Genomic DNA, 288,358 nt, shown 5'->3' on the forward strand with positions numbered 1-288,358 from the left:
AATGTGTGTATGGGGGGGCTGTGAATGTGTGTGTGGGGGGCTGTGAATGTGTGTGGGGGGCAATGTGTGCATGTGTATGGTGTGTGTGTGGGGGTAGTGTGTCTATGGGGCTAGAGTTCACTTTCAACACTGCGACCACCAGGGGAGAGCCTCGTGGGGGGGGGAGAGGAGTCTCCCCTCTCCTTCCCAGTCTCTCTCTTCCCCCTCTGCCTTTCTCCCCCTCCCCGTGTGTGTGTCTCTCCTTTCTCCCTCTGTTTCTCTCTTCCCCCTCCCCTTGTGTGTCTCTCTCCTTTCTCCCTGTCTCTCTCTTCCCCTCTGTCTCCCCCCTTTCCCTGTGTCTCTCTCTCTCCTCCACATCTCTCTTCCCCTCTGTCTCTTTCTCCTCCCTTTCCCTGTGTCTCTCTCCCCCACATCTCTCTTCCCCTCTGTCTCTTTCCCTCTCTCTCCCTCTCTCTCCCCCACATATCTCTTCCCCTCTGTCTCTCTCCCCCCTTTCCATGTCTCTCTCTCTCCCCCACACATCTCTTCCCATCTGTCTCTCTCCCCCACATATCTCTTCCCCTCTGTCTCTCTCCCCCCTTTCCATGTCTCTCTCTCTCTCCCCCACATATCTCTTCCCCTGTCTCTCTATTCTCCCCCCTCTGCCTCTTTCTCCCTCCTTTCCCTCCCCCTCTGTCTCTCTATTCTCCCCCCCTGTCTCTCTATTCTCCCTCCTTTTCCTGTGGCACTGTCCCTCCCCCTCTGTCTCTTTCTTGCACCCCCGTCTCTTTCTTGCAATCCCCCCTGTCTCTTTCTTGCACCCCCTGTCTCTTTCTTGCACCCCCCTGTCTCTTTCTTGCACCCCCTCTCTTTCTTGCACCCCCTGTCTCTTTCTTGCACCCCCCCACCCGTCTCTTTCTTGCACCCCCCCACCCATTCTCTCTCCCCCTCTGTCTTTTTTCTTGCACCCTCCCCCTCTGTCTCTTTCTTGCACCCCCCCACCACCCATTCTCCCTCCCCCTCTGTCTCTTTCTTGCACCCCCCACCTCCCATTCTCCCTCCCCCTCTGTCTCTTTCTTGCACCCCCCACCCATTCTTCCTCCCCCTCTGTCTCTTTCTTGCACCCCCCCACCCATTCTCCCTCCCCCTCTGTCTCTTTCTTGCACCCCCCCACCCATTCTCCCTCCCCTTCTGTCACTTTCTTGCACCCCCCATTCTCCCTCCCCCTCTGTCTTTCTTGCACCCCCCCATTCTCCCTCCCCCTCTGTCTTTCTTGCACCCCCCCATTCTCCCTCCCCCTCTGTCTCTTTCTTGCACCCCCCACCCATTCTCCCTCCCCCCTGTCTCTTTCTTGCACCCCCCACCCATTCTCCCTCCCCCTCTGTCTCTTTCTTGCACCCCCCACCCATTCTCCCTCCCCTTCTGTCACTTTCTTGCACCCCCCCATTCTCCCTCCCCCTCTGTCTTTCTTGCAACCCCCCATTCTCCCTCCCCTTCTGTCTCTTTCTTGCACCCCCCCATTCTCCCTCCCCCTCTGTCTCTTTCTTGCACCCCCCACCCATTCTCCCTCCCCTTCTGTCTTTCTTGCACCCCCCATTCTCCCCCCCTCTGTCTCTTTCTTGCCCCCCCATTTTCCCTCCCCTTCTGTCCTTCTTGCCCCCCCATTCTCCCTCCCCTTCTGTCTCTTTCTTGCTCCCCCCCATTCTCCCTCCCCTTCTGTCTCTTTCTTGCCCCCCCCATTCTCCATCCCCCTCTGTCTCTTTCTTGCCCCCCACACCCCTACCTGAGAGGAGTCAGGGGGGGCAGCGCGTTCCATGCTACAGCCTCGCCGGTCCGGCGGCATTTCTAATGCTGGGGGCTGAGCCTGAAGGAGGAGGGAGGAGCATGTCTCTGTACCATGCTCCCTCGCGGTTCCCACAATTCACAGCACAGGAACCGCTCCTCCCTCCTCCTTCAGGCTCAGCCCCCAGCATTAGAAATGCCGCCGGACCGGCGAGGCTGCCACCCGGTCCGGCGGCTCCAGCGTGGAATGCGGCCGGCCCCCTTAGAGTATGTGCCACCGGACCGGCCACCCGGTGGCACATACATTGCCAGAGCAGCCCCCAGGTGCCGCGGCCCACCGGGAAATTTCCCGGTATCCCGGTGGGCCAGTCCGGCCCTGAAAATGTGGCAATCAGTATGCTGCAAAATGTATAATATTATATATTTTGCAGTACACTGATAGGAGCATTTTCCTGCCATTTGGTAAAAATAAATCTACATTTAAATATGTATATTCAGTCAAGGGAAAAAAAGAAAACCCTTTTTTGAATTTTATGGTTTTATATATCAGGACATAATAAAAATCAACTGTTCCATTGCAGGTCTTAAAATTAGGCAAATACAACCTCAGACGAACAACATATGAAATCTTACATCATGTTATGATTTATTTAACAAAAATAAAGCCAAAGTGGAGAAGCCATGTATGAAACAGTAAGTATACCCTTATGATTCAAAAGCTTGTAGAACTACCTTTAGCAGCAATAACTTGAAGTAATCATTTCCTGTATGACTTTATCAGCCTTTGCAACACCTTGATTCATTTATTTTTTTGCCATTCTGTTGTAGATTTGCTGGTGTGCTTGGGAGCATTGTCCTGTTGCATGATCCAATTTTGGCCAATCTTGAGTCGGACAGATGGCTTCACAAACAGAGGAGTTTGTGGTCGACTCAATAATTGCAATGTTTCCAGGTCCTGTGGCTGTAAAACAAGCCCAAATCATCATTCCTCTGCCACCATTCAGTTTGTATAAGGTGTTTGTGCTTATATGCTGTGTTTGGTGTTCGCCAAATGTGACCTGTGCATTATGGCCACACATCTCCATAACTTTGAAAACCTAAGATGTGCTGCCATGTTCTTTTTAGAGAGAAGAGACTTTCACCTGACTTTAAATAAGTCTTCCCAGTCTGATGGCCAGCAACAATTGCTTTTCTTCTTGCCATTGTGTTAACACATACCTGAATGCTCCAAACTAGTAAACTGCTAAAACTCTAGCTTTTATAGAGGTGGTCACACTTACTGATGATCAATGAATCAAGGGCATTTGATAAACATCACTTGCATGCTACTTAGCCTCTTAATTCCTATGGAAACAGTAAGGGTATACTTAGTTTTTCCACACATGGCTTCTCCATTTTGGCTTTATTTTTGTTAAATAAATCATAATATGTCATGTGGTGTTTTTCATCTGAGGTTATATTTACCTTATATTAAGACCAGCAAAGGAAAGATGCTTGTTATTATGTCATGATATGTAAAACCATAGGATTCAAAGAGGGTGTACTGTCTTTTTTCCATCACTGTATTATAAACTTGTTATTATATCACTTATTATATTTATCCACTCAACTTTTCTGAATACAACGAAGGCATCCTGATTTGGAACTCAAGATCCACTATTCTGAGGATTCACAACTATCCCACTTCTGCAGAGCATAAGATAAAATATTTTTTGTGACGGACCCTCTGGTCACCTAAGCCTGGTAAATGTCTCCCCAGGCCTCCACCTCCCCATGCTTTTGTTCTGTTTATAAATCTGTGTGCTCGACTCAATAAAAACAGTTCTTTTTCACCCTTCACTAAGTCTCGACTAGTGCTTGTGTGAGACAACGATACTTCGTGCAGGAAGGTAGAATCACTCTGGAGCTATACACACTGGGAATTATCAACCTAGGAGGTAGTAATTCATCTTCTCAAGGGTACACTGCCACAATTTTCATGTGCACACACATAACATGAAAGATTCAAATGTGTAAGCATTTTCAAGAACAAACCCGACAGGCAGAAAATGTGACAGCACAGTTGTGTATAGACAGCTTTCAAACATCCATTTGGAAAATACACCTCCCAGGGACCAGATGTTAGGTAGTATGTCCCGTATTGGTTAGCTTGGTTGCGACATCTAAGTGCTGCTTCAAAGTGTGTGGTTGGAGATATTCTGGAGAGTTTTACAGAAGCTTCAACTGTCTAAGATTTTGCTAAGAGTTTTCTTTTCTACTGTTACAGGTAAGATTCATCTGTAGGAAAAGGTTACTGATTGCACAAGGTTTGATCTCCTGTTGGTAATTTGGTAAGGCATTTGATTTGATTAGCTAGGTTTTTGCTATTGATTGTTGCTTATCTATTGTTTGCAAATAAGTAAAGGCCCACCCAGTTGTTAAACATTCCTAGTGGGTGGTGATTTTAGGAGTCATATAAGGGTTGTGGTCATTAGCTTGGCTAATATAGCTTGGTTGCTACATGTAATTACTGCTTCAAAGTGTGTGATTGGAGATATTCTGGAAATAAACTGGAGGTAATCTGAGGTATACAGGAGGGAAAAAAAAGGTTTTAGAATTGTTTTATTTAAATTCACCTCATTAAAATGGCAGACTTAGTTCAGGGTAATAGTTGTTATGCATTTGTTTCACGTTCCACTTTGGATGCTGTCTAATCTGTAGACAGTTCTCTATATTGCAGCAAGAGATTGTATTTTTGAAGTCTGAGATTTGTAAGTTATCTGATAAACAAACTCATGCTGGAACTGCTGCAAGGCAACTGCCACAGAGACGTACTAGGAATGGCAGATGGATTGCTGTAGGATCTGGTAGACTTAGAGTTGTGGATAAAAGGCATATTGCACAGTCTGTTGCTTTACATAATTCATGTTCTGCACGTTCAGAGTGTAATGGTGTTATGGAGACAGACTCAGGCACCAAGTGTAGTGGTGTTATGGAGACAGGCTCAGGCACTGAGGGTAGTGGTGTTGTGGAGACATGCTCAGGCACTGAGGGTAGTGGTGTTCCAGGAGGGATAAGCCAAATGGCTAATGATTTAGGTAAACTAGAAAAATGGTCAGAGTTGTGGCAACTGACATTTAATGTGGATAAGTGCAAGATAATGCATCTTGGACGTAAAAACCCAAGGGCAGAGTACAGAATATTTGATAGAGTCCTAACCTCAACATCTGAGGAAAGGGATTTAGGGGTGATTATTTCTGATGACTTAAAGGTAGGCAGACAATTTAATAGAGCAGCAGGAAATGCTAGCAGAATGCTTGGTTGTATATGGAGAGGTATTAGCAGTAAAAAGAGGGAAGTGCTCATGCCATTGTACAGAACACTGGTGAGACCTCACTTGGAGTATTGTACGCAGTACTGGAGACCGTATCTTCAGAAGGATATTGATACCTTAGAGAGAGTTCAGAGAAGGGCTACTAAACTGGTTCATGGATTGCAGGATAAAACTTACCAGGAAAGGTTAAAGGATCTTAACATGTATACCTTGGAGGAAAGACAAGACAGGGGGGATATGATAGAAACATTTAAATACATAAAGGGAATCAACACAGTAAAGGAGGAGACTATATTTAAAAGAAGAAAAACTACCACAACAAGAGGACATAGTCTTAAATTAGAGGGACAAAGGTTTAAAAATAATATCAGGAAGTATTACTTTACTGAGAGGGTAGTGGATGCATGGAATAGCCTTCCAGCTGAAGTGGTAGATGTTAACACAGTAAAGGAGTTTAAGCATGCGTAGGATAGGCATAAGGCTATCCTAACTATAAGATAAGGCCAGAGACTAATGAAAGTATTTAGAAAATTGGGCAGACTAGATGGGCTATCTGTTTTTTATCTGCTGTCACATTCTATGTTTCTATGTTTCTATGTGTGTGTCTGTCTGAATGTATATATGCGTGCCTGTCTGTTTGTATGTATGTGTCTGTGTGTATGTGTCTATATGTGTGTGTGTGTGTGTGTGTGTCTGTCGGGGGGGGGGGGGGGGACGAATGGTTCTTATCTGCCGTCACGTTCTATGTTTCTATGTTTCTATGAGTAATGGTCCACAGAGCTAACAGGAGAGGTAGGTGTGCTAAGCTAGAATGTGCCTACCCCCTTCTCAATGAGCTGTATTACAGTTAATTAAAGAAACATTTGTAAGCTGCCATCACGTGCACACACTCATGGCTCCATCACAGAAGCGTCTCAATGAAAGTTAGCGCGGGGAAAGATGGGAGGATTTGCGAAGGCTGAAGATAGCATGTCTGCAGCTTTTGCAAGCTGTTTTTTTACATACATGCATTTTTTTTGAGGGTATATCTATTAAATGGTTGAAAAATAATTAGATTTCCCTTTAATTATACAACTTGATATGGGGTATTGCTCTCAGGGCAGGGTTTTTTAATGCAATCAGTTTAATACTGTTTGTGGTTTGTAAATATAGGTTTCTAGAATACACTGACATTTTTTGAAGATTTAGTGTCATGAGCTGATTCATAGACCAAGTTGATGTTGGGGATAGCGCATGACATAAGGCAGGAATTTTAGAGGGATTTAAATTAACCTATATAGGAGGGGCCATAAGATTTACATTGGACTGATGCCCCTGGTCTTTTTGCCACCTAGCAACATGCCTGTTTCCTTCCCTCTCCACATCACTCTCGAACCATTCTTTCCCTGTCTGAGATTATAATTGTATTACCTCACCCAATTCAATGCTTCCCCATAAGGAATCAATGAGTAGTTAGTATGAATGGTTTAAACAGCATCTAATCAACACATCTCTATGGGAGTTCGTCATCTTTATGTTCTGCATGAAAATGATGATGATGAAATTGTACAGGGAGTGCAGAATTATTAGGCAAGTTGTATTTTTGAGGATTAATTTTATTATTGAACAACAACCATGTTCTCAATGAACCCAAAAAACTCATTAATATCAAAGCTGAATATTTTTGGAAGTAGTTTTTAGTTTGTTTTTAGTTTTAGCTATTTTAGGGGGATATCTGTGTGTACAGGTGACTATTACTGTGCATAATTATTAGGCAACTTAACAAAAAACAAATATATACCCATTTCAATTATTTATTTTTACCAGTGAAACCAATATAACATCTCAACATTCACAAATATACATTTCTGACATTCAAAAACAAAACAAAAACAAATCAGTGACCAATATAGCCACCTTTCTTTGCAAGGACACTCAAAAGCCTGCCATCCATGGATTCTGTCAGTGTTTCGATCTGTTCACCATCAACATTGCGTGCAGAAGCAACCACAGCCTCCCAGACACTGTTCAGAGAGGTGTACTGTTTTCCCTCCTTGTAAATCTCACATTTGATGATGGACCACAGGTTCTCAATGGGGTTCAGATCAGGTGAACAAGGAGGCCATGTCATTAGATTTTCTTCTTTTATACCCTTTCTTGCCAGCCACGCTGTGGAGTACTTGGACGCGTGTGATGGAGTATTGTCCTGCATGAAAATCATGTTTTTCTTGAAGGATGCAGACTTCTTCCTGTACCACTGCTTGAAGAAGGTGTCTTCCAGAAACTGGCAGTAGGACTGGGAGTTGAGCTTGACTCCATCCTCAACCCAAAAAGGCCCCACAAGCTCATCTTTGATGATACCAGCCCAAACCAGTACTCCACCTCCACCTTGCTGGCGTCTGAGTCAGACTGGAGCTTTCTGCCCTTTACCAATCCAGCCACGGGCCCATCCATCTGGCCCATCAAGACTCACTCTCATTTCATCAGTCCATAAAACCTTAGAAAAATCAGTCTTGAGATATTTCTTGGCCCAGTCTTGACGTTTCAGCTTGTGTGTCTTGTTCAGTGGTGGTCGTCTTTCAGCCTTTCTTACCTTGGCCATGTCTCTGAGTATTGCACACCTTGTGCTTTTGGGCACTCCAGTGATGTTGCAGCTCTGAAATATGGCCAAACTGGTGGCAAGTGGCATCTTGGCAGCTGCACGCTTGACTTTTCTCAGTTCATGGGCAGTTATTTTGCGCCTTGGTTTCTCCACACGCTTCTTGCGACCCTGTTGACTATTTTGAATGAAACGCTTGATTTTTCGATGATCACGCTTCAGAAGCTTTGCAATTTTTTTAGTGCTGCATCCCTCTGCAAGATATCTCACTATTTTTGACTTTTCTGAGCCTGTCAAGTCCTTCTTTTGACCCATTTTGCCAAAGGAAAGGAAGTTGCCTAATAATTATGCACACCTGATATAGGGTGTTGATGTCATTAGACCACAGCCCTTCTCATTACAGAGATGCACATCACCTAATATGCTTAATTGGTAGTAGGCTTTCGAGCCTATACAGCTTGGAGTAAGACAACATGCATAAAGAGGATGATGTGGTCAAAATACTCATTTGCCTAATAATTCTGCACTCCCTGTAGAACCGCACCTGGGTGGGCCTCTAGGGGCAGTCATCAGAGGTACCATTGGGGATAAAAATAAATACTGCAGTACAGCCTCTTTGCACCAGAACCAGTACATAAAGCTATAGTAGTTCTGGTGCTTAGATTGTCCCTCTAAGGAGATGGCATTAACATGAAGAATTTTATATATTAACTATGACTATACCATCATGTACATAAACTACAAAATTAAAATAGTATCCCAACATCATAAAAAAAAATTTTGCAACACAATTTATTGTATTATATATATAGACTAATGTAACTCAGCATTGTCCGCTGATCTTTTGTTTTTAAGATGTTATTTTATGCTATTTTATTGCGTGGTTATCCTGTTATATAGTATTATATAAATGATCTCTTGGCTGTAATTTCTTTGTATATACAATGCATCCTACTGAGCGGCTTAGTGTAGCTTGAAAATTTTTTTGGAAGATTACACCAACCTTAAAAAGAAAATCTGAGGCTTAATTTAATGGTCTTTCAAACCTTTCATTTGGTTTATAGATTCCCAGTTTTATTGTTAAAGCATACATATTACAGCTGTTCTAGAGCATCTAAAAGTGAGATACTACAAATGCTTAATTGTGTTTCCAATAAAAAAAATAAAAAAAAACAAGAAACGTACAGGACAGAAATATAATCAAGTTTAACTGGACAGTAATCCAAGAATATCCAGACATTGGAATTGCTGAATAATACTTAAATTCCAAATGTAAGAATTTAGCAATTTCAGCATTAACTGAACATACTTCATGGGTATAGTGTAATTCTATATGACTATTTCTGTCATTAAAATATTATGTGGTATTCTGAAAATAGATTTGGGGAAACCACTTACTTTGCTAGCTCAGTTTCAGCTGGATTAAGTTTGAAGTCTGATGTTTCATTAACGTATTAGCAACGTGTTGAATCTGGATACTTAACACAGATACTGTAAATGGCAGCATGTTTCAAAAGCAACAGAGTCAATATCAAAAGTCCACAACACTATAATCTTTTTTTCCGCCATATGGCTTGATCCTTAAAAGAAATTCCTTAGCATTTTGTAAAAGTCAATATTTACTGCATTGTGAACGGTGTGGTAGAAATAGTACCAGGCCAACATACTTATAGTATAAATAGTTTCAAAATACATCTTATTTTCACTAAACCTACTGATCTCAAAGCTAGGTTTAAACAGCCAATCCTTACTTTTCCTCTGGACACGTTACAGTGACCCTAACGGATCCTACTGCCAAAATTCCCAATATATATTTTGGTATTTAGCACACAGTTCTTATCTCAAAAAAAAAAAAAAAGAAACAAACAAAAAACAGTTTAGATTTTTTTATAAATACTATTTGCATGTAAGTGTTTGCTTCTCCCCGACATGCCAGTGCAACACTTCAACGTTTTGTCTGTGATGTTAATAATCACAGTTAACACAGCTGAATGAGATGGTAAATATCTAAAGGTCAAAAACCAGCGACCAATTTGCACAAGCAACGCATAAGTCAGCTTTTCAGGTCCTACACAATCCAAAAGATTACTATGGAGAAACAAAGCAAAGACCAAAGGAATAATAGCTAGTTGAATTGTGGTATTACCTCAATACATTTGCAAATATCCCTCACAAAATGGATTCCTCCCCAAGTCCTAGAGTTTATAGTAAATAAGCACTAACACCTTGCTTTGCTCCATGCTAGCAGTGCTGATTTGAATTTCCAATTAGGTGCTTCTCAAAATAAATTCCTGATGTTTTGTGCAGAGTGTTTATGCCAGAATAGGAAAATATGCCAATTTAAACTAGTTTGTTCTTGGTTCAGAAATATCCCCTAAAATGACACACTCCCAAAATATTATCATCCATTTTTTTTTTAGAATTTAGAGGTTCTAATTTTGGACATGTCTATTACAACTAGATTTGGGCACAGCAAGAAATTGTGTTTTGGCAGAACAATTTTTTTACAAAATGTTTTAGTGTTTCTTCGGGATGGCAGAATTTCGCCCATATGTTGGTTCACCTCAGCAGAATCTAGATAACAAAAACCTGATTCAGGAAGTAAATCAAAAGGACCAACAGGGTGTGAAAACCAGTGTACTGCAAATATATTCATAATAGTTTTCCTTTTATTTGTTTTACAGATCAAGTTACAGAGAGAGAGTTTGGAATTATATGAATCTCCAAGTCTATTAAAAACTTAAATGAGCCCATGTTTCCATATCCTATATAAGGTAATTATCATTTAAGCGATCATTTCAAATTATAGTCACAATCAGTGGTGTATCCTGGTTTTGTGCTGCCCTAGGCAGGACAAAACTCAGGCGCCCCCCCCTCCCCCCGCGCCATCCCCACCCAACCTGTCCCCCCGCCCCGCGTTCTAAATACACACACATTCACTGACAGATACGCATACACTAGCTAACAGACTCACTCACACTCAGTAACAGACAAACACTCACTAACAGACACACACTAACAGACACACACTAACAGACACACACTAACAGACACACACTCACTAGCAGACACACACACTCACTAGCATACACACACACTCACAGGCAAACACACACTAACAGACACACACACACTAACAGACACACACACTAACAGACACACACACACACTAACAGACACAAACACTAACAGACACACACACTGACACACACACACTAACAGACACACACACACTAACAGACACAGACACACTAACAGACACACACACTAACAGACACAGACACACACTCACCCACATTAACACATTTTTTACATTTATTTTTAACACTTTTTTTTATTTATAACACATTTTTTTGAAATTTATTTTAACACATTTTTTTTATTTTTTTTAACACATTTTTTTAAAATTTATTTTTAACACATTTTTTTTTACATTTATTTTTAACAAATTTATTTTTTATTTAACACCCCCCCGCCCCAGCCTCCTTACCTTTGGGAATGCTGGGGGGGGGGTGTCTCTTCCTCCCTGGTGGTCCAGTGGCTGCTGGGCGATCGGGCGGCACTGCCTGGCGGGCGGGCGGCCGGCTGGCGAGGGAGCACTTCCCCTGAGCTGTCTGCTCAGCTCCCTCGCGCGCCTCAGAGTGAGGCTGGGAGCCGGAATATGACGTCATATTCCGGCTCCGCCTCCCAGCCTCACTCTGCGGCTGGCGAGGGAGCTGAGCAGACAGCTCAGGGGAAGTGCTCCCTCGCCAGCCGCCCGCCCGCCCGCCAGGCAGTGCCGCCCGATCGCCCAGCAGCCCATCCGGCATGTCTGTTAGCCGCAAGGCTAACAAGACATTTGCCTTGGGCATTTGGGGGGCGGCTTTTTTTGCCGCCCCCTGGAAAATGCCGCCCAAGGCAAATGCCTTGTTTGCCTCGCGGCTAATACGCCCCTGGTCACAATGCTGTGCAATTTCTTTTCAATTTTTTTCATACATTGTAATACATTGTACCACTAACAGCAAAAATATCCTATCCACAACAAATGCTTAATTGCTATCTGCATACTTATTATTACTAGCATTTATGGAGCACCAACATTCTCACAATGCTTTACAATTATCGACTGGGAATATTTGGTAGAACATTTTTGACATACAAAGGAATATTGACAGAGACAAGAGGCGAAGAAGAACTTCTTAATTAGTTTAGAATATAGGAGGAAGGGGTAGAAAAACACATGACAGAGCTAGGGTTGATAGATATGATCCCTTTGTTGAGTTAAACTAGTAAAATTGGTTAAAGGAAGTATTGAAGAACAGAAGGAGAGATAGTGAACTGGATTATGGAAACGAGGGAAGTGAGGAGGGCAATTATAATGATAGAAGATCGTAGGCTTTCCTAAGCAGGTGTGTGTTTTACTTAGCTTAATAACCAAAATTGTCTAAACTACGACTGATATTATACTATCATACAGGTGTAGGTTAACCGCTAAACTGCATAGATGTTAATCTCCGGAGCTACTGAGCATTTAATAAGCAAACTAATTTATAGTTTCTTTATTAGGCATGTGCATGGGGAAAATTTTCGGTTCAGCCTTCCGAAATTCGGGATTTCCGCAATTCTGGACTTCAGCAGTTCGGCACTTCGACACTTCGGAACTTCAGCACTTCAGCACTTCAGCACTTGGGCACTTCGACACTTCAGAACTTCGGAATTTCGGAACTTCGGCATTTCGGAATTTCGGGACTTCGGCACTTCGGGACTTCTCTTGCAGCCACTTAGTAGATAACTCCCTAATTCCCACGGTATTAGGGAGTTATCTACCAAAAGGCTGAAAGACCTAAATTGGTCTTTCAGAGAAATTTACTAATACTAAGTAAAAATTACTTACTATTAGTAAATTTTGCCCCTACTCGCTATACCGCGAGTAGGGACAAGCAGCCTGTGTGGCTCACTGTTAAAAAAAAAAAAGAAAAATTCCCACGCTGTGTAATTTGACTCATAACTCTCTGATTGGTTACTTAATCCACCAATCAGAGTGTTATGAGTCAAATGACACAGTGTGTGAAAATTCCAAAGAACTTTCCCACGCTGTGTAAAAATGGCACAGAGCACTCTGATTGGTGGATTTCAAGCCAACCAATCAGAGTGATGTGACAGGTAAATGTAGAGACTTACCTGTCAGTCTCTTCATTTACCTGTCAGAGCACTCTGATTGGATGGCTTAAACCCACCAATCAGAGTGCTCTGAGCCTAATTGCAGGGCGGGGCAAGGCTTTATAAGCCTTCCCCCACCCTGCAGAACTCAGTCTGCGCAGACCCCTCCATGGGTGAAGATGGATTATTTTTATTTTTTATTTTTTTTTAAGTGCGTCGGTTATTATGGCTTTTTTTATTTGCCCTTTTTTGGGGCTGAAAAATAAGATTTTAGAAGAAAGAAAACATCAAATGGTAAGTTTTATTTTTTTTACAGGTACTTAGTTAATGGCGCTCCCTCATTATTTTTAGGGTGAGGGGGGTAGGTAGGGGTTAGGTTTTTTTTGGGAGGGGGTTGACTAGGGGTTTGGGGACCCCTAGTCATCTGGGGGGGTAACATTTTTATTTAGGGCCCCCACCTGCCACTCAGGGGTGGGGGCCAGTGGGGAGGACAATAGGTCCCCCCCTTATTGGGGGAGGAAAATAGATCCCCCCTTATTGGTATTTAGGGCCCCCACCCACTGCTCAGGGGTGGGGGCCAGGCGGGAAGACATTAGTTATAGTATTTAGTATTAGTATTTAGGGCCCCCACCCACCGCTCAGGGGTGGGGGCCAGGGGGATGACATTAGGTCCCCCCCTATTCTAAGTTAGGTCCCGCACCCACCGCTTAGGGCACTTCAGCACTTCGACACTTCGGAACTTCGGCAACTTCGGAACTTCGGCACTTCGGAACTTCGACACTTCGGAACTTCGGAAATTCGGTAATTTCTGAACTTCGCGACTTCGACCATTCAGCAATTCGGCAATTCGGCAATGCATCTATTCGGACATTCTGAAGTACCCGAATGTCTGAATTGCCCGAAATTCGAATTGCACATGTCTATTCTTTCTCAATTGTCGAACCTTGGAAGATTAGTGATACCATGAGGTACAACCCAGCACACTTGGATATAGTTTTTGGTTAACTACACATAATAACCAAATAATTAATTCCTATTGGGGAAGGGTGCATGACAAGATCCAAGAAAGCTACTAACGGAAAGTCTGTGGAAGAGCCCCAATGTTGGGATTGAGAGTTTATTATATCAAACCTCTTAGCAAGTAGCAATGTTGAGTTCATTCTTAAACTAGCTGTCTTTGCAACTAACTAGACAAAGGCATGTTGCTATGGGTATGATCCCCTTTAGAGACAAAGGTGCCTGAGCTATGGCTCAAGGCTGACAACTCTTATTGTAAGTAATAGGCTGAAATAGGAGACTGCCATATATGTTACCCTAGACACCAGGCACTCTACTTGTGCATCATTTATTGATGTGGATACCAATGATGTTTTGTGCCTCTTGGCACCCTCTTATGCAGTTCTTAATTTCAGTGCATATGCCTTTTTCATGGGTGTTTTACAAACAATCATTGGGCATACCTAATAAAGCCAGCAAACTCTCTGATTAGTACAATTGTGTTGTCTACTGTTAGGTGGATATAATATAGTATAGTTTTTCTATAATCACTGTTGGGATTTGGCTTGTTATTTGACTGCTCTGATTTCTATACTCCTGACTGTTTCTTAAATCTAGTTATTTTCTGTCTATTGTCCACACTGACCTTTAGGTTAGTATATATATTTTATTTGATGTATGCACACTCAGTCCTGTTTGTCATTTGTATTAGACTTGGAAATTTGCTAAATTTTCTTATATTTGGAGACTTGCAGAATCACCAACAAAACGTGCAGTGGCTGACTTACTTGCAGTATTGAAAATTCACTTTCGAGTGCTTGCTGCTTGCGAGTAGATAAAGTACAGTGTCGATCAACAGCTGAGAGGGGACCTTCACTCCTCAGCTCATCAAGCCCCCAACATGACTGTGTGTACTGGGTGGGAGAGGAGGGGATTCTGCACTGTGCGGCCCCAAGTGCCCTGGCCCATCGGGAAACTTCCCGGTATCCCGGTGGGCCAGTCCGTCCCTGCTCGTGCTGCCAAAACAGCTCTAACGCTTCAAGTGATGGACTCCACAAGACCTCTTAATGTGTCCTGTGGTATCTGTCAACAAGACATTCAATCCTTTAAAGGAACACTATAGTCACCTAAATTACTTTGGCTAAATAAAGCAGTTTTAGTGTATAGATCATTCCCTTGCAAGATGTTATTTACCTTAAATAATTTTATCTCAATCTCTAAATTGAACTTTAATCACATACAAGGGGATCTTGCAGGGTCTAGCAAGCTATTAACATAGTAGGGGATAAGAAAATCTTAATTAAACAGAACTTGCAATAAAGAAAGACTAAATAGGGCTCTCTTTACAGGAAGTGTTTATGGAAGGCTGTGCAAGTCACATGCAGGGAGGTGTGACTAGGATTCATAAACAAAGGGATTTAACTCCTAAATGGCAGAGGATTGAGCAGTGAGGCTGCAGGGGCATGTTCTATACACCAAAACTGCTTCATTAAGCTAAAGTTGTTCAGGTGACTATAGTGTCCCTTTAAGTCCTGCGAGTTGCAAGTTGAGGCCTCCATGGATCAGATTTATTGTTCCAGCACATCCCACAGATGCTTCATCAGATTGAGATTTGGGGAATTTGGAGGCCATGGCCAACACCTTGAACTCATTGTCATGTTCACTCGTTGAACCCTTCATAAAATAATTTTGCAGAGTGGCAGGGTGCAGTATCCTGCTATAGGAGGTCACTGCCATTAGGGAATACCACTTCAGTGAAGGGGTGTACATGGCCTGTAGATGACAAACATGCACCCGCAGTCTACAGCTTGGCCACTCTACATTCTGCGACCAGCAGGAGGGCAGCATTGTGCTGCGTACTCCCCACATGCCAGTGAAATGGATCCGGCGCTCCCCCCGGGCCAGTTTACCCTATGTTGGCAGCTTGTGCCGCATTATGGTAGCGCTGGCCCTGGAAACAAGATGTCTCTACTGTTTATATTTAGGGTATTTTCCAGAAGTCAAAAAATAAGAGATTGTCTAACCTCATTCAGGCTAGGATGAACTGAATTTTTCATGACACATCTGTCATTAAAGTGTTCCCCTGTAGGCTGTTATATTCCATCCACTTTATTTCTGATGCTCTTGAAAAGAAAAATAGAAATGAAGCAATTACTAGGCATCACAGGAAAACATATTCTAGAATATAGTCATGTTAAAAAAATAAAATGTCTTTTGAAAATAAAAAAGTGGCTCACATGTGCACAAAATAATTATCCTTTAAATTTTTCATGAGTAGTTTACCCACTTAATCATAAGAATGGCTTTATGACTTAATCATCCTTGTGATTTAAGGTCTCAATTTAATATTGTTTGATTTCAAAGTGATTTAAACTTTTTGGATAAACATTTCAAATGATTTAAAATTACAAAAAATATCACCATTGTTATATTTTGATATATTTTTTTTATATATATATTGACTTATATATATATATATATATATATATATATATATATATATATATATATATATCCAAAAAAATACCGGCACTCCAGGATTCTTTCAGTCTAAGTAGTTTTCTTTATTCAAAGCAGGACATCAACGTTTCAGCTCCTCACGGAGCTTTCAGGATAACATAACAACTAAAATAAACAGGCTTAAATAGGAAATGTCTTAATTATGGTACTTACAAATTCAGGTGAGACTCCTCTATTCCCGCCGCCGGGCGCGTCCCGATCATTTCCGTGTAAGTGAATACTTCCGAGTACATAACCCACATGACTGGACCAAAGGGATTGGATTGGCCGAGAGTGCCGCGTTGCCAGGCAACTAGAGACTCAAACGTGTCCTTAGTCCTTCGCATACTTACGGGCACCTCTGTAGGACAAATCTCGTGAGCCCATTGAAACGTCCTGTCTGGTGAGGCATCACCATAGCGACCGGGACGCGGCCAGCCGGACACAAAAGGAGGAGGACCTGGAGAAAGAAACGGAATGAAAGAGACAAAATGATAAGACATGTGTCAATGTGTAAAAGGTGTATCATCATAAATATTAAAGCAGTCTATTGCAACCTGTGTTGCTTAATAAATAGAATTTTATCACAGTGTTATATGGAATGGACAATTATAATGTATCCCTGGTTATAAACCTAGTGATGATAATATGTACCTTAAACAGGTAGTATATGTGTAACCAGATTCAGGATATGAGAACCCTTAGTGTAATTAACAAAAAACTTGGTGAAAGTCAGTAAACATGTGAGCCTATTAAGAAATATCAAAGTAAGTGATGTGTCAATAATTATATATGAGTCGGCCTAATATTTTAATTGGCAATCAACTGGAGATACTAGTGTGTTTAAGTGAAACTCCTATTGGGATATAAGTGAAAGAATAATTGTTTGCCCTGTGTACAGTAAATCTTGTTTAAGTCTATTGTTGGGAAAATGTTATCCCTTTAATCACACCTCTCCTTGGGTCCCTGAAATTCATAAGTACCAAATAAGTAAGTAAATAAGACATAGAAAAAAGTTTTCTTAAAAAAATTAATTTTCTTAAAAAACAGCAGTACTAGGTTATGAGTCTACGGACAGGATCCAACTATTGTGGTGAACCAATGCCAAATTATCATGTCTTCATGGATCACTTTTTCTCTATAAAGAGCTAAAAAGCTAAGGATCATAGAAACATTGTAAAGGAGCATTTCTCATTTAAGCCCTTGGGTGAGAGGGTATTCAACTGTGTGATCCAATAGGTATCTCTCTGTAGCAGAAGTTTGCCCCGATCTCCCCCTCGAGCTGGAATCAGGACGTGGTCAATTGCCACACACCTTAAGGAGGCTAGGGGATGTGCTGACTCAAGGAAATGTCGGGCCACAGGCTTGTCCGACTTGCCATCTCGATAGGCTAGGCGGATACTCGATCTGTGGCCTCTAATTGTTTCACAGAGTGCCGTCTCTGTCTTACCAACATAATTGAGACCACACGGGCAGGTCAATTTGTAGATGACGAACTCACTCCGACAGTGTATACGGTGCTGGATTCTTCGTGTCTTTTAATATCGGCTTATAACACTGTGTTGGATCTGTTTTGACTAACATATCCCTTAAGTTCCTGTTCCTTCGGAAACAAAACAACGGTTTCTGACGAAGACTTTTAGGGAGAGAAGGATCCAATGAGATTATATTCCAATTTTTTTGAACAGATGACGTTAAATCTGCACTAGCTGTGTTGAAAAGCATTGGGAAAATAGGTCTCAGATCGGCCGTTTTTTTCACCCCGTGTTACAGGATTCGAATGAGTATTTCTGGCTTTCTTGAGAGCTTCTTCAAGTATGGTCCGGGGGTATCCTCTAGTTTGAAATTTTTTATACATGGTTTCCAGCTGAAGTTCACATTGATTGCTCTGAGAATTATTGCGAAAAACCCTCAAGAATTGAGAGAAAGGTAATGATGTTTTTAGGTGCCTAGGATGAAAACTCTCAAAATGTAAAATGGTGTTACGGTCCGTTGGTTTGGTGAAAAGTTTATATTCCAATTTTTGATTGATGACCATGACTTCCACATCCAAAAATTGGACACTGTGTTCATCAATGTTGCTGGTCATCTTGACCAGAGTGGGTAAGTTGTTGAGATCTCGTATGAATTGTTCTGCATCATCCTTCGAACCGTTCCATAAAATTAAAATATCGTCAATAAATCTGAAGTATCTGATGATTTGTGCATCATAATGTTGTAAAATGTATTTCAACTCATATTGATACATGTATGCGTTCGCATACATTGGGGCCATGGCTGCCCCCATAGAGGTCCCCGCTACTTGTAAGTACCAAGAGGTTTCAAAGCAGAAATAGTTGTTCTGTAGGGCTATGTCTAGCAATTCCAGGACATATTCAATAGTCGGCCCATGGTAACTTGATGAATGGGTAAGGAGATCCCGCATGGCCTGTACCCCATCTTCATGTGGGATTATGGTGTACAGACTGCCTACGTCCATGGTGATCAGGATACCGTTGAAAGTTCCCACCTGGTTCAACCGGTTCAGAAGATCTGGAGTGTCTTTAATACATGTATCCAGAGAAGTAACAGGGCCTTTGAATAAGTAATCGAGATATTTGGCTATTGGTTCTAATAGCCCTTGTACTGCTGAGACAATAGGGCGTCCCGGAGGTTTTGTCAAATTTTTGTGTATTTTGAGGAGTGTATAGATTATGGGAGAGCGTGGATGTTTCTTATGTAAATATTGAAACAATTCCAAATCTATATGTCCTGCTTGAAGTCCAAAGGTTAATATTTCTTCAATCTTCCTAGCTATCGAGCTAGTGGGATCCTTATCCAGTTTCCTATAGGTCCTAGAATCGTTTAATTGAAGTCTGATTTCTTCCACATACTCCTCATAGTTTAAAATGACAATTCCTCCCCCTTTGTCCGCCGGACGGATCACTATAGTCGGGTCTGTGGCAAGGTTCTTAATCAAGGCAAGATCTTCTTTGGAAAGATTGAAATGTTTAGGTTGGTGACTTTGTAGAATAGAATTCGTATCACACTTCACCGTTGTTAAGAAAGACTTGATAGCTACCTGTGTTGCTGGAGGGTCAAACACACTAGGTGTTCTAAATTTGTAAGTTGTTTCGCTGGTAGAGGGAATTTGTGGTCGGGTGCTTCTGTTATTGAAAAAAATCTCTCAATCTTAGATTACGGCCAAATTTGAATAGTTCAACCTCCCATTGGAAGTGATTGGGAGGAGTTGTGGGTATGAAGGAAAGTCCTTTACTCAAAATATTGATTTCAGTCGGTGTTAGTTCCCTTTTTGATAAGTTGAAAATAGGGATTAATTGCGCCTCGGAGGTCTCCCTTTTGGACCAGTGGACTCGTCCTTTCTGTCCACGCCGAGTGTTGGTTCTTTTCCTAGCCTGAACATGCTCCGTGTCACCGTTGTGGGTAATTTGGCTCTGTCTTGTAGCGTTTCCTCGTCTAAAAAATGGACTGATGATCCCGCTTGGTTTCCTTCTCCTTCTGAAGCAGATTCCCCAGACGTTATATCCACAGTTGAGACATTTGGTTTAACTATTCTTTTACGATACCTCCTAGGCTTCCCTTTGCGTTCTCCGGAGAGCCATCTGTAGACTGAGGACTCTTGATAATCCAATTGTACCCTTTCCATCTTCTGTCTCTTGAACTTAATCAGTTGATTTTTATACTTGAGTAATTCTTCATTCAATTTCAGCGTTATATTATTTCCTTCTTGTGAGCTAAGTAGTAATGCATATTCGGATTCCACAGTTTGGATTTTCTTTCTAATTTCCACCAGGTCATCCTTAACATCTTGGATAGTTATCAGCATAAGGTCCAGAGAGCACTTGTTAAAAACTGCTGTCCAATCTTTGCAGACCCTGGCCTTTGTCCTACCTATGGTTGGTATGTTTCTTATTCGAAAGCCCCTGGGGATTTGTTTTGCTCTGTGATAGTCAGAAAGAAAGATTCCATGAAGATCCAGATCGATTTCCTTCTTTTTCAATTTCAGAAGTTTAAAGTATACATCTCTAAGTGTTGTGGTAGCAGGTAGTTCCAGACTAGTTGTACTCCATAGGATCTCTGCAGCTTGTGCATCACTGAATTGCAGTGTGGTAGCCTGAGGATCACACCCCCCTGCTTGAGATAGAAAGTCCTCCATATCCCCGTCAATACTGGACTGTATGGTACGGTACTCCAACTGATAGTTAGGATGCTGTTCCAAATAGAAACTTATAACTAAAACTTAACTTTTATTGGAAATGGTTAAAATTATGCGTACTGTTGCTTTAAAAAATAAAAGCAATATATTCCCAGCAAAAAAAGCTGAAATATACAAAGAGTTCCATAAACAGCCTTGGTCCCTTCAAATTTAGGGAAATTTATGCACAAATTTGCACAACAAAATGTGGGTGCATAGAAAGAGTGTGTGCCAAACACCCAATTTATACAAAAATGAGAGAATCTTGCACTCCAACCCAAAAAAACTAAATGGTACCTGGTGCTCTGGCAGCAATAATCATAAATCCAAAAAAATACCGGCACTCCAGGATTCTTTCAGTCTAAGTAGTTTTCTTACAAATGCAAAAAGAGAAGTCCTGCGCTTAAGCAGCAAGGACTACAACACACATCAGCCCCAATATATAGTAAAAACCAAAGAAAAGAAAATGTTACTTGCGCTTTCTCCTTAATCCCTATGTATATTTAGACAAATGGAGGTCATTTAGTTGCTCCAATGGCCATTGGAGGGATGCCCGCCTGCCAACGTCAAGGCAGACTCCCCCAAGCGGGTCCCAACACTGACCCTTCAGCCCGCCTCCCTGAGCTTCTGGCAAAGATATCTCCAATGAGACAGAAAGGGGTATTTTTTATATACACCCCTTTACTTATTAACCCTTAATAGGGAACACATGGGATGGGTAGCAGCATTGTAACCAGGCTGTGTGATACAAAGTAAATACAAATACAAAACGAGAAGTCCTGCGCTTAAGCAGCAAGGACTACAACACACATCAGCCCCAATATATAGTAAAAACCAAAGAAAAGAAAATGTTACTTGCGCTTTCTCCTTAATCCCTATGTATATTTAGACAAATGGAGGTCATTTAGTTGCTCCAATGGCCATTGGAGGGATTCCCGCCTGCCAACGTCAAGGCAGACCCCCCCAAGCGGGTCCCAACACTGACCCTTCAGCCCGCCTCCCTGAGCTTCTGGCAAAGATATCTCCAATGAGACAGAAAGGGGTATTTTTTATATACACCCCTTTACTTATTAACCCTTAATAGGGAACACATGGGATGGGTAGCAGCATTGTAACCAGGCTGTGTGATACAAAGTAAATACAAATACAAAAAGAGAAGTCCTGCGCTTAAGCAGCAAGGACTACAACACACATCAGCCCCAATATATAGTAAAAACCAAAGAAAAGAAAATGTTACTTGCGCTTTCTCCTTAATCCCTATGTATATTTAGACAAATGGAGGTCATTTAGTTGCTCCAATGGCCATTGGAGGGATGCCCGCCTGCCAACGTCAAGGCAGACCCCCCCAAGCGGGTCCCAACACTGACCCTTCAGCCCGCCTCCCTGAGCTTCTGGCAAAGATATCTCCAATGAGACAGAAAGGGGTATTTTTTATATACACCCCTTTACTTATTAACCCTTAATAGGGAACACATGGGATGGGTAGCAGCATTGTAACCAGGCTGTGTGATACAAAGTAAATACAAATACAAAAAGAGAAGTCCTGCGCTTAAGCAGCAAGGACTACAACACACATCAGCCCCAATATATAGTAAAAACCAAAGAAAAGAAAATGTTACTTGCGCTTTCTCCTTAATCCCTATGTATATTTAGACAAATGGAGGTCATTTAGTTGCTCCAATGGCCATTGGAGGGATGCCCGCCTGCCAACGTCAAGGCAGACCCCCCCAAGCGGGTCCCAACACTGACCCTTCAGCCCGCCTCCCTGAGCTTCTGGCAAAGATATCTCCAATGAGACAGAAAGGGGTATTTTTTATATACACCCCTTTACTTATTAACCCTTAATAGGGAACACATGGGATGGGTAGCAGCATTGTAACCAGGCTGTGTGATACAAAGTAAATACAAATACAAAAAGAGAAGTCCTGCGCTTAAGCAGCAAGGACTACAACACACATCAGCCCCAATATATAGTAAAAACCAAAGAAAAGAAAATGTTACTTGCGCTTTCTCCTTAATCCCTATGTATATTTAGACAAATGGAGGTCATTTAGTTGCTCCAATGGCCATTGGAGGGATGCCCGCCTGCCAACGTCAAGGCAGACCCCCCCAAGCGGGTCCCAACACTGACCCTTCAGCCCGCCTCCCTGAGCTTCTGGCAAAGATATCTCCAGCTCCTCATGGAGCTTTCATCAGGATAACATAACAACTAAAATAAACAGGCTTAAATAGGAAATGTCTTAATTATGTCTTAATTAAGACATTTCCTATATAAGCCTGTTAATTTTCGTTGTTATGTTATCCTGATGAAGGCTCCATGAGGAGCTGAAACGTTGATGTCCTGCTTTGAATAAAGAAAACTACTTAGACTGAAAGAATCCTGGAGTGCCGGTATTTTTTTGGATTTATGATTATTGCTGCCAGAGCACCAGGTACCATTTAGTTTTTTTGGGTTTGAGTGCAAGATTCTTTCTCATTTTTGTGTATATATATATATATATATATATATATATATTTGTGTTAAGGGCTCCTGATAGTACAGAAGATACAAACACTGTTAGGTGTGGGATGGTATTACAAGAGCAAGTCGGTTGTGGTGTGCCGGAACCGACGATGAGGTAGACCTGTAAATAAAGAGGGCCCACCAAGAAGAAATGTAAGAAAAAGGAGTTGATAAAGAGGAGTGGGTGGGAGGGTGATGCAGCGCTGACCTCGGACGGTATGGAGCCAGGTAAGGGGTGTCCCTTAAGTAGGTAGAAGGTGAGTCATACGCCCCTCCCACAATTACAGGCCAAAAGGCCTTAATACTTGTGTTAAGGGCTCCTGATAGTACAGAAGATACAAACACTGTTAGGTGTGGGATGGTATTACAAGAGCAAGTCGGTTGTGGTGTGCCGGAACCGACGATGAGGTAGACCTGTAAATAAAGAGGGCAAAAGTAGAAAATCAAAATTTATTACGAAACGAGCAATATACATACTTTAACCAGACATATCTTGAAAGGCATTTCTAACTTCTTGTACTGGGTTAGGTGTGTATCTAGAGTATGCAGAGGACTTCCAGTGCTGTAGTGGCTGCTCCTAAGCGGAAGGAGTGGCCCGAATAGTTATTTGCTTTTAGGCCTAGTTGTGTAAGTAATGACCTGACGTGGGTCATGAAGGTGGTGGTAGTGAGTACCGAACCTTGTAGACAAAAGTGGTTGAGATGGTGATGCTTGTAAAACCTGGGTATATGTGTCCAGTAATGTGACGGGGCACCACTCGTTGTGGGTAGGATAGTATCTAACCTCTACCGGAGGTGCGTGTTGATTGGTTTTGGAGTGATGCAGAGGCAAGATATAGTAATCCATGTGTTTTGTTAAGTGTGAGTGAAGCAGAATGTGAGTGGACTGGGTTGTGTAGATGGCGGTAAATTCTCTTGGTCTTAAAACCCATAAAAAGCCATATAGATGGCGGTTTTAATAACAAGGTTTGTGTTGTTGGCAAAGGGTTTTAAATCTAGTAGTTTGGATAGATCTTTGAAAATATTGACGTCTATGGGTAGCCTTTGCGCAGTACGTGGGGGTTCGGATCTCTGAATACCCCTAAGGATATTTTTGATCTGGTAGGAGGACATGAAACTTGTGTTGATTGGTTGTAATGTTAACATGTGATGTTGTATGCCTGTTAGATATAGCTTGATTGTGTTGTATGATAATTTGAGTTTGAGGTGGCAAAAAGGAAGCAAAACCCAACAAGGATGTCATAATGAAAGGTTGTGCGATATTGTGTGATGACAGAAATCTTTTGAATAGAAGGAAAGCCCTGTCATAGGTCTTCCGGGTATTGGCGGATAGCGCTAATTGTGACAATGTCCTGCTATGTTGCATTATAGCGTCTAGTCCATGACTAGTTGGTGGAAAGGTGGAGTGGTCGTGGCTGTGCGTGCAGCTGACGGAAGTATTTGTCGAAAAGCCTGTAAATTGAAACGAGACAAATGGTCAGCAGCCGTGTTGTATACACCTGGGACATGCACACAAAACAAGAAAAAATTGTGACACGCGGCCAGCCAGGTGAGTTTCCTCAAGAACCTCATAATGGTCAGTGATTTGGATCGACCTTTGTTTATGATGTGGTGCGTTGCTTGGTTGTCTGAGTAGCAACGTACTGACGAACCTGCCCATAGATGCCCCCATGTCACGGCAGCTGCCACAATGGGATATATCTCAAATAGAGCTGAAGTAGTTGGAAAAATTCTCCAGGTCCTGAACCTCTGGAGGCCAACTACCCCAAAGCCATTCATTCCCGTAAATTACTGCGAAACCTGTGGTAGACCCGCGTCTGACCAGATGGTAGGTGAAGAGTCAGACAATTCAGGGGGGAACATGCTTTTCCCATTCCAGGTGGTTAAAAGTTTCTCCACATAAGTAGGTCTGCCGTGGCCTGGGTATCCAGGGGTAACCTGTGTGCATCATGCTAAACAGTGGGAACATGTTTAGGAGTCGTGAGATGAAAGCCCGGCCTTGGGGTATAATGCGCATGGCAAAATTTAGTGACCCAAGTAGAGATGTAATTCTTGCGGTTGCAAGTACCGAGGTGTAAGTAAAGGTTGATGTTGGTAAGAATGTTCTCTATCTTGGTGTGTGGCAGGCTGGCTTGCTGGCTGTGGCTGAGTCTAGTATGATTCCTAGGAAAGTGATAACTGTATCTGGTCCTTCGGTTTTGGTGGGGGAAACTGGGACGCCCACCTGTTTAAAAAGACTGATGGTTTCTATGAGGCTACTGGGTGGAGAAATATTCTCTTCGATCAGTAAGAAATCATCCAGTAGTGTATAACTGTAGGGCATCTGGCTACATTTAACAATAATCAGCATAGTGTTTCGGCGAATACGTCGAAAATGGCCGGACTACTTTTGAACCAAACGTTAAACGTGAGAAAAAATAGTAGTGCCCGGCCCACTTAATGCCATGCAGGTGCCATAGTGTACGGTGGATAGGCAATAATTTGAAAGCATGTGTTATGTCAGTCTTGCTGAGCCGTGCTCCGACACCTGCCTGCATGATAGCCGTAATGGCGTGATTATTGGCAGAGGTGTGAGGTGCAGACAGATCGATGATAAATCTTTGTTTGTGGGAAGATTTCCCTTTATATCCGTTAAGTATTGCTTAGGGTACATTTTAATTGGACACATAGTTTTCGCCTGTGCTCTAAAGCATGTTTGAACATATATGCAATAACCTACATCCACTGTAATTACATGCACAGACATTGAAATTATTACATATTTGGGATTTTCCCAAAAACTTGATAGGACGACCCAGTTTATCTTTGGGCGTTTCCTCTGCTGAACCAGCGGAACCAGTGCCCTGTGAGGTAGTAGGTTCGTTTGCAGTGGTAGCCATGGAGGAGCAGTATGCACGGGCCGGTGTTCAAAGACCTGCAAAGTGTCTGCAGAAAATGACTGTATCAATCTCGCTCCAGTTGGACCTTGTCCCGTACTGTGAGAATGCGCCAGACACTTTGGAAAAATCCTAGGGGATGTACTGGCAGGCTAATTATGCTGGGTAAGGCGAAACCATTAATCTTGTTCTTTGGTGACAGGTGAGGCCCTGCTAGTTGCCAAGTGGCTATGAGAGGCTCTGTCTATGAGTTGGCGCGAGGGGTTATTGAGGCCACCCGTCGTAGTGGCAGGAATCGTAGGCCTTTCGGTGATAGTAAAAGAAAACAGGGGGAGGGAGTGACAGGTGAGGCCCTCTCTATAAATATTGCGAGGCGGCTAACTCACGTGTGGCCCGATGGCGTTTGCCTCCGAGACTTGGAGGCGGGGTGTTGGCCTCGCGGACCACTAAACGATAGGCAGAAATGCCAAGAAGGGAGATACCTATTTGGGCCTATACCCCTAACTTGCCAGTACTCTATGGCCTAGAAGAATGAAACGTATGTGAACTACAACGTGAGCAGGCTTACGTACCTGGTAGTATGTATAAAGTTTTGAGAATCGACAGGTATGAAAACCTGGATAAACCTAAAAAGGGATAGAGTGAGAATGGATCCCGTGAGACCTGTGTAATCTGTATAGGCTGGGATTATGGCTTCTAGCAGTATGTGTGGGAGGTGTAAAAGTCTATGAGTAGGATAGTGACATGACTGCCCATGCTTGGTGACAAGCGTTATGCTGAGTCCGATACCTGGCAGCAGGGGATTGGCCGTGTAATGTGTATATATGGAAGGTGATCAGATGATATGCATGTCACTAAACTGATCTGGGAATGTAAGGGACTTTTTAATGTGAAAATGACAATATGCAGAATCATAAATGTTGCTGTAAAGTGACGTATGAATGTATGAACCAGAACGTGTGATTCAAAACCGAAAGTCTTGTGAGACGTATATGCCGTGTTCTTGAATACTCGTGTTACGTCGTCTGAGTGTGTCAAGAAAAGGCCTGAGTTTGTAAATGCCATGTGAAATTATGTGAAATGACAATCTATGCAGAAAATGTTGTGACGTATGAGAGGTTGAACCAAGCGTGTGATTCAACCCGAAACCCTCTGTGGAAGGTAGGACCGTGTTCTTATATACTCGTGGTATTTCGTATGAGTATGATAAGAAATGGCCTGAATAGTTAGTGCCATGTAATCGTAGTGTACATGGTTGTAATAACATCTCCATTATACTCTTAGAAAATAGGACTGTGTCCTTGAGCTTGTGGTATGTTGTACGAGCATGACAGAAAAAGGAGCCGTAATGTAGGCTAACCATAACTGTTGTATAACAGGATGTTATACTAATATATCCTAATTTAATAATATATCTTGAGCCCTCACTTAAGTATAATTTATAACACATGAATAGGGAGGATATGCTTAAACATCATATGTATATAAAATACAGTCTGTGTGTGTGTGTATGTATAAAATAGATGAAGTATCAAGATGAAAATATATATACAGAGGTACTTAATAAAAGACTAAAATTAAACTTATTTACCAGGATAATTGCCAAGTACAGAAAATTTTATAAGGATAAATAGAAACATGGTAACATACTGTGAATACTGAATAAGGATGCATACGATTGCTACATACACGGTACATAGGTTTCCGGAAACCAGAGGGTTAATTCGCCTGTGACTTGGCCGTAAAGCGTGCGGCCGTAAAGTAAGGCCGTGAAAAATCGTGACGCCGTGGGAAGTGATCCGGGCGACGGACTTACGTTTTTGAAGACCTGAGGACTCAATCAACAATGAAGACCGGGTTTTTGTGCGTGGCTGGCCGGGAGGAAAGACCTGAAAGGAGTTCCTGGACACAGCTAACACCAACGAAACGCAGAGTTTCCCCGAAAGCAAGATGGCGCCGTCCGTGAACCGGAAGTGGATTCAGGATGCAGCGCTGACCTCGGACGGTATGGAGCCAGGTAAGGGGTGTCCCTTAAGTAGGTAGAAGGTGAGTCATACGCCCCTCCCACAATTACAGGCCAAAAGGCCTTAATACATATATATATATATATATTTTATTTTTTTTAACTTTAAAAATGTTTTTTTGAAATATTAAAGTGTATGCAAACATTTTAAATCACTTAGAAAGCTTAAACAGCAGTATTAAATCCAGGACCTAAGTGAGTAAACTACTCACAAAACATGTTAAGAACTGTAATTTTAAGCTAATTTTAACCATTTTTATTATGTTTTTAAAAATAATGCTTCAATAAACACTTTCTTATTCTTCTAAATTGGACTACCTGTGGTTTCTTTTCCTATGACTCCTGGTACTTGCCAAAAATTTCCTACAAGATTTAACCCATAAAGTACCAAATAATCTTAGCCTTATGAATTTATCCTGGCAACACAATAAACCCTAGGACACTCCACGGAGTGTTGTTCATAATTCTGTGTCTCTAGATTTATACCATCGAGAAAATAATACATTTAGCTCAAATCTGATAATACTTTTTGTATGACAATAATAAAACACCACATGACCACTCTAAAATATGTTGGCAAAATCAAATTGAATTGTTCATTGTGATTTTTTTTTTTGTGGGATGCCTTATACGTAATAGTTTTCTCACTGAGGTTATATATGTGACTGGATAATTTGTTAGTTTTTGAGAGAATGTAAACCTTTCTCATAATACAATTGTATTATTTTTTTTTTATATTAGTAAACCGGTATTGTTTCATTTAAGCATAGTCGTTATGGTGCATGGTTGAGTGAGAAAAGTATCTTTCTGTGCAATATATTGATCACTTTATTGAAAATTTAAGCAACCATTAATCAGTAGTTAAGAAGTACAAAAACAGTGTCATGGTTGAAATAAAAACTGAGTGCAAATGCATAGATGACTTAGGACACACTTCCATGCTTGCTGTTAAAAACATCCATAAAGTCAGGTAATACCATTTGCTAGATCTTTGCCAATAAAAATACCAACATGTTTCCCTTGCATTTAATGTCTACATGTTACGCACATATGCCTTCTACTGAAACAATTTTGTATACTGGACGCATATCATAAAGTCACTTTTTCCAAATCATAAAAAAAATGGTAATTGGGAGAAACATGCATTTCTCAGCAATGGCGTTGTCATAGAGACCACAATTTATACAAGATACAGATTAAGGAACAGTGCATACACACAAATGCAGTTTTACATTTTACAAGGCTACTTAAAATCAGCTATTTTAACAAACAAATATGGCGACTCAGTTCCACCATATGGCCATATTGTGTTAAGCCAACCACTGTATTTTTATGTGTGCCCTGTTCCTTAATCAGTCTTTACAAATAATTTCCCTATATATTTTGATGTCTTTTGTATACCCTTGTGACCTGTAAATTTGATAGAATGATATAGAGTGAGTATTTCCTTTCCATCTCCCTCTGCTACATGCAACTTTTCAAGGTGTATTTCTGAAGAAGCTTGCTCCTTGTCAGGGTACCTGTAGTCTCTACCTCAGAGGAGGTGAGAGACTTAGACATTTATCCTCCCAGAGGGGTTGTTTCTTCCGTTCCTCGCGGTCCTCTCAGCCATTTACAAGCCGACCGCGAGGGATCCACTTCCTTATATGACGCGACGCTCAGTAGTCGACGTCATGACGCCAACCCGGGCGTCAAGTCCCGAGCACTAATCAGGACTCGTCGGGGGCATGATTACCCTCTAGAATCAAGGTATAAAGTAAGGCTTTCGGCATCTGCTCATTGCCCTGTCGTGGTTCTAGCCTGTCTAGTCACTCAGTGCTCTTGTATTCTAGTTGTCTCTTTGGTTCTGACCCGGCTTGTTTGTACTACCTTGTTTACCTCTGTTACCCTTTGACTCGGCTTGTCTCTCGCTTACCTGTCCTCTCGTTCCCTCGACCTCGGCTTGTTCTTAGACCATTCTCTACTTACTCCTTACGTTAAGTCCGGCCATTCTAAGGTCCGGTATACGTACCTACCACCTGTTTGTACTCTGCGTGTTGGATCCCTGTCCCGATCCTGACATTACAACAGGGCCAATGGATCCTGCAGGTACAAACACTCAGGTTGGTCCTTCTGACTCTAGGTTCGACGCCATGGATCACAGAATGGACCAGATGGCTCTAGCACTACAGGCGTTACTATCTCGTTCTAGTAATCAACCAGAGGAGATGCGTAATACTTCTATCTCTCCTGTGAGTTCAGGTCTAGAGGTAGCCACTGTAGGTGCTTCTTCCCGTATCACTCCACCTGTACGTTATGGTGGTTCTCCAGAGAAGTGTCGTGGTTTCTTAAACCAAATAGGTATCCATTTCGAATTACAACCCCGCTCCTATCCTACAGATAGGGCGAAGGTTGGATTTATTATCACATTACTTGTTGAGAAAGCTTTGAGATGGGCCAATCCATTGTGGGAAAATGATAATCCGTTAGTATATAATTATAATGCCTTTGTAGCTGCTTTCAGAAGAACTTTTGACCCTCCAGGTAGAAAGGTCAATGCAGCTAGATTACTGTTGCGCCTTAGACAAGATAACCGAACACTTGTGGATTATGCACTAGAGTTCAGGTCTTTGGCGGCAGAGGTTAAGTGGAATGAACAGGCTTATATAGATGTATTTTTAAACGGGTTATCAGACATAATCCTTGACGAGGTTGCTACTAGAGAGCTTCCTGAAAATTTGGAGGATTTAATTTCTTTTATTTCTCGCATTGACGAACGTTTAAGAGAGAGGCAGAACACTTGAGAGAGAAACCGTAGACCTTCCTTTAACCCCTTAAGGACACATGACATGTGTGACATGTCATGATTCCCTTTTATTCCAGAAGTTTGGTCCTTAAGGGGTTAAACTAGCTCCTTCATTTCAAAGTTCTGAATCCACAACCTCACTTTTTCCAGAACCTATGCAGATAGGCAATACTCGCCTCTCAGAAGAGGAGAGACAGTACAGGAGAAGGGAGGGGTTGTGTATGTACTGTGGAGTCAGAGGTCATTTACGCCTAAATTGTCCTAATCGCTCGGGAAACGCTTGCACCTAAGTTTCTCTAGAGGACAGGCCTTGGGTGTTTCTATTTTGTCCTCTAATCTTAATTATAAAGATCACAGGCTTCTGCTACCCGTTTCTTTAACTTGGGAGAAGGGAGTACTAGAAACTATGGCATTGATTGATTCCGGAGCTGCTGAGAGCTTTATCGACCAAGTTTTTGTTACCAAACACGCTATCCCATCCCAGTTAAGGGAGACACCCTTGGCCGTTGAGGCCATAGATGGTAGACCTTTAGTTGAGCCTGTTATTTTCCGTGAAACCATACCCGTTAAATTAACTGTTGGTATCTTACACGAGGAAGACATATCTTTATTGTTTATTTCTTCTCCTTCTGTTCCCATAGTCCTGGGGTATCCTTGGTTAAAAAAACATAACCCTATTATTGATTGGGAATTAGGGGAGATAATCTCATGGGGTCAGGGTTGTCAGGACAGGTGCTTACGGACAGTGTCACCGCTTTGCGCAGTTAACACACCGATTAATTCTACCTACTCTACAGAGGTACAAATACCGCCCCTGTACATGGATTTAAAGGCAGTATTTGACAAAAAGAATGCTGATACTTTACCTCCACACAGGTCTTTTGATTGTAAGATTAATCTACTACCTGGTACTATGCCCCCCAGGGGTAATGTATATCTTTTGTCCACTAAAGAGAACTTAGTCTTAGAGGAGTATATTCGTGAGAACCTTGAAAAAGGATTCATTAGGAGATCCTCCTCTCCTGCCGGGGCTGGGTTTTTTTTTGTTAAAAAGAAGGATGGTACACTAAGACCTTGCACTGATTATCGAGGTTTGAACAAAATAACCATTAGAAATGCCTACCCAATTCCTTTGATTACCGAGCTCTTTGATCGTCTAAAAGGCTCCAAGATTTTCACCAAGTTAGATCTCAGAGGGGCGTATAACTTGGTGAGAATTCAGCAGGGACACGAGTGGATGACGGCGTTCAATACCCGTTATGGGCACTATGAATACACAGTAATGCCTTTTGGTCTCTGTAATGCTCCGGCAGTGTTTCAGGACCTGATCAATGAAGTTCTTAGAGAATTTCAACATGACTGCGTTATTGTATATCTGGATGATATACTTATACACTCTAGAGAGATTGAGACTCACCACAGACAAGTCAGAAGGGTATTGCGCAAGCTTCTTCAACATGGCCTGTACTGCAAATTGGAGAAATGCAGCTTTGACCAATCCCAGATAAACTTTCTTGGTTATGTGATTTCTGGGGAAGGGTTTAAGATGGACCCGGATAAGCTCCAGTCCATTTTGGATTGGCCTTTACCCAGGGGTCTCAAGGCCATTCAGAGGTTTATTGGATTCTCCAACTATTATAGGCGCTTCATTAAGGGTTACTCTTCAATTATAGCTCCTATTACCAATATGACCAGACAGGGGGCTGACACTAAGAACTGGTCTACTGAAGCCCTTCTTGCCTTCAAAACACTCAAGGAACTGTTTGCTTCTGCACCAATTTTAGTTCACCCTGATACGACTCTGCCTTTCCTACTCAAGGTAGACGCCTCAGAGACAGGTATAGGTGCTATCCTGTCCCAAAGGTTAGGTGTGGATAAGCCCTTACATCCATGTGGTTTTTTTTCCAAGAAACTATCAGGTCCTGAGAGCAGATATGACATTGGTGACAGGGAACTACTAGCAGTTATCATGGCTTTAAAGGAGTGGAGACATTTATTGGAGGGCACCTTACATCCTGTTACTATTTTGACAGACCACAAGAACCTGTCCTATATTGGGGAGGCCAAGCGCTTGTCCTCCAGGCAAGCTCGTTGGTCTTTATTCCTCACGCATTTCAATTACGTGCTCACTTATAGACCTGGTTCTAAGAATTCTAAAGCCGATGCTTTGTCTCGACAATATGAACCTTCTGCGATATCGGAGCCGGTTTTGTCTTCTATAGTACCCAGGTGCAATATTATCGCCAACACGAGTCTTAAGATTCACTCTCCGTTGCTTGGTCAGATCATGAAGTTGCAGCATCTGGCGCCTAGACAGACTCCTGGGGAAGGCATTTCGTTCCTCCTGAACTCCAACTGGAACTCTTACAGTGTTTTCACAACAGTAAGGCGGCTGGGCATCCGGGTATTCGCAAGACATGTTCCTTGATCTCTAAAGATTTCTGGTGGCCTTCTTTACGGAAGGATATTAGGGATTTCATCGGAGCATGTGAGGTCTGTATGAAGACTAAGCAACCTCATACGCTTCCATGTGGGTTGTTACATCCCTTGAACATTCCAGAGAGACCATGGTCCTGTTTGGCTATGGACTTCATTGTAGATTTGCCTGTTTCTAAAAAACAGATTGTGATCCTCACGGTGGTTGATAGGTTTACTAAGATGGCTCATTTCGTGCCCTTAACTAAACTCCCGACTTCTCCTGAATTGGCGGAGATATTTGCGAGAGAGATTTTTCGCTTACATGGGATACCTTCCGAAATTGTTTCCGATAGAGGTTCCCAATTTGTTTCACGTTTTTGGAGATCCTTCTGTTCTCAACTAGGCATCAAATTGAATTTTTCTTCTGCCTATCACCCTCAGTCTAACGGAGCTGCTGAACGTACCAATCAAAAGATTGAACAATATTTGCGTTGTTTTGTTTCTGAACACCAGGACGATTGGGTCGGTTTGATTCCTTGGGCGGAGTTTGCACACAATAATCTCGTTTGTGATTCTACTCGTTCCAGCCCCTTCTTCATGAATTATGGCTTTCATCCTTCCATTCTTCCCTCGGTTTCTCCTTCCCAAGGGGTACCGTCGGTTGATGTTCATGTTGCCAATTTGAGGAAGTTGTGGGATCAGACTCGACAAATTCTCCTACATAATTCCATGTTGTTCAAGAAACACGCTGATAAGCACAGAAGGGCGGCTCCGGTTTTTGTTCCAGGTGATAGGGTATGGTTGAGTACAAGAAACATTCGTTTAAAGGTTCCTTCTATGAAATTCGCTCCTCGTTACATTGGCCCTTACAGGGTTCTGACTCGAATTAACCCAGTTGCGTATCGCCTAGCTCTTCCAGCTGCCTTACGCATTCCTAACTCCTTTCATGTTTCCTTACTGAAACCGTTAGTCTGTAACAGATTTTCCTCCACTATATCCTCTCCTCGCTCTGCTCAGGTTGAGGGTCAGGAGGAGTATGAAATCAACTCCATCATCGATTCTCGAATCTCCCGGGGGAAGTTACAATATCTTATTGACTGGAAGGGATATGGTCCTGAGGAGAGGACTTGGGTACCTCTCAGGAGGATGTACATGCTCCTCGCCTCCGCAGGGCTTTTCACTCCCGTTTTCCATCTCGTCCCGGTTCCTTCCGCCCGGTGGGCGTTTCTGAGAGGGGGGGTACTGTCAGGGTACCTGTAGTTTATCCTCCCAGAGGGGTTGTTTCTTCCGTTCCTCGCGGTCCTCTCAGCCATTTACAAGCCGACCGCGAGGGATCCACTTCCTTATATGACGCGACGCTCAGTAGTCGACGTCATGACGCCAACCCGGGTCGACCTGTCCGTCAAGTCCCGAGCACTAATCAGGACTCGTCGGGGGCGTGATTACCCTCTAGAATCAAGGTATAAAGTAAGGCTTTCGGCATCTGCTCATTGCCCTGTCGTGGTTCTAGCCTGTCTAGTCACTCAGTGCTCTTGTATTCTAGTTGTCTCTTTGGTTCTGACCCGGCTTGTTTGTACTACCTTGTTTACCTCTGTTACCCTTTGACTCGGCTTGTCTCTTGCTTACCTGTCCTCTCGTTCCCTCGACCTCGGCTTGTTCTTAGACCATTCTCTACTTACTCCTTACGTTAAGTCCGGCCATTCTAAGGTCCGGTATACGTACCTACCACCTGTTTGTACTCTGCGTGTTGGATCCCTGTCCCGATCCTGACACTCCTGATAATATTGTATGTTTTCTAGCAGAGAAGAAGAGTAGCAGCTACTATAGGTCCAGAAGATACTATAGGAATGTTCATTTTTTTGTTTTACCTCCAGTGATTCATATTGCCTGGATAAGCCATCATTTTTTATTTTTTATTTTTTTTTGTTATGGTAGCCTGGTGTGTATGTGATTATATAATAAATGACTGGTAAAGAGACAGGCAAGCGTGTCTATATGACAGCATTTTATCTTCTGCATGATACTTTATTAAGGTTAGTTAGAACCAAGACAGGGGTTTTTGTTCTCTCTAATAAATGTCTCCATTCCTTAAAAGTAAAGACAATGGGCAGTAATGCTCTATTTCCAATGTAAATTGGCTTCAGTTAATTTTTTGGAATAGAAGCATCAAGAATGTCGAGGACAAGACAGATAGGATATCACTTGTAACACTATACATTCAGTATGTAAAACAACAAAATACATTGAAATAGATTGGTTTTGTGAGTAATGTGAGCAGTAAAAAAATGGTCTATCACCTGTGGCCTCAACATCTAAGAGTAAAAGACAATAAAAGTTTTTTTATTTAAAATAATAAAAGGAACTATAATAATCCTACATAATGCATAAAGACAGCCATGTCAATCACAATCTCATCATTCTAAACGGGAGTAGAAATAATACTCTTCATTTGAAGATACTGAAAAATATGAGTTGGGTAGGGCATATTTACGTTGAATGTCAGAAAAAGGCAATATAACATCTTCATTAAAAACATTGCTAGTGTGATAAATTCCAAATTTACACTAACTCGTCATTAACAGCCATGGTGAGATGCCCCCCAATGCTGACACCAGAACTCAAGAAAGGAATTTTTGTGCTGTCCCTATAGTTTTCTGAATATGGTTGCAAACATTTTGTTGTAGCCTAGTGTATACCATATATCGAAAACGGATGTGCATTAGGTGTTACCTTTTGAATTAGTGGAACAGAAGATTTAGATACTAAGGTGGTATCAATAAATTTTCTGCTGCTCAGAATCTATTAAGGCTTTGACTAGAATGTAACTCTAAAAACTGATAATAACAACAAGGGACAAAGTCATCACAACGAAGGCCAGCACCCTGATAGGCCTTAGATTTGAGTTTTCCGCACTCCTTCTTGGGATAACCTATATACCCACAGTAAAGACAATGTCCCTTATTCTGAAAGCTTTTTCTGCTTCAGATAGTTTAGTCACACACAATTACATAGGTTCAGGAAGAGGTAAAGCTGGTACCTCACGAATAGGAGATATTAAAGCAAGACCATTATTCTCTGTCTGTCCCTCTGAGTACGTCTATCTCTGATATGATATCTATGTGTATACAATAATTTATCAGGTCATTCAATTATAACTGATCTACATGGTGATGTTAGCCATCCGTTTTCATTCCTTGCATAGCCATATGATGACATAGGTCTGAAGAATCTATAAAGACTGTGTTTTAGTGTCACGGTATGTCTAAAGGAGCCCAAATTAATGCAAGTATAAAAATAACGATATTACCAGACCTTAGAATGTCCAGGGCTTAACGTAAGTAGTAGTTAGAGAGAAAGTCGAGGTCAAGAATGGGATAAAACTAAGTAGACGATAGACAAGCCAAATATCAGGAACACAGGAAATGGTAAATGAGCCAAGGTCAGTAACAAGAGATCAAAGTAATAACAAACACACTGTTTGGCTTAACAAGACAAAAAAAAAAGAATGTAATGGTTTAATGGTAAATGAGAGTCCCCAGCAGACAACTCTCTCTATGCTGATTGGGCAAATGAAGATGAATTAGCCTGAAGAGCAATGGGCAGCGGTTATTGGATAAGAGTGTCAGGTCAGTGCTTTCAGTCTATTATAGCCAGCCATTGCTGGTATAACTCGGTATGACCACAAAAAGTGTGTTATATCTTATTTTGCCATACCTCCTGTGTGGGCCGTGCATTTGGGGGCAAGGGACCCTCATTAAGTGTAAAACTGCTAAAAAATGGTTTAATATTTAATATATCTAGGGATATCCAGGCACTGTACCTATTCAATGAGATGAAATGGTTATAGTGCCCACAGTGTCCCTTTAATATTAACAATACAAGCTACAGCTGTGTAAAATGTGTCATTTGACGTTCTCTGTTTTGGTTAATAAAAATAGAAATTCTAATCTAATATTTGTCTTACCCAACCATCTGTTCTGGGCTGTCCATGCCAGTCATCAATATGGATTTATCTTCCATGTCAACAGAATATTAGCAGATAGTATCAAAACAAAACAAAAATCCAACTGTATCTTTCAATTATTTCTATAATGTAAACATTAACCTCATGATCTAGTTCTGTTCATCTGTGATCGTGTCATAGAAGCAAGACCATTGTCATATGTAACATGTTAAGTTTTTTTTTCTTAAATAAACATTATTTCAGAGATTATTATTAGATCTAAAACACACTCCAATACACAAGAAGCCAATTAATTGAAACTAGAATATTAAATTACAGTATGAACCAGATGTGCTAATTTCTAGGAGAATGAAATATAGAAAGATAATTCAATAAAGATCTCTTACTGGTGTTATCCAGAGAAGCCAATTTGGAGCAATTAGAATTCAATTGAATTATCCACAAAATCCTGTATACATATATATGTTAACCTATTGAGTTTCATTAGCCCATCCACATTTTAGTTGTTAAAAGAATATGTAATAGCATACGTTTAGATGCTCCTGTAGGGTAGTCTGGGAACATATCTCATAAGAAATATTCTGGATAGGGGAATATTTATCTTTACAGTTTTCTGTATTAAATTATTTACTTCCATCCAATAATTTGATATAAAAAAGCAAGATCAAACTAGAAAAGCTACAATTTCTGGGGAAATTGTGTGAAGTGTTCTTGCCTCCACCAGTAGTCTACAACTGGAGTGGGCGGAGTAACTGTTATTATTTATTTATATAGCAACATTGTTGCCCAATGTGCTTCACAGTTACATTAAAACATACAGTTATAAAAACATTAGCAGGTGCAAAAGGCCCTGTCTATGACATCACTTGCTGCTGCAGCCTGGCACAGGTCAGAGTATTTTTGCGGTTGCCATCTTCAAACGGTCGTATTTTAAAAACTATACATCCTACAGTGAAGAGCTTTATATTGTGAGAATCACAAGACCCAGACCTGCAATATTAACAATGAAGGCACAGTCGCAGTTTAGAAATTGCCCTTCAAATGTGAACTTTGCAGAGTGGAGTTTCAATGAATGTCAATGGACAGCGTGAGTTGCAAACAAATGGTCATATTGTGAAAACTATCAGGACTATGGCTTAGCTGTGGACATTTTTAGTGGCAGCAGGGATAGCTAAACGTTTTGATATACGATTTGTGTAGGTGGGCCTGAAAATGAGGGAGTGGTGGCAGTTTATAAATCATGTCCTGATTTTTCAGCTTTTGCCAGCTCCCACTCTAGCTTTGCCATTCATTCGTATGGGACAAATTTCGCCACAAGAACGACGATATTCCGTGAACCATTCAGCGAAACGTTCCACAAAGTAATAGCACACCAATCGGGAACAATCCGCACGTTTCGGTATATTTCTGTCTATGAAGTGTAAAAACTGTGGGAGGAGTTAGGGTGGTAAATTTGGCTATAATAAGAATAATAAGAACTAGAAAAGCTACAATTTCTGGGGAAATTGTGTGAAGTGTTCTTGCATCCACCAGTAGTCTACAACTGGAGTGGGTGGAGTAACTGTTATCATTTATATAGCACATTTAATGGCAACGTTGTTGCCCAAAGTGCTTCACAGTTACATTAAAACATACAGTTATAAAAACATTAGCAGGTGCAAAAGGCCCTGTCTATGACATCACTTGCTGCTGCAGCCTGGCACAGGTCAGAGTATTTTTGCGGTTGCCATCTTCAAACGGTCGTATTTTAAAAACTATAAATCCTACAGTGAAGAGCTTTATATTGTGAGAATCACAAGACCCAGACCTACATTTTGATGTATAGTATGTCTCTGAGATATTAACAATGAAGGCACAGTCACAGTTTAGAAATTGCCCTTCAAATGTGAACTTTGCAGAGTGGAGTTTCAATGAATGTCAATGGACTGCGTGAGTTGCAAACAAATGGTCATATTGTGAAAACTATCAGGACTATGGCTTAGCTGTGGACATTTTTAGTGGCAGCAGGGATAGCTAAACGTTTTGATATACAATTTGTGTAGGTGGGCCTGAAAATGAGGGAGTGGTGGCAGTTTATAAATCATGTCCTGATTTTTCAGCTTTTGCCAGCTCCCACTCTAGCTTTGCCATTCATTCCTATGGGACAAATTTCGCCACAAGAACGACGATATTCCGTGAACCATTCAGCAAAACGTTCCACAAAGTAATAGCAATCCGATCGGGAACAATCTGCACGTTTTGGTAAATTTTTGTCTATGTAGTGTAAAAACTGTGGGAGGAGTTAGAGTGGCAAATTTGGCTATAATAAGAATAAGAACTAGAAAAGCTACAATTTCTGGGGAAATTGTGTGAAGTGTTCTTGCCTCCACCAGTAGTCTACAACTGGAGTGGGCGGAGTAACTGTTATCATTTATATAGCACATTTAATTGCAACTTTGTTGCACAGTTACATTAAAACATACATTTATAAAAACACTAGCAGGTGTACAAAAGGCTTTGTCTATGACATCACTTGCTGCTGCAGCCTGGCACAGGTCAGAGTATTTTTGCGGTTGCCATCTTCAAACGGTCGTATTTTTAAAACTATGAATCCTACAGTGAAGAGCTTTATATTGTGAGAATCACAAGACCCAGACCTACATTTTGATGTATAGTATGTCTCTGAGATATTAACAATGAAGGCACAGTCGCAGTTTAGAAATTGCCCTTCAAATGTGAACTTTGCAGAGTGGAGTTTCAATGAATGCCAATGGACGGCATGAGTTGCAAACAAATGGTCATATCGTGAAAACTATCAGGACTATGGCTTAGCTGTGGACATTTTTAGTGGCAGCAGGGATAGCTGAACGTTTTGATATAAGATTTGTGTAGGTGGGCCTGAAAATGAGGGAGTGGTGGCAGTTTAGAAATCATGTCCTGATTTTTCAGCTTTTGCCAGCTCCCACTCTAGCTTTGCCATTCATTCCTATGGGACAAATTTCACCACAAGAACTACGATATTCCGAGAGCCATTCGCCGAAACGTTCCACAAAGTAATAGCAATCCGATCGGGAACAATCTGCACGTTTTGGTATATTTTTGTCGACGTAGTGTAAACACTGTGGGAGGAGTTAGGGTGGTAAATGTGGCTATAATAATATATATGTGAGATAACATTAAGTGGTCTTGCTATGCAAGAACACTTAATAACTAGAAAAGCTACAATTTCTGGGGAAATTGTGTGAAGTGTTCTTGCCTCCACCAGTAGTCTACAACTGAAGTGGGCAGAGTAACTGTTATTATTTATTTATATAGCACATTTAATTGCAACGTTGTTGCCCAAAGTGCTTCACAGTTACATTAAAACATACATTTATGAGGGGGCGTGGCCAACCGCCGAGCAACCTGGCAGCTTAGGAATTTGCTCCGGCACCCGGGCTCTCAGAATCCGCTAACATCGCCTCCCAGAGCTACTGAAAACACCGAAAAACTCAAAATGGCAAGCACTAAAGGGAAGAAGCATACACAGAAACACGAAAAACTTAACTTTTTCCACCAGAAAAGTGCAAATACTCCAGAAGATGACCGCGAGGTGATCCAAGATGGCGCCGCTATTCAAACGGCGGGAAGCGACTCACCCGCGGGTTTGACACACAATAACCAGGAAAGTCTGACCAAATCATACCTCGATGAGACAATGAACACCATGGTAGACAAACTGGTTAAAATGTGGCAATCTTCCATAGGACAACTCCAGAAAGAGATCCAAGACATCGGCGGCAGAACCGCGCACATGGAAAATAAACTCAGCGAATATGCCACAGCGCACAATGATATGGCTAACCATGTCGCGACGCTGGAGCAAAAAATTGAACTAATGGAAGCACGGATGGCTGATGCCGAAGACCGCTCGAGAAGGAACAACATCAGACTCAGAGGAGTCCCAGAGAATATCCTACCGCAAGACCTACAAGTATACGTACAGAGCCTGCTGCGGGCATACGCTCCAGATATACCCACTGATATGTTCCTGATAGACAGGGTACACAGAGTACCAAAACCACGCAACCTGCCAGACTCCATCCCACGAGATGTCCTGCTGAGAGCACACTACTACCACATAAAAGAAGCAGTAATGAAAGCAAGTAGAAGCCGCACGACACCGCCTGAGGCCTACGCAACCATCAAGATATTAGCAGACCTATCTACTGCAACTCTCAAGCGCAGAAGAGACTTCCACCCTGTAACAGAAGAACTTCGTCGCGCAGATATCAGATACCGCTGGGGATATCCTACGAAATTGCTGATAACAAAAAACAACGAGCTCAAAATCATCCACACACCAAGCGACGGCACCCGTTTGCTGCAAGAATGGGGACTCATCCACAATCTCCCCGCAACTCAAGCAAGTCCAACTAGGCGACTAATACCAGAATGGCGCCAGGCCTCAACGCACGCTAAATCCCCTTGAGCTTACCGCTGGACTAGGCCGTCGAGGCCATAACCAAGGACACGTGAGATTTACCTACATTATACATCTAGTAGCCAATTTTATATCATAGTTGTGATTTCACTTTTACAAAGAGGTTAATTGCTTTGATTAGCACTATGCTCACAAACCTAATCAAACTGTTTTTCACCACACGCTAGACACGGGAGAGGGAGATACCCTCATTTAGAATATTAGTAACTATAGGGCGATCTGGGCCACCATGTTTGTAACTAGGTTGCATATGACCACATAGTGAAATGCGAAGTAATGTGATTGTATTTAGATAATACTGTAGATGTTTGTTCCACACAGGACCGTATTATTTGCACCATTGCATGCTATTGTACATGATATGTATACTATTGGAGGAATGGGCGGGACACACGTACAATTTTTGTAATGCACCCGCAAGACCAGACAATCACGGCCTACACGTGGGCCAACAGTGACACATAAAGGTGGTACCAGCAAGCGCTACACCCCAATCTTTGGCATCACAGGAACCACTTACTACGAAGTATCCCACCTACCCAACAGTTACACGTTACTACACATTTCATGTATATAATACATATTACCACACACACTAAACATGAAACGTGCAACGGGACAGCACGGAAGGTTCTAGTATGCTGAGGGCACTTCGCAAACTTAATGTTGAATGCAATGCCGGTTACAACATGCATGTACCATCACTGCCTTTCAGACGTAATGTGATACACAATGTTAATGAATGCATGTAGGCTAATGTATACAAGAGAATGTGGTGACGCCCCTACATGCCCAACTATTGTTTTCCTCATAAGATAATCGCACGACGAACTGGGCCCACCGGTCGACACCATGACCACACACACAATCCCAGTGTAATCACCAACTCACAGTTCTGGGAAGAAACGTGAAAAGTAAATTAAGAGAGCCCACTGGCCACATCACTGGTGACGCTACTTGGGCGTCCATCCCCCATGGCACAACGCCACAGTGCCAAGACCCACGTTTGGGTCCACCTGTATATACTTTGTTTTGTATTCCCCTGTTTATTCCGTTCCCCTATCCCCCTTAATCTTAAAAATCCCAGGCACCAAAACACATCTGGAATGTCGAAGCACAAAATGCTCAGCAAACACACCGGCTCCACACTACAACGCCATATAATATGTGAAGAACCAATCCCCAACATCTCTTACCATTCTCCCATAACATGAGAATATACTCGCACAACTGTAGGGGACTAAACACCCCCCACAAGAGGCGTATGGTACTAGAGGAAGCCAAACGGAGTCGGGCAGACATCATATGTCTACAGGAGACCCATTTCGTTAATTCCAAAGTGCCCACACTGGGCGCACAACACTACCCACACCAATTTCATGCAACGCACTCTTCCAAGTCCAGGGGGGCCTCCATCCTACTGCACTCCTCATTAACGGTTGAAACATTACATGTCATTAGGGACAAACAGGGCAGATTCGTACTGCTGCAATGTATTATAAATAACTTACCATATACCATCGTAAGCTTTTATGCCCCTAACGTACACCAACGAAATTTCCTACATAAGGTACTCTCCAAACTCCCACCCAGCCAAACAGCCTCAACCCTATTATGTGGAGACTTGAACCACCCCCTCGACCCACACATGGACACTACGCTACAGTCCACATCCCCAAGACACAAAACGCTCAAAACACAGAGCAAAGCCCTTAACAAACTAATAGGAGAACACGGCCTATACGACTCCTGGAGAACACTCCATTCAAACGAGAGATCATTCTCTTTCTACTCAGCAGTACATAAATCTTACTCGAGGATCGATTTCATTTTTATGACCGGACCACTACTTACTAGGGTAACCCACAGTGAGATTGGGGATATCACATGGTCAGACCATGCCCCGACCACAGTAGAAATGACTGCGGACTACCAACATAGAGGCAGGCCGCCATGGCGGCTGGACGATTCCCTTTTACAGGACAAAACATTCTCCGAAGAAACATCAGAAGCCTTAACGTCATACTTCCAAATTAATGATACACAAGAAGTGCTTCCAACTACTGTATGGCAAGCACATAAAGCAGTCATAAGAGGACTTATGATCAGCAGGGCGTCCTATTTAAAAAAGAAAGCACAACAGGAACACCTAACATTGTTGCGCACCTTAAGGGACACAACAGCAGCGAACATAACGAGCCCCTCAGCACATTTAACAAGATTAATACAGGACACCACGACTAGTATAAACAACCTGGCAATCTCTAAAACGGCACGCATATCACACAGGCTAAAACAAAACTTCTACTCACAAGGTAACAAAGCAGGTAAATACCTTGCAACTTCACTGCGTCAGAAACTAGCCAACGCAAAAATCCCATACCTGTTAACACCCAAAGGCTCTAAAATACACAACCCACAAGATATCAATGACACAATGGCAGACTACTACCACACACTATATAATCTCAAAGACGACCCTAACCTACATCAACCTACACCCCAGGAAATACAAAGCTTCCTACAGATGACCGAACTACCAACACTGACGGAACGACAGAAAACCATACTGCAAAATCCTATTACACACGAAGAGATTCAAACAGCCATACACACACTCCCCCACGGCAAATCACCGGGACCCGACGGACTTACAAACTCCTACTATAAAAAGCTAGCCGCAATCCTTACCCCACAATTAGAAAAAACCTTTAATCATATCCTCGCAACAGGACACATGCCCCAAGACATGCTTATGGCGCACGTAGCCACGCTGCCAAAACCGGGCAAACCCCCCACGAAATGCCAAAACCTCAGACCTATTTCTCTTCTCAACACTGACATTAAGCTGCTGGCGAAGATCTTCTCCAACAGATTAACAAACATTATCCCGACCTTGATACACGAAGATCAGGTGGGCTTTGTTAGTGGCAGGCAGGGGGCAGACGGGACCCGAAAGGTACTAGACCTACTACAGGGGGGGCGCCGGGGGGGAGCCCAGTGCATCATGCTGTCACTAGATGCTGAAAAAGCCTTTGATAGACTGCACTGGCCTTTCCTCCGCGCTGTCCTGCTTAAATATGGCTTTCCGGACACCTTCCTGAAGTTAGTGGGAGCGCTATACTCTAAACCGACAGCTAAAGTCACAAATGGTGGATTCAGCTCGAAACAATTCCACATAACCAATGGATCACGACAAGGCTGCCCACTGTCACCTCTCCTCTATATCCTGTCCCTGGAGCCACTCACTCAACTCATTAGAGATAACCCCAATATACATGGTATCACAAGACAAGGGAAAGAGTATAAACTCACACTTTTTGCAGACGACATACTATTAACGCTGGAACAACCACATATATCCTTACCCAACTTTCATGACACCCTCTCCCAATACAGCAGATGCTCCTTTTATAAACTGAACATGACAAAAACCCAAGCAATGGGTATCAATATCCCGACTGACGAACTGGACAGACTACGCTCCTCCTTCAACTACGACTGGCGCAACGACCACCTAAAATTCCTAGGGATCAATATCACCCCAACCTTAACAAACTTATATAAAACCAACTACCAGAAAACACTAAATGAAATAAAAAATATCCTGCTGGGTTGGAGGGGGAAATTTCTATCTTGGTCTGGGAAAATAGCCGCAATTAAAATGATTATTGTGCCAAAACTGCAATACCTGTTTAGAACACTACCTATAAGAGTCCCACCCCAATTCCTACATGACGCACAACAAACGCTCCTAAACTTCATTTGGAACAAACACAAAGCAAGAGTGGCAAAAAGCACGTTATACCTACCACGTAACGAAGGGGGCATGGGAGTTCCAAATTTGTCAAACTACTACAGAGCAGCCAACCTAGGCCCCCTGCTAACAGCATGCAACCGACAGAGCCCAACCCAATGGATGGACCTGGAGGCACAACATGCTAATAATATCCCCATTTCTATACTAGCATGGCTACCCCGACGCAACAGACCCGCAAAGACTGAGCTGCTACCTACCACGGCTCTCACCCTGTCCATCTGGGACCAATATTGCCGCACAGTAGGCTGGCTAGACAAAATATCACCAGCAATACCCATGAAAGCATTACACTACTTAATACCAAATTTCAACTACACGGTGTGGCACAAACATGGAGTGACACACTTACACCAATTACTTCAGGAACACGCACTCCGAAGCTTCAAAGAATTAACAACCTCATACAATCTGACCCAGATAGCTTCATACTCATATATGCAGTTAAAATCATGGCTACTCAAACAAACCTTAACGGGGTCTAACATTGTAAAAGGGCCACAGCTGACGGTGGTAGAGAAAATATGCGCACGTCTCGCAACCCCTAAAAAACTTATTTCGGAACTATACAAAAATATGCAAACCCCTAAAACACACGCCCAACTCTCATTTATTGCAGCGTGGGAAAAAGAGTTTAAATACCCACTTGATAAACAACAATGGAATGAAATCCTCCACGCACATCATTCCCTCTCTAAATGCACCTCACACATGGAGCTATCCAGGAAAATACTATACAGGTGGTACTTGGTACCCACACGTATAAAAGCTACCTACCCACAAGCCTCTGACATTTGTTGGAGATGCCAACAACACAAAGGCACAATGCTCCACATTTGGTGGGATTGCCCCTCCTTAACACAATATTGGGACGACATCACGGCCATCATATTTGATAGCACCAAAATTTCTATACCCCGCAAGCCAGAGACATATCTGCTCCTACTCCTGCCGACACATGTACATGGTGGACAAAAATACCTAATCTACCATATACTTATGGCTGCGCTAACAATTATAAGCAGACATTGGAAATCCACCACCCTGCCCACAGCAACAGAATGTATAAACACTATAGAAATGACTAAGCTCTATGAGCTCGCAGCCAGGCGCTCCAGCAGCTCCAAAAAAGATTGGTCACAAGCCTGGAACATATGGCAATCATATGTGGAGCGTGACACCACACCCCCCACGCGAGACGATTGAAGCAGAAACCTACAAACCGACAGCTGTGCCCTTCCTCAAACCAAATGTACATGAAATGCAAAGCCGACTGATATATGTAACTATAAACTGGCGCAAACACCACACAATGAAAATGGATACTCCATCCTCAGTACAATCGAAAACTTAGAAAAACGACGACCTGCCAGATGCACCCATTATGGACCGGGTACCTGGGAAAACCCTAAAACCCCCCCCCCCCCCACCCCCCCTTACTTTCCTTCTATCTGTCACTTACCCCCCCAATCCCCCCACGCAAGGGGTGCTCACGACATAACGAAACGAGACTAATCAAGATAAGATGGGAACCTTGCAAGGTTCAACTTGAATCCCCCCACAATGTTGGGAAGACCTGACATAACAAACACACCTAACACGACACATTGATTACGTATCAATATGTTGACCATAATATGTATGTAAAATGTTTATCTCTTTCTATACAATGTATGCATGATACGTTACTTACTGATCATCCCCCCATCCCTATTTTTCTTCTGTATCCCTATAACATTCCAATAAAAATTATTGATACATAAAAAAAAAAACATACATTTATAAAAACATTAGCAGGTGTACAAAAGGCCCTGTCTATGACATCACTTGCTGCTCCAGCCTGGCATAAGTCAGAGTATTTTGGCAGTTGCCATCTTCAAATGGTCATATTTTAAACACTATAAATCCTACAGTGAAGAGCTTCACATTGTGAGAATCACAATACCCAGACCTACATTTTGATGTATAGTATGTCTCTGAGATATTAACAATGAAGGCACAGTCACAGTTTAGAAATTGCCCTTCAAATGTGAACTTTGCAGAGTGGAGTTTCAATGAATGTCAATGGACTGCGTGAGTTGCAAACAAATGGTCATATTGTGAAAACTATCAGGACTATGGCTTAGCTGTGGACATTTTTAGTGGCAGCAGGGATAGCTAAACGTTTTGATATACAATTTGTGTAGGTGGGCCTGAAAATGAGGGAGTGGTGGCAGTTTATAAATCATGTCCTGATTTTTCAGCTTTTGCCAGCTCCCACTCTAGCTTTGCCATTCATTCCTATGGGACAAATTTCGCCACAAGAACGACGATATTCCGTGAACCATTCAGCAAAACGTTCCACAAAGTAATAGCAATCCGATCGGGAACAATCTGCACGTTTTGGTAAATTTTTGTCTATGTAGTGTAAAAACTGTGGGAGGAGTTAGAGTGGCAAATTTGGCTATAATAAGAATAAGAACTAGAAAAGCTACAATTTCTGGGGAAATTGTGTGAAGTGTTCTTGCCTCCACCAGTAGTCTACAACTGGAGTGGGCGGAGTAACTGTTATCATTTATATAGCACATTTAATTGCAACTTTGTTGCACAGTTACATTAAAACATACATTTATAAAAACACTAGCAGGTGTACAAAAGGCTTTGTCTATGACATCACTTGCTGCTGCAGCCTGGCACAGGTCAGAGTATTTTTGCGGTTGCCATCTTCAAACGGTCGTATTTTTAAAACTATGAATCCTACAGTGAAGAGCTTTATATTGTGAGAATCACAAGACCCAGACCTACATTTTGATGTATAGTATGTCTCTGAGATATTAACAATGAAGGCACAGTCGCAGTTTAGAAATTGCCCTTCAAATGTGAACTTTGCAGAGTGGAGTTTCAATGAATGCCAATGGACGGCATGAGTTGCAAACAAATGGTCATATCGTGAAAACTATCAGTGCCAGCTCCCACTCTAGCTTTGCAATTCTTTCCTACGGGACAAATTTCGATACAAGAACGACGATATTCCAAGAACCATTCGCCGAAACGTTCCACAAAGTAATAGCAATCCGATCGAGAACAATCTGCACGTTCTGGTATATTTTAGTCTATGTAGTGTTAAAACTGTGGGAGGAGTTAGGGTGGCAAATTTGGCTATAATAATAATAATATATATGTGAGATAACATTAAGTGGTCTTGCTATGCAAGGACACTTAATAATATATATGTGAGATAACATTAAGTGGTCTTGCTATGCAAGAACACTTAAATATATGCAATATGCTTGAGATCATCATCATGATCAAACACCAACAGTTTGATTATGATGATAATGACAACAAAGGTTTGTTAGTCTGCTCTGGACAATATACCATTTAATTAATCATTTTCTTATGAGACCCCCAGTGTGTGAGACACCTTGAGATGCTCTTGAGAAATGGAATCACCACTTTTAGCCAATGGTCAGATGTAATATTTGCCCCTAAGCCACTAAATCGTGTTCCCATATAATCATGTATGGGAACTTTTCAGGTGCCGCTAGGTTAGTTAAAGAACAATAGCAGATCGAAAAGGGCTTCCTTGCTTTTGGTTTGTCCAAACACTGTTTGAAACATGTTGTAAGAGCAGCATTATCATTGGGGACCACTTTTCTGTGTGGATAAAATGTTTCTAATACTTAGGTAGGTAATTCACTTGGATGGAATGAGTTTGTTAAAGAACAGAGTAGGCTTTAATTTCCTCTGTCTGAAATAATAGTGCCACTTTGGACACACCTGCTTAGAGCCAAGGCTGCAGTGAAAAATGTCTGGTAAATAAGCAGAGAGTGTTTAAGATGGCAAAAACTGAAGGGTGTTTTGTACCCAATAACTTAGAAGCCCATTGGTACCAAAAGACCAAAATGATAATATTCAGTGGTAAACTAGACATATGAAGATAACTGAGGTTGAGATGTCCATTGAGACTGTTTAATTAGACACTTTAGACCCCTAAAGCATGTTAGCCTGTTTAAAAGCATAGTGTGAAGTGTGTGTCCTATTTATTTATTTTTTGGGGAAAAAGTGCAGATTTAAATCTAAAATAAATTATACTGGTCACAAACACACACCTCTCCCCCCTCCCCTTTCCCCCCCAGAACTAAACTCAAAGGCAGCAATTGCCCAGAGCACCTGCCTTGAAATACTTCTCATTGAGCTGCACTGAGAAGTCTGCAATTGAACAGTCACAGAAAGTCTGGGTGGGGTAAGGAGAGAATGGCTTGCCAAGGCAGCAGACAAGAGATCTGCAGTTTTTTCAATATGTTTTTAGATATAACTCCAATAGAAAATGCATATTTAAAGGCATGCAAGTTTTAATTTTGAGTATGTCTACTATATAGTGATTTCTATATATTTTGTATTTGGGCAGTGGAGTGTCTCTTTAATGGGCACTGCAGATATATAAGTGACTTCTAAAGATATGTATAAGGGTGGGGATGGGGATGACATAAGAGGTAACATTTGGGACAAAAAAATAAGCTTTATAGTAGATTTGTACATCTGGTAGGCTGTGCCAGCATAAATGCACGGGTGGCTTACATATGGAATGTGAAACACGAAGTGGTTTATGCTTCTAAATGTGTGCATTGAATGTTGATTGAAATTTCCACAGTAAAGAGATAGGCGACTGTATAGGTAGGGTTCTAAACAAGCCGTCATCTTAATAGTATTGACACAGCTCAACCACAAAATCTCCACATTTGTCCATTTAAGTTAGTTGCTGGTCTAGTTTATACCTGTCTGCAGCTTTTGACACTGTGGATCATCAACAGCTTCTTCTCATCCTCCGCAATATCGGTCTACAAGATATTGCTCTCTCCTGGTGCTCCTCCTGCCTCTCCCAGCGCTCTTCCAGTGTTTCTTTCTCTGACTCTGCTTCTCCTCCGAAACTCCTCTCTGTTGGTGTCCCCCAAGGTTCAGTCCTTGGTCCCCTACTGTTCTCTATCTATAATGCTTCCCTTGGTAAACTCATTAGCTCCTTTGGCTTCCAATATCATTTCTATGCGGATGACATGCAAATCTACCTGTCCTCTTCTGATCTCTCCCCGTCCCTCTTGACTAGTGTCTCTGACTGACTGTCTGTTATTTCTAAATGGATGGCTGCCCACTTCCTTAAACTCAACTTGACCAACACTGAAATTCTAGTCTTTCTTCCCTCAAGTGTTGCTACTCCTGTGTCTGTCTCCCTCCAAGTCAACTGTGCTACCATCAGCTCCACCACGCAGGCTCACTGCCTAGGTGTTCTCTTTGACTCCGACCTCTCCTTCACGCCTCATCTTCAGTCTATCGCCAAATACTGTCTTTTCCATCTCAAAAACATTTCGTGCATACGTCCATTCCATTGACCTTTCTCGTCTTGACTACTGTAATCCGCTTGTCAGTGGTCTTACATGCTCCCAACTTGCACCATTACAGTCCATAAAGAATGTGGCAGCGAGGCTCATCTTCCTGTCCGCCAGCACCTCCCACGCCTCACCTTTCTGTCAGTCCCTACATTGGCTTCCTGTAAGATATAGGGCTCAATTTAAAATTCTGGTTCTTGCTTTCAAATTTCTACATAATGCTGCTCCCAGCTATCCATCCTCACTAATACACAAGACACAAGTATGTCCCGTCTAGGCCCTTGCTCTCTGCTGAAGACTTACGTCTATCTTCTGTCCGTGCTCCCACCTCTGATGCTCACCTTCAAGACTTCTCCAAGGCTGCACTGTTCCTGTGGAACTAACTTCCCTCCTCCGTTAGATGCTCACCCAGTCTCCACTCCTTCAAAAAATCATTAAAAACCCACTTCTTCATAAAAGCGTATCAATTAAACTTTTAATAGCTCCCAACTGATTCCTCTCTTGCAACTGTCACTAGTCTAATACTACCCTTACCTTTTGTGTCACTTTATGAGACTCCATCTAGCATGTAAGCTCTATGAGCAGGGCCCTCAACCCCTCTATTCCTGTGTGTCCAACTTGCCTGGTTACAACTACATGTCTGTTCGTCCACCCACTGTAAAGCGATATGGAATTTGTTGGCGCTATATAAATAATAACATAATAATAATAATACAGATGATACTCTTTCACAAGAAGTTCTTAAGATTTTGTTATTGGATGAATAAATAGCAAAGATATTTAATTGTAGATACAGATTTTTCAGGATGGGTATATCGTCTGCGAAGAGAGACAGTTTTTGCTCTCCAAAGACTGTTTACAGACTGCTGATGAGGTACGGTCTCTTTTACCTTATTATACTAGGGTTCCAATGCCAATATGAATATCATTAGCCTATATTTAGTAATATCCTTTACCTAATTCCTCATTCCAGTATTTCAGTTTAAAGACATGTGCCTAAATTAAAAATTTAGATATGTAAGTGCCATATCTACCAAAACATTTGGCTGATGGTCACATTCATTTTCAATGGACTACGTTTTGGCAGATTTTCTGACGTTAACTTTCATTTTTTTTTAAATTGTCCTACAATTCATTGTTTAGAGCAGGAAAGAACCATAAGCATTGTTGGATAACAGGTTTTGTTTTAATCAAGTTAGCATTCAAGTTGAATTTCTAATTTAACGTGAACGTTGCTAAATTGGAACAATCCTCAGTTAGTTATACTTTGAATTCTTACTTTAGTAAATAACCTTGTAAATATGCAATCTTCTAAAGGATATTAATTTGCATAATGAAAATATAAACGCATCTCTTATTAAATTAATGGTAAGACCCCATCTTGAATATTTGATGCCCTTTACACATTTTAAAAGAAGGATATTATGAAACTAGAAAACAAGACAGGGCTGAAAGAACAATATGTAGAGTGGAATTTCTGTTATGAAAAAAATTACAATATTTGCAAATTGTTATTCTCAGAATAAAAGGCATCTCAGAGGGCATAAGGTAACATTATATAGATGTATACAGGAAATGTCTCCTGTAATCTGTTCATTAAAACAGCACAAATGACAGGAGGTCACCAACTGAGATACCAACAATGGACGTTTCTCCTAAATAAGTTGAAAGGACTGTAGAGTATGTTAAACCCTCTGACTAAACAGGTCACTTTATCCCAATTTAGTAAATACCTGAAAAAGTCTGGATTTTCTTTTTTGGCAAGTAAATTCAATACTAATATGGTATTACCGTCTTGTTGTTCCGTGGAAAAACTAAATAATACTTAATGTAATTAAGAAGGAAATGTTTCCCTGCTTGTGGCACAATTGGGAACAGAATTGGGCTTTGGGTCACTTTTTCCACTCTACCATTTCCTCCTTGTAACTAATTCCTACAGGAGGACAAGCTTTGCATATATTCGTCATTAAAATTACACTCCTTATTTCTTAGTGTTTGCATTGCATGCCGAAAATTTGTTGACACGTGCATTTTGAAAATATTTAATTTTGAGCAGGAAAATTTTCCCATCACTAATCGTGAATATGGACAATGGGACAACGTTCTGAGAATTTATAACCCCTAACACTATCTTTCTGTTGATTGCTTTAATACAGAATTTTGTTGCATAATTACTCTTTATCTATATATAAAAACAGAAAACTACAACCTCACGTACAAAAGTAGAAAAAGGTTAAAATAATCTTTCTACTCTAAACGCACGAAAAATGAAGTGCAATAAAGATACATTTGTTATAGCATTACTGTTTTGAATTTCCAAATACACAAACATTTAATCTCGCTTTAAAATAAGGTTAAAACAATGGTAAAACAAATATAAACATCATGTTTCCATTACATTTCCACATATTATTCCAAGAGCAAGAAAATGTGAAGGATTACAGAGCAGTGGAAACTCATGGTTCATTTTCCGTTTCAGAGGGACAAGGTAGAGGTGAACTTTGAAAGATTAATGTATTTTTCAGCCTCTGTATTTCTGTACTGAGAATATGTAGGACATTAGAGATATGAGAGAGATTTGGGATAGAGATTGTTAAAACACGTGCTTTTCTATTTCACAGTCGTCCATGTTAAATCTTCCTATTTGAGGTGGTGTCATTTTTGGCTTAGTATGTCGTGTGGTCGTTTATCAACTGATTTTCATTGAAATGCTTTGGAAAGAATAAAAAACAGTTGCATCCAAAAGCAACTAATGAATAGTGTTGTGCTTTTTGACTTAGGTTATTATTAAAATGTTTTCCTGTTTGGATGCGTTTATAGTAAATGCATCCAGTAACTCCTAGAGACTCAAAAAACAAGAGCTTTTAAAGTGTCGGCATGAAACAAATAGTGGACGTTAATAAAAACTGATAGAGGAGGAGTCCTTTAATAGCTTGTCAGTGTATAATATGTATTGCTTTATTAAATGCATTGTTTTAATATTGGTAACTGTGGTTAATAAATAAAGATTTCCCATTAGTAACAAAGATTACAGAAATGTAAGACAGGCACTTACAATTTTTAATGTGATAAACCCCAAAAAGTTAGCAGCTACACACATGTGGATTGTCTCCCAATACACCATACTGACAAACATGCATTGATCCCTTCCAGACGAAGGGCGTGCTATGCCATCCTACAAAAAAAGTCTTTACAACATAGGGTGGCAAAGTACGCCCTAACGATCGGGCTCTCCCCCAGCCTGAATACTTGCCTATGTTGCCATTCATGATCAGATGAACTGCCTGACACCCAAAGCAGTCCACCTGCAGTAAATCCTGCCCATCCGCATCATGTGATCACCATGACACTGTGATAAATGACTCGAAATCACGTGATTGACTGGTTGACTGCAGGGGGACAGCATGGATTGTATACTTATAACTTATTTTTAACAAACAAAATGTAATTATAATGCAATTATACCTAAAAAAAAATTGGAATCAAAAGAATTCTCCAAGTAAGAGAATTAATCTCATAAGAGCAGGCATTAGGCTGCTAGAGTAGGTCCTGCCAAGAATGGCGTACCTTGATGTTGTGGCCACTGGCGGAACCAGAGCCTTATCTCGGGAGTGGTTCTCATAGATTATTTAAAGAAACAATCAAGGCACAATAACCACTACAGCTCTCTGTAGTGGTTATGATGCAAGGAGTGCATTGGTGCACTCCCAGAGTAAATAGTCAAACCGTTTAAGAACAGTTTGACAATTTACCTGGGGTCTGCCAGGATGGGGGCTGTAGTATGGGGATAGGGCCTCTAGGTACATAGGTGTGTGCATGTGTATGTGATACAGTGTGTGTATGGGGGTGCAGTGGGAGCACGGTGTGTAGGAGGGGCAGTGTGTGTATGCAGGGCCGGACTGGCCCACCGGGATACCGGGAAATTTCCCGGTGGGCCGTCGGCACCTGGGGCTGGGGTGACCTGCGGCCGCATGGAGAGCTTTATTGTCGGCCGCAGGGGAAGCTCTTCTTGCGGCCGCTTAGGGAGCAGGCTCTTCTGGGGGAGCAGGCTGTTCTGTCTCTGCTCCCCCTCCCTCGCGCGCTAGAAAGAGACCGGAGCCGGAATATGACGTCATATTCCGGCCCCGGTCTCATTAAGCTGCGCGCGAGGGAGGGGGAGCAGAGACAGAACAGCCTGCTCCCCCAGAAGAGCCTGCTCCCTCAGCGGCCGCAAGAAGAGCTTCCCCTGCGGCCGCCCTCAGAGCCTCAGGAAGGCTGGCTGGGCTGGAAGGTGAGCACACGGGGGGTACAAAGGGCACAGGAGGGGAGGGAGCTAAGAGGTCACAGGAAGGGGAGACGGGCCAAAAGAAGAGCATAAAAGGGGCTAAAGAGTGTACAAGTCGGAAGGGGGGCTAAAGGGTGCAGAGGAAGGGAGGGTGCTACATAAGGGCACAGGAGGGAAAGGGGCTAAAAAGCACACAAGAGGACAGGGGGCAAAAGAGGGCACAGAAGGGGAGGGGCACCTATCAGTCTGCCCACCAACCCACACAGGTAGCAACAAGTATGTATGTCAGTGGGAGTGTGTCTGTCTGTGTCATGCTGTGTGTGTGTCTGTCTGTGTCATGGTGTGTGTGTGTGTGTGTGTGTCTGTCTGTGTCATGCTGTGTGTGTGTGTGTCTGTCTGTGTCATGCTGTGTGTGTGTCTGTCATGCTGTGTGTGTGTCTGTCATGCTGTGTGTGTGTGTCTGTCTGTGTCATGCTGTGTGTGTGTCTGTGTCATGCTGTGTATGTGTCTGTCTGTGTCATGCTGTGTGTGTGTCTGTCTGTGTCATGCTGTGTGTGTCTGTGTCATGCTGTGTGTGTGTGGCTGTCTGTGTCATGGTGTGTGTCTGTCTGTTTGTGTCATGCTGTGTGTGTGTCTGTGTCATGATGTGTGTGTGTCTGTGCCATGATGTGTGTGTGTGTGTGTGTGTCTGTCTGTGTCATGCTGTGTGTGTGTGTCTGTCTGTGTCATGCTGTGTGTGTCTGTGTCATGCTGTGTGTGTGTCTGTCTGTGTCATGGTGTGTGTCTGTCTGTCTGTGTCATGCTGTGTGTGTGTATGTCTGTGTCATGCTGTGTGTGTCTGTGTCATGCTGTGTGTGTGTCTGTCTGTGTCATGGTGTGTGTCTGTCTGTCTGTGTCATGCTGTGTGTGTGTCTGTGTCATGCTGTGTGTGTGTCTGTGTCATGCTGTGTGTGTGTGTGTGTGTGTGTCTGTCTGTGTCATGCTGTGTGTGTGTGTCTGTCTGTGTCATGCTGTGTGTGTCTGTGTCATGCTGTGTGTGTGTGTCTGTGTCGTGTGTGTGTCTCTGTGTCACGGTGTGTCTATCATGGTGTGTGTGTCATGGTGTGTGTGTCTGTCATGGTGTGTGTATGTTTGTCATGGTGTGTCTGTGTGTGTTTTTAAAAATAGTGTTTTACTCACCTTTTTTTTTCCCAACGTCATGCTGGCCTCTGCCTCTATGACTGAGATCATCAAGCTTGATGATCTCAGCCAATCCGCACTGACACAGGAAGCGCCTCTAGTGACCGTCTGAGTGTCTGTCACTAGAGGTGTCACTAGGAAGCAATGTAAACACTGCCTTTTCTCTGAAAAGTCAGTGTTTACATTCAAAAGCCTGCAGGGACAGGCTATAGACACCAGAACCACTACATTAAGCTGTGTGTGTGTGCGCCTGCTAGTGAGCTTGCTTGATTGCATGTGTGTGTGTGCCTGCTAGTGAGTGAGCTTGTGTTTTTATGTCAATGAGCTTATGTATATTAGTGAAATTGTTTGTCTATGAGGCTGTGTATCAATGAGCTTGTGTGTGTCAGTGAGATTGTCTGTCTGTGTCTGCATGTGAGTATGCTTACTGTATAATTAAATGTTTTACTCTGAAAGGACCAATATATTATATAAGAAAAAGCAATATATATATATATATATATATATATATATATATATATATATATATATATATATATATATAATTACTCAATCATCTGGGGTTGCAAGACATAGCCTTACATATTACATGCGACAATATATGGCACAATGACTTATGGGGCTGGCATAGATTTTTTTTTTCCAGGGCTGCTTTGTATCCCCAGTCCGGCCCTGTGTGTATGAGGGTGTAGTGGGGGCAGTATGTGTATAGGAGTGCAGTGGGGGCAGTGTGTGTATGGGAGTTTAGTGGGGGCAGTGTGTGTATGGGGGGTGCAGTGTTTGTGTGGGGGAGAACAGTGTGTATTGGGGTGCAGTGTGTGTGTGGGGGAGAAGTGTGTGTATGGGGGTTCAGTTGAGGCAGTGTGTGTATGGGGGTGCAGTGTATGTATGGGGAGAAGTGTGTTTATGGGGGTACAGTGAGGGCATTGTGTATATGGGGGTGCCGTTTAGGCAGTATGTATATGGGGGTGCAGTGTATGTATGGGGAGAAGTGTGTGTATGGGGGTACAATGGGGGCATTGTGCGTATGGGGGTGCATTGGGGGCAGTGTGTGTATGGGGGTGCAGTGTATGTATGGAGAGATTGTGTGTATGGGGTGCAGTGGGGGTGGTGTGTGTATGGGGGTGCTGTGTGTGTATGGGGGAGGAGTGTATGTATGGGGGTACAGTGGGGGCATTGTGTGTATGGGGGTGCAGTTTGGGCAGTGTGTGTATGGGGGGGCATTGGCGGTAGTGTATGTGTGTGGTGGGGGAGGGGGCTGATTAAAACAAATAAATGTTGTTGATTTTTGAATTTAAAAAAATTGCTTTATATCCCCCCTTCTTACCTTTGCGCAAGGAGGGGAGGATATAATGCATATTTTTTTAGTTTAAAAAAAACAAATACTTATTTGGAATCTACTTATAAATAGTATCCCCCTCACTTTTTACCTTTGCCCAGGGAGGGGGGATATCCATTGTGAAGCCCTGGTGGTCCTCGTGGTGAATCCCTGGCAGTTCTAGTGGTGGAGTGAACTCTAACCTGCACCTCTTGGGCTAGAGTTCACTCTCACGAGAACGCAGCGTTGCGATGGTATCCACAGCAACGCTCCGTGCTCGCGAGAGGAGACCCTGTGAAGCTGCAGGCTATGGCTCCTGGGTCTCCTCTCCCTCCTGTGCCGGCTGCCGAGCAATGTGCCTTTGGACCGGTGAGGGAGATCTTTGATCCATGATCCATGTAGGCACTTAACAGGGCCGGCACTTGGATAGCACCGGCCCTGCCGGAGAGAGCATCGGCTCTTGGGGGTGGGGAGGGGGGGGTTGGCCTGTTGCCCCCCCCCTGGATTTGCCACTGGTTGTGGCAGGCTTATGCAATGTATGATCATATACTGTAACTAAACAATATTTTGCCTAGGTGAGGTATTTTTAAATAAAACAATTAGGTTTGGCTAGGGAATGTTGCTAAGTGGCTATTAAAAATACTGGATATACGCCATTTTGAATACCCTGGGTTGTCTACTTTTGCAATGGTATGCCATGATGGGGATAATTCTCATTCCTACCATACAGTCTTAAGGGCAACCAGCAAACCAATCTGGCAAACTGGAATGGGCAAGCTCTATATTTGACCCTGTAACTTTACAAAAAGCCATAAAACCTGGGGGTACTGTTTTACATGGTTTGTGATTAAGTGGCTGTTAAAAAGGACTGAACATACCCCATTTTAAATACCCTGGGTTGTCTACTTATGGGAAGTGTATGCCACGATGGGAGTCATTTTCATTGCTGGGCTGCATGTGCAACATAGGCCCAACAAACCAATCTGGCAATTTTCAAATTTACAATTTTCAATGTGTAAAAAATGAAATGGACAAGCTCTTCATTTGACCCTGTAAAGCTCATACAACAGGAGATAGAGCATGTAAAGCAGGGGAATAGAGACTGTATATAGAGAACACTCTACACTAGACCAGTGCAATAATACTGGCAAAGCATCATAACAGCTGAAAGCTACCTTTTGGTCATCTGTGAGTGGCTGCATTCACCTATGCATCCAGGTTACTCACACTACATACTATTCTGCCTATAACATGCACAAATTACTGTCCACAAACTACTGCCCATAATGCTTAAATCATTCATACACTGCCTAGAGACTCCTACTCTGCGTAGAGTATTTACACGCTCCCTGAACAGTATTTACTACCTAAACATGACCTATAGATACTTAATTCACATAGACATATACATACATCCACACACTGCCTATCATTTTCATATACTACCTTAACTATTTATTTTTATAACCTCTTTTATTTAATAGAATAATATAATTGGGGAATATGGCTAAAGACAAATATTTGGAGCTAATTGGTTCGTATGCAATGAAATGGGGCAATATGGGTTTGGAAAATAAATTGAGGAATATAGCTTAAACACAATAAAATGGGGAATAGGAATGAATGTGAAATCAGACTCAATATGTCAGGACACCAGTGAATGATACAATGTGGCTTTGGAAATTAACTGGGTCACTATGACAATGAGGACATGTGTTTTAAGAAAGATACTCGGGCAGTAGAGGGATTCTATTCTATTTATCATATGGTAGATTAGGAGTTTGATTGATTATTGGGGACAAACCAAAGTGCATCAACCGTGAGCATTGATTGAACAATGCATTGGAGTAAACAAAATGTTAATGTTGCAATGAGTGTGGGCATGACGTTTGAAAGCTTAGTTTTGAGTAAAAGCAGGGGGGCAACATTGTTTTTGGAACCAAGTGCCTGGATCTCTTGGGCCAGCCCTATCAAACCCCATGTGTGTATTTCTTTCTCTTTAACTTTTTTTTATTTTTTTAAATCATTGAAGATGACAGTTATTGACAGTTACTAGCTTTTTACCTTTATCTCTTATATATATTCTTGACTACTGTGTCTATTGTAGAAGTCAATTCATTAGTAACAACTTACAGTTAGTTACACTTCTATATACAAGAGACTGCTGTATTTTACTGTATAAATCAATTTATTCGCCACTACTTACAGTTAGCTACATATACATATACAAGAGACTATCTAGACTGCATCGAACCTTTCCTTTTTTTAATTCACCAACACTGTGTGTTTCACTTATTTCAGCAATTTTTGTCCTTAAAGATATTTTTAAATAGAATTTAATAAACATACGTTTTTAATTTTTACTTTATTCATACCCTATGAGTTATTTTCACTACTGTGGGTATACCTAGGGGGAGTGTTAGAGGAAAGGCAGGTCGCCCTTTACTCTTTCACCCTCTTAGGCAACCTTTCTTGAATTTCCCACTTAGCATTTATCTACAATTAATTATGACTTATAAAAAAAGAACAGTTTTTTTTGTGGTGATTTCCATTCATATGATTCCAAGATACATTGTACAGAGCAAATATACAATGAGAGAAACTGCATAATTAACAGAAATGTGGGGAAATATTTTATTAGTATTATTGGTGTAGTCTCTGCAGTTGTGCATTGTGTGAAAACGGATTAACTATTACACTTTGCGTTTTGGCATCACTTTGCAAAGGACTACTGTTTATTGTAACATTAGCAAAAAAAATAGGCTTCTGTGCTTTATCTTAATAAAGAATAAAGACTATTAGCATAAGCAGTTATTATGGTAGTCTGAGCTACCCTGTTGTTGCCACGGCAAAAGCAGTTGGGTGGTGTGAGGTCACCCATTCTCAGACTGCAGTCTCTCTTTTCTCTTATGCCTATGCTGTCAATGTCTTGTCATGGTGCCAAGGAGGTCAACAGAAAAGCACAGTTGCAAAGTTTGAAAAATGCAGCATGAATTCGCTCTCACACTCTCCCCTGCCCCTCCTCCCAATCTCTCTCTTTCTTTTGAGCAAATTATTCAAGATAGAACTTTGCATTTACATTGACCTCAAAAGCTTTCATTTAACAAAGTCAGTCCACTTACATGTGACAGCCTGTGTGTTGACATGTTTTAAGACATGTAAAAAAACATTTCCCTTATTATCAGTTATTATTTTGTTTATGATTGTGTTTACTCATTTATTTATCCAGGCGGATATTATTTGGAGCTATTCTATTGGTTTCCAAGGTAATTTCCACAATTCACCCTCTTTTGCCTTGATAAATATGGCTGTAGTGGCACCTTTGGCATCGAGTAAAGAAAGGAGAGGAGAGCTTCTGACGGGTGCAGTAATTTATTCTTTGCATGAGAAATGTGCAGGAGTGCTCTGAACACCACCAACATCAATATCTTTAAACACCTTGAGTACCCTGTGAATCTATAAGCACCATGAAAACTGTAATAAGACATATAGGACGCTGGTGAGATAGCTCAATGGGCTAATGCATAATCTGTTCAACCCTTGGGGGTTGCCCTGGCAGGGTTGACTCAGCCCTTCATACTTCCGATAGATAAAATGAGTACCATTAAATTGGGTAATAGTAAGATCCCCTGGATAATTATAAATATATATAAAATAATGTACTAGGCCCTTAAATGTGGTTTCCATTTAGTGGAGATGCTTTAGTATTTGTGTTATACTCATTGCTATAAAAGCATGTCTTGAGACCTAATGTGTTATGTTTGCAAAGATACATTAGGAATTTCACTCTTCCGTTCCACTCCTGGCTTGTTAGTGACTGAGAGGTCCTTTGTGAGTTAAAAAATCAGGATCTTCCCTCCTTTATTAGTTTTCAGAGATGGAATGTTTGCTGACTTTGAGATGAACTTAACTTTTTCTTATATCAGCAAAATTCATGCTCATGATTCACTTATATCAAACTTTATAAGATGGGACTTTCTAAAAGCTAGAAGTTAAAGAAAGAAACTGTAATAATTACGTTATTGTCATATGTAAGGAGGAAAACTATATTTTTTAATTGATTATTTAAATTAGGATCTCGATTTAATATTTTTGAATAAGCTGTTCAAATGATCTAATATTGTTGGATAAACCTTTTAACCCCTTAAGGACACATGACATGTGTGACATGTCATGATTCCCTTTTATTCCAGAAGTTTGGTCCTTAAGGGGTTAAATATGCTTATATTTTTTAAAATATGTTAATCATTTTGGATATATTGCTATATTTGTATAAATGAAATATTTTTAGAATTTAATATTTTGAAAAAATAACTTCCAAATGTATCCAAGAATATTAAATCATTTAAAAAGTGTATCCAAAAATATTAAATCAAATATTAAATCAATTTGATGCCCTCCACTAAGTTAACTGCAGTTATTGAAAAAAAATGTAAATAAACCATATGTTTACTCTGCTTTATACTGTTGTGATTGTTTAGGCAATTAGCAAAACACAAAATTATTTGTCTCATTTTAAATTTTTTATATTTTAAAATGTAAATAAATATAAGAAAAACCTGCTTTGAGGTGCATAGTGACTACAATAAGTCTAAAATATTCAGCTTGAACAATAAGAATATTGACAAACAAAACAAAAAACCTTGGTTGAGATGCTGCTATGCTTGTGTGATGTTTTTTATTTCTTGATCTAAGGTATGAGGGATATATATACAGTATCTCACAAAGGTGAGTACACCTCTCACATTTTTGTAAATATTTTATTATATTTTTTCATGTGACAACACTGAGGAAATGCCACTCTGCTACAAAGTAAAGTAGTAAGTGTACAGCTTGTATAACAGTGTAAATTTGTTGGCCCCTCAGTAACTCAACACACAGCCATTAATGTCTAAACCGTTGGCAACAAAAGTGAGTACACCCCTAAGTGGAAATGTCCAAATTGCGCCCAATGTGTCAATATTTTGTGTGGCCACCATTATTTTCCAGCACTGCCTTAACCCTCATGGGCATGAAGTTCACCAGAGCTTCACAGGTTGCCACTGGAGTCCTCTTCCACTCCTCCATGAGGACATCACGGATGAGACCTTGCACTCCCCTACCTTCCAATGAGGATGCCCCACAGATGCTCAATATATATAACAAAGAAGTAATACAAATAGCACAATATTGCTCAATATGTAAAAGTGAGCATCTCCAACGACAAAGCATATTGTTATTCCATGAGTTTCTCCACCTACAGGGAGGCTACTGCTATCTAGGTAAAAGTAGACATTTAAGAGTTAGCCATTCGCCAGTAGCACAAAATTAACCAACTGTCAGAAAGAAAGGGGTTTAGGACTTAGATCACCGGATAAAAGGTGTGGAGCCTACTATAAATTTGTAAACGTCCTTCATTGCACAGTCTAACTCATAATGACGTTTATTCTGTTTTGTTAGTTGCACAGTGCCGGTTAGGCACAACCACATGACCATGCCCACTCCTACATTACTTACCCCACGGCTCCAGTTCTGGGTGTGAAGGGTCTTCTTTGAACTGACAGTAAGATTGGCCTTGTACTCCCTCTCCCAGCCCATATGGAGTTCGGACAAATGCCGTCCGCTACATTAAGCCGCATTTAAATAAATATGACGCTAGTGTTGCAAATGTGCATTCACCAACCATGCGCACTCATGTTTTGGCATCACAGGGTCAATTTGGAACAATCCTTGCCCCGCTAGGGCTATTTAAACGTAAAGTTGTATTTGTATTGTGCCCTGTCGTGGGTTTCCGATTGTTTGGTTAATCCGAGAGCGCGTTTCTTCTTGGTTAACTCAGGCTTATCTTACCTTGACTAGATTATAACTATTCTACATTAACTATTCTATCTAGCATTCAGTCCGGACACTCTAAGGCCCAGTAATACACTTTTCTGTGTTTAGATTTGTTTGTTTTACTTAAGCTCTGCATTTTTGGTCGCAAATATCAGTGACAGAGCCTGCAGGAGCCTCATGTTTTTGATTAGAGTTCAATTAACAAAGTAGTAGATAGACACTTCTAAAGTAGGTAAGATCTGAAAACATTTTTCATGAAAGCTGTATAAGACAAATTCAGGGGAGGTGTGGCTAGAGCTGCACGCTAAATAGAATAGTTAAAGTAGAATAATCAAGGGACAAAAGTGATTTACCTCCTAAATGGCAGGGAAATGAGCAGAGAGACTACAGGGACATAACCTATACATCAAAACTGCTTCATTAAATGGACAATATAATCACTAAAACAACTTCAGCTTAATGAAGCAGTTTTAGTGCATAGATCAGGCTTCCCCAAACTCCGGCCCTCCAGATGTTGCTGAACTACAACTCCTATGATTCTCAGCCTATCTAGTTCATCATGGGAGTTGTAGTTCAGCCTATCTAGTTCATCATGGGAGTTGTAGTTCAGCAACATCTGCAGGGCCGAAGTTTGGGGAAGCCTGGCATAGATCATGCCTCTGAAATCTCACTGCTCAGTTCTCTACCATTTAGGAGTTAAAGAACTTGTGTTTCTCTCCATCCAGTCCTAGCCACACCTCCCCTGACTGTGACTGACACAGCCTGCATGAAAAAAAAGTTGTTTTATTTTCAATCACGTGTTAACTTACGTTAACACTTTTTATCTCCTCCTCTATAAATTGAAGTTGAACCACACACAGGAGGCTCCTACTGGGTCTAGCATGCGAGTGACAGAGCAGGAGATAAGAAATTCTAAATTAAATTGAATTTGCAATAAAGAAAGTGTAAACATTAGATGACTTGTTACAGGAAGTGTTTTGGAAGACTGTGCAAGTTGCATGCAGGGAGTTGTGACTAGGGCTGTATAAACAAGTTGATTAAACTCCTAAATGCAGAGAATTGGGCAGTGAGACTGCAGGGGCATGATCTATATGCCAAAACTACTTCATTAACCTAAAGCTGTTTTGTTGACTCTAGAGTGCCTTTAAGCTGAAGTTGTTGTGGTACCAATAGTATCGCTTTAAGTGAGCAGGTTAGTTTATGGAAAACAAAGGAATCAAATTACAGTCTAGCACCCCACCGTCTAAAACCTTCACCAGCTGCCACTGGGTAATTATCAGTACAAAACTGGATCAGCAAATTGACTACATCAGGCTGCTTCTACTAGAGACAGAATTGGTGAATTTTGACTGGCGGTAACGGCCGGTTGTCTGTAAATAGGTAGCCTGTAGACCATCTCTGGTCACCAGTCATCAATGCTTATTGTAGGTCTTGAATAACCTCAAACAGCTTGAAGGGAGGATGGGGTAGTCAGTAGAATTCAAATAACTTACAGGTTACTTGCAGCATACCTGGTTATAGGAACTGACCTCCTTCCTTACCCGTTACAGAAACTTCCAATGTGTGTACACATTGGCTTGTTCTTGCACTTCAACACTGCTTTCTAACAAACTATTTAATAAGGCAGTCATCCAGGAACCTTTCCTATGTTTAACTCTTCAATATAAATATAGCAGACTTCAGACTTGACCTGCAGTCCACTCAAATTATGGGGGACCATCTACCCCCCTCTACTTCTTGACATATCACACAAGGCTTACAATTAGGCCTATCTAACTAAATTTGCCTTCTGGGGTAAATGATTGATTAATTATTATTATTATTATTAGCCTTACATCTCCCATTATTAATTAGTCAAGTACAAGGATATAAACATGGGGGTAGTAGTTTCACAAATTGCCGAGTACTATTTGTTGACTAATACATAGATACATACATAATACATACAAAATGCATTTTCTTAAGTCTTTCCACTGTGTTAATATCACGGTCCTGGGTAATATAAATAAATATCGGATTCAACATTTTAACTGCTCTTGGGATAGCAAAGACCCTGATGACAGGAAATGAGGTTGATATCTAAGTAAAACTGTCTATGCCTAAATAATGATTCATCAAAAAAAAGGGTCTTGTGAGGCACATCTGGTTTGAATTAAAAAATGTAATGCCTTCTTGGAAACGTGCGTTGATTAAGGGATCACCCTATCTCATTACTTTAGTAAAACCACATAAACACTTACTTCTAGCACTTGGAATGAATAGAATAAGAAGCAAAGCCTCTGTTTCTGTTATGATAGCATATTTTAATATTACTCTTTCAATAACTCCCAATAATTACCTCCATACCGTACATCTGGTCTGCGTTAGCTCCTACAGATTTTCTAAGATTCCATGTTAAGTTAGGGGTTAATGGCCTCACCCATATCCATTTGCACATGCGGAAATCACTTAGTTTCAGTAATTGTTCTCATTACTGGCTGTGTTCTAGAGCTGTACAGCCTATATTACATTTAATATTATACATATTAGAAATATAGTTTAACCTATTCAGGATTAAGGTCAGCCAAATCACTTTTACCAGTTTAATCTACAATGCAATCAGTTCAGAAGGTGCTGGGCACAGGTGGAACACCAAACTAAAAAAAGCTTTATGCACAAAACCTTTTACTACCCTTTACATAATAGACTAATGAGACATTGCTCTATGCTTGGGGATCGTAATCAATCTGTCTATATTATTACAGGTAATGTGGGAACATGGGAAGGACCAAATTCCAGAAATAAGAAATATGTCCAGCATTGTAGTACTTAAGCCATAGCAAGGCCATTCTTACAAACCACAATGTAAAGTTAGGAAATAAAGAGACGTATTATTATTAATTGACAGCAAGGGACCCAATGTTAAATGGGGTAGGGAGGCCATTAATTATAAAGATGAATAAGTTCTAGTCCATCATTACTTCCAATAAATAAAAGTCAATATCTAATTGAGAAATAAGTCACTTGATGTTATACGTTGCATGTACAATACATGTATTATGGGATGAATTTCAGTATGGTATTTTAAACTAAAGGGTGGATGGTATGTTGTATAATATGGATGAGGCATTTTCCTCTTGTTTTTTTTTTTGTTTTGTTTTTTATAATGAACCAATATAACTGCTCAAACATGCAACAGCTGTTTCTTTCTTACTGGAACTCGTTTATGTTGAGCCTTTCCACCGACTGTGTTTACTGTTCTTATCAAGAAGATGCCAAGTTTCTGACTCCAGTTGAGCCAGAGTATGCGAAGGATACAGATGTTTTATATTGTATCTGTACTGTACATTGGAAGCTTTAAAACAGCTGACTTGTGTTAGTTCAGTTAAGTTATTCAAAATAGCTTGGGCCCTTATAGAACAATTATAGGACCACAAGTTGTCTGTAACCCAACAAGAATGTTTTGAAAGACCCTTAGACAGACTAAAAACTTAGTCGACTGCTATATTACCTCATAGAGTAATTATCCAACTGTCATATTGATCTAAAGTCTACACAATAATAATGAGTTAGAGAGCACTTGTTTGGATATTAGAGTAATAACCAAACATCTGCTACAGGCAGATTGCATCTCATAGTAGAATTCTCATCATTAATAAGCAGAATGACATGATAAAATTTAAAAATGTTGGGACTACAAGTAATTGTGTCTACATGTATCTAGCTAGAGCCCAAAATCTTGACAGTTATTTTTATTATTTTATTTATGAAGTAACCTATGTATTCTTCAGAGCTGAAAAAATTGTTACCTACCTTAATCTTCTTGGAGACGATATTACTAATCCAAGTGTAGGCAAATTATCTTAATTTTAAAATATATATAAATCAATATGAAATATCCAACAAATTTGTAGTTTACTAGGGATGGTGATCTTCTTGAAAGCATGATGCAATATATAGGAACAGACTGCATACATGTCAGTTGTTCCACTAATCAGTAGGATTGTACTCTGATCAGCCAAAATAATAAAACCACTGACAGGTGAAGTGAACAACATTGATTATATGGTAACAATTGCACCTGTCAATATGTGGGATATATTAGACAGCAAGTGAACAGTCAGTTCTTGAATTTCATATGAAAAATGGGAAACCAGTGACTTTGACAAAGGCCAACAAGTGAAGGCTAGATGACTGGGTCAGAGCATCTACAAAATGGCAAGCCTTGTAGGGTGTTCCTAGTATAAAAAAAAGAGCTAGGAACCCCTAGGGGAACCGGCTGGGTGTGTGTCAGGGGCAGCTAATATAGGGGATATAAACTGAGAGAAAAAGAATCCCAAATATTAGGGTAGATGGAATGGAATAAAAATAAAAAAAGTCTTTATTAGGAAAATAAGTTACTAAAAACCAATATGGTAACCCAAGAAGGTGCAAACAGACTGTGCAAAAAAAGGGGGGGGGGGTGGTTATTTGTGGAAAAACGTGCTACACACACTAGGTCTCAATTTTAAGTAAAGGTCCCATGGGTGTACCCCTCAGATGTAATATACTATGTGTAAAGTATATTATAGGGGGACCATGCAATAGCCTAGAGGCTAAATGTAGCAAAATGGAAGTTAGCGGGGGCTAGCAATTGTATGAACAGGAAAGGATACCCATATGCGTAAATAGAGCTCCACCTAGTTAGCACAGCCCAGAAGCGTGCCACAGTCACCTCTATAGATCATAGGAGGAGCAGACCCGTGGTATGAGCTGCCCTCCTAGTAGGGATAACAGTAATGGTGGAGATGTCACCTATATAGTTGTCTGGGGAAAAAAACAGCCAGTAGGTGACCCCTACTTTAAGGTATACAAGTACAGGTGAAACTGAAAATAAATAAAATAAAAAGTACAAATATAGAGGTGCCTCTGAATGTCCCCCAAGTTTAAGTACATGTAGAAAGGCAGGCTCCACTTGTGCAAAGGTTAGAGCCCCTCTTTTTATGTTAGAGTGTAGGGGGTAGATTACCTAAACTCCTGACTGTATCATATTCTCAGAGTGCTTAATAGCCATATCTAGAGAGAAAGATATTAAATCCCAGGCTAGTCCAATAGGAGGTTTAGGCAGAGGAGTCCCTGAGAGACAAAATCCTAGGAGGCTAGTAAGTTAGTCAAAGCCTTACTAATGCTGTTCGGCATGCACGCCGGGCAGAGTCCAGCCCTAAATCTAGTATCCGCTGTTAGTCATTTCGATGGCTAAAGGAGAGACCCAAAGTGGTGAGTGAAAAACCCCAAACCCCAGCGTCTAGCTCGACGCGCGTTTCGGCGCTATGTGGCGCCTTTATCAAGAGCGGTGAGAGCTACTCGTCACCCGGCGTGGTTTATATGAGGGAGAGCCCGCCCCTCATAGTACGTCATGCGGCCAATCTGATTCCGCCACGTCACGGAGGGGGGGGGGCAGGTGTAGAACGGGCAGGGAGCATTGCCGGCCGAAAGAGGGAAAAGGCGGCTGCTCACTAACTGCCACGTCACGGGAGGGGAGGGGCTAATGTTGCTTGAAAACAAAGCATGTTGCTAATGTTACTGGGTAAGGCAGCATAGTGAGCCCAAAGATCAACATGTTGCTTACAAAGTTGCTCAGTGTGATCACTGAATTTGCCGATGATCACCTGAACAGCAAATGAGCAACATGTATTGATTGGAGTAGAACAATCACGGAAAAAGTCACAAATTATAAACACACGCAAAGGAGCCCAACATATTGAGATGATATATGGTAAAGCAGGGAATAGAATCCCCTGTATAAAGTTGGGGTCCTACAATGTGCTGATGTGGATACAGTGACAATATGACCTTCCTGGGTGATAATTGTATTGAGAGCGATGGGAGAATATATATATAAGTTAATAAAAAATTACCAGTAAGAATATATGATAATACTAAATATATGATAATAATGATAATCATAGTCTAGAAAAATAGATACATCTATTGAACTGACAGGGAATAGGAATTCAGAGAAAGGGGGAGAAGGAGAAGCCTTCGTTCAGGCCCCTAGGGCTTAGGGTACTGAGCTGGTAGATCCAAAAACATTCCCTTTGTCTAAGGAATCTGTCGCAATCTCCGCGTCTTGGATTCTTTTTAACTAATTCCAGACCACAAAAGCGTAGCTCCTTGGGATCGCTATTGTGGTGTTCGCGGAGGTGTCTTGAAATGGGGTTGTCAGTCAGATTTCTACAGGATCTAATGTGTTCCTGTATCCGTTTCTTAAACGGGCGGAATGTTTTGCCCACATATTTCTTATTGCATCCGCAGGTCAACAGGTACACAATGCCAGCCGTGTTGCAGTTAAAAAATGAGGTTATTGCGAATTCTTTCTTCCCCGAGGTGTCTTTCACTTTTTTGGAGTCCCTTTTTATGAACTTGCACGAGATGCATCTCCCGCATCCAAAAGTACCAACCAGAGGGGTCTGAAGCCATGTTGTAGGGGAAGGTCCTGTTTTTAGATGGCTGGGAGCAAGTAAGTCCCTAAGGTTTTTACCCCTCCGGGCCGTGATAGTGACGTTTGGTGCTAGTACCTCTTGAAGGTGTAAATCATTAGTCAGAAGAGGCCAGAACCGTCTGAGAGAGTTTTTAACACTCTCCCAGCCTGCATCATAGGTTGCAATGAGACGTATAGTCCCTTTGGTATCCTCTGAGTTCTTTCGTGTATTGTCTGTAATCAAATCGTTACGGTCTGAGTTGAGGGCTCTCTTGTATGCCCTCTTCAGGCATCTGTTGGGGTATCCTTTCGCTTTGAAGAAACTCCTTAGTTCTCCTGCCTTGGCTCTGTATTCTGCAATGGAGCTGCAATTGCGTCTCATCCTCAGGTATTGCCCTGTTGGAATACCTAGTTTGAGAGGGATCGGGTGGAAACTGTCCCATCTCAATAGGTTGTTAGACGCGGAAGGCTTACGGTAAAGGGTAGTTTCTATTTTATTATTGCCTGTAATGGAGATTGTTAAATCTAAAAAATTTAGGTTCTGATCACCAAAATCACTTGTAAATCTTAAATTTTCATCATTAATATTTAGGATTCGCACAAACTCCTTAAACTCCTCAAGTGTCCCCAGCCACACCATAAACACATCGTCGATGTAGCGACGCCATAGATAAATGAGGGGAAGGTATTGTGAGACCCCTGTCTGTTGGGATAGGCTTTCCTCCCACCATCCTAGGTGGAGGTTAGCGTACGATGGGGCACAAGCTGTCCCCATCGCAGTCCCCCTGATTTGGTGGTAATATTTATTTTTGAAGGTGAAATAGTTGTGTGTAAGGATGTATTCGAGGAGTTCCAAGCAAAAAGCCGTATGTGCTGTGTCTGCCTCCCCTCTTTGTTCTAAGAAGTGGCGTATGTGTCTAATACCATTCGAATGCGGAATTGATGAGTATAAAGCCTCAATGTCAAGGCTGCAGAGTTTAGCTGAGGGTGGTACTTCAAGATTAGATAGAAGAGCCAGAGTCTGCTTAGTATCTTGCAGGTAGGATGGAAGTTTTTCAACCAAAGGTCTTAAGATTTTGTCTAGATACAAGCTCCCATTTTGAGTTAAATTCTCTATGCCCGAAACGATCGGGCGACCCGGGGGTGATGTCAGACTTTTGTGTACTTTGGGCAGGCAGTAAAAGGTTGCTATCTTAGGGTAGCGATTAAGGATGAAACCATATTCATCCTCTGATAGCAACCCTCCACTGTGGCCTTTGTCCAAAATCTCCTTGTATTTGTTAAGGAAAGCATTGGTGGGGTCAGAGCCTAAGACTTTGTAAGTATTGCCATCCTCTAAAACATTGAGTACCATTTCCACATACTTTGGAAGGTCCAGGAGGACAATATTGCCGCCTTTGTCTGCGGGTTTCAGGATAATTTTGGTGTTATTTTTGAGGGATTTTAATGCTGCTTGTTCATTTCTCGACAGATTCATGTTTGGATAGAAGTCTAGGGATCTAGTGTCTAGTTTGTCAATCTCATCTTTCATGGTTTCTAGGAACAGATCAATATTGCGGTAGTTTCCCAGATATGGAGTAAATTTACTCTTTTGTTTGAGATCAGTGTATTTTAGTTGACTGGTCTCATTGTTTTCTTCCCATAGATCCATGAGAGTCATGAGGCATTCATATTCTCTGATTGACATGCCATGGGATTGAGCCTTTTTTTCTTTGTTGATTACGTGAAATTTATGGAGGGCGAGTTTCCGAGCGAATAGGTGGAGATCTTTGACCCACATTAATTTGTTAAACGGAGGTACTGGTACAAAAGATAAACCTTTCTCTAATAGTGAAAAGTGATCTTTGTTGAGGACCTGTGTAGATAGGTTAATAACTCTTAGGTCCAGATTCGAGTCATTGCTAGGGGTCAAAATCTTCTCCTGCCATTTCCCCTTCCTCTGCTCCCTTCTCTGTTCCGTGTGGAGTACCTGTTTCTGCGAGTTTGTATGCCGTCTGCGTGACCCATCTCTAAAAAATTAACCCCTTTCTTAAGTATCCCCTTAGGGTTAGTGTAAATGGGGGTGTTCTCGATTTGTGGCTGGGAACCAGATGGAACACTGCTAGTTAGATCATTATCCGTGTCTGAGGACTCGTAATCTGATGTCAGATAGTTGTCAGAATTGGTCCTTACTCTACGGTTAAACTGTCCATAAACGTTATTGGTTTGATAATCTTTAGTATCCCTAATGAATTTTTGATGTTTGCAGATTTTTATGTTGTTTTGAAACTTGTCTAGATTGTTTTTAAGTCTAGACTCAAACTGCGTAAATTCAGGATTAGATTGGAAGTCTAGACTCAAACTGCGTAAATTCAGGATTAGATTGGAAGTCTAGACTCAAACTGCGTAAATTCAGGATTAGATTGATAATATAGGGGATAACCCTCACATAAGTGTATATAGCAAAGAAAAGAACAGACCTAACAGGTCAGAAGAAATAGGGCGCCCCCTAGCAGATTGTCGTACATACACATAAAATGTAACTTTTAATTGTTTCTAATAGTAAAATATTGATGAAAGAGAATAAAAACAACAACAAAAAATATATAACCAAAAATGTAGAGAGGTGAGATATTGCCTCCTAAGTGGGATATATAACCTAAAGGTATCTCCTAAATAGGAACAATACAATCTTGAAAGGAGAATGAATCCCAGTATAGTGCTCGTACTATAACTTAGAGTGGTAACAACTTATAATAATTCTCCCATCTATGCTCATAGGTGGTAAATACCTATCCCAGCAGAGCCCTTACTAGAAATAAAATAAGGGAAAATCTTGCAAAATACAACGTGGTAAGATTATGCGACAGCTGAGGGAGAGAAATAATAGTGACACATACAGAACAGAGAAATGAGAGTCTGCTACTAAGTTGCTAATGTAGCTCAGCTGGATTGTATATCCAAAGGAAAATGTTACAAAGTAGGTGGTCCCTCTGTAATGGGTAAAATCTCACTAGATAAAGAGGTATAGGTAATAAGGGCTGAACTAACAGAGCCTCCAAAACAGGCAACAGGAAATAAACCCTCGCGTCCCACAACCCTCAAAGGACTAAGCCCAAATGCTCAAAGAACTAAGCCCAAACCGGGCAATAGAAATACTAACTTGCTGGCTAACAGTAGCTAAAGCTATAACGGCTGGAGTATCAACACCTCTCTAACCTAGCTACCTGACACGTGTTTCGGCGCTGCTTACTGCGCCGTCTACTGAGGCTATAGAGAAGACCTCGCTTACCGGTAGCTTCTCTATAGCTCACTTTCGCCAATGAATTAAGGGGGTGTGTACTGTCTGTTCGTGCCGAAAACGGAACCCGAACAGGCCACGCCCCCAAGTTGACGTGTCACCGTGAGATTGGTTGACACATAATCCATCTCCAGGCATACAATTTTTTTATTTTTTTTTTTATTTAATTCTTTATTTTTGGTATGCAGGTAGTAACAACAGTGCCTGTGTCGCCACAATAGCATTGACAGGCTCGATTTTCATATACATATGATATCAGTATTGTGACAAGTTGGGTATGCATACATTTTTTTTTGGGTGTTCAATGTTAACGATAGCGTCATGCAAAGTTATGGTAAAGTAAGCAGCTCGTTTGGCTTTTAGATAGAACAGGTTTAGTGTACGCTGATAAAACTTTACAACTGAGCTATACATGCTTATTTGAGTAGGGATGCTACAAGTAGTAGGTTACAGGCTTACATAAATTCGTGTTACAAGTTTCTTCACACCGCTTAAGGTTGACCACCAGGGGGCAGCGAATCACTGGGCTAGTCAGGTTTAGTTGTCAGGCAATACAGGTAATATCTATGCGGATTAGCAGTAGTACTAGCTATTGCATTTGCATCAAGGAAAATAATAAAAGGGGTATGCCTGGTTCAATAATAAACAGTGCTCTGCCAAAATGATAATTACATGCATACATTGATATATATATATATTCAGCCGCTTAGCCACACTTGCTGCTGCGCTGGTTCGGCTGGCATCCTGGACATCGTCAAGTCCTGTATAATTCCCCGCTTGGTGCTTGATTGTTTTGGGACTTGCTAGCCATGGTTGTACTTGCGTTTGTGCTTCTTCCAGTTTTTGCTTTGGGTGCAGAGTACTGTATGTGTGCTGTGTCCGCTGCTTTGTGTGGGCAGAGTGCGAGTCCAGCTAGAGACCCCTTGGGGCCACTGGCAGTGCGTGTAGTCATGGCTTCCGATTGAAATTCTCCTGTGTGCCTGCATCAGTGCCTGAAGAGCAAGGTCGTTAGCCCGGACGGCATTAGGTGGGCTTGGTGAGGAGGCCGCAGCAGTTCTTCGCCACGAGGTAATGGATTCGTTAGTGCGTTGCTAATGGTTATGCCGCATGGCTGGGGGTCGGCCATCTTGGTGCGCGCCATCCGTTTCACAGTGCTCGATCTGAGTAGGAATGTAGCTGTGTGCGGTGGTGGTCTCCTGTGGGGACCGGGATGCCCCCCTGGCCCAGAGGGGGGGGGGTGGCAGACCTCCGGCCAGAGAACTGGGTGAGCGGCCGTCCCACCCGAGCTCAAGCCCGTAGGCCTCAGGCCTCGATCGGGTGACTTTGAAGCCGTTGGGGGTCCAGTCGGGTACCCCTCGAATCGCCATCGCCTGGGTGATGTCGTGATTGCTTTTTCGGGCTGGTATAAGCCCATGGCCCGCAGTTTGCGCCGATTTACCAGCTCCGAGGCAGGAGCTCAGACAAAACATGTCTGATCCGGCCGGCGGCCAGGCCCCGCCCCCCCAGGCATACAATTTTAACCAATTAAGAACCCTGGCTGAAAATACATGTAGCCATTACACTAATCCGTAAGCAAAGAGGTGCCAAACCACAGATACATATTATTGGGTATAGATAAATACCCCAATAGTAACAGGGGAGATACCCCTAGATATTAAAGCATGGAATAACTTATTTCTGCTTATATATCCAGTAATAACTGGAATAAAGAACGAATGTAGTATAACCCAGTGTAGTGGTTATCAAACAATCTTATAAGGAGAGCTTGGTCCAGTATATGTGTAACTATTAATATGGTTTATTGTACCATAATGTTGGACAAGCCTCCCGGAAAGACATCATACTATAGTTCAAGGGAATGGTTAAACCTCTTAGATCATTCAAAGGTCCATTATCTTAAACCCAGATAAATGATCCAGAGGTGCATCAATCATGTAAAACCAAGGTTGCTTATACTACATTGATGGTAAAGAGGTGGACTGGTAATGTGTCAACTATTAAGAAGTATAAATAACCGATATGGTGAATTTTTGTTGAAAAATAATAACAAAAAATAAAATATGTATAGTATTTATAAGAAAGTGTATACACCAACGTCACACCTCTTTTGTGCTGGATCTATTGCAATTTGTGTTGACTCACAATTTCTTCCTATTTAATGGTCAATACTACCACCAGGTGCAGGGTACAACTATGGGTACATCTTGTGCCCCATCATACGCTAACCTGCACCTGGGTTGGTGGGAGGAAAATGTGGTCTTTTCTACACTAATGTTGACAACACCAAATATATCTTTTATGGAAAAGATATATAGATGATGTCCTCGTTGTCTGGACAGGCACGGGAGACTGCTTTACGGCATTCGTGGAGAGGTTGAACTCTAATGATCTGAATCTAAAGTTCATGATAGAAATTGGGGGTTCCTCCCTCAATTTTTTAGACTGTACCTTTAGCACTAGCTCTAAACAAAATATAGAGACGACACTCTTCAGAAAACCCACCTCAACTAACACTATATTGAGATGGAAGAGCTACCATCCGGCCACTCTTAAGAGAGGTATTCCGGTTGGACAGTACCTCCGATTCAGAAGGAACTGTTCAACCGTAGAGGAATTCATTATTCAGGCAAAGTCACTTAAAACCAGATTCAAGGAGAGGGGTTACCCCAATCACTGTTTAAAGTATGCATATCAGAGAGCATTTCACAGCGATAGAATGGAACTTCTCAAAGATAAACCGGTACTCAATGAACCGGCGCCTATTCGCTGTATTGCGAACTTTGACTCTGGATGGGATCAGGCCAAGAAGATTTTGGGGAGGTTTTGGCCCCTTATATCTCAAGATCCCCAGCTCAAAGGAGCTGTGACCCCCCATGTATCTCTTACAGCACGCAGAGGCAGAAACCTTAAGGATGTTCTAGTACCTAGCCACTTTTCCCACAAAAAGAATGACCAAAATTGGCTCTCTCTACAAGGTACTTATAAATGTGGCAGATGTGTGGCCTGTGGATATATGAAGAAAGACTCCAAATGTCTCACAGATTCAAATGAACAAAGTGTGTACAACGTTAAACAATTCTTTAATTGTAACACTAAAGGGTTAATCTATCTCCTGATGTGCACATGCGGACTCAGATATGTGGGTAAAACCATCCACCCCCTAAAAAGGAGGGTTATGGAGCATGTACACTCCGTTAGAAACCTTAGGGATACCCCAGTGGCGAGGCATATAAGGAGTTATCATCATGGGGACTCAGGAGGTGTCAGATTTGCAGGGATTGAGAAGGTACTTTTGGGACGTAGAGGAGGTGATTTAGACCTTACCCTCCTCAAAAGAGAGTGCTGCTGGATACATAGGTTCAAAACTTTGGCCCCCAATGGGTTAAATGAGGGATTCACTTTTACTCCCTTTGTTGAGTAATGACAGCACCAATGAGTTGGTTTTTACAATTTCATCCTTATATATAGAATGCCAAATAATAGCTGCTCACCGGTCTTGTTAAAATCCAAAAGTTTTATTAAATCATATTAAAATCTGTGACCAACGTTTCGGTCCCCGCTCGGGACCTTCCTCAGGGTCAGACAAAAATGATAGGACAACACACAATACTTGCAATGTATGTCAATATATAGCCAAAACAATAATTAAAAGTGACTCACCCAGGTGCATGGTGTCCTCGGCGTTTCCGCCGTGTATACTTCCGGGTGTGCGCATTAGGTGTAAGCCCTGCTCCGCCCCTAATCCCACGTGTTAAGGGAAACTACTAACCAGTAGATAGGGGGTGCGGCATATCAACCGCGTCTATGGCGACGGCTATGCTTCCGGGTGTGCGCGAGCACTCATTCCGGAGTCCCACTATCAAGGGTACACGTGACTGGTGCCGCACGAATCACGGCCAACGGGGCGTTGCTAGGCAACATAATGCGAGCAAACCACTATATACATATACAGGAAACTCCATGTGTGAGTAATTATAGTGAATATGTGTAGATGAAATACTGATATATATACACTTATGACATAAGGTGTATAGGATAACCTTATCAAATGTAGGTTTTATCTTATAGGAACATGTGACATATGTAAAGTGCCACTAAGGGCACATATGAACGACGTGAAAGGAGAAAGTGCTGTGGGAGGTACTACACTAGATAGTATTAAAGTGATACCGTGCCTATGAATAAAGTGCAAAAAGTGATTCAAAAGAACATGTAATAAACTGTTATGCAGTACACAAGTGAAACAAATTACAACACTTAGTATCATGGCCATAAGAATAGCATATCAATGATGCCATTTAAAAGAAAATATATGTCTATAAGCCCCTGTATGGGGTCATAGCCTATATGTCAAAGCAAAGATAAAATACAATAGTATAAAATCATACTGGTACTAGTAGGGGGGACTAGATAAATGAATAATACGGGATGTTTTCATTCAAACCCCTAGGTGCTACCGTGTCTAACTGGTATATCCAGAAAGCTTCTTTCTGGAGCAGCATTTTACCTCTATTTCCACCCCTCTTAGAAGGGGGGATGTGGTCTATGCCCACGAACTTAAGAGAGGATAGGGGGTGTCCTTTATCCAAAAAATGTTTGGCCATGGGTTTATCGGATAGTCCATCCCTGTAGGCCAACCTAATACTGGAACGGTGGCCCCTTATGCGTTCACATAGTTGTGTCTCAGTTTTTCCCACGTAGTATAAACCACATGGGCACATCAGTTTGTATACAACATGAGTCGTTTTACAGGTAATGGTGTGCTTAATATCGTAAACTCTATTGGTGTGTGGATGATTAAATTTTTTAGATGGAATCATGTGTCCACATGTCACACAGCCAAGGCAGCGGATACATCCTCGTATATTGCTCTTGGCTGTCTTAGAGTAACTGGCGACTGGATCCGTGTGCACCAATATGTCTCGTAGGTTTCTGTTGCGTCTATAGCAGATCATCGGTGGTTCTTTAAAAATCTTCGGGAGCAAGTCGTCAGTAGCCACCATCTTCCAATTTTCTTTAATAACTGTTGCAATCTGATGTGAAGAGTTGTGAAATGTCATGGGGAACACCATCCTCTGTGTGGGTTGTACTTTCTCTTTGTTCGTCGCTGTCCTAGCCATTCTGAGGGCGTCTTGGAGTGCCCGGTTTTCATAGCCTCTATTTGCAAACTTTTGTGTCATGGTATCCAATTGCAATTCCATCTTATCCGGGTTTGAGTTATTACGGATAACACGTTGAAATTGTGCCTTCGGTATCGATTTTTTCAGTGCGATAGGGTGTGCGCTGTGGGCGTGCAAAAGGGTATTACGGTCAGTGGGTTTTGAATATAGAGAATATTCAATCCCGTTCGACCCGCTGGTTAATTCCAAATCAAGATATTGTACTCTATCTGCACTTATATTGGCTGTGAGCCTGATGGGTGATGGAAGTTGATTCAATTCGGATACCATTTGTTGTGCCTCTACTTGTGTACCCCTCCAGATAATGAGAAGGTCGTCTATGTAGCGGTAATAGCCGACTATGGAGTCTCCATAGGGCTATAAGATATGTTCCATTTCATATGCATACATATATGCATTCGCATAGATTGGGGCTACCGATGACCCCATGGATGTTCCCGCCACCTGAAGGTACCATTGTTCTTCAAACCTGAAGTGGTTATTGTAAAGGATTAAGGATAGCAACTCTAAAACGAACTCAATGGGAGGACCCTGGTAGACTTGAGAGTTGCACAAAACCTGTTGCATGGCCTCTATTCCTTCTGCATGGGGTATGACCGTATACAAGCTGGCCACATCCATTGTAATGAATACCGGTGTAACATGATGTAATTGTAGGCCCTTGATCCTGTCCAAAAGTGTCTGGGTATCTTTGATACAAGTCTGTAATGACTCCACTGGTCTTTTGACAACATGGTCAAGCCATTGTGCAATCGGTTCTAATATTCCGTCAATGGCTGACACTATAGGGCGTCCGGGCGGTTTATTGGCATTCTTATGTATCTTTGGGATACTGTAGATGACTGGGGTGCGTGGATGGGCTTTATTCAAAAATCGGTAGAGTTCCAATTCTATGTAGCCTGCTCTTAAGGCCATGTCTAGGACATCCATGATTTTCCTCTGGATATTTGTAGTTGGATCCCCCGGGAGAGGGCAATATGTGTTAGCATCCTGAAGTTGCTGTCTGAGGTCCGCAGCGTAATCGGCGTAGTCCATAAGGACTATGCCACCCCCCTTATCCGCCGGGCGGATCACGATAGTATGATCCTTAGCCAAATTAGCCAACGAGTTTTTTTCTTGTTTCGTGATATTATATTGTGCTGTAGGATGTCTCATAGCAGTGTTTTGTGTCAACTTGGCTGTGGTAGTTAGAAATGTCTTAATGGAATGTTTGTTGCTTGGTGGATCAAATGTCGATTTGACTCTAAATTTATCAATATCCATATCATTAGACCTGGTGGTATCTCTGGCAGCGTGATGGAAATGATCTTTAAGTCTCATGTGCCTTCCAAATTGGAAAAGTTCGGTACTCCATTGAAATGGGCTGAGTTTACTTGTAGGAACATATGAAAGTCCTTTGCTAAGAATGGAGATTTCCATATTGCTTAAGTGTCTGTGTGAAAGATTGAAAATAGGTGTTATCTCCTGAGGGGCGGTTTGCCGCGGGGTACTATTTTGGCCCTTGCCCCCTCTCCTGGTTCTATGCCTTCTTCGTTTCGAATGCGGCTCCTGGTTACCGTGCCTGTATCGGCTGCATCTAAAAAAGGTGCCGCGTTTGTAGAAGTGTCATTATCTGACGCCGATTCTCCAGATGTAATATCTATTGTAGGGATATTCGGGCGTACGATTCTTTTGCGGAAGCGTCTTGGTCTGGGTGGCCGATCACCGGATAACCACCTGTATACCCGGTGGTCTTGGTAGTCTTGCTGTACCCTCTCATATTTCTGTTTCTTGAACTTTACTAGCTCGTTCTTATATTTCCGGAGTTCACTCTTAAGCTGCTGTTGGAGTTTTAAGCCTTCTGTGGAGGCCATCAAGACAGCCTGTTCCATTTCAACATCTAATATTTTTTGTGTAACATCAGCCAAGTCTGTCTTAACATCTCTAATAGCTATCAACATAAGATCCAAGGAGGCTTTGTTCAAGACATGGGTCCAATCCCTGCATACCGTGGCCTTGAGTCTGCCTATAGTTGGAATGTTAAGCAGCCTAAACCCTCGTGGGATCATCTTTGCTTTGTAGTAGTCCGATAGGAACAGACCATGGAGATCTAAATCAATGCTTTTTTTGTGCAAGCGTAGGAGTTTAAAGTAGACATCTTTAGGGGTAATATTGCTAGGAAGCCCCTGGCTGGTTTGCTCCCAAAGTATGCCTGCTACTTCATCTGTAGTAAATTGGAGCGTTTCAGCATGTTCTGCATATGCCCCTGCTTGTACCAGAAATTCATCCATATTCAAAATATGTACACTAAAATATTGTTTAAAGCAATGTATTAACTAACAATGCTGTAGTTTAACATCCAAAGAAATTCAATGTGCACCAATAGGGAATTGTGTGCACTACCAGCTGGTGCTGTATGGGTAGGAGGTAGAGCCCCACACTCCCAAATTTACAAAAAATAGAAAAAAATCCCAAGCACTCACGCTTTGTAGTTCCTCATGTGCCGGGTGCCAAAGCCTGGACTCCAAAGATACATAGAATGCCAAATAATAGCTGCTCAACGGTCTTGTTAAAATCCAAAAGTTTTATTAAATCATATTAAAATCTGTGACCAACGTTTCGGTCCCCGCTCGGGACCTTCCTCAGGGTCAGACAAAAATGATAGGACAACACACAATACTTGCAATGTATGTCAATATATAGCCAAAACAATAATTAAAAGTGACTCACCCAGGTGCATGGTGTCCTCGGCGTTTCCGCCGTGTATACTTCCGGGTGTGCGCATTAGGTGTAAGCCCTGCTCCGCCCCTAATCCCACGTGTTAAGGGAAACTACTAACCAGTAGATAGGGGGTGCGGCATATCAACCGCGTCTATGGCGACGGCTATGCTTCCGGGTGTGCGCGAGCACTCATTCCGGAGTCCCACTATCAAGGGTACACGTGACTGGTGCCGCACGAATCACGGCCAACGGGGCGTTGCTAGGCAACATAATGCGAGCAAACCACTATATACATATACAGGAAACTCCATGTGTGAGTAATTATAGTGAATATGTGTAGATGAAATACTGATATATATACACTTATGACATAAGGTGTATAGGATAACCTTATCAAATGTAGGTTTTATCTTATAGGAACATGTGACATATGTAAAGTGCCACTAAGGGCACATATGAACGACGTGAAAGGAGAAAGTGCTGTGGGAGGTACTACACTAGATAGTATTAAAGTGATACCGTGCCTATGAATAAAGTGCAAAAAGTGATTCAAAAGAACATGTAATAAACTGTTATGCAGTACACAAGTGAAACAAATTACAACACTTAGTATCATGGCCATAAGAATAGCATATCAATGATGCCATTTAAAAGAAAATATATGTCTATAAGCCCCTGTATGGGGTCATAGCCTATATGTCAAAGCAAAGATAAAATACAATAGTATAAAATCATACTGGTACTAGTAGGGGGGACTAGATAAATGAATAATACGGGATGTTTTCATTCAAACCCCTAGGTGCTACCGTGTCTAACTGGTATATCCAGAAAGCTTCTTTCTGGAGCAGCATTTTACCTCTATTTCCACCCCTCTTAGAAGGGGGGATGTGGTCTATGCCCACGAACTTAAGAGAGGATAGGGGGTGTCCTTTATCCAAAAAATGTTTGGCCACGGGTTTATCGGATAGTCCATCCCTGTAGGCCAACCTAATACTGGAACGGTGGCCCCTTATGCGTTCACATAGTTGTGTCTCAGTTTTTCCCACGTAGTATAAACCACATGGGCACATCAGTTTGTATACAACATGAGTCGTTTTACAGGTAATGGTGTGCTTAATATCGTAAACTCTATTGGTGTGTGGATGATTACATTTTTTAGATGGAATCATGTGTCCACATGTCACACAGCCAAGGCAGCGGATACATCCTCGTATATTGCTCTTAAAACCATCCACCCCCTAAAAAGGAGGGTTATGGAGCATGTACACTCCGTTAGAAACCTTAGGGATACCCCAGTGGCGAGGCATATAAGGAGTTATCATCATGGGGACTCAGGAGGTGTCAGATTTGCAGGGATTGAGAAGGTACTTTTGGGACGTAGAGGAGGTGATTTAGACCTTACCCTCCTCAAAAGAGAGTGCTGCTGGATACATAGGTTCAAAACTTTGGCCCCCAATGGGTTAAATGAGGGATTCACTTTTACTCCCTTTGTTGAGTAATGACAGAACCAATGAGTTGGTTTTTACAATTTCATCCTTATATATATGTATACACTTTCTTATAAATACTGTAAATATTTTCTTTTTTGTTATTATTTTTCAACAAAAATTCACCATATCGGTTATTTATACTTCTTAATAGTTGACACATTACCAGTCCACCTCTTTACCATCAATGTAGTATAAGCAACCTTGGTTTTACATGATTGATGCACCTCTGGATCATTTATCTGGGTTTAAGATAATGGACCTTTGAATGATCTAAGAGGTTTAACCATTCCCTTGAACTATAGTATGATGTATTTCCAGGAGGCTTGTCCAACATTATGGTACAGTAAACCAGATTAATAGTTACACATATACTGGACCAAGCTCTCCTTATAAGATTGTTTGATAACCACTACACTGGGTTATACTATATTCGTTCTTTATTCCAGTTATTACTGGATACATAAGCAGAAATAAGTTATTCCATGCTTTAATATCTAGGGGTATCTCCCCTGTTACTATTGGGGTATTTATCTATACCCAATAATATGTATCTGTGGTTTGGCACCTCTTTGCTTACGGATTAGTGTAATGGCTACATGTATTTTCAGCCAGGGTTCTTAATTGGTTAAAATTGTATGCCTGGAGATGGATTATGTGTCAACCAATCTCACGGTGACACGTCAACTTGGGGGCGTGGCCTGTTCGGGTTCCGTTTTCGGCACGAACAGACAGTACACGCCCCCTTAATTCATTGGCGAAAGTGAGCTATAAAGAAGCTACCGGTAAGCGAGGTCTTCTCTATAGCCTCAGTAGAAGGCGCGTTTAGCAGCGCCGAAACACGTGTCAGGTAGCTAGTTTAGAGAGGTGTTGATACTCCAGCCGTTATAGCTTTAGCTACTGTTAGCCAGCAAGTTAGTATTTCTATTGCCCGGTTTGGGCTTAGTTCTTTGAGCATTTGGGCTTAGTCTTTTGAGGGTTGTGGGACGCGAGGGTTTATTTCCAATTGCCTGTTTTGGAGGCTCTGTTAGTTCAGACCTTATTCCCTATACCTCTTTATCTAGTGAGATTTTACCCATTACAGAGGGACCACCTACTTTGTAACATTTTCCTTTGGATATACAATCCAGCTGAGCTACATTAGCAACTTAGTAGCAGACTCTCCTTTCTCTGTTCTGTATAATCTTACCACGTTGTATTTTGCAAGATTTTCCCTTATTTTATTTCTAGTAAGGGCTCTGCTGGAATAGGAATTTACCACCTATGAGCATAGATGGGAGCATTATTATAAGTTATAAGTTATAGTACGAGCACTATACTGGTATTCATTCTCCTTTCAAGATTGTATTGTTCCTATTTAGGAGATACCTTTAGGTTATATATCCCACTTAGGAGGCAATATCTCACCTCTCTACACTTTTGGTTATTTATTTTGTGTTGTTGTTTTTATTCTCTTTCATCAATATTTTACTATTAGAAACTATTAAAAGTTAAAATGTATCAATGGAACACGAGATGATCAATGATGTGATTTCGAAGAAAAAACAGTGGTATGGTGAATGGTTAGATAAATACAAGTCATTATTTGGACAAACTTCTCCTAATAGTCTCTCTTAACCTAAGTTATTATTCAATATTGATTAGCTATTATACGCAAAGATGTAATAATTGATATAGATAACTCTGAGATGATACAATACACTTAACTTAGTGTTGAAATCGATTGATCCTGTGCTCAAGATTTGGGTTGGGTTTTTTTTTTTTTTTCTTCTCCCTCTTTGGACTATGTTTGTATGTTTTAGTATATACTGATCTATAATTGTTTACAAGACAAATTTGATGAAGTATAATGCAACTGAATCTCTAATAAGAACAAGCTATGTTGTTTTTTCATTTGTCTGCTAAAGAAATTGTATGACTTGTGGGACCAGTATATTGTTGTATATGTTGAGAAAATCTTTCTAATAAAAATCTATTTAAAAAAAAAAAGTTAAAATGTATGTGTATCTACGACAATCTGCTAGGGGGCGCCCTATTTCTTCTGACCTGTTAGGTCTGTTCTTTTCCTTGGGTGTTCCTAGTATGCAGTGGTTAGTACTTACCAAAAGTGGTGCAAGACAATCAGTGAACCAGCGTCAAGGTCATGGATGCACAATGCTCATGGATTAAACAAAAGCTAGCTCCTCTAATCCGATCACACAGATAAGCTACTGGAGCTCAAATTGCTGAAAAACTTAATGCTAGAAATGGTAGAAAGGTGTCAGAACACACAGTGCCGCAAACAGGTCAGAGCATCCATTATGACTCCTAGACATGTGAAATTTGTTTTGTTCCGAATGTATATTTGGACTAATTTTGTGCAACCTAACCAAACCAATTTTTTTGCCCATGCACATCCCTAATGACTCCTGTTCCCCACTAAAAGCTCCATAAATGAGGATGTAGGCATCAGAACTGGACCGTGGAGCAATGGAAGAATGTTGCCTGGTCTAATTAATCACATTTTCTGTTAGATCAGGTGAATGGTCAGATGCATGTGCTTCATTTACATGGGGAAGAGAAGGATGCACTATGGGAAGAAGGCAGGCCAGCAGACGCAGTGTTATGCTCTGGACAATGTTCTGCTGGTAAAGCTTGGTCCTGGCATTAATGTGGATGTTACTTTGGCACATCTCGCCTACATAGAGATTGTTACAGACCACGTATTGGCAGTGGCCTCTTTCAGAAGGATAATGCACCCTGCCATACTGTTCAGGAATGGTTTGAGGAGCATAAGAAAGAGTTCAAGGTTTTACCTTGGTCTCCAAATTTCCCACATTTCAATCCAATCGAGCACCTGTGATAAGTGCTGGAACAACAAATCCGATCCACGGATGCCCTCAATTTGGAGGACTTAAAGGTCTTGCTGCTGATGTCTTGGTGCCAGGTACACAGGACACGTGCAGAGGTCTTGTGGAGTCTATGCGTCAATGCATCAGAGCTGTTTTGGCAGCACAAGGGGAACCTACATGATATTTGTCAGGTGGTTTTAATTCTGTTACTGTTCAGTGTATGTGTAATTCGTTTTTCTATTTTTACCAAATAAATGTTTTACGTAGCTGCACTCAAGATGAACTCACACAGGGTTATTAACTAAAGTGAGTTATTTACTGCTCGGCATTGCAATGCTCCCATTTATGTTAGTGTAATACTTTAAATTTGCTTTTTAGAACCCTGTTTTGAACACATTTGGCTAATTTGTTGCTTTAATTTCCTTTCTCTAAAAACATAACAATTAAATACTGTGCAGTATTATGCTATTATGTACCTCTTTTTTGTCTTTCTGATGTTCTCTCTATTAAGACTTCCATCAACTTCTACCCCTAGATCTGATTTTATAAAAACTCAAACACAGATTTTATACATCACATTACTTTATATGTGCCACTGCTTTTGCTGAATTTTTATATAAACAAATTACCTAGGATATGCAGGTATTTGACATTTTTAATCTAAAAGGGAAAAAAAACTTTCATTATACTTAATATATAATAAATACTCTTTAATTACTCCTCAATAGTATTTTATTGAAGACAGTTTTCATGACTGTGTTTAATCCATCAGAAAATAGAAAAGGACAAGAACCAGCAGGATCTAGAAAGTGTTTTAGCAAAAATCGCTACAGATAAAGGTTAAAGATCTACAATTGTTTCTTAAAGCTTTGAAAAACCAAGTAACCATTGCATTGCATAGTTCTGTTTGAAAACAATGTCCGTCTATCTTCTCTGTTTGTAAATACATGTCTTACAACACTTCACTTGGATTTTGCCCACCTCGAATAATAAACGTAAGAGTAATTCATACCCTTCATCACTTCACAAGTACATTGTCTTCAACTTTACTTTTTCTGCTGAAATTTTGTGGAGAAAGACTCTCTATTATACAGTCTTTATCCAATAAAACTTTTCTGACTTTGTTTGTCTTTCCAGTGCTGCCATCTGCCTGCTCTCGTAATTGATAATAAATGTGGGGGATATCTGTTGATGATTAATACATTCCTGTAGTTTCACTGCTCATGCATGTAGGTTTTGCAGGAGGTGTTATAATTGTCATATCCTAGAAAGGACATAGAATCAGATACCCCTTCTTGGTTCCTGTTTGCCAGAAAGTGTGAATTATATATTTTTGTGTGAAACTAGCTTTTATTCTGACTCTGCGATAGCCTTAAGTCGGCGTTGTGATTGTTAGACCTTGGCTAGTATTTTGTTTACATCAAATTGTGGCGGGGCGGATCCAAAGCCTGATCTCAGGAGGGGCACTTGTAGATTATTTAAAGAAATACTCCAGGCACAATAACCACTACAGCTCTGTGTAATGGTTATGGTGCCAGGAGTGCCATGGTGACAACTTACCTGGGGTCTGCTTGGACATTGGGCTGTAGTAGGGCATAGGAGCAGTGGCGTGTGTGTGAGTGGTGCAATGTGCAAGGGGTGCAGCGTGTGTGATGGGTGCAGTGTGAGTGTTGCAGTGTGTGTAAGGGCTGCAGTGTGAGTGTGTGTAAGAAATGTAGCCCATATAGCGACATAGTAGGAGAAATGGGCCCTGATAGAGCTAGGAGGCAGGCATAGTAATGCTAATAGGGGTTGTATAGACTGGCCATTTTAGGTAGTGGCCATTTTAATCTACTTACCCTTACCTGTAGTTGTAGGATTCCTGTCTCCCTCTTTTCTTTTACAGATGCACCCAGTGAAGGCCTTTTTGACAAATGTCCGGTCGATGGTGGAGCAGAGCGGCATCGGATGGATCCAGGACCAGCTCGGGATGTCGGGGACGTCAGCGGGACCTTGATCAGCACCGGGAGGATGGCCATCTCGGAGGACCAGGCCGCTGGACTGCCTCAGCCCAAGTGCCGTGTAGGCGAGGTAGAGAAGAAGGAGCCCATGAGCAGTGGGAGCCAATCGCGGCAATGAGACTGGAGGCGGAGCATCGGTGGAAGGCAGCGATCCATGACCCGCATCAGTCATGGACTGTGGCACAGGACCAGGACGTTGGGAACCACGTGGGCAGCGTCAGTGTGCACAGTGTGCGTCAGAGGCGGCAGGTAGGAAGGGAGTCAGGACACTGTCGGCAACGGTGGACTCACACCTGGTGAGGCTAGAGTTCACTCTCGCGAGAGGGGAGTGTTGCCATGGTAACCTCTGTCAGCAGAGTGTCTGTGGGCTGGGGAAGTAGATCACTGATCACTTGGATAGCGCCGGCCCTGCATGTCCTGACAGGGGAGAGCCTCGGCCTGCTCTGTTTTCTTGGGGGGCAATTGTCCCATTACCCCCCCTACCCGGATCCGCCACTGAATTGTGGTACCCCTACCCTGGCCAGTTTTACTTTCACTTCAGCTTCTGATATCCTGACCCTTAGCTTGTCCCACAACATTAACTAGATGACAAATAACCTGTATTTTTTTTCTTGTGTAAGTTTCATTGGTACAATAAACATATAGTTATACTGGGGCCCAAGACCCCACCACACCAGCACCAGTGGGCGACCCGGGGTAACAATAGATGCAGCCTAGATAGAATGCTGCCAAGCTCTTCTAAGCTGAATATTAAGTTTACTGTACCAGGGTTGGCATGTTGAAATTGTATACTTGGGAATCGAACCTTACTGCATGAACCCTCTTTATGTAAGGTAGGGTAAGAGCAGACATCAGGGCCGGACTGGCCCACCAGGATACCGGGAAATTTCCTGGTGGCCCGTGGCATCTGGGGGCTGCGCAAATATGTGCCACCGGGTGGCCGGTCCACTGGCACACTCAGAGGGGGCCGGGCGGCCGTGTTACAGGCTGGAGCCGCTGTTCCACGCTGCAGCCTCGCCGGTCCGGCGGAACTCCTAATGCTGAGGGCTGAAGGAGGAGGGAGCATGTCTCTCTACCATGCTCCCTCGCGGTTCCCACACTCCCCAGCTATTGTGCCTGGGTATTGTGGGAACCGCGAGGGAGCATGGTAGAGAGACATGCTCCCTCCTCCTTCAGCCCTCAGCATTAGGAGTTCCGCCGGACCGGCGAGGATGCAGCGTGGAACACGGCCGGCCCCTGACTCCTCTCAGGTGGATGGGGGGAATTGGGGGAGAAAGGTAGAGGGCGAATAGAGAGAGACAGATGGGCAGGTAGAGTGCCACAGGGAAAGGAGGGAGAAAGAGACAGAGGGGGGGGAGAGTGAGACACAAGGGGAAGAAGAGGGGGAATAGAGAGATGGTAGAGGGGGAGAGAGAGAGAGACACAGGGAAAGGGGGGAGAATGAGACACAAGGGGAGAAAGAGGGGAAATAGAGAGATGGTAGAGGGGGAGAGAGAAAGACACAGGGAAAGAGACAGAGGGTGGAGAGTGAGACAAGGAGAGAAAGAGGAGGAATAGAGAGATGGTAGAAGGGGAGAGAGAGACAGGGAAAGGGGGGAGAAAGAGACAGAGGGGGAGAGTGAGACACAGAGGGAGAAAGGAGAGAGACACCCCAGAGGCTCTCCCCTGCTGGACAATGCAGGGCTGGCACTGTCCAAGCACTATGTGCCTTCACGGACCAGAGGGGAGATCAGAGATCTCCCTCCCCGTTCCACAGGCACCGTGCAGGCAGCTGGCAGGGGAGGAAGAGAGGACCCGGGAGCTCAGCCTGCAGCTCCGCCGGGTCCTTCTTGCATGAGTACAGAGCGTTGCTGCAGTTACAGCGGCAACGCTCCGGCTCTCACGAGAGTGAACTCTAGCCCTGGAGCTACGGGCAAGAGTTCACTCTCACCACTGCGACCACCAGGGATTCCTGGTGGTTCCAGTGGTGAGAGTGAACTCAAGCCCCATACACACACTGCCCCCACACACACCATACACATTCGCACACTGCCCCCCCCCCATAAACACACACAGACCCCCATACACACATTGCCCTACACACACACACAGCCACCCATACACACATTGCCCCACACACCCTACACACTGAACCTTTCACACACATTGCACCACTCACACATTGCACCACTGCTCCTATACCCTACTACAGCCCCATATCCCAGCAGACCCCAGGTAAGTTGTCAAACTGTTCTTAAACGGTTTGACTACTTACTCTGGGAGCGGGTATTATATATATAATTATGCCTATTATATTTACACATATATTAATGTACATTTATATATGCATAATACACAGAGAAATGTCATTAATATGTACCATATGTAATGAGCAGATATTGGCCCTGTCTTGTTGCTAGGTACATACTCCAGCACAATAACATATTTAAAGTGAAGAGTGCACCCACAGGACTTCAAAACAAACAAGATAATGTAATTTTTTACAGTTGTGTCCTACATACATTCATCATTTCAGTACGATTACCAAGCTTTCCTTAATATGTCTTGGTAGTTGGACTGAAACATTGGTTATATGCAAAGGCATGTCTCTCTTTTTTTAAAGCCTATATGTGCTTTTTTTCACGTTGGAGTAATAATTTTTAATTTTAAGTTATCTTTTCTAACTTTGTATCTGCACACTATGCTGGCGCGACGCATTATGGGGCTGGTAATTAATTTTTTTCCAGGGCTGCTTTTTATTCCCAGTCCGGCCCTGGCAGACATCACCTTGTAAGAGAAGTTGGTCTGTATTTTACTGAGAAGTTCATGATATGTGGCATGATATGTGGGGGGGGGGGGGGGTTTGGTGACTCGTGTTTCTGTCTGAGGCTTGTAAGGATTTTTGTGGTAATTTATTACTATTATTTTATTGTATCTGCCTTTACTTCTGTTACTTTGTTTACATTCATTTTTTCTTATATGTTTACATTCTGGTACTTTTTTGTACATAATAAAATGTAAATTTTTTTGAGATTGTTATGGTGTGCATTCTATATTCTATATATATTTGAAATCTAGCTCCTGCAATGAAGTGCAAATAAGTTTTTAGCTGTAAGATTATGTTTTATCAAGACGCACACTACAAAAGGTGGGGCTGATAGGAAGGATAGAATTAAGGAGAGAAGGGACCAGGGCACATTATGTGGGCACAAGGTTTCCACTAAGTTGCGGACCGGTGCCCAAAAGGGGAACATTTTCTAGAAATACCACAAAATGTGAAATGGAGTGCCTTGTAAACATCTCCAATAGTCGGGACTAAATGATAGGTACATTTTATGGAGTTTGTCTTGTGTAAGGTACCATCTACATAGAAATTTGGGGTGAGCTTCAATATGATTTTAACACCAAATTACTATCTTCAATCTGTTCAACACACTAACCCGTTGTTACTGCAAGAAATTGACAGCACAATTCTTCTCGCAAGCCTGCTAACATAGTGGGGTAAAGTTAGATAAACCATTCATAAAAGCATTATAAGATATAGTTAACAGTTCAGCTGTAGTAGGAGCGTGCCAGCAGAGCAGTTAAACATGGTCCACATTGGAATTGTGGGTTAGTTTTTGATACCAGAATAGACGTACATTCTTAAACTCTGTGTGTGGTCATGCCAATATGGGGTGATGCTGCACTACGATACACCTCTTATAACTATTTACAAGATGAGACCACACACAGCGATTCACAGAGATTGTTACTGGTTTTTGGGTCTACTTATTTATTTTTTATTTTCTGTTAAGCTGATTTGCATTGGTAGCCTTAGGATATAGTAAGATTAGGGCTGTAAGGGATCTAGGGATCGGTGCCCTCGAAGGCACAGACTAGTAATTGCACCAATACTTGTGGATCCTGAGTCATATATTTTTCCCTCTTCCTCTTTTTTCAAGTACTTTTCATTTTGTTTTTCATTTGATTTTGTACTTATTTGCTGAAAGCTGAATTTTTGCTCTGCACAATTTCCTGAACTTCATTCACTGGGTTCATGCCCTTCTCAGTTTCAGCCTTTTTCTCTCCATTTTTTTTTAAATTTTATTTCCCCCTCCAAAAGTGTTCTTCTAATTCAGAAGACAGGTACATGTTTAGCAATAGCACTCTTCAGTTGTAAGTAAGGGATAACTATTTTTCTTCAGTATTATAACTATTCTTCAGTACATATTAATGAGGATCCTATGGCAAGAGATATGCAAATGATTGCTGCAACAAACTTGCAGATAACTTGTGATTGGATAACTCGAGACAAGGTGCTACAGCTATTAAAGAAAATTAATGTAAATAAAGCTCCGGGGCTTGACGGTATCCACCCACGAGTACGGTTCCTCACAATAGGTTAGTCTTCAAACTAAAAGAAATTGGTCTAGATGAATATTCTTGTTCTTGGGTAGAACATTGGCTTAAGGATAGAGTACAACGAGTTGTCATAAATGGTAAATTTTCAAGCTGGACAAAAGTGGTAAGTAGTGTCCCTCAGGGTTCTGTTTTGGGACCGCTTCTATTTAACATATTTATAAATGATCTTGAAATGGGCATTGAAAGCCATGTATCAGTGTTTGCAGATGACACAAAACTTTGTAAAGTAATAAAATGTGAGCAGGATATTGCCTTGCTGCAGAGGGATTTGGATAGATTGGAGGACTGGGCACTAAATTGGCAGATGAAATTTAACGTAGAGAAATGCAAAGTTATGCACTTTGGGGTTAAGAATGCACAAGCAATTTACACCCTAAATGTTAGTGAACTAGGGATAACCACACACGAGAAGGATTTGGGAATTGTTATAGACAAATTAGGTAGCAATATGCAATGTCAATCTGCCGTTGCTAAGGCCAGTAAGGTTTTGTCATGTATAAATAGGGGCATAAATTCTCGAGATGAAAATATAATTTTGCCTCTTTATAAATCGCTGGTAAGACCACAACTTGAATATGCTGTGCAATTTTAGGCACCTGTTCTAAAGAAAGATATCATGGCACTAGAAAAAGTGCAGAGACGAGCTACAAAATTGATAAAAGGAATGGAGCATTTTAGTTATGAAGAAAGGTTAAAAAATTTAAATCTCTTTAGTTTGGAAAAACGGCGCCTAAGAGGGGATATGATAACATTATACAAATATATTCGGGGCCAGTACAAACCATTATCTGGAAATCTATTCATAAACAGGGCTATACATAGGACACAAGGTCACACATTTAGGCTTGAAGAAAGGAGATTTCATCTAAGGCAAAGAAAATGTTTTTTTTACAGTAAGGATATGGAATTCTTTGCCTGAAGAGGTGGTTTTGTCAGAGTCTATACAGATGTTTAAACTGCAATTGGATAAATACTTGCAAAAACATAACATACAGGGATATAATTTCTAATTAGTGGGGTAATAGCTGCTTGATCCAAGGAGACATCTGACTGCTATTTTGGGGTCAAGAAGGAATTTTTTCCTAGTTTGTTGCAAAATTGGAAGCGCTTTAGACTGGGTTTTTGCCTTCTTTTGGATCAACAGCAAAAGCATATGTGAGGAAGGCTGAACTTGATGGACGCAAGTCTCTTTTCAGCTATGTAACTATGTAATAACAAACCTGGGAGACTATTCAAACTTCTTTTGGAGATCTGGGAGAGGTGCCACTGCGGAACCTCTGACAACCTTGGCAATATAGATGTCCATAGATATGGACATTTAGAGGTCCATAGATTTAAGGACAGCTAGGGGAAATTATTGCTACGGTTGTTATAGGAGCTGCCAGGGCAAATTGATGAAGGGGTGTATGATTGTAAGAATGTGCTCAAACTCTTGATGCAAAGTGCAGTTGTAAGAAAGAGTGACAAGCCTGTGTAACAAGGAAGGTAGTTGAGTGTTGCACAAAGTGTACACCAGAGCTCTGTGATGGAGGTCTGCTAACCCACAAAGTGTATCCAAGGTGTAAGGTCACTGGCTACCTAGAGTAGGGTGAAAATATATCAATATGTTTACTTTGGTCCAAAGGACAAAACAGAGATACAATGTTTCGGCTGTAAGGCCTTAATCGTGTACAACTCTGTTTCCACATGAATTCTATTAGAGCTTGACCTGGAAAGGCATATTGTTTCATGTCTACACATTGAAGTATCCACAAGTCGACATGTGACATGTAGGTTGACTGTCTATGCTAAAATAGCTGCCCTGTAATAGGCAAGTATTTGGAACTACTATACCACCTTGAGCAGCGGGTTGTTGGAGTAGCTGCATAGAAGCCCTCACACTGCATTTGGCCCTTAGGTAGGAGTTTCTTTTGTTTTGCTTATTCAGAAGGAAACAGACTGGATAAGGATCCAAATAAGCACAGGTATTGTGGTAGTAGCATCATTTTAGCTACATTGATATACCCAGCACAGGAAATCATAAGACACTTACATAGGGCTATTGTTTGTTGGGACTGTGCAGAAAAGGAAAATATTGTTTGAACAGTGTTGAAAAATATTTAGTAATGTTTATACCTAGGTAAACTAAGTAATGATACTGCCATTTAAAAGGAAAGGTCTGATACAGGTTTAGCTAGTGTTTTAGATGTGTTTAATTTGTAAACAGATAGGTCACCAGATCAAGTAAGTAGAAACAGGGCCGGCGCATCCATAAGGCGGCACAGGCGGCCGCCTTAGGGCGCACGGGCTCTGGGGGAGCAATATTTCAGTGACCGGCAGGAGGGAAGCTCTCCCTCCTGCCAGGCCACCATCTCGACCCGCGGCAGTGCTGTGATCAGACGCGGCGAGGGAGCTCTAATCTCACCGGTCTGCTCCCTCGCGCGCTGTCTGCTGATGCCGCGGGAGCCGGAATATGAGATTAGAGCTCCCTCGCCGCGTCTGATCACAGCACTGCCACACGCCGCCCAGCAGCCCCAGGGACCAATCCATCATCCACTCCAGCTCTCCAGGTAGGGAGGCTGGATGGAAAATGCTTATTTATAATATAATAATTAGTGAATGTATGTGATGTGTGTCTGTGAGTGACAGTGTGTGTGTCTATGAGTGACAGAGTGTGTGTTTGTTAGTGACAGTATGTGTGTCTGTGAGTGACAGAGTGTGTGTCTGTTAGTGACAGTGTGTGTGTCTGTGAGTGACAGAGTGTGTGTCTGTGAGTGACAGTGTGTGTCTGTGAGTGACAGTGTGTGTGTCTGTGTGTGACAGTGTGTGTGTCTGTGAGTGACAGTGTGTGCGTCTGTGTGTGTGTCTGTGAGTGACAGCATGTGTGTCTGTCAGTGACTGAGTGTGTGTGAGTGAGTGCGTCTGAGTGAGTGATTGTATGAGTGTGTGTGCATGTGAGTGTATAAGTGTGTCTGTCAGTGTATGATGAGTGTGTTTGTCAGTCTATGAGTGTGTGTCTGTCAAATCAGTGAGAGCATGTTTGTCATTGAGTCTGTGTGTGACTATCAGTGTGTCTGTCAATGAGTGTCAATCAGTGTGGGTCTGTCAGTGTCAATGAATAAGTGTGTGTCAGATCAATGAGTCTGTGTCTGTCAGTGACGTCTGTGTGTTTGTCATTCAGTGTGTGACTGTCAGTGTGTACAGAGTGTAGCGGAGCGGAGCGCGGTACAGGAGCTTCTGTTTCCTGTACCTGGCCAGACTGACAGGAGGTGCTCACAGAGAGAGCACTCCCTGTCAGTCCGGCCGGATACAGAAAACTGAAGCTCCTTTAGGGGATCTGCTCCGCTCGGCAATGCAACAATAGAGGTAGGAGGCACACCAGGAAGGGGAGTGTAACCACTAAAGGGGTGTGGGGTGCACCAAGGGACAGGGAGGGAATGGGAGAGAAACACTGAGAGACAGGGAAAAGAGGGGGAGGGGAAAAGAACACTAAGGGACAGGGAAGGGAAGGGACCACTAATGGTCGGGGAGGGGAGAGGGGCTGGTTAAAAGGCACATAGGTGAAGATGTTTTTTTCTTGGGGGGGGGGGGGAGGGCGGAAAAATGCATCTTCGCCTCTGTACCTAAAAATCCAAGCACCGGCCCTGAGTAGGAACAGCAAATTAAGTAACGTGGTGGGGAAATTGGACAAGTTAGTAAAATGTTGTCTGCAAACAAAGTTCTATTGTACCAACCCTTCTGTTACAAATAGCCAAGTGAGATCTAATGCTAACAGCAATTGGCTTGAGTGCAAGGATAAATAGGAGGGAGGAGAGGGGACATAATTGCCTTGTGTTATTTTTAACCTTGCAGCAGGTCACTGATATGATGCCATTATACCATGAGTAAATTCTTCACGGAAGCCCCCCAAAAAAGAGCATCCCCTGCATGTATGCCCATTTGAGTATGTGAAAAGTCTTTTCTGCTTCCAGCTCGAGAAGAAGGTCCCAATGACCAGTAGACTGTAGGTGATGTAGAACATTTTATACTCTTCTTATGTTGTAGTACAGATTGGGTAGCCTGGGCATGAAGGAGCCATATGCAGACATACTTAAAATGCTAAATGACCATACACTGAAACTCCTACTAAGGCGAGATAAAGAAACAAACACACTAGCAAAGGGAACAGCATTCCAGTTTCAAAGCCCTCTACAGCAGGGATACTGGTGGAAGTGGTGAGGTGTGCTTCTCTCTGATATGGATGTATGTAGAGGAGCAAACCAACAGAGGAACGAACTCAGGTCAACCTGAAAATAATGTCTCAGTGTCCCAGTGAACCACAAATAAATGTAATTTTACTGAATAGACATTAATAGACCTGAATACACCATGTTCTTGCGATGATTAACAGAAAAAAATAATATTGTTAATGTCAAACATAAAATAAAACTAAACAGAGTAGCTATGTAGAAAACAGTAAAAATCTCACACCGTCACAATGAGACCCAGTCATACATATGGCAAACCTAGAACAGTGCACAATAAAGATATTGAAATCAGTCTTTGTAGATGAAGTAGAGGTTGCCAGAGCATGGAGGATATTCTGTTGATTCATTATCTTTTGCCATCTGCAATGATTAGTATAGCTTTTTTTCATTACATTTTGCCTCACAAGAAACTTGGTTGAGAACGCATATGTACGGGATACCAGCCTCCCAAAGTGCACTAGTTATAGGTGCAAAGGAGGGACAGTTGGCCATAGTATCAGAAGAGAGGTAATTGAACAATTGTATCTTATGTTATTTGCTGCAAAAGGATCACTGGATCTCGCTTCTATGATCTTTTCCATAATGCCATAAAAGTGTATCCGAGTTATGATATCTCTGGGCAACAATGCAGGAAGGGTCTTAGTTCTAAAAGCAAATCTGATTTAAGGTATCTAGGAAGAACACCTGTAACATATTTTGTAAATATGCAGCCTTCTCTGTGGTTTCAACTCCTCACTGGTACCCCTAATACAAATATTGTTTAGGTTTTCTCTGTCTTCACAATCTGCCATTTTACTTTCAAGTGCTTGTAGTTTAGAATCCGGTGGGGTATAGGCATCTGCTGAGGAACTATGGGCTTCTGTGTGCTCCCCTGTCTTTTCTTCTAGCTAGTTGGTGCAGTAGCCCAAAGTTTCAATTTTATCTTGAATATAGAGTTTAGTATAGAGTGTGGAGATGTCGGAGCTCAGAAATTTAATTTCATTAAGCATTCACTGTATGGATCTCTGTCACAGGGGCAGTTATTATTATTTATTATTATTATTATTGCCATGTATATAGCACCAACAGATTCCGTAGTGCTTTACAATATTATGAGAGAGGGGGTTTAACTATTAATAGGACAATTACAAGAACACTTACAGGAACAATAGGTTAAAGAGGGCCCTGCTCAAACGAGCTTACAGTTACTGCAAAAGAGATCACTGCTGGAGGCTGGAGACACAGTCCACAAGGCACTATCTTGGGCCTGCTGTAGTGAAGTGACTAGTGCCATGACTTACATAGAAGTTTTCAAGCATTTGTGGTGGTTTTTATGGACTGATTGGTCAAATTAGGTAAATATATTGAGACGGATTACAAAAAGTGCTGTTTAACTAACAGCCGGAGCTGCTAATTCATGCGTCCAATTCCATGAATTGCCAAGCCTCACCTCCTTCATATCTTCTATGCCTTCACTCTTATCACAATGATTCAGAACAATTAATATAACTTAATATTGTATATTTTTCAATAGCTCATTGTCAACTAATGTATCATAATTTTTTTTATTTTTTTATGATAACTTTCCTTTTAAATCTTAAGTTTGGCTTGCCCCTTTATTTATGCTTTGTCAACCAAAGAATTGCATAGATTCATCATTTCCTTCCCTACCCATATTAATTACCTATGAAAATATTAATTCTACGACCTACCAGAAACCCTGATGTTTGATCTGGAAACCCAGCACATCCACCCAATTCCCCCACAACAGGAGGTCTATCCAGAAGCCCCTCAGGCCCAAAAACTGCTGTGGCAGACCAGACACTCCAAGACAGAAACAGACATACCTATACACCCAACCAAATTCCAATTGGGATACTATAAAACCCAAACTCAACCAGCCTCCCCAGACTCGAGGTCGGGTCAAAACCTTACCTTGCAGGTTCCAAGAAAACTTAAAGTCACAGACAGCTTGTCATTAAAATGTTACTCCTTATTGGTTAATCTTGTATTATAAAATCATAAAACCTTGAGAGATGGCGAACTAACCGGTCACCAATGTAAGCCATCAAACATGTTTTAACAACATAATTTTTCCTTTCTGTAAAGCATTAATTAATGTAATAAGATGCGGCTTTGCATAAGCCCAATTGATGAACCGCCACCTCTGTCATGACAAAATAAAGAATTTTTAAAATAATTAATTAATTCTTCCTTTATAATATAGCAAAGAGGTGTATCAATTCTCTCTATTTAACGAAAACTCCTGTTTCCTGTCTGACTACCTGACTTCTACCTGATACTCATACCTATTCTCTTTAATCCATACTCTTGAAGAATACTCTAGAATATTTTTCCTTTCCTCTGCATCAAGATTTAACAAATTGGGAAGTTTCCAGGTTTCACTTACCTTCGGTATATGTGAGCACATGGGTAAATTATTTGCATCTAAACACATACAGAATAATTCACTAAACTAAAAATGTTCATTAATTAAATCTTAATAGGAAAACTGAGGCAAATATATCCAAATTGTGACTTTAGCTGAGTTTAATAATTTTTCTTGATAAGCTACATAGCTCAAAATAAATATGTCTCTATCAAGTTTAGCCTTTCTCACATTTGTTTTTGCTTTTGATCCAAAGAAAAGGCAAAACAACTATTCTGAAGCACTTCCAACTTTGCTTCAAACTATAAAAAAATGCTTCTCAACGCCAAAATGGCAGTCTGCTATCTCCTTGGCTCAAGAAACTGTTACCCCACAATTAAAAATAAGATCCCTGAATATTGTTTTGCATCCGGGTTCAACATATCCCCCAGCAACCCTATAGTGCAGGCTCCGTTAAAGGGACTATATGATTGACGTGAGGCTGGTGTACTCATTCTATTTCAACGTTTATCCGATTCTGGTAGAAGTTTTTATTGAGTAATAAAGCATTGTTTTCAAGTTTCAACAGCAATAATATATAAACACATGAACAGGGTTATTCACTAAACTGAGAACTCAAGGTGAATTGGCTTTAAATTTGAAATTCATTTTGAATTCTCACTTTAGTGAAACCCTGTTTGCCTTTGGCATTCAAGGGACTCTCATATTCATTATCATGGAACATTAGATGGTATGTCTCTTTTGTGCAATATGTATGGCAATATCGAATGAGAAGGGATACTTAATTAACGATCCAGGTCAAAGCCAACCAAAACACCACAGAGGGTGATTGACCCATGAGCTGAAAGACACTGAAAGGCCATATGGTTGCACAGGGACATTCTGTGCTCGAATTATGAGTCAAATTGTGTGTCAGTTTTCTACTTTCATTATATATAAAAAAAAAAAAAAGTGGTATATACTAGTACAAATGCAAGATATATGCATTAAGATAGAGATGGTTTGACATTTATTTCACCCTCGTTCATTTACCTTATTATCTTTCGTTACTGTTGTAGGTTATACCAGGAGTGGGCAACTTTAGTGGCATGTTTTCTACTTTAGTAGGCTGGCTAACATGATCGACCACAATATCAGTCCTTCATTAACGACCACCTTCCTAGATGATGTGTCAATTATACTATGTGTAGCAGCCTTTTAGTATAAATGACAGTCACTTCTATAACATACATATTTCTGGGATTTCTCATATAGAGTATTTTTATGTTTGTATCTTACTTACTCACTTACTTTCTCCTTTAGAAAGCATAGTATAGGTGGTTTGCTCCTATTTTGTTGGTGAGCATTGGCCATTTTATAGGTAATTGTGTCTTTATTTTTTTCTTTATGCTACATCACCTACATGCTGATGACTTTACAAATAAAATATATATATATTTAAATATTATTTTGCTTGTTTTTCATATGTGCTATGTAGTGACCATGTCTAATAATTGTATTCAGTAGTACGCTAACTTATATGCTATCAAAATATGCATAGTCTCTAAAAAAAAGAAATTCTGACTTTTCTAGTAATGTGTGTCTGTAAAACTACTGCATTTTTCTATGCTCCAGTTACATATCCAAATATGAAAAAAATAAGCTTTGGCCGCAGATTTATTTTTTTCCAAATTGCATGGTTTTATAACAGACTATGATCCTTTTAAGAACAGCGAACGCATTTCACGTCGGGCTGTCACAATAATTAAAAATAAAAAGGAAGCAAATAGCATACTTATGAAAGGGAATGTTTCCTTTAGGGCAAAGTTATCTGAACTAGAGTGTGGCAAAACATAGTTCTCACATTTCTGTCTGCATATGCGTTCGCATACATTTCACAACAAATTTGAGAATCTCAGTGGGATTATAGTACTTATATGGCCTTTAGTTTTTGTTTGTTTGTTTTTATTTTAGTTCCTTACCTCTCTTGTAGATGTAATTAGAATAGCAAAAGAATCAGAATAATGAACGTGTAAATGATAAATGAAATTTCAAGCACCATAACCACTGTTGCTCATTGCAGTGGCTACTAGTGGTGCAATAAGTATTTGAGTTATTCCCATTGTGTTCTGTCAAACTGTTTTTAAATGGTATGACAAAAACTGGAGCTCTGGCCTCCAGTTACCCATCATTATCTATTGAAAGCTTTGGAAAATGGTAGACTGTGAATCCTCTTTAACTTGATTATCTGGGTGGTTGCAGATGGGCCAAGGTGAGCATGGTTTTGGTGTCAGGAGGACCCTGGTTTTTGGCATACCTCTGTATAATAATTTAATAGAAAACTTTGGCAAACCATGCAAAGACTCATTGCACCAGTACCGTTTGGTGGTTATGGTGGTTTGAGTGTTCCTTTAAAGCAATGTGCATTGATTGGCAGTCCACAATCAAGAGATATATAGATAAGAAACATTCTATGAATCATTTTTTGAAGGTGATAGAAGCATTAACAAAGAGTGTTTTGTTTACAGAGATATGTCATGATGAATAAATCTTACACCAACAAAAAAGAAAAAATTCAACATTAAAAAATTTGGACTTTTTTGCATTTAACACTAACGTTTAGTTAAGACTCAAATGTAAATGTTATAATTGCTTATATATACCATTATTTTAACTGCCTGGGTGATTTCACATTTAAAAATTCATAAACTTGTGTTCCTTTAATCCAAGCAGGGTCATAGCCACTTCTGAGCCATGTCTCATTCCACTGCTGAAAATCACAATACAAAATCACAATACACATAAAATGAAATGTGGTAAATGCCAGAGAGATGCAGGAAGTATACTCAATTTAACCCCTTCAGGACCGGCCTGTTTTTGCGATGTTTGTACGTTAAGGACCAGAGCAGTTTTAACACTTTTGTGGTGTTTGTGTTTAGCTGTAATTTTCCGCTCTCTCATTTACGGTTCCCATACAAGTTATATATTGTTTTTTTCAAGACAAGAAGGGCTTTCTTTACATACCAGTATTTATATTATGTCATATATTGTATTTAAAAAAAATAATGAAATATGGTGAAAAATAAAAAAAAATACATGTTTTTGGACTTTTACTTGAAAAATCTTTTACTTATCTACAAAAGCTAATGAAAAAAACTGCTAAATAGATTCAAAATTTTGTCCCGAGTTTAAAAACACCCAGTGTTTACATGCTTTATTGCTTTTTTTTGCAAGTTATAGGCCTATAAATACAAGTAGGAAATTGCTGTTTCAATATATATATATTTTAAATGTATCAATAGTGACATTGTTACACCGTTATCTGTCATAAATCCCCGAAACACACCTAACATGTACATATTTTTTAAAGTAGACAACCCAGGGTATTTAAAATGGGGTATGTCCAGTCTTTTTTAGTAGCCACCTAGTCACAACCACTGGCCAAAGTTAGCATTTATATTTGTTTGTGTGTTAAAAATGCAAAAACCGCTAACTTTGGCCGGTGTTTGTGACTAAGTGGCTACTAAAAAAGGCTGAACATACCCCATTTGCAATACCTTGGGTTGTCTTCTTTTGTAAATGGTATGCCATCATGGGGCTAATTCTCATTCCTTGGCTACCATACGCTGTCAAAGGCAACCTAACCAATCTGACAAATTTCAATAAAAAAAATCAAGCCTTATATTTGACCCTGTAACTTTCACAAACACTATAAAACCTCTACATGTGGGGTACTGTTATACTCAGGAGACTTCGCTGAACACAAATATTAGTGTATCAGAACAGTAAAATATATCACAGCAATAATATCCTCAGTGAAAGAGCTGTTTGTGTGTGAAAAATGCAAAAAACTTCACTTTCACTGACAATATCATCGCTGTGATATGTTTTACTGTTTTGAAACACTAATATTTGTGTTCAGCGAAGTCTCCCGAGTAAAACAGTACCCCCATGTACAGGATTTAGGGTGTCATAGAAAGTTACAGGGTTAAGCACAGTGCTAGCAAATTAAATTATCTGGACTTTTGGCCTGGGTTGGCAGGCAGGTCCCTCAAATTGCAATCATTAAAATTACTTAATTAGGTAAAAATATTACATAAATATGCACGTAGAATTTTAATATATATACATATTTATATATTTGACGTCTACGTGTATATTTATGAAATTATTAATGTAATTTTGTATGTGGACATATGTATATTTCGTATTATTTTTATTTATTTATTTATACATAGATATATATATCATTACATTCTAAGTGTATTTTGATATAAATATATATATATCAATATCAAAATACTGTTAGAATAAAATTGAATATATATATATAATTATTTTTTAATTATTAAAAATTATTTTTATTTTTTGTTATTTATTTTTATTAACATATTATTTGTATTTTATAATAATATATATACCATATATATAGTTATTATATATATTGTATATATTCGTGTGTAATTTAAATATAAGTGTATTTTTATATTAATATACGTATATATAAATATAAAAATACACTTAGTGTGACATTATATATATTATATATATACATATATTATATATAGGTATATATAGATATAATACATGTATATATATCATATATATATACACATATTATAATTTTTTTTACACTGATTGTTTTTTTTTTTAACTTTATTTCTGATTTTTCACTTGCAGGGAGACTGCCTGTCAGCACAGACAGTCCCCCTGCAGGCAGATACAAAGACCCCTATTGCGGTCATGTGATCGAGTGATCACATGGCCGTGGGGTCCTGATCTGCCGAGGGGGGACTGCCCGGGCAGACAGGCAGTCCCCCTGGACCGGGAGGAGAGCTGATCGCCGCCGTGGGACCGACGGCGATCAGGTAAGTAGCCCAAAACCGTTATGACGGTTCAGGACCGTCAGCGGTCCAAACGCACGTTTTACCGCTGACGGTCCTGAACCGTCAGCGGTCCTGAAGGGGTTAAAGTGATCCTGTCAAGGTATACAACTTGACCTTGAATTAAAGAGCATTACATTTAATCTGTGTATCGTGCTAACAGAAATATTAGCAGATGTATAGATTTGATTTTAAAATCATTTAAAGTTTTGGTCGCCCAAGCCATCAATCAATTCTACGTATTATACTTGTTTTAAATATGTTTATTGGTTTCACAACATAAATTTCAATGCAAACATACTTGTATTTATGCGGGTAAGTGCCTGCGCAGAGGCGTAGTTGGACATTTGTAATTATGCGTGTTGTTGCCTGCGCAGAGGCAGATTAGTTACGTCTTTGGTTTTACTGCAGGTACATATAGTTTTGATTATGTGTAGTTCAATTTGTACTTTATTTTTTTTATTTTTATTGGAGACACAATTTTTGTTAGATTTCAAACATACCTGTGTCTAAGCGGATGGTTTCCTACACAGAGGCTTGTGTTTATTTGTTCCAAGCAATGATGTAGATTAAATGTATATAGATTTTGCCAAATGTAAGTTATCAAAGGCATAAAACTAGCGTGATAATGCTGCGTTTATGCATTTGTAGTCAGGGTTTTACGACTATCGTAACGGCCAGTAATGGCAGGTATCTGACCAGTTGCTCTGTCTAAGTTTCAGATGCATTTTTTTTTTAAAGGCATGGACAAATGTGGTATTTATCAGTCTACATGTGGCAGTAACTAAATTATGAGCCAGATCGCAGCCAATGTGTATGCGCTGTTCCCTGCGTTAAATTGTACCAGGTCCAACCTGAATAAGGCAATGAACGGTTTAGGTCTATTCTATTCTATTTAGTCAGTGCTGCTCAAAGTGTAGTCAAAGTGTAGGCCCGAGGGGCCCGCGCACCCCAGCTCCACAGGGCTCACAGATTTGGGGGCATATTCTCCGGACCACCACCAAATCCGAAGGTCAGGGCCGGCTCCGTGACCACCGGTTCGCCGCCCAGAGGGGTCCAGTCGCGGGGTCCGCCATCCTGGGGGCAAGGGCGTCTCAGCGGGCTGCTGTCGCATTTGCGCGGGGCGCCCCTCATGCACCGTGTGAGCCCCCACATCCAGCCTCCGAAGCTCAGACTCTTGGGCCGGGATCACCCCCCCAGCCGGGAGGGAAGGAAGCAGGGCCGGACCCGGACTCCTACATGTCCCTTGCGTGTTCTGGCCCCCTGCTGCGTGCCTCAGGCCTCCGGGGCTTACTGTGCTCCGTTTTTGCTGCCCGCTTGATGAGTGCCGCTGTACTTTGTGCCTGGGTTCATCACCTCCTGACTGCCTGTCTTCTCGTCGGTGTTTAGTTGGTTTTTATGTCGGTTTGCGGGTGTTTTATGCAGCTTATAGCCAGAGCCGGCGAGAATGGCTGCCGCTCGGCTCGGCGGCCCGGCCCCGCCCCCCATGTAGTATACTTGTATGTCAGTGGCATAAACGTTGGCGTAGAGCAGGGCTGCCCAACAGGTGGATCCTCAGATGTTGTAGAACTACAACTCCCATGATGCATTGTCATTCTAAATGAATTCTAAAGGCATGCAAAGCATCATGTGATTTGTAGTTCTACAACATCTGGGGAGCTACCTGTTGGGCAGTCCTGGTATAGAGAATTGAGTGATGAGTAACTAAGAAAGAAAGGTGGTTCTTTTGCTCACTGCCACTGCCCTACTCCCATAACAAGCGTTTCACTTGCTTGCACATATGTATAGAATACTCTGATACTAATGTGCCAATAACAGCAGAGAAGGGGTTGCAGCAGAAGGTCCACAGGTCCTCTGAGAATGGCAACCCTGGATTGAGGGGCAGCAGGTAAATAATGCATTTACAGCTGCCAAAACAAATACATTTCGCGTTACATCTCACTTTAATTCATTATAAATGTACTGCCTTGGGAGCTGTTATAGGTTAACGTCGACCTGTTATGGCAGGTTCACTATAAAATAAATAGAGTTTTAATAAACCTTGCACCTGTATCTGAAATGCTTTTGTATGTACATATGTATGTGTGCATTTATTTATTTGGAGATATAACCTCAGCAACATTGAATTATTATTATTTCTATGTTGAGTCTGAAATTCAAGTTAATACTAAATATTTCATGACATTTTTTTTTACCTAAACTAAGAATAAAATAAATTTGATTTATAAAAATAATAAAATAGGTCATGCCATTTTATGTTGGAATGGGCAGTGACAATATAACATAACATTTAAAAATCCAGGCAGGTTGTGATCTTCTGAGTGCATAGTCTCTGGTGATGTTTGAGGTAATTAAATTAGCAATAGCTAGCCCGTTTGCCTATTGTTATATGTTTGGATGCTCTGTGGTGGAAACTTCCACAGAGAAAGCATGAAAAAAAATGTCTCCTGTCACTTTTTGTTTGTTCTGAGCACAACAAAAAGTTAAATCTGCTTAATTTGGATTAACTGGTATGGAAATGTATTTAATAATATGATGACTGTATACTAGATATGTCTGGAATGGAAATTACCATATTTCAGATATAATTCTGTTTTTAAAACATATACAATAAATTTACATATTTTTGTACTTTTTTTTTACTTAAACTGTAACAATGAATGTTCTAAGCAAAATGTGTGCACCAATGGCAATATAGATAAGTGTCAGCTGATCATTATATATGTAAGTGTCAGCTGATCATTCACTGTCAATGAGAAAAGCCAGGATTTAGTTGAGGAGAGCTAATGGAAGTACCTACTTAGGAACTTCTGGCACTCGGCTATGGTAGAGGAGGCAGAAAAAAAAATTTGACTCCTTAAAATGGAGGGATGCTGTATCAGTTTTGGTTTTTGGAGGGATCCTTTAAAGGAACACTATAGTCACCTAAATTACTTTAGCTAAATAAAGCAGTTTTAGTGTATAGATCATTCCCCTGCAATTTCACTGCTCAATTCACTGTCATTTAGGAGTTAAATCACTTTGTTTCTGTTTATGCAGTCCTAGCCAAACCTCCCCTGGCTATGATTGACAGAGCCTGCATGAAGAAAAAAAACTGGTTTCACTTTCAAACAGATGTAATTTACCTTAAATAATTGTATCTCAATCTCTAAATTGAACTTTAATCACATGCAGGAGGCTCTTGCAGGGTCTAGCAAGCTATTCACATAGCAGGGGATAAGAAAATCTTAATTAAACAGAACTTGCAATAAAGAAAGCCTAAATAGGGCTCTCTTTACAGGAAGTGTTTATGGAAGGCTGTGCAAGTCACATGCAGGGAAGTGTGACTAGGGTTCATAAACAAAGGGATTTAACTCCTAAATGGCAGAGAATTGAGCAGAGAGGCTGCTGGGGCATGTTCTATACACCAAAACTGCTTCATTAAGCTAAAGTTGTTAAGGTGACTATAGTGTCCCTTTAAAGAAGAACATTGAATAAAATATTGAAAATCACCTTTTACTTGGGTCAATGTTTTTTTAATGCTTTGTTTTTCTGTTATATAGAAGTTTTAGCAAATTACCTCATAATCCAGTTCAGACAAGGTAAACTAGGGTAAACATTGCAAATGAAGAAGAGAAACAGAAGCAGTGTTTAATTTCCCCTCTTCTTGGTGTCCTTCTCTGTCTGACATTAACAAAAGACAGAGCTTAGCACACTGATTGACGGGGAGCTAAGATGGAGGAACCCATGTGCAGTATAAAGAGGTGTGAATTACTACATTTCATTTTTATCTTAGTCCCACAACTATATATTTATAAATTTATATATCATGTTATACTGCAGTTAAATGAGGGATAAATACTCATATTTAACTCTTCAATTCCCTAAAAATTCTCCATACATTCCCAGTTTGTGTTCTGTGTATCTTATACTGAGAAGTGCAAAGGAAAATACATACATTTTTACATACAGTAATTATAGGTATTTTAGTTTTTTTGTGTTCATTAGATCTTTAGTTGTTCTACTTTTTCATAACCCTCATGCAGTTTAGTTTCTTCTTTTTACAAGAGAGGAGGAATGTTTAACTGTGACATCGGGTAAATATAAAGAGATCGACTATACTATAAACACTCTCTAGTGTTTGAATTTTTATTTGATGTCATGACCAGCTTTGCATCAGAAGTCAGGATTTAGCTCTACCCTTCGTATAAGTATCGTATTAGATATATTGTTCTGAAAACTGTTCCATTCAAGAAAACGTAGGTCTATGAGATAATCATTAAGGGGACACTGCAAGCACCCAGACCACTTCAGCTCATTGAAGTGGTTTGGGTTAAAACTCCCAAATACCCTTAACCATGAGAGTGTAATTATTGCAGTTTTTATAAACTGTAATAATTGCCTGTTGGGGTTAACTCCTCCTCTAGTGGCTGCCTACCAGACAGCCACTAGAGGGACTTGTGGGTGCTTTGATGACTTTTGGTCATCTAAACGATACTGGATGTCCTCACGCTATGCATGAGAACTTCCAGCATCGCCAGAAGCCCATAGGAAAGCACACACTGCACTCATACACACACTGCACTCATACACACACTCTGCATTCATACATTCACACTGCACTCACACACACACACTGCACGCACACACACACACTGCAGTCATACACTCACTGCAGTCATACACTCACTGCACTCATACACACTGCACTCATACACACACTGCAATCATACACACACACTGCATTCATACATACACACTGCACTCATACACACACTGCACTCATACACACACTGCACTCATTCATACACACTGCACTCATACACACTGCACTCATACACACACACTGCATTCATACATACACACTGCACTCATACACACACACTGCACTCATACACACACACTGCATTCATACATACACACTGCACTCATACACACACACTGCAGTCATACACACTGCACTCATACACACTGCACTCATACACACTGCACTCACACACACTGCACTCATACACACACACTGCACTCATACACACACTGCACTCATATACACACACACTGCCTTCATATACACACACTGCATTCATTATATACACACACTGTAAATAAATATTCAATTCATATAATTTTTTAGGATCTAATTTTATTTAGAAATTTACCAGTAGCTGCTGCATTTCCCACCCTAGTCTTATATTCGAGTCAATACGTTTTCCCAGTTTTTTGGGGTAAAATAAGGGGCCTCGGCTTATATTCGGGTCGGCTTATACTCGACTATATACGGTACATGTTTAGATCCTTTAATGTCCATTTTCTTATATTCTCTAAAAATAAAGTGTTAATCAGCTGGCGACAAGAAGGATTTGATATATGTATACTCTACTGTACAGTTATTGTGCTTCATATAAGGCTTTTAAGGTTGTATAGAAAACTGCTAAAATACTGCATTCACATAAAATAAGTATTTATATATACGAGAGAGAATTATCTTCATTTTTATATTTAACACTTTGCATATATAAAAATGTTAACATTGTTATTTGTAGTAAAACACGGTAACAAAGAAAGAGGTTTAAACTGTGATGCTAATGTTTTATTACAGATTAGTGTATGCATAGTGTATTCAAATATCCAGATATTTCTATTTTTGTTATTCTGTTACTACATTAAAGTGCAGACAATGTATTGCACATTAATAATGCAATTAAAAATAATATAACTCTGCTGCAACATGTAAACTCTCTACTGATTTAGTGAGAGGCAGACTACAGTGAATTATTTATTAAGAGAGAAAAATATTCACAAGGGATACAGCATCTATATTTAATATTAAGTTACAAACCCTTTCAGAATTGTACTGTTTACATTAGCTACCTAAACAGAAATAGTTAAAACATTAGTAATATATGTATTTCTATATGTAATACATTTATCTGACTATTATTGCACAGGTTATAATTTCAAAACCATCTCAAAAACGAACAATGCCAACCTTGAGAATTTTTTCATGCAATTCATGGGCATGACATCATCACTGTGAATTACAGGGTTTAAAAATCCAGTCATGACAATTCACGCTTTGCTGCCCACTGGAGGAGAATGAAGGCTTTACTCCATCTACTTTCTCTCTTATTTAGCATCGTAGGGGGTGATAGACTGGGTGCTCAGAACACTTAACAGAGACCCAGTTAGGAAGGGGAACAAGATATAGATGCTGTGTTAGTATACCAGTTAATGTGAGATAATTATTTGGGCAAATAACCTTTGTGTGTGTTGTACTTGTAATACATTCTCTACTCGTGATAACTTTTGCACATTAAGAGCATAAGTCTCTATGTTTTTGCAAAAAAGTTACGCATACCAGGCTATTTACTAAAATGAGGAATGTCAGGAATTCAAATTTTGTACCAAAACACCCTAACTAGAAGTATAGCTGATTTGGAGACTCTTTTCCAGTTTAATTATTTTCGCCTTGAAATCAGCTCAACTCACTTTGAATTCATGGCCAATCTCATACCCATCTCATGTTACTCTTCCTCTAAATCCTCCTTCAATACTCTGGAATGCACACTCTGTTTGCAATATTACAAAATCCACTGCTGTCCATGACCTCTTCATCTCTCGTTCCCTAGATTTACTAGTCTTAACAGAAACATGGCTCTCCCCCTCTGACACTGCTACCCCTGCATCTTTATCCTTTGGTGGTCTTCAACTTACCCACAACCAAGACACTCTGAATGTAAAGGTGGTGGTGTTGGGTTTCTCCTCTTACATCACTGCTCCTTCAAACCTCTACCCACCGCCTTCCCTCTCCTTCCCACCATTTGAAATTCATTTGATTCACCTTTTTAAACCCTTCTCTGCTAACATTGCCGTTATTTATCGCCCCTGGTTCCTCTCTCTAATCCCCTGCTGTCCTACAATGTATCACTGCTTGCTTTTCTTCCATCTCTAACTTGATTTCCTCCCGCTTTTTTGAACTCAATCTCTCTAAAACTGAGCTTTTTGTCTTTCCTCCTCCTAACACTGATCCCCTCGCTCTCCCTTCAAGTTACTGGTATCCACATAAGTCCATCCTTACAAGCGCGTTGTCTTGGTGTAATACTTGATTCTGGCCTCACCTTTGAACCTCACATCCAGTATGTTACCAAATCCTGTAGATTCCATCTTAAAAACATAGCCAGCATCCACCCTTTCTTACGCAAGATGCTACCAAGGAGCTTGTCCATGCTCTAGTAATTTCCCACATGGATTATTGTAACCCTCTCCTAATTGGTCTTCCCAAAACCCGTATTGCCCCACTACAGTCTGTAATGAATGCTGCCGACCAGACTGATTTTCCTCTCTAGTCGGTCCTCTCACACCTCACCCCTCAGTCAGTCCTTACATTATCTTCCTGTATCCTATAGCCAATTCAAAGTGCTAACACATACATATAAAGCACTGAACAATTCTAGCCCCTCTTATATCTCTTCACAGATCCAAAGGTATGCCCCTTCTCGGTCTCTCCGCTCTGCCTGTGACCTTCTCCTGTGCGCTGCTCGCACCCGTATGGCCAACTCACGCTTGCAGGACTTCTCGTGGGCAGCTCCCTTCCTATGGAATTAGCCTGCCTACCGCCACCAGACTCTCCCCTAGTCTTTAATCGTTTAAGAAGTGCCTTAAAACCCATCTCTTTAGGAAAGCCTATGGCCTCCCAGAGTAACCTCTACCTCACATACCTGTCTCTTGCTCTCTCCTACAGGGCAGCACTCTACTCTCTCTTCCAGCTCTGCTTCACTCCCACCTTATTTGATTGATATTTTCGTCCTAATGTGTTTTATACCCCACCTCCTATAGAATGTAAGCTCATTTGAGCAGAGTCCTCTTCAACCTATCATTCCTGTAAGTTTTCTTGTAATTGTCCTATTTATAGTTAAATCCCCCCTCTTATAATATTGTAAAGAGCTACAGAATCTGTTGGCGCTATATAAATGGCAATAATTAAAAAAAAAAAAAAAAAAAAACATTTTTTAAATGGCAATAATAATAATAATAATAATAATAATAATAATAATAGCAATTCTTGCTTTAGTAAATAACCCTGAATGTTATGTAAACGTTATCCAAACTAACCTGGTTGAAAACAATTCGAAAACGAACCATACCCACATTACAAGATTTCCTCAGAAGATTAAACTGCTCATACAGAACACATTAGAAAAAAAAACTATTTGAAAAATATATGTGGCATTTTTTGTGCCTTTCTATGGACCTACCTACCGCAGGAAGTGAATAGTGCCAGATTTCTGCAATATCTGGGAGATTTCTGAAATCCCTATTGAATAGGAGTGAATGGGGAAATAATTAGTTTGTTTAAGTGATTGTTTATAAAGCTTGTTCATCTCTATCCACAGCTCTATACCTAGGGAAATAGACGTTATGAGGCATAAACAATACATTACTTTCTAATTCAAGCAGTGAATGCTAGCTTCTTTTCCAAGAAATTGTGTTATATTATGACTTCATAACATGGTTGACATGGTTGACCTACATTTTATGGCACTTTTATTTCTTCTGCTACATGCTAAAGATGCATTACGGAAGCCGACGGAGGGTGTTGTATAGGTATGAGAATAAAAGAGCACTCAGTTCATAGATAATAAAAGTAAACTCATATACCACATAGGGGAAATTTTCAATTTCAAAACTTTGCCGAAGTAAGATATTAAAAACGTTATCAGCATAAAAAAGAAACAAAACAAACACAGATTATTGTTAGCCTTAAATATATATTGCACATAGTACTATATGTAAGGTATTAACTTTTCTCCTACATAATTGTATATGTTTCATACTAATAAACATTAAGAGTGTCAATATCTCAGAAGACAGTAAACAGGAAATATTGCCTATAGAGGGAAACAGGAAAGATTGTCTACCAGTATAGCTCTTCGTCCATGTTCTGGGGGGGAGGGTTATACATTTGATTTTGTTTTGTAGATCAGCATAGTTTGCATAGTTTGCCCAAGCATGGGATTGAATCTCACCAAGGGGACGTAACTGAAGATATTTATATCACCATCTATTCTGAAGACGATATTCTATATACCATAACAAACCACATTTGGCTTTTCATTTTAATCTGTCTCTCTGTCTCATGACAATCTCTTTCAGGTACTCAACTTTAATATTTTAATATTTAGCAACTTCAGTTGGCTAAGCCTTGAAAGTTAAACCTTTAAAAAGTTCGACAAAATACATTCATTATAATGTCTGGATTCCAGTCACATTGCATATAAAGACATGTTTCTTTCATGTGGATGCCTTGTCCAGTAACTTCACATCCACATTGTAAAGAGAACAAAACAATAATTGTTGAAACATATTTCAAAGAAAATAGACTAGAAAATGCTCGCATAAAATCACATCAAAGAACTGTGCTTCTAAAAATCTCTAAATTCTTTAGCTAAATATTAAAAACTGTTTTTCCAAAGCTTTTCAACCTATTGATTCAAACATTGCTTTGCAATATATGATTATGTTTAAATAATCCCATTTACTATGTTTTGTAGTTTAAAACAACCATGAATATTGTTTACAGGGATAACTTCATTTCAAGTATGAAAGACACACAAAATATTGATTGAAGGATCAAGCTTTATTTGAATGTCCAATGCTTCTGTTTCAGGTGGAAAAGAATGGGGAAAGGAAAACGAGCCTTGCTGAAGACAATAAAATACAGTACCTGCATGTCACTGACATCACATTTTATTGGTGATCCTTTGATGTATTATCCAACATACAGTAGTTTCTTGTTCTTTGTTGGGGATGGTTTTTGGTAAATGGTTTTGTAATTTGTAGAAAGCACATTCCTGTGCAGAAATCCCTGTCTGGGAACTGTTGTCTGGAAAAGTCATGTCAGCTGTTTTTTTTTTTTTTGTTTTTTTTTCTGAAAATATAAGATGATGTTATATTAATGCTATGGTGTGGTTAGCAAGGAGACATCTTCATGATTTAATTCTTTGGTTTTAGGGAGAAAAAATTATTAAAATAAAGTATTAGCATGTACCACAAGCAATCTTGCCAGAGTAATGTAGATAAATGAAATAACTCAAAAGATAGACAAGCAGTAGTCACAGAATCACCCTTAAGTCTGAAAGTGTAATTATTGCAGTTTTTATAAACTGCAATAATTACCTTGCAGGGTTAAGTCCTGTTAGACAGCCACTAGAGGGACTTCCGGGTTCTTAAAACACGAAAAGTGTTGTAAACGACGCTGGACGTCCTCACGCTATGCATGAGGACCTCCAGCGTCGCCGGAATCCCCATAGAAAAAGAATTGAATAATGCTTTCCTATGGGGAAGTCTAATGCACGCGGCCATTACGTGGGAGCGTGGGTGGAGCCTGACCCAGTGCCGAGGGACGCTGGATACGGGTAAGTAACTGAAGGGGTTTTAACCCCTTCAGCAACATGGGATGGGGGTGGGAGGGAGAGGGGCACTTCCGGATTCTGCAGTGCCAGGAAAACGTTTTTTTTTCCTGGCACTGGAGAGTCCGTTTAAAGGACCACTCTACAGTAATTTTGCATCATTGGATGGTGCAAATAGGCATTCAGTCCCTGTCTTGCTCCCAAATGTAAGGGAACAGAAATGTAAATTAAAGGAACACTCCAAGCCCTATAACTACTATAGCCCTCTATAGTGGTTATGGTGTCAGGAGTTCCTTGCCCCCCTAATGCAAGTAGTCAAACCGTTTGCGAACGCTTTGATTTCTTATCATTTCTTTCCACTCCCACCTCCATTAAAGCTTTCAGTGAGATATCTCTGAGCTAAAGCTAGCACGGTATGTCTTAGCTCATTACCCAGGATTGATCAATGAGATATGTCTGCACTGCAGGGCTTGGATGAGGAGAGCTAATGGAAGCTATTAAGAAGGAGCTTCTAGATCTCATCACTGTTAGAACTGGTGGGAAGCAGCTCCTGGCAAACTCCAGGTAAGAAGTCAAACCATCCTAACATTTGGTTTGACTACTTGCAATGTGGGGGATTGGCAGAGCACTCCTGGCACCATCACCACTAAAGAGCACTGTAGTAGTTATGGTGTTTGGAGTGTACCTTTAAATAAAACTGTACAGTGCTACTGAATTTGCTGACGCTATATAAATAAAAATAATAATAATAAACACAATCACTTTATGTAAAAATAAAAAGTTACTCCCCCAGTTTGCTGCACTTCAACCAGTGCCTCTCTCCACCATGTCCAGAGCAATAAATCACTTAACCAGGCTAGCGGTATTCCCGAGCGTGACTCGGGGTTAATTTTCGCTGCCAGAAGCGGTAACCCCGAGTCACGTTCGGGGTAGATAACAGAGCTGGCAGCGGAGTCTCCTTACCTTCTCCTTGCGATCCAGCGATGTCCCCGCGCTGTGATTGCCGGTGAGAGCCCCGGCGGATGCCTCCATCTGACTTCCTGGTCCCGTCTCTGTGAGCCGCAGAGGCTCATGGGGGCGGAACTGGGCGGGTAATTCAAATGTTTCAAGCATAAAAGTGACACACACACATAAAGTTAGGTGATACAGTGAAATCCTGTCAGATTACATTGTATCACCTCAGATTTGACACAGTATCACCTCAGATTTGAAATTTGATCATCCAACACTGCCCTGCCTGCCCTTTTTGCTGTAATTTCTGCCCATAAAATAAATTTTTTACCATGGCATCAAAGCGTCACTTTAGCATCTCCAAAGCGGGTTTGGATCAGATGAGTGACAGCGGCAGCGACACAGAGCCCCTCGCAGAATTGAGCGACTGCGATTGCGATTCGTGGCAAGATTCGTCATCCGACTCTGACAGTGACCAGAGAAGTGGCGACAGCGACGATTCTGCACCCGAGCTCAGTGATGTGCGCACTTGGTGCCTTATTGATTGCGGTATGGATGAGGTACCGCCGCCAAGATTTCCGTTTACTGGATCACCTGGGATGAAGGTAGACGTTGAGCACAATGATCCTTTGGCATACCTAAAATTATTTCTCACAGATGACGTCATTGAAAAGATTGTCACGGAGACAAATCGCTACAACGAGCAGCAATCAGCTACTCTGCATAGCAAGTTTTCCAGGAACAGAAAATGGGAACCGGTATATTATTTATTAGATTATAATTCATGATTTTATGTTTCGAACTTTATCACATCTGAGAGTACTTTTGGTCAGGTTTAAGAAAGTAATTACTGGCCTACAATACATAACACCAAATTTCCATGCAAAAAAATGGTACCGCTTTTGGTACAAAATTCCTGACATAATCATACCGCCAGGGAGGTTAAACACGAGGTGCAGGTATGGGAAGTATAAATTATGCCACAGTGTATACCGTATTTATCGGCGTATAACACGCACTTTTTCTCCCTGAAAATAGGGAGAAAATCATGGGTGCGTGTTATACGCCGATATCCCACATTTACTTACCTGTCTTGAAGCGTGGGCTGGCTTCACAGCGCGCACCGCGGTACTGGAACTTAAATTTCAGGTTCCGGTTTCCGGCGGGACTGAAAGGAAGTGTGCACACTATTGTGTGCACACTTCCTTTCAATCCCGCCGGTACTGGAACTTAAATTTCAGGTTCCGGTTTCCGGCGGGACTGAAAGGAAGTGTGCACACAATAGTGTGCACACTTCCTTTCAGTCCTGCCGGAAACCGGAACCTGAAATTTAAGTTCCAGTACCGCGGTGCACGCTGTGAAGCCGGCCCACGCTTCAAGACAGGTAAGTAAATATGGGACAGAGGGAAAGTGCACTAGGGGATACTATCGGAGGGGGGGGGGGGCACTGTGGGAGGAGGGGGACACACTATGGGAGGAGGGGGGGACACTATGGGAGAGGGGGACACACTATGGGGGGTGGAGAATACTATGGGAGGAGGGGAAGAATACTATGGAAAGGGGGGACACTATGGGAGGGGGTGGAGAATACTATGGGAGGGGGGGAAGAATACTATGGAAGGGGGGGACACTATGGGGGGAGGGGGGGAGAATACTATGGGAGGGGGGAGAATACTATGGGAGGGGGGAGAATACTATGGGGGGAGAATACTATGGGAGGGGGGAAGAATACTATGGAGGGGGGGACACTTTATGGGATGAGGGGGGGAACACAATGGGAGGGGGGGAGAATACTATGGGAGGGGGGAGAATACTATGGGGGGGAGAATACTATGGGGGGGAGAATACTATGGAAAGGGGGGGAACACTATGGGATGAGGGGGGGGGAATACTATGGGAGGGGTGGAAATTTCCTGGAATTTCCTTCTGAAAATGAGGTGCGTGTTATACGCCGGGGCGTGTTATACGCCGATAAATACGGTATTTACTCCTGATTGTACTGTTCAGATTTGAATTCGTTCCAATAAATGGAAAAAATAGTGCATAGTGGAATACTGTAGAAATTGGAACAATTTATTATTCAAAATGGTTTTGTTTTTTTAATATTAAAGTATTCCAATTTAAAGTGATTTTATTTTTTTTAATGTAGTCAACTTGGAAAAAAACTCAAGTCATCTTTATTTTCACATTTCGCTTAAATTATGCATTTAACTTTGAATTCAAAATATTACACAGTTCAATGAATAAACCTACAATTCGAAAGAGATCTTGCGTCTTATAAGTGGGAGCAAGATACAGATCAGATTGTGTATCTAAACACACAATTTAATATTGCCCCCTTTCTTCTGCCTTTAAAATCCAGGTACTTGACTTACACCATCAGAAGCTAAATGATCCTGCTTGTTTTAAGGTGAGAACATGTATGTCTGTTTATTGTTAAAAAAAAAAAAATCTTTTTTTTTTAATATTACATTTTTTATCTGAATTAAAAAATTGTATTGACGAGTATAAAATTCATATAAATTCAAGTGGGATTCTCAATAATAGTAAGCACTTAAATGACTATCGTTATGAGAAAGTATTAAATATGTATTAAGATTATATAATAACAGAAGAACATTTTATTTAATAACATACATAAAAATGTATAAACTAATACAAGAGACACTAACATTGGATACACCAGAAGTACTGAGACACCTGTGGAGGGCAGGAAAAACTCAACCAACCAAGTCCAAACAAAGAAAAGAGGATTAATATTGAAGAAATATGCAAATAGAAATTCTAGGGGACCAACTTCTGGGAGGATATAGAAGAGAAGTGACAAAATAACCATTCTCTTGGTACTGTTTGACTTTTAAACTTGGGGATCTGGTTAGTTCTGAACTAAAATTCGGCCAAATGTGGGCCGAACGGGTGATCTGTCAAATTCCCAAACTGCAAGCTGAAAAACTAGCCCCAGAAGCATGTTTGTTTCGATTTGAGATTCTGAATTCTGCTCGTGTCTCCAAAAAATACATGATTCAAAGGAAAAAAAAATATGATTGACAGCTAGTTTTTGCTCATAAAATGTTTTTCTATTCACAGATCAAGTGAGAATTAAGCAATAGAGAGAAAAAGGAAATTCAGTGGAAAACTCTATTTCTATATCATATACTAAATAAATATAGAATTTTAAATATAGATTTGTAAAAAAAAATATTGGTAAAAAAATGTCTGTGAACCAAATACAAGTAAATGTACTTATCACTATACTGTAAAATATATACATAATATATATTTTTAATAAACTGATTGGCCTACTTGGGTGCCTTTTTGGTTCTTTTGATTGGTACTGAAATTTTGCTGCACAAAACAGATGTATGGAGCCATTAAATATATATTTTTTTATTTTAGAAAAAAATTATTAAGCAACACCAAATTTTCTTGCCATGCACATGTTTAATGTTTGATGGACACCATTAATATGCTCTCCCCCTGGTGGGTGTCATCTGATGCAATCTTTATTAACTTTGTTTATACTCATATTATGTTAAAATATAAGCCAGAAAAAAATCCTATTTTATAAAGTGCAAAACCCTGTGTTGTTGAGTATTTTAAACTGAACTAAGCAGGTATTACATAAAAGTTAAAAGTGAGGTTAATGTTAAAAAAAATTGGGCCCTAAATTATGGTTTTAGTCACTTTCCTAGAGAGCTATGGGGTAAATGACAAACCACCCTCTGCGTTTTTCATTTTTAGTACGGAATTTGATATAAAACATTATACATTAATATTAATCAATGGTGTTCATGTTGTTGATCTCTGAACTGAAATATTACACTAATATGTGACAGTGTTCTACCGTTCAATTAGGTAGTAGTGTTTTTAGTGGCATTATTTTATCTTTCTATCAGTTTATTTTCCAACAATTCTTTTATGGTTATTGAGAGCTCAAAATAATTAACAGTGAATTTCAAATTTATTTGGATAGCTGGATTAGAGAAGTTTTCCAGTTTGGTTATTGTGGCCTTAAAGGGACACTGTAGGCACCCAGACCACGTCAGCTCATTAAAGTAGTCTGGGTGCTGTGAACTGCAACTCTAAGTCTCCCCTTTGTGACTGTCTAACAGACAGCCACTAGAGGGCTTCCGGAATCCAAACAGACTTTTGGTCCTCACGGACCTCCAGCGTCAGATTTTCACCATAGGAAAGCATTGAATAATGCTTACCTATGAGGAGGTCTAATGCGCGTGCACGGCCATTGCACGCATGCGCATTATAATGCGTGTGCACGGCCATTGCACGCATGCGCATTAGGTCTCCCCCGCCGGCAGACATCAGCGGGGAGGAGCGTGGGTGGAGCCTGACCCAGCGCCGATGTGTTTTTAACCCCTTCACCCCTGCAGTAATGGGGGCACGAGAGGGGGGTGGGGGAGCACTGCAGGAGCCTATAGTGCCAGGAAAACAGGTTTGTTTTCCTGGCACTATAGGATCCCTTTAAATGTGAATTTCACATTCTCACTTTAGTGAATAACCCTGTCTGGTTTTTTGTTTTTGTTTACCTTGCTGTTCTTGAATTGCACATATTCTAAATAAATCCCTTTTTTTTACATTTTAATGTGTTACTTTTAAAATGATATCAAATGAGAAGTTCACCATGTCTTGCATCTTTCTTTTTGAGATCTTTTCAGTAAGCAACAAAATGGCTACAAAATAGAACAAAATCGTTGAGACAAATCGTTTCTCTGCCAGTCACAAAACACATTTGTAAGTGCATGTATGTTTCATCTAAAATATACTACTAGGCATTTTAGACACCCTTGGGAATCGAGTCATTTGGATTCATAATGCAAAAAATGTAACCCACAATTCACCTCCATTTTCCCTCTTAGGTCATGTGAACTGTTTGCAAACTATGCAATAAATCTTGGGTTGTAAATGTGTAAGGACAAAGTAAGTTAATATAGCTGAGCTGTGCTTTGGGTTACGCATTCTATTGCTTTTACTGGCCTCTTTTCTGCCGGTAGGAAAGGGGAAAAAAACGAAGTAATTTGTTTTGTGTTTTGTGCAACACAAAGCAGTGAATTTAATTAGGTAACTTAATGCACTTTGATTTTATTAGATGTCCTTTTATGTTAGGATAATATAGCAAGCAATCTTGTGTTTTACAAAGAACAATTAGAGTATATTAGAGGATTTTACATTTCAAAGCAAGTAGTTTAATTCATAAATGATGATGCTTTCTATTTCGGCATTGTCAATATCTAAATTTTAATATAAAAAAAACGGAAAACTTTTTTCCCATAGCCTTAAAAAAAAAAAAAGTCACAAAAAAAGTTAGATAATCATATTCGAAAACAATTTTAATAAATAAAAACTAGATAGTCATAGTATAACAAAACTATTGATTCCAAACACAAAGCAGGAAAATATATATAAAAAAAAGAAAAATAGGATTACAGATTGTAAGATGAGGTAACTCTAAAATGATCTAGAACTCAAGCTGTGTCCTGTTGCCTGACAGCCACCCATCGTCGTTATGAGTAAACTGTCATAGACTAAAAGGTCGTAGGAACAATTGTGCACCTGCAGCTAAAGACGGATGGGTTTACCATTTAGGATGAACTCAGCTATGACTGATGCTAATTACTAGTGATACAATATGTCCTTCGACATGGGCGCAGGTGGGAGGTTATACTTATGTCAAAGCCATTACACTAATAACAAGTTTAGAATTTGCATTACAGATTCACAGATGGAGTCCACTTCTTTACATTGGGAACACATATATTTTCAGAATAACATCAAATATTTTATTAGTCAATGCATTTTAAGCTATACATATGTGCATTCTAATTTCTATTTGTACCAATTGAATGATGAGCTCACATGAATATAAGAAAGAAAGCCTTCAAATATTCTGGGGTAGAAAATTATTATATTAAAATATAAATAACATTTACTGAATCTGTTACCAAGCATTATTTTTTTTCTTTAACTGTTGGAACATGCATTACTGTAGAAACCCCCAGTATTCTGCAATACTAAACACGTCACATTTAAAATACAATAATTTAAAAAGCACAATAAGCAGGTGCTTTTAAATAATGTTTGTTTATGTCCATGCTGCCAAAGGCACACATCCACTGGCTGTGACTGACACATCCTGCATGATAAAAAAATGGTTTCATTTTTCAATCAGATGTTAACTTACTTAAGCTTATATCTCCTGCTCTGTAAATTGAACATTAATCACACACAGGAGGCTCCTGCAGGGTCTAGAAGGCAAAAACTGTATTCCTAACACTATAGTGTCTCTCTGCCTCCATGGCCTCTCCGCACATTCAAGAAAGAGTTAAAAACCTTTTTTTCACTTACTTGCTTCCAGCACCAAGATCCCTCGGCTCTGGATCTGACTCCTCCTCCGTCTACGTCATGACGATCTTGGAAACTAGTGCCAAGTGGGCAAGTGCCATATGCCCATTTGGGGTTTCCCCTTAGGAAAGCACTGAATGAATGATTTCTATGGGTTTTTGATGGAACTGGATGTCCTTATGGAAAGTGTGTTTTAAACTTTGTGTAAATGCAGGAAGCGCCTCTAGTGGCTGTCTGGTAGATTGCCAGTAGAGGCAGTCTTTACAATGTGTTAAACTCATTTATTGTAAAATATAAATGATATAATACAATACATCTTTTAGCAATGTAATTTAAAATATCTGCTTATACATACTTGCATTCACAGGCAATTACATAGAAAGATCAGATTTGTTTTTAGCTTTGATTAACTTTCCATATAAATGGCATTTTCTTTCACTTACCTGGAATCCGGGTTTTAAGACTTATCTCCTTTGTGTCTTCAGAACTGCTTTGTGTTTGTCTTTCAACTTTCTTAATTGTAGCCATAACATCAAAATATGTAAACATGTGTTTGACTCAATAGCAAGTAGAAGTAGTGGAGCTTAAATATAAAATATATTGCTTTCACTTCCTACATGGCTTTTACAGCATTTCAGGGCCGTCTTTAACGCGGGGCAAACGGGGCAGCTGCCCCGGCCCTGTCCCTGCTGGGGGGCCCAAGACAGCTGCTCCGTTTGCCCCGGCCCGCAGACTATGGGGGCCCATCGGGTGGCCCATGCACTTAGGGCCACCCGGTGGGCCTGTGTCAGCAGGGGCCCGGTGGGGCGCTGTGGCGCTTTAACAGCGCAACCGGGCCCTTGCTTTTCGGCAGCCGTTTGGGAGGAAGTGACCGCCGCGCGTCACTTCCTCCCACAGAAACCGGAACCGCGCGGGAGGAAGGAGGACCAGCTGCTCAGAAGGGGGCCAGGCCGGGAGAGAGCGAGAGCTTAACTCCCAGCCACCCCACTGGACCCCAGGGAATCCACCTCCAGGAAAAGGTAAGAAACTCTGAGTCTGAGTCTGGAATGTCTGAGTGTGTGTCAGTATATATGTATGTCTATCTTGGTGTATGTGTGTTTCAGTATGTCTGTGTGTATGTGTGCCAGAATGTCTGAAAAAATTGTTGTTTTTTTTTTGTAAATGTGTATATAATTTTAAAGCTGCAGTGATGTAGTTAAAATTAAATAATTAACTGCGCAAGCTATTCGGTTTGAATAAAGAAAAGTGTTTTCATCTTACAATGATTTAACTGAAGGGACTTATTGAAATCCACATACTCCTTATGAGGCATAAAATGATTCATGCCAAAATACACTGCACTGCATTGATCGAGTGTTTATGTAAACATTTAGGAATGTATGTATTATATGATTAATGATTAAATCTGTTATGTGCAGAAATATGTACAGGAGAACCATATCCACGGCTGCACAGTCTAAAAACAGCTACAAGCAATCAGTTACCATTTTACTTCTCGGGCTTTCACTAAACGAAATAAACAGCATTTGTTATGTAAATCTAGAGCAAAATCTCTGTCCCTGGCATTTGACATCATTATCGACATTGAGATGTCATTGACTCTTTTTATACATGTATTTTTTTATTCACCATTTTGGATGATATGTAAACCCACTGCGATGAAACACATTAATACATACATCATGTGCTTTATGTGCAGTCATACCTAAATATCAAACGTTTAAATAACTTGAGCATTTTTTTTGATTAGAAGAGAGGGTTGGGAAAAATAAAATAATCACATTGCAACTGATTATGTGTGTGTGTCAGTATATATGTATGTCTATCTGTGTGTATGTGTGTTTCAGTATGTCTGTCTGCGTGTATGTGTGCCAGAATGTCTGTCAGTGTGTCAGTATGTGTGTGTGCATGAGTCTGTCAGTGTCCCTGTGGTTCTGTATGTCTGTGTGTTTCAGTATGGCTGTCTGTGAGTGTCAAAATGTCTGTATATGTGTATGTCTGTCAGTTTCTGTGTGTATGTGTGTTTCAGTATGTCTGTCTGTCTGTGTGTATGTGTGACAGAATGTCTGTGTGAGTCTGTCAATGTCCGTGTGGTTCTGTATGTCTGTGTTTGTCAATATGTCTGTCAGTGTATGTGTGTTTCAGTATGTCCATCTGTCTGTGTGTATATGTGCCAGTATGTCTGTCAGTGTATCTGTATGTCTGTGTGGTTCAGTATGTCTTTGTGTATGTGTGTTTCAGTATAGCTGTCTGTGTCAGTACGTCTGTCAGAATGTGTCTCTGTATCTGTATGTTGTCCATTTGCGTTTGTGTGTGTGTGTATCTGTATGTGTCAGTGTTTGTATCTGTATATCTGCATGTGTGTCAGTGTGTGTGTACCTTTTGTATCTGCATGTATGTCAGTGTTTGTATCTGTGTGTGTCAGTGTCTGTGTGTATCTGTATGTTCTTGTGTGTATCTATATGCGGTCAGTGTGTATCTGCATGTGTGTCAGGTAGTGTATTTGTGTGTATCTATATGTAGTCAGGGGGGCCCAAGTAAATGCTTGCCCAGGGTCCAATCAAAATTAAAGACGGCCCTGCAGCATTTATCCATCACTTGATTATTATTTTGATTATTTATATATCCAACACATTCCACAGTGCTTTACAATTATAAAAAGTGCTTGTTAGAGGTAAAGCAGATCTGATTCAAACAAGCTATGTATATACAATGTTTGAGCAATTGAGGTAGACATATTTATATAATTAGGTGTCTTGTCCAATATAAACATATTTATTTTATGTATATATTTTTCAGTACATTTAGCGGCTAATTGTTGCAATATTTTGGTTTGAAGGATTCATGTTCCTGAATATTTTTTCATTAACAAAATTGGCCATATGGCTAAAATTCAACTGTCCTAAAAAAACATGTTATGCTCTATGTGGTTCAGCCAAAAAATGTTTCCTTGTGCAGAAGTATATTGCTGTGTCTTGGGACTACTGGCATTGTCTATGAATAAGTGAAGTTCCCTCACCTCTGCCACTGCCTTAGAACTAGGTTCAAACCAGTAAGTTCTCTGAAAAGGTAGTGCAAGGATAGGCTGTAGACACCAGAACCACTACATTAAACTGTAGTTGTCCTGGTGACTATAGTGTCCTTTAAATCCTACACTAATCATTAACCTTATAAGGGTTGCTTTATTTTAGCTTAGCAGCAGACAGACTTGATATAAATTATTGAATGCAGGTCTTAGTATTGGATGATACCAGTGCAGTTCAGTCAAAAGACCTGTTGGAGTATATCTTGTTGACTTGTTGTAATTAGTGCCCTCTTTACCTACCGTTCCCTTATGTCGTACATGTTTTGTTAGAATTAAATGTTTATTTTGTTTACCTATTGGCCCTATATAAATAATTGTAATTGTTACACCAATCCTATCTCAAACGCAGACTTAAACACAGAGGGATTCCCTCTGTCGATGTCTATGCTGTTGTGCTGTGAGCAAAGCATGGGAGGGAGATTCTTCTCTCAAGCTTTAGTTTCATGCTGTCTCTTCTGATTATACAGCGATTGGTGCTGGGCAGAATGCAAGGAACCCAATCCGAGACTTTTCAGACCTCGAGGAACTCCTTCTCTCAGAGAATGACTATAACAGAATGAGATTATTCAGACATGGTGATTTATGGCCATGGTGTTATGGGCAAATGCAAATATTACAAGTTTTAGAATTAAATGTATTTCTTAAACTGTGTACTTTGTCTTTAAGAGATATTGCAAACTGACAAGGTGTTAGAAATGGAACATATTGTTTTTCATAACTGTTTCTTTAAGCAATAACCTCTTACCTACCTACAGTGCATAATATGTTTGCTCCATTTTGTCCCAGACGAATTACAATAACAATAATGCATAAACAAGCAATATTTTTATATAATAACTATCAAAAAGACAAAACTTTATTGCTTCCAAGACAATCCTTATTTTATATTGTATTCTCAATTATTTATATATGTTAAATAGAGGATCTCTTGCTAACTATATAAAATGATGGCTTAGATACCTGTATGGTTAGCCCTGCTAAGATAGTGGTAAATAAGGGAACCCGCCGCGGTTACAATGGGCAGCATTCATTTTGAGCAATGCACACAACTTATTTGTCAGTCTAAGTCCACTAAAATTCAGGGCCTAGTTGATAGCGGGTAGCACTAGATATCAAGACATAAAAGTGAACATTAATGTGTGAATACATTTAAAATACATGCTCAAACAATGACTAGAAACTACAACAGTATCTGTGACATGCATCCCATGAAAAATGACCTTCTTTGTTTTATTTTCAATTTGTATATTTATTATAAACGTGTACATTTATTTGTGCAATTGTCACAGTATAACATGTTATAACATTTATTAACTGGTGTGTGTTTGGAAGTGTATATGTTAAATTTAACATTCAACAGACTGATATTTCATTTCCTATTCCCCGTTCATTAAAACTGCATGAGTAGCAACATGTAAAATCCATTATCTAGGTTTTCATACTAATGGTATATTGATTGCATCCTCGAGTTATCTACCTTGATGTATGTATGTTGTGACAGGACTGAGACAGCTTATTCATGATAAGTCAATAGTTTATGGTTTCTATGCGATGCTTGTTTTAGAAATAGTATGAAACCATTTAATTTAATATGACAGACACACTAGTTTGGGTAACAATGAAATGAAAATGTGATTTTGTTTCTGTTTTGTCATGATTTGGTTGTTTGTCTGTTTTTACACACACTTATTGTTCTATGTTAAATACAGTTATATACATAAATACTTATGCTAATTCAGCAATGCCAGCTGATGCCAACAGTTCTTCTTTATCTTCTTTTAGAAAAAGTAAATAAATCATAAACAACTGCAAGATTGTTAAGATAACAATATGACCTGAGTGCAAAATTAATATCAGTACATTTTTGTCTGTGACACATATTTGTGTGCTCACAAGGCTTATATAATGTGCTTATACAACGCAATATTTACATAACAAGGTAGAAGGGCAGAGAATGCCAATGACATGTGGACCAGATGGGGGACTTAAAGGAAGGCTAGGGAAACCAGTCTCAACTGGCGAGAGAAACTTGCCTTCCTTTCCTTTTTACTTCATCTGAAACTCCGATATGATACATTTACACTGTTTAACCACCATAATCAAAACAAAAATTGTGTAGGTCCCCCCACCCCCCGCACTGCCAAAACAACTCTGATGCGTAGAGGCATGGACTTCACAAGAATGTGTCCTGTGGTATCTGGAGATCTTTTATGTCCTACAAGTTGCCAGGTGGGGCCTCCCTGGATCTATTTTGATGTTCTGGCACATCCTACAGAGGCTCATTTGGATTGAGATCTGGGGAATTTGGGGACCAAGGCAACACCTTGAGCTCTTTGTCATGTTCCTTAAGACATTGCTGAACAATTTTTGTAGTGTGGCAGGATGCATTGCCCTGCTGCAAGGGGCCATTGCCATCAAGCAACATCATTGTCATGAATGGGTGTACATGATCTACAATAATCTCTAGCTAGGTTTTATGTGTCAAAATAATGGCCACATGAATGCCGGAACCCAATGTTTCTAAGCAGAACATTGCCCAGAACACTGCATCCACCGGCCTGTCTTCATCCCGTAATGTATCCTGCTGCAAACTCTTCCCACGTAAACGACTCACACACACCTGGCCATCCACCTGATCTAAAAGAAAACAATCTTCATTAGACTAGACACCTATATTCCATTTCTCCATGGTCCAGTTCTGAAGCTCATGTTCCCACAGACGGTGCTTTTGGTGGTGGACAGAGATCATCATGGTCTGCAGCTAAGCAACCCCATATGAAGCACACCGCCCTGCAATGTGTGCTGTGTTTCAGCAATGTCAGCTAAAGTATCTCTTCTGTGTAATTGGACCATATGGACTAGCCTTCTCTCCCCATATGCATCAATGAGCCTTGGGCATCCATGACTCTGACATAGGTTCACCAGTTGTCCTTTCTTGCACCACTTTTGGTAGGTACTAACCAATGCCTACTGGGAATGCCCCACAAGACTTGCCGATTTAGAGATGCTCTGACCCTGTAGTCTAGCCATCACTATTTGGCCCTTACTTAAAATCTTTTCACTTGACTATTTTTCCTGCTTCCGACACATGAAATTAAAAAAACGACTGTTCACTCAGTGCCTAAGATATCCTACCACTGACCGGTTCCATTGTAAGGATACAATCAATGATATTCACTTTGCCTGTCGATAGTTTTAATGTTGTGAATGATCAGTGTATTTGAAGCCATAGATATATACATACTTCTATCCAAACTGCCTCATAAGTTTTAAGAATCTGCTTGATGGGATTCCCAGTTGTAATACTCTTAAATTATTGAAAATAAATAAATTAATTAAGGACTTATTCAATCTATTACAGCCATGAAGTCAGTAAGGGGTTATCTATACAATTTTCTGTCTTTACTTGTATATGCATGACAGTTGTGTGTACATGCATTCTTTTCTTATGTTTAAAGAAGGTACTTCACCCTTTAACCATTCATTTATTTTTATTTTTCTGAAGTATACTACACTACAAAAATGTTGTCACTTTGTATTCCTCCTTCCAAGTTGACTTTTTTCTTTTTATCCTGATAATTTTACAATTCACAAAATACATCTACAAAACAAAAAGACAAATAAGTAATACTACTTGGGGGGGGGGGGCAGGGGGGGGGGAGAGGGGGAGAGTGCATTTGCAATTAAAATACATTTTTTATTTATATTGAGTAAGTGCAGAGTATAGTTTACATCCACACCGGAACAGCCCTTTGTCTCTGAGCAAGATGCTAGCACCCACATTTGTATGCATCAAAACAGGAAATATTTAGTCTTTTCATGGCAGGTTAGAGACAATTTGGCATGGAAATGGTTGTCACGGAGACTGTGAAATTATAAGACCATGCACTGGAAGAGATAAATAGAGAAAGGGATAATCATTTTCTTACAGTAAATAAACAAGGTCAAGAACATGGATTCACAATACAAGATTTAATAAATTAGACTGGTGAATAAAGCCTATATCTGGATGGACAAATTCTAAATAATTTTCCAGCATTAAAGGCTTGTGCGAGGGGGCGTGGCCTGACCGTCGAGAAGACTGGACGTGTCTCCTTAGAGCTCCGCTCTGATTGCGCCCTAAAAGCTCACAAAAGTGACCTAAAGTCTCGTTTTTACCTTCCCTTCCTGCCCCCTACCATGGAGAAGAGGATGTCTAAGAAACAGACAAAGAAGGTGTCGGATCCTGGAGGTTCTGTCTTGGACCTTCTTACAGCGCCTAGTCAGGGCCGGCCTGAGTATCAAGATGGCGACGGGGGATCCTCACAGGCCTCGCCTCGTGGCAACAGGGAGGCCTCCTCCGCCGACCAAGATACAGTGTTGATGAAGCTAGCAGAAGTCCGGACCTACCTTGCCGGTGAAATCGCCAAATCGACGGCGGTCCTGCAGGCCGACATCGGCGCCCTTGGGGAACGGACCGCTAGGTTGGAAGACCGCATGGACGCCACCGCTCAGGCTTACAACGCGATGGTAGACCGGGTCAACCACCTTACTGCACAAGCGGTAGACACCGACCTGGCAATGGAGGATATGGCAAATCGCTCATGGAGGAACAACCTCCGCATAAGGGGCCTGCCGGATGACAAAGGCGAAAATCTGCCAGAGCTTGTGCTCTCCGTCCTGAGGCCTCTCCTTCCGGACCTCCCGGAGGAAAGCTGGCATATGGAGCGAGTGCACCGGGCGATGCGTGCACTGCGAGTGGAAGGGAACGCCCCGAGAGATATTATAGTCCGGTTCCTACACTACCGTACTAAAGAAGGGCTTATGAGGAGAGGCCGTGAGGGTCCTATCAGGTATGCCGGTGCCCTAATATCCCTCTATCAGGACTTGGCCCCTACCACACTGCAACGACGAAGGGACTGGCGACCCGTGACGGAGGCCCTCAGGAGTGCGGGGGTAAAGTACGCCTGGGGTTTCCCCTTCAAGCTCCTCACCTTTCAGGGTGACCGGGTACACGTCCTGCTGCCTGGAGGTGATCCCCAACGCCTGTTCCGGAACCTAGGTGTCCAGCCCCCCCCAAACCTTCCCAATCTGGCATTGGGCCCTGAGGTGCTTCCCCAATTGGGGTCGGACTGGCAGGAGGCTGACGTAAGAGGCCACCGTTAGACATGGCGGGTATCGTATGTTTTTTTTACCCTTTTACAAGGCCTTCACCAGGGGGTGGGTGACGAAGTTTTCCAGTTGCGGGTGGGGATTGGGTGATGGCCTGACACTGGGTAGATTTTTTTTGTTGGGTAGTGGGCTTTGGGAGGGGTACCCGGGTCTTCCATGTGTTCCGGTTTCTATTTTTTTATCTACTCACCCGGAAGGGGTTCCCCATGTCTGTGGCTGAAGTCTCCAGATTGCCCAGCTATGAGTGTGTTGCCGCAGTTGGGAAGGCATCGCTTCTTTGGGAGGGGGGGTGTGGGCGACAGGGCCTGGGGCCCACCCAAGCGGCATAAAGTCTATGAGCAGTGTGGGGGTATTTTTTCTTTGTGGCTGGTTCGCTCCTGATGGCTTGGATCAGTGGTCTCCCGGGCCTGGATAGGGTATCGGTCGGGAGGGGTGACCGGTGAGTTGTGACGTTTTTTTTCCCCCGGACACCTTGACACTCACGCTTCTGCTCTGACCTGAAGAGCGCCGTACAAATGGCGTGGAGACTGTTCCGGTACAGGTACCCTCGGTGCTCCAGGAAGCAGGGGGACTTTGGGCTCCTGCTATGTTTTTTATTAATTCAGTAGGCCTTTTTGTAGATTTTTTGTGTGTTTTGTGTTTTGCTTTCAGATCCTATAGTTATTTCTACATGTCTCTTTTTCTCCTCCTGTTGAATGTGGGTTGATCGCACACGAGTGCTTTGGGATGTATGTTTTGTGTGGTTCACAGCACACGGAACATGAATCACATTGACGACACAAAAGGGTGAGAAGTAAATATTTAGAAAATAAATGAAAAAACAAAAAACAACCAAAAAAAAAAAAAGAAAAAGAAAAAAAAAACACAAGAAAAACAAGAAAAACAAAAAACAATAAATAACAAAAATAGTAACAAACAACCCCCCCCCAAAAAAAAAAAATTATACAAAATAAAAAACCACAAAATAATGAAAATGAATGACAAAATCAAAACAATACATAACCAAACCAATGACCCGAAAGGTTGGAGGGTATTACCAGATATGTAATTGTACGCTCTGTGATAGAGGTTGTTGCTTACAATGACGACGCATGCTTATTTTTACAATTACAATGAACAACATAACCTAACACCAAAATGATAGAAGGTTTAAAAACAAAGATAAACCAGTATAGAGCATATACGAGGTTGCGGGTTATTGCCCGACGACAATGTACACTGTGGAAAGGGGCTATTGATTATACTGTAGACATACGCTTCTTTCGAGGAAGGGTCACAGGTTTATGCCAAGTGAGGAAATGTACGCTTTACCACAGGGGTTGTGGATCAGCTCGAGAGAAAGCGTCACCCTAAATGGAAACAGCGTGAGAAGAGAGAAAATGTGTAAAAATACAACAAGGGGTTAAGGGATGTAGCCAAATGAGGTAGCGGGGCCTTTTCAGTAAGGGAGTTATTGCCTCCACACGAACGGGTGCATTGATTTAAAAGAGAGTAACATAGGCGACCCTTGCACGTAACTGTTAAGACCTATAGTTATACATAATTTCACGTGGTGGGTGAGGGGATGAGGGAAATGTAAGAACAGTGGTGCATATTTAGTTTGGGCTAGAGTGGTGCAGTGTGGGGTGCCAAGCATTCTCTCGTTCAGGCATAACCGCACGCATTCTATCCCGTGCGAAACACTGTGTTAACCCCATCTTGGGCTTGAGGGCTGGGGACATTGACACATTGAACATTGTAATATTACCTAGGATATACCTAATTCACTAAGTGATACCGCAGATTAATGTGTATAAGCTTTCATGTTCTGAAAATGGTGTTTTTCCTCCTGTAAATTGCAATCGATACTCGAGTGACTGAGGCTGGGACTTTGCAACCGATGGGCCGCGTTTTAAGATAGCACCCCAGGGGGAGGAAGGGTTGTATGTCTTTTTCTTACTTGTTTTACTTTAGTTTTTCCACTCTCCCTCTCCTCGATTATTCAGGGGCATGGCCAGGGTCGGGGGTTGACAAACAGCTAGCAAGGGGCAGGGATCTCCCAACCGGAAGTCTGTGGACCTCACTCACTTTTTATCCTTCCACTGGATTTTAGATAACCGTATGATTGCACAGTACTGTCAGATTGATCAGAGTTTGGGGGATGGAACAGAATACAGGACCCACATATCTCTAAGATAGGGCTTGGCCCGCCTCTCCAGATCTGCCCTGCCAGGGTCAGGGTTGTTCGGACATGGAGGGGAGGGAGGAGTCAGCCGGGGGGTGAGGGGCACTTGGAAGGGGGGAATTGCTCTCCCGACCGGAGACGAGGCTATTTACTATTTATATGTTAAAGGCCCATTGGCCTCCGCCCCCCAGAAACACACAAGACGGGGAAGTTGGGGTGGGCTGCCCTGGCACTTGCGATTCAGGTGACACCCTGCTTCCTACAGGGGCGAAAATACAGGTCACTGGGCAAGTCAGCATGGAGGGTGAGCACTCTTGTATATATGATCTTATTGTATAATAAGTTTTTCTTTTTTTTTTTTTTTCTTCATTATATAAGGGGATGGTGTAGCATCTCTGTGGGGTTTCCTGTATTTTGGATGGAGGTCTAGGACTTTCGTCTGGAGCAATACCCCCACAGAGATACTCCAGGTTCTGAGGTTAATGTGGCAGAAGTTGACCACGTACGGTCCCGCAACCACAAGCCACTGGGATGGAACATGTGGGGTGAATCAAGACCAGGCAGCATGGGAGCAGGCCCACCAGAGTCGGGGCAGAGGGATGTTGACGGTGGGGGGGTCAGGGTGGGAAGTATTAGTATGGTCTTTTGACGGTCATTTAGAGGTCAATTAAGAAAAGGGAGGGCGTGCAGGAGACAGGGCTCTGGACTCCACAGCTCCTCCCAGCGTGATTGCAGAGGAGAAGTAGGAACGCGCTCCCCACATGAATCTGGCGACGGGTAAGACCAGATTTCTTGATGCTCATTTTGTTTTGTACTAGATTCTTGTTTTACTTTCTCTCTTCTTTTCTTTTCTTTTCCTCTTTAAGGGGTGGGGGAGTGCTCTCAGGTGTCGGAGGTTTTTTACACGACCCGGGCCCGACAACACAGAACGAGGTTAATATAGTCTGGGCGACTAGACCAATCGACACGGTGGACGCTGGCTTACAGAGTGACGGTAGAGCAAGGGACGCAGTTTTGTGCAGTAGTGACGGATATTCCACAAAATGGAGCTTAAGTTTACTACGTTGAACGTTAACGGCCTAAACGGCCCGAAGAAGCGCCGCCTCATGTTTAGAGAACTGAAGAGGATGAAATCAGATATCGCTTACCTGCAGGAAACTCATATTCCTAAACAAGCCAAGTTCAGGCTGCGTGACCGCACATACACGGAGACGTATGAGGCAAGATCACATCGCAAGCGTAATGGGGTAGCTATCCTCGTCAGCAACAGCTGTCCCTTCCAAATGACCTCCCAAGACATCGACCCAGACGGCCGTTACGTCATTGTCTCGGGCACTTTACATTCACACGCCATTCATTTGCTAAATATTTATGCGCCGAATCAGCTGGACCCCGCCTTCTGGCATACTTTGAAGGCTAAATTATCAGCATTGCCGCATGGCCTGATTATAATGGGGGGGATTTTAACGCGGCCCCGTGCCCAGCCGTAGACAGGAGCTCGAAGGATGGAACACCAAGGTCCCAAGGGAGAGGGAGACAAGACCAGTTACTCAGAGACTTCATTGTCGAAACAGGGTTGATTGATATATGGAGGGCTCACCACCCGGGTACCAAGGACTAGGGCAGGGGTAGGCAACCTACGGCACTAGTGCCATGCACGGCACTCGAGGTGTCTTTGCACGGCACTCAAGGCTGCTAGAGCCAAACAGGCTCTGGCCTATCAGGAGTCCCAGTAAAACTTCAGATATCTGCTAATCCGAGAAGGTGGTGAAGGACAATCCTCAATTTATGCATTGCAGCACGTAGAGGTAGTGATCTCAGAGCACTTGTGAATAGGAATCCACACTGTAGTAGAGCAGCCTGCAGCTGCTGTTGCAGCTCCTGTCCTTGACCTCTACCTGGCCAGCCTGGCCCCCACTGGAACCCAGGGAAGCCACCCACACTGCTAAATATACACAGAAATGCAGAATAACCCTGCCCTCATACAAATAATACGGACAGCCCACACACAAACAAACACACAATCCGCACAAACGAAACACCACTAACAATCCACATACATGCACACAACCTCACATGCAATACCCCAAAAAGCCCCCACACACTACCAAACACACACTGTGACATATCCATCCACACACACACACAATTGCACAAGCGGCCCCCATACACAGCCCACATTCATATGTATCATACACAATACCATAAACTACTCATGAACATAAACAATATAATAGCTCATATACTCAGGGCCATCTTTAACGCGGGGCAAACTGGGCAGCTGCACCGTGAGCCCTGCTGGCCTCAACTATTTCTAACCCTCTGGCCGGTAATCTGCACACTAAGGAGGCCCACCGGGTGGCACATGAACAAAGGACCTGGTGGGCTTCTGTCAGCAGGGGCCCGCCGCACGCTGAGGCGCTTTAACAGCACGAGCGGGCCCCTTGCTTTTCGGCAGCAGGCTGGGAGGAAGTGACGGCCGCGCATCACTTCCTCCCACAAAGAGAGGAGCGCGTGGGAAAGAAGAGTAGGCAGATTGGAGGGGGGCTGGCCGAGAGCGCTAGACCCCAACTCCCAACACCTTCAACCACCAGCAGGAAAGGTAGGAAACTGGAGGGTGGGTTTTAAAGTGTATGTCTGTGTCAATATGTCTGTTAGTGTGTCTGTATGTATGTGTGTCATATCTGTGTGTCAGTATGTCTTTGTGTGTCAGCATGTCTTTGTGGGTGTGTGTGTCAGTATGTCTGTGTGTGTGTCAGTATGTCTGTGTGTGTGTCAGTATGTTTGTATGTCAGCATGTCTGTGTGTGTGTCAGTATGTCTCTGTGTGTGTCAGTGTGTGCGCGCATTTCAGTGTGTATATATCTCTGTGTGTGTATATGTGCATACATCTCAGCATTCACACACCAACACTACACACAAATACACCTCTGCATTCAAATCTCAACACTACGTACAAACACATGTCTGTGTTACACACCAAAATTATATGTAAATACACCCCTGCATTCAAAAACCAACACTACACAAATACATGCTTGCAATCACGCCAACACCACGTACAAACAAATTCCATACAAAAACCTGTTTACATTCAAAAACAAAAACTGCTTAGTGCTAAATACAGACCTGCAAACATGGGTAAATGGTAGAGCCCCAGCTATCAATGCATTTCTGGAGTTGCACGACAGATGGGGATCTACCTTTTAATCACCCGTGCAACAGGGAGACCCCCAAAAATTCTTGCACCTCTCTACTTTAGGTCCGCCACTGCGTTGAGGTGGAGGACGTGATTGCATGCCTGGGAAGGAGGGACAGGGTCTAGGGGGCCCTAAGCAAATGCTTTGCCCAGGGTCCAGTCACTATTAAAGAAGGCCCTGCATATACGCACAAATACAACAATACAAAGCAATTACAGTAAAAATAACACAAGCAGAATACGGCAACATACACACCTTGATTTAAAAAAAAAAAAAAAAATAGGACCGGCACGCTACGGGACATCACAATCCTATATCGGCACAGTGCTGCTAAAAGGTTGCCTACCCCTGGACTAGGGCGATGTATCATGAGGTCAGGGCACAGGTGCTGATAACTGGAGCCCCACTGAAACCATTTCGACTGTACAATGGGACTAGACAGGGGTGCCCGCTTTCCCCTCTTCTCTTCGTATTGGCACTGGAACCCTTGTTACAAGCTATACGCAAACACCCGAACATCAAAGGTGTCCGAGTGGGAGATAAAGACTTTACCGTATCGGCATATGCGGACGACGTCCTCCTGACCATAACAGACCCGACCGCGTCCATGTCAGCTCTACAAGAAGTAATAACAGCATACGGAGTAGTGTCCGGATATAAAGCGAACATGCAAAAATCCAGCGCAATGTCAGTGGGCCTTTCGGAGACAGAAACAAGGGAAATACAGGAGGTCTATAATATACGGATGGAAAAAGACTCCTTGACGTACTTAGGTATTCATCTCACGGAAGATCCGGAACGTCTATACTCTGCAAACTATACTCCTATGCTCAGGACATTGATAAGGGATCTGGAAAACTGGATGGATAGACCCATCTCCTGTATAGGACGGATAAACTCTGTTAAGATGAACATCCTCCCGCGCCTCTTATTCCTGTTTCAAGCAATACCTGTTCGACTAGCTAAAACGCAATTGTCACCATTACAAAAGTTTATAGGGGATTTCATATGGCAGAATAAGAGGCACAGGATATCCCGGAAGATCCTGTATAGACGCAAGGATAGAGGGGGGCTCGGCCTGCCTAATTTATATTTCTACTATCTTGCAGCTCAGTTGACGCAGGTAGCCATGTGGCACTCCCCACCGGAAGAAAGAAGGTGGGTAGAGGTTGAGTCTATGCTGGTGGGATCGGATATACCCCAATTCACGATGTGGGTCCCTAAGGAACATCGGCCTATGATAAGAGTGACTTGTCCGGCTATACTCAACTCACTACGTATTTGGGATGCGACTAATGCCAAGTACGGGTTAGCATCAACTCCCTCCCCGCTTACCCCTCTACTTCGAAACAGAGAGTTCCAACCTGGCATGGCACCAAGGGACTTCCGTAACATAGAAAGTACTGGTCTACAACGGATTCACCAATTATACCGCAACGGAGAGATAGTCCAATTTGAGGAGATACAACAGGGTCATCATTTAACACCGGCAGATTTTTTTAGATATATCCAGATATGGGATTTTGCTCGGAGGCCACATATTAGATCCACGGCCCAGAAGTTTTTTGAGAAATTGTGTTCGGAGGAGATGGTACCTAAAGGTATGATCACACTTCTGTATGCACACCTCAGCACGGAGAACAAGGAATGGGGGAGCTTGACGTACACTGAACAATGGGAGGCGGACCTCGGAGAGGTCTTGGAAGGTATCGAATGGCAGGAGATTTGGGAATCGAATAAAAGTGCTTCCATGTGTGTTACGCTCTATGTTCAGGTGGTACACCACGCCAGTGAAACTATACAAAATGCAATAACTGGATACGGACTTTTGCTGGAGGGGCTGTGGCTCCCGCGGAACATACATCCACATGTGGTGGGATTGCTCAAAATTACGTAGCTTCTGGAAAGCGGTGGAAGATCTGCTGGAACAGACTTTTGATAGACCCCTGAAGATGGACCCCTGGACGTATTTGCTGAACAGAACGGTTGATGGGTGGACTAAGAGAGAACAGAAACTGGCTCATAAAATAACTCTCAGTGCGCGCAGGGAGATAGCGACTAAGTGGCTCAAACCGGAAGGACCGGAGTTCTCCGGGGTGATCTCTAGAGTACGTGACTGTAGGATTATGGATGACCTGACTGCCAGGGTGAGGGGTACGACTGTGCTTTTCCAAAAACTTTGGGAGCCCTGGGACAATAGCCCGGTATGCTCGAGCGGTGACTGATAGGGTGCAGACCAGATTATGGACCAGATCCGTTTTACTATACCCCCCCCCCTTAGAGCACTTTGGATGAGCTACCGCAGGTGTTGAGGTTCTCCCCCCCCCCCCCTTCTCTTCTCCCTTCTTCTCTATCTCTGGCCTTAGCTGTTTCTTCTTACTCTGCCGCTATGCTGTATTCTTACTGATTATTCCCTTTCCTGCTATATACCTCTTTTTATTTTTTATTTTTTTCCTTCTTCTCATTTTTCTCTTCTTCTCCCTTGATCTTCAAGGGACAAGTATTTTTCTATGCCAGGCATAATCAAGCTGCTGGAGGTGCTGGGAAGCCCATGAGCAGGGGTAACTATAAAACGTAGGGTTGCAGATGGGGCCCCAACTGTAGCCAATATGCCTGACGGAAAGGTGAAGGTTCCCTTGATAGGGCTTCGATTGTGCGGGGACGCAGGGTAGTCTCGCATGGCCTACTTGATGTGTATTGTTTAGCCACTTGCTATATTACTGTTGGCTTCTGCGTAAGCCCGAACGTTACTGTGCAGTTGTCTCACCTGTTGAGTGGAACCATAAAGTTTTTAAAAATTCTCGATGGGAAGCAAGGCACAAAAGGTCAAAAAATGTCTTGTCATGTGAACTCATGTTGCATATTGTATGTCCAAGAATGCTATATTAGATATTGGCTTCTGCGCAAGCCTGTAAGTTGTATTGTACTTGCTATTCCTATCGAATGAAAAATAAAGAATTAAAAAAAAAAAATTAAAGGCTTGTGCAAAATGAAAAGCCTCAACAAGATGACAAATCACAGGTATTGTAGGAGGTCAAGTACACATTCATTGAACAAACCCAAGGACAGCTTATTTGACAACATATTACTCTGAAATGAACCAATATGCAGAGGTAAACCTAGGATATTTGGGTATTGTCTGTTGGAAACCAACCCACAAATCACTACCTGTTGTTTCTCTAACTACCTCAACCCAGTTTGGGTCTATCCTTACCCTTTCTCTATAGTATATCTTTCCATTACCAAATCTACTGTTGCTTTCTGTTTCTCTCTCCTCCTCACCTTATTTTTTGTCTTTCATTTCACTGTTACCCCGATTTGTTTCCCCGCTTAACTAACTTGGGTGTTTCCCCTCACCACCTTATGCAAGTTTGCCCTACCTTTATCCTTCTCACTTAGCCAGATTATATGTAGAGTGCTCGTCCACAACTGCCAGTCTGTCAGGGTTGCTCCAGGCTCCGAGCCATCAGCAAGTGAAGTAACTGGAGAGGGTGTTATATGATGTCCTGTCATAATCCTGCTCCTACCATCACTCACACAAACACTTGTGGCTGGAGAACCCTGAAAAACCGGGCCGAACACATGAAGACACTTTGCCACAGTCCTGCTTTTCACACCATGAAGAACTGAGAAGGGTCCTTGTTCTCACTCCCTTCTGTTACATGTATGGACCACCTCCTGTCCCACATTTGTAAGTAATGCATATGATATGTCAAATGATCTGTGTACATTCTCTTCTGCATTAGGAAGTGACAGAACTAAGGCCTCAATTTAAAATGCTGTCCAAATGAGTCAATGCTGTTTTAAAAATAGTTATCTATAGAAGTCACTATTAAAGTCTATGTGAATTTTTGTAGCTACATCATATGGGCATGTTTCCAACAGTAAACTGAATAATTAGAAAAGCCAATTAAATTAAAGCTTAAAAGTAAGTACATCTGAAGCAAATACCAGTTAACACAGAATTCTGTGTTCAAATGCTCTGTGTGCTATAGTGAAAGGAAATGAAAGCTAGCATGTTGAAAAAATAAATTAGTGGCTGACAAGGGAATTGGAAAACTCACAGTAAAACAAATAGACCTCCCACGTGCTTCCACAACCTGTTCTAGTTCACTAAAACACATTATCCACTATGCAGCAGCATAACAAAAGTTAAACCGTGCAGTGTGATGCATAAAAATATTTCACATAGCTAGTCAGTAATTCATATAGATATTACGACTAATTATTCATGAATGCTAATTTCCTTTTTGCGCCACAATGGCGATTTGAAGATTGCGTTGTGTTCATTAATTCATTTCTCTATATCTGCCTTAAATATTTATTTTCAATCCAATGGCCTTTATGCTATAGAGTAGACAATGCAGTGATATACTGAGCTTTTTAAAAGGGCATTATTTACTTTGTACATAATATATTTGAAAAAAATAAATAAATCACCCTTGAATTAAACACAAGATATTGAGGAATTACGATTCAAATAAAGAACATGTATTTTTTTAAAACCATTAAGATATACTGGCAGAGGAGCTGGAGAAATATATATATTAGGCATTATTTTTACACCCTTTTGGCACTATTAGGAAGCTGCTTTCCTGAAATGCCATTAGGTTCCTTACAAATACCCATAAGCAGAGTAGATGACCAAGTTCATTTATTCATTTTTGTCACTCCTACTACTTGTGACAAAATGCTAGTTCTTATTACTGTAATATGTCAAATTCTATCAGATGTTTTATAATCAAAAAGTTTGCATTGAAGAATCTATGCACAGTTTTTACAATCTAATTCTAGCTATGCATCCTAATATTACAAATAAATGTTGTTCTAATCACCCCAACAAGCATAGTGTGAGCACATCATTAAATGCTCTGGGCACCAGGCCTTAAAAAAAAATTAGCCAACAATGCCGAGACGGGACTGCAGGGGTCACTAAGATCGTGACCGTGACTAAGAATGCGAATGGGCACTCTGCATTTCAACTGTCACAGGGGGCTCAATAGGTGGCTGGCACCGTAGGGCACCCCCGAGGCGGGCCAATATCCACTAAGGCAAAGAAAGCACATGCTTACCCAGACCCCAGGTGCCTACACTGCCGAAAATATATTGAATCCAGGGGGGTGCCTGTACTGGGCGGTGAGGGAGTGTTGATTGGGATATGACGTCACTCCAGCCCCGGCATCAGTAAATGGAGTGCGTGGAAACAGTGAAAAAAGAGCAAGGTTACAGTAGCTCCAAACTAGACCTGAGGGAGCGGATCTACACTTGGCCCCAGAAAGAAGACCCACTCCAGTAGGCTGAATGAGACTCAAAACACATTGAAAAAAGCATTATAAATAAAATGAATTTCCGAGTGTGTGTGAAAGAATGTCTATATGTGTGTGTGTCAAATCATTAAACGTGTTAGTTAGTGTGTTTATCAGTGTGTTCAAATCAGTGAGAGTATGTGTCTGTCAGTGTGTGTCAAATCAATAAGAGTGTGTGCCTGTCAGTGATTGTGTGTATGTCCGTGTATGTCTGTCCGTGAGTGTGTGTGTCTATGTGTATGTCAGTGTCAGGATGAATAACAGCAGGAGCTTAAAATGTGGTTATAGGCAATTATTTGCAAAACCGAAGTAAAGTACCAATAGGGGAAAAGCAGAGACATGGTCAGAATAGCAGAAAGGTCAGTCCAGGCAGCACAGATTCATAAATGGATATCCAGACAGAAAGGTCAGACAACAAACTAGCAATAGAACTTTGGAGAGCACAGTGCAGGTAAACAGAGGAGGACTGGGCGACTGGCAAATATATTGGGGACGCCAACCCACCTCACAGACACTCCCCTGGTGGGGTACACCCAATTTCCCTTTAAATGTGCTGTCATCCGGCGCACACACGCCTTGGTGTAGAGCGCGAGGATGATCACAAGTGACTCCAACCAGACTGAGGGGAGCTGCATCAGTCTGTCTGTGCGTTGTGGCATCTGTATAGATGCCAAGTGATTAACCTCAGCACTCAGAAGAGCACCACACAGAGATCTCATAAGGAGAAACGGCAGAGCAAAACCCCACCTGAGATTGCGGTGCCTCAAGGAGTAAAGGGGAACGCTGTAAGAGAGTGCCAGGTAAGCAGCGGTGGCTTGACAGTCAGTGATTGTGTGTATGTCAATGTATGTATACCTGAGTGTGTCTGTTAGTGAGTGTGTGTTTCAGTGAGCGCATGTCAGCATATATGTATGAGTGAGAGCATGTGCCTGTCAGTGAAAGTGTGTATTGCTAAAGCAGTGTGTGCCAATGACTTTGTGTCTGTCAGTGTGCATGTGTCAGTGAGTGTATGTCAGTGTAAGTTATAACTGAGAGCATAAGGGGGGTCATCTTTGATTCTTGCACCAGGGCCCTGTGATTCCTAGTTAGGCCACTGCATGCTGACTTGCCTTTCCCATTCAAAGCCTCTCACCGGCATCCTGAGAAGAGTTGGTAGGTATTTTTCATATACTGTTCACCTTGTACCATGCTCCAGCCACAGGATTGCAATATAATTCGTACATCTACACCATGTACGATTTTGTTCACACACTATGGTGATCAGAAAATATAATTAAAAAAACAAGTGTTTTGCATAAGTCATTTTACTCCAGGCATTAAAATGTATTGCAATTCAATACATATATTGAGTTATAGATTAAATAGAACATTGTAACGGATCACCTGGCACCCCGACTGGGTACCTCCGTTGAAGGATGCTCCTAGCGCTTCCTGAGGACTCCAAGCACTGCAGCAGACACCATAACCACCGTAGACTCCTCCAGAGAGCAAAACAGGAACGAGCTATTCCAAGAGCTTAGCAGTGATTTAGCAAGGGAATATGACAAGCATAGCAATCCCTTGTAGCAGATTCCCCCAATAAGAGACAGCACTCCAAATTGAGGGTGAAGTAGAACTCATGTTTAATGGCAGGTACTCTGCTTTTATGCAGTGCTCCCCTGCAAGGGAGACGCCCACAGGCAATTAGGCATTAACCAATCAGATAACGGTTACATCCCACAAATGCCCTCCCCTCTGCTTGGGAGATAATTGAGTTTCTTACTGTATCTACTCAATTATCTCCAAGCTAAAACTTATACATTTTCATGCATTTTTATAACTATGATTTTGTATCACACAGGCATAACATTTATTTTTTTAATGAACCACATAACTTGGGGAAAAACATATAAAAAATTCGTACAAATCGGTTCAGTTGTTCCAGAGTTACAGAAAAAGTCTCTTTGGACCGACCGCACGCCTGTTTGCATGCCCAAAACAGTTCCACAGATTCAGGCTGTGTGGTCGGTCTATTTCTTCCTTGAAAATTGACAAAGTACCATTCGAAAGCAGCATTCGAATAGTCGAACGCACTTCGACTTCTGTCGAAGTGTCGAAGTGAAACCGGGGTTGCGTTTCCGTGGTGTTAAATTGTCTACCAGAGGTCTAGTTTACACCCAAAATGACAAAGTCCCGTTCGAACGTGTGTTCGAATCTTCGAACGGGACTTAGTCTCCAGCCGCAGTGTCGAAGGGCAAGGTACAGGTCACCGCATTCGACTGGATTAAAATGGCCGCCGCCACGTGTTCGACTGTCTAATGGCGGCCACTTCGACTACTTCGGCACTTCGGCTGTATCCGAAGTGCCAATTTAAAGTTGCAACACTGCTCCCCAGTCATTAAAGGGCCAGGAACAGCATTATACAGAATCCATCATGCCCAAATACAGTTCTTAAAGGGTCAGTAACAGTATAATCCATAGTCCATAAGCCCCAACTCAGTTTCTTAAAGGGCAATGCATCCCAGGGCCATAGTCGCAGGGGGATGAGGCTAGCAACCAGGCTTCGCCAGTTCACAGTGGCGAGGTTGGTTCCGCCACAAACATCTAGAATCATTCCAATAAAATTGCTAGCTGCAATAAAAACAGGATATCTGGATAAAATATTTATGCTTGTAAGTCACAAAAAGATCTGTGCTATTTAACTATCAAGACCTGCAGACTGACTTATATGCAATACTTTCTGTGTATGTTTTTTTTCCCAAGTGAAAATACATAGATTGCATGGGGGAAACTTGGCATAATTGCCAAAATATAGCTGCATACTGAAAAAATGCACTGCATTCAGCTATAGTAATAGCAGCAGCAGAACTACTACCGGTAGTGCCCCCACCGATCTCACCGGAGCCACCACCCTGAGGAGGCCCATGTATTTAGGGTCACCCAATGGCAATGTGTCTTCAGAGGTCAGGTCAGCACTGAGGCCCTTTAAAAGTTTGACTGAATCCTATAATAATGATAGCACTGAGAGGAAGTGAGAGCTGGTCACTTACTCTCAGCTAGCAGAGCCAGTGGGAGGAGAACGCAGAAAGGAGGGGAGTGCAGTCTAGCAGAGCCTTTGACTCCTAACAGCCTCAGCCAGCAGAATTTGACCACATGAGGGTGGCTAAAAAACATAACATTTTGCATGTGTGTCTGTATATGTGAGTGTATCTGTGTGTGTCTGTATGTGTATCTGTGTGTCTGTTTTTGTCTGTTTGTATGTGTATCTATCTCTGTGTCTGTATGTGTATCTATGTGTCTGTATTTTTATCTGTGTGTCTGTGTATCTGCATGTGTGTCTGTATGTGTATTTGTGTGTCTGTTTGAGTATATGTGTACCTGCATGTATGTCAGGGTGTGCTCCTGTGTATCTGTATGTGTGTTAGTATTTGTATCTGTATAAGTCTCATTGTGTATATTTGTGTGTCTGTGTATCTGCATGTGTTTCATTCTGTTTATCTGTGTGTCTTTCTATCTCTGTACTTGTGTCAGTGTGTGTACCTGTGTGTCTGTGTGTGTAATTCTACTACTACTGGTATTGGGCATCCTATAGTCTATTTATTAGTCAAACCATTTGTAAAAGGGACACTCCCCCCAAAAACATCACTGTTTAGTAGAGATACCACCAAACAAAATATACATGCATTTAATTATGCATTTGTCATTGATGGTATACATACAAACATCTTGCAAACGCTGCATATCTCTTGTCTGCAGTCTCTGCAAGCCATCCCCTTCTTCCCCAGCACAGTGTTACGGGAGTATGCAGAGACTCAGACCAAACAGATGTTTTCTTTTCTCAGTGTCATGTTTATTAATTCTAAGGCAGTCCATTACATTTAGTGAACGAGAATATGCTAGTACAGTAACAATGGGTTATGTGGAATATTCAAGCAGTCCTAGCAATATTTGACCTAACAGAATGTCTTACTTTGCTTTATACCCTTTAAGCTATATCACATAATGCATATTACATAAGTGTCACAAGGCTGCTGTGATCACATCTTGGACAGGCACCTAGGAATGACTTCAGTGTCATAAGTTAAACTTGCTTTTGTCAAATCGCCCTTTAGATGCAAAGGTCAAGGTCAGGAACAATGGTCCTATCAATCTTGTCTATGTATTGGAGATTCTCCCAGAACCTTAACAATGAGTATATCAATCTTGTCAAGATCTTGGAAAGTTGTTTTTCAGTAGTTTTTTTCATTACATTTTAAACATATAGGGTTATGTTATTAAAAAATGGTGGGCTTGCTTATCAGTATGGCTAATACGGATCCCATATGGCCCATTACAGACTTCATAATGTAGCTTAATGCAAGGCATGTGCTCTGAGCAACTGCTTGCCTTTTGGAATTTAGCTCCATTGAGCTAAGCAACCAGGAAGTAACAGGAGAGACTATCTGATTGACAGCCAGGGGGCTGTAACAAAGGTAATTTATAAAAGTGGCAATTTCTAATGAAATCTGCACTTTAAAACAAACAAAGAGGACACTCTCTTCACGCATAAAGCACTGCAGCTTATAGGGGTTTTCATGCAGACACATACAGGTACAGATGGCACACACAGGCATGGGCAGATGCACACAGACAGGCAAGCACAGACATACATATACACCATAAGAAAGATACCCCTGTGACTCTGTACCTTGGTTGATTGTCTAATTGCAGGGTGAGGGGGGAAGGCAAGTGGTCAGCCACTGTTTCGGGGCCTGCGACTTCAAGTCTCTTATAAGGAGAGCTGGCAGTGTGCCACTGGGCGTGTGCCTGAGCTGGACTTGGTCATTGCGTTGCTTCTGCTCCTGGCCAACTTCTAGAAAAAAAAGGGAATTTGGGGGCAAGCCCAGAACATGCATTTTTCAGCAATGGTGCTGCCAGACACCAAAATGTTTACAAAATACAGATTAAAGAACAAAATAAAAATACAGTTTTAAATTATATAAATCTACTTAAAATTACCTATTTCAGCAAATACATATGGAGATTCAGTTCCACCATATGGCCATATTGTGTGTTAAGCCCATTACTACTCCACAATACCCCAGTATCTGTGGGTCCTACACTAATTCCAGCATGGGAGACAAATTTATTTTATTTTATTTGTCTTCCATGTCGGAATTAGTGTAGTACCCACCAACATTGGGGTTCTGTGGAGTAGTGATGGGCTTACCACTATATGGCCATACGGTGAAACTGAATTCCCATATTTGTTTGCTGAGATAGGGAGGTGTGCACTGTTCCTTAATCTGTACTTTGTATACATTTTGGTCTCTATTGCAGCATCATTGCTCAGAAATGCATGTTCCAGGTGTGTTCCCAATTCCCTTTTTTTTTTTCTTTACTATATATGTTTGGAGTCCAGACCAGTTTCCTTTTGGGTTGAGCACCTCACCCCTCACCCCCCCCCCCCCCCCCCCATTTTATACATTTAAGGAGGTTTTGGATAGCAATGTCACTTTAATTATAATTTTATTTAAATTTATTTGGCATAGAGCAGATAATTGATATGCATTCTGAACATACAGTGAGGGGAAAAAGTATTTGATCCCCTGCTGATTTTAAATGTTTGTCCACTATCAAAGAAATGATCAGTCTATAATTTTAATGGTAGGTGTATTTTAACAGTGAGAGACAGAATAACCAAAAGAAATGCAGAAAAACGCATGTCAAAAAAGTTATAAATTGATTTGCATGTCAATGAGTGAAATAAGTATTTGACCCCTTCGACTTAGTACTTGGTGGAAAGACCCTTGTTGGCAATCACAGAGGTCAGATGTTTCTTGTAGTTGGCCACCAGGTTTGCACACATTTTAGGAGGGATTTTGTCCCACTCCTCTTTGCAGATCCTCTCCAAGTCATTAAGGTTTCAAGGCTGACGTGTGGCAACTCGAACCTTCAGCTCCCTCTACAGATTTTCTATAGGATTAAGGCCTGGAGACTCTCTATGCCACTCCATCACATTAATGTGCTTTTTCTTGAGCCACTCTTTTGTTGCCTTGGCTGTGTGTTTTAGGTCATTATCATGCTGGAATCCACGACCCATTTTCAATGCCCTGGCTAAGGGAAGGAGGTTCTCACTCAAGATTTGACAGTACATGCTCCGTTCATTGTCCCTTTGATGCGGTGCAGTTGTTCTGTCCCCTTAAAAGAAAAACGCCCCCAAAGCATAATGTTTTCACCTCCATGTTTGACAGTGGGGATGTTTTTCTTGACATCATAGGCAGCATTCCTTCTTCAAACACGGCGAGTTGAGTTGATGCCAAAGAGCTTGATTTTGGTCTCATCTGATCACAACACTTTCACCCAGTTCTCCTCTGAATCATTCAGATGTGTATTGGCCTGTACATGTGCTTTCTTGAGCAAGGGGACCTTGTGGGTGCTACAGGATTGGGGTATGTTCAGCCTTTTTTAGTAGCCACTTAGTCACAAACCCTGGCCAAAATTAGCGTTCATATTTGTTTTTTTGCATTCACACATAAACTGCCATTTCACCGATGATATTATCAGTGTAATACATTTTACTGCTCTAAAACACATATTTGTGTAGAGTAATGTCTCACGAGTACAACAGTACCCCTCAAGTACAGGTTTTATGGTGATTTTGAAAGTAACAGGGTCAAACATAAGATTTGCCAATTTCTCTTTTTTAAAATTGCTATTTGCCATATTAGCAATGTTGCCTTTAAGACGGTATAGCTGCCCAGAAATGAAAATTAACCCCACCTTGACATACCATTTGAAAAAGTAGACAACCCAGGGTATTTAAAATGGGGTATGACCAGTCTTTTGTAGTAGCCACTTAGCCACAAACGCTTGCCAAAGTTAGCGTTCATATTTGTTTTTTTACACAAAAACTGAACTTTTACTGGTGATTTCATCGTCGTGATACGTTTTACTGTTTTAAACACACATATTTGTGTTCAGCGAAGTCTCCCGCGTATAACAATACCCCCCATGTACAGGTTTAATGGTGTTTTGGAAAGTTACAGGGTCAATATAGGCCTTCCCATTTCACTTTGCTAGATTGGTTTTCCTGGTCTGTGTTGCCTTTTGAGACCATATGGTAGCCCAGGAATTAACTCCATCATGGCATACCCCGGGCGGGCCGGATCGGGTAGTGGGGGTCTGCCTGAGCTCCCAGGCAGACCCCAGGATCGCGACCGCCAACAGGGGATCATCAGAAATCAGTTAAGTGCCTTTTTACTAAATGGCATACCAGGTACAACCGTTTTTTGGCGGACGTACCTGGTACGTCATTGGTCGGGAAGGGGTTAAGAGAGTGTTCCTAATCTCAACTCGTTACCTGTATAAAAGACACCTGGGTGCTAGAAATCTTGCTAATTGATAGGGGATCATATACGTATTTCCCTTATTTACATGCAACTCAATTCATAACTTTTTTGACATGCGTTTTCTGGATTTTCTTTTTGTTATTCTGTCTCTCACTGTTAAAATACATCTACCATTAAAATTATAGACTGATCATTTCTTTTTCAGTGGGCAAACTTTCAAAATCAGCAGGGGATCAAATACTTTTTTTTCCTCACTGTATACATCACTTTAGTTATTTAGTTTCAACACTGCATTGTTTTAAGTGTTTTTTTAATTACCGTATTTATCGGCGTATAACACGCACTTTTTTCCCCTGAAAATAGGGGGAAAATCGTGGGTGCGTGTTATACGCCAATATCCCATAATTACTTACCTGTCCTGAAGCGTGGGCCGGCTTCACAGCGCGCACCGCGGTACAGGAACTTTAATTTCATGTTCCGGTTTCCGGCGGGACTGAAAGGAAGTGTGCACAATAGTGTGCACACTTCCTTTCAGTCCCGCCGGAAACCGGAACATGAAATTAAAGTTCCTGTACCGCGGTGCAAGCTGTGAAGCCGGCCCACGCTTCAGGACAGGTAAGTAATTATGGGAGGGGAAGTACACTATGGGAGGGGAGGGGAAGTACACTATGGGAGGGGAGGGGAAGTACACTATGGGAGGGGAGGGGGGGGAAGTACACTATGGGAGGGGAGGGGGGGGGAAGTACACTATGGGTGGGGAGGGGAGGGGGGGAAGTACACTATGGGAGGGGGGGAGAATACTATGGGAGGGGAGAATGGGAGGGGAGAATGGGAGGGGAGGGGGAGAATACTATGGGAGGGGAGGGGGAGAATACTATGGGAGGGGAGGGGGAGAATACTATGGGAGGGGAGGGGGAAAATACTATGGGAGGGGGGAGAATACTATGGGAGGGGAGGGGGAGAATACTATGGGAGGGGGGGAATACTATGGGAGGGGAGGGGGGGAATACTATGGGAGGGGAGGGGGAGAATACTATGGGAGGGGAGGGGGGGAGAATACTATGGGAGGGGAGGGGGGGAGAATACTATGGGAGGGGAGGGGGGGAGAATACTATGGGAGGAGAGGGGGAGAATACTATGGGAGAGGAGGGGGGAGAATACTATGGGAGAGGAGGGGGGGAGAATACTATGGGAGAGGAGGGGGGAGAATACTATGGGAGGGGAGGGGGGGAGAATACTATGGCAGGGGAGGGGGGAGAATACTATGGGAGGGGAGGGGGGAGAATACTATGGGAGGGGAGGGGGGGAGAATACTATGGGAGGGGGGGGAACACTATGGGATGAGGGGGGAATACTATGGGATAAGGGGGGGGGGATACTATGGGAGGGGGGGGAATTTCCTGGAATTTCTTTCTAAAAATGAGGTGCGTGTTATACGCCGGTGCGTGTTATACGCCGATAAATACGGTACATTAATTTTGCATTATAGATATTCACAATGATGCTCTTACTACAGATAATTTAAATACACTTTAACTTATTTAGCACTTGTTAATTTGTCTCCCACGGTGGAATTAATATATACCCCACCGATATTTGGGTACTATGGAGTAGTCGCGGTGCGATTAACACAATTAATGATGGAACATTTGCTGAGATAAGTGATTTTAAGTAGACTTGTAAAATTTAAAACAAAAAACTTTAACATTTTTGGTTTAAGCAACAAAAAAAAAATATCTGATCTTGAAGTTTACAACACTCATCACATTCAACCATCAAAGATTTTATACAATTAAACTTTTGTTAGGTTTTAAAATCCTTGTAATTTTTAGCAAACAGTAAATACAAATATAAATATTATAAATATAATACAAATATAAAGACACTATCCGTATAAACTCTTGTTTAAGTAAACATTCCAGTTATGTAAAGGTCAATGCAGAACAGTTAACATAGGCCTAAGGCTTATACTGACCTTTATGTAACATTCATCTTTCCCAAATATGTAATAACATCTGTAGCTGTCAAGGAAAAAAAAGATCAACATGTGAAAATCTGACTTTGTAGACAATAATGCTCACTTACACTAAATTGTTCTATTTAGAAAATTAAACCACTTTGGTATAATATAAAGCCCCAGGAAATAAAAGTAGGTGTTGCATAAGATTGCTAATTTGTTAGAAAGTCTTGGCTGCAGAGGATTATTTTGGGTTAAAAAGTTAAATATGAATTATTGTTGTTTAAAAAAGACTTAACATTGAACAGTGGGACGGCAGCAGGGGTCTCAAGGCACCATAACCATTTCAATGAAAGTAAGTGGTTATGGTGTCTACAGTGTCCTTTTAACCCCTTAACGTCGTAATAGCGTTCTATGCCGTCCTGCATTTACTGGGTTTTAAAGCCGTTGCGGCGGTATAGAACGCCGTAATGGCTTTGAGCCCTGGAGCACCCAGGATACTTACCTTCCCAGCGCTCCACTTAGGGAGGACTTCCTGACACCCAGGCAGCCCTCCCACAGCAATTCAGGCCCCTGGGGGCCATGTGATCGTACTTAAAGAGCGATCACATGGCCGCAATAGCTGCCTGTGGATCTGCTACCTAGCAGTATGTGGGCTGTCAGGTAGCCCCCCTGCTGGTGGGATAAGTTAAAAGAAACTAAATTAAACACATTAAAATAATTAAATATACTATATATATTATATATATTATATGTAACATCATACTTAGTGTATTTTTAATGTTAATACAATTGCATATATTAGTATTAAAATACACTTGAATGAAGTTACATACATATATATATATATATATACATATGTGTATATATATATATATATATATATATATATATATATATATACATACATATATATATATATATATATTTTACAATAATAAATACATAAATAAAATGATTAAATAAATAATTAAAATAAAAAATATAAATAAATTATATATACATGTGTAATTTCATTCTAACTGTATTTTGATATTAATATGGCATGCCATCATGGGGGTAATTCTCATTCCTGGGCTACAATACAGTCTCAAAGGCAACATTACTAATCTGGCAAATTTCAATGTGTATAAACTGAAAAATGTAACGTGCTATGTTTGACCCTGTAACTTTCCAAAACAATATAAAACCTGTTCATGGGGGTTACTGTTGTACTCAATATACATTGCTGAATACAAATATGTGTATTTTATTGCCATAAAAGCTAACTGTATTATGACATGCACAGTTAAAATGCAATGTAGAACTAAAAAAATAACACGGGGGCAGGACCTGACCGCCAAGCAAGCAGGACGCAGGCTGAGGGAGCTCACAAAGCACAATATATTGACCTTGAGCACCTGAGGATAAGCTCACAAAGCACAATATATTGACCTGGAGCACCTGAAATTGACCCATGATCTAGGAAGACAGCAATGCCATCCTCCTGGATCAACTTATTTGGCTTTGCCCAGCTTTACCTAGGGGCCCAAAGCTTACTGCGGCCTACAATCTGTATTGGGACGAGAGACATCGCTGATCTCCCGCCTTACTCTTGACAAGCCTGTCACGGTCTGGGCAACACTCCCCCCCCCCCCCCCCCACCGGGCCGGCGGGGGTTATCCCGGTCCCCACTGGGGCCGCAAACACTGCTCCATCAAAGCAAACCAGCAGGATCCAAGGCACTCCTGACCTAAGGCCTGGCTCTACAAGATGGCCGACGCACATGGTCTGGCACTGCAGGGCCAGCTACACCCGGCCTTCTTGCTGCTCCAGTGGCAAGATTGGATGCTATCTTCTGGGTGAAACTGAAGGCTTGAGAGTGGTGGCACAAGCTGACCAGGCTGTAAAGGAGGCTCAGAAGTTCCACGGAAAGGAGCCAAAGGGGCTCCTGCAAGGCAAGGTGGTTTCCCACGCTGCAGCAAACAAAACAGCACACCCTCTGGGGCAGAGAAACACCAGGTGTATGACTCTGGCACAAAAATTCCACGGGCGAAAGACCACTAGACACCACAGCTGGAGACCATATCCACAACCTAGATGGAAGGCCTTAGGCGGCTTCCGGCACCGGAAAACCCCTGACACCCTGAAGCCACAGTCCTGGAGGGAAGACCGCAGAAGCTCACCCTGGCCTAAAACCTCCAGTAGAGGACTGGAAGCTGTCTATACCTACCCACTGGCCGACCCACTACATAACAGCATACTGCTAAAGCTGCTCCAGCTCTATCTATCTGGTAACGGGCCCAGAGACACGCAACACCGCGCTATGTTGCAGGAATGTGAAGTACCCCTGACAGGCATCGGTTGAAGTGTCCAGCAAACAAAGTAAGAAGTCAAACCGTTCTATAGTGGGGAAGGAAGGGTATGAGGACACTCCTGGCACCATAACCACTCAGTGTGCTGTAGTAGTTGGAGTGTTCATTTAAGGTTAGAATGCTGTAAAAATGCTTCATTTTTTGCAAAATCTATATGAAATGTCAGTCTTTGGAGTATACAATTAACAGTTTATCCAATTGAGCTTTACAAACAGTGCAAGTTTCAGAATGATCTAATCTAGTCTAGGTTTCAAATTTAGCCACGCAGTTTTAAATATTTTTGAACATTTGGTGCACTAATTTACATTATTTAGTAAATGTGAAATAGGAAAGATTCAACGAAGTATATGCACATATGTTTTCATACTTTACAGTGAAGCAAAACAGCTTCTTTTACATTGATTATATATTTGTAAAGAGTGAATTCTAATTACACTGGTATTTGTTTAGGTAATTGTTAAGAATAAAAAAAAAACATATTATAATATAGTACTCTTAATATCCATATCAATATTATTGTTCTTTAATGAATAGGTAATGTGTCATATAATTACTGACTGAATGGGAGGGCTGAAAATGTCTCACACAGATAGATTTACAAGAGTATAGTGGTGTAATATTCTATACTCTATTATTTTCTAAGGTCTTTGTGTATATACTGAAACGTTCACTGATATGATATCAAGCATTTTTATTATTAAGAAGGAGTACATAAAGGCTTTCTAGTAATCCTTCATATTTTCAAAGCAAACATTAGTAAAAAAAAATCCATAGAATTCCCACGAGAATGTAGTTTTATCGCAACAGATCCACCAATGACCAGCACAGAGTAAAGACTGAAACAGGCACAATATGACAGTGACTTTAACATAAAGACGCATGATAAAATAAGATAAAATAAATACCATAAGATAAAGGTTTAGTGCAATCCGTTTAGACTTGCTCAAGGTCACACAAAGGTAAAGATGAAAGAACTGCGATGTTTGTTTAACGCAAGTGGAGTTCACGATAAATAAAAGAAACCAGATAGAAATGTTTTCAGATAAAATCTGATGGATTAACATGAAAAAATAATGCCGAAAATTTTTCATGCTCAAACAAGCCAGAACGAGACTGGTTCAGCTTTAGTCAGTGGCGTGTAAGGACTACAGGCTGTTCGTGCCTCTATAGTCTTACTTCAACTGCACAATTTTACAATACTATTGCTAGGGTTCTATGCATAATTTAAGGACACGCTTTCCTTGGAAGAAAATACATTTGCTTTTTATGAATTATAGAAAGTTTTAATCTATAGTATGTAATGTAAAGGTGAATGCACCTATATAGCACAAGAAGGATTTGCGGCTTTTAAAACTAAAAAAAACTATTTTGATACAATGGCTTATAATAGTCTACAATTAAATAACTGAAAATGTGTAACTAGTTAAAAAAAAAAAATATTCTACATCTTTACTTGGAATTAAGCACAACTTGCACTAGTTTTCGATAGCCAAAAGCTGTCTCTATACCCTGTTGGTATAGATGAATTATTTAAAATGTAAACAGTCAATCTAAAATAATTTATATAAGGGAAAATAAAGTGAGAATAGATTTTTGCTGAAAGGGGCCCTCCAGCAACCTGGACATTTTCTGTATATGTTTAAAGTTTAAAGGGCTCTCTAATCACCATACCACCTTACGACTTTGCAATGAATATGATCTAGAGCAGTGTTTCCCAACCCAGTCCTCAAGGCACACCTACCAGTCCAGGATTTAAGGATTACCCAGTTTTGTCTAAGGTGTTTTTAGAAAAAAAAGAAAAAACACCTTAGACAAAACTGGGTAATCCTTAAATCCTGGACTGGTAGGTGTGCCTTGAGGACTGGGTTGGGAAACACTGATCTAGAGAGTACCCTCCATTCTGTCTTTTTTTCATGCGTGACTTAGAACTGCAATGACTGGAAAAAGTTGCAACAGCCATCAGCTTGCCTTCCTGGATGTTAGAAATTAAAAGAGGAAATCTCTGTGCTTTTGTGAGCATGCAATGTGTACATATAACTAGGACAGACACGGCAACTCGGCAGATCCCTATCTATTTTGTCTAGTGCGTTACACTTTTACTGGAAAACAAAATGAATTGCTCATCTTCTATTATATATTTAAATCGATGACTTCTTGTTTTCTAAAACGTAATATTTCCAAAACAGTCATTCTTATGTGATGGTTCTTAGGATGAGTGGGGAGGGTTAAAGATAGGGGGATATGAGACGATGGAGAGATGGAATGACGAAGGTCCAATTTCACTTTATTAGGGAATCCTGTCATTTGTAAACTTTTTGTTTCCAAAATATGTAACTTGACTTCTTTATCAAATGTTTATTTTCTCCTTTTGTTTTGGAATCTGTTAAAGATTTCCGTTTGGAAACTCAGAAAAATTCATTAAAAATAAGTTTACAAAAAAGATGTGAAGAGGGGGAACGTATAACACAGATTAGGAAATATGAGATGAATAGAGATATGAGTTGACACCAAAATCAGCAAGACAAGGTGGAAGTAATAGTAAAAATGTCAGGGTTCGGAAAAAATACACAAGCCGAGTCTACTGTGGTGGAATACAACTGACAAGCTGGTGAGGGCCCCAGGTTAATGATGGACTTGAGGAAGAGTTAATGGTGTAGCCTTGTTAGGAACATTGTGATTTGATCAGACTACTAGAAGACACTGTCTCACCATAATGTAGCTGTCATATTATTTATTATTATAGCTTCTGGGATAGCTATAACTAAATACTGAAATATTATTTGTGTATTAAAAAAAAAAAAATTTAAAAAAAAAAGGCCTAAAATGCATACAAGCCATTTAACAGGGATATTATGCAATCAGAGATCAGGATGTAGATACTATGCTTAATATATTTATGTTTATACTGCATTTGCTTTGACTGCACTTTGACTGAATTGGTTTCTTTTGGTTGTAAATGGAAAGAATACGCTGGAACAGAAGAGAAGGAAATTGAAATGCTGAAATACTGCCATATTGTGTACTGGAAAAGGATAGCTGGAACCTTAGAGTAATTATTAACTTGGCAATTTATCATGGGAGTATAAATAGGCCTGAAGACTAGGAAACACCATACTACCGGCATGTGTGGAATCTAACAAAATATTCACAGGACTCCCAAATGTCCCAATTTTAGCAATACAGTTCCAATTTTTATTTTATTTATTATTTTTTGTTTTTTGTGATACCAATCAAAATAATTATCACAAGATAATATAGCAGCAAAAGGGCTAACATATTCAATTATCACACGGGTGGACGCATATTTCAATTACAAAATAACACGTCTACATCTAGCGAAATACGAGCTGAGAGTATGAAGTAGAGACTGTTAGCATGAAAGTTGCACCCCAAATGATGCCCAAGGAAATGATGAGGCAGTTACTAGATGAAAATATACCCCTTATCTATTGAGCAATAAGGGGAGATGGGAATCTCTCAGACGAGAAGATCTTTTCGGGTACTGTCCCCAACAAACATAGAGCGAGTGCATCATTAGATATGCTTGCACTATGCTCAGAGCACTGGAACCCTGCAGAGAACTGAAACAGTGCTCCCTGCATAGTCCACCCTTGGTGAGTTTACCTACTTGATGTGTCAGTTCTATGGGTGGGTCGGTCCCCTTTGGGCAGAGCCAGTGACACAAATTACATGACATTACTGGACTGCCCACTTTTACCCCTCCTACCTGTGTAACACATCTTAGAAATTTAAAGCCTGGAGGTATGTATTCCTAAAGTTCTGTAACCATTAATGTGTAGAAACAGCTTGCACATATTAGGACATTCCTCAAAGTCGTGAAATCTTTTCATGCTCTGGGAAAATGCATGCAAACTACTACTCAGGGAGCGTAGAAATGATGTCATCTTACCAATAGCTGGGTACCACGTTTACTCTATACAAATCTCTTTAGATACAAAATGCTAATTTTTCTTCACAATGTCTCATGCACATAAACATTTAGTTTTCAGTATTACTAGTCATTTGACAAGCATTGTTTAAGTGTGGTCTATTGTGTAGAGTTCTATTTTTTAATAGCATACTTTCCTATTTTGGATCAGACAGTGAATCATCACAGACGTTCTTGGGTTTATTAAAATGTTTCATCCTGAATCCTCTTAATACAACTCAGAAGAAAAGATATTATGAGTCATCTGAACTCTTGTGATCATTTCTTTATATTGTCACTATCAAAGACAAGTAAAAGTTCTGGGAATCTGGTAAAAAGTAAAAAAAAGTCAACTAACTTGCAAATAAAAGTCATGTTTCTGCTCAAGTTTCTTAGTCTATACTTGAGCAACCAACATGTGATATTTTAGTATAATTTATATATTTTGCAGTACACTAAATAGATCTTAAAACAATTGCATGGATGAAACCCAATTTTCTCAAAGCAATTTTTTCTTTTTTCTTTTTTTATGTGTTGAAGAAGACTTGATATCCAAAATGGAGGTTAGTGTTTTCCGCTTCATTTAACTATTGGTCTGTGGTTCACCGGGCAGTGGAGGGACTAATGTAGAGACGGCCATGTTGCAAAAATGTTTTGGGGGCCATCCTATCACAAGTGTGGTCAAAGAGTCGATCCCCATCTGTTGCAATGCTCTGGTTGAATTAATTATTTATTTGGAGCTTAACTGCAGGCTATTGAAGAAATGCAATACTGTCACTTTAAAGGAACATAATTTATTCAAATAATATAATTTTTACCTTTGCAGACTTTTGTAAGAATAAGGTCTTGAAATAAAAATGCATGAATAACAATCTTGTTTGGCATTGCTTCACAAGATATGACAATTAAATGGAAATTAAATGAGAGGTTGCATAATTGGCAAAAAACAAATATAGTCCGTGAGACTTTTAAGGAGTAATTAAGCAGCACAGGGGGGTTATCCCGGTCTACTGTTGCATGACACATGCTGATTACTACAAATATGATATGGGGGCCCCTGCTGCTGTGGAACCACGCTGTACTTTTCTTTGACTCTCAAACGTCAATAAAACCGCTTGCAAGCTGTCGCGGTTGGCCCTCTGCCTTCGTGCTACTAGACCCACCTTATCACTTCACAGCAGCTCAAGTGTGCTGGGCAACCGCTGCTCTTACCTGACTGCGGCGTACTGACATGAGCGGAGCCTCTGCATCTGGGCCTTCAGGGAGGCCTACAGCAGAAAGTGGGGGTAGCTGACATGGGGTAGCTGAGGGGTTCCTCTACACTTACCTCTCAGTGGCCAGCGATGAGAGAGACATATGGAGCCACTCATGACACGGGGAGGTGCAAAAGAATACCAGTCGACAGACTTTCTGGGGGAGGGGAGGTCCTATGGACTGGCAAGACCTTTGAGTGCCCACTGTGTTTGGTGCTGGACTTTGAGTGGGGGATTGATGCAGGGGTCCGGCACTTGGGGAGCACCTGCCTACATCTATTGGAGGGATGGGGCACTGGGGAAGAGAGGCCGGCCAGGTAAGTGTGTTGCATCTCTTCCTTTTATAATTTCTCTTACCCATGCTTTGTCCTTTTCACATTTTTACTTTGGCATTTTACAATGCCAGGCAGTACATGATCGTTGTAAAGCCCCAAGGGTTGACGGGAATAATCTACCATGGAGCCGGAGGTGGGGTCATCACGCAGGCCGCATTTACTTATTAGAAACCCCCCCTTTAGCAGCAAGTAGCTGTGGGGGAGATTTGCAGTATGTTTTGTTTAGTTATATAATTTTTTATCTTAATTATTAGGTTTTGATTTATATCCCTACTTACGTAATTTGATATGTTTCCTCCGATTCCGACACATGCATAATATTTATGCATGTTTATCTACTTATTTAACGCTCAATCCATATTGTAGCCCTCTTCAGATTGCATATTCACTCGGTAATATCACAAACCTGATTGCCGGTAATTTCATTAGAGGGGCATGCCTACATTGTTTAACAACATGTATTCCGAGGGGCAAACATTATTGCTACCTAACTGCCTCTATAGGTCTGCAGCCACGCATATTCCCCTGCATACCAGGGACGATAAATACTTACCCATTAGTCACCACCCGGCTATACGAATACTATGCTACACTGAGAGCTAAAGATTTATTACACACTCATGATCAGAAGTTTTCATCCATGCCTCTACATATATAACTATGCAACCATCTTCATTTTTACGCCATCATAGGCCTTTCCATGAACACGACTTAATTGCCCTCTGGGACACATAGGCATACCTGAACCTAGACCTCTAGCGCTGCTTCATGCACCAAAACCCTGATCCAACATACACAATGGGAGTTTTTCCAAAGACAAAAAGGCAGGAGTTCTGTGTCCCCAAGTTGTTTAGCTCCTTTGTTGAACTGGGGTTCATCCACCCACTTAGGCCTTAATATACTGCTACACTGCTAGTATTAATTTATTTTGCTGGATAGCACAGCTTCCATTGCCTACGCTTTTTAGGTCTGCCTGTTTCCGCAGACGATTTATAAAGATAATTTACAAGTAGCTAATTTGGTTGTCTTATGCTAACATAATGTGCCTCTGCATAGGCAAACTTTGAATTCTTGCTATTATTTGCACAATGTTTAAAGGTACTCTGCATTATAAAATAAAAAAAAACTATTTAAAACAATTTAAAAGGTTTCACAATAACTACGGTGTTACACTTTTAGGAGAACCAAGAAGGCTTATGACTGTGCTTCAAAGAACATCAAGATGGCCACCAGTCATGTGTCCTGGTGTAACCTAGTTACACTAACAATAGACATCACCTAGTTACACTAACAATAGAGTTAATGGAAGACCATATATATTTGCAAGCATTCAAAACCAACCCTTTTATTTTGTACAGCTATAATTTTAGATTATTAGCTGCATAAGGTTTCAGCAGAGTTATATCCCAACAGGTAAAAAACTAATGACAATCACTTAGAGCAAAAGATAATGTTTAATAAAAAGATGTTAAAGAAAATATAACAAATATTAATAAACATGTTCTAGCTAAACACTTGTAATACTATCTAGATAATTATCCTTTGCATTACTAATCGTATAATTCCCACGATTGCAGTTAAAACCTATCAAAGGATATCCAAGCAATTTAACCTAAACACAAGTATAAAAGCTATAACAAAATTATACAGTTTGTTAACGTCCCAGGATCTTAGATGTAATGGAGATCAAGGTTTCTGCTGCTCTGGATAGATGAAACTTCATGTCCCAGTATAAAAAACATGGGCCTAGAGCGCATACTTGCAGCCTTACAAATAAATAGCAAGGCTGCCTGTGCCCCTGTACTGCTACATCGCTGCTATCCCCAACGAACTCCAAAAAACAACTGTCAAACATCCACAAAACATCTTCATTCAATAACCATAGTAACATATCCCTCCTTCCAGCCTATTCCCTACCCAGCATTCTGTCTCCTGACTCTGAACTGGTTAAACTGGGTTGTTAATTAGGGAACAACAACAACAGTAGTGCAAGGCTGCGCCAAAGTATATCAAAGTGGACTATAAATCGTTATATAAACTGTTTATATAAACAGTGAGGACACCCCATCACCAAAAGCACCTTAAAAGACACTCGTCGCCAGAGTGCAACTTTAAATTACTTTGGACTAATCTATATGCATTAACTTTCCATATATGCTCTGTCTGTATACTTGTTTTATCATTTATAGTCCACTTTGATATACTTTGGCGCAGCCTTGCACTACTGTTGTGGTTGTTTCCTACTCTAATGCTAGAGGGTTAGAGGGTTACCCTCTGCCAGGCCGCTACCTACCTATTTTTTTTTTATTATTATTATTAGCGCTGACCATTGTAAATGGTTTGTTAATTAACCTTTTTCAGTGCTTAAGATGGGCATTTATGCAGGGAATATCTGTTAAATGGTGAACTAATAACTTTGAGAGTTATGGGCGTAAAAGCACAAATATTGTGTTAAAATGGTAGTCATATGTCATGTCCATAACATTATCTAAGCTGAAAAACCATCATCGGGTATATTTACTGGGTAAATATACTGACTGGAATCAGTGGTTATCCCATGGTTTGGTAACTATCTTGCTCCTTGAGAGAGTTAGCAGAGAATGTCATTTTAAATTGCATTTCATTGACAAGATGGCAAATGCAGACCACAATGAATTAATATATTATTCAATGTTGCATTCATTTCATATACATACATTCCATTTGTATTGTCTTTGATTTTTGTTTCCAACATACTGCTTACTTTGGTAATAACCAGCTCCTAAAAGATCCTAAAAGTGTGTAATATATTGAAGATTTTCTCAGACATGTAAGAGATGCAGTGGCGGAACTACCGCGGTCGCAGGGGTCACAGCTGCGACCGGGCCCATCACTCCAGGGGGGCCTGGCCACCCTGCGGACCCCTGCGACCCGGTGCCGCTGCCATGTATTGTGGCCCCGGCCCACGCAGTGGAACTGCCGGGGCCACATTGAAGGGGTCTATCGGGTGGCCCATGCTGTTAGGGGCCTGGGCAGCTCTGCGGCACTTTAACAGCGTGACCGTACCTCCTGTGATGAGATCAGATGCTGTGAGGAAGTGACTGCCCCATTCACTTCCTCCCAGTAGCCACCGGGAGCCGCGTGGGAGGAAGGGAGTCAGATTGGGAACTCCCATCAGCCTGAGCCACTGGACCCCAGGGAAGTCACCCTCCTGCACCTAAAAGGTAGGAATCATGAGGGTGACAAACATTTTGCATGAGTGTATTAGTGTATGTGTGTCTGTATGTATGTGTGTGTATGTGTCTCTGTGTGTATGTGTGTGTGTCTGTGTGTGTATGTGTCTGTAAGTGTTTATCTGTAAGTGTGTGTCTGTATGTGTGTGTGTATGTATGTGTCTGTGTGTCTGTCTGTATGCATGTGTGTGTGTGTGTTTCTATGGCTGTATGTATGTGTCTGTGTGTTTGTATGTATGTGTGTATGTATGTATGTATGTATGTATGGGTCTCTGCGTGTTTGTAGGTGTGTGTGTTTGTATGTGTGTCTGTATGTATGTGTGTGTGTCTACATGTATGTGTGCATGTATATGTGTGTCTATGTGTGTCTAGTGATGGCCGATGTACCCTTTACAAATAGGAACTAAATAACAGTCATTCGAGACCAGCAGGACTAGGCTTTTTTTAAAATGATAATTAAAGGAAAATGGCAGATCCCCAAGGCAAGCAATCATTATGCCGATCATCCTCAGCTGGCTGGAGGGACATTCATTAATAATGTTATATCCCAAATCACTGTTATTGTTGGGTCAACTTACTATTATTGAAATGCCTAACTAAATGCTGTCCAGCAATAGCCTGAATAGGTCCCACATGCCACTGATACAACTAATCACAGCAGTCATTTGTGATGATTGTCAACTGGTTTCTCTAATCCAGGCATCACCTCCCTAGTCTTTCTTAAACGCTGTTACATGAATAAAGAGGTTCATGGATTCAATACTTAGTTATGCATGCTTATCAAGTCCTTCAATTTAAGTAGAAGTAACCAAAAAAAAAACAGAAGAAGAGACTAAGATGAATCTTAGCTTTCCTGCTTTGTTTCTACAGAAGACTTGGCACACAGGTTCAAACACATTAGCCATCACTGAACTATGGAATGCTTATCGCAAACAAACCATATAGGAAACTATACGTAATGAAAAAAAATACAAAAAATGAATGGATATATTTATTTTTGTTTGCAATACTTCAGTTGAGATTAACCGTTAATTCCAAGCTTCTTAATTCTTGGTGTGCCTAAACTGATGGACATTTGGCATTTAGCTTAAACAACTGTACGTATTACATTAAACTAACAATGGCACACTAATTATTGACTTGTTCTCCAGTGCATTATCCACAGTTATTCACAGGTACACATTAATTACAGCAACACACTTGGCAAAGTGGCTTTATATTAAGGATATTAAATTTAATTAATGTCATTTTATAACGCAGTCATTTCTTCTTTGTTTTCTTCTCGCCAGTTTAACGAAGATCTCAGATTCCCATCCTTAACATTTGCCCTGTCTGTATCAAGAGAAACAAGTGGTTTCATTTCCGACACAGTAAATTTACAGAACTGCTGCTCCTCTTTATGGGAAAATGTAATATCCCAGTGGTATTAGGAGAGTTCACATAATGAAAATCTTGATTGCTTTAGGGAGTTATTATTATATCACATCATTCTAAACGCAATCACTCTTACTGTTTAATATCGTTACAATGCCATTTGGCAAAAAAAGCCCTCTTCCTTTTCAAAACTGGAACTGAGATTTAAAACACTTGTTAAAAGTATAAATCATGTTTAATTTGAACACTATTTAGAGGGAACATAAACTGTAAAATCTCTATACACATAGGGATAATGTAGGTTTAAAGAATTATAATACACTTCAATACGTAAGCTGTTTTCAACTATATAGCCCTCTATAGACTTTTGTTTTAACAATGTGTTTTTTTTTTTGTTTTTTTATCGAAGATCAATACTATGGACTCTGTTACTCTCTCTACGTGATTGCATGATGGTTGTTTAAATGGTTTAAATTTCTCACCTTAGTAGATTAATGGTATATCTTAAACTAAGAATAGGAAAATATGAATCAGCAACACATTTGAGTATTAGATTTATGCCGAGCGAAACATTTCAGTTCTTGCTAAAACATTTTTTGCAGAAAAAAAAATCTGAAAAAATGCTGTGTTGATATGCAAAAACGGCTACAATATTGCCTGGTGTAATGACTATGAAATTTCAGCTATTTTTGCATTTTGCATTTTAAGAATAATTTTATTGAAAAAAGGGGATTTATAAAAAAAAATGAAAGGGTGGAACAGGTTAGTGTCTAATCAGTTACCCACTCACTTTTCCCTTTATTTATTTATTTTTTTTTTAATCCCCTGCTTTCAAATTAAAGTGCTACTGCTGCTGCTCCCCCTTGTTACATGCCTTTTATTTTTGTGGTTTCGTCCTGCTTGACTGAGTTTTGTCCTGCCTGCTACCAATGCCTGCTATTTCCGCAGACACAGTGTGACGAGACCAATCTCGCCACTGTGCATTGGAGGAGCCTGGTTGCCCGCCTGCTGCCTTTAGACTATGGCCCCATGTTGAAACGCTTGATTTTCCCCTGTATAGACACGAAAGCCGGGTCATTCGGTGCTTGCCCTGTTTGAGCGGTGATACCCCAGATAGCTATGCCATGGAGCCCATTCGTCTAATGAAAGACTATGGGAAAGACTTTGGCTCCATGGCAATTGAACTGTATGTGTGTGATCTGAGCGCCATTCAGTAATAATGTGCGCTCAGATCTGAGCTATCTGGGGATATGTTGAATGTACCTGTTTTATGCAATGGCTGCACAGTTATATATTTTTATATATGTTATTGTCTTTTGCTGCCATGTGTTCAATGGAGTTTTGCCTCTGTCCTTGGAGATAATTGAATTACTTCCCAATTATCTCCAGGATAGAAGACTCTGTGGAACTGGTTTTGGGCAGAAAAGCCATGCTTAATTTGGTCACAAAGGACTACGATCTATCTTTTGAACCACTGGACCAATTTGTATGATTTTGACATATGTTTGTATTTGGAGTGTGCTGATTCTGAAAATGTGAATGTGATGCATACTTTTAAAGTTATGAATAATGTGGAAAAACTGTATTTCTCTGAATGTGATAATTACATTACCGATTGTGTAAGGTAATTGTATTACAGGCAGAGGGGAGGATTTTGTGTGGGAGTGTCTGAGTGTATTGTTCGTGTTTATTGGTTGTTTTCCAAAACCCTGTGGGTGGTACTAATGTGTATATAAGAACAATAAACCCACAGCTCTGTCTGTTCCTGCTTAACCCTCAAAACAGAGCCTTGTCTCGTTCTTGGGGGGATTTATTGTATGCTGTTCCAGTTTGACTGCTAGGAGTGTAAACCTATTCATATGTTTTTTCCTATTCGGCTGTTTACAGCATTCGTATGTTTGAGAGCATTCAAATGCTTCTCCGGTTCAGTGGATTGGTGTCTACAGTAGCTGTGCCTGTGTCTCGGGAAGGGAAGATCTACTAAACGGCGGTTTATCCCTTTTATGCCTGGGTGTGCCGTTACACACAGTTAGTAGAAACTGATGATGTAAAGTGAAAGACAATCAATCACACAACAGACTGGATGTGTAGGAAAGCTTTGGTTTTCTCAGGGTGTAAAGCAGAGGTTCTCAAACTCCGGCCCCCCAGATGTTGCTGAACTACAACTCCCATGATTCTCTGGCTATCTATGTAATTCAAAGAATCATGGGAGTTGTAATTCAGCAACATCTGGGGTGCCGGAGTTTGAGGACCCATGGTGTAAAGGATACCCATGCCCAACTTTTCCTTAGAAAAAGAAGTGAACACCCTTCAGTGTTGAAAAAATGCAGTCTTCTATCAGTTTCTCCTAACTGAGGAGGCAACAGGCCCTGCAAGGCTCACTCATGAAGGGCAAAGCTGCAATGAATGGCATTTGAAAAAAGGAGTAATTTGATTTTAATTTTTATCTATTTATTTATTTTTTTAGGTTTGGTGAACAAGGGGATGACCATCAGCACCATCACCTCCACCACGTTTTTGAATACGTTTTCCTACAAAAGAGTGGAAAAGAAAGACCTGCCACAGTTCACGCACGGTTCACTTGTGCAGTAAACTGCATATATATGCAAATTCCAAAGCATGAGCAGTGGCATGAACACACTGCAATGCAATTCAAATAATCAATATCATACAAAAAAAAAAATAACAAATCACAAAAAAGTAAAACAACTCTAAATCAGTGAAGGGTGTTATTGGCACTGGCAGTAGCAGCAAGGCAAGAGGAGCTTTTTTTTATTATTTTTTTTTATTCACTGGATGATGAGGGATGCAACTATTCCTATCCAAATGCCTCTATCAACTACTTAATATCCCCCTGCTCTTCCAAATAGTGGGGGTGGTAGGTTGTAACAACTGCACAGAATCAGATGCCAGTGGACCAGCTGACTTTCCCGGTACTCTCTTGTTCTATTGCTTCCCTACATAATACTGAATTGTGGTATCTTTGCAAATGCTGCTTCATACCGGCACTAGTGAGACAACCCTTCACTCGCACCCTACTTACTTTCTTCCCGCAAGTCAACCTTCTTAGAGGGACAATGGTGCAATACAATATCCTTAAATCTTTGCCTTTGTCTGCTGAAGAAGCAGATTGATTTACATTGGCTGCAGTGGGGGTTGTTGCAACAGTTGCCTGTACACTAGCACTTGGTTAAGTAATGATAATGAGAATGCTGATGGTGCCAGTAATGATGATGTTGATATTGGTGGTGGTAGTGGTGATGGTAACATTGATAGTGGGCGAGTTACTTGTGCCAGTGGTAGTAGGTGCAGCTGTCATCTCAACTGCCTCTGTTGGATGAGATTTAACAGCAGACACATATAGACTTAGAGATCGTAGAGAACATACAGGAGGAGAGGGAATAACAGCTGCAGGAGAAACTACTGGGCTGCTGCCTGCCCTCCCCACTTTCTCCTCTAATTCATCTGCATCATCCTATTCATAGTATAGTAGCCCCAGGGGTCAAAGGTAAAAGTGCTATGTCTGCAGCGGTGAGGGAAACCAAATTATCATCACTGGATTTTTCACCTTACACTAAGCCCTCACTAAAGAGTGGCTGTGCACATGTCTAGCTTTTATGGATTTTTAAAGGATTAAAGAGACTGGGAGAGTCAAATGTGCCATGGGAGGGTGGGGCAACTATGGAGAAGTCCTGCAGGTGAGAGTCTGAGCTGAGGGGGCAAAACCGGATAGTTGCAGGATTAAAGGTTGGTGGATTGAAGAGTCTGGGCTAGAGGAGATCTTCTAATGAAGAAAATAATAAGCAGAGTAATGGAGAGCTTTGTAAGCAAGCATGAGAAGTTTGAACCAAATCCTAAATGAAAAAGGTCAGTGTAGACTGACAAAAGTGTGAGTTGTGAGAGTTGCTGGATTTAAGGTAGATGAGTCTGTCAGTGGCATTTATTATGGACTGTAGATAGGATATCTGGAAATATTTCAGGCAGACAAGCAGGGTAAGGTGTGAAGAAAAGTTCAAAGTCAAAGATCATGCCAAGACAACACGCCTGCAGGGTAGAGGTTAAGATAGCCCTGTGACCTCAAAATAAATTGGCGTAGATTTAGTCTAAGAAGAAGGAAGACAAGGAGTTCCTCTTGGAAAGACTGAGTTTTGGAAATTGTAAAGTTATCCAGTCAGAAACAGAGGATTGGCAGTTAGCAGCATTGGACAGCAGCACTCTTGCTTAACTCTTACTGCACATTTTATTTAGAGCACTTGCCTAATAACTCAACAATTTACTTGCAGGAGAAGTGTAAATCTGACTGACCTGCTTATGGAATGATTGGAAGTGCTTAGTGGTAAGATCCTGTCCCATGGACTTCAAAAATAATCATTCCTGAGCTTTGAATCTTGACTGTCCATTGAACTTGGTAGGAAAGTTGTTTATTTCCCTCAAAGACTAAAGTTAAGCATCTCTATTTTAACACTTTATCCAGAATGAGACCATCCAATCATGCTTCAGCTATTTCTCAAGGGATCCTTTGAATACTCATCAATGCATGTTCACTCCGAGGACATTTAGAATGCTGTGTGTTTTGAGCTGAATAACCAGAAAGATTTGACAAAGTGTTCACATTTTTCCTTTATGTGTGGGTATTTTTTAAATAGTAGCTTATGGAAAAATACAGATGTTTACTAAATAAGATATTTGTACCGTAAAATGCAACCTGTTTCATTGATTTAGCATCTGTGGTATTAAGGTTGTTTAGAAGAAACATACTGTTTTTCTGAACTTGCTTTATATATTGTTATACAAATTTTCTTTGATCTGCTATACTTACTAAATTACATATTTTCTTGAGACTTTTTTGGAAATTCTTGGGAAAATGAGCATGTCTGCAATGTGTTGTTTTAAAGTGTTTAAGAAAAAGGTACAGTCTACAACTTTAAAAAATTGGAACAAAATAGTATATAGCATATGACATATGACATGAGGTATGCAATACAAATTTGTAAATTTGGAATTTTGTACATATTTTAGAAGTTCAAGCTAAAAAAACAAAAAAGATTTGTAGGTCATCAACATCTGGGGGTTGGGCAGAGTTTGATATGTCTGCTGTAAGATACCTATTGGTTAACAGCTGTACCCAACCAGAAGCCTATGGAAATGGCAGTCCAAAGTTTATATAGTATGTCATTTCCACGAAAAGCAAGTCTGATGAACCAGCCAACACTGCCTGTGAAGCTAGGAGACAAAACGAAATAGAAGAAGCAGCTGGGTTTCTGTGAATAGTTGAAGACATGTAGTTGTCACCAGACATTTTTACATCGGACTAAAGTAAAGGTGAACGTTTCCTGAGTGTCCGCTTTCAATGCAGACATCAGTTTTATCCACAGCATATGTACTAGGACTGCAATGTGGCCATGATCCTTGGCTACAGGCATACACACCACTGTCTGACCAAAGGTCCATGATCTCTAAGTTCAGAGTTTGTGAAGTGTCCATTTTTCATCTACATTATACTACTAAATAGACTAGTACATTCCTTTTTAGTTAATTGCAATTCATATGAATTTTGGTGGATAGTCTGAATTCCGTAACTCAGACTTTATAGTGTACTGCAAAATGTATACATGATATTTTGCAATACACTAACCGACTCAGATTTTAAGCCGTTTTGATTCATCATCAAATCATTTATTCCAAAACAATCTCATAGAGATTAAGTGTTCTTCTTTTTTTTTTTTGTCTATTTGTTTCAGGATTGATCTTAACTGGAAGCAATCATTTCAGCTTGTCCTATTCCTAGATGGCTACTGCTGGGCTTTCCATTTTTTCTGATTCCAATGCATCCATTCCACTTGCTTTTTATGACCGTCTATCAACCCTGGTGGGGTTTGATTACTTGGCACCTATCACAATACAGAAGATATCTGGTCTATTCAGACAGTAAGAGGACTTGCCTAAGAAGTGCCTTTTTGCCTCTTTTATCATGAACTTTAGAACTGTGTGCAACCTCTTAGACCTTCACAATTAATCTAAAGTTCCAAAAGACATTTGAAAAATGTTGGTCACCATGGACTATGGCTTTTCTATGTAGACATTAAACAAAATAACTTTTTGCATACCATTTCCCAAGTGTATAGTAGTGATATGCTCAGAAGAGTTTAATCACAAATCTTTCTCTCTTTTTCTTGCATCACTGGAAGCATTTGCTTGCTTGTATGTATTGTATATTGTATGAGAGAATGTTTCATGGAGTTATTATTTCTTATCACATGACAGACATCTTGAAGGCACCTTACTGATCTTGTCAGCTCACTGTTTAAGATAAAATTGATGAATTGAAATATTGATAGCATACAAACTGTTCTTCTTACTATGTTGGCAGGGGTTTAATGATTTGACTATGCAATGTACCTATTGACAGTGCTCTTGCATTCATATACATTCACATACATGTATGAATGGACTAAAAATTGGTCCTACAATGCTGGATTCCTTATTAAATCAATGTGTACACTGAACCCTGCTAGACAGACCATGGGGCCATTATACTCCTATGGGTGGCATTATATACAAAAAGGAATGGAATATAACATACAGACAGTTGAGTACCTAAAAAGCAAATGTATTTGGACTAATACATTTTTTTTATATATATATATATACATATATATACACACACACATATATATATATATATATATATATATTTAAATATATATTTAAAGTGATAAAATAGTCTTGTTAGAAATTCATTTTTTTATTTTAATTCTATAAATAAAATTGCTCAACAAAGAATAAAGCAATTTGTGATTCCTTGTCCACAAGATTGCTGTGTCCTAATGGGAACCTACATTAAATTGGATATCATATGACTCTTTTACATGTTTCCCTTTGTTGCTGTTTTCCATGGCTTTGAATCATTACACTTAAACTTACCAGTACAGAAACATGTTTTGTTCAAATTCAAGGGATGAACACCACTGCTGACTCTTCAAATATTTGCTATAGCTGCTTTGAAGGATACGCCCTGGGTGACTGATGGTGCTCCTGCCTAATTAAGAAGCACCTGGGGTCAGTTAGATATCAAGGGAAACCAATGCACTCTATCGTTAGCTAACACCTGTGCCCAAGGTGAAGCACAATGCATGCCTAATGTCAATATTTACCGAATAGATTGTATTCAGCTGAAATGGATAACTGAGGAATGTTCCATGTGTGTTTGATTTAATGCTAATACCAGCATAATATACTAGTAACTAGAGTGCTCTAAGAGTTAAAAAATTAAAAATATATATATAATTTTGTTAGTGAGTATTTCTGTTTACACTGGATTCATCTTTATTTATAATAAATATACACATTGAAATATATGCCTATTCATTTTAAAATGTCTTCTTACGTTTCTAAACACTTTTTACAAAGTAGAACATATAACTACGTTAAACACTTCTGGAAGACTTGAGAGTTTGCCTTTGAGCTAGAAAGTGGCCAGAGGGAGTTAGATTTCACTCACTAAAGAGATTTGCTTTGATGTTGGCAGGTGAAGTTACACTTCGATGACCGTGCAGTGGTACTCAAAACCTCTGCTTTTTAAAAAATGTGCTTTGGAGTTTGGAACGCAGGTAACTTTTTAAATTTGTTTTCTCTTAAGCTTTAAAAAGTTTTGTGGAAAGAGATAGTACCGGCAAATAGCAGATAATGGTGTATATTGCAGAATATCAAGCAGCTAGAACTAAGGTTAATATTCCGAGAGTCTGCAATTATCCATTGTTATGTGAATGACAGGTTCATTGTGTCTGGGGAAATGTTTGCTGCATCTCACAGATGAGACCGTATTGATGCAGACACTAGGATAAAAGAAGGATATAAACATACTGTATGAATATGAGGGGTGCAATGTAATCTATCTATCAATATCTCTCTCTCTATCTATCAATGTCTGTCTGTCTGTCTGTCTGTGCATCCAGAGGGGTGATTCTCCTCTCATATGTTATTTAGGGATTCCCAGCATTATCTCATTTATAGCTGTATCATATATGTCATATCAGTACAACTATTTTTAAAAAGTCAATATATTTTTATATATTATGTTTTTAGATAACATTTATTAAAGTTGCATATTTAAATATATTTTTATATGTATGCTCTATAATACCTCTGATTTGTTAGCAGGAAAAATATTAAAGATGATTTTCATTGAGTAGGAATGAAACATGGAAAAATGTGGGTCGTGAATAACACATTGTTAGCATGATCCACACATAATTTCATTTCATTTAACTATGTAATACAAATATATCTTAATTTAGCCTATGTTTAAAACTACATTTTTGGTGTTTGTGCTTATAGATTAGCATTGGAATATCAGTAAAGTAGTCTAAACATTTCACTAGCATCAACATTATGAGCACCATTACCAGAATATGCAATGGCAGGGACATACGCATCATATTCGTGATATCTCACCCACTGTTAACAATAATACTGACAATTGCCAGAGTCTGGACCAATTACTTTGGGAGATGCTGTCTGACAAAACGCTTGATTGATGCATCTGAACATCATTTCTTTCAAAGATGTAGACTTACTGCAGTGGATATGCTCATAGAATAATTATAGAGTATTTCACAACATCACTTGTCAGGGAAACCTGATTCCCCAAATGCAGTAGAAAATGCATTTTGTTTGTATGTTGTAATTGTATTTCCTAAATTCTGTATGAGAAGAGCACAACATTCGCTTCAGCAAACTGATTAGTCAAAGCAGCAGATTAAATTAATTAAATTAATCAAGAGTTATATTATCTGTGAAAGATGAGCTTGTAGTTACTCTGTCAACAGTTGCTTAAAATAATATATGATACGCCTAGATGCCCAGCCAGAACAGGTTATTATAAGAGTTACACTTACGAATAAACTTGTACACAAAAGAATAATTAGGTTCAATCAAATCATTAATTCTGTATTCTAATTTCATTTATAAAATATTTTGTAAAAATTATTAGTTTTTTCAGAATTTTGTTACATTTTCTAAAGGTGCATTCACACCTCTGACACTCAAAATATGATCAAGGAGGGACCCACAGAACGTGTCCTCTTCACACAGTGGCGTGAGAGGGTTATCACCTGAGCCGGGCTGTGGTAAGAGGCAAAATAATGAAATACTGGTGTTTCTGGAATTGGGTTTAACTAGCGACCCAACCTCACATTGCTATGGGGAAAATAGCAAAGCACAGAGGAATATAAATGGCTGCATCTCATTCACATCCAATTTCTAACCCTGTAACTGTGTCATGGGCTATGGTAAGATTGTTTAAAAATAAGGTGACACTCAATCTCCCTCCCCCCATGCCCCTAATCAATAGTATACAGATAAAGGGTTAAAATTAGGAGCAGGTTGGAGAATGTGCTGGTTCTTTCATTCTCGTTGCTGTAGAATAGGCAAAATTGCAACACCTACAGGGCTGCCAGTGGGACTGAGCATGCTCTTTTTGATTTGTGGTTCCAAATTCTGCCAATGGTGCCAAAAAAGAGATAATTGGAAAAAAGATAATTGATGGCTAGAGGGAAAAAAGGAGTAGCAGTAAAAAAATAATAAAATATATATATATACATGATGTATTTCATACACTGAACAAAATTCTAAACGCAACACTTTTATTTTTGCCCCCATTTTTTATCAGCTGAACTCAAAGATCAAAGACTTTTTCTATGTACACAAAAGGTCTATTTCTCTCAAATATTGTTCACAAATCTGTCTAAATCTGTGTTAGTGAGCACTTCTCCTTTGCCGAAATAATCACTTGCTCATTTGAGTTGAGAAAAATGCAAAAAGATAAACATATCTATGGATTTCTCACAATAAATTTATGGACATTGCACGCAAAATGCTTTTCTCAAGAAAATACACTTTAGTGGCCATGAACTTTACTTGATTATACTTTTTATCTTTTTCTTCTTTTTTATGAGCATTACAAGTTATTATACTTAGGATGTCTCTTGGATGAGAAGTGGTGCCCTTCATTTAAGATGACTGGTGGGTCAGAGTTAAGGATCCTTACTAATTATGAATATGTACACGTGTTATAACAAAACAAATTAGGACTGCAACTATGCAGGATGCGTGAGTTTTATTCTTTTTCTTTGTCACTATTGTTATGGTGTTGCAGCCCCAGGAGTAAAATATTTTTTTTTTGCTTTTAATGGTTTTGGAATAAAAATTATGTTTTATAACCCCGGCGCGGCCCGCGAGAGGAGTTGGTTGAACGACCTGGGAAGAAACCGCTAGCCTAGCGGGCAGAGCACTTGAAACACACCACAGGGAGATATGCTCCCACACCCACTAAATGCCGATAAGTGAAACGTGCTCATGCTTTGATATGTGCCCATAGTTGATACCAATGTGCAACCTTTGTTAACTAACGTGTTTTGTTTGCTTTTACACTGTTTTCTATTTAACCGATGGCTTTGTGCACCTTGAGTAACTAGGCAATACTTGTTCCTTGATATACCTCCTAACGTGATAGCTTGCCTTACTGCACTTGAGCGGGCATGTATGTTTACTTTTATCTTGCTGCACCTCCTGTATACTTATCCTCGTGCGCTTACCCACAGGTCTATGCCATACGTCCTCACACATGGGTGTTCACACCCTCGTACATCTGCTGTCAACCTCACCTACAATTCTTCCAGCGTGTCTTAAAGTGTCCAGCATAATGCTATATATGTTGCTCTACACTACTTTATTAAGCACTCATGTGTAAAGTTCCAGGGCACACACGCAAAACTCTTATGTGTAATGATATTTCCCTGTGTACTTACTTACCTTGCCAAGCTACTCACACACATGAATAAGCCTGTTAGCTAATTGACTTGATGTTTTCTTTATAGCTTGTATTTTCAAACTGAAGTTTAACTACAATACATATAAAAAAAATGAGGCATAGAAAATCTGGAAATGTAATCTAACTTTGCGTATTGATGTACCAACCCTATACTGTAAATCATTTAAACGTTTCCTCCAATTTCTCTTCTGTATCCCATACCATATGCCTTTAATAAAAGAAAGATTGACAATAAAAATAATGGAAGTAAGACCTTAAAAAAAAATGTTGATGTCCTGCAGTTTTTCCTAATCCTTTAAATAACCACCGAACCTAAACAGCTTGTAAATTCCTTGCTACACCATGCTGTATTAAAAAAACAAAACATGGGGAGCGGGGCCTGACCATCACTCGGAGAGAAGTGTCTTGCACAAGCTCCCGCACAATCTTGAATATAACAGCTTATAGCTACATGTTCATATCGAGTTTATCTATTCTTATGTATTTGATGTCAATGACTCCTTTTCTTCTTTCATGTATCACTCTCTCGCCTCAATAACAAAGTGATTGGGAAAAAAAAACATGCAAAACATCAGGCCTTTACTTTTTGTGATGTGTTCAATTTATTAAACTGCTTAATAATAAACCCACCCATGATGTATGAATATTATTAGTATTATTTTATTATTTATATAGTGCCAGCAAATTCCGTAGCGCTGTACAATGGGATACATGTTAATACTTTGGGGCAAGAACACATGAGTAGGTTTTGTTCTAGTACCATAATGTCATTTTGCCATCAAAATTGTATTATCTGTTCTCACAAAATTGTGTGTTTACATGTCACAGGCAAAATGTCTTAAGAGTAGCAATTATTATTATGTCAAGTCAATTATTTGAACAATTTAAATGTTCTTATACATGTTGTACCTCACAAATGTCCATATATAGTAGTAACAGTCCATATTGTGAACGTAATCCCTCTGTCCACCTTTTCTATCCTAATCTCACTCTTTGTAAGAGTTCAGTATTTTGCTGCATCTGAATCTATACCAGAGCTGCACAGCAGTAATATTCACTATAATGTGTCTTTAAACTACACTAAATATGAAATCAGTCTGTGTATATAAGATACATTGTTCCTATCCTCAATTACATTTTATTTTTATTAGTAAGTCACCTAAAACTTCTCAGAACTGTCCCACCTCTGGCACACCTCCACTCATGCCCCTAATATTAAAGTGTCCGTCTTTGTCTGTTTGACGTGTTAGGAGGTATGTTGTCATTGTTGTTATGAGAGTCCATGTAAACTGTATGCAGAATGTTAAATTTGATTTGTGTACTTAGGTGAATTACCTCAATATTTAACAAATATAACATCGGCCACGATTTAAAAAAAAACAAAAAAAACAGCAAACGTTATAAGTATTCTTCCTGGTTAGATGATGTGATGTTGTTACTATTTATTTTAATATTTATATATCTATAGGATTTTTAAATATATTTGCTAAATTTTTACAAATTTACTGTCCTCTATACTCTAGTAAAGTCACCTCAATGACAATTTTATAATGGACAGATAACACTGACTTCAATATTTTAAAATTTATTTTCATTTGGTGTTTCTACCTTTAACACAATTTAATTGGACATTGTCTTTTTCTTTAGGGGCAAGTCTATATGATAAATATTGGCTAAGAGTCTTCTTTAACACTATGTCAGAATAAGACATATATCAAGATAAGCTTGACATTTCAATGTATCTTCTTAGTGCCGTCAAAATCCATGAACCTCTTTTCCTAAATCCCTGAATACTCAATGTGTTCACAATGCCCCTATGCACAGTGGTACAGCATTGAAAAGCCTTTAGGATGTGATATATCATTCAACATAAATCACCAGTGAGTCTTAAAACTGAAATTTTATGCATGTATGTATGTATGTTTTTTATAATATTCATTTCTTGTATATAGAGGTTTAGATACCTCATGTTGAGTTGAATTGAGTTGACAGCCATCTTGAAAAATGTACTAGAAAACTGTCCAATCAGAAAAACCTCCATGTCAAAAACTGTGTATTAACTATGCATGTCTAATGTATACTTTACTTGTAACATCCACTTTTTTTTTTTACCATTTTAAACCAGAGTATATGGTCATGCATCAAATAAAACCAGAAAATTATATATTAGCTTGAAATGTAAAAACTTACTTATGATTACAATATAGAACACTTGTAATTACCGTATATACTCGAGTATAAGTCGAGTTTTTCAGCACATTTTTTGTGCTGAAAAACCCCAACTCGGCTTATACTCGAGTCACTGTCTGTATTATGGCAATTTACATTGCCATAATACAGACTGGGGACTGTGTGCGGTTACTTACCTCTCTTGCAGCTCCTGTCAGCTCCCTTCTCCTGCGCGCCGGTCCGTTCAGCACCTCTGTCAGCTCCCAGTGTAAGTCTCACGAGAGCCGCGGGGTCATAGCGCGGCCGCGAGACTTACAGTGTGAGCTGACAGAGGTGCTGCACGGACCGGCACGGAGGAGAAAGGAAGTTGACAGGAGCTGCAGGAGAGGTAAGTAAGAGCTCTGCCAGCCCCCTTCTACACAGTGCCCATCCACTGGACCACCAGGGAGTGAGAGCCCCCCTCCCTGCCATGTATCAAGCAGGGAGGGGGGACGAAAAAAAATATATATAATAATAAAATAAAATAATATTAAAAATAATAATAATAATAATAATAATAAAAAAAAATTAATAAAACAAAAAAAATATTAAAATAATTTTAAAAAATTATAATAATAAAAATGCCCACCCCCCACCAAGGCTCTGCAACACACACACACACACACACACTGCATTCATACACACACTGCATTCATACACACACACACTGTATTCATACACACACACTGCACTCATACACACACACTGCACTCATACACACACTGCATCACACACACACACTGCATCACACACACACTGCATTCATACACACACACTGCACTCATACACACACACTGCATCACACACACACTGCATTCATACACACACACTGCACTCATACACACACTGCACTCATACACACACACTGCACTCAGACACACACTGCACTCATACACACACTGCACTCATATACACACACTGCACTCATACACACACTGCATTCATACACACACACTGCATTCATACACACACACACACACACACTGTAAATAGATATTCAATGAATGTAATTTTTTTAGGATTTAATTTTAATTAGAAATTTACAAGTAGCTGCTGCATTTCCCACCCTAGTCTTATACTCAATCCGTTTTCCCAGTTTTTTGGGGTAAAATTAGGGGCCTCGGCTTATATTCGGGTCGGCTTATACTCGAGTATATACGGTATATTAAGTAATATGTTTTTTGTTTTTTTAAATTCTTTATTTTGGTATGACATACCGTATATACTCGAATATAAGCCGAGTTTTTCAGCACATTTTTTGTGCTGAAAAACCGGAACTCGGCTTATACTCGAGTCAATAGTCTGTATTATGGCAATTTACATTGCCATAATACAGATTGGGGGGAGAGGGGGCTAGCAGAGCTGTAACTTACCTGTCCTGCAGCTCCTGTCAGCTTCCTCCTCCTCCGCGCGGTCCGTTCAGCACCTCGGTCAGCTCCCAGTGTAAAGCTGCGGCTCTCGCGAGACTTACAGTGTAAGCTGACAGAAGAGCTGACCGGACGGCGCGGAGGAGGAGGGAGCTGACAGGAGCTGCAGGACAGGTAAGTTACAGCTCTGCCAGCCCCCTCTCCCCCCCACTGAACTACCAATGCTGGACCACCAGGGAGTAAGTAATAATAATACAAATATTAATAATAATAATAAAAAAATAATACAAGTATTAATAATAATAATAATAATGAATAATTATAAAAAAAATAATAAAAAAAATAATAATAATTAAAAAAAAGTTAATATAACAAAAAACAATTAGTATTAAAATAATAAAATAAATAATAAAAATGCCCACCCCCACCAAGCATCTGCAAACACTGCACTCATACACACTGCACTCATACACACACACTGCACTCATACACACACACTGCACTCATACACACTGCACTCATACACACTGCACTCATACACACTGCACTCATACACACACACTGCACTCATACACACACACTGCATTCATACACACACACTGCATGCATACACACTGCACTCATACACACTGCACTCATACACACTGCACTCATACACACACACTGCACTCATACACACTGCACTCATACACACACACTGCACTCATACACACTGCACTCATACACACTGCACTCATACACACTGCACTCATACACACACACTGCATTCATACACACTGCACTCATACACACACACTGCACTCATACACACTGCACTCATACACACACACTGCACTCATACACACACACTGCATTCATACACACACACACTGCACTCATACACACTGCACTCATCCACAATGCACTCATACACGCTGCACTCATACACACACACTGCATTCATACACACTGCACTCATACACACACACACACTGCACTCATACACACTGCACTCATACACATTGCACTCATACACACACACTGCACTCATACACACACTGCATTCATACACACTGCACTCATACACACACACTGCACTCATACACACACACACAGTGCACTCGTACACACACTGCACTCATACACACACACTGCACTCATACACACACACTGTAAATAAATATTCGATTAATATATTTTTTTTAGGATCTAATTTTATTTAGAGATTTACCAGTAGCTGCTGCATTTCCCACCCTAGTCTTATACTCGAGTCAATAAGTTTTCCCAGTTTTGGGGGGTAAAATTAGGGGCCTCGGCTTATATTCGGGTCGGCTTATACTCGAGTATATACGGTACATCATAAATGAAGCATGACAGGCTCATAGTCGTACTCTTGGTCATTAAGGATTCCCCTGGGGGTTGGGGCCTGACAGCCAACAAAAATGGGCGCATGTGGCTGGTGCTCCTCAGCAAAATAATTTATTTAAGCCTAACCACATAACCTTTTTGTTTCTAGCAAAAATTCCTCTGGGGCTCTTGTGGAGAACCTTGCCAAGTGACTGGCAAACGAGTGCCTGAATCCAGCAGTGCGAGACCTCTCTGGGGCCTGCAGAAATACTCAAGGCGGGGGAAGAGGCCGATCCCCTGAGCTGGTTGGTAGCTTAGCGAGCCTGCTTCTGGGCCCTGATTCCCCCCCCCCCCCCCCCTCCTTTGGACCTGCAAAGGTTATCCCGGTCCCCACTGGGGTCCTGACATGGCCACCCTGCCGAACTACCCAGCTCACCGGAGTTCAAGAGCAGAGGCCTAGCAGACAATATACACGCTCCACTGAGACCTGCAAACATGGACACCTCCCAGCAATCATCCACACTAGTGGAGCCGCTCCTACAGGCGTTCGACCGGATTTGTGCATCGTTTTGGGCAATGCTTTCTGAACGAGAGCTTACCCACACTCCTGCTCCCTGGAGTTGTTCTGGTGACTGGAGACGAAAGCTAAAGCATCAACCACGTATCCCCAGACCCAGTAGCAGGGCAGAGGAGATGTCGCAAGAAGCCGCTGCGGTGGACGGCTGTACACCATTCTGCACAAAAGCACACAAGCACACAAGCATAGTCCCGACTATGTGGAACCAAGCTCCCTCGCTGTAACCAGCCGGACTCGAAAGCTTCCCCCTTAGGCAGCCTGCTGCATATGACCGTGGGACTGTGGATATCCCAGGCCTGCTTATTCTGGCATCGAGTGAGGAGACCACGGGGAGAGAAGACCGGGCCCGGTAATAAACTGCCCTATCTAGCCTGGAACATCTGGGACTAGTGGCGTCCTCACATGCGGAAAGATAGACTCATGTTCTCAAATGTTAACAGCCTACCATTAAGAGGCATCGGCTAAACAGACCCATGCAGGCCCTCTAACGCAAAGCCTATTTTTAGTGCTCACCATGATTGCTTTGCTGCTCCACCTTAGGCAGTAACTTTAATGGCCTGGAGACTACCTCTGTTTATTTTGTCGTGGGGGTATAGCCCAGTGGTTATCTTAATCTAGTTTACGTTAATCAATTCCATATAATTCTGTCTTATGTTATTAAGCATCTGTATGACCTTAGCTTCTGTTTTAACAGTATAGAATAAGCTTTTTTTTTTTCTTTTTTCATAAATATGCCTACCACAGATGCCGATGTATACAACCTTTTAATACTGATCATGTGTAAACATCCTGATTACTTAAAAAAAAAAATGTGCAGCCCAATCTTGTCATGATATTGTTTGCTTTCACATGCCTGTACCTGCTATCGTGGCACTGCAGGCTTGTTTGTGATCCCCATACATACCCAATAATACACAGACACCAATACGTTACAATTCTGACACAGCTTTTACTATAATATAATATCAATGTTAATATGAAAAGTCATTATAGGGGTATAACCCCTGCACCCCCAGGTTCTGAGCCACAGGCCAGCTCGAAACCTACCATACCAACTTTTAAACCACATACCAACTTTTAAAACACATAATTAATTAAATCCCTAATAACAACCCGTTCCACTGCCTAATTTACCTATTTAGCCCCCCGCCAAAGCTCAGATCTTGTATACAATGTGTAGCGGTACTTACCTTCTCCAGGGGCCGGGCGAGGTCCTCCTTCTCCGCCGCACACCATCCTGCAACTGAAGGGGAGGTGTGCACTGACCGCGAGATGCGGCTACGTGACGCGCCTGATACTGGGCACATAGCGGGCGCGCATTTAACGGGACAGTGGGAGCAAAAAATAAAAAAGGTCTCCCATTGGCCCATATCATTCCACATTCCCCATACTCTCACGTTTTGGGGGCGTGGATATGACAAGGGCCAATCAAATTTCACTAATAGGTATTTATACTCACCTTTCCCTTAGCTCCCTGCCCTATCGTGGTTTCTGATTCAGTTCCCTTTAGTGCTTGTATCGTTCAGTTGTGGTTTTTTCGTGCTTGACCTTGGCTTTGTCCCTGACTCCGTTTTCTATTTATCCCTGCTGTGTCTTGTTCGCCGGTTTCCTCTCCTGTGTACCAGTCCTTGGCTAGTTCTAGTTTACGCTGTCTCTCTGTTCCCTTGGCCTCGGCTCGTTCTTGACTCTGTCTTCTCCTGTCCTCGTCAAGTCCGGCCATTCTAAGGCCCGGTAAGACGTATCTTGTTTTCTTGCCTCTAGTTGGACTATTCTTGCGTGTTGGGGTAGATTACCGTGACACAATGTCCTGGCCAAACCTTCCTGTTTTCCTAAATTGAAACAGTGGAGACCAACATCCAAAAGATGCACCCAATCCATGCAAAAATAACATAACCTGGTAACACTAATTCTAGCTCCAGGTGCCTAGTCACCAGCCTGCCAACATTTTTTAAGAAAACCGAAATCAATTTATTGACCTTAATCTTGCAACATGAAACCGGGGAACCACTACCCCTACCACTAACGTCTGCAATTAGTCAACATTCCTTTTAATTTGTTTAACCAACTCCTGCTTTTGCACCTGTCCTAGGTCATTGCCTCCTGCGTGAAATAAAACAAAACCTGGCGACCCCTACCTCACCCAACCTGCTAAACATCAACCAACACACCTCTCAACATCCGACACCCAAGCCACACCAATGTAATCTAGTCCACCGGGAAGCCCAGATGCTGACTTTGGAACCCAACTGTAGCTCTCTTCTTTGCCCAGTGTAAATACAAATAGCCCACCAACCACGCAACCAACCTTAAGGAGGCAAACACAAAAGCTCAAGTAAACTTCATACTGAGAATGTTTGTTTGTTTTTTAGCTTTTAATTTATTTATTTATTTATTTGTTCCCCTTTCTACCCATGATGATCACTTGATCTGCTATGTTCTGATCTGACACCTTTCCTGTTAGTGTTAAGCCTCCAGCATTCCTGAACAGCACCCCTGATGTCCTGGGACCCTGCTGTGATGCTTTTGCTGCTTAAGCCATTTAGGCAGGCACTTTCTGCCATTGGTGGTGTAAGCTGGGCTAAGTGACCCGCCATCCCGTTCCCAAGTGCAGCCCACCTGCCTGCTGCCTGAGTAGGTGACCTTGTTTCCCTGTAAAGAGTGCAGCCCCTATGTCCTCTGCCACCATTCTCAACCCCTCCCGGACTGCCGGTTCTTGCCTGTCACTTCAGCTGCCAAAGGAATCCTGTTTCACTTTCTTGCTATGATGATCACTGGATCTGCTATGTTCTGACCTGACACCTTTCCTGACAGTATTATCATGTGGTCCTGAACAGCACCCCTGATGTCCTGGGGCCCTACTGTGATTCTTCTGCTGCCTATGCCCATTAGGCCTGCTCAGATGTCCTGCCATGCTCAGATCTGCTGCCATCAGTGATGATTTCAACTGCTCCTGAACCCAGTCAGCTCCCTTTTACTGGGTTGCTCTCTTGACTACCTCCAATATGGCTGTAAACACAGACCCCTTATGAACCTGCAAAAGAAAAATAATTCTCCCAGGCCTGAAGGCACACCAGCAGTGCTGGCAACAACAAGGTCTGTGAGAAAATATTAGACTAGGAAAATTTTAAATGGCTGCCCTATATGTATCAGCCAATCCCAGATAACTAGCCTATGCAGACACATTAACTATAAATGCTCACCTCTTAGCTCTGTCAAGGTCTTATTCCACTACGTTGTGCTGCTCCATGGGCTACAATACATATAGAGGTATGTAGAAAACCTTCACAAATTTGTACATATTCAATAAGCATGTTATTACAATGTATCTCTCCACATCCTCTTTAGAACTGGCTGTCATACATTGTATGAATTTATATATAAAATACATAGTGTTTCGTACACTTTTATGTGCATGAAAAGAACAATGGTTCTTTACCAGTCTCAAGGCACATCATGAGTTCTAGATTTGGAACCTCTGCTCTTCTCAGTGTGTCTTCTCAGCTTTCGCTTTTCCATAAGAATAGCATTTATTTTTATAAGACTGAGTTGGTAGGAAGTCATCTTTTCTGCTGAGTTTTAATACGTTCCTAATACAGAAAAATACATTTTATGAACCTGGGCTCATTCGGTAAGTGAAAAACAGAAGCAAATGAGACGCAAATGATGACTTTGACAAAGCATCATACATGTGATTCTATATTTGCATGTTTTACATAGAGACGCACGAAACCGCAGCAGGTGAAGATAAATAAGCAATTAAATGCAAATACATTAGCTAAAAAGTCTTACATGATGAATTTTCCAACTATAATTCATTCAATTTTTTGTGACCTATGTTTTCTGTTATCTCCAGTGCACAGTACCAAGATAATATGATCAGCTTGTAGATCTTATCTAAGGGTCATGTTTAATAATAAAATCCATTCTTATTAAGAATAGGTTTGTGCTCCATTCACTACTTGGCCCATTTATTCCAGTAGTTGAGTGTACTACTTAAGTGACCATAGTGAAAGTCGATGTTTCCTCCTGAGATATGTTTGTCTGAGAATAAATTCAAATCAATTTGCGCACTGCTACTTCACTGGAGGGACTTTTCCTTAATGAGGCTCATTTTCTATTGCAGAATGTAACCAAAGTTAAAATTCACAATTATCTCTAATTTTTTAGAGAGTAAGGAATCTAGCCCATTTGGGACAATGAGCTTTATCAGAGAATTCAGTCTAATCAAACCACATACATTTATCAGGATTAAAATACAAAATTAAAAAATCCATGCATTTCCTTTATTTATTTTTCATCTATTCACAGGGAAGAATATGTTTAATGCAGCATCCTTAAAAGGCCACTATAGTGCCAGAAAAACAAACTCGTATTCCTGGCCCTATAGTGCCCTGAGGGTGTCCCCACCCTCATGGCCCCCCTCCCGCCGGGCTCTTGGGTGAGGAAGGGTTTAAACACTTACCTTTTCTTACCTTTTTTCTCCGCCTCCTTTCCCTGTCATCGGCTGAATGCGCATGCGCCGCACAAGCCGCGCGCATTCAGCCAGTCCATAGGAAAGCATTCTCAATGCTTTCCTGACACTGGCATCTTCTCACTGTGAAAATCACAGTGAGAAGCGCGGAAGTGCCTCTAGCGGCTGTCAATGAGAAAGCCACTAGAGGCTGGATTAACCCATAGGTAAACATAGCAGTTTCTCTGAAACTGCTATGTTTACAGCAAAAAGGGTTAATCCTAGATGGACCTGGCACCCAGATCACTTAATTGAGCTGAAGTGGTCTGGGTGCCTATAGTGGTCCTTTAAACTGATCATTCATATAAAGTTAGGGCGATTTTATTTCCCACACTGTAAAAACTCATCAATAATATTTTCAAAGGGGTGGGCAGCCATGCTTGTAGGTCACTGTAACTCCCAAAGAATGATAAAAACATTTCTTTGCTTGCATTCTGATGGAAAAGTACCGCATGTGGTCTTGCTGTTTACCAGTGTAGCTATAGCGCCTGATATCAAGTGATTCTGGATCTCCGAGAGTAACTCAAGGTCTTTAAGACTGCGGCCTACCTGATCCGGCTGCTGGATATTAAGGAGACTACCTTTACATCATCGACCACCCCACCGGAAGACCGCCTGCCACAGGCGGCAGAACATCTGGGCCATCTAGTTTGATTATACATGGGTATCCCTTATACTCTGAGAGTCAGTGGTACACAGATGCTTCCCTCTACACAAGCCTGGGGCTGGAGGAGTACCTTGTCCTGCCTGAACCACTCCAACAGCCTCTGTAGCCTCCATGCTCTTAGGTTACTCATTGGCTGACTGTGGCTGGTTTGAGAACTCAAAGTTAATGTGTCGCACTATGAGAGCACCTGCTGGAAATATATCCTTTTATTTTATAGGTATGTTTATATGTAACTCCTATATGTGACTCCTTTGGTGTATGCAGAGTCTTCAATACCATCTCTCCAGATCCCAGCAGTATCATTAGCAGGCTACATAACCATATCTTAAAACCTAGGTTGTACTATGCCATTATTACTTAATTAAACTCAACCTGTATAAATTTGCCGAATTCAAAGTGTATCATTGGCACTACATTCTGATATGTTCGTCCAACTTGTATATGCTTGTTTCTGTTAAAAAAAAATGAGGCAATATCTAACAAATATGAAATGATAAGCTACGCTTGTGCATTGTGTATAACACATTTTCTGTATGTAATGTATTTTTGTTCAAACCACAATAAAAAGAATGACAAAAAACAATATAGTCAAGATTAAAAATCTCAGGAAAAAAACAACTGATATGTAATAAAAATGTTACACTGCATTTTGTTTATTACTCAGTCTTTCTGCATGAAGTAGATTTCACTGTAATCATGTCAGGGTACCTGAAGTCTCTACCTCCGAGAGAGGTAGAGACTTAGACGTCTATCCGTCTGGACGGGCTGTTTCCTCTGTTCCTCGCGGTCCACCCGGTCACGTAAACGCCGGCCGCGAGGGAGTCACTTCCTTTTGTAGCAGGACGTCCGGAAACCGACGTCATGACGCCAACCCGGAACGACCTGTCACTCAATCCTTTAGAGACTAATCAGATCTCGTCGGAGGCGTGTCTATCCTTCCGAGCTAGGGTATTTAAACTTGCTTCTCCCATTTGCTCATTGCCCTGTCGTGGTTCTAGCCTGCCTAGTCACACAGTGCTCTGGTATTTTCAGTTATCCCTTTGGTTCCGACCCGGCTTGTTTGACTTACTCTGTTTACCTTTGTTATCCTTGACCCGGCTTGTTCCTCGCTTACCTGTCCTCTCGTTCCCTCGACCTCGGCTTGTCTCTGACCATTCTCTATACTCTCCGTACGTTAGTCCGGCCATTCTAAGGTCCGGTATACGTATCCTGTACCTGTTTGTACTCTGCGTGTTGGATCCCTGTCCCGATCCTGACATTACGACAGGGCCAATGGATCCTGCAAGTACAAACAGTCAGCTTGGTTCCTCTGATCCTAGGTTCGAAGCCATGGAACACAGAATGGACCAAATGGCACTAGCGCTACAGGCGTTATTATCTCGTGCCAATAATCCACCAGAGGAGACACGTACTACTTCTATCTCCCCTGTAAGTTCTGGCCTAGAGGTAGCCACTGTAGGTGCCTCCTCCCGCATTACCCCACCAGTACGTTATGGTGGTTCACCTGAGAAGTGTCGTGGTTTTTTAAACCAGATTAGTATCCACTTTGAATTGCAACCTCGTTCCTATCCTACTGATAGGGCAAAGGTTGGATTTATTATCACCTTACTCATTGAGAAAGCTCTGAGATGGGCCAACCCACTATGGGAGAACGATAACCCGTTAGTATATAATTATAATGCCTTTGTAGCTGCCTTTAGAAGAACCTTTGACCCTCCTGGTAGAAAGGTCAATGCAGCCAGATTACTGTTGCGCCTGAGACAGGAGAACCGAACACTCGTGGATTATGCACTAGAGTTCAGGTCTCTGGCGTCAGAAGTTAAGTGGAATGAGCAGGCTTATATAGATGTATTTTTGAACGTGCTATCAGACGTAATCCTTGATGAGGTTGCTACTAGAGAACTCCCTGAAAATTTGGAGGATTTAATTTCGTTCATTTCTCGTATTGATGAGCGCTTAAGAGAGAGACAAAACACTCGAGAGAGGAACCTTAGACCTTCCTTTAAATTAGCTCCCGCATTTCAAAGTCCTGATTCCACTACCTCACTGTTTCCTGAACCTATGCAGATAGGCAATACTCGCCTCTCAGAAGAGGAGAGACAGTACAGGAGAAGAGAGGGATTATGCATGTATTGTGGAGTCAAAGGTCACTTACGCCTGAATTGTCCTAATCGTTCGGGAAACGCTCGCACCTAAGTTTCTCTAGAGGACAGGCCTTGGGTGTTTCTATTTTGTCCTCTACTCATAATTATAAAGATCACAGGCTTCTGCTACCAGTTTCTTTAACTTGGGAGAAGGGAGTACTAAAGACTATGGCTTTGATAGATTCCGGAGCTGCTGAGAATTTTATCGACCAAGCCTTTGCTACTAAACACACTGTTCCATCCCAGTTAAGGGATACACCCTTGGCCGTTGAGGCCATAGATGGTAGACCTTTACTTGAGCCTGTTATCTCCCGTGAGACCATACCCGTTAACTTAACTGTTGGTATCTTACACGAGGAAAAATTATCACTTATGCTCATTTCGTCCCCTTCGGTCCCCATAGTCCTGGGGTACCCATGGTTAAAGAGACATAACCCTATTATCGATTGGGAGTTAGGGGAGATACTTTCATGGGGTCAGGGCTGCCAGGAGAAGTGTTTACGCAGGGTTTCTCCATTGGCTGTAATAAACACACCGGGTAGTTCCACTCAGTCTACAGAGAGACAGATACCGTTCATCTACCAGGACTTAAAAGCAGTATTCGACAAGAAGAATGCCGATACCTTACCTCCACACAGGTCATTTGATTGTAAAATTAAGCTTCTACCTGGTACTATGCCTCCGAGGGGCAATGTATATCCTCTATCCACTCAAGAGAACTCAGTTCTAGAGGAATATATTCGTGAGAATCTAGAAAAGGGATTCATTAGGAGATCCTCTTCCCCCGCCGGGGCTGGTTTTTTTTTTCGTTAAAAAGAAGGATGGTACTCTGAGACCTTGCATTGATTACCGAGGTCTGAATAAGATAACCATTAGAAATGCCTATCCCATTCCTTTGATTACCGAGCTGTTTGATCGTTTAAAGGGCTCTAAAATTTTCACCAAGTTAGATCTCAGAGGGGCGTATAACTTGGTGAGAATCCAGCATGGACACGAGTGGATGACAGCGTTCAATACCCGTTATGGTCACTATGAATACACGGTTATGCCATTTGGCCTTTGTAATGCTCCGGCAGTATTTCAGGATTTGATTAATGAAGTTCTTAGGGAGTTTCAACATGATTGTGTCATTGTATACCTGGATGACATACTTATACACTCTAGGGAGATTGAGACCCACCAGACAAGTCAGAAAGGTATTGCACAAACTTTTGCAACATGGCCTATACTGTAAATTGGAGAAATGCAGTTTTGACCAGTCTCAGATAGACTGTCTTGGGTACGTGATTTCTGGGGAAGGCTTTAAGATGGATCCTGACAAACTCCAATCTATTTTAGATTGCCCATTGCCTAAGGGACTCAAGGCTATTCAGAGGTTTATTGGTTTCTCTAATTATTATAGGCGCTTTATTAAGGGATACTCTTCTATTATTGCGCCCATTACCAATATGACCAAACAAGGGGCTGATACTAAGACCTGGTCTACTGAGGCTCTTGTTGCTTTCAAGACGCTCAAGGAACTTTTTGCTTCTGCTCCAATTTTGGCTCACCCTGATACGACTCTGCCATTCCTACTCGAGGTCGATGCCTCTGAGACGGGAGTAGGTGCTGTTCTGTCACAAAGGTTAGGGGTGGACAAACCGTTACACCCTTGTGGGTTTTTCTCTAAGAAACTATCTGGTCCTGAAAGCAGATATGACATCGGTGACAGGGAACTGTTAGCGGTCATTATGGCTCTAAAGGAGTGGAGACATTTATTAGAATGGACCTTACATCCTGTTACTATTTTAACGGACCACAAGAACTTGTCCTATATTGGGGAGGCTAAGCGCCTATCCGCCAGGCAAGCTCGTTGGTCCTTATTCCTGACTCACTTCAATTATGTGCTTACTTATAGACCTGGTTCTAAGAACTCCAAAGCCGATGCTTTATCTCGCCAATATGACCATCCACTATAGCTGAGCCAGTTCTTTCCTCGATAGTTCCTAAATGTAATATCATCGCTAACACGAATCTCAGGATTCATTCTCCGTTGCTCGCCGAGATCATAAAGTTACAACATCTAGCCCCTAAACAGACTCCTGGGGATAGACACTTCGTTCCTCCTGCTCTCCAACTGGAAGTGTTACGGTGTTTCCACAACAGCAAGGTAGCTGGGCATCCTGGCATTCGCAAGACGTATGCTTTAATCTCCAAAGATTTCTGGTGGCCTGCTTTGCGTAAGGATGTTAAGGATTTCATCGAAACGTGTGAGGTCTGTACTAAGACTAAGCAACCTCATACGCTTCCATGTGGATTTCTGCATCCCTTAGAGGTTCCAGAGAAGCCATGGTCCTGTTTAGCTATGGACTTCATTGTCGATTTGCCTATCTCTAAAAAACAGACTCACCGTGGTTGACAGATTCACCAAGATGGCTCACTTCGCTCCTCTGCCTAAACTCCCATCTTCCCCCGAATTGGCAGAGATATTCGCAAGGGAGATTTTTCGTTTACATGGGATACCCTCCCAAATTGTATCTGACAGAGGTTCCCAATTTGTTTCCCGTTTTTGGAGGTCCTTCTGCTCTCAACTCGGTATCAAATTGAATTTCTCTTCTGCCTATCATCCTCAGTCTAACGGAGCTGCTGAACGCACTAACCAAAAGATTGAACAATATTTACGTTGTTTTGTTTCTGAACACCAGGACGATTGGGTTGGTTTGATTCCTTGGGCGGAGTTTGCACACAACAATCTCATTTGTGATTCTACTCATTCAAGCCCCTTCTTCATGAATTATGGCTTTCATCCATCTATTCTTCCCTCGGCTTCTCCTTCCCAAGGGTTACCGTCGGTTGATGTTCATGTTGCCAATTTGAGGAAGTTGTGGGATCAGACTCGACAAATTCTTCTGCACAATTCTATGCTGGTTAAGAAACACGCCGATAAACGTAGAAGGGCGGCTCCGGTGTTTGTTCCAGGTGATAGAGTATGGTTGAGTACAAGAAACATCCGTTTAAAAGTACCTTCCATGAAGTTCGCTCCTCGTTATATTGGCCCTTACAGGGTGCTGACTCGAATTAACCCAGTTGCGTATCGTCTAGCTCTTCCAACTGCCTTACGCATCCCTAACTCATTTCATGTTTCATTGCTGAAACCACTAGTCTGTAACAGATTTTCCTCCACAACGTCCTCTCCTCGCTCTGTTCAGGTGGAGGGTCAGGAGGAGTATGAGGTTAACTCTATTATCGATTCTCGAATCTCCCGGGGGAGAGTACAATATCTGGTCGATTGGAAGGGATATGGTCCTGAGGAGAGGAGTTGGGTACCTCAAGAGGATGTTCATGCTCCTCGTCTTCGCAGGGCGTTTCACTCCCGCTTCCCATCTCACCCCGGTTCCTTCCGCCCGGTGGGCGTATCTGAGAGGGGGGGTACTGTCAGGGTACCTGAAGTCTCTACCTCCGAGAGAGGTAGAGACTTAGACGTCTATCCGTCCAGACGGGCTGTTTCCTCTGTTCCTCGCGGTCCACCCGGTCACGTAAACGCCGGCCGCGAGGGAGTCACTTTCTTTTGTAGCAGGACGTCCGGAAACCGACGTCATGACGCCAACCCGGAACGACCTGTCACTCAATCCTTTAGAGACTAATCAGATCTCGTCGGAGGCGAGGGTATTTAAACTTGCTTCTCCCATTTGCTCATTGCCCTGTCGTGGTTCTAGCCTGCCTAGTCACACAATGCTCTGGTATTTTCAGTTATCCCTTTGGTTCCGACCCGGCTTGTTTGACTTACTCTGTTTACCTCTGTTATCCTTGACCCGGCTTGTTCCTCGCTTACCTGTCCTCTCGTTCCCTCGACCTCGGCTTGTCTCTGACCATTCTCTATACTCTCCGTACGTTAGTCCGGCCATTCTAAGGTCCGGTATACGTATCCTGTACCTGTTTGTACTCTGCGTGTTGGATCCCTGTCCCGATCCTGACAAATCACTATACCTAAAGGGACACTATAGTCACGACAACAACTATGGCTTAATGTAGTTGTTCTGGTGAGTATAATTATTGCCTTTAGGCATTTTATTGCAAACACTGCCGTTTCAGAGAAAAGTCAGTGTTTACATTGCCCCTAGGGACACCTCCAAGTGGCCATTTCTCAGATGGCCACTGGAGATGCTTCCTGGGGGAATGCTGCACAGTAGGCAGCACTGCCGTTCAACGCAGAATTTTCCTCATAGATATGCATTGATTCAATGCATCTCTATGAAGAAGAGCTGATTGGCCAAAATTGCATTTGGCCCCGCCCCCATCCCGCCTCTTGCTGATTTGAGCCAATCTAATGCTTTCCCTATCGGAAAGCATTGGATTGTGTAAAAATCTTCAATTCTGACCCGCGCGGCGCTGTAAATAAGGTGAGTTTTAATTCCTTTTAACCCCTTAAGGACAGCTTCAGAAGCTTGTCTTTCACTTAATGACAACGTCATTTTTTGCATTTTTTGCTGTTTGCGTTCAACTGCAATTTGCATTTTACTAATTTATTGCACCGACGCATATTATATACCGTTTTTTAAAGGACAGAAAGGGCTTTAATTTGATGTAACATATATCTACATAAATACTTATTTATTATAAAAAAATACAGAAAAAAAAATGTTGAGTTTTTTTTTACAGTTTTTGAAATAATAATGTGTGCACAATTAGTGCAGGTTAAAGAAAGTAATTAAAATAAATTCATTTAGTTCTGATTTACAGAATATATAATGTGTCTGGGATTTTAAGTTTTTTTTGGTAGTTACAGGTCACAAAGCACAAGGAGTAAAATGAACTTTTAATGTGGAGCGATTTTAGAATTTGGTATGTTTGTCTTGTAAGCTTAATAGCCATAAAAGAAAACAAAATTGCCACACAAAAGTATATATTTATATAAAGTAGACACCACAGGCTATTTACCTAAGGTTGTTTTGACACTTTCTACGAAGCCATTTCACCGCCAACCTCTGCTAAATATTGGAGTAAAATTGTATTTTTGGGGGGTTTTGGCACACAAACTTATAACAAAGAACTTCTCATGTGTATTTTGTAAAGTTGGTGTGTGCTATTCCTGTAAGTTTTATTTTGTGTTCAGTTACATCTGCTGAGTAAAATGACACCCCCATTGTATGCCTTTGGCACTATTTTGTGAAGCTACAGTGCCATATAGGAGACCTGTCCTTTTCAGTATTCACAGTCGAATTTTGAGAGACGGATTTAATGAGCCTATGCTTCCATTTGGGGTATTATAGTAGTTTGACTGTTCAAAAAAACCCCACAAAGGCCTACCATTTGTAAAAGTAGGCACTCCAGGGTATCTCATAAGGTGCATATTGTGCCTTAACATACCCCCATTATTTCACCAATATATGACAAAGTATGTGGTAAAAAATAATTTTGTGCATTTTTTACATGTGGATTGCATTTTTGCTGGGCATTTTGTATATTTCATATGTGCCACTAAGTTCAAACCCCCCAAATTTGGCTCAGCTAAGTCTTCTGAGTAAAAGGGCACCCCCATTGTATGTCTTTGGCACTATTTCGTGAAGCTACAGTGCCATACAGGAGACCTGCCCTTTTCAGTATTCACAGTAGAGTTTTGAGAGACGTATTTAATGAGCTTATGCTTCCATTTGGGTTATTATAACAGTTTGACTGTTCAAAAAAACCCCACAAAGGCCTACCATTTGTAAAAGTAGACACTCCGGGGTATCTCATAAGGTGCATATTGTGCCTTAGCATGCCCCCATTATTCCACCAATATATGCCAAAGTATGTGGTAAAAAAATATTTTGGGCATTTTTTTACATATGGATTGCATTTTTGCTGGGCATTTTGTATATTTTATATGTGCCACTAAGTTAAAAACCCCCAATTATGCTCAGCAAAGTCTTCTGAGTAAAAAGACACCCCCAATGAATGTCTTTGGCACTATTTCCTGAAGCTACAGTGCCATATAGGAGATCAAGCCATATCAGTTTTACCGAACTTTAAATTTTTACGCTGGGCCTATGTGCAATTTCCAAGCATCTTCGCAGGTTTTAAATTCAAACTACCCCACAAAGGCCTACCATTTCTTAAAGTAGACACCCCAGGGTATTTCAAAAGGCATATTTTGAACCTTAGCGTGGGATCATTTTTCCGCTAGCGTGTACCAAGTGTAGTGGTAATAAGCATTTTTTTCTGCCTTTTTGACACACAAAGTGAGTTTGCACAGTATATTTTGCAAACCTTATGTGTACTACCACTGTATAATACTTCATATGTTGCTCAGCTATGTCTGCTGAGTACAAAAATACCCCCGTATGTACCTTTGCCAGGTATATGTGGACATCGGAGGGGCACATTTGGGACACAGCCATTCAATTTTTTTTCAAACTTTAAATTTTTACGCTGTGCCCATGTCCCATTTTAGAGTATATTACCAGGCTATATAATCCAAACACCCCATAAAGCCATACCATTTCTTAAAGAAGACATCCCAGGGTATTTCAAAAGGCATATTTTGAACCTTAGCGTGGGATCATTTTTCCGCTAGCTTGTACCAGGTTTAGTGGTAATACGCATTTTTTCTGCCTATTTGACACACGAAGTGAGTTTGCACAGTATATTTTGCAAACCTTATTTGTGCTACCACTGTATAATACGTCATATGTTTCTCAGCTATGTGGTCTGAGTACAGCAATACCCCCGTATGTACCTTTGCCAGGTGTATGTGGATGTTGAAGGGGCACATTTGAGACGCAGCCATTCAGTTTTTTTTCTAACTTTGAAGTTTTATGCTGTGTCCATGTTCCAATTTGGAGTAGTTAAGATGGTTGGTTATTGAAACTTCCCCACAAACACATACTATTTATTAAAGAATACACCCTGGGGTAATTCAAAAGGCATATTTTGAACCTTGGCGTGGGATCATTTTTTCTCTGGTTTGTTCCAGGTGTAGTGGTAATGAGCGTTTTTAAATGTATTTTTTTACTTTTTAAAACTTTTTTACTTTTTAAAACTATTTTTTTAAACTTTTGTTTTGCGCATTAATTTTTTTAATGTTTCCTAAACTTTCGTAAAACTTTTTTTTACAGATTTAAAATTTTTCTAAGCTTTTTTTTTTTTACCATTAACCCCTAACTAGCAGTAAGCAGCACTAACAGTAAATGCCCCATTTTCCCATAACTCCCACCCACCCCAGCTAGCAAAATATTTAATTATACAATATTTAAATTAGTTAATTAAATAAATTTAACCCCTGAGGGTTAAAAAATAAATAAAAGTTAATCGTCAGGGGTTAAAAAACGATTAGATCACAGTATAATACTGTGATCTGTATTTTGATCACTGTGGGCAGTGATCGACTGGCAGGAAAGGGGTTCATTTTTTTAGGACTGGGTGAAGGGTTTATTTTTTTGTATTTTTTTACTTAAACGTTATTAAAACTTTTTTTAACTTAATTTTTTAACTTTTTAAAGCTTATTTTAAAACTTTTTTAACGTTAACCCCTAGTTAGCCTAACACTAAATCCCCCAATTCCCAACTAACTTCCACCCTCCCCAGCTAGCTAAATTTATAATTTTAAAATATTTAAATGAATTAATAAAATAAATTTAACCCCTGAGGGTTAAAAAAAAAATTAACACTCAGGGGTTAAAAAAAAATCAGATCATAGTAAAATGTAATCCCTGCCAATTGATCACTGTAGTCAGTGATCAATTGGCAGGGAAGGGGTTAATGTTTTATTAAAATGGGTAGAGGGGGGTGGGATTTTAATTTAACTTTATTTATTTTTTGACAGGGGGCAGGATCACTGATGATCCGTCTCCCTGCACTTCACAGTGAACCCGGAAGTGCAGGGAGGCGGAAGGTGAGTATACACAGCACATGTGCGCGCTCTGACATGCTGAGCAGGCACATGTGCTGGGACAGCCCGATCCAGCGCTCCCGTTTTGCCTCTAATACAGAGGCAGACCGGAGCACCATTAATCCCACGATCGCCGCGATTGCGGCGATCTGGGGTTAATTTTAACGGGTGACGGATGAGGTCCGTCACTCGTCATTAAGGCAATCCCCTGATTGACGGACCTCATCCGTCACTCGTCATTAATGGGTTAAAGGGACTGAGGGGGGGCAAGTCACCTAAATGGTGGGTTTAACACCACAGGGTCAGGAATACATGTTCATGTTCCTGACCCTATAGGGTTCCTTTAACAACACATATTTCCCTTATAGGAGGGCAGTGCCAAGTTGTGTTGGGAAGAAAAAGGTGTGCTAAGATAAGGGAGTGAATATATTTTATTACTGGAGTCAGAGGAAAAGTTGTATTATAAATGAGTTTGGTAAAGATTACTGTGATGGAAGGCCATCACTGAGTACCATGCCCACATGTGCCCACTCACTTGCCTGCTTATTGTTTCAGGTCATCATGCTGGGTTTCTCTTTATCTGTGTGGTCCCCTTGTTCCACACATCATGTTTAGGCTTCATTAGAAGGTTGGGATTGTCCCATTCTAAATATGAAAAAGTAGGCTTGAGTATTGATCTGTGGGTGGGTATTAATATCTCTTTTGAATGTGATATTGAAACACAAGGGTTTCTTTTTGTTCTTGAAATCTAATGATCATTAACATGTGAAAGGACTTCCTATCTAAGAGGCAATCAAGACATATGGCCAGGGCCGGTGCAAGGATTTTTGCTGCCTTAGGCAAAAGTAAAGTTTGCCACCCCCCCCCCATATGACATCACAATGCCCCACTCATATGATCTGCCATGTTCCCAGCCGGGGTACAGGGAGCTCCGTTACAATTGCCACCTCAAGCTACTAGCCAATTCATAAGAAAGAATTCTGACTTGTATGAGAGAGGTTAAACATACATACAATGACTAGCAGGCTCAGACATATCTTAGATGTACTATATATATGCGAAGTAAGGTATCCACTAAGATTAGAGATATAGCTATGGCTGTATGCGGATCTGAGCAGCTGCCTCGGAGTGGGTCTCCCCTCGAGCCCCAGGCCTGGTTGAGGGCCAGCATCTGGGTAGCGCAGTCCTGTTGTCTCATAGGAGCCAAGACTTCCCCCCGCAGGGGGTGAACTGAAGATTGGGGTGGTATTTGCCGCTGTCGGCGGATGATCCTCATCCGGTGTGGGGGATGTGGTAAGGCTATGCCTCGGGTGGCTCTCGGCCCTGGGGTGGGTCGCCGGTAGGGGGTCCACTTTCCTTTGGCAACAGGCTGCTATGCTTGGAGATCCCCAGCTCCGAAATGCAGGTCTTCCTGTGGTCCTGGAGTTTCAGCCAGAACCTCTGTAATTGCTTCTTGAGCCACAATTTGGTAGTTTCTATAGAGCTGCGATGAGGCTGCCCGGTTAGGTCCTTGACCTTTGTGTCAGACGGGATGTCAGGTGCCATTTTTGAGTAGTTTAAGCTGAGAGTCCATTCTGAGTTGTGAGCAGCAGTATCACACAAAAAACTCCCGGGAGAGGTATCTGACAGTTTGTCACTGCGTCCCCAGTATAAGTAGAATGGGGTTGCACCTGTCGCTTTAGTGTAGCCTGGATTTTTCACCGAAAATCGGTATGCTGAGTGGGAGCTTACAGCACACGCCAGATCAGCTCAGAGCTCAGGTTCCACCCCCAACCATAGCAATGGTTTTATCTTGTATATACCATTATTTATAAAAAAAAAAAAAAGGTGTAGATTGAAGAATGAGAATTCTATGCCTACTCTCTTCTTAGATGTAAATCCAGCTCTGGAGAGAGTAACACAAAGAGAAGATAGAGGTAGTCACCCTAAGATACAGAGAACGAATCACAATAGAGAGAGAAATACAGGTATGTAGAAAGCGACAGTAAGAAAAATATACACAAAAAGATCACACTCTTAATCCTAATTTAGCATATATGAAGAAAGTCAGGTCCAGGCACTCAGGATTTTGCAAAAAGCAGATTTGTTAGAATAAAGGAGCAACGTTTTGGCCTGCAAAGAGGCCTTTGTCAAGAGAAAGAGTGATACAGAGAGAAAGCAGAAAGAGACAGGTGACATAGGAAGAAAGTGACATTAGAGAAGGAAAGCTAATTTACTAGTGATAATGGCCTGAAGTGACCTGGAGGGTGAATACTAGATTTGGAGATTCAACCAATAAAAAAACATTTTTTTGGTTGCTCTATTTATTAATTAGTGACACAGTTGGAAATTGTATAGAAATATTTGAACTTTGGAATTAGTTGTACACCATCTTATGAATGTTTCTGTTTTATACTAGAGTTGGAGATTCATTTCATTATGAACTGCAATTAGTCTGAATTTGGGCAAATTAGGTGATCACACACATTTAAGAACTCTGAACAAAATTGGCGAATTACGAGTCAAACAAATTGTGCAATTAACCAGTACGTTCGCTTTAATTTGTGATTCAAAATTCTGCATGTGCCAAAAAAAAAATGATTGATGGAAAAAAGATTATTGATGGCTAAGGAACATGTTGATTTTATTCACAGATCAAGTGAGAAGTGACAAATAGTAATACAAATCTATATGAGTGCATTATATATTTAATAAATATATAATTATAAATATGAATTTTTTTTTTTTTTTTTTTACTGCTTCTGCTTTTTTTTCCTCTTTTGGTTATTTTTTCTCACTTGATCTTTGAACCAAATTGCAAGAACTACAAAATGTATACACAATATTTGTATTATGTGTACATGGATTGGCCCATTTTCTTAATGGTTCACAGATCAAGTGTGGTCTCAAAATGTTTTTTTTTTATGGATGAAGGGATTCTAGTTAGTACTGAGACCAAAAAAGAAAGCAGATCTGTCACCGATGTCCAAAAATGGACAAAATATGAACAGACATTGCTAATACAAAAGGTAGGGATTGGCAAGTACTGTACTTACAAAGTACCTTAAGATATGAGCTGACGTCTGCAGTCTCCTTTTCTCCCAACTGCTTAGTCCCTGCTGTCAGTGTCTGAGTTTGGTATGTAAGAGACTTGGGCTAGTCTAGCATCCCAGTGAGTGAGTGGGGTGGGGGTGTGATCAGACATTTTGTTCTTTTTTATATCAATTAAGTAGAATTGAGCTATGAAAAAAACCCAAAAAGTCACATACCTGTCACATGATCGTACATTATGTTAGTGCCCACAGTGTACCTATAAATGTATAGAACTCTATATATAAACAGGAACAATTCGGCTATGCTTTCAGTCTTTGAATTCTCACACAGAGCATGAAGAACATAAAGAATATTGATATTTAACATAGAATAGAATTGCTATCCTGCCGTCTGGGCCGGTGGCAACCCCTATACTGGGATAATGCTAAGGGGAGTTTGTAATGTACAAAAAATAGGGTTAGGAACTGGGGCATTGTTTTTAAACTGGGTTGTCCCTAAGGTATCTGCACCAAGGGTCCCAGGTGGAGGTGTAGTGGTGATACTGTTTGGATAACGAGTAGCAGGTCTGCTCTAGGATTCTGATGTTTTAGTCTTTCTGAATCCATTCTCTCAAGGATTGGGATTAATTTTTTCAAAAACATTGGAATTAGTTGGTTTGCTGATGTCAGGAGGTGTTGAAGTAAAGATGTCTTAGCTTTAGGCAGATTGTTCGGGAGGAGGAGGAATAGGAAAGTTTCGGGTTTGAATGGGATTATCACCTCTAGAATATTGTGAACTAATCCGGCTATATGTGACCAGAACTCCTGTATCACCGGGCATGACCACCATATGTGTGCAGAGTAATTATTCTTTTATAATTACTCTCTTGAGCCGCAAGGTTTTTAAAAGTTTTGTGTATGAGCCTAAATATTTTGTGCCAGTTTTTGGCTGTTAAGAAGAGGTTGAGTTCCTTTTCACAGCTAGAAGTGTAAACTGGGAGGTGTTTCGTTAGGGAGCCAGGAGAAGGGAGTACATGGTGGAAATCTGTTTTTGTTTGATGGAATGTGTGGCGCAGTTGTGTTCAAAATTTGTGTGTGCGAGGGACCTCCTTTGTAGGTATGGTCCAGTACAAACAAAATGTAGTAATTGGTTATAGTGAAATTTACATACACAATAGGATGGAGCCACAGGGGCCAACAAGTGGTTATGATGGGAAGTGAAGTTCTGTAGGGCTAGTAAGAATGTGTTTAATGAGTGTGTGTGTGCGGGTCGTGATCCATTGTGCATGATGAACTTGTAGTGGAGGCATAATAGAGTGTAGGCTTGGTGGTCGCCAATGCTGCACACTCCGAAGTTGTGGCTGGAGATGGAGGGGCAGTCTGTCATCCACTTTTTTTTTTTTTTTTTAATATTAATTCGTCAGTGTCCATTGGGGGCCCGTGTGGTATTCACAACAAGTCTAGGTCTGTGTCTGTAGTGTATATTTTCTGTAAATGTGTTACACTTGTGTTTGCTCAATGTTGAGTATCAGAGGGTGAATGAGAGGCAGACAGTACATAGTGTATGTTAGCTCAGATGAATAGGTTGTGGAGCATATGAATAAAACTAGACATACAATACATCAGACAGTTTCAGAGATATGTGACCTGCAATTCTCACTCTTTGTAGTAAGAACTTTTCAAAGTATTTAGAATAGCCTCTAATACCGCATTGTGTCCATTGGCAGGTTGAAATACACAATTGAGAAACTTGGCCAGAGGATCAAATAAGAAACTAATCCATGCAGCAATGGCACGGTTTGTTTTAAGGGACTTGTGCACATTAGGGTGAATAATAGAGCGATGTAACTGGATTTTCTTTTAACGTGCACTTGAAATAATCACATTCACAAAAACTTTCTACATAATGAGATTGATTCACTTTAGAATTTGTGACAAAGGATACATATTGGCACTTGATCATGAGCACAGAGCACCTACCCCATATCAGCAGGGTTTGTGACATTATCTTTCTGTATTTAAGCTGTTGAAAAAAAATCTCCTTTTCAACACTGAGAAAATTTGACATCAAGAAATGTTACTAGCCTTTACCATACCTTGCAACTTCCTCCTCCATGCATGGGTGATGCCGAGTGGGCAGGTGTAGAAGGTGAAGGACCACATGTTGCAGTGCTTTTTGGAGTGTCCTAGTGTCCTAGTAAAGTGCGAGGGCATCTACTGATGTTTTCACACCAAACTTTTTGGGACTGCTCTGTGGTGCCCCCAAAAGTGGTAAACCAGGAAACAATTGTTACTGCCCTGGCTAAATAGGGATGGTTAGACTTAATAAAAGTTTCAGAATACACATATCATTGGTCTGCTAATGTTAAAGGAGCACTCTTAGCAACAAGACCATAACAGCTTGCTCAACTACTTTGTCTAAGTCAGTAATCAAAGCTCTACTAAATGATACATAGAACTGTTTGAGAAGTCAAGAGTACTGCACTTATTTTTGTAAAATAACAAAAAGAAGATTAATAGGTTAATGTTGGGCATGTCTAACTAGTAGTTTGAACAGCAGTTAAAGCGGCACTGTCATACCAAACTTACCTTTCCCCAAAAGATTCCTCTTCTCTCCCTCTCTCAGGATCTGTTCTTCTTTTCTTCCTATCTGCTCTAGTTTTCTTTAAAATATAAGACAAAGTAGGGACTATTTCTCTACGCAGTGACCAGCGGTGACCAGCGGAGGAGCAAGTGTGCTTTGTTTCTGGTGGTCACAGAAATTTTCCCACAATCCTTTGCTTTCCTATCTGTTCCCGCGATGCTTCCTGTCACTTAGACAGGACGCCGGCAAAACTGCTGAATTACGTTCTAACAGTTTCTCCATTCGTGTTAGAACGCAATTCGGGACTTTGTTCTGATCGGAATTTCATTATAATGAATGAAACTCCGATCCTATTCATTGCTGTGGCTGCATCTTGCAGCCGCTTAGTAGATAACTCCCTAATTCCCACGGTATCAGGGAGCTATCTACTAAAAGGCTGAAAGACCTAAATTGGTCTTTTAGCCACATTTACTAATACTAAGTAAAAATGACTTAGTATTAGTAAATGATCTGCCCCTACTCGCTATACCGCGAGTAGGGGCATGTCTAGTAAGCAGTGAGCAGCCTGTGGAAACAAAAAAACCCTATTACCCTAATGAATAATAGGGGGGGGGGGGCTACTGTCCTCCCCCCGGCCCCCACACTGATGGGGGCTCAATAAAAGAATAATGGGGTCTCAATAAAATAATAATGGGGGGGACCTACTGTCCTCCCCCTGGCCCCCACCCCTGAGCTGCAGGTGGGGGCCCTATAAAAGAATAATGGGGGGGACCTACTGCCACCCCCCTGACCCCCACCCCTGCGCGGCGGGTGGGGGCCCTAAGTTACAATAAGGGAGGGACCTACTGTCCTCCCCCGTCCCCCACCCCTGCGCGGCAGGTGGGGCTCAATAAAAGAATTATTGGGGGGACCTACTGTCCTCCCCCCGGCCCCCACCCCTGAGCTGCGGGTGGGGGCCCTATAAAAGAATAATGGGGGGACCTACTGTCCTCCTTCCTGCCCCCACCCCTGCGCGGTGGGTGGGGGCCCTAAAAAACAAAAAGGGGGGACCTACTGTCCTCCCCGGACCCCACCCCTGAGCGGCGGGTGGGGGCCCTAAATGAAAATCCTCCCCCCCATCAAAGGTGACTAGGGGTCCCCAAGCCTCTAGTCACCCACCCCCCCACCCAAATAAAAAAGCCCCTACCTACCCCCCTCACCCTAAAAAATAGTGAGGGGGGAATAAAATTACTACCCTGTAAAGTAAAATTCAACTTACCATTCAACGTCTTCTTTTTTCTAAAATCTTCATTTTTCAGCCGAGCGCAAAAAAAAAATTCCAGACGAAAAAGAAAAAACCCGACGCTCAAAAAATTAATCCATCTTTACCCATGGAGGGCTCCACGCAGACTGAGCTCTGCAGGGGGGGGAAGGCTTATAAAGCCTTGCCACGCCCTGCAATTAGTCTAAGAACACTATGATTGGTTGGTTTAAGCCAATCAGAGTGCTCTTTGTCATTTTACACAGCGTGGGGAAATTCCAAAGAACTTTCCCACGCTGTGTAAAATGACACAGTGCACTCTGATTGGGTGGCTTGAAATCCATCCAATCACAGTGCTCTGTGTCATTTTACACAGCGTGGGAAAATTCCAAAGAACTTTTCCACGCTGTGTAAAATGACACAGAGCACTGTGATTGGATGGATTTCAAGCCACCCAATCAGAGTGATCTTTGTCATTTTACACAGCGTGGGAAAATTCCAAAGAACTTTCCCACGCTGTGTAAAATGACACAGAGCACTGTGATTGGATGGATTTCAAGCCATCCAATCACAGTGCTCTGTGTCATTTTACACTGCTTGGGAAAATTCCAAAGAACTTTCCCACGCTGCGTAAAATGACAAAGAGCACTGTGATTGGATGGTTTTCAAGGGACGCTCAGGGGGCCCTCAGGGGTGGGGTCCGGGGGGAGGACAGTAGGTCCCCCCCTCTCTTTATTTAGGGCCCCCACCCACCGCTCAGGGGTGGGGGCCAGGGGGGAAGGACAGTAGGTCCCCCCTTATTGTTTTTTTAGGGCTCCCACCCGCCGCTCAGGGGTGGGGGCCGGGGGGGACAGTAGGTCCCCCCACTCTCTTTATTTAGGCCCCCCACACACCCTGGGCGGTGGGGTTCTGGGGGGGAGGACAGTAGGTCCCCCCCCACATTATCTTCATGGACCCCACCCGCCGCTCAGGGGTGGGGGCCTGGGGGAGGACAGTAGGTCCCCCCCTCATTATCTTCATGGCCCCCACCCGCCGCTCAGGGTGGGGGAGGGGGAGGACAATAGGTCCGCCCCTCCTTATTGTAATTTATGTAATTTTTTTGCTACAGTGAGCAGCCACAGGACGCTCACTGTTTAGTAGACAAGCCCCTAGTCGCGGTATAGCGAGTAGGGGCATTCGGGAGATTTTAATCTCCCTTGTGCTATTATGGGGGTCATATTGACCCCCATAGAGTGAGGGGGGTCATGGGGGGCTTATGAAGTGGTGGGGAGCACTGCTCCCTGCCTCTTATGTCTTTACATATTACAAGGAGGGAGCTGCATGTCGTCTGTCTAACTAATGAATGAATAGATGAAATGCCGTTCGCATGTCCAGGTATCTCACTGGGCATGTGCGGGTATCTCAGTGCTATCTAGTGTGGGCAGATGACGTGTCCCACAGGGACTTCATCTACCCACACAAAGATGGCGGCGCCCTGAATAAAGATCAGGGCAGAAAATACAGATTAAAAAAGAGGTAATCTGGGGGGTTTAGGGGTATTTGGGGGTGACTAGGGGGTCAATTGGATGTAGTGGAGGCGGGAGCGGGGTTAAAAAAAAAAAACGGGATTCGGCATGACAGTGCCGCTTTAAACACAGGCAGGCTAACTATGTAGATCTAGGCAGCAGAACAAAATGAGTAGCTCGGCAATGTTATTAGACAGCTAGGCATGTAGATTGCATATGAGTATATCAATAACATGGAACAGGCAAGTGTGAGTCAGGACAGTAGCAATGGGAGTTAGATAATTCTCAGAGTAGGTTATCTGACATCCCAAGAGAAAAAAACATATATGCTGCTTGTAACGGACCGTTTCAGCAGACAAGGAGTTAAAATCCGTTTAGGCGATAATCTCCTTTTCACAGACAGGCACAGCTACTGCAGAACACCAAAACTCACGAATTGGATATAAGTGAATCCACCAAACTCCCGAACTGCATACAAGGGAATAAGGTAGCACTCCAAACTCCCGAACTGGAACCTCACGAATAGCTGCTAGCAGACGAACAGGAAAAGCTCAGCATACAGTGAATCCCCCCAAGAACGAGACAAGGCTCCGTGTTGAGGGTCAAGCAGTGGTCTGTTTATTGAGGGCTACCTGCCCCTGTATTTATGTAGGTCTCCCACCTGGTGGACACTCCCCTAGGGGACCAGATGGAAGACTGTAACAATGGACAGACAAGTACCAATTACAGACATACAGCAGTAAAACATCCTCACAATGCATCCTGGCTTCCTCTCCTCTGCCCTGGAGAAGTAATTCAATTATCTCCCAGGACAAAGGCAAGACTACATTACACACGTGGGGACACAAAGACAGACTATCACTTTAAAATACATAAAGACACATTTTATACATAAAACACAGACATGTAACATATCCCCAGATAGCTCAGGTCTGAGTGCACATTATTAGGTGAGTGGCACTCAGACCACACGAATACAGTTTAATTGCCATGGAGCTAAAGTATTTAATTATACGAACAGGCACCATGGCATGGCTATCTGGGTTAAAACATTCACATAAAACAAACTACCGAATTTACATGCATTCGTTTAATCCATACGAATTAGAACCAGGGGCTGGAGGTTCAGCGGTGCCTGTACGTAAAAGTGTCCGGGTTTGGTGCATGAAAGCCGGGCAGAAAAGCGCTGGCTGCCCGGGGAGCTCCAGAACACCGCCACCTAGCGGCCGCTAAGTGTAACAGCGGCCACCCAGTAACAATCAATTCAGCTGAGGTTAACCGCAGCTTCAGGGAGGTAAATTGGCAGCACACTCCAGCTTCTGGGTGGCCAATTAACGGCGCCGGCCGGCTTCCCACGGCTCTGGGGAGGTTGCAAACAGGCTGTTTGTTCGGTAGATAGAATCTACCGAACGGCTGTGCAGAAAGGGAGAAATAAATCCTTCTGCACAGTGAAATTAACTCTTTAGCTGCCGGTCCATAATCTAAAGGCAGCAGGCGAGCAACCAGGCTTTTCCAGTTCACAGTGGCGAAGTTGGTTTCGCCACACCTCCCTTACTACATGAAGCTGCTGCCACTGAGCTAAACTCGGCGTAGAGGACAGCATTCAATGTCAACGGAATGCTCAGTTGACATTCAGTGGTGCTAACTGGAAGCTCCCGGCAGAAGGGAAGGCAGCGGTGGGTGCCCGGCAGAAGCATGGTAAGCTGTTAAACTGTTTTCAGATACTCCTAGCACCACACTACAGCTGGCTGTATGGGTTTATTTTAGAGATATAAAACAATGATTCACCAACATTAAAATAAATGTGCCAGTGTGATTTTTTTTTTTTTGCTTTATATACATATTTATATATGTATTTTATTTTTTCTGTATATATAGCAATATCATAATTGCAATTGATACAAAATATGAACTTCCAAACTCTCTAGTACAATGTTTAGGAAGACAATGAACCTGGATACGTTATTTTAGTCATTTTTTTTTTTTTTAATTACATGAAACACTTTCTATTATTATAAATTTATAATGTGATAAGATCTTTTTGATACAGAGAGCACTGACTTTAAAGTACTGGTGAAGGTTTGGCTCGAAGAACAGCTTTTGGATTCTGCCAAGACGGGTGTCAGCTGGTGAATTATAACATTGGCACACAAGTGGAAGATAAGCAAGAACACAATGGCAGCTGTTACACAGACCTTCTCTTTCTGGCCCAGCGAGCGCAAAAATACATTGCGAGACTAAAGACAGACAGCTTCATTATGCAATAGTCTGCAACTAAGCCTCCACTGACACCCTCAGTACTTCTGGTGTTTGTAAACACCAGTGCTTAATACATTGGAAGGCACTGGGTTCTAAAAGTGACAAAGAAGCAAAATGGGAAAAAAATCATCAAACATTAACCTGCAATTTGCAGATTGTATTACAACAATGCTGTTTATATTTAATAATTCTTGTTTTAGTTACTAATTATTTAAAAGCTAATGAATATTTTCAAGAATATTCATCCATGCATTATTGTAATTGTTTGCATTATCTCCCATTTTCTCCACGGATACTATTTAAAAATGTTGGAGAAAAGTAGCATTTTAATTTCAATGGATTCTAGACAAAAAAGTTGTGGTCTGTCTCAAGGAACATAAATACGAGGTCTCTTTATTTTACAAATATCAGAAAAGGGTGCATTGCAAATGAGTTCAAAATAAAAGTAATATTGGCTTTTATTTAATATATTTAAGCTTTTTCTATGATTTAATATTTTTAATAAATAAACTTTTAAAATTAATGTAATATCTTTTGATATATTGATAAATTATATTAATATATTTTTATATATAGGAGAGCAAAAAACAAGTCGCAAGAGAGTGCTGAGAATGGACAACATCTCAATTAGCTTGCCCTTCGGTGGGTCGCCACTCAGTTCTCAAACTGGTTTTAGCTCATCTTATGTCATTACAGAGAGAACCAGGCCATGCATCTCAGGCTGATTCCACCCAAAAGGGCAGAATGGATCTGAAACACAGGCCGTCTCTCTCTGCACGAGAAATACAGCAACCCCAGACAATCGTTTCAACCTTGTAAGGCATCATCAGTGAGGTAAAGCCAATATATCTCTAGGCACTGTGAGCAAGGGGTTTACCCTTGGATTACCCTTTAAACTTAAGGAGAGCAAAAACAAGTTGCAAGAGAGTGCTGAGAACTGACAACAGCTCAATTAGCCTGCCCTATTTTTTTAATTTTTTAATTTTATTTTTTTTAAATATTTTTATTGGTTTTCAAGTTTCAAAACAATATTCGAGTATACATTGGTTACAGTAGAGACATTGACGATACAATTTCAAAGGATGAAGTTACGTAATGATTTCTCAACATCATGATAAGCATAAATCAAGAAATGACAGACTATAAACAAAGGAAATTTCTCCTGGCTTGTAATGAGTACTGAATGTAACCTAGGGAGATGAGTTACATAGCAAATGTTTGACATGTGTGGAGACATAGTGCTGTAGCCGATAGATAATGGACTTTGGGAGTTTCTCCTGGTCCGAGTTATAAACTCTAGAGTGTGCCGTTATAACATTATGTAGGAGTAGAAGCTGTTGTCCCCGTCTCACTTACACCCTTCAAGTATGAAGACCAGAGTTCCCACATTTGAGTGAATTGTATCTAGTTTTTGGACAGTGCATATGTGTTTAAACCCTCCATCTGTTGGATGCTTTCTATCCTATTGGTCCATTCCCTAACGGAAGGGGTCTTTTTCTGTTTCTAATAAACTGGGATGAGGTGGTTCGCTGCCATGAGCAGTTGGGCTGTCAGATAGGTTTCTGCTTTTGTGAATCCCCGGGGTGGCAACATAAACAGAATATGTTCAGGTGTAAAGGGTATTTATTTATGTATAATGATTTGCGTGAGTTTGTGTATACGTATCCAGAATTTCAGAATTTCTGGGCATCGCCACCAAATGTGTGTCGGGTTGGCCTCACCCTGTCCACATCTCCAGCAAATGTTTTGCGACCCTGGGAACATTTTGTGTAGTTTAGAGGGTGTGTAGTGCCAGCAGGTCAGGCGCTTATAATTGCTTTCTTGGTTAGTGGTGGAAATGGACATTTTATGGGCTCTGATAAAAATTTGCTTCCATTGCTCTCCCGAGATATCTATATTCAGTTCCTCAGTCCACCTGGAGGTGAACACCGGGATATCAGTGTCGGAATTTAGCAGTAACTTATACATTGTAGACAGCAATTTTCGTTTTAAAGAGTGAGTTGTACACAAGCGTTCAAAAGTCGTCAGTTCCCTATTTCCCTCCGGCAACAGTTTCTTGGTTTTCATAAAGTGTTTAATTTGCAAATAATGTAATTGTTGCGAACTCGTATGTGTGTTTCCGAGAGTGAGGTCATGTACGGCTAATAATGCCTTATCCTTTGTCATGTCTTGCAGTGTGATGGTTACCGTCCCCCTGTGTATTTCGTAGGTTCGGGATGTGATCCCGGATGGTAGTAAGGGGTTGCGTGAGATCTGATACAACGGTGATGGATAAGGAGCTATGTTCATGTTATTAGCTATTCTCGACCATATCTGCAAAGTGGTCGAAATAAGTGGGTGTTGGTTATTTTTGAGAGGTGTTGTAGTAAGTGTGTGCCATGGGAGTGCAGTTAGAGGTATGGGACATTGTTCCCTTTCTATGATAGTCCACTGCTGAAGTGGAGGCTCTCTTGTCCACTCATAGACCTGAGACATATGTACTGCTTTATAATACGTCTCAATGTCCAGGACACCTATACCCCCCCTCTCTCTGGGCTGGGTTAGAAGTTTTAGAGGCAGTCTAGGTTTGGATTGCGACCAGATAAAAGAGGTCAGTGCCCTCTTGATTGTAGCAAAGAAGCTGGCAGGCAGCCTAATTGGTAGCGTTTGTAGAGTATACAAGAGGCGTGGCAATACCACCATTTTTATGATATTTATTCTACAAAACCAACCATAGCACGGTCTATGCAAGGCCTTCAAGTCTTTTGACACGGTTACCAAGAGAGGAATAAAGTTTAAGTCATATAGATGTCTAATTTGGTGTGGAAGATGTATTCCTAGATATTTTAATGATTTCGTTGCCCACGTAAAATGGAAACATCTCGTATTTTCCTATCTATATCTGGTGTGGAAGATGTATTTCTAGATATTTTAATGATTTCGTTGCCCACGTAAAATGGAAACATCTCGTATTTTCCTATCTATATCTGGTGTCGTGTGTAAGGGGAGGATCTCACATTTTGTGAGGTTTGCTTGGACGTTCGAAATATCACTGTATGCCCTCATTTCTGACAGTATATGTGGGAGGGAGTGTATCGGGTTTGAGATCGTGAAAAGCAGGTCATCTGCGAAAGCAGAGACTTCGTATTCCATACCTCCTATTTTGATACCATGGATCAGTGGGTTATTCCGGATCCCCTGTATAAATGGTTCTAGAACTAGAATAAATATTAGTGGGGATAGGGGGCATCCCTGTCTAGTCCCATTCCTTATGTATACTGTTTCTGAGAGTTGGCCATTTATTCGTATTCGGGCGGTGGGTGAGGAATAAAGTCTCCCTAGCCATTCCAACCACTTGGTTCCGAATCTGAGACGTCATGAGGGACCAATCGACCCTATCAAATGCTTTTTCTGCATCGATAGCCAATAGAACACTCCCGATTTTATTCGTTTGTGCCCAATGCATGATATTAATGAATTTCATGGTATTATGTTTCGCCTCCCTGCCCGGCACAAATCCTGCCTGATCCTGATGTATGAGGTCAGGGAGTAGTGGCTTCAGACGATTAGCTAGAATTTTTGTGAATAGCTATAGATCCACATTCATTAGGGAAATGGGCCTATAACTCCCACAGTTGGTTGTCTCCTTGTTTGGTTTAGGTAGTAATGTTATGGTGGCATTCAATGCCTCCCGTGGTGCCTTGCTCGGATCACGGGTATAGTTGAACGCTTGCACAAACGGTTCTGCTAAGATCTGGACTACGGTTTTATAGTACTTGCCTGTGTAACCGTCTGGTCCAGGACTTTTTCCTAATGGTAGTTGTTTAACTACTGCGTGAAACTCCTCAGTGGTAATTGGGCTATCTAAAAATTCTGCCAGATTACGTGGAATGGTGGCAGTAATTCGGTTTTGAAGGAATTCCTGGATCTTATCAGCATCTGGCAGCCTGTCCCTAATATTGTATAAGGAGGAATAGTAGGAATGGAATGCCAACATAATTTGCCGGCATTAATTGTGTCAACTCACCGTCCGGTGAGCTTTCCGATGCTGTCGGGCTGGGTGGCGCGGAGTCCGCCACCATATTGGTATTCGCGGCCTCGGCCTCGCGGTTTGCCGCGTCTTTAAAATAACGGGTAAAAGTGCTTGTTTTTGCAGTCGGTGTCTTGCTGGATGTCCCCTGAGCGTTATTATGCTTTTTTGGGTTCCCCATAGTGCCACCGGACCTCCAATTGCTTTGGATTGTATCTCGTCGTTCCAGGAGCTGAGCTAGTGCACGTCCATTCAGCTCCGTGTCAGGCCACGCCCCCTGCCCTATTTTAATGCTATATTTTAATACTTTAATGTTTTGAAAAATAATTTTAAATGTTCATCTAAATATATTAAATAATTTAAAAATATTAACCAAAAAATTAAAACTCATCTGCAGCGGACGTCGTCTCTAGGAACTTCATACTCGCTGGGGATCGTAACGGAAGGAGGTCGGGCATTGGTTTGCCGCAACCAAAGTAATTATACAATATCTCAGCACATAAACTAAGCGGCCATGCCGTCAGAAGAACAGGGAGCCGTGACAGTACCCCCTCACTTGAAGACCGACCACTGGGCGGGCAGGACCAGGTTTGAGAGGAAATTTGGCGTGGAAAGAACGGATTTTGCAGCTAGCATGTTTATCAGAAGCAGGAACCCAAGAACAATCGGCAGGCCCATTACCCTTCCAATCAACCAGGTACTGCAAAGAACCACGAGAAAATCTGGAATCAATTATGGAGAAGACTTCGTACTCCTCCCGTCCAGCAATAACCAAAGGAGGAGGAGGGACAAAATGGACAGTATACCTATTGCAGATAAGAGGCTTAAGCAAAGATACATTAAATTAATTAGGTATACGGAAGGAGGCAGGAAGTGCAAGAGAATATGAAACAGGATTGATTCTCCAACAATTCGAAAGGGATCAATAAACCTGGGTGCAAACTTCATGCTAGGAACCTTGAGTCTGATAATTCGCAAGGAGAGCCATAACCAATCACCCACCTGGTAAACAGGGTTTGTACCTCACCGCTTATCAGCATGAAATTTGAAACGAGCTGCAGCTCATGAAATTTGAAACGAGCCGTCGCACCCTAGTCCAAGTCTCACGTATACATGCGAGAATAGCAGTGTTGTAGAACACCGCAGGAAGAACAGTAAGATGTTGACAAAAAATGTCCAGATGAGTTATGGGCAGCATTATCCCTGGCAAATTCAGCCATGGTAGCAAGTCAGACCAGTTTTCCTGAGTTCCATTAATAAAACATCGCAAATATAGTTCCAAAGACTGGTTGGCCCTCTCAGCAGCACCATTAGTTTGAGTATGGTACGAAGATGAAAATGACAATTCTATACCCAATTGTTTGTTAAATGCTCTCCAAAATCGTGACACAAATTGGGAACCCCTGTCTAACACAATATTTTGTGGAATACCATGTAATCTGACAATTTTGCATATAAATATATAAACCAGATCTTGGGAAGAAGGTAACTTTTTGAGCGGAACAAAGTGTGCCATTTTTGAAAAGCGATCAACCACCATAAGGATGGTGGTATAGCCTTAAGAAATCGGCAGTTGCACAATGAAGTCCATAGACAAATGAGACCATGGAACACTGGGTATAGGAAGTGGTTGTAATAACCTACATGGTAGTTTATGGGGAACCTTAGAAACCGCACAAACAGTACAAGCCCCCACATACTCTCTGATGTCTCCACATCAACCAAAATGATCTGGAGACAGCGGATACAGTTTTATTAATACCCGGATGTCCAGCTGTCAAATTATCGTGGAACACTCTTAGTACCTCCTCTCTTTCTAACAAAGGAATATCTTGTATATCTTGAGGTTTCTCACTAGATAATATCTTGAGGTTTATCACTAGGTGCCTGAGACTGAGCCGCCATGATAGCACAAAGTAAAGGAAAAGACAAGGAAAGGACAGTAGAGGCAATGATACACCCAGGTGGAACGATAGGGGAGGTCTCTTGTTCTTGTTCTGACTCAAATGTCAAATTGCCTAGATAGGGCATTAGCCTTAACGTTCTTAGGACCTGGTCTGTATGTGATAATAAAGTTAAAGCATGGCAAGAACAATGACTACCTAGCTTGTCTAGAATTGATTAGGAGGGGATCCTTGAAACTTTCCAAAATATGTCGGCATTCTTTCAGAGCTAGTATAATGGCCAACAATTCTCTCTTACCAATATCATAGTTACGCTCCGCTGGTGACAATTTACTAGAAAAGAACCCACAAGGATGCAAAGGGGTATCCTGACTCTCCCTCTGAGAAAGAACAGCCCCTACCCCTGTCTCTGAGGCATCTACCTCTAGTATGAAGGATTTGCTAGTGTCAGGATGTACCAGTATGTCAGCAGAGGCAAATAATTTCTTAAGAAGCTCAAAAGCTTCTCTAGCTTCTCTAGACGATATAGTACAGTTAACCCCCCTTACGTGTCATATTGGTGATGGGGGCTATCACAGTAGAGAAACCTTTGATGAATCTCCTATAGTAATTTGCAAACACAATAAACTTTTGAATGGCTTTCAACCCATTAGGTAATGGCCAGTGTAGAACGGCTTCTAGTTTGCGAAGGTCCATCTGAAAACCAGAGGCCGGAATATTATATCCCAAGAACTGTACCTCCGTCTGATCAAATAAGCATTTCTCAAGTTTGCAATATAGCCCATTTTTAAGCAAAGTTTGCAATACTTGCTTCACATGTCTATGATGAGTCTGGAGATTGGGGAAATAAATGAGAATATCATCCAGATATACTAATACAAAAGTATAAAATGTAGTCTCTGAGAACATAGTTACATAGTTACATAGTTACATAGCTGAAAAGAAACTTGCGTCCATCAAGTTCAGCCTTCCTCACATATGTTTTTTGCTGTTGATCCAAAAGAAGGCAAAAAAACCCAGTTTGAAGCACTTCCAATTTTGCAACAAGCTAATTCATTAAATCATTAATGAAATCTTGAAATACGGCTGGAGCATTGCATAAGCTGAAGGGCATGACAAGATACTCATAGTGACCACTTCTCATGTTTAATGCAGTTCTCCATTCATGACCCTCCTTAATCCTTACCATATTGTTAGCATTCCTAAGGTCGAGTTTGGTAAACACCTTAGCACCCTGGAGTCTGTCAAACATTTCTGAGATAAGGGGAATGGGATAATCATTTTTGATGGTGATCTTGTTCAATGCCCTATAATCAATACATGGCCGTAACTCTCCATCTTTCTTGGATACAAAAAAGAGCCCCTGACCTGCAGGTGGAGAATATTTACATATGTGACCTTTTTGTAGAGACTCTTTAATGTAATCCTTTATAATCCTACTCTCCTGTGGTGATAAGGCATACACTGCCCTATTAGGGGACATAGTGCCGGGTAACAAATCTCTGGAGCAATCATAAGATCTGTGAGGAGGTAGCGTATCTCTATGACTTTTACTAAACATTTATTTAATCTCCCAGTACTGCACAGGAATTTTGGTAGGCTTAGGAGTAGGTTTAGGAGTAGGTAGAGCAACGATGCCCACTCTTTGAGTAATGGGTAACAAACATCTCTCACTACACTCTTTACCCCAGTCCAGTATTTTCCCCTTAGCCCAGTCAATATGAGGATTATGCTTAACAAGCCATGGGAATCCTAGTATAATGAGACAAGAAGGGGTAGCAATTATCTGAAATGTAATGATTTCTTTATGTAACGCTCCTATTGTAACAATAATAGGTATAGTTTTGTGGGTAGAGGTTGAGAGAGAGGTCTCCCATCAATGGCCTCAATGGCCAAGGGTGATGATCTCTCCTTGATGGGTAGGAGGTGTTTACTGACAAATTGCATGTCGATAAAGTTTCCTACAGCACGAGTCCATCAGGGCTTTACATGAAAAACTTTTCTTGTTGCGTAAAGCAGTAATATTAAGGAGAAATCTACTTTGGGTAGTACCAGGGGACATATCCATCACACCTAAGACTGGTTCCCTTATGGTTCTTAGGTGCGCAATTTTTTTGGATGTATGGGACAAGCATTTCTCATATGTCATTTCTTGCCACAGTATAAGCAAATGCCTTCTTTTCTCCTAAACTGTATTTCTCCCTGTGACAGTCTCATAACACCTAACTGCACAGGTTCAGTTTCAGACTGCACAGGATGGCTAGAAACAACAGGACTAGAGAAGCGAGACGCAAATGAAATATTCATACGCCTGGTTCTATTTCTAGTTATCTCCCTGTTCCTAAGTCGATTATCTATATGCATCACGTACATTATGTATTCATTTATCTCCCTGGTAGTTCTTTGGCTGCAATCTCATCAAGGATAGCTTTGGATAATCCCTTTGAGAATGCAGTGATTAATGCGTTATTGGTCCAGCCTACCTCTGAAGCCAGGGTGCGGAATTCTATGGCATACTCTGAGACAGACCGGTTCCCTTGTTTAATACGCATTAGGGCAGTGGAGGCGTTGCTCTCCCTTCCCAATGGTTTAAACGTTAATTTGAATTCCACAATGCATTCCTGGTAATTATGGGCAACAGTCTTATTACTCTCCCATAATGGATTGGCCCATGCTAAGGCTTTACCTTGTAGTTGATTCATTAAGTACCCCATTTTAGCTCTATCCAAGGGTAAAAACCCACGTGAGGCTTCAAAATGGTACTCAATTTGATTAAGGAATCTCTGACATTCATGAATATTACCTTCAAAATGCGGGGTTGAATATAGGGTGATAGTAGGTGCCCTATATATGATAGATATAGGTACAGTAGGTGGGGGTGTACCTGCCAAAGTAAGCTCAGGCTGCAAATGAGCCGTACGTATTAGTAGCGTATTGAAAGCTTAGGCAAATTGATCCATACGGTGATTATTCTCATCTAGCTCTCTCTCACAAGCTACTATGTGCTGACACATATCTGCAGATTCTATGGCCATGTCGTAATGTCAGGATTATACCAATCCAGCACGCAGAATAGTATCACAACCTAGAACTAAGGGTAACGTCATAGCGGACCTTAAAATGGCCGGACTTAACATACCCAAGAATAGTCAGAAAACTAGAGGAGGTCAGGGACACAGAATGAGACACAGCGACAAGTGAAAGCCAAAAGTCAAGGGTACCAGAAATCAGGGAAGTCAAAACAAAGCCAAAGTCAAAAACCTGAAAAACACAATCAGGGACACACTGTCGGATAACCAGCTAGTGGAAATCACGACAAGATACTGACCAAAAGGTAATTTGGGTTTAAATAACCCTCTTGAGGCTGTAATTGGTTGTCTCTGGCCTCTGACCCCAAAACGTGCGTGCGCGTCTATGATGTCACTTTACACGCACGTTAGGGACCAGAACTTACCTTGCCGCAACCAATGTAAGTATACAATAACTCTGTTGGCATGGTCGCTTAGTTTATGTGCGGCCATGCCGGCAGAAGAACAGGGAGCCATGGCACAAGATTGATGAGTGCTGGCAGTAATGACATTGACAATAAAGTAAAGATTAAGAGTTAGAACAAGTTAAGCTTGCCAGCTTAGAGTTAAATAAGGAGGTTAGTGCGCAAGAATTGCATAGAGCTTGGCATTGCTACATCAACATGTTGGATAGTAAGGCCCCAGAAAAAAAATGAGTCAGGATATAAACATAAGATTCAGGGCCGGCGCGTCCATAAGGCGGCACAGGTGGCCGTCTTAGGGCGCACCGGCTCTGGGGGCGCAAGATTTCAGTGACCGGCAGGAGGGAAGCGCTCCCTCCTGCCAGCTCACCTTCTGGACCTCCATAGGCTCTGTATCATATCTAGAGTAAAAATAAGATTACGTGACGCTATATGGACTAGATTTCATTCTGAAAATACATGTAAAAAAAATATGTTTTTACTTGTTTAGTGGTAAAGTGTTAAAAGCAGTGCATAATGCCCATAAAAGTGTGGCTCAGGGCTCACCAAAATAAACAGTGTCAAAATAAGCCCACCTTACCTTTTATTTTATTTTAACAATAGAAACCTTAAAGTTGACCTGCAGTTATACTTAACACAAAGTTAAAAACACATGCTTAACATTAAAGTTTATTAAAAATGATTAAATGGCATTATGCCTCCAAACTTACAATGGAAAGGGATACTCCTATGTTAATTGTTGCCTCATCAAAGTTAAAGGGCTTCTCGAACCCTTATGCAAATGTTTTTTTTTTAATTTACAATGCTCTATTGTTACCTTCCCCTCCCCCTTAACTTTTGCTCACCTGGAATCCATGAATCTCACCCTCCAATCTGTTTACACTTACTCAATTTGTCCCTATGCATTCTTGTATCGCTCCCACTTACTTGATTCTATATTGTAGTGTGGCCAAGCAGAACTGTGGCAGAGGATCTTCATGTCTCTCTGCTCCATCTATCATGACTGCCTCAGGCTCCCAAGCAAACAGCCTGCAGGTGTCATGACAAAGTGACCCCAACACACAGAATGCATCCCTGAATAAAGAGAACGTATTAACGAACCTTAGAATGTTTAACATGAATAGCGAGAGAATAGTCAAGAAATAGCCAAAGTATAGGAAAACCAGAGATCAGGATAACGATAAGGAATAGCCGAGTAAGTAAACCAGAAAACAGAATAAATGAGAAAACGAGCCAACGATAGCAGATCAGAAGAATAGTCCAAATACAAGTCAAATTACCAGTAAACACTATCAGGAAATACACTAGCATTAGAGGGAACAAGTGAAGAAGTATTTTTGCTTCAAAACCACCCCCCAAAACATCAGGGGGCATTGAATATATAGAATTTTTGCAGCATTGCCACTATGACGTAGGCGTGCATGCAACGCATAATAAAAGGTGGCATGATCAGATCGTCTAGCAACCGACATGCCGTACCAATGCTGGGAGGAGTCGGCAATCGGAGTTCCATCTCGCAGGCGCGTTGGAGCAAGGTAAGGTATCGTGAAAGCAAGGTGAATGGAAAAAGAGAGGGATATCATGTTCACACAGAGAGTGGGATATCATGTTCATACTGCTGCATAGAGCCTTAACCAGCCCTTACAGACTGGGTAGATGAACATTAAGATTTTCCTCTGCACTCCTGCTTGGCCATGATGTAAAGAGTGGCAGCATGAAGGGGTGCTTTGTGTTCCCTTTCCAGCCCATGGTAAGAACACTTTCCCCATCCTATCTATAACCTATTGATACTGAGATGAAGATATAGGTACATTAATGATTTGGGCCTAATGCACACTTAATCCTTTAACAATAATTTGTACTTTATTGCTGAAAGAACCATAAATCCAGTCAATTTACCAAAGTCAGTCAATAATTGCCCGTGAGCGCTGAGCTAACCAGCTCTCAGCCCTTGCAGCTGACAGTTAGAAGACTGTAGACAGATAATGTGGAAGTGTAACTTCCACATTATCTGAGCAGCTGCAGAGGTATCAGAGGGGGCTCTGTTTTTTGTCACACTGCTTGAAAATGTTTTGACAGAAAATGGGGCGTTGGCCACCAAAGGCTCATTTCAGTGCTTAGAGTGCCTCTTTAAAGACAAATTAAAGGATTAAAGGGCTTACTAATGAGATTAGCAAAGGCTTTATTTGAAAAATAGAGCAAAGGCCACTGGGATCCATACATACAGTGTGCAGAATAAATGTGGCATGCACAAGGTGCTTGCATATTGAGAAAGGACATTTCAACTGCTAGAACATGGCTTTCCACTGCAGGAATCTTATGATCAAAGAGTTCCTTTATTAAGGTAATGTCAGACATAAGTAAGCACTTTAAGTTAACCCTCCAAAGGTCTATCACTTGTTATGCCTTGCTATTGTTTTTTCATAAAGGAGCTTGTCCGAGGTACTATATTGATACCGGAGAAACTGACGGAAGCCAAGCACAGAGAGATGGACACAGGTTTCTTCAGGAAGGAAGAGATTCTTTATTCGGTTCACCGATCGGGACTCAGAGGGACTAATGTCACCAAAATACAGCAAGTTCTGAGCCCCGGACAATAGTGCAGGCTCCTTATATAGGCACATAACTCCTCCCATATTAAGCTCCACCCGCACATTCTCTTGACCAATCAATACAAATAAGAATTAACTTCCTGCTTGACCGCATGGCCTGTCCAGCACAATGGAGGAGGGGAATACTACATCCTGTATTCTTGCACATGCTCTGTACACTACTGATCGTATCTTGCCTCGTGCAACCAACTGATCGATACGTCAGCATATGCACGTACACATGCCACGTGGTAATCTCGGCCTACTAAATTTATTTTTACAGAGATTCCACCACATTCCCCCCTTTGATGCCTCTTGATATTTCACAATTACTTGAGGCATCACTTAACCTTGGTTTGCATACACCGCAAGTTACCATGAACCAGACCAGACTTATCTATGATGTGAATCTTCAACACTCATCTTCCTGCATTGGTTCTCCCTGATCTAGAGCCTTATATTTATAAATTGCCATTATCTGTGCAGCAGCCTTCCTTTCTGCTATATTTTCTATCAGGCTTTGCACAGACCTAACTACTAAGGGTATAAGACATGGCAGGAGTAGACACAACATTAAAATCAGTAGGACTCCACCTACCAATGCCTTAAGCCCTCCAAACTGCTCATACCAGCTACCAAACCAACTACTTGGATTGTACCCTTTCCATACCTGAGTAGGCACATGCGCTAGTTTAACCATATGGCTAGTAAGCTCAGCTATTGCTTGCCCTTCGTCATCTATTTAAAGACAGCAATTGCTCAGGTTAAACTTCCCACATACACCTCCCTCTACTGCCAATAGGTAATCCAAGGCTAATCTATTTTGGTATACTGCTGTCCTCATCCTGGTATTATGCTTCGCTAGAAGATTGAGCGCTTGTGAGGTCTCATTAGTAATAATCTCAACAACTGCCTGTAATCTTATAATACGGTTGAGCATATAAATTGTGGTTCTATAACCAAAGGTACCATCCTCTGCCCACGTGGCTGGCCCACAGTAATCTATAATACGCTGGGGAGGCCATTCATCATCTTCCCAGGTGCCTATCTCTATGGGTCCCCTTTTCTTCCTATGATTCACATCATACACTTTAACACCTAAAGTCTCACCTGTTTCGATGGGTAACAAGAAGAAGGATGGTTTGAGCATACCCAACACACATGCCCCTTCCCAGTCCTGTGGCAACTCCGAATAGGCTTTCTTACCACAGATCCAGTACAAATTTGCTGGGGCTCTCCAATTAGATGTGATGGATAGATCAAACCACACATCCTTTAAATTGGCGTATCTTGCAAACGGGTTAGATGGTTCTGAGACATTTGAAGCCGACCACCAAGTTGTATTCTTTGTATCATCATCATAAGCTTTTTGCCCTAGACAAGTTAATTCTCCTACAGAAGTATTATACATCATTCCTTTCCTCGCTATGCAAACATAACCTATGATGGAGGTCTTTAATCTCCACTCAGATTTACCTCTAACACTCATATGATAATCGGCTTGTGAAGATATTAATTGGTCAACTGCCTCAGAACCGGACATTACCTCCTTTGCTTCCCAAGGCCATTGGTCTCCCATGTTAGTACCTCCACACACATAGCAGTTGGTAACATTAAGACTACCGGCAATACTTTCAGCTAAATCAATGAACAGGTTTTTAGCATTATGGGGGATCTTATTATCTATACTAATTTCTTCATAGAAGGAATGATATACCTGATGAGTCTGGGAGGTTACCGTATCAGTCTCTATCCCTATAAACAATACTGTCCCAGGGTCTAAACCCGTCCCATATATTTGGAACCCAAATAAATTACCATATTTATCTAAGAACTTGTCAGGGTTATTTATAAGTATATGGATTGGATTGCATTCCATAGACTTACAGTATGGATTGGTAGGCAACTTAGTCACAATCATGTCCTTGTCTGCTGTCTGTCCCCAAGTTGCCCACCCCACACAAGACCAATATGGGCAAAAGTTATAATCTCTATTTGGGCATCTAGGACTCACATACTTATTTTTACTACTGGGACAAATATATTTATCGTTAGACCCATACGTTCTCTCCCATCTAAGATCCCCACATACATTCCACGGCTTTCTACCACTTGATATCGCTTTACACGCATCAAATAGCAGAACACCTGAAGAATATACGGATTCTAATACCGTTTTGTTAATTAGGGTCCCCTGAGGATCTCCATTCCTGAGAGTCAACCAAATTGTACGGGGTTGATACTCTGAACTGAAGCACTTAGGTTCTCCTACCCCTAAATGGCACACACTATATTCTATATTTAAGTATCTACATCTTGATACATCTCCTTTACACTCGTATTGCGAATGCCAAATTAGGGTCTGGGAAATATGGTTACCTGTTCTTGTAGTCTTAATGCATACCTCACAGCTAGGAGTGTCGGTACCTCTACCTTCCTGAATATAAAAATACACATATAAAAACATTATTAGAAACACATCTTTCGTCGTCATCCTCAGTCTTCGTCCGTGCGATGGCACCTCAGCTTCCAGGATGTAAGGGCTGCAGGGAATGGAGTTCTGCTCGTCTTCACAGGGGTCCCTTCGAGACTTTTCCTGACTTATACACTATACGTCGGTGAGCGGACAGGCTTTATTATGGCCTTCTCACTCACTTACCAATCTCTGAAACAATAACATTTGTAATCCACAAGGTTCCTCGTCACTCCGACTGAGTCGTGCGCTTTAACCGGATCTTGCAGGGATTCTCTGGATCTGCTGTAGCTTGCCAAGAATCGACTGCTGCTGGTTTAACCCTGGAGTGATGTATCCACGGAGTCACTTCGGCTACTTTTATCGCTGTAGGGGTAGACAAAAGAACAACATAAGGACCTCTCCACTTGGGCCCTAACGGTACATTATTTCACTCTTTAATCCACACTTGGTCTCCTGGGTGGTAACTATGAACTGGGGGATAAATATTAACAGGTAATCTATCTTGTACCCATTTCTGTACCTCCTCCATAGTCTTACCCAACTCTACAACCTGCTGCCGAGTAATTCCTTCTCCCAACTGACTCAAATCCCCCCTTAAGTTACCAAGTACGGGAGGTGGTCGCCCATACATGATCTCAAAAGGAGGAAGGCCCATCCTTCTGGTAGGTGTACTGCGGATTCGCAATAGAGCTATGGGCAAGAGAACGTTCCACTTAAGTTGGGTTTCCTGACACATTTTAGCCAACTGATTCTTAATAGTTCTATTCATTCTCTCTACCTTACCAGAACTCTGGGGTCTATATGCCGTATGAAGCCTCCACTTTATACCAAGCATATGAGTCAGTTGTTGTAGGCACTGATGAACAAAAGCTGGACCATTGTCCTATCCTATAGAGCAGGGTAGTCCATATCGGGGTATTATTTCTCGTAGCAGGAATCTCACAACTTCTCCTGCTTTCTCTGTACGAGTAGGACATGCTTCTACCCAGCCTGAATAGGTGCACACAACTACCAGTAGGTAGCGATGTCCACCAGATTTAGGCATTACTGTATAGTCAATTTGTAGATTGGACATGGGGAGTCCCCCCATAAACTGAACTCCTGGTGGCTTTACTGGTCCTTGCCTTGCATTATTTTTAGCACACGTTACACATCTTCGTACAATGGCCTGAGTCAAGTTGGACAATCTTGGTATGTAGAAATGTTTTCTGAGAGATTCTTCTGTACTATCTCTCCCAGAATGTGTCCCGTTGTGATAGTTTTGGACAATTTCTACCGCTAGTGATGCTGGAATGACTATTCTTCCATCTTCTAACTGATACCATTTGTTCTCCAAATACTTTCCAGGTTCAGTCTTTAACCACTCCTCTTCTTGAGCTGTATAAACTGGAGTCCATTGAGACAGTGGAGTTGGTATCAGAGCAGCTATATGCTCCACATATTCCTGTCTTTCTGATTCAGCGGCACGCTTAGCTGCACTATCTGCCATCCGATTTCCTTTGGTTACATCACCATCTCCTCTCAGATGCGCTCGACAATGTATAATACCGACTTCTTTCGGCTCCCACACTGCTTCCAATAGTTGTAGGATTTCAGCTGCGTACTTGATTTCTTTGCCTTCTGAATTCAATAGTCCTCTTTCTTTATACAAAGCTCCGTGGGCATGAGTGGTTAAAAACGCATACTTGGAGTCCGTGTAGATGTTCACTCTTAAACCTTCAGCCAATTGTAACGCTCGTGTCAGTGCTATCAATTCTGCCTTTTGTGCTGATGTTCCTTTTGCCAGTGGCCGAGCTTCTATCACCTTATCTATCGTTGTTACTGCATATCCTGCATAGCGGATCCCTTCTTTCACATAACTACTGCCGTCGGTGTAATATTGAACATCGGGGTTCTGGATGGGAAAATCACGAAGATCTGGTCTACTTGAAAATACTTCATCCATCACTTCCAAACAATCATGTTGACTTTCAGTAGGTTGTGGCAAAAGGGTAGCTGGATTTAAGGTATTTACAGTCTCTAAATGCACTCTTGGGTTTTCACACAACATTGCTTGATATTTGGTCATACGACCAATTGTTACTAAACCAATGATTTCCTTTGTAATCCAACAACGTCTGTACTGCATGTGGGACTTGTACATCAAGTTCTTGACCCAGAGTGAGTTTATCGGCTTCAGCTGCTAGCAGGGCGGCTGCAGCTACTGCTCTTAGACAAGGTGGAAGTCCGCTGGCCACTGCATCCAGTTGCTTAGACATGTAGGCAACAGGTCTTTGCCATGATCCCAAGTACTGTGTCAATACTCCCACAGCCATTCTTCTTTGCTCATGTACATACAGGTAGAATGGTCGTGTGTGATCAGGTAGACCTAATGCTGGGGCACTCATCAAAGCCTTCTTCACATCTTCAAATGCCGTTTGCTGTTCTTGAGTCCATAAGAAGGGGTCGTGCTCTGTACCTTTGATAGCTGCATACAGAGGTTTTGCCAGTATCGCGTAGCTGGGAATCCATATCCTACAGAAGCCTGCTGCCCCCAAGAATTCTCGCACTTGTCTTCTATTCTTGGGTATCGGTATTTGGCACACAGCTTCTTTTCTCTCTGGCCCCATAATTCTTTGACCTTCAGAGATATGGAATCCCAGATATTTGACAGTTGGCAAACACAACTGAGCCTTCTTTCTAGACACCTTGTATCCTGCCTTCCAGAGAATGTGTAGTAGATCGTGCGTTGCTTGCTGACATATTTCCTTTGTAACTGCTGCTATCAACAAGTCATCTACATATTGTAACAATACACACTCTCCTGGGATGGACTCGAAATCCAGTAGATCTTGACTTAGAGCTGAACCAAATAGGGTAGGTGAATTTTTAAACCCTTGGGGCAGTCTTGTCCAGGTCATTTGGCGTTTTGAGCCCGTCACAGCGTTTTCCCATTGGAAAGCGAAGATACATTGGCTTTCTGTGGCAATTCGGAGGCAAAAGAAGGCATCTTTGAGGTCTAAGACTGTAAAATAAGTAGCCCCGCCCGGAATTAAAGCAAGCAGGTTATACGGATTGGGTACAACTGGATGTATGCTAACAACCGCATCATTGACTGCTCTCAAGTCCTGCACAGGTCGATACTCATCTGTACCGGGCTTTTGAACAGGCAGCAATGGGGTGTTCCAGGGGGAAGTACAGAATTTTAGGATACCATACCGTATGAACTTATCCAGATAAGATTGGATGTTCTTCTTAGCCTTCTGCGGGATGTGATATTGCCGCAGGCTCACTGGATAAACCCCAAGTTTTAGTTCGATTTTAATAGGTGGAATATTGCGGGCCAGTCCTGGTGGGTTGTTCTCTGCCCAAACTCCTGGTATGTTGAATAAGGATTCATCACTCCTAGGGTTTTGGCTAGTCAACGCTGTATAAAGTCGCCACTCTTCTTCCTTTGGTACGGATAATGTCATAATACCTGAAGGTCCATTAAACTTTAAGGATGTTGTTCCATTTGGTAGGAACGTAATCTGCGCTTGTAATTTGGATAGCATATCACGTCCCAGCAATTGGACTGGACATTCAGGCATGTAAAGGAATTGATGTTTTACTACGTGGCCTCCCAATGTACAGAGTCGACTTTTAAGAACCGGTTTTGCAGCACTTCTTCCAGTTGCTCCTATTACAGTAATAGTTCTTCCAGATGGAGGAGCAACTAGATTAGTCACCACCGAATGTTCAGCACCAGTGTCGATCATGAACGCACTCCTTTTTCCCCCTATTGATACATCGACCATAGGCTCCGCTCGACCAAGGGGGATGGAACCCGGTCGGTATCAATAGTCCTCCATGACCGTGTCAGCCAATCCTACAAAGTCCCTACCTTCTCTATCGCGGGACCTTTGCGCTGCTGGATAGTACCTATCTTCCCTTACACTTCCTCTGTTCCCATTACTTCCTCTATTACCATTGCTCCCTCCGGGGCCTCCTCTACCTCTCGCTCTGCCTCTAAAGTTTCCATAACCTGCCCTGGGTTGGTCTCTCTCATACTGCTCTCTTTGCGGACACTCGCTTCTCCAATGCCCTTCTTCTCTGCAATACACGCACTGATTCCTACTCAAGGGCTCCCTATTCCACCTACTATCGCCTCTATCTGGGCCCCGTCTATCTACGCCTGCGATCGCTACCGCTAGCATATCAGCCTTTTTACGCATCTTGCGCTCTTCCTCTTTCTTACTTTCTGACTCCCTATTCATGTACAACTTATTTGCTACCTCCATTAGTTGGGTGATAGACATACCTGCAAACCCTTCTAACTTTTGTAGCTTGCGCTTAATATCTCCGGAAGCTTGGCTGACAAAGGCGGAGTTTACCATTCGGGAATTATCAGCGTCTTCCGGATTAAAGGGGGTATACAAGCGGTATGCCTCCAATAATCGGTCATAAAAGACACTGGGCGCTTCATCACTTTTCTGAATCACCTCAACTGTCTTCGACATATTAATGGCTTTCTTCCCTCCGGCTTTCATGCCAGCAATTATAGCGTCTCTATAGGCTTTTAGTTGAACCATATCTGCGCCATTAACATTCCAGTCGGGATCAGTGTTAGGATAATGTGTTGCGCCCATGCTGCTGGATTGGCTTGATTTAAAGCACGGGCTTCATCCTCTAGCGCTTTAATGGCCGCTTGGTTAATCCTAGTCCTTTCCTCATTATTGAACAATGTCATTAATAACTGCTGGCAATCAGCCCATGTCGGATTATGTGTCTGAACTATCGAGGTGAACAGATCGGTCATAGCTTGTGGTTTCTCAGTGTACGAGGAATTGTGGGTCTTCCAATTCAAGAGATCGGTAGTCGTGAACGGGACATATACGAAGACTGGGTCAGCATATACCATTTGACCTGCGGCATCGAGATAGGCTGACCCAGGATTCAGACGAAGAGGCATCTGGTAAAGTTTGGGTCGTTGGGTACCGGTCAGTTGTCGGGTTAGTATAGGGCTACGTGAAGGGGCGTCGGTTAGAGGTTCCAGTCGGGGGGTGGTAAGGCATGAGGATGTGGGAGCTTGATTTTGGGAAAGGTCGGTGAATAGAATATTCCGAGCCGAGCTAGAAGAAGCTTGACCGGAAGTTTGAAGTGGCGCCAAATCAGGATATTCAGATCTAACGGGGGTTGGTTCCGGAAGGGAAGGTTTAATACGAGGGGGGGTGGATTCTGCACTGGAGGAGGAAGCGGAAGTGGATGGGGGCAATGGGGGAAGGGGTGTAGAACTTCCTGTACTCGTATCACTTCCTCCTAAAGGGAAGTAAGGGGGCGGCAAAGGGATCTCGGACTCAGGGGGCGTGTCCAAAATGGGCCTAACCATAGTCCTAGTGGACAAACAAGTCCTGGCCACCATGAGGCGACATTGCTCCTCGTGGCATATCCGAATCCATCTTGGCGAGTCGTTTACGGCCTGTCTCCAACAATCAATATATGGAAACTGGACGTAAAGTTCAGGCCTACCTGATACAGCCACGTGTACACGCTGTACCAGAGTTGGATCCAAACTGCCACGTGGCGGCCATGCCACAACCAAAGTAGGCCACTCCCTAGTGCACAAAGTGACCAAACGTACAGGGGACATTTTAACCCCAAAATCACATGTTTTAAATCCCTTTTTGAAATTCTTTACCATACAACCTAAGGGATCCAAAATCGTTGACTCCGACGCGCCCATACTTATCAATGGAGCGTCGTTGACAACGAATACTATGCACACGTTCTATTCAACAGTCACACCCGTTTCTTCCGGCAACAGCACCACGTGGTACAGTTACCAAATGAAACGTACACAATAACACAATAAACACTCAGGGAATTCCCGTACACACACAGCTGTTACACCAGTCACTAAATAATCAATATTATGCCCTTTGGCGAAACTATACAGTCACCCAAGCTATAATTCTCTATATATGAATTACCCGTCTATAACACACCCCAGTAACATCGTCTTTTACAAATAGCGGTTACAGTACGGTTAGCATAGGTCAAAGCACAATTTAAGGTCACAATACAATTATTAGTGGTTATGGTGTTAAACATGCAATAGACGACAATGATTAGTACTTATATACAATGTCAGTAAATATACAGGGTTATGGTACCGTGCACTATAATACAGCAACACACTATTAACACTCTCGCTAGACGGCTGAGCTCGCGCTATCTAACAAGATATACACTTTACTAACAATCTTTAACACATATACAATCCCAACTAAACTATTGGCCAGTACCTTGAATGGACTACCTAAAACTATCTACATCCGTTTTGGTTAGCCACACTGCCCAAGCACCACATATAGCGAACTAGAGGGCGGAATTTACAACAGAACCCTTTTAGTCTTTCTACTCTATCAATAGTCTAGTGGGTTCCAAATTTACACGCCTTCCCACTTAGCCAAGATAGGTTGAGATCTAGCGGACCGAATTTACACAGGCGCCGCTTAGTCTCCCGGTCCCTCTGACCTAGCGAACAAAATATACACCCTAGAACGCTAGTCTAGACAAGACACCGGTGTCCGGCTAGGGCTATTTACACCAGAACCCCGCCTGACTCCAAACCAAATCAAACGGTCTTACTAAAGAGCGTTCGATTGAGCGGTGCGCCTTTGCTCCTTCCCTCCGACAGAGGGGGCAGATTCCATACACAGATTTAACCCCTTATGGGCCTACCGCACAATCGGTATACCCCTAGTGGGTCCGCCGTCTAAAACAGCCGTCGTCTTACCTCCTCGTTCCTGAACCTGAGTTCACACTCATCGACGGGGACACCCCAGCACTTCTTACGTAGAGGCCGATGATCTCCTGGACAACAGACCAGTGGCGCCGAGACGAAGGGAGGTCCACGCAGAAGTTCAGGGGTGCAGCCGTAGAGAACGTGGGCAAAGATAGACCGTCTCACGCCTCTGCCTCTCAGCTACCGTTGAACGATGAGCTTCCCGGCCAATGCACCAAATGATACCGGAGAAACTGACGGAAGCCAAGCACAGAGAGATGGACACAGGTTTCTTCAGGAAGGAAGAGATTCTTTATTCGGTTCACCGATCGGGACTCAGAGGGACTAATGTCACCAAAATAAGTTCTGAGCCCCGGACAATAGTGCAGGCTCCTTATATAGGCACATAACTCCTCCCATATTAAGCTCCACCCGCACATTCTCTTGAACAATCAATACAAATAAGAATTAACTTCCTGCTTGACCGCATGGCCTGTCCAGCACAATGGAGGAGGGGAATACTACATCCTGTATTCTTGCACATGCTCCGTACACTACTGATCGTATCTTGCCTCGTGCAACCAACTGATCGATACGTCAGCATATGCACGTACACATGCCACGTGGTAATCTCGGCCTACTAAATTTATTTTTACCGAGATTCCACCACAATATGATGCCAGACATTATGCTTTCTTCCACAGCACAATCATCCCACACAGAAATTCACACAGCCACAAGAGGGTGTATACAAAAACAAAAAACTCTGAAATGTGTAACTCACAAATGTGAGGTAGGTTTTCAAAGTGAAAGAACTGTACTGATTTTTGAGTTTGAATGCTGGGATGATGGCAGAATAAGTGAGCATGAGCTGCTTTGGGAATCTTACAACTTCACAACAATATCCATTTATTTTCATATACAAGTCTATAAATAGTTGAATTCAACAAACATGAATGTTCTTTTCACAAAAAAAAAAACATCTCTTTTAGGTTTGAAGTGCTACCTCTTTGATTCTCTATTCCCTTCTGCAATGGTCAAGAGCAGAGTGAACAAAACAAGAACAGACAAAATGGCAGTTCTGGCTCAGCATCTTCTGCAGGATGAAAATGCTGTGTCTAACCATTGAGTTTAATTTTGATTTGCAAATACTTACCAAACCTAATTGATGCCACAGAAGCATATGTTGGAACATATTATGTAAATGTTTTATTTATATCATTTGTAAAAGATCCAGTGTTTGTTTGTTATATACACTGATCATCCACATTTAAACCACCTTCCTTATATTTTTGTAGATTCCCCTTGTGCAACACCTTGAACTCTTTGTCACGTTCCTCAAGCAATTCTTGAACAAGTTTTGCAGCGTGGTAGGGTGCATTATCCTTCTGAAAGAAGCCATTGCCATAAGGGAACACCATTGCCATGAAGGTGTGTAAGTGATCTGCAACAAAATCTGTGTAGGTGGTACGTGTCAATGTAACATCCACATGAAAGCCAGGACCCAAGGTTTCCTATCAGAACATTGCCCATAGCATAGCATTGCCTCCACCGGCCTGACTTCTTCCCATAGTACATCCTGTTACCATATTTTACCCTGGTAAACGATGCACACACGCTGTCAACCATGTGATCTAAAATAAAATGTGATTAATTAGACCATAGAACCGTCTTCAATTGCTCCATGTTTCAGTTCTGATGCTCATGTCCCCATTAAAGGTGCCTTCAGCAGTGGACAGGGGTCATCATTGTCACTCTGGCTGGTCCGCGGCTATGCAGCTCCATACGCATCGGACTGAGATGCACTGTGTGTTCTGACACCTTTTTATCATGGACAGCATTGTATTTTGAGCTACAGTAGCTCTTCTGTGGGATCAGACCAGATGAGCTAGCCTTTGCTCCCCACATGCATCAATGAAACTTGGAATTAACGTGACCCTGACCCTGCTCACCTGTTGTTATTCCTTGCAAAACCTTTGGTAGGTACTAACCCCTGCATACTGGGAACAGCCCACAAGACTTGTCATTTTGGAGATGCATTGATCCAGTCATCTTGCCATCATTAGTTGGCCTTTGTTAAAGTCACTAAGATCTTTTTATTTGTCAATTTTTCCTGCTTCCAACATATGAAATTCAAGGACTGACTATTCATTGCTGCCTTATATATCCCACCCCTTGACAGGTGCCATTGTAACAATATTATCAATGTTATTCACTTCACTTATCAGTGGTTTTAATATAGTGGCTGATCAGTGTATTTATTTGTACTACGAAGTATACCTAAACATGCAGGGATGGGAAGTTCAACAGGAGAAACATAGATAGACCTTAGAGTGGTTGGACTTAAAGGACCACTATAGGGTCAGGATTACAAATGTGTATTCCTGACCCTATAGTATTAAAAACACCATTTAAGTAGCCGACGTTGCCCCATTTAAATAGGGTTAAACCTTACCATTATTCCAGCGGTGCTTCCTCTGCCCTGCATCCTTGGCAGAGATAATCAAAATTGACGATCTCAGTCAATTAAAAGTTTTCTTATAGGAAAGCATTGGATTGGCTGAGATCATCAATTTTGATGATATCAGCCAAGGGGGTGAGGTGGGGGCGGAGCCAAATGCCACGCTGGCAAATCAGCATCTCCTCATAGAGCATCTCCTCATATTCGTTTTCCTGGCATTACAGGACCCTCTAGTGCTCCTCTCCCTCCCACCCCCCATCCCAAGTTGCTAAAGGGGTTAAAACTAGAGTCCAGCGCTGATGTCCCTCGGCGCTGCGTCATGCTCCGCCTACGCTCCTCCCCCGCTGACGTCAGCCAGCAGGGGAGACCTACTGTGCATGAATGTAGAATGATGGACTTTACATTGTTGGAAATGCCCTTATAATCATTCAAAGTCTGATGGGGAGCAACACTTGCTTCTCTAAGATCATTGCTGATGTCCTTCTTGGCATTGTGTTAACACACACTTGAATGTACAAGACCAGCAAACTGCTAAAACTGTGGCTGTTATATTGGTGGTCACACTCTGATCAGTGGTGTATCCTGGTTTTGTGCTGCCCTAGGCAGGACAAAACTCAGGCGCCCCCCTCCCGCCCGCGCCACCCCCATCCAACCCTTCCCCTCGCCCGCACCACCCCCACCCTTCCCCCGCCCCGCCTTCTAAATACACACACACACACATTCACCTACAGATACGCATACACTAGCTAACAGAAACACACACTCGCTAACAGAAACACACACACACTTACAGACACACTCACACTCACTAACAGACACACTCACTAGCAGATACACACACTCACACTAACAGACACACACACACGCACTAACAGACACACACTAACAGACATTCACACACACACACTAACAGACATACACACACACACACACTAACAGACATACACACACACACACACTAACAGACACACACTGACATACACAGACACACTAACAGACATACACACACTAACAGACACACACAGACACACTGACAGACACACACACACACACACTAACAGACAGACACACACACACACTAACAGACAGACACACACACACTAACAGACAGACACACACACTAACAGACAGACACACACACACTAACAGACAGACACACACTAACAGACATACACACACACACACACACACTAACAGACAGACACACACACTAACAGACAGACACACACACTAACAGACAGACACACACACACACACTAACAGACATACACACACACTAACAGACATACACACATACTCACTCACTCACATATTTGACAATTTTTTTTTTTAAATGTACCTCCCCCCCCAGCCTCCTTACCTTTGGGAATGCTGGGGGGGGTCCTATTTCTCCCTGGTGGTCCAGTGGCTGCTGGGCGGCGCTGGCGGGCGGCTGGCGAGGGAGCACTTCCTCTGAGCCTCCCAGCCTCACTCTGCGGGCGGCGCGCGAGGGAGCTGAGCAGACAGCTCAGAGGAAGTGCTCCCTCGCCAGCCGCCCGCCAGCGCCGCCCAGCAGACCGCCCGCCCGCCCGCCCAGACGGCATGTCTTTTAGCCGCAAGGCTAACAAGGCATTTGCCCTGGGCGTTTGGGGGCGGCTTTTTTTGCTGCCCCCTGGAAAATGCCGCCCAAGGCAAATGCCTTGTTTGCCTCGCGGTTAATATGCCCCTGACTCTGATTTATAAATACTAATAATTTCCACAGCTAAATCATTGAATTTACCTCCCCCCCCAGCCTCCTTACCTTTGGGAATGCTGGGGGGGGGGGTCCTATTTCTCCCTGGTGGTCCAGTGGCTGCTGGGCGGCGCTGGCGGGCGGCTGGCGAGGGAGCACTTCCTCTGAGCCTCCCAGCCTCACTCTGCGGGCGGCGCGCGAGGGAGCTGAGCAGACAGCTCAGAGGAAGTGCTCCCTCGCCAGCCGCCCGCCAGCGCCGCCCAGCAGACCGCCCGCCCGCCCAGACGGCATGTCTTTTAGCCGCAAGGCTAACAAGGCATTTGCCCTGGGCGTTTGGGGGCGGCTTTTTTTGCTGCCCCCCTTTTTTGCTGCCCCCTGGAAAATGCCGCCCAAGGCAAATGCCTTGTTTGCCTCGCGGTTAATACGCCCCTGATTTATAAATACTAATAATTTCCACAGCTAAATCATTGAAAAAAAAATATTTAAATAAATATATACATAAACACAAACATATTCAGATGTGGCAAGTACCAAATATAGAGTTTACAAATCAGAACAAAAACCATACTGTTGGGGTTATTTATTTTGTTTGCCAAAATTGCAAAAAAATTGTGAAATTCACTGTTGTTGCAATAGCAACAAATGATGGCAGAAGAAGTGTGGACCTGCAGTCAGATATAGGAGCTGTAGTGGGAAATTAGAGGCTGTAGTGGGGTTGTTAGAAGATGCACTGGGGTTGTTAGAAGATGCAGTGGAGATATAGTGGTTGGTGTTCTATCAGGCTAGAAGAGAATGATATACAGAAAATTACTCACACTATATAGAGCAGGCTCACTGATCTGTTATACAGGCATAGGTGGTACAATCCCCACCAAGGATTTTTTTTTCCGGTCCACTTGCAAGTAGACAGAACACAGCAACAACATCTAATGCAATTAGTACTTAAAGGGACTCTCCAGGGAGGCAATTTTACTTACCTGGTTCCAGCGCCGGGAGCCTCGTGAAGCCGCGCCCCCTATTTCGTCAAAATGACGAAATAGGCGGGCGCGAGCAGGGAGCAATCAGACGCTTCCATTTGGAAGCGTCATTGCTCCCTTGTGCACATGCGCGGCTTCGCTGCACATGCGCACATACTTCAGAGGGCGGCATGAATGCCGCCCTCTGAAGTCCTGAGCGCACTACCGCGCATGCGCGCGGTGTGCGCGGCCGCGAGCTGAGCTGAGTGACAGCTCAGAACGCGGTCTTTGCCCGCCCCCCTCCTCCGCTGACAGGCTGAAGAGAGAAGGCGCGCACACAGTGCCTTCTCTCTCCTGCACACGTCAGACGTATTTTAATACGTCTGACGTGTCCAGGGCCTTTTTAGGGCCCTGCGTGATAGGAAGTCCCTCTAGTGGCCGTCTGAGTGAGGGCCACTGGAGGTATTCCTATCAATCAATGTAAACACTGTATTTTCTCTTTTTTATCTTCAAAATATTTTTATAACATATAGGTTTATTTTGTTTTCTTCCACCGAACAGCATTCTATATAGAAAATACTATCTTGTGCTTATATTAAATGTTAGTTAAGCATCCTGGATTGCAAATAATTTGTATATATTACTTTCCATTAGACCCTTAGTTCATTTGTTTGTTTCTTTTGGAAAGTGTTCAGTAATAAAAAGTAATACTGGATTAAATAAGTTATTTATCTAATTAGCATGACATGACACAGGCAAGTATATTTAAATTCCAAAAATTCCCATTTATTTATAAAATGTGTAAACAAAACAAACATGTGTTTTTTTTAAAGAGTAGTGTCATTTGCAGCATAGGATTTTAAAAGTGGTAAATGGAGTTTAAAAAAAAGTAATACAATAAAAATATGTTTAACAGTTATGACAGGATTGTCGCTTGTTGGATCACAAGCATTTTTTGCAAAGACTCCCCAATGGGGCACATTCTCTTATATAGTGGGATGCGTAGAAAATGGTAATTACTTAATACTATAGTTAAACATCTCTCTCCTTAGCACCATCATCTCACCTCTTCAGGGCCAGGGCAAGGATGCTTTTTGCATTCCAACCCCCCAAAAATGTGTCTTTACCTATGTGTCTTATAACCCTCTTTTGAATTCCTTACCCCTTTAGTGTTTCATATGACATCTTTTGAATGTATTACCCCTTTTGTGTGTCTAACAACCCCTTTGATGTATTTTATTTCCTTTTAGTGTGTCTTACACCCCCTTGTGTGCCTCTTGCAACCTCCCCTCCCTCCCCCCCAACGTATCAATTCCTTCCCCCAGCCGTTTTGTGGTTCTCTTAATTCCCAACCACCCCCTTTGTGTGTCTCTTTCTCCACACATCTCCTTTCTTTGTCTCTTTCTCAATTCCAGACTTTTTGTGTTGCTCTTTCTCCCCTCAGTCTGTTTTGTGTGTCCCTAGCCCTGGGTCCCTGTGTGTGTGTGTATCTTTTTCCCCAAGCCATATAGATATAGAGGCAGAAATAGATACATGCACAAATACATAAACATACAGACACACAACAATACAGGCAAACAGGCATAGTCATTTAGACACACAGTCACAAAGATAAACAGACACATAACCATAAAAGGCACACACTGTCATACAAACACAGGCATACACACATACATAGGCGTGCGCACGGGGTGTGCCGGGTGTGCCTGGGCACACCCTAATCCCCGCGGCACGCCTGTGAGTCCTGCAGGAACGCTGTTCCTGCAGGTACTCTGCCGCCCCCAAATGCTTTCCTCCTCCTCCCCCCGTCATGGGGGGGAGCAAGAGGTGATGGACACCCGGACACCCCCCCCCCTCCTCCGGTCGGGCGGCTCTCTCTATACAACAAGCGGCGAGGGAGCTGTGTGCTCTCTGCTCCCTCTCACCGCGCGCCGTTTGCTGGTAATGGGAGCCGGAATATGACGTCATATTCCGGCTCCCAGCTACAGCAGACAGCCCGCGCGGTGAGAGGGAGCAGAGAGCACACAGCTCCCTCGCCGCTTGTTGTATGGAGAGAGCCGCCCGACCCACTGGACCCCAGGGACAAGTCCACGCCAGCTCTCCAGGTAGGGAGGCTGGGTGGACAATTTTTGTAAAAAAAAAAAATAATTTGTCAATGTGTGTGAGTGTGTGTGTCTGTGAATGTATGTATGTGTGAGTGTCTGTAAGTGTGTGTGTGTGTGTGTGTGTCTGTGAGTGTATGTGTTTGTAAGTGTGTATGTGTGTGTCTGTGTGCCTGTAAGTGTGTGTGAGAATGTGTGTGTGTCTGTGAGTGTTTGTGTGTGTGTCTGTGAGTGTATGTGTCTGTAAGTGTGTGTGTATGTGTGTCTGTGAGTGTATGTGTCTGTAAGTGAGTGTGTGTCTGTGAATGTATGTGTGTGTGCCTATAAGTGTGTATGTGTGTCTGTGAATGTATGTGTGTGTCTGTGTCTGTAAGTGCGTGTGTCTGTGAATGTATGTGTGTGTCTGTGAGTGTATGTGTCTGTAAGTGAGTGTGTGTCTGTGAATGTATGTGTGTGTGCCTGTGTGTGTGTGTGCCTGTAAGTGTGTGTGTGTCTGTGAATGTATGTTGTGTGTCTGTGAATATATGTGTGTGTGTCTGAGTATGTGTGTGTGAGTGTGTGTACGCGTGTATATATATATATATATATACATATATACACACACACACACACACAAGTGTATATTTTTTTGGGGGGGTGGGAATCTTGGGAGAGATCCCACACTTTATTCCCCAGGACTTGACCCCTGCCGGCAGGGGAGATCTCCGGATCTCCCCTGTCGGCTCATGCAGAGCTGGCGCTATCTAAGTGCCGGCTCTGCTCTTAGCCTCCATGGGCCGGCGGGGAGATCAAAGATCTACCTCACCAGCAGCATGGAGGGAGGCAGGAGAGGACCCGGGGAGCTCTAGACAGAAGCTCCGCCAGGTTCCTCTCGCGAGATCTGAGCGTTGCCGCGGCAATGCTCAGATCTCGCGAGAGTGAACTCTAGGCCCGCAGGCTAGAGTTCACTCTCCCTTGGACAGCAAGGATCCCCCCTCCCTACATAAGGTAAGAAGGGAGGGGGTTATTTACTAATCTGCCCCCACCTTCACAATCCCTCCAAGCATACAGCACACACACACACACACACACAGCACCTACACACATACAGCACCCTAACACAAACAGCGCGCACACGACGGCACCCTCACATACACAGCACACAAACAGCACCCTCACACACACAGCACACTAACAGCACCCTCACAAACACACACAGCTCCCTCACACAAACAGCACACTCACAAATACACGACACAAACAGCACCCTCACACACACATATCACACAAACAGCACCCTCACACACACAGCACACTAACAGGCCCCAAACACACATACACAAACACCCTCACACACAGCACACTACCAGCACCCTCACACACAGCACACAAACAGCACCCTCACACACATAGCACACTACGAACACCCACACACACACAGCACACCAGCAGCACACACAAACAGCAGTATATGTATGTGTGTGTATGTATATATATATATATACATGCGGCGTGTGTTTGTGCTTTAGGGTGCACACCCTAATGCAATAGGCTGCGCACGCCTATGCACACATACATACAGACATACACACACTGTCATATAAAGATATGCAGACAGTCATACAGAGACATAGACACACTCATACACAGACATAAAGAAGTAGACGTACAGTGACATATGGAACAAGGCACACAGAGACATATGAACACAGTCACAGAGAAATATACAGACATAGTCATACAGAGACATACAGACACAGACATACAGTCATACAGAGACATAGATGCAGGCATACAAGGCATACAGAGATATCTGGACACCGACACACAGTCACACAGAGATATACAGATATAGTCATATAGAGACACACAGACACAGTCGTACAGTGACATACAGACACAAACATACATTTATACAGAGACATATAGACACAGTCGTACAAAGACATACAGACATATGGAAACAGTCACACAGAGATATACGGACATAGTAATACAGTGACAAACAAACTCAGTCAAACCGAGACATATAGACACAATCATTCAGAGACTTATAGACACAGTGTCATGTCCTGTTCTATTCTGCGGATATGTCTGGTCTTGGCTTCTGGTATCCAGTACTCTTTTTACAATTCTTGTTTAGTTTTTCTTATTTTTTCTGGTTTTCTATTCTATGTCTGGTTTTCTTTATGTTGGGTTTTCTGGTTTCATTCCTTTATTCCGTTCCTGAAATTCCCAGTCTCGAGGATTTCTTTAAATGTTCGTTTTTTGATGCCACACCCATTCCTTTGCCATTTATCTTTGATGTTTTGGTCTGTTCCTGCAAGCAGTGGTGTCATTTCCTCTGCTCCTTTCTTTGCAGTTAAGTACTGTGTGTGTTTTATTGTTGTTTATTTAGTCATGCATATCTAGACAGTTAGGACCCACTATAATTGGAGTACTTTGGCCCAGTGGTGGGCTGCATACATCTTGGCCATTTATGTATGTCTAAATCTCCATTGTTTATTACATATATAGTACTTAGTTATGTTACATAGTTACATAGCTGAAAAGAGACTTGCGTCCATCAAGTTCAGCCTTCCTCACATTAGTTTTTTGTTGTTGATCCAAAATAAGGCAAAAAAAAAACCCAGTTTGAAGCACTTGCAATTTTGCAACAAGCTAGGAAAAAAAATCCTTCTTGACCCCAGCATGGCAGTCAGATTTATCCTTGGATTAAGCAGTTATTACCCTACATTGAAAGATTATATCCTTGAATATTCTGTTTTTGCAACTATGTATCTAGTAGCTGTATGAACATCTGTATGGACTCTGATAAAACCACTTCTTCAGGCAGAGAATTCCACAACCTTATTGTTCTTACAGTAAAAACAAACTTTCCTCTTCTTTCTTCTTTCTAAACGCATGACTTTGTGTCCTATGCAAAGTCCGGTTTGTGAATAGATGTTCACACAATGGTTTGTATTGACCCCCGAATATATTTGTATAATGTTATCATATCTCCTCTCAGGCGACATTCTTCTAAACTAAATAGGTTTAAATTTGTTAACCTTTCTTCATAGCTGATATGTTCCATTCCTTTTATTAATTTTGTAGCCCACCTTTTGTAGCACTTTTTCTAGTGCCATAATAACCTTCTTTAGAACAGGTGCCCAAAATTGCACAGCATATTCAAGATGTGGTCTTACCAGCAATTTATAAAGAGGCAAAATGATATTCTCATCCAGAGAATGAATGCCCTTTTTCATGCATGACAATACCTTACTGGCCTTAGCCACTGCTGATTGACATTGCACATTGTTGCATAGTTTGTTGTCTATAACAATTTGTTGTTTCCTCTTGTTTTGCCTTGTATTTCTTGTTTCGTTTTATTTGTCTTGTTTTCCCAGGTAAAGTACAGTTCTGTCCTATCCTGCCCTGTCCATGTCCTGTTCATGTTTCCCTCATGACTGTGTACATGTTCTGGGTTCTGCTTTCTGGCCTGCTCTGGTTCTGGGTTCTTCTAGTCTTGTCTTATCTTTTTTGGTGCCTATTCTAGTCTTGCCTTATTTTCTAGTACTGGATACTTATATGCTTAATATCAGCTCCTGACATCCGCTAAGCTGCATCAGGGCTCTGGTATGTGGCCGCACAAACCCTGGTGCTAAACACCAGGGCATGTGTGGTTACCCTGCATCAGACCCTGATTGTCTTTTTCCACTCTGAGACTCCTATCATCTACATCAGGCACTCAGGGGTCCCGGTCTTCGGACCGCCACCAGTAACACACACAGTCATACATAGACATACAGACACAGACCTACAGTCATGTATAGACACAGTCATACAAATACATACAGAGATATGTAGACATAGTCATACAGAGACATACAGACACAGACAGTCATGTAGAGTCATACATCACAGTATTTCTTCCCCCTCCCTCAAACCATTACCCCCTTCCCTCTCATCATCACCCCCCTCCCTCTCATCATCACCCCCCTCCCTCTCATCATCACCCCCCTCCCTCTCATCATCACCCCCTCCCTCTCACCATCACCCCCCCTCTCACCATCACCCCCTCCCATACACCATCACCCCCTCCATCACAGTATTTTTTCCCCCTCCCTCAAACCATCACCCCCTCCCTCACACATCACCCCCTCTCTCTCACCATCACCCCCTCCCTCACACAATTATCCACTATACAAGCACATACACTGCATCCACTACACAAACACAATACATACACTATACAAACACACACAGACACACACTTATACATATTTGTATGTGTATCTGTATGTCTGTGTATCTGTATGTGTGTTGGTATATGTGTGTCTGTATGTGTCAGTGTGTGTATGTGTATCTGTTTGTGTGTCTGTGTATCTGTTTGTGTGTGTGTGTGTGTGTGTGTGTGTTTGTATCAGTGTGTCTGTATGTTTGTGTCTCTATCTGTATGTGTGCCTGTGTGTCTTTCTCTGTGTGTCTGTATGTGTGTGTGTCAATGTTTGTCTGTATCTGTGTATGACTGTGTTTCTATGTAACTGCATGTGTGTACCTATTTGTCTGTGTATGTGTGCCAGTGTCTGTATATGTGAGTATATGTGTATATGTGCATACATTCAGAGTGAAAGGGTGAAAGGAGTACAGATAAGATATAAGGATGAACGTCATGTACATATAACAGATAAGTTCTGAGAAAGAGAAAGAACAGACTGATTTAGGAGAGACAGCTCAGGTGGGGGCTATTTGCTCCCGGAACTAGACATATATGGTCTTAAGTGTCGTTTTAAGCATTAAGCATTTCTTGAGTCCACGTTAGCCAATTATAATATAGGATATCTAATATGACACCTATAAGCTTGAACCTTGGAATCAAAGTAAATTATTTTACACCTACACTACACACAAATACAGCCCTGCATCCAAATGTAAACACTACATAAAAATACACCACCATATTCAAAAACCACACTACAGAAAAATGCACGCCTGCATTCAAATTCCAATACGTGCAAACACACCCGCACATTCACTCACACATACTCCATACAAAAACATGCTTACATTCAAACACACAAACACTGCTCGGTGCTAAATAAATAAAAAAAAATACAAACACTGCTCGGTGCTAAATACATTTTAAAAATGTGCGGGTGTTTTTTAAATTTTTAAGCTGGGTGGGGGTGGGGTGGGGGGGGCAAATATAGGATCCGCCCTGGGTGCTAAATGCTCCAGGTACGCCCCTGACTATACCTCTGATCTACACAGAAACATTGTATTAATGTGTGCTCATTTTGAATTGTATGTGTTTAAAAATATTTGATACATTCTCTAAATAATTATCACAATAAATAGTCTCTAAATTCACTTTAATATTCTGGATATTGTCCACCCCATTAATCGCTTCACCAGTTTCTCCCTTAGTAGTAAACTAGTCCCCAGTGTCTACCCTGAAGTAATTTATTGCATGATGTATTTTAGTTGTATTAATTTCCCTGTAGATTATGGTCTGGTAGAAGAAACTCTGGGCATAGATGTTTAAAATGACTTTATTATAAACAATAGACAACAAAATGTTTCACTGAGGTAGAAAGCGTTGGCCTAAAGTTTACTGTGCTAAGTGCAAAGCCAGATCAACCATATGATAGGCTAGTAAATAAATCAGTTAATCAATTAATAATGTGAACACAAAGTTCTAACCTGCCATTACTTGATGTCTTGTTTATGTATGTCATGCAGAAAGTGTCGCTGTCGACTGTCAGGCTTGAAGTGCATGACTAAGGCTCTGCTGAGCCGAAACGTTGCACTTATTTTTTGGTGAGGTGGTGAACCCACAAATACAACTTACCTTCATTATCCTGGAGTGCTGCCTGTGTTCCTCTTTCTTTGATACTGCATTGGTGGATTCAGCGGTGTCCATCTTCTTCACAGGGTGCCTCCTTGGTGGAAGGCCGGAGTATTCATGCAGAACTTGAATGCAGGGTATACTGTTTCAGGCTTAAAGTGCAGTCACAGTATTTTCTAACTTTTGCAATCTACGACTGTCAGCTAGCAGTTTGAAATTCACATAGCATGCTGCATCATCGATACCAAGACATATCTACGGTGATCTGTCGAGATTTTATAAGTCATCTCATGGGTCAAAAAAAAGTTCAATAGAAAACATACTGCACGTGCACATAGCACCTCAAGTATGATAAGTTTGAACAAGGCTACTCACAAAACTGAACCAAAAAAACAAGCAACTACAGGGACCAAGGAAAAAGTCCTAGAACCTGTACACCAGTTAGACACTCCAGGTGTGTCTCAGGGCTTAACCCAATCTTGAAAACTCAAAACTAAATAAGCAGTTAATCTACTGAAGGTGGATAAGTGCAACCTGGAATTGTTATCAGTATCCAACCTTATAATGAAAAATAATATGTCTCGATATATATATATATATATATATATATATATATATATATATATATATATATATATATATATATATAGATATATATATATATTAAAATATATATATATATATAAAAAATTATAAAAGAGAATTACCTTCAAAAAAATAAGTGTGAAACTAGACCCAACTAGTGATATGATTAGAATTGTAGTAAGGGGTACCATAAAATATACTCAATGCTTAAAATTGTAAAAAGTACTTTTTTGTTTAAGCCTATTTATAGCATGATCAACGAGTACAATATAATCTCTATAACCATAATCATAGAATAAGAGAAAAAAAAACTCACAAAAGTCAAATGTAGACAAATCCGAAATGCAAATTTTGGTCAAAATGATCTCCAATTCAGCTTTAGTCATAGCTTGGCTTATTTACAATTTGGATTTATTTCACTAAAATGTGGAGTTCAGTGAATACGCCTAATCTATCTATATGATGTATAGAACAAAACACTGACTTGCAATGACATGAAATAAGGAAAGCCTCAGCACTGACCAATAAGATATAATAGTGCTTTATTCAGCCATCAAACATAGACTGGTAACGTTTCCACACAGAGTATCAAGCCTTGATGTTTGAGAGAGACACTCTGTGTGTTGAAATGTTGCCAGTCTATGTTTGATGGCTGAATAAACCACTAGTAAAGTTCCATTCATATGCTCCTAGAGCGGAGGTCATAATAATAAAAAAAGAAACATTGCAAATAAATATTGTCCAATTATTTTAGATGATCTGGTTTTAAAAAGATGGCTTCCCAAACTAAAACAAAAATAAGTTAGAAGTGCCTGGGAGAAAAGTCAGGAGATAGAGAAACATTTTTTAAATCAACAAAAAGTCTCCCATCGTTGTGGAATCTGCACAGCATGCACACAGACCATACCCCCACCCCCCTGCCCCCCCCCCCACACACACACACACACCTACACAACCCCCAAAAAATAAGATTGTCCAAAGCTAATAAAATAGATCATAAAATCAAATAATGAATCAATTATCATACATTAGAGTAATGTATAAATTAGACTGTGCCTATGGTTTAAATTACAAGGTACAGAAAAAAGGCCTCTTAATAAAAGAATAGAAGTACATCATGTATATAACATTAAAAGGAGATGCATGAAACATGGTGAATCCTCACATTTGTTTCATAATGGCGACCACTATATATAGTCATGTGTGTATTTATATATATATATATATATATATTTAAGTATATATTTATTTATGTTTATTTATTTTTTTTCTGTCCCTGAACCTTTAAGAAATCGGGAAAATAGGATTATAATAAAAATCAAGTTAAGGAAATACTAATAATATTTATCAAATTATATTTTCAATGTAGAGAGGTTTGACATCACGATTAGTTTTTAATATAAAAATTGGGCGTGATAATTAAGCTATATTCAGTATATTTAGGTCAAATTAGGGGATTGCAAGAAAATGGTTTATTATTATTACTTGTTTGTATCTGGTAAAAAAATTATGTTAATTTGCCTAAATATTTACTTTATAGTTTATAGTTAGTGATGTACCGAACTGTCCGCTGGCGAACAGTTCCCGGCGAAATTAGCGTGTTCGCGTTCGCCACGGCGGGCGGACACATGCGCAGTTCGATCCGCCCCCTATTCGTCATCATTGGGCAAACTTTGACCCTGTGCCTCTCGGTCAGCAGACACATTCCAGCCAATCAGCAGCACTCCCTCCCTTCCACACCCTCCAACCTCCCTCCCAGCATCCATTTTCGATTCATTCGGAAGATGCATGCTTAGTGAGAGGAGGGAAAGTTTAGCTGCTGCTGATTAGATAGGGAAATTGATAGCTAGGCTAGGGTATTCAGTGTCCACTACAATCCTGAAGGACTCATCTGATCTCTGCTGTAAGGACAGCACCCCAAAAAGCCCTTTTTAGGGCTATAACATCAGGCTGCTTTTTTTGTTTTTTTTTCCTGTGTAATGTAATTGCAGGTGCCTGCCTGCCAGCTTCTGTGTGAGGTTCACATTGGATACTGTGCCTATTTGCCCAGTGGCACCACTCATATCTGTTTTAACAATAGGTTAAGCTTTACATTTAAAATAAATATTTTTTTTCACTGTAATAGAAGAGCAGTTGCCTGCCTGCCAGCTTCTGTGTGAGGTTCACATTGGATACTGTGCCCACTAGCCCAGTGCCACCACTCATATCTGTTTTAACAATTGGTTAAGCTTTAGATTTAAAATAAATAATTTTTTTTCACTGTAATAGAAGAGCAGTTGCCTGCCTGCCAGCTTCTGTGTCAGGTTGGATGCCTTGCCCATTTGCACAGTCAGTGCCACCACTCATATCTGTTTTAACAATTGGTTAAGCTTTAGATTTAAAATAAATAATTTTTTTTCACTGTAATAGAAGAGCAGTTGCCTGCCTGCCAGCTTCTGTGTGAGGTTGGATGCCTTGCCCATTTGCACAGTCAGTGCCACCACTCATATCTGTTTTAACAATTGGTTAAGCTTTAGATTTTAAATAAATAATTTTTTTCACTGTAATAGAAGAGCAGTTGCCTGCCTGCCAGCTTCTGTGTGAGGTTGGATGCCTTGCCCATTTGCACAGTCAGTGCCACCACTCATATCTGTTTTAACAATTGGTTAAGCTTTAGATTTTAAATAAATCATTTTTTTCACTGTAATAGAAGAGCAGTTGCCTGCCTGCCAGCTTCTGTGTGAGGTTGGATGCCTTGCCCATTTGCACAGTCAGTGCCACCACTCATATCTGTTTTAACAATTGGTTAAGCTTTAGATTTTAAATAAATAATTTTTTTCACTGTAATAGAAGAGCAGTTGCCTGCCTGCCAGCTTCTGTGTGAGGTTCACATTGGATACTGTGCCCACTAGCCCAGTGCCACCACTCATATCTGTTTTAACAATTGGTTAAGCTTTAGATTTAAAATAAATAAAAAAAATTCACTGTAATAGAAGAGCAGTTGCCTGCCTGCCAGCTTCTGTGTCAGGTTGGATGCCTTGCCCATTTGCACAGTCAGTGCCACCACTCATATCTGTTTTAACAATAGCTTAAGCTTTAGATTTTAAAGAAATCATTTTTTTTCACTGTAATAGAAGATCAGTTAGTTGTCTGCAAGCGTCTGGGTGTCAGGCCTACTTCAGCGTGTGCTCTGCAGACCTGTGCCAGCGTGCTTTGACAGTTGCCAATCATATCTGGTGTCTCTTTAGCGTGCTTTTACAAAGAAAAAAGGTTTCCAGTGTAAGCTAATAGCAGACAGTCAGTGTCCTTCAAGCGGCTCTGTCAGGCCTTCCTTCAGCTTGTGCCCTGCACAACCCTGCCAGCGTGCTTTGACAGTTGCCACTCATATCTTGTGTCTCTATAGCGTGCTTTTACAACCAACATTTTGTTTCCACTGTAATAGAAGAGCAGTTGCCTGCCTGCCAGCTTCTGTGTGAGGTTCACATTGGATACTGTGCCCACTAGCCCAGTGCCACCACTCATATCTGTTTTAACAATTGGTTAAGCTTTAGATTTAAAATAAATAATTTTTTTTCACTGTAATAGAAGAGCAGTTAGTTGTCTGCAAGCGTCTGTGTTTCAGGCCTACTTCAGCGTGTGCTCTGCAGACCTGTGCCAGCGTGCTTTGACAGTTGCCACTCATATCTGGTGTCTCTTTAGCGTGCTTTTACAAAGAAAAAAGGTTTCCAGTGTAAGCTAATAGCAGACAGTCAGTGTCCTTCAAGCGGCTCTGTCAGGCCTTCCTTCAGCGTGTGCCCTGCACAACCCTGCCAGCGTGCTTTGACAGTTGCCACTCATATCTTGTGTCTCTATAGCGTGCTTTTACAACCAACATTTTGTTTCCACTGTAATAGAAGAGCAGTTGCCTGCCTGCCAGCTTCTGTGTGAGGTTCACATTGGATACTGTGCCCACTAGCCCAGTGCCACCACTCATATCTGTTTTAACAATTGGTTAAGCTTTAGATTTTAAATAAATCATTTTTTTCACTGTAATAGAAGAGCAGTTGCCTGCCTGCCAGCTTCTGTGTGAGGTTGGATGCCTTGCCCATTTGCACAGTCAGTGCCACCACTCATATCTGTTTTAACAATTGGTTAAGCTTTAGATTTTAAATAAATAATTTTTTTCACTGTAATAGAAGAGCAGTTGCCTGCCTGCCAGCTTCTGTGTGAGGTTCACATTGGATACTGTGCCCACTAGCCCAGTGCCACCACTCATATCTGTTTTAACAATTGGTTAAGCTTTAGATTTAAAATAAATAAAAAAAATTCACTGTAATAGAAGAGCAGTTGCCTGCCTGCCAGCTTCTGTGTCAGGTTGGATGCCTTGCCCATTTGCACAGTCAGTGCCACCACTCATATCTGTTTTAACAATTGGTTAAGCTTTAGATTTTAAATAAATAATTTTTTTCACTGTAATAGAAGAGCAGTTGCCTGCCTGCCAGCTTCTGTGTGAGGTTCACATTGGATACTGTGCCCACTAGCCCAGTGCCACCACTCATATCTGTTTTAACAATTGGTTAAGCTTTAGATTTAAAATAAATAAAAAAAATTCACTGTAATAGAAGAGCAGTTGCCTGCCTGCCAGCTTCTGTGTCAGGTTGGATGCCTTGCCCATTTGCACAGTCAGTGCCACCACTCATATCTGTTTTAACAATAGCTTAAGCTTTAGATTTTAAAGAAATCATTTTTTTTCACTGTAATAGAAGATCAGTTAGTTGTCTGCAAGCGTCTGGGTGTCAGGCCTACTTCAGCGTGTGCTCTGCAGACCTGTGCCAGCGTGCTTTGACAGTTGCCAATCATATCTGGTGTCTCTTTAGCGTGCTTTTACAAAGAAAAAAGGTTTCCAGTGTAAGCTAATAGCAGACAGTCAGTGTCCTTCAAGCGGCTCTGTCAGGCCTTCCTTCAGCTTGTGCCCTGCACAACCCTGCCAGCGTGCTTTGACAGTTGCCACTCATATCTTGTGTCTCTATAGCGTGCTTTTACAACCAAAATTTTGTTTCCACTGTAATAGAAGAGCAGTTGCCTGCCTGCCAGCTTCTGTGTGAGGTTCACATTGGATACTGTGCCCACTAGCCCAGTGCCACCACTCATATCTGTTTTAACAATTGGTTAAGCTTTAGATTTAAAATAAATATTTTTTTTTCACTGTAATAGAAGAGCAGTTAGTTGTCTGCAAGCGTCTGTGTTTCAGGCCTACTTCAGCGTGTGCTCTGCAGACCTGTGCCAGCGTGCTTTGACAGTTGCCACTCATATCTTGTGTCTCTATAGCGTGCTTTTACAACCAAAATTTTGTTTCCACTGTAATAGAAGAGCAGTTGCCTGCCTGCCAGCTTCTGTGTGAGGTTCACATTGTTTGCCTGTGTGTGTGTGTGTGACAGGGTGAAGATTTCTTGCACATGGGTGTGACAGGGTGAAGATTTCTTGCACAGGGCGCCCAAAGGCCTAAGGCTGGCCCTGCGCATGGGTCAGTGGCTCTGCACCAGACTTCCCTCCAATTGATCAAAGTTAAAGGATTTCAAGTGGACTGATTACAATTACAGTTACAATTACAATTACTAAAGAGTCCTGTATTGTTATTTGTCGTCACTACCTTCCCGCGTCGGGAGTGGGTCATTTGCGCCCCTGCTGCCTTCCTTGCATGTGGTAGCTGTTTGTCAGGGATTTGTCAATCCATATCTGCCAAGTGACCCTATGTAGGGGTAACAGTCCCTATTCTGCTCTGTGTCAGTGTGTATCATGGTCTCTGTGGACAGGGAACAGTCTCTATTCTGCTCTGTGTCAGTGTGTATCAGGGGTTTTGAGGACAGGTGTCAATCCATATCTGCCAAGTGACCCTATGTATATCTGCTGTCAGTACACAGGAAAAGTTTAAATATTTCTTGTTCTACGTTCTCTGCAACTCCACGCACCGACTCATCCAATACGTGAAGATCTGGGGTTTCTCTGACTCTCCTCAGTAGTGTATCAAACAGAGTCTGCACTGTGGTAACACGGACATCTTCAGGACATAACTCAACTATTTGCAGATAGGCAGTCTGCAGCTTCTCTTTCACCTGTTCTCTTCTTTCTCTTATGCGTATTCTTGTCTATATGCAGGTGGTCTCTTGCCTTTCTTTTAACCAATTCGTTCCTTCCATATGGTTTCAAAAGATCTCTGGCATCATTACTTTCAACGCAAATAACGTCATCATAGTTAGTCTCCTCATTATTCACCGGGAAGAGAGTGTTTGCACTGACTACCCACAGCATGCTCTTGCCATTGGCTACTCCACCTTCAACGACAGGGTGCAAGTCCCAAGGAGAAGGATCATTCACTTTATTATCTGTCTTTATTTCACAAGTAGTGCCTGGAACATCCTCATGGGTCACAAGATGTAAATCTGGACTAATGTCAACCCCAGGGTCTGGAAAATCATCAATTTGAAATTTTTCGAATAATCCCAGTGGGCTGCCACATTCTTCCTCCTCTGATGGTATTAAAGTTTGCAGAGATTCACTATGGGGTGGTGTCAAGCATTTTGGAGAACAATTAAGCATCTCCATCCCAATACGTTTCAGATGTCCTATCAGCTCTTCCACCCTATGCGATACTATGGGCAGGCTACCCGTGACGTCATTACTCACGGCCCTATTTCACGCGGACACTCTGTGTCAGTGTGTATCATGGTGTCTGTGGACAGGGAACAGTCTCTATTCTGCTCTGTGTCAGTGTGTATCATGGTCTCTGTGGACGGTGAACAGTCTCTATTCTGCTCTGTGTCAGTGTGTATCATGGTCTCTGTGGACAGGGAACAGTCTCTATTCTGCTCTGTGTCAGTGTGTATCAGGGGTTTTGAGGACAGGTGTCAATCCATATCTGCCAAGTGACCCTATGTAGGGGTAACAGTCCCTATTCTGCTCTGTGTCAGTGTGTATCATGGTCTCTGTGGACGGTGAACAGTCTCTATTCTGCTCTGTGTCAGTGTGTATCATGGTCTCTGTGGACGGTGAACAGTCTCTATTCTGCTCTGTGTCAGTGTGTATCATGGTCTCTGTGGACAGGGAACAGTCTCTATTCTGCTCTGTGTCAGTGTGTATCAGGGGTTTTGAGGACAGGTGTCAATCCATATCTGCCAAGTGACCCTATGTAGGGGGAACAGTCCCTATTCTGCTCTGTGTCAGTGTGTATCAGGGGTTTTGAGGACAGGTGTCAATCCATATCTGCCAAGTGACCCTATGTAGGAGGAACAGTCCCTATTCTGCTCTGTGTCAGTGTGTATCAGGGATCATTAGGATAGGTGTCAATCCATATCTGCCAAGTGACCCTATGTAGGGGGAACAGTCTCTATTCTGCTCTGTGTCAGTGTGTATCAGGGATCATTAGGATAGGTGTCAATCCATATCTGCCAAGTGACCCTATGTAGGGGGAACAGTCCCTATTCTGCTCTGTGTCAATGTGTATCAGGGGTTTTGAGGACAGGTGTCAATCCATATCTGCCAAGTGACCCGATGTAGGGGGAACAGTCTCTATTCTGCTCTGTGTCAGTGTGTATCAGGGCTGGGCTTTGAGGACAGGTGTCAATGTTAGGTGATTTCTGCCCTTTATGGATTAAAAGCAGACTCTGCATCAACTGTGCAATTTTCCATGGGAGTTTTGCCATGGATCCCCCTCTGGCATGCCACAGTCCAGGTGTTAGTCCCCTTGAAGCAACTTTTCCATCACTATTGTGGCCAGAAAGAGTCCCTGTTGTTTTTAAAATTCGCCTGCCCATTGAAGTCAATGGCGGTTCGCGCGGTTCGCCGGTTCGCGAACATTTGCGGAAGTTCGTGTTCGCCATTCGCGAACCAAAAATTTCGGGTTCGCGACAACACTATTTATAGTAAATAAGCGCCAGGCAGGATTGCTTTTTTATGAGAAAGTATACTTTATTGCTGAGGTTTTCATTATTTGATTGATACTGTGGCCGTGAGTGACAAGAGCATCTTACAGAATCACTATGGCGTTAGGAATACAAATATTTATCACAAACGCCATAGTGGCCCAGTCACGAGCCAGCACTGCCAGGGTTAAGAAAGGTATTTTACTTACCTTTTCTCCCTTGTAGCATCTGTCTGCTTGGGAAAGCTACACTTGTTTGGCCGAGATCAAGGATCTCAACCAATCCAATTTTTTTCCAAGGAAAGCATTGGGAGGCTAGTGCACATGCATGGCAAAACACAGCGCTGAGTCAATCAAATGGTCTCCGAGACCATCTGATTAAAGTTTTACTCTGCTATTTCATGGAAGGACCTCTATTGGCTTTCTTAGGGAGAGCCACTAGAACAGTGGTTCCAAACCAGTCCTCACACCCCCGCACAAGTCCAGCATTTAGGGATTGTAAAATGGAAAAATGGAGAACACACTTCGCATATAAAGCAAACTAAAATGCTTGAGGTATTTGGAATGCTTCTTTAAGACACCCAATGCAGGGGTTACCTTAGCTGAGATATCAGGAGTTCTGGACTGGCTAATGTAATTTCTGAACATCCTGTACACAGAAGGTTTTTCATTGACTGATAGAGCTCAGCTGATGCCATAAGCCAATCAATAAGCAGCAGGATTGAGAATAGGAATCCCTACAGAGGCCAGCAGCGGTTAACACGCCAGTGGGACCCTCATTGGAGCCAGGTGGGATCCAGGTAAGTGGACAAACTGTTGCAAAACTGTTTGCGCCATTACATGAGAACAGCAGTATTTCTAAGATGATAACCACTACAGCCTGCTGGATATAACTCTTTAATTATTGCTGATGGTATCTTTACTGTATATTTTTATTTTGGAAACCATGAGCCGCCTATTAAAATAATATTAAAATAAGTCATGTATAATGGTTCCAAAATGTGATATAATGTTTAACCAGCAAAGTAATGATCATAAGCCCAATGGTATGTTGGTGATTGAAACATTTATAGTTTTATGCAGCTGCAGAAGATAGCTTGTGGCCAAAAATTTTCAGATGATCTATTACTAAATTCCACTGAAATGATATGCACCTAAATAAACCAAGTTAAATATTTTGATTTTGCAGAAATGTGATTGCCTTATATGACCCTTGTCATAAAGTAACATTATTACACGTGATGTAAGCCTTTTTTAATGGTATATGTTTTCTGTTACTATTTATCTCTTAATTGCTAACAGGTAAAGAGCTACAATCCAACTCTACAGGCTTAAATAAATTATAGGAAACATATGTTCCTGAAATATAAACCCACGGTATATGTAACAACCTAGATATAGGTAGATTTTATATTTACTGCTTACCCTTTTGCATTTAAAGCATCAAAGGGACACTCGAACACCAACAAAACTTTAGCTTAAAGCTTTAATTAGGTCCACCCCCTTCATTGTGTAGTATATGTGAAAAAATGGCTCAGAGGAAGGGGTGGGATTTTTTGTTTAAACTAGCAATTTTATAGGGAGGCAGGAAGAGGAAAAAACTGTTCCCCTTGTAAAGCGCTGCCTTTAAAGGGTAAGCTCTATAGGGCTGTTGAAAACTAACATATTTTATACACTGAATAGAGTTCTGGACTACCAAAGTGCCTTGGGCGTTACTAGCTCGCAGCACACAAGGACAGATTACAGAAACGCTGCACATACAGATTACTACCACCATCACCACTTCAAATCACTGATGTGGTCATGATTGTTTGAGTAACCCCTTAATTTAGTAGCTTTGGTATATAGCTCACGTCCCTACAGTCTCACTGCGCAATTATCTGCAATTTGGAAGGTTTTTCATTATTATTTATGTTAACTGATAATCTCGTTCTTTATTTGAATATTTCTCAATATAAAGTGAGTGTATCCCTCAAAAAGGTTTAATGAGTGGGCAGTCCTACCAAATGTCCTATATGGAGTCGATTTCCCCTCCACACCTCCAGCAGTTCGTTGAGGAAAAAAATGGGAAAAGTTTGTGGAGCATTTTAGCAGTACGAAACAAGATAAAAGTTTATAGTTAACATCCTGGTATGGAACTTTTATGGTGAAAGATAAAATCTTTAGCCCATCAAATTTTTTTTGGGGGGGTATCAAGAATTCTCTCCCAATCGCATTTAAACAAGAAGAGGTCTCCCTTCACACTGTCCATTAAGTTTTGATAAATCCAGATAATGACTTCTCCAGGCTAGCGCCCCCACACACAGATCCTTAAACTATGTCAAGTCTCTATGCACATACTTTTGGACAGAGATTGATAACATATCCTCACAATAGAAGCGTCTCCCCCACATACCACCTCAGAGAGCAGGTTAAGGCCATCAGTTCCAATAGCATGTCAGATGAAGATAAAATCACCAGAACCCACAAATGCTGAGCTTCCTGCTGATAAACCTCCAGCCAAGAGGCTATTATTTGTCAAGGGGGAGAGGACCTGGTGCAGGCGATACTGGGGTGGTCTTCCTGAGTCTTAACCAAAATTTAAGTTGGTGATATCTGTGCACAAGCAGAGCCATTAAATCCCTTCTATCCTTCAACAATTCCTGGTAAATTGTTTCATATTGCAAGCGCTTGTGTTGAGATTAGACCTCATGTGTAAACGTAGTTAGAGCTGTCATTTGAACACAAGGCAATTTTAATCAGGTATCCCCTCAGGACACTTATGTGTGCCACCCATAGGGTCATTAGAGAGGGCAATTTTGCAGTTAAATCACCCCTAACAGCCCTTGCCACACATCCTGTGGCTGAAAGTCTAGAAACCTCACATGACACTTCCTTAGAAAAGTAGTGTTTTTAAACTTCTCCAATTGCAAAGTGTGTTTAATTTTGAAGTTCTTATCTCTTGTTCTGTTAATTGTCTGATAGAAATTGCAACCATCTCCTCTGTATGATAAAATAATGTTGTTGGACCAATAGGAAAGGGTGATGACTGATGGCCAGGTCAAAAGAAGTACAGCTGGGGAAAGTGACAAGCAGGTGAACAATGCTACAATGCGTATGCATATATAATTCTGTGGAGAAGCGAATATGTCACTTACCACAAAGGCAGCCAAGTGACAGCTTGTCAGCCCTCCCCCAAGTTGGTGTTCTTGCTGTGTGTTTTGTTTTCTCTTTTGTTGTCACAGCTTGCAGTAATCTCTAGCTAGCACTAGCAAGTGGACAAAGTGGGCTTTGGAAGACATTCCCTACAGTCAGTCTACAGCTAAAAGTGCTATCTCTTAAGGTCTACCATGGGTAGTAGTAACGGCCTTAAGTGTTTATTGAGCATGTTGATTTTTATGATTAATAAAAATAAAAAAAAAAGGCAGTGCCCTATGCCCTTAACCACTAAGTGAGTGTGTTGGTTCTAAATGTGTTGGCTATGGGCCTGATTTTCTGGGGGGGGGGGGGGGGGGGGGATCACTGATTCAGCATTCAAGTCCAATTAGTAGAGCATGAGCTAAGAGCTTCTAAAGTAAACAGACTAAGCTGTAAATGTTAAACATGTTTTTAATGGAGACATAAACAGGGTAGGTGTTGCAAGGGCCGCATAAACAAAGTGATTTAACTTATAAAATGATACATGAGCAGTGACACTGAAGGGACAAGATGTAAATGCTAAATTGCTTCATTAAGTTAAAGTTGTTTTAGTTCTTACAGTATCTCTTTTAGATATATACACAGTAGAAAAAAATATATAGATACAATTTACAGTAGGCAGTTCAGAGTAAACTAGAGATATTTGGGTGCAAGGTATGCAGGGAATCCATTTTAATATGAGTTTATGTAGGAAATGTCTGTCATGGTAGGTTTATCTATATAGCAATATAATAAACAAGATATGCAACGAGGATCCTTCCATTTAATATCTTTAATCATTTCATCATTATAACAATAATTCTGTGAGTCATTTTTTTTTTAAAATCATAGAATGCAAAGGCACCAGTGGTTTATTATCAATAGCATTAAAGTGGAAACATCCCATTCTTTTGGACCTTTGCAAACCATACAGCATTTCAAAAAAGTAGGAAGGTATTTCACCAACACGTAACAAATAATATGTGTATGACGTCAATTGCGCACACCTAGGTAACACATTTGCAAACACAAGGTTTCTGGAGTAGACAGATGCCTTAATTTAATTTGCCTGATCTGTTTTCAAATGCTTTTTCTTCAAAAAATTCCCTCAGACTTTTGTGACTTCTGTAAATGAATTGTTTGAAAAGTTATTTTTGTCTAACAGATTGGAATCATTTCTGATTCAACCATATTAAATTAAAGCCAGACTGCCATATTGGTTAAAACTTGATAATATTTGAAAATGAGCAGTGCACATATTATTACTTTAATCCCGTTTTACTATCATGTGAGGTCATCCAGTATCTAGAATTTTACTTTTTAGATTACATTTGGTTGGAAGAAGAACAAAGTTTTTGCAGACCATTTCTGATTACACATTTTTTCCGTAATGTGTACTTATTGTGTTCGTAATTTAGCTACTGGCTGTTCAAAATGATATGATATTGCTTCTGCTTTCAAAATTAAACTTTGTAGTTAAGTATGCAAAACACAACTACATCATATCTTTAGGGTAATGTTTGCACAAATGAGTGCTCAATGTTTCTGGCCCAGTAGCCCAGTAGCCATTTGGGAGTGAACATTCAGTCCCACCAAGTAGCAATTCACATCTAGTTAGTGAGCCATGGACCTTCCAAGTAACTTAGGAACTTATACATGTCTAGCAGCATAGAACATTTTTGAAATGTTGATCCTTGCATATATTGTTTGCTTATGTTATATTTTTATATATATGTATTAGGCGATATTATATTACTGTGTCCGCAATTTAATATTGTTGGGTAGGCTTTCCAAATTATTTAATATTTTTTGATAAATGTTTTAAAAGAGTTTTTATAATATATAATATATAAAAAACATATCACTATATAAATAAATATCAAAATATGAAATCATTTTAAAAGTTTATCTAAAAATATTTAATCACTTGGAAAGCTTATCCAACAATATTAAATGAAGGTTTATATGTGTCAAAGGACGGTTTCATTAAATTAATATTTTAAGCCATAGGCCTCCAGTTTTATTTGTTTGAATCAGAATCAGTCATGATTCTTCTCTGAGAAACAAAGCCTTTCAGATGTATTTATAAAAGCTATTAAAGTTTGAATTGACATACATAAATTATTTTAAAGGTTTATCTACAAGAAAACTAGCAACAGTTAGCTAATTAAGTAAGCCACACTTTCTGACCAATAAATAATATTTAATTGATTAGATATATGTTGATGCTTAATTTTTCATTCCTGACTGTTGGTGGTATGCAACCCATTTACAAATAAATTAAATATTACTGGTAAATATTTTATTTATTATGTATGGGATGTGGGTGTTTGCCTATGCATAATTCTAAAATTATTTGAAGCTTTATAAAAAAAAGTGTTGGTTTGTGCAAATATAAATAATGTCTATAAAAATATAAAGTTTAGAACAGTGCATATTTTATTAAGGTTAATGAAACAATCATTCATTAGTTTGCACCAATATGAGTCGTTATTGTGAGCCCTTTTATATATCGCTAGTGCAAAACACCAATACGTAAAAAACACAGTATAATACATATACATGAACACACATGGTCGTAGAGTCCAACTTAAATAGGGTTACTCTGCTATTCCCAACAAAAGGTCAAAGAGCTGTGTAGCTCAAAAAGAATGGCTCAAGGTAACATCTCAATAGCCTTTGATCGTATCAATAAATCTAGTTTCAAGATACCTGTGATTAGAATATATATTAGTGAGAATTATACCCCTCTCAATCTCAAACTGATATATCAGTTGAGGTTTAAGATGTTTTAAGATGTTCTAGTCGGGATACAGATTTTTTTTCCCAATTTCTGGCAATTAGAGTCTTTACTGCCATTAAGCAGTGTACTATCAGGATGTCTGATTTTCTTACCTCTTCATTACCAATTATGTGTTGTAATGCTATTTCTGCTTTTTTTTCGAGTATCGCCCCTCTGTCAGGATTACAGAATGATCCAGCACGTAGAATTGTGTAACACAGAGGACTGATAGGTAACGTATACCGGACCTTAGAATGGCCGGACTAACGTACTAAAGAATAGTCAGGAATAGCCGAGGTCAAGGGAAACAGAAAGAGACACAACGATAAGGAAAAGCCAGGAGTCAGGGATGCCAGAAAACAGGGAAGTCAAAAACAATGCCAAAGTCAAATAACCAGAATAACTAGAATCAATAACGCACTTTCGGACAACCACAAGGGAAACCACTACAGGGCACTGAGCAGGATGGGAACTGGGCTTAAATACCCCTCCTCTAGATTTGATACCAGGTTCCCATTTGCATAATTGCTGCTCAGCATTAATCCTTCTGTGGATTTGGTTGCTGCTCGGCACAACTTTTCATGTGTGGACAGTAAATGCCATTAACCACATATTTATAAGCGGATGAATACGTGACATTACCCCCCACCTGAAGAACGCCCACCGGGCAGGCAGGACCAGTCTTGAGAGGAAATTTTGCTTGAAAATAGCGAATCTTGCGGCCAGCATGTATATCAGATGCCGGAACCCAAGAACTATCGGCTGATCCATAACCTTTCCAATCCACCAAGTACTGTAAAGTGCCCCGAGAAAACCTGGAATCAATTATGGAGGAGACCTCATACTCTTCCTGTCCAGAAACAACTAAGGGAGGAGGAGGGACATTTGAGACAGTATATTTATTGCAAACAAGAGGTTTGAGCAAGGACACATGAAAGGTATTAGGAATTTTCAAGGAGGCCGGAAGGGCCAGAGAGTACGCAACAGGATTGATCCTACGAAGGACACGAAAAGGTCCAAGGAACCTAGGAGCAAATTTCATGCTAGGGACTTTGAGCCTAATGTTACGAGAAGATAACCAAACCCTCTCAGCCACTTGGTAAACAGGGTTGGCACCTCAACGTCTATCAGCATAATGCTTGAAACGGTCAGCAGCAGTACCCAGAGCAGATTGAACTTTAACCCAGGTATCACGGATGGAAGCCAGACAGTCATCCAAAGCAGGAATAGCTGTATCAGAAAAAACAGCCGGTAGGACAGTAGGATGCCGGCCATTATTAACAAAAAATGGACTATGCCCAGAGGAATCATGGTCAGCATTGTTCCTAGAAAACTTGGCCCATGGTAATAATTCGGACCAATTGTCTTGAGTGCAATTAACAAAACAACGCAAGTATAACTCCAAAGACTGGTTAACCCTCTCAGCTGTACCATTAGTCTGGGGGTGGTAAGAGGATGAAAAAGACAATTCAATCCCCAATTGCTTATTAAAAGCCCTCCAAAACCGGGATACAAACTGAGAACCTCTATCAGATACAATATTGTGAGGAATGCCATGCAAACGGACAATCTCACGTATAAAGATCAGTACCAGGTCTTGAGATGACGTTATTTTCTTGAGAGGAATAAAATGAGCCATTTTAGAAAAACGGTCCACAACCATGAGAATGGTGGTATAACCGTTACAACTAGATAAACAATGAAGTCCACGGACAAGTGGGACCATGGAACCTCAGAAATAGGAAGAGGTTATGAGGCACTTTGGAAACCGCACAAACAGAACAAGCCTGCACATACTCCTTAACATCCTTCCTGAGGGAATCCCACCAGAATGACCTCATGATAGCAGAAGTGGATTTATTAATACCTGGGTGACCAGCAGACACATTGTCGTGAGACACCTTCATGATATTAACCCTTTCCCCCAATGGAACGAATAGTTTGTCCTGAGGTTTACCGCAGGGCGCCTGAGACTGAGCCTCCACGATGGAGCCAAGCAGTGGAGAGGACAATGAAAGGACAGTGGACCCAATGATACATTCTGGGAGAATGATATGGGATGTTTCTTGCTCTAGTATAGCCTCAGTATCAAACTGCCTGGACAAGGCGTTGGCCTTGACATTTTTAGAACCAGGTCTGGAGGTGATAAGGAAATTAAAGCGAGAAAGAAATAGAGACCACCTAGCTTGTCTAGAAGATAATCGCTTAGCATCTCCTATGTAAGCCAGGCTTTTGTGATCAGTAATGATCAAAAGGGGGTCCTTGGAACCCTCTAAAAGATGTTGCTACTCCTTGAGAGCTAGAATAATGGCCAACAATTCTCTATTGCCAATATCGTAATTGCGCTCAGCAGGAGACAACTTTCTAGAAAAGTAACCACAAGGGTGTAACGGAGTTTCCTGGCTCTCCTTCTGGGAGAGAACTGCCCCTACCCCTGTCTCTGAAGCATCAACCTCCAGTATGAAAGGCTTACTGGTGTCAGGATGTATCAATATGTCGGTGGAGGCAAACCGCTGTTTGAGAGTTTCAAAGGCTTCAATTGCCTCCTTAGACCATATCGTACTACTAGCCCCCTTGCATGTAATATTGGTGATGGGGGCTATTACTGAAGAAAATCCCTTTATAAACCTTCTGTAATAATTGGCGAAACCAATGAACCTTTGAATGGCTTTCAACCCAGTGGGTAAAGGCCATTGTAGAACCGATTCCAGCTTTTTAGGATCCATCTGAAACCCAGAGGCAGAGATATTATATCCCAAAAACTGTACTTCAGATTGGTCAAAGATGCATTTTTCTAATTTACAATAAAGTTGATTCTTTAACAATGTCTGCAGAACTTGTCTAACGTGATCGTGGTGAGTCTGAATGTCAGAAGCAGGGCCGGCCTTAGGCATTTAGACGCCCTGTGCGAAAAATCTTCACAGCGCCCCCCCCCCGTCATCCATGTATGCTGTAATGTTTGTGTTGTCTGTGTATGTGATAGTAGGTGTGATGACTGTGTGTGATATGTATGCTATGTGTGATATTTGTAATGGGTGTATTAACAGTGTGTGATATGCGTGTATTGGTTGTATGTGACACACACAGAGTCAGACGGCCATACACACACACACAGGCAGACAGTCATACACACACACACACACACAGACACACAAAGGCAGACAGTCTCACACACACACACACAGACACACACAGGCAGACAGTCAGTCATACACACAGACACAGACAGTAATACACACAGACACACACAGAGGCAGTCAGTCATACAGACAGTAATACACACAGACACACACAGAGGCAGACAGTAATACACACAGACACACACACAGTCATACACACAGACACACACAGAGGCAGACAGTCATACACACACGCAGACAGTCATACACACAGACACACACAGGCAGACATAGGCGTGCGCAGCCTATTGCATTAGGGTGTGCACCCTAAAGCACAAACACACGCCGCGTGTATATGTATGTGTGTATATATATATATATATATATATATATATTTATTTATACACACACACACACTGCTGTGTGTGTGTGTGTGTGTGCGTGTAAGGGCGCTATGTGTGTGGGTGCTGTATGTGGGTGTGGGTGCTGTGTGTGTGCTGTGTGTGTGGGGGTGCTATATGTGTGTGCTGTATGTGTGTAGGTGCTGTATGTGTGTGTGTGCGCTGTGTGAGGGTGCTGTATGTGTGTAGGTGCTGTGTGTGTGGGTGCTGTATGTGTGTGTTTGCGCTGTGTGAGGGTGCTGTATGTGTGTGGGTGCTGTATGTGTGTGGGTGCTGTATGTGTGTGTGGGTGCTGTATGTGTGTAGGTCCTGTGTGTATGTGTGTGCTGTATGTGTGAAGGTGCTGTATGTATGTGTGAAGGTGCTGTATGTGTGTGTGTGCTGTGTGAGGGTGCTGTATGTGTGTAGGTGCTGTGTGTGTGGGTGTGTGTGCTGTATGTGTGTGGGTGATTGTGGGGGGTGGAGGTGGGGGTACATGACTCAATATCCCCCCTCCCTTCTTACCTTATGTAGGGAGGGGGGATTCTTGTTCCTGCTGCCTTCCCTGGTGGTCCAGTGGCGGTGAGGTGCCGTTTAGTTAATATCCCCCCTCCCTTGTTACCTTATGTAGGGAGGGGGGATCATGCTACCGCTATCCCTGGTGGTCCAGTGGAGAGTGAACTCTACCCTGCGGGGCTAGAGTTCACTCTCGCGAGATTTGAGCGTTGCTGCGGCAACGCTCAAATCTCGCGAGAGGAACCCGGCGAAGCTGCTGGCAAGAGCTCCGCCGGTCCTCTCCTGCCTCCCTCCCTGCCTGTGGGTCGGTGGGGAGGAAGGCTGAGAGCAGAGCCGGCGCTCGGATAGCGCCGGCTCTGCATGAGCTGACAGCGGAGATCCTGAGATCTCCCCTGCCGGTCTCAATACATAGGCGTGCTGCGGGGATTAGGGTGTGCCCAGGCACACCCCGTGCGCACGCCTATGCAGGCAGACAGTCATACACACAGACACACACAGGCAGACAGTCATACAAAGACACACAGAGGCAGACAGTCATACACACACACACAGACACACAGAGGCAGACAGTCATACACACACACACACACAGACAGTAATACACACACAGAGGCAGTCATACACACACACACAGACACACAGAGGCAGACAGTCATACACACACACACACAGAGGCAGACAGTCATACACACACACACACACACACACACGCACAGACAGTAATACACACAGGCAGAGAGTCACACTCACCTGACAATCACAGTTACCTGTGGAGGCAGTGCAGCTCCTGGTGACTGTTTGGTGGGGAAGCAGGGACTCCTTCCTGCTTCCCCTGCAGCAGTTTTCCGGCGCTTTTAGCTCCGCCCCCGCCGCACGGTAAGCTCCGCCCCCGCTGCAAATTTTAAAAAAAAAATATATATATTATTTTTTTTTTTTTTTTTTTTTAAACCCGGCCGGCTGTGCGGCCGCACGGCGCCCCCTGCTACATGGCGCCCTGTGCGGCCGCACAGCTCGCACACCCCTAAGGCCGGCCCTGGTCAGAAGAATAAATAAGGATATCATCCAGATAGACCAAGACAAACGAGTAAATGTAATCCCTGAGTACATCGTTAATGAAATCTTGGAAAACCGCTGGAGCATTGCACAACCCGAATGGCATCACTAGATATTCATAGTGTCCACTTCTGGTATTAAATGCACTCTTCCACTCGTGGTTTTCCTTGATTCTCACTAAATTGTAAGCGCTTCTAAGGTCAAGCTTAGAAAACACTTTAGCGCCCTGGAGTCTGTCAAATAATTCAGCAATAAGAGGAATGGGGTAGACGTTCTTAATGGTGATTTTGTTCAATGCTCTGTAATCGATACATGGGCGCAACTCACCATCCTTTTTAGATACAAAAAAGAATCCTGCACCAGCAGGCGAGGATGATTTTCGTATATGGCCTCTATTCAATGAATCTTTAATATATTCCTCCATTACACTACTCTCCTTAGGAGATAGAGCATAGACTGTTCCCTTAGGTGGCAGAGCGCCTGGTAGTAAGTTAATGGAACAGTCATATGGTCTGTGAGGAGGTAGAGTATTAGACTGAGTCTTGCTGAATACTTCTTTAATGTCTTGGTATTGGATAGGGATCTCTGGATTTTGAGGTGTACTAGTGGGTAATTCAATAGTGCCCAATCTTTTGGTGACATGCAATATGCACATTTCATTACAATCCTTACCCCATTCTAATATTTCCCCATTAGCCCAGTCAATATGAGGGTTATGCTTGCTAAGCCATGGGAATCCTAATATAATAGGACAAGAATGAGATGCAATCACCTGAAATGTAATCTCTTCCTTATGCAAGGCACCAATGGAAATATTAATGGGTAAGGTTTCATGCGTTATCAATGGTTGTGAGAGTGGTCTCCCATCAATAGCTTCAACAGCTAGGGGTGATAGTCTCTCTTTGATAGGTATAGTATTACCTTTGACAAATTGAACGTCGATGAAGTTTCCAGCAGCACCTGAATCCATCAGGGCTTTGCATGAAAAGTTGTTCTTGTCAATGGCGATAGAAATGTCAAGGAGAAAGCAATTTTTATTCTTTACAGAGGACGTTTCCATTACACCTAAGACCTGTCCCCTTTAGGTGCTTAGGTGCAGTAGTTTTCCGGACATATGGGACAATTGTTTCTCATATGTCCCTTCCTACCGCAGTATAGACATAGGCCCCCTTTTTTCCTATATTGTTTTTCTGCTTCCGACAGTCTAGTGACCCCCAACTGCATGGGTTCGGGTTTGGACTGTAAAGGAATTTCAGGGACAATAGGTCTGGAGACATACTCATGTGTCTGGTCTTGTTTCTAGTAGCTTCTCTGGTTCTTAATCTATTATCAATCTGCATGACAAAAGTGATAAATTAATTAAGCTTTTTGGGTAAGTCTTTGGTGGCAATCTCATCTAGCATCGTTTCAGATAATCCCTTTTTAAATGCAGAGATTAACCCACTATTAGTCCAGTCTACCTCGGAAGCTAGGGTACGAAATTCTATGGCATATTCCGAGATAGACCGGTTCCCTTGTCTGATGTGCATCAGGGCAGTAGAGGCATCATCCTCTCTGCCTAAAGGTTCAAACATAAGTTTGAATTCTGTAAGGAACTACTGGTAATTGTGTGCCACACTCCTATTACTCTCCCATAATGGATTGGCCCAAGCTAAAGCTTTACCTTTTAATTGATTCATTAGGTAACCAATTTTAGCTCTGTCTGTGGGAAAAGATCCCAGTGAGGCCTCAAAATGATACTCCATTTGGTTGATAAATCCCCGGCATTCTTGAATATTACCATCAAAATGCAGGGGAGGAGATAGGGAGATAGTAGGTGCCTTGTGTACTATAGCTGGAGGTACACAAGGTGGAGGTGAGGCCGCAAGTTGCAGATGCGCTGTTCGGGTAAGAAGCGTACTGAAGGCCTCGGCCAATTTGGTCCATTCGGTGATCATTATCCTCCAGTTTCCTTTCACAATCAGCTATGTGCTTACACAATTCTACAGGATCTATGGCCATGTCGTAATGTCAGGATTACAAAATGATCCAGCACGTAGAATTGTGTAACACAGAGGACTGATAGGTAACGTATACCAGACCTTAGAATGGCCGGTCTAACGTACTAAAGAATAGTCAGGAATAGCTGAGGTCAAGGGAAACAGAAAGAGACACAACGATAAGGAAAAGCCAGGAGTCAGGGATGCCAGAAAACAGTGAAGTCAAAAACAAAGTCAAATAACCAGAATAACCAGAATCAATAACGTGCTCTCAGACAACCACAAGGGAACCACGACAGGGATTTGGTTTCTGCTCGGCACAACTTTTCATGTGTGGACAGTAAATGCCATTAACCACATTTTTATAAGCGGATGAATACGTGACACCCTCCTACTGTTAATTAGATCAAAAGCTACATTCCATAATTTCATAATTCTTGGGCAGCTCCACCAAATATGGGTCATTGATCCCTCTAAATGACAATATCTTAGTCCCGTTGGGACCATATACCACCTATAACTAATCTTTATTTGGTCTCTAGTATGTTTAAACATTGATTTTTTTTTAATATATGTTTATAAACAATTTACACCACTTTCTATAATGTATACCTATTGATAAATCTTTTTCCCATTTCAATAAAGCCTTAGGGATGTTTGAATCTCCTTCGATTTTAGTTACTCCATTGCGACAGAGTATATATTTTTGTGTATAGCACCCGAGAAGATTTTCCTAAATAGTGTCCACATATCGTCATTCAAACTTAACTTGTGATCTTTTAAGAAACTCTTGATACGCAGCTAACTAAAGATCTCTTTGGAAGGCAAATTTAAGATATTTTTTTAAATCATCATTCCTCCTAATCTGATGTTCCATATATAAGTCCTTAATAGGAAATTCAGTTTTTTATATACCAATTGTTCAGATCAATTTCCGACATAATTAGTTCTAAAGATTTAATACTAACATTATCATAGATCTTATTATTGATTTTTAATTCTTTCTTTGTGGTTTTCCATTTTTTTAGAATCTGGTAAAGGGCTAGGGAGGTATGTTCTGTTATATTATAGATTTTATCATTCTTGCTAATTTCACTCCAAAGGAGCGGTTCCATGTTGTCTAAACCCAATCTGTTAGATTCCAATTTGTACCATGATTGTTCCTTAACAATCTCACTTAATTGTAATTTATACACATGTACAATCATATTGGCCTGGAACGTTTGGATAATTATTGTATACCCCAAACCACTGTGATATCTCTTTCTCGAAAAAGTGTAAGTATTAATTCTCGGTCTTTTGCCTCTCCATATGTATTTTGTGATACTACTCTGTATAATATTCAGCCAAATAGAGAGAGGAAGCATGTGGAATAAGTATGCCCATTTGGGAATAATATATGCCTTTATGGTGTTTATCCTATCCCACCAAGAAATCTCATAACCTCTCCATTCTTTCAATGAACTGTTAGTCTTTTTCAAAAGCCTTAAAAAATTAGCCTCCATAGCCCGCCTAGGATCTGCTGTTATTATCATAGCCAAATAGGTGAACTCTTTTTCTGTCCAGATAAAGTTTTATTCTTTTTTCATAGACTGAAGTTTATTTCCTCGTATATTGTTAGTAAGGGCTATAGTTTTGTATTTAATCTATAGTTTGATACTGTACTATATTTTCCGAAAATATATATATTTTTTTATAAATATGAGTTGATACAATGTTAGGCTCTACAAAATATTTCCTAAAAAACTTCAAGAAGGGATATTCACATAAAATATACATCATAATTTAAATAAAAAAATAACTACATGTGCAATAAGATTGTTTACTTTAGAAATTATCAGCGGTAAATATTTGATGCATGCAAACAGGACTTTAACCAAAAACTTGACAGCGGCATATGTTCAAAAGCCAAATTATAACAATATTCCGCATGTAATTGTATGAAGGGACTTTGATGAAAATGACTCGATTTTAGTATTTATATAAACTTTGAGCTATCACTGTACTTGTATAAATTCCAAGCTTGCACTAATCTATGATGTCAGCATTGTCCTTGGTGGAACCAAATATAAAAACAAATTATATAAAACCTAATCTCATGAGTGATACAGTAATGAATTAGAATGTGAGAATGTGCTTCTGCAAGGTTCCATGTAAACCATTACCTCCAATCCTCTAGTTAGATGTGCTGTGCAACAGTGATATTACCACTGTTGATTGCTCAGCTGGTATAAAAAAATACCAAGAAACATTTCTCTCATCTTTCTGGTCTTAAAATACATTTGTTCTTTAATAAATTCTTTAGAGAAAAGGCAAGAATATAATTCCTACACATCTGAAAAATATACCCTATATATTTTTTTTTGTCATGAATAAGCAATATATGTTAAACTAATATAAGTCTTAAAATCAGTGGCATATTCACAAACCATGGGGCCCCGGTGCGAAAATGATCCGTGGGCCCTCCCCCACCATATTTCCTCCCCCCCCCGACAGACACACACACACACACACACACACATATAGACACATACACACAGACACATACATACAAACAGACAGGCACGCATATATACATTCAGACAGACATACACATAGAAACATAGAATGTGACAGCAGATAAAAACCATTCGGCCCATGTAGTCTGCCCAATTTTCTAAATACTTTCATTAGTCCCTGGCCTTATCTTATAGTTAGGATAGCCTTATCCCTATCCCATGCATGCTTAAACTGCTTTACTGTGATAACCTCTACCACTTCATCTGGAAGGCTATTCCATGCATCCACTACCCTCTCAGTAAAGTAATACTTCCTGATATTATTTTTAAACCTTTGTCCCTCTAATTTAAGACTATGTCCTCTTGTTGTGGTAGTTTTTCTTCTTTTAAATATAGTCTCCTCCTTTACTGTGTTGATTCCCTTTATGTATTTAAATGTTTCTATCATATCCCCCGTGTCTCGTCTTTCATCCAAGCTATACATGTTAAGATCCTTTAACCTTTCCTGGTAAGTTTTATCCTGCAATCCATTAACCAGTTTAGTAGCCCTTCTCTGACCTCTCGCTAAGGTATCAATATATAACATACAGACCGACACACAGACAGGCACACAGACACATACATACAAACAGACAGACACACATACAGGCACACAGACACATGCATACAAACAGACAGGCACACAGACAGACAGACACACACACACGACACACACACACAACACACACATACAAAGACACATACATAAAAAACAGACAGACACACATACACACAGGCAGACACAGACAGACAGACATACACACATACAGGCAGACGCACACATACATACAGACAGACAGACACACACACACACACACACAAGACACACATACATACATACAAACACAAGCACACACACATACAGGCAGACACACACACAGACAGACACACATACATACACAGACAGGCACACACACATACATACAAAGACATACATACAAACAGGCAGACACACACACACACACATATAGACAGACAGGCACACACATACATACAGACAGACACACATACATACAAACACATACACACACAAAATGTTTAAGTTACCCTCCTATTTCCTACCTTTTAGGTGCAGGAGGGTGACATTCCCTGGGGTCCAGTGGTGGCTCAGGTGGATGGCAGTCAGAGTTCCCACTCTGACTCCCTCCTCCTTCCTCCCGCGCGCTCTCAGTTTTAGCAGGGAGGAGTGACGTGCAGTCACTTCCTCCCAGCTTGTGACGTCATCACAGGGGGCCCGGTCGCACTGTTAAAGCGCCAAAGTGCTGACCGAGCCCCCTGAAATCCACATTCATCGTGTCGCCCTGACAGCATGGGCCACCCGATAAACCCCTTGGACGGCGGGCCCGGCAGTTTGCCGCGTGGGCTTTGGCGCAGAAGATGATGGCGGCGGATACCCGGTCACAGGGAGTGGCGGGCCCGGTCGCAGCTGCGACCCCTTCGACCGCGGTATGTACCACGCTGCTTAAAATTTAAATTCTCTCCCTCCCTCTCTTTCTCATAGACAGCCAGACAAACAGATACATGCAGACTTGGGTGACTTCATAATCCAAATATAGGATTAAAAGCTGTCCGGGCACTTAAAGGATGAAATCCAAAGACAGGTTTTTATTGAAACAGAGACAACTTTCGACCCCAGTCAGAGCCTTTCTTGCATTGACTGTGGACATCTTTCTCCCTCCATTTATTTTTCACTCCTCACATGATTTTGTTATCCTGTTGCAATGCCAACTTTAGTACATTGACCTTTGGCAGGTAGATTTCCTACCATTCCCTCCAGTTTCTAGAATTTACAAAGAATTGGACAATTCAGAGAGGCAATTGTGATGTGAAAAATACATATCCAATCAAATAATATAAATCAACTTTTAACCTAATTCTCAAGGTCCACAGGACCCTCTAGTCTGGTCAGTATAGCTAGCCTAACATACTCTAACTGTTTTGGGGATATTTCTTATTTATGAGGAGAGAAAAAGGGTTTATCTTGCTCATTACACACCTAAAATATTTGTACAATTAAGGAGAACTAGTCTAGTCCGACAAAAGTTTTATGAGAGCCAGCAAGTGGTGTCGAGTTTCTTGGAGCTATGCAGTACAATGGCTTGGGCCAGTCTTGAAGCAAACTACTGAGTCTTTTGTCCATTCTTGATAAGTTTCTTGTGTGTCTCTTTGTCTATTTTGTATTTTAGCATCTTCCTAAAGTTTATTGATGAACCCCATGTGAGGTTGATTACTGTTCAATGATGTTAATTTGTTTTATCAGTTGTGCATAGAGATAACATGTCTGGAATATTTTTCTAGACCATTCCGTTGGGTAGTGCGGGTTCAATACATTGATAGTAACGTTTGGTACCACTTATAAAGGAACACGTGAACTTTTGAGAATCCCTGACAGAGAATTGCCCATAGGTCAAGCAATTAACAGTGATCATTGATATGCCAAGAATATCCTAAAATGTATCCATTTTATTGAACCTTGTAAAAAAAAATAGATGCATATAATGTCTTGTTTTTATTAATATTGTTTCAATACCGTACTAAATAACTTTTTCTACTTTCAACTTTTAACTGGATGTTTAATCTAGCAAAATGGAAAAAAGACGTGCTTTAAAACCTTAAATTTAAGTTTTAATCCACATGCAATAATTTATTCCCCAACCAAGTCTCCGAACATCCTCTTAAGGGTATCGACGAATGTACTTTAGTTGGCACAAAACGTTTTATCAGATGAAGCATACATTTCTAAAGTTCATCAGTATATTTATTATACAAGTTTAATAAAACAACAAGGGGTTTAAATAATTTATTCTGTTGGATTAAAACTAGTAATGACTTGTACAGATCATTTGTCTTTCTAATATTATAATCTTTTCACGGGGTGCACAAAAAATTTTTTAAGCAACCTTTAGAGAAATCAGTATCTCTTCAGTTGTGAATTTTCTTTTCTTTAGTCAATTAAACCATTGTGGTTTGAGTCAATTCTTTGAAATCTATTTCCATAGTTCAGGTAATACGAGTCCTGGTCTGTTAGCTGCAAAGCAAAACAGATCCCAACAGAATTTAAGGTAGATAAAAAAAAAAAAGACATATTTCTTTGTTTATGAACTTCTTGTGACCTTTCAAAATTCGAAACGATAGATAGTCTTGTTGTTAGTTTATAGGGAATTTTACATTGGTCATGACCTTAGTTATTCATGTTTTATTAAATTTTAATTCTATCATGGAAATTATACATATTTATTTTAAAAAGTTCCTTATTTTGTTATTTTCACCTGTTTCTTGTATTGGCAAATTATTCAAAACGGTAATAGCTTTTTGATTGCTGTTGATTTAATATAACTCAATTTATGTTTTTACAGCTGACTGAAATGACTTTTCAAGTCATGAGATTTATATTTCATTGACATTTATTTTAAGGTAGATTGTGTTGGGACTAAAACTGAGCAAATCAAATCTGTTTGCAAACGAACGAACTGATTTTATGGGGTTATTCGAGCTGGAATTGACCCATTCATTTTAATGTATTATACAGATGTTGCATTTAAAAAGTATGAAAAAAAGCAAAACAATAAAAAATAATAAAGAATACTCAAAAGTGAATTGCAATAAATCGCTCACATCAGGCAATTGAGCTCTTCCCCAGAAGAAAGTTACTTAATCAATTAGTAGCCTCTTATTCTAGTCTATTGAATCTGAACAGAGGTGTATATCCCATAATTGAAAGGTTTAACCCCTTCAGGACGGAGTCAATAGTGCACGTTCTGATCAAAACAAAACGTAAACAAAAACTGGAATTTGCGCTATATGTCTGTTCACCCGTAGTTACCCTCTTTCAAATTATATGCACCCACACTTATTATATATCATTTTGTTCAGTAGAAACAGGGCTTTAATCTATCAATAACTATTCATATATGGAACATCATTTATTATGAATAAAAGTAAAAAAAATGTGAGAAAATAAGATTTTTTTTTAAATTTGCATTTCCGTCTGACATTTTAACTGTGAATGTCATAATACTGTTAAACCCTGCTGGCAGATCCACAGCCAGCTATAGGGGGCCATGTGATCGCTCTTTGAGAGCGATCACATGGCTCCCGGGGGCCTCATTTGCCGTGGGAGGGCTGCCTGGGCTGTGAGGCAGTCCTCCCGAAGCGGATCGCGGCGGAGGTAAGTACATCTTACCTCCTGGGGCTGCAAGCCGTTACGGCGTGCTATGCCGTCATAACGGCTTTAAAGCCCACTTAACCCGTGACGGCATAGCACGCCGTAACGGCGTTAAGGGGTTAAAGCTGATTTACACACTCATTTATTTACAAAAGAATGGATACATCTAAATCTAGCAAACTCCATGTATTCACACTTTGTAGGAGGAGCAACTGACTAACAGATTTCAGATCTCTCTGTACATAGCTTCAATTCCGCTCATAGCAGGGATTTCTGACACTTGCAGCATTCTATCGCTGCTCATGTGAGGTGTCCACAAAAGAATGTAAGGTACAATTATAAATTGGGGGGTATCCAGTGGTGTATTCTGCTGTTGTGCTGCCCTCTTCTAAATGTTTCTTCCTGTTTAAAAACCAAGACACTCTTTGCCTAAAAGACACACTCCCTCACTGATGCATGTACTGACATGCACTCACTGACAGATGCACAGTCATTTTCACACACACTGTTTAACCAACACACACTTTCACTGAAGCATATACATTTACAGACATACACATTCACTCATTCACAGTTACACTCAGTCACAGTTACACACACTCACTGACAGACACATATATTCACCAACAGACACACATACACACTAACTTACAGACACGTATTCACTGACAGACACACATACACACTCACGTGCACACTATATCCACTACACACACACACACTCTCTGCATTTACTACGCTCACAGACAACATCCACTACACTAACACATTCTGCATTCACTATACATACACACCATCCACTACACACACTCTGCATTTGCTATACATATACTACACCCACTACACACACACGTTGCATTCACTATCACAGCATCCACTACACAAAAACACTCCAAATCCACGACACAAATACACACTCTGCATTTAATACAGTAACACACTCTGCATTCACTATACATACAGCACCCACTACCCAAACAGTGTGCATTCACTATAAACAAACTACATCCACCACACATTCACACACGCTGCATTCATTATACACACTTTACATTCACTATACACAGACACTGCGTCTAATAAACACACACTTCATCCACTACACAAACATTTCATCCTCTAAACACACTGCATCTAATACACACAAACACTACATCCACTAAACAAACACACACTACATCCACTACACAAACACACACTCAGCATTCGCTGCACACACTGTATTTAATACACACAAACACTAGATCCATTACACATGCACTCTGCATCCATTACACACATTCTAATTCTACTTCCACGATACACACACTACATTCAGTCCTACACCATTGTGGGCGGACTCAGGAAGAACTCTGTTAGTGGACTCATGGGTGGGCCTCAGGGGCCCCAAAATTTCTGATGGCAGCCCTGCACTCACTGACAGACATACACAATGACAGACTCACATACACATTAACTGACAGATGCACACTCACTCAGTGTCAGACACGCACACACTGAGATACACATTAACTAGTTGATTGGAGGGACACAAAGTTGCCGCCTATGCGGGTAACATTTTAGTTTTTTTTAGATAACTTCTCTTGGGATACAGGGCTCTAGCTAATTTTAAACTAAATCTGCAGAAGAATGAGATAATACATGTAGACATCTCAACTGCAGTAGCGGCTAGACAAGGGAACCATTTCCCTTTTAATACAGTGGCATCACAAGGGGGTGCGAGGGTGCGGACCGCACCAGGGTGTGCATCATGGCGGGGTTGACACCTAGGGCCGGCACGTCCTAGGGCTCACCGGCCCAGGGGCACAAGATTTGAGCGACCCAGCAGGCACCGTGGCCGAGCGTCAGACCGCGGTACAGGAGCATCTGTTTCCTGTACGGGGCCGTACTAACAGGAAGTGCTCACTGAGAGAGCACTTTCTGTCAGTCCAGCCCCGTACAGGAAAAAGAAGCTCCAGTACCCCATTCCGCCGAAGCTATCAAGATAGGTAGGAGCCACAAGGGGGGAGGGAAGAGGAGGACCACCAAGACTGGGTTTTGGGGGGTGGGAGAGGAACACTATGGGGGTGGGGGAGAGGTAGGACCACTAAGAGGGGTGGGGGAGGAGGAGAGAGCGGACCTAAAAGGGACAGGGAGGGGAAAGGAACACTAAGGGAGGAGAGAGCACTAAGGGACAGGGCGATCACTAAGGGACAGGTTGGGGGAGCTCTAAGGGACAGGAGGGGGGAGATCTAAGGGACAGGAGGGGAGATCTAAGGGACCGGAGGGGAGACGAGGAGACCACTAAGGGGAAGGGGAGGAGAGGAGATGTGACCACTAAGGGACGGGGGGGAGTGTGAAAGATCATTAAGGGACGGGGACAGAGACAAAAAGAGAGGCTGAGGGAGGGGTGAAAGAGAAGCACAGAGGGGCTGGTAGGGGAAACATGCAGAGTCACTTGTGAGGGAGACACACAAAGGAGCCTGGGAGAAAAAAAAAAGACATACAAAGGAACTAGGAAGAGTAAGACACAAAGAGGCTTGGGGGAGTAAGACACACAAAGGAGTTGGGAGGATGTAGGAGACATACAAAGAGGGGACTTGTAAGAGATAAACTAAAGGAAGGTGTAAGACACATGACTGCTACCCAATACCCACATCCCATTGCCCTCCACAAATGAACACAACACACCTTAATTATGGATAAGGTCAACCGGCACAGCTTTATTTACTTATACAGACCAGCTTTCCACCAACTGTCAGCTGTTGAGGGGTGTCCCCAACAGACAGCTTCCACTTCCATATCCATGAGTTCATATCAGCCTGCCTACCGCCATCAGCCCTCGGCAGGCTGCGACTACCCAAATTGATTCATCATCCTTTCATTTTAAATGCGCTGGCCAGGAACACCACTGCAGCTGTGACAAGGAGAAAGAAAAAAACAACCAGAACCACAGAACAATACCAACAAACTAACACCGCACATTGCGCCAATATATATAGGGAGGCCTTTGCTGTCCTTCTGGCCTCTGGTGCAACCCCTCCCAGTTCCTCCCAAAGGAGATATAAGGCAACCTGGAAGACTGGGTCTATAACCCCCTACCATTGCACTAGCCTGCGCTCTAGCACCCTGCGCCTGCGTCCCCCCGGGCAATTTTTTTAACACTGCGCGCAGCAAGCTTAACACCTCACTAGAGCTGCCCTGTTCCCCTGACAACTCGCCCCAAGTGCCAGCGCATGACAACCCCGGATAAATGAGAAGCTGGCCCGGAACAGCAGGTAGGATTGCCTCTCCCTCACCCCTGGAAGGCTGACCAGCTGACACACGAACAGCAGGAAAGGTGTCCTCTTCTTCAGACTTTGTCCCAGAGTCCGCATCAGGCTCTCCCCGAAAGGTGCTTGTTATCCTGGAGCTCCTGCCCACATCCGGCAGAGTTCCCGATGTGGAGTTGCCTCTTCCGGGGTTTCTGACCCGCCGGAGAGGTTGTGGAGGCGGGGCCTGAGACTTGGTACTTCCTGGACGTGCCCGCGTCACGTACACGCCCCGGGGTTGCTGCGTCCGACGTCATCATTCTGTGTCCGTGCGTCCGGCGTCCGTGACGTCACTTCCGGCTGGACCGGAAGAGATGGCAGGCTTCATGAGTATGCCGCCATCTTGGGACCTCACCTCAGGTGCCTGTTTGCAACACCCACTTCTCCTGTTTGCCTGGGGGACCTCTGAAGCCTATGGAACAATGGGCATCCCGGATAGACTGGCTTCCACTCTCCGCTCTCCGCACCGGGTACCACTCCTACGCACTGGACTTGGGGATAACCGGGTGGGAGGCCTCGACCTCCTGGCCCTCCGACCGTCAACCGCCATCCTAACCGAAACGGCAGCATCCGATATTCCAGTAGGGCACCTGAGCCATGAGACTCCAGGTAAGTCCTCAGCAGTTCAACCAGTGTCTCCTGTGACACTGTTGTGGTCTGGAAGCCGACATTGTGAAGTAGTCAATTAATTAGAAAGCAGTATTAATTAATCGCTAATAAAAAGAGTAGAGATAAATGAAATTGTTCTTTTTTTTTTTTTTAAGGAGACAAAAAAGCCAGAGACCTTTGCTGTCCTTCTGGCCCCTGGTGCAAACCCTCCCAGCTCTTCACCTTTTATCCCCCTTTTTACAACATTGTATCCCCTTTGACCACCCCCCTTACTACTGGCCAGCAGTCATGCCCTCCCTTCCTTTTAGTCCAGGGAGTTACTAAACTTAAAGAAAAAAAAAAAAAGTATATTAACAAAATAAATATAGCCCCTATCCTACCCCACATACCTTCTATTTCACACATACACAGAAACACACAATGCATCCCTACTCCCACACAGACACACCGAAACATACAATGCATCCTACACTTGCACAGAAACACACAATGCATCCATTACACACCCACACAATGAATCCCTTACATACAAAAACACACAATGCATCCCTTACGCACACACACACTGCTTCTCCTACACAGACACACAGAAACGAAATGCATATCTCACACACACTCAATGTACCCCTTACAGACACATACACTGCATTACATTACATACATAGAAACACACTTTGCATTCCTTACACATACAAACACAGATTCACACAATGCATCCCTTACACACACACACACAGAAACACACAATGTATTTGTTACACACAAACACAAACTGCATCCCCTACACACACACACTACATCCCTTACACAAATTGGTATCCCTATACACTACATTCCACAAAGACACACACATTTCATCCTCTACAATAACACACAACACATCCCCTACACACATACACTCCACTCCCTGTGAGCGAACTCATGGGTGGGCCATGTAGGTGGACTTATGGGCGGGCCTTGTGGGCATACTCATGGTCATGCCCTGGGAACGCAGACATTGAGCTGTGTAAGGGGCCCCAAAAATGGAGTTGCTTCCTGTTCGTTGATTTTTGTGAGCACTGTTACAAACAGCCTCCAGAGAGCGTGTTCTACACTAGACCAGTGGAGCCAGACTGCAGCCTGAACCCATCATCATCCTCTTGTCCTCATCTGGTGGTAAGTAGGCAATCCAGTATTTTATTAGTGGCAATAATCTCTATTTTACCTCACATTAAAGGGACACTGTAGTCACCAGAACCACGAGAGCGTACACATTATTAAGGGGGCTACCGCACCAGGTGACACCAACCCTAGTGACGCCACAGTTTTTTTGTTTTTTTCAATTCTTTATTTATGCATCGACAGACATTCAGTGCGACATTAATGTTGGCTTACGCAGAAGCCTAGTCACCAGCTTTTGCTCCAATTATGTTACACAAAGGAAGGTTAGGTTAGTAGCGTACATAGTATATATTGTTGGTACAATCATGTGGCTTGCGCAGAAACCGTTGTTGTGCAGTGTTCCGCTTTGTCTGTCAAGTTTTTTCTTTTACTTGATGTAAACAGGAAAATATGTACAAAAGAAGAACAAAAGAGAATGAAACTATGGGTAAATTCAGAAGTATTACCCTGAATTGCACAAGTGAATATTTGTCTGTGGGTGAGCGCTAATCTGTCTTGTATATATACATCATATTGTTCCCAGAGGGCCCATACTTTTTGGAATGTGGTGGTGGTGTTGCGGACCTGTGCTGTCATCTTGTCCATTAAATAATTGTCCCTGATTTTGGAGATTACTAGAGAGATTGGGGGTACCTCGGGTTTAATCCAGTATTGTGCCAATGCTCTTCGAGCAGCTAAATTAAGCATATTTAATAGCCTTTGGTCATGTTTGTCTAGCCCTTCCATTGGTCGTGATAGGAGACATGCCCAAGGGTCCGTGACACCACTGTTTTAAGATGGTGTCTGAACGTTATTAAGTAGGATCCATAAGAACCCAGACCAACAAAAATCCAGACATTTTTTTCTGCTTCTCAGATCTCTTCTGTCAGACCTGAGATCCTGGAGCAAGCTTCATGGATACAGGTTTGGTTGGCTTAGCACGGTCAAAATGAAAGTGTCCCCTTGGATTCTATACTTCATGGAGACGATCCCCATGAGACTTTTAAAGGCTGCGTAGGGAATGAATGCAAGCCTTTATGGCAGGGAAGAGTAATTTCATGAGATATGGCTCCCATGGCTAGACTTTGCGGCTCACTTTGGGAAAGTGGGGGATGTAGACGGGCTTTTCCATGCCTCAAGTGGGTTGATGTAAAGCCTTTTAATGGCACACTCTTTTGGGGTTGGACAATAATCCTCTTTCTCCTCCCTGTCCTTGAAATTATTTTGTTCCCCTTCTCTTCATTTTATCTTACCTCCTTTTTTTCCCCTAGACCCCTTTGACTGGTTTGGACTGTCAGGAGCTGCTGGTTAGATGGATGCCTAGGGTTAGGCTTAATACAACTCATATCGAGCTGGGATATACCCCTAGTCCCACCGATATTTTTAAGGTATTGCCACAATTGAATACATGGTTTCATATACTGACTATTTTTCTAATGCAGAAATGTATTTTCCAACTGCTGGTATTTCCTTGATGTTCTAATTAAACTTGACAAAAGAACAATTGTAAAAAAAAAAAAAAGGGATGTGAGAGAATGTGTTAACTTTAAAATTATTGATATGAATGTACTCTTTTTTTTCCTTTTGCTATGTTGTATTAATGAAAAATGGGGAGCAGGAGTAATTTTAAGTTGAAAATAGGAGATTTATCCTAAATGAAAAGTAAAAGTCAGTGGAATTGACCACCCACTCACCCCTTCTGCCTTGACAAGACCAATGCTTTCCCACACATACAGTCCCTAGCGTGACCATCCTTTAGTGAGGAATAATCACATTGCTCTATAATCTTCTACCAACTGCTTCTGCGAAGATTGTAGGTGCTGCAAAACCCAATAGGCAGGACAGAGTTACTACCATGAAAGTCATTTGAAAACAGGTGAAACCATGGGAGCAGCAGGAAAATTTTATTTTGATCACCACATTTTAGAATACTTTAATACATTTTTAAACAACTTTGAAAAGAGAGTTGAGTGGCCAATGGAATCTCAGCTAGCAGATGACAACGCTTTAAATATCACAGTGACAGTGTACCAATTTGTGAGACTGAAATTAAGGAAGGGTTTTTGCTCCACCATCCTCATGGACATTTGTGGGTGCTGGTTATTCAGCATGTTCCCTGAAAGAGAAGACACTCGCTGGTCCTGGACAAGACAGTTCACACATTCTTCTTTTCATGTCAATAACTCAGCAGGTCATCAAAGCATGTTCACACAGGTACGCTCTGACCATTTAAGAGTCATTAATAGTCTCATTTTGGCTGCCTGCTAATTAGGGATTATTCTAGCTTACAGTGAACGAATAATATAAATTTTATTAAAGACAGGAGGCGAATATTTGCTTATCTTTCTTTACTGTAACTCCCAGCAGCAAAGAAATAGTTAACAAGTTGTAAATAAAAAATTCAACCAATCATAACATATCATACAACAATATAGTGCTATCAGACTCCTCCCACTTCCTCTTTCTTGATGGCGCCGATCACAGATAGTAGTAGTCAACCATGTAAACTGGTTAGATTGTGGAACTTGAATTCCGATGTACGAGCAATCAACCATGTAAATGATTAGCCAAACAGGTACAAATGTGAACTTCACACTAGGAGAGAAGAAGAGAAAGTTCGTGAAAGTATGGTCTCTTGTATAAGAGAAAAAACATAAACACGCACCTAGGTGACAGTTCCGGTTACTTGATAGGTTAAACCATAATGACAAATGTGATACAGTGCTACAAAGGCCGGAGTAACATTAAACTAAGTGTGATATAGTATTACAAAAAAACAGAGTAACATTAAACTGTATACTTACAAGAACCAATTGTAAGAGTATATTCGTGCAATAGTAAGAGGAAAGAGACTTACCCTGGGATGGGTTCCATAATGAACGAAGGGAGGGAAAATATTCGCCTCCTGTCTTTAATACAATTTAGATTATTCGTTCACTGTAAACTAGAATAATCCCTAATTTTATGGCAAGACAGGAGGCTTCATATTTGCTGTTTTAACGCTCTTTTTGAATGAAAGAAGAGGCCGCGTGTGACGTAGGTTTAAAATAAAAGTGGATTCTCTTGACCAATCTGCGGCGGATAGAATATCCACCAACGAGCTGCCTGACTGAAAGGCAGAGGATGCGGCTGCTCCTCTAACGGAGTGAGCACCAAAGGTTTGATCGATCCCTGCTTGGGTAAGCAGCCATCTTATCCAGCGTTTGATCGTGGGTGAAGAGACCGGTTTGTGGGGTCTAACGTAGGAGACAAACAGAGGTCCAGTAGGGGCACGCAGTGAGGCCGTGCTCTCCATGTAACAGCGGGTACTCCGGGCTATGCAGAGGGACGGTCTGTCTGGAAAGTAGGGGTAAAAGACTGAGGAGGAATTAGTCTTAGTACGTCTAGTAATAGTAAATCTGACACCGTCCGGTGCGAAGGTCACAGCATGAAAGTCAAAGGCCCGAACGTCCGAAACTCTGCGGAAGGACACCAGGAGCAGGGCCAATTTTTCAGAGAGTTGGCATAGGGATAGAGCCTCGTTAGACGGCCAGGAATCCAACAGCTGGAAAACTTTAGAAATATCCCAAAAGTTGGAGTATTTAGCAGGTGGCCTCGTCAATCGTATGCCCCGTAGGAGTCTGCATATGGACGGGTGTTTCCCAACCAGGGAATGATCAACAGTGTTGTGGGCCGCCGAAATGGCGGAATGAAAAATATTAATCGTCCAGTATGATTTACCCTGGTCGAAAAGGGATGACAAAAAATTTAAAATTGGTGAAAGAGGTGCTGAAACGGGATCGAGGTCCCTCTCCAGACACCAGCTGACCCAAACTCGCCATGCGGCGAGGTATGTCCGTCTGGTTCCTGGAGCCCACGAATCCCACAGGAGCATCTGAGCAGTGCGTGAAAGTCCCGCGACATGCCAGGCTCCCCTGAAACTGTCCAAGCTACCAATTGGAGGTGGCCCTCTAGGGCGAGCGGGTGGTAGTCGCCCGTTGGGTTCCTGAGAACCCGGAGAGAGCGAGGTAGTAGGATTGGGTAGTCTACCGATAGTTCCAGGAGGGTCGGGAACCAAGTCTGAGCCCTCCATAGTGGAGTGATTATTACTATCTTGGCCATTTGTGCCTTGACCCGGTGAAGGGTCCGTTGAATCATCGAGAAGGGAGGGAAAGCATAGGCTCCTCTCCGCGGCCAAGGTTGTAGAAATGCGTCAACAGCTAGAGACAGAGGGTCTGGTAGCCAGCTGAAGAAATCGACTGTCTGACGGTTCAGACGGGATGCAAAGAGATCGAGTGTGAGGGGTCCCCGTAATAGATGAATATGGTGGAACAGAAAAGGGTCTAATTGCCAATCGCTGGCATCTCTCCAGTGACGCGAAAACCAGTCTGCGACTAGGTTGTCGGGTCCTGGGAGATATTCCGCTCGGATGGACAGATTCCTCTCCAGGCAAAATTGATATAGATCTTTGGTGAGATCGGACAGTAGTTTGGATTTGGAGCCTCTGAGGTGGTTTACATACCGCACTGCAGAGATGTTGTCCATCCGAAGCACTAGGGAGCAGTTGGATGAGTTCTTGGCAAAGCTGCGGATTGCGAAGGATCCCGCAATGAGCTCGTTCCGAGTGCTTGTTCCGAAGGGGACCAGAGACCCCCTGTGGAGGTTCGGGCGCATGTGGCACCCCAACCCAGAAGGCTTGCATCGGATTCCAGGATAAAATCTGGTTGAGATCCGAAGATCGCTTTCCCATTCCAGGCTTCCATGTTGCGAAGCCACCATTGGAGTTCGATGAGAACTTCGTCTGTCAGGGATATGAATTGGTCGTAAGAGGTTGAGCGATGCAAGTAGGAGGTTTTCAACCGTTGCATTGCTCTGTAGTGTAAAGGCGCGGGAAATATAGCTTGAATTGATGCGGACAGGAGTCCAAGAATGTGAGCAGGGTCTCGGAGCCGAGGCCGTTGCGAAGAGAGTAACTTTCGTATTTCTTTCTTTATGTTTTTGATTTTTTTGGTAAGGCAGCTGCAAAGTCGCCTGAACCGAATCTATCTGAAACCCCAGAAATTGGACTATTTGAGAGGGTTCCAGATCTGATTTCTGGAAATTTATAACAAAACCGAGGTTTTGAAGGAGAGCAGAGGTCATGTCTGTGTGTTTGCGGAGCAAATGTCGGTCTTGGGCCATAATCAGGATATCGTCTAGATATATGATGGAGCGTACTCCTTGAGAACGGAGTAGAGCTATGACCGGCTTCATTAACTTGGTGAAACACCAAGGAGCTGAACAAAGTCCGAAGGGAAGGCAGGTGAACTGCCAAACTTCGTCTTGCCAGAGAAATTGCAGAAAGGCACGATGACTCGGTGCGATAGGGACCGTGAGGTAAGCGTCCTTCAGATCGAATCAGGAGAACCAATCTCCCACGCAGAGTAGGTCTCTGAGAAGATGGATACCCTCCATCTTGAAATGACGGTATGTGATAAATTGGTTCAATGTTTTTAGGTTGATAATAGGACGGTGTTCTCCCGTCTTTTTTTGTACTAGGAAAATATTGCTGATGAAAGTTTGTGGGAAGGGCGAAGGCTCAATCGCCCTTTTTTCTAGAAGTTTGTGTAACTCCGAATTCAAAATTTGTTTGTCTACTCTCGACATCTCAAGAGGGTTTCGGATGACCGTTTTGAATGGGGTGTGTAAGGAAATCTATCTTGAAACCCCTGACTGTATGAAGGATCCAGTGATCCTGAGAGAGCAGTTTCCACTGTTGGAAAAAAAGGGTTAGTCGACCAGCAATTGGTACATTTTTGAAATAAGTAAGGTCCATTACCTGAAGCAGTGCGTCTGTGCAGGGATGCAGAACCACGTCCTCTGAAGGAGCCTCTTGTATTGAAGAGCTGTCTGTGGTATGGTCAGGTGGGTCCTGAAGACCAGTAGTCTGTGGGGCGGGGTCTGTAGCCTTGAAAGGTTGCCCTACTGGTAGCTCGACCCAGAAATCGACCAGCTCTCCCATAAAAACGACTAGATTGGGACCTAAAAACCCTTCGTAATGAGGATTGGGCTTTATTTAGGGTTGTAAAAACCGAGACATGCTTAGAGAGGTCTCGCATAAACTTGTCGCCGAACAAAAGACCATCGGCTTCTGGCCCCAATTTTTTTGAGCTTAAATCCACCAATTTGGCATCAATCTTATAAAGTGCTGCTTTCCGTCTCTCTACCGACATTGCCACATTGGCGTTACCCAACAGGCATAGAGCTCGTTGAGCCCATTCCCGCTAGTGAGTGCCTCATCTGCCAGAATAAAAATTTGAACTATAGGACCTGAAACGTCCAACAGTTTGTCTTGGGTTGATTTTAACCCTTGTTCGATACCCTTACGAGGGTCTTTGCCAGACTTGGTTAGATAAGTGACCAGCATGGAGTCAAATTCAGGGGTAGAGGCAACTTTGCCTGGTATAGTGGGTCTTGGGCATTCCGCCCTTAGTTTGTTCCTAATCTCTTTATCCAGTGGCTTGCAAAGCCACATTTTGCAGAAATTGGCAATATGATCAGGAGGGGCCCACTCTGCAGATCGTGGATGACGAATTGTCCTTGGGTCAAACAAAGGGAGGCCTGAAGCGTCCAGAAGGACGTCTGAAACAGGCTCCTTAGATGAGGGGCCACCTTTTATATCTGGATTAAAGAAGGTTTCCTTAACGAACTCCGATGTTGAGGACTCCTGGGGCACATTCGCCATGGAGTCTTCATCAGAGTACGTTAGGTCGTAATCATTTAAAATACGGCCAGCGAGTCGTGAAGTAGAGCCCTCAAGGGGATCGGTAGGATCCTGCATGGTGTGAGGCAGATAATATTTTAAAACTTTGGCAGGGGCTTTGCCTTTGCCCTCTGTAGCGCTATTCCCTTTCCAGGGTCTTTTGCGCGGTCAGAAAAATGGGAGTCCTCCGAGTCAGAGGGTAGGTGCGTAGAGGGGTGAACCTCTGGCGCAGTCTGTTCTTGATAGGCTGCTAAGGCTTTGGGAATGGACTCCGCAATGGTGGAACAAAGCCATTCCCGAAGCTCCGCAGAGATTGCAGGGTCCTGGCGGTCTGACATAGTTATTATTGTAAGGGATAATAATTAGAGGGATTGGCAGACTGACTGAATATATGTTAAATTTGAGTTTATAGTCTGTAAGACAAGCAGATGAGGCAACTCAGCAAGGGTATACAAAGAGAAAGTGGGGGTCACCCACTATGTGGATTCAATCACCAATGTGAGTAGTGATAAAAAAAATATATAGGTGTTACCCAGTCAATAAAGTGGTGTTCTACCACTGACCTTAAGAGGCAGACATAAATATATGCATACAATAGCAAATGATGGGGGTCACCCACTATTATTGAGCAGCTTATGAGAGATCACCCAGAAAATAGTAAATAGGCTATGGTGTTGAGGAATGGGGGTCACCCACTGAACCAAAGTGGGGGTCACCCACAAGGAAATACAGTAAATGTATATAGATAGATATACAATGTAAAGGTGGGGGTCACCCACAGTAACAAGGTGGTGTCAGCCACTACAGTAGGATTATAATAATAATATTAAAATTTATATTGAAATAAATTATTTATTTAGTAACAGGGAGGGGGTCACCCAAGTTTGAGCAGGTTATCCTTTGAAGCAAGGTACCTGCAATTTTAGATAAAAAGACAAAAAAAATCAGACTTCTGTTCAAAAGTGATACAAAGATTTATTAAAACCCTTAAGGAAAGGGTTAAATCTATGTGGTTGTGACTTACCTTCTGAGACAGGCGATTAGAGCGCGTTCCCTGTCAGAAGCCGCGGGGTCCGTCTGAAAAAACGCGATACCGCGATCCAAGATGGCCGCCGCGTGTGAGGGAAGGCGTTGCCAGCCGCAAGGGCGGGAAAAAAGTGTGCGAAACTGCGGCGCAAGGTAACGGACTCCTGGGAAATGGAGTCCGTCACTGAAGAGATTCAGAGGGGAAAGCAATAATCCGGCGGGCCGTTCCTGTAATTAACAGAGAACGGCCCGGCGGAAATTTAAAGGTCTAGGATCGAAAGTAAAATAAAATACAAGGGTTATTAAACCCAACATGAGCATTGAATAAACCAGTAAGTAGACATATAAATAAACAAATCTAGTGAAGCAAAGTGCTCTAAAGCAACAAGCATTTATTAAAGAATAGTATTAATATACAAATTCATTTAAGTGCAGAATTAAAATTAATGACAATATAATAAAATAATGAATTAGAGTAGGCAGTGTTATTGGAATAGACTCACCTGGGAGGCAAGCAGCAAAGAAAGAGGAAGTGGGAGGAGTCTGATAGCACTATATTGTTGTATGATATGTTATGATTGGTTGAATTTTTTATTTACAACTTGTTAACTATTTCTTTGCTGCTGGGAGTTACAGTAAAGAAAGATAAGCAAATATGAAGCCACCTGTCTTGCCATAAAATTCACTTTCTCCCCAACAAACTGGCAACAGCCACAACAGCCTCAGCCCAAACCACAGCTACTCCACTCTGTTGCCGCTGCTGGTAGTAGCAGAATATGACAACATGATGGCTTCAAAGTAAGCACCTTCCTCATCCAGCACACCTCTCCTTCGCTGCAAATAATGTTGAATAACTGCATAGTTTACAATGATGAGACATCATTTTTAAAAACAAACGAGTGAATTGTAACTGCTTCGTGTATATACATTGACCCATGAAACCAAAATGACAAAGCAATTCATTCATGCCTTTCATAGTACGCCATTATCTAATTGTACACGAGAATACTATTATTCAGAAAAAAACAATTCCTCTTTATAGTAGTAACAATTATTTTATAGTGCATCTGGGCGCGTTAATTCTTATAGAATTCTAACAATTTGTTTCTTGTGCTATTTTGCTGCAGTACAGTTCAAAAGTGCTGCGTAGGCAAATACTCTCTGGCATTACTGTGTCTTCCTCTGCACATGAAAACATATAGCAGGAAAGAAACATTTCTTCCTTTGGAGTCCCTTAACCCCATAGCAGGAAACATTTTGCAGCTGCAAAATGGGGCCACCTGTGACTTCAGCACTGAATAGCTGGATATCCTGTCCTAGAACCAAACTCTCAGCAGTCCAGCATAATCGCTTGAGGGAATATTCAACTTTCCAGGCATCTGAATAGTTCAACTTCAGCTACAGTATAGAAAAAGATAGATTGCAAATGTATGACGCTCCAGATGTTTGATACTCTGTCAGTGCAGTATGCCATTTCCAAGGTAAATAAACAATGGAATGGAAGAGTGAGAAGGAAATAAAAGGGAAAGCGGTGATTCATGAGTCAGTCATTGAAACTTTAAAAAAAAAATGGTTTCTAATATTTCTTACCAGTTGGTTGGCTACTTATCGTATTGTGAGTACAGAAAAAATAATAAAAAAAAAAAACAATCTATATTTCTTGGAGGAAATTCTATGATGAAAGCAAGATGTTTATGTGGAATTTAAAGGGAAACTTTAAGTATCAGAACCATTACAGCTTAATGTAGTGGTCTTGGTGCAAACAGACTGACCCTACAGTCCAAAAATTGTAAACGACTGTTCTGTGACAAGGCAGTGTTTACATTTGTCTCTAATATTGTCCCCTGTATTGGTTGTCACTCAGACAGCCACCAGAGATGCTTCCTGTTGTTGTCTGGCAATCTTTGACCTATATTCAGCGTCTTCACATTCTGTATGAAGATAAAAACTACCTATAGAGCAGCTAATACATCTCTATGAGGATATGTTGATTGACACAGAGAGGCGATTGTTGTGTATGCGTTGTTACACCACCAAGGGTTCACCAAGGGGAATAATTGATTGGCTGAGGTCATTGTTACTGATGATTTCCGTCAGGGACAGAGCAGTGGTGATGGCGAGACTGGCAAGGGGAGGACAGTGCAGCTAAGGCTAAAGGTAAGTAAAATACATTAATGTTGAAGTCACTAAGGGGGCCCTGAACCTAAATAGAGGTCAAGCACGAAGTTGAGTTATCCTGGAGGTCTCAGCGGTGTTCACCTGTTTGCGTCTCCATTTTCAGTTCCAGACGATTGCTGGCAAACACCGCTGTTCGCACGTAAGATGGCCGCGAACACGTGCAAAGTCCCGAAATGGCGGCCACCTATACGTTTACACAAAGGATTCGTGCTGAACCATACGAACGACTGCAAATAGGTCTGAAAGGTGAAAATAGTACTTAAAGGTACACAATTAAAACTAATGCTTCTGTAACAATGCCATATCTGGCAGCTCCTGAAAATACAAACACAATCCGCTCGATATCGCAAAAACTAAATGCCATCCAGGCACAAAACCCACAGCACTGAACAGGGGAGACCCTGTTGAAATATCTGGAATGAACATTATTATGTCTCCAACATGCAAAATATATATATCTGCAATTTAAATAAGATGCACTTGTCTTTTTACTAAGCTTAGCTGTACCCTAAAGCGGGGATTGTGAATATAATATTTTGATATTCCTAGACTTGCTAATTAAGAGGCCTCTGAAAAGTCTCTAAAGACCCTGTTTGGAGTTATGTCAAGGAGACTTATACAGGGAGTGCAGAATTATTAGGCAAGTTGTATTTTTGAGGATTAATTTTATTATTGAACAACAACCATGTTCTCAATGAACCCAAAAAACTCATTAATATCAAAGCTGAATATTTTTGGAAGTAGTTTTTAGTTTGTTTTTAGTTATAGCTATTTTAGGGGGATATCTGTGTGTGCAGGTGACTATTACTGTGCATAATTATTAGGCAACTTAACAAAAAACAAATATATACCCATTTCAATTATTTATTTTTACCAGTGAAACCAATATAACATCTCAACATTCACCAATATACATTTCTGACATTCAAAAACATAACAAAAACAAATCAGTGACCAATAACAAATCACCTTTCTTTGCAAGGACACGCAAAAGCCTGCCATCCATGGATTCTGTCAGTGTTTTGATCTGTTCACCATCAACATTGCGTGCAGCAGCAACCACAGCCTCCCAGACACTGTTCAGAGAGGTGTACTGTTTTCCCTCCTTGTAAATCTCACATTTGATGATGGACCACAGGTTCTCAATGGGGTTCAGATCAGGTGAACAAGGAGGCCATGTCATTAGATTTTCTTCTTTTATACCCTTTCTTGCCAGCCACGCTGTGGAGTACTTGGACGCGTGTGATGGAGCATTGTCCTGCATGAAAATCATGTTTTTCTTGAAGGATGCAGACTTCTTCCTGTACCACTGCTTGAAGAAGGTGTCTTCCAGAAACTGGCAGTAGGACTGGGAGTTGAGCTTGACTCCATCCTCAACCCGAAAAGGCCCCACAAGCTCATCTTTGATGATACCAGCCCAAACCAGTACTCCACCTCCACCTTGTTGGCGTCTGAGTCGGACTGGAGCTCTCTGCCCTTTACCAATCCATCCATCTGGCCCATCAAGACTCACTCTCATTTCATCAGTCCATAAAACCTTAGAAAAATCAGTCTTGAGATATTTCTTGGCCCAGTCTTGACGTTTCAGCTTGTGTGTCTTGTTCAGTGGTGGTCGTCTTTCAGCCTTTCTTACCTTGGCCATGTCTCTGAGTATTGCACACCTTGTGCTTTCGGGCACTCCAGTAATGTTGCAGCTCTGAAATATGGCCAAACTGGTGGCAAGTGGCATCTTGGCAGCTGCACGCTTGACTTTTCTCAGTTCATGGGCAGTTATTTTGCGCCTTGGTTTCTCCACACGCTTCTTGCGACCCTGTTGACTATTTTGAATGAAACGCTTGATTGTTCGATGATCACGCTTTAGAAGCTTTGCAATTTTAAGAGTGCTGCATCCCTCTGCAAGATATCTCACTATTTTTGACTTTTCTGAGCCTGTCAAGTCCTTCTTTTGACCCATTTTGCCAAAGGAAAGGAAGTTGCCTAATAATTATGCACACCTGATATAGGGTGTTGATGTCATTAGACCACACCCCTTCTCATTACAGAGATGCACATCACCTAATATGCTTAATTGGTAGTAGGCTTTCGAGCCTATACAGCTTGGAGTAAGACAACATGCATAAAGAGGATGATGTGGTCAAAATACTCATTTGCCTAATAATTCTGCACTCCCTGTACAGTCGGAGATGGATAGTGAATGGACATTCAAACATATTTAAGCATGGTGTGGAACAATATGCATACTTGAATCAGACTGGCAATGGAACATGGTTAATTGGATATTTTGTTATATGAAAAATATTACATTTATTTAGATCTCTTTAAAATACTTTTTCTGGGAACATGTTATCTTCTCAATCTGAGTGGTTTAATTCTAGAATAATATTGTGTTAAAACTATCTGCTTTTCATGTAACTCTTAAAGGGAAACTGTAATTTCTCACAATTTCTAATATTCAGAATACTTCTCCCTCTATTTAACAGAAATAAATTGTCAGTGTGAAAATAAAATTTGAATGGTTATTCCCTAATGTGAGAATTGATGTGAATTCAATGTGATTTCAAAGTGAATTTCATATTTTAGACCAAAAATAGCAATCTTAGATAAGGGCACATTCTATGATGGCGATTTCCCCATGTTGAGACCAGAAATACATCAGAACTGTAGCTATAGTGACATCACAGCGGAAGTGACGTCCAAATCCACTGACCGGAAATGAGGCCAAACACTCCAGCTCCAGACCGAAACAGGAGGAAAAAAGAAAAATTCCTGCTGCATCATCTCTTCATAACACTACAAAAAGTGCCCTTACTCCTTGTCCCTTTACTCCCTCCTACAGACTGTACTTTGAAGCCTTTCACTAGGCACCAGTGATAAGGTAAAACAGCTGGCAATCTTAACTAGCCTCTCAATAAGAAAAATTCATACATATGTTTAACCGGTAACAAGTTTAACCTCTTGAGATAAGATGGCACTCAAGATCTCCAGACAGAATAACAATGTAATTGAGATGAAGTCATTATTGTGCCCAAAGTGTTCTTTTAAATTATTCTGATAAGGACAATTCTATTCTTAAATCAGCTTCTTGGAGTTCTTTATAACTGTGATAATGACAGAGCTTTGATGTTCATGGGCTGAACATTTTGCTCAGATAAATTTTGCATACTTCATGTTAAATTATCACTATAAAGTCAGGAACACAAACATGTATTCCTGACCCTATAGGGTTAAAACCACCATCTAGCCCCCCTGGTCCCCTCATGCCGCCATAAATATAGTACAAATCTTACTGTATTCAAACCTGAAGCTGTAACTCTGCATGCTGTTAGACTCAGAAAAACAAGCAGTCTGCTGACATCATCAGAAGTGGTAGCCTGATCCAATCACAATGCTTCCCCATAGGATTGGCTGAGACTGACAAAGAGGCAGAGCCAGCATGATTCAAACACAGCCCTGGCCAATCAGCATCTCATCATAGAGATTAATTGAATCAATGAATCTCTATGAGGAAAGTTCAGTGTCTGCATGCAGAGGGAGGAGATACTGAATGTTTGGATGCATTTTAGGCAGCCATGACCCAGGAAGGATCTCTAACAGCCATCTAAAGAGTGGCCAGTGAAGTTATCACTAGTATGTAATGCAAACACTGCATTTTCTCTGAAAGGACAGTGTTTACAGCACAAAGCCTGAAGGTAATGATTCTACTCACCAGAACAAATTCAATAAGCGGTAGTTGTTCTGGTCACTATAGTGTCCCTTTAATAATTTATCACGTTGAGTTGTTACCTAACTGCATAGTTAATTAAATTATATAGGCACAAAAGGCACATCAGGTCAAACCATTCAATCTATTCATGTTGAATAGCCATGTTGCCAATAATCATTATAAATGTTCTTTTCTGCCAATGAAAATGGTAGGTGGTAGAAGACGTACAGAAACATGCTGTCATACCCATTTACATGGTGTGCCTCGGCTGTGCCTAGACTGAACTGGATTGTGATGTAACTTGCTAAATCTGTAATATACATTTAAAAGAATATGTCAATAAGTGAGAAATGGATAACACAAGATATAGGTTGCATTCAATGTTTTAATTAATGGTGTAATTTCCAGAAAAGTGACAGTACTCATTTAAAGGAGAACTGCTATGAATTGTTTTTAATATCTCAACATAATATTTATGTTGTAATATTCCATATCTTGGTTTTTTTTTTTATGCATGTATATTGAATGTTTTTAAAGAAATTAAAAGCATGTCAGTTCAAAGGCTAACACAGACCAAATAAACAAGGTTTAGGTTGATGTGAAAAAACAACAACTTTACTTTTCATAGAAACATAGGTTTATTTTGAATAGTACAGTAAAAAAAAAAAAAGTTCCTAACTGACACTGGACGTCCTCACACTCGTAAGGCTTCAAAGTAAACAAAATAGCTAATTTATTTGAATGAGACCAGCTTTTGCATATAATTAATGTTTCAGTCCAACTACCTTGACATATTAAGAATGGTTTGGTAATGGGGCTGAAATGGTGAATGTATGCTGTTGCACAGCTGTAAAAAACAAATGACATTATCTTGTTGATTTGGAAGTCCTATGAGTGTGTTCTTCGCTTTGGCTGAGATGATCAAACCAATCCAATCTACTGTGCATGTGTGGCAAAAAGCTGTGCGACCAATCAGCATCTCCATTGGGAGCATTCAGTGCCTCAATGCAGACTCAATCTAATACACTGCCCCGTCCCCCCATTCTAATACACTGCCCACAGTTATAATACATTGTCCCCCAATTCAGATACACTTTCCCTCCTCCCTTTAATCTAATACACTGCCCCCTCCACCCAATCTAATACACTGCCCCTCCTCCCTCCACTCTAATTGAATACACTCCCACAACTCAAATGTAATACATTGCCATCCCTCCCACAGTTTAACACACTGCTCCCTCCCACCACTCCAATATACTGCTCCCCCCAATTTAACACACTGCCCCCTTCTCACCACTCTAATACACTGCCCACCATCACCACCCTAATACACTGCCCCCTCCTTCCCCAAGTTAATACACTGCCCCCCTTTCTTCCCAATGTTACACACTGCCCTCCTCCCAATTTAACACACCACTCCGCCCCAAATTTAACACACTGACCCCTCCCACCACTCTAATACACTGCCCACCATCACCACTCTAATACACCGCCCCCTCATTCCCCCAATTGAATACACTTCCCCCCTTTCTAACCAATTTAACATACTGCCCCCTCACTCCTCTAATATACACCCCCACTCCTTCCCACAAATTAAATCACTGCCCCCTCCCTCAAATTAATGCACTGGCCCTCTCCCAATTTTATACACTGCCCTCCCTCAATTTAACACACTGCCCCCTGTCCCACCACTCTAATACACTGCCCAACTCCTTTCCCAATTTAATACACTGGCCCCCTCTCTCTCCTAAGTTAATACATTGCCCCCTCCCTCCATCAAATGAATACACTGCCCACCCCCTCCCTCAAATTAATACACTGCCCCCTCCACCAAATTAATATACTGCTCCCTCCCCAATTTAACACACTACACAGGAAGGTCCCCTAAGACCCTAAGATGAGTCACCCGTCCTCCAGCTCCAACCCTGCTGTTCTATACTCAAGCAGGCCAGATGCTCCTCTCGCACTGCTAGTAGGAAGAAGGGGGAGTGGCTGGCCTGCTCTGCCCTCTTGTGGCTGTGGGAGTGAAAACAAGAATCAGATAGGAAATATCTTTCCCATCTTGTGGCTGGTCGCAGCCACAACACAAAGTGGCCCCAGGTCCGATGGGCCGCAAATATATTCTCCGTAGGCTACACGCCCGTGGGCCGCAAGTTTGACATGTTTCCTCTAAGCTTTCACAGGCATATTTTTGTGTTATGGGTCAGTCTGTTAGTTATCCCAGCCAGTTCTCACTATTTTGCAATTTTGTTTTCAAGACAGAGAAGCACATATGTATAAAAAATACTGATGGTATACAATATACAGAAGGTACACACCAAGCACCATAATCACTACAGTCTACTGGAACCCTTTCAGAGTAATTTGTCAAGGCACGACCCAGGTAAGTTGCCAAACCATTCTAAAACAGCTTGACAAGTTAGTCTGGGATGGTGCTAGGGCACTCCTGGAGATATAACCTTTAGTGTGGACTAGAGTGGTTATGGTGCATTGATGTTCCTTTAAGTTATTTTTTTTAATTACATGTGTTATTTAAGTTTATTTTGTACAATACATACAGTGACAAACCTATTAATACATGTGTGATTCGTGATACATGGACCCAACTCATGATGCATGAGTTGGAAAAAAATTCAGTGAGAAGAAAAGTAAAGAATTCAGTGAGGCCACCAGCTGCCATAAAACTGGGCAACTGGGACTTATGTGGGCACCAGGTTTCTTTTTGTGCAGCTGCTCTCTTAGACTCTTGGTAAAAATAGTTTTGCAAAGGAACACAACATCCAGGTGGATCATTTAAATTGTTTTCTATTTGAAAATATAACTAAACTTCCATCTAAAAGATATTTCAATGTATTTGACGGTTTGGTGTCACAGTACTGCTGGATAAGATGTTTGAGGTTTTGTGCGTGAGGCATGTGACTGTGTAAGTTCATGTTACTGCAAACAGAGCTGAATGTGGCTTTTAGGAATGCTCTTCTCAGTTATTGTGTTAAACCACAAAATACATGGAAGATTGCAAAATTCATTTGGAATGACTACATTTAATAAAATTAAAAACAATAAGACACACGAGCTTCACAGAAAATACTGTAACATAACACATTATGTTAACTGGAAATGTAATTTATTTCTTCTTTTGCCTAATGTTTTTGAAATTAGCATACTTTATACATACATAAGAGTTTCTTCACTAAACCACAAATGTGTTTTTGCACTTTCAGCTGTTTGCATTTGGCTCAATTATACTGCATTTGGTTGTTACATTTTCTGTGGTTTATTGTATTCACATACAAGGTTATTTACTAAAGTGAGAAGTTAATTTCAAATTTAAAGAGACACTATAGTCATCAAAACAACTTAAGCTTAATGAAGCAGTTTTGGTGTATAGACCATGCCCCTGAAGTCTCACCGCTCAATTCTCCACCATTTAGGAGTTTAAATTACTTTTGTTTCTGTTTATGCAGGCGTAGCCACACCTCCACTGACTGTGACTTTAAAAAGCCTGAATGAAAATAAATGGTTTCAGTTTCAATCAGATGTAACTTACTTTAAAAGTTTTTATTTCCTGCTCTGTAATCTGAACTTTAATTACATACAATACAATTACAAGAGGCTCCTGCAGGGCCTAGAAAGCTATTAACAGAGCAGGAGATATGAAATTCTAAATTAAACAGTATTTTCAATACAGGAAGTGTAAACATTAGATGACTCTTTGCATGAAGTGTTGGAAGGCTGTGTAAATCACATGCAGGGAGGTGTGACTAGGGCTGCATAAACAAAGTGATTTAACTCCCATATGGCAGAGAATTGAGCAGTGAGGCTGCAGCGGCATGATCTACACACCAAAATGGCTTAATTGAGCTAA

This window comes from Pelobates fuscus, chromosome 2, assembly GCF_036172605.1.
Source record: "Pelobates fuscus isolate aPelFus1 chromosome 2, aPelFus1.pri, whole genome shotgun sequence".
Taxonomy (NCBI): Eukaryota; Metazoa; Chordata; class Amphibia; order Anura; family Pelobatidae; genus Pelobates; species Pelobates fuscus.